Here is a 288,358-nt window from a genome sequence, read left to right as displayed (position 1 = left end):
GTTTTTCATTGGCAAGTTCTTGTTTGTTTGATATAGTCAGAATCCTTCATTTCAACTACATGTCTTTTCTTTATCTCTTTTTATATAAAGCTAATTTCAAACTTCAAGTTTGGCAAGAGCAGTAAAATTAACTTTCCTCCTAAACCATTTGACAGTAATTTACTGACAGAATATGCTCTTACCACTACCTACTTGAGTGTCTCTTAAGAGAACATCCTCTGATATAATCACTCTATAACTATCAGAATGGGGAAAATAGCCTTAATATATTACCATCATTTGGTCTATGGAACCCAATCAAGTTTTGTCTACTCAGGACTCTCAGGAAAGGTCCATGTCCTTCAAACTCAAATGAAGTAACTGAAAAAAAATATGCATATGTATCTCATTCTTAAGACTAAAATTATATTTATTTTTTCTGATACTTTATTTCTTCTGTGGTTTATTATGGTGAATAGGGTGAGAGATAATATGTTTATTTAATTTCTTTTTTGAAATATATTCAATATATTCTTTTCAATACATTTATCAATTGTATTGCTTTGCTTTTTATAATTAATTACTTTCTCTCCTTGTTTCCTATGGTACATTTTGTTCTTATTTAAGTTTCTTCAGTTGAATACTTAATTTTTATTTAATAATAAGATACTTGTTCATTTACTTTTTCTAAAGAGCTTTGTCTTCTCTTTTAATTCAAAAAAATTCTATGGGGTCGTTTATCACAATTTTGTTAAAAGTATAAATTAATTTGGGGTGAAATGACATTTTGACATATTGACTCTTCCCAACATTATAGTCCCTCATTTATTCAAGGTTGCTTTTGTGCATTTCAGTAAAACTAGAAAAGTTTTATCCCTGTGGGTCCTGCACAGTTTTCAATAGTGCTTACCAAGTAAATTATTTTCCCTCTAACTAGTTATAATTGTTGTTTGATATATAAAAAAGCTCTTGATTATTGACTGAATTTGTAAGTGACATTTTTCTACAGTCACCCAGGATTTTCAAGGTAAAAATTATTTTAAACAAATAGTTATACATTTTTATTTTCTGTTTCTTAGTTTCTTGTATTTTTTTCTATTTCTTAACTAATTGAGTTAAGTAACTTCTAGAACAAGATCAACTAATAGTGGTGATAATGGGCATTTTTGTCTTGCTTCTGACTTGAATGTAAGTGTTCTATTTCACCTTTAAAATTGTCTTCTTGTTTAAAGATAACTGTAAATTCATATATTCATATACAGTTGTAAGCCTGTATACACACAGACTTCTGTATCCTTAGCTCCCCAAGTTAGATCAAGTTAGAGATTGCAAACAGCAGGTCTCAACCAGGACACTGATATTGGTCCAATTTACTGATCATGTTAACATACGTCCAATTGTGGTTATGTGTTTGTGAGTATCTTAATTCTGTGGAATTTCATCTTATGGGTAAGTTGTTCTATCTAGTACTGTAGTAAAGATACAGAACGGTTCCACCATCAGACCCACGCTTCATGCTGTTATTGTATAGCTACATCTCCCTTCTCCCTCATACGCCTTACATTCATCCGTGACCCCTGATAGCACTAATCTGTTATTCATTCCTATAATCTTGTCACTTCAAAGAAATTATGCAAGTGGAATCATATAATATGTAATCTTTTCAGCTTGGCTTTTTTATTCTTCATAATACCCTGGCAATTCAGTCCATTGTTGTTTGCAATGATGATTGGTTCTTTTATATTACTAAGTAGTATTCCGTAGTATAGATATATCACAAGTTGTATAGCTATAAATACTTTGAAAGACACCTGGTGCCAGGTGCTGGTGGCTCACACCTGTAATCCTAGCTACTCAGGAGGCTGAAAGCTGAGGATTGCTGTTCTAAGCCTCCAGGGGCAGGAAAGTCCCATGAGACTCTTATCTCCATTTAACCACCAAAGAACCAGAAGTGAGGCTGTGGCTCAAAGTGGTAGAATACTAGCCTTAAGTGAAAATGCTCAGGGACAGCACCCAAGCCATGAGTTCAAGCCTCAGCTCATGATGTGGACAATTTTTTTTCTATGTTTATTTGCTATTTGTATATCATCTTAATAGGAAATGTTTATTCATGTCATTTACTCATTGAATTTTCTATTGTTGAGTTTTAAGAGTTCAAATATGTGATTTTCAAATATTTTCTCCAACTCAGTAGCTTGTCTTTTCATCCCTTTCTCATAATTCTCATAGAAGGATATTTTCACTTTGACATGGTTAGATTTATTATTTTATGTATTTATCAAGGTCTCTTATTCTCTCTCTCTCCCCCCTCAGCAATTTCTATTCACAGCTGGAACTCTACCACTTGAACCATGCCTCCAGTTTCAAGTTTTTGCTGAGTAATTGGTGATAAGTCTCTCCGATTTGTCTGCCCAGGCTTGCTTTGAATCTTCAGATCTCAATATTCATATCTCAGCCTCCAGAGGAGCTAGTATCACAGATGTACACCATCCACACTTTGATTTATCATATTATTTTTAATTATATGAATCATACCCTAATCTCAGATTTCAGAATTTTTTATCTGGCCATAGGTTTCAAGGTCTTTTTTTTTCTAAAAGTTTTATACCTTTGTCTTTGGTAATTGACAAAAATGTTTTATTTTATTTATTTATTTTTATTTTTATTTTTTGGCCAGTCCTGGGCCTTGGACTCAGGGCCTGAGCCCTTCCCTGGCTTCTTCCCGCTCAAGGCTAGCACTCTGCTACCTGAGCCACAGCGCCCCTTCTGGCCGTTTTCCATATATGTGGTGCTGGGGAATCAACAGAGAGCTTCATGTGTAGGAGGCAAGCACTCTTGCCACTAGGCCATATTACCAGCCCCGACAAAAATGTTTTATTAATCATGATAAATAATTATCACCAATGAAGTATAGAGTGGACTTAGCTCAACTCATAAAGAGCATTCAGTACAAAATCTACAGCTACCCTCTCACTTGAGTGTGAAACAGTGAATGAGCTTTCCCTAAGAACACAAAATCAAAGCCAAGAATACTTTCACATCACTTTTATCCAACATTGTACTGCATATCCTGGCTCCTGAAATTAGGGAAGAAAAAAGAATAGGAAGAATATAGTGTAGAAACAAAACTCTCTATTTGCAGGTGATGTGGATGACTAATTGAAGAATTGAATGAAAGTATAGACATTAAAATAATAAATGGGTTCAGGAATATTATAGACTATTGGCTATATATGTCTATATAATAACAATGAACATATGTAACAAAATAGGGTATCATTTACAATGATGAAAAATTAAAAAAATACTCAGGTATACATATGTGATAAAAATGATAGATCTATAATTGTGGATCTATATTATAGAAACTATAAAACATTTATGAAAGAAATCAAAGAAAACCCCAGAACATACCATGTTCATGGATTAGATGAGACAATATGACAAAGATGTTAAATCTGTCCAGTGTGATTTGTACATTTAATGCAGGTCCTATCAAAATTCCAAAAAAGTTCATTTGGAGACATAGATAAGCTTATTCTAAAGAAGGCATATGTCCTAAAACAGACAAAACAATCTTAAGACAGAAAGAGTGTGAAAATCATTCACTCATTTCCATATAAAACATCTTCAAGTAATTTCTTTTTAAAGAAACAATACAGACCACAGTCTTTTACTCAAAAGAATGAAAATACTGCCATTAATTCTCACAGATGCTTTTCATCTTATTAAATGTAATTATTTCCATAATCTGTCTAGATGAAATCAATTGCTATTATCTTGCCTAGACTATAGTAAAGCACATCTGGATACATACTTGAATTCTCTTTTGGCTTCTAAGAAGCTAAAAGATAGTTCATTTGACTGATACTGTCTCTGTTCCAGATATCCTGGCTTCCCTCCCTCCCCCAACACATACACAGTGATACCTATTATTCTTTATTTAGATCCTTGTACAAGCCAGGGATATAAATTCCAAGAAACTCAAACTAACTCTGGCTGCTTTGGATGTAAAAGAACTTACTCAGAGAATATTCTGAATCTTACAAAAATATCTGTAAGACCAAGACTGAGAAAATGGCTCAGAAAATGGGCAGCACAGAATGAGACTAGAATGACAGCCAAGTTACTTGGTAGGACACATCCCATGAGGACTTCAGGTATGTTACCACCAAATCCTACGGGCTTAGCCCAAAATGACCACTATTTTTACTGGCCCCGAAACTACCCCTACTACTGTGGTTTCCGCTGTGCTGCACTCAGTGCTGTCACCCTCAAAATGAATTTTTCTCAATCCTTCCATGTTTGTGCTACAACCATCCTTTTCAAATTCCCAGACAAATGTGCTGTATTGACTGCCATAGGTCACATATTGATATTGTAGGAGCTTGAGAAAATGGGATTCTGGTAACTGTTCATAGTATATGTATAAGGCCAGTTCTTTTACAAATACATCTAGCATGGGAATTCCATTAGGTCCTGCTTCTCTGTCCTCCATCTTCTGACTTGTGATTTCTACTATCTACTCATTTGTACTTTCTGGAAAAGCCACTATGTTTGTCTTCCAGATCACTATTCTAATTTTCCACATGTCAATCCTGCTCCTGGCTTCCTCTGGTGTGACTATCAGTTCTTTATTTTCAATCTTTTTTGAATCTTCTAGTCCTAGGTAGGTTGACCTAGATGGCTGCTAACTATTTTTCTTGGTGCTGTATGTACACATACTTTCCCCAAGAGAAGAGGACTATTTCTTTCTTCTTCATCTGCCATGACCCTGTGATTTGATCTAACCAGTAGAATGCAACAGAGCTGATAATAGAAGAAATTTTAGTCCTAGATCTTAGAAGGGCTAAAAGATTCTACTTTCTTATTTTGGTGATGCAACTACCATACAAAGAAATTAAATCATATAAAGAGACAATTCTCTAGCCACCAAGTGTCAGGTATCCAAGTACAGTCAATATGGACATACAGTTCATAGGAAGAAATGCTACTAACTCTTGGAGAAGACTTCCTATCACATGGAATAGATCTGCCCAATTAATCTAGCCCTAATTCCTTCCTACAGAATTGTGAAGAAATGAAGTGACTTAAGCCAGTACCTATTAGGGTAGTTTGGTAGTTCGACCTCCTCTGCCATCTTACTTGGGTTCTTTTTCATCTCTCCTTGTCATCTTTTCATCTCATCTTGGTTTTCTCACTCCTTCTGGATTTCCTTAGTCATTTATAAATACCACATATTTTAATAATTTGCTGAGAGTTTCAAACAGTCCTCTAAAATTGTACTCTAGTTACTTTCTGCAATTCTGACTCATCAGGATGAGGTTTCCTTTCTCATGTTCTGAGGTTGGTCTTTCTTTTTAAAGACCATATTGAATGTTTTCCCTTTTATTTATTTAAAACATAAACAGACAGTTTTAGGGGAATACAAAAATGTATAGATTTACCTTGGTCCTATCATTGTGGAGTAAGAATAGTTCCTTCTCATATCTATGGCAACAGGACTCTACATCCTATAAAGGTCTCAGCCCAGTTCTTAGGCATTCTTTCAGCAAAAATTTTGAGCAGAAGATTCCCAACATGCATTGCTAACAGGCCTATTTCAAATCTTTGTTTTCCCACTTGAAGGTCTTGTACTTCCTTAAATAAAAAGCATCACCCAGGACATCCAGCAGTTGTAATCTCCCAATGAATATAGACATAGTGTGGGAAGAGAGAGTAAGCAGCATCCACACCATGATGGGATCACTTTCTATTAAAAAAAAATAGTTTGCTCCCATAGTATGTTAGGGAAACCAGAGAAAGACAGAAATATTCTGATTTATTTCAAGAGGCACATGAGCATATCACTTATTTCTAGTTTTGTAACAGTTTTATCCATGTTCTTTTAGCAAATTTCTGAAAATATGTTGTTCATCAGCTTTGGTTTTCAATAATCTTACACATTTTCATCTCTAAGTTGTCATGCACTTTTGGAGAGGTCATAGAAACCACAAGATAGACTGCCAATTGGAAGTCCAAATTGATTCATTTTCATTCATTAATTAATTATAAGGGAGACTGGGAACCCTGCCTCCATTAAAATCATTAGCAGCCAAGAATGATTCTGATAGAAGTCTACATTTGATCTGCTAGAGTAATTAAATAAGTAAACATTGTGCAGAAGGAGCTTTCATTCCACTTTCTCAAATAAATATAAACAAATCTTAGAGGGAAAAATGTGATAGAAAATATCCTAAGGGCCAGAATAGAAGGTTTTCTAGCTGAATTTAAGGTATTGGATCAGGAAATTATGGATTATCATAATGCCAAATTTTGTGCTTGAACTATCAGCATAGAGATCTTTAATGCTACAGTTGGGCTGCTGAGGTCAATATCAGTTGTTCAATTTGGGCCAATAACTTTCTAAACCACAGAATTTAAGTACAGAGACAAGTAATTTGCCATTCTAAAATCGGGCATTGAGTGAAAGTCTGCAGATTGAATCATGTGATGCAGCCTGTGCTCTCATCTCCTGTTGTTTTGGTTTATTGCTACATAAACAGTCCAAAATTCAATGGGTGCTATAAGTACCTTGAGTACCCACTTGGCTGGAACAGCTAAGATGATCAATTCATATTTCCTGTACTTCAGTGGGTCTGGGCTTAGCTAGGATGCTGGTCTCTCTCTCTCTCTCTCTCTCTCTCTCTCTCTCTCTCTCTCTCTCTTTCTCTCTCTCTCTCTGTTTCTTTCTGTCTGTCTGTCTCTCTGTCGCTGTCTCTGTCTCTGTCTCTCTCTCTCTCTCTCTCGAAGTGTCTAGGGATCCCCAAATTACAAAGTAGAAGCTTCAAGCCTTAACACTTAGTCTCAAGTAATCACAGCATTGCTTCCACCATATTCTACTGGTTAAAGTAGTCACAAAACCAACCTAGAGTAAATGAATGGGAAGAGAAGTCCTCTAATTAAAAAATGAAATTACAAAAACTCAGCAGCCACCATTAATCTAGCAAATCCATCAAGGTCCAGACACTGGCAGCATCTGCATGGTAGCAGTAAGATTCTACCATTTGGGAGGAGAATAAAGGTTGAAAATTATTTTTTTGTGGAAACATTGAACTACCTTAAAGAAAATACAGACATTCTTGTTTTATAAGAGAAGATTCTGAGCTACCTTATTACCTGACCAAAAACTTCTCCTCATCTAGATTTTGATCCATTGTTTTTATCCTCACTTCTAAATATGAATGGACAATAGGAATTGCTAGACATCTAGGGAATGCACCATGTAAAAGGAGAAGAACCTTAAAGAAACACAGAGGAAGCAAAGGGGAAAGGAAGGAGGGAAGGAGGGAGGGAAGGAGGGAGGGAAGAAAGGGAGGGAGGAAGGAATGGAGGAAAGGAAAGAAGGAAGGAAGGAAGGAAGGAAAACAGGCAGGCATGCAGGCAAGCAGGCAAGCAGACAGCCCTGGGAAGGTAGAGCAAGATCACAAGAAACTTTTCTAGGATTTAAGAAAATAACTCTAAAGTCCAATTTTTAAAAACCCACACCAGAAACCATTAGCATTATATTTTAGAGTACCATGGGTGAAAAGGAAATTATAGCTGCTTTTTGAGATAAAAGATAGCCCATGTAAGGACTGAGACTAAAGATAAAACTGGATTTCTCAATAGATACATGGAATGCAGAAAATTCTGAGGGGAAATTATTTTTAGGCTATAACTCTCTACCTAAATTCAACCTAGCTTATGAATAAAATAAAGGCTTCTTCAGGCCATTTCTGGTTAAGCTATCTAAAAATATGTATTACCAAAGCAAGAGAATAAAATAAAAGATGAAGGAGATAGGTGTGGAATCTAATAATAAACAAAACTTAAATGGGGACAAAGGAAGGGCTAGGGCATAAGAGGAAGTAGAATCAGGACAAGACTGTGCAGAAGCCATAGAAGAAAGTGAGATCAGATGGGGTGTAGAACAGAGAGCACAAAAAGACATGACTGGAAATGGAATGAAATAAATGTGGCAAATTATGGGGCTAATCAGAAAATTATATTGGAAATAGATTTTACAAAGCTTTGGAAAGGTATGAAATTACTTAGCTGTCCAAAGGAACATAAATAAATGGGGGGAGGGGGAGGCAAACAAGACAATTATTAACTCTAGGAAAAACTAAACATTGCACAAGAATGGAAATGTAATCATCATTTGTTTCTATAACAAGCACATAATATACCCATAATAATGAAAACTCAGAAAATTATTTTAACTAAGAATTGCAAGTGTTCAAAAGACTGTGTTTAAATATGTATATATTTTCATCTAACAGAAAGTCAATATTATCCAAAGTTGGTAGACAAAGAGAAATTCAACCCATTCATCTTACTTAGAAATATGGCTATAAATACCAAAAGAAACACTAAAAACATAGTATAAAGTGTTTTCAGGCTATAGTAAATGCAGTCTTACCCTATCTCATAGGATTAACTACTGTAACATCTAAGCAACATGTTCTCCATCCTACATTTAGTGCCCTTTCCCAGTCAGGTACCTGACATTTTAGCTCCTTGCAACCCATTTCTACTTCATCAATCTCCTCCAGATTTACTACCACCACTCTCTCCAGGCTCAGACATTACCCAGACATACTTTTCTGTCTGTTTGCACTTGTGATTAAAATTTTAAGACAGATGTATTTGTTATCTCCAACCCCCCTCCCCAAAAGTGCAAGTGAGAAATATAAAAAATGAAAACTCTTAGACCAATAAGATCAAGGGAGAGGCTGTCAGTCTAAAGTTGAGAAGGCAAGTGGACATAGGTCCTTGTTAAATTTCAGAAATATTGTTAATAAAATAGTGGATAGTAGTGTTTATTGGCTTCTTTTTCCTTCACAATCAGGTCTCATTTCCTCTTTGGCCTCCCAAAATATGGGTAATTTCCTTTATAGAACAAAGTTCGCTAAAGCCCATCAGATCTTTGGGATTGTCTCCAGTCAGCCAGCTTTACAAAAGAAAGTACTTCTCCATTTATTTGTATCACAGCAGTGAGCAATGGAGGAATCTAACCACCTAAATAGGAGCTGAGTTTGTTGAATTACTTGATTCAACTCTCAGCAAATGCCTACAATCTGCCCACCAGAACCCTTTTCTTCCTCACTAAACTCTGACCTAGCCACAGAACCCAGTGTCCATGTTTGCATACCCGTGCTCCCAGCACAGAGCACAATGAGGTCACTTAGGAGATGTCAATGAAGGTCAGGAGTTTGGCCTAGTGATAGAGTGCTTCCTAGCATGCACCTAGCATGCACGAAGCCCTAGGTTCAATTCCTCAGTACCACATATACAAAAAAAAGCCGGAAGTGGTCCCGTGGCTCAAGTAGTAGAGTGCTAGCTAGCCTTGAGCAAAAAGAGCTCAAGGACAGTGCCCAGCCCCTGAGTTCAGTCCCCAGGACTGGCAAAAACAAAAAAGAAAAAAAGGAGATGTCAATGCATGTTTACTGAATGAATGGATGTAATGATTTGGAAATTTTTGGAGAGTTGTTGCCTTTATTGGGTTGCTTGTAAAAACACAAAGCTTAATTAAAGTATACTGTTTCATAAGATGGGACCCCTGTACCTACAACTCAGTGTTGCCTGGGAATTTGTTAGAATTGCACAGTCTTGGGGTCCCATCTAATACCAGCTGAATTAGCAACTCTGGGAATGGGACCAGCAACCTATATTTTGAGGCTCTTCCAAGTGATTCCAAAGCAAGCTAGAAACTGAGAATCTCTGCACTGTTTCTTCTCAAACCTGTGGCAATATCTGTGACAATTTCTTGCACATAGGTATCAATGAGTGAGGTAAAGTAGCCACAGCAAGAGGTAAGACTATCAGAGGCCTCATATGAACATTTCAAATGGAGGCCTCTAGTATTGATGACAGGGATTTAGGCAGATAATTTGTTCTATGATCTGATATTTTTAATTCCTATTGATAATTGTATGTGGCAGGAACTCTGGGCTTCAGCTACTATGAAAGGTGTCCAGGGTAGGTAAGAGAATAAGATGAGAGTAGCCAAAGGAAGAACTCACTGCTGAAACCCCAGGAAGAGACAAGATGATTTCAGGGGATTATACCCAGACATAAAGATCAGGAGACAAGCTCCTAGTAGAACCCACCCTGTACTTTGAGTGCTTTCCCTATGCTGGCAACAGCCTTTCCTCCCCCATCACCCTTCCTTTCCTTCCTGCTCAGCCTCCAGGGCAGAGCCAGCAGCCAGCTCCAGGGGCAGATTTATGGCTCACTGCCATGAATAATGCAGCAGCCCAGCTCCCAGGCAGAAGTTTCTGTGCAGCCTGTAAATCACTGCAGACACTATGCCAGGCTGCTTAATCAGCTGTTCCCAAGGCACCTTAGCAGAGGGAAGGAGGGCACCCTTGGCCACATTCAAGACTCCATCAATAAGGCCCAAGGCTATAGCTGCTGACTTTTCCCTGTCACACTCACTGTCTTGAAGAGATGCTCTAGAAGGGACAGAGAAGGACATAGAGGATGTCCTTCTGCTCCAAAGCTCAGGTCCACAATGCAAGCTTACACACATCACTGGGACTCAGGGTGCCCAGACATCATGCCCAGGCCCTTCACTGACTCAGGTCTATACTCAGTTGGAAAAGGAAAGGGAACCATTTCTTTCTTTGTCCTAAAGTGTGATCTTTGTTTATATACCATAATAGGCAAACACCTGAGTTCCCACAGCCTTCCTAGCTGCACATTTTCCTAGTTCAAAACTTTAATCTTGCCTTCTCCTAGATCTCTAGGCTCTCTGGAGCCTAAGATCCTATGTCTCCATGACCAACCATCTCTACAACATCACCTGTGTGACAGCATTTTTCAGTGTGATTTCCACAGACAGCTGTGCTCTGCAGAAGCACAGAGCTGTGGACAGGACTTTGCCTGAGACAACTTGTCACAAGGTCATTCCAAGTTCTCCCATAGTCAGAACCGGGCATTCCCCTGCTCTGAATAACCAGACAATAGATTAGTCTCATTCTCACAGTAAAGTGTTTAGTTTCCTGCAATGCATTCACATTAACCAAAGTGTACATTTCCCATCATGACCCTTTAGGCAAGCTGTACACATAATCTAGTGGAAAGTCCTGTTCATCTGAAGGGGTAATCAACCCATTTAAAACTCTGATTCATGCATCTACTAATGTTCCTTCTTCTCCACTGGAGAGGAGCATATTGCTCATAATAAAGGGGTATGTTTGGAGGGTATAGACACAGGGGAGTAGTTGTCTGAAAATAGAATTAGGAATTTTAGAAATGTATAAATGTATAAAGTTCTCATATTGTGTCTCCTTCCACATGAGTGTCTCCGGAAACCTCACATGGAAAATTGGACCAAAGCAGGGAGACACGGCATCCCCAGGGAGGCAGGAAAGACTAGAGGACGGCAGGCAAGGCCTCCCTAGGGACGGTGGTTCCCTTGGACGTGAGGTTTAATGAACGAGCAAGGTCATCTGCTTTGGGAAGAACTGCTGAGATCTTCAGGTCAGAGGTTGGAAGGCCCGCCTGCCCTGGCCGTAGCAGGTCACTTCCTGCCTTGACCATTCTCCCTCCTCTGGTCATCACTGACTTCAAGAGTTACATGACTCAGCACCCAACCAAAAGCCGCTGACCTCTGAGTTTTTCAGTACCTCTGGGATGTCTAGGCAAAAGAAGTCCCCAAGTTCACAGTCTCCTTTTGTATCCTTGTGAAACAACAGTCCTGTCCTGGTGGAAGAAATGCAGCCCCCTGTCTCAGCACGTGCCTGTTTTGTAGCCTCAGTATGTTAGTCACCATAGCCAGACACATAACAGATATTAACTGCATAACCACAGTGGCCAGGACTGCATGGGGAAACCAAGACTATAGCCTCACTCAACAAACATACTCTAAGCCTTTTATATGCCAAGAACCAGTCATAAATTGTATACAAAGATCAGAATGGCTAGCACTGTAAGAGCATGGCTGGGGCCCAGCACTCTCCAAGCCCACTACACATATCAGCCTCTATTAACCGGGGAGCAAAGTTGCATAGGAGCATTTCTAGTTTACTCGAAACTGTGATAGATTAATTTGCCTGGAGTCACCTAGCAAAATGACAGAAAAGATTTTCGTACCTAGACTTCCTGTTTCCACAGCTCCAAGTAAGCAGCAGCCTATCTTATTTCTCTAGCAACAGGTCTCCTCTCTCAGGGTTCACTATAAGAGTTAGATGATGGAATACCCAGAGCTACATGTGTAAATTCTTCAGGATTCTGGTGCCTAAAAAGGGTAGTAGCACTGTAGGATTTTTCCAGGGTACCAGGACCTTTCCCAGGAGGGAACAGTCTATGGAAAAACCTCAGAAGAAAGAGAGCTTGACTTTTCCAAGAAATGTCAACACACCTCTGTGGCTATAGACTGGGAGGCAGGCTGAGGCCTTCTGTGACAGGCTAGGTTGTGTGGGCTCTGTCTTGTGGGCAGAAAGGAGCCACTAAGGCCTCCAGCAGGGAAGTGACATAACCTCCCATCTAGCATGAAGGTAAGGGATCTGTGGCTAGCCTGTGGTTAAGGACCCAGTGACTGGCTTCCCCAGGCTCTGCCTGGCCTCTGCTTGCCCTGGGCCTGGATCAGGGCTGGGGGAGCCGGCCGGCTGTCTCCAGATGATTAAGGAGCTGGCAGTAGCTCCTTGGTCCAGGGAGGCTCCAGCCAGCAAAGCACAGTCTTCTCTTTTTCCCTTTTGGCATCAGGAAAGCCTATTGATGTTTATCAGCCTGTGTTTATTATTCTTAACGCTGTTCAGGATGTTCTTCCCTGCTGGGGAGAGTGAGGCAGGCCAGTGAGGACAGTGTGAGGGGAGGACCTTGAACCTTGGCCTCCCTGTCACTGGGGGGGGGGGGGGGAGGGAGGGTGTCACAGATGGAAGGTTCTACTTGTTCTGCTAGCCCAGCCACCTCATTTACAGATTAAAAAACTAAAAATCAAGAATGGGAAGTGATTTGCCTAAGACCATGGGCAAATTGAGTTCAGAGAACAAACTGAGCCTACATTCAGCTCTCTAAGTTCCTCCAGGCCCTCAATCTTACTCGTTTTGTTCAACAATCCTGTGTCTGTTATATGAGGGGCTTTAGAACACTGAGTAGAAGTTATCTAGTGGAATGAAGGCTAAGGTGGTGGTAAGAAGTTGGTAGGAAATGTGTTTTTTGGACTAAAAAAATACAGGTGAGGCAAGAACCTGGAATAGAGAGATATTTCCAGAACTGGCTATGTCTAGAAAAAAGGGTACCAGTGGGCTAAGGTAGAAAATAATCTCATACCTGCTTCCTCATCTCCCACCAGCAGAACTAACTTCTCAGCCTATTGCTTCCCAACAAATGAGATTGATTCTGATGAGGACAAGGAGGAAAGATGGGAATACAGTTCTAATTGCTCACTGGGAGACTTTGTGTACCCCCCCCCAACACACACACACACAGAGAGCATTGGTTTAGTGAATATCTTACTCTGTTTTCTGATGCTATAATAAAAGAACTGAGGATAGTCAATTCTTTCAGTTCTGCAGACTAGAAAGTGCAAGATTAAGGTACTGGCATCTGGTGAGGCCTTCTAATTGTATCTGAAGTCCACTGTGTGCTAGGCACTGTAGTATATGGTGCAGAAAATCAGTAGCCACTGTCTTGCATGGAAGATACCAGAGGGTGAACCCATTCTCAACACCATTTAAAAAAAATTAGCCACTAGTCTTGAACTCAGGGCCTAAGGGCTGTCCCTAAGCTTTTGTACTCAAGGCTAGCATTCTACCACTTTGAGCCACAGCTCCACTTCCAGTTTTTGGTAGTGAATTGGCTATAAGAGTCTTACCGACTTTCCTGCCCAGGTTGGCTCTCAACCATGATCCTCAGAGCAAGGATTATAGGTGTGAACCATCAATCCCTGGTCCCAGTGGCATTTTTATAATGGAATTAATCCAAACCTAAACACCTACCATTTGTTCTCACCTCTTAATACAGTCACAATGGCAATTACATTTCAACATAAATTTTTGATAGAAGAAACATGCAAATCATAGCAATATGTCTGGGAAAACAGCTTGGGGTGAGAGCTATCTCATGAGAGTCATTGTAAGGGAAGTAATGTTGGTCTGGAATCTAAGGCAAACAGGGCTGATACTTCTATCCCAAAGATTGCAGTCAGGGTATGAGGCTGAACAGGCCCTCTAGGTGGAACCCAGGACCTTCCCCTCCCACCTCCCTAAGGTCTACACAGAGGATGAAATGCTCCATTCCTTGAGTCTAATATAGTGGCATCCTAGCCCTGGGGCATCATCAGGGCCCCAGGAAAAGGGGGCATCCCCCAGCCTCTGTCCCTCTTCTTCCCATATTCTTCTCTGCTCTGGATCTTCCAGAGTGCTTCTGCATTCCAGAATCTTCCTCACCTAGCTGTACTTGATTCTGAGAGCACTTGTGAGTGGCAAAACAAACAAGACAAACATAGTCTCTTTCTAAAAAACTGTTATTTCTTTTCTGTTTATAGCCTATGACTGGATGTGTTTTCCTTCCCTGATCAACAAATGCCCATTGGCCATGCCAAGATAGATGGATTTGTAGGGACTGCACACAGAACCCTTCCCAGCCCCTCTCTGTGTCTACCAGAACTAGGACTCATTCAGCCATGCACTAGGATGTCTTTCTGCCCTGGGTCAGTCCTAAGAAGTTGATTCTATGTTCTAGGAGTATGAAACACAAATCCAAATCCTCAAGGCTAAGATCAATTTGCTTCCCATAAACTCTGAGAACCAGGCAGAGATTTATCAGCACAGAAAAATGGCAAATAGTGTTGTGCCAGGTCACGAGATGACCACCAAGAAGGCCACCAAGACTCAGACGTTCCGAAATGCAAAAGCAAGGCAAGGCTTTATTTAAGCGAGCTGCAACTCGGGCCTCGTCCTACCCACTGACACAGCGGAGGTTAGGAGGGAGCCCTGAGCTACGATTACACAGGGCTTATAAAGGCAAAAAACAAAGTTACAACAATCAGGTGTTCAAGCAAGCAAGATTAGGACACAGGTACAAATCTGATTGGCTCAGGGTTCGAGGCATTCTAGGGGTGGTCAGAGTTAAGCATTCCCAGCGGTTAGAGTTCTAGACCGACTGGGCCCTAATGGGCTTGTCCTGGGTTTGCTCACAGGGCCTGCTTATCTCAGGTTCACGTGGTAAAGTGGGATTCACGTGGTAAAGTGGGACCTGACTTCAAAGTCTGGCACTTCAAGAGGTGAAAAGTAGCAAGGTTGTAGAATAAGCCTAACAGGCTGTGAGAAGCAAGGCTGAATGAGAGAGGGCTGGACCAGCCCAGGGTACCCCTCAAGAAGAAGGAAGATAGCAAGATGAAATGATGGCTAAGTCAACTGTCAAAGACAGAGGGCTCACCAGAAGCATTGGAATGGCAGTCAGGATTGGGGATGGGGAGGAGTGGCTAGAACTGCCTCTCTCACCAGCAGTGAGGACTATGGGCCAAGTCTTTGTCTCCCAGAGACTCAGCTCAGTGAAGACATTGGCTCAGAAGGTTCTTAAGAGACTTCTAAGTCTGATATGAATGATCCCATTTTGTTTCAATGCTTATGTTCTGTGATTGTCATGCACAAGGAAACTCAATTGTATGTATGGGGGGTATGTGTGTGCATGCATTTCCAGTCTTAATATTTCAAACTGAGGACTCTAGGAATCTACATTAGTAAATACCCCAGACTTGCACAGTTTCTGAAATGCCTAGTGTAGGGCAGAGTGAAAGAGGAAAGTCTCCCAAATAGTCAAGGTAGTAAAGATCAAACAGTGACCCATGCCGGGAGCTTCTGTTAGTCATCTGTATTCAGGCCAGTAGTTAAGGTCTTTGGCTTTGGAGACCAGAAGAAGGCAATGAAAATAGGGCAGAGTTCAGAGGAGGAAAGCAGCATAAGCACACATTCTTGTCTATGCCAAGAGCTGTCATAAAGACAGAATTGATTCATCTTTTCAGCCATTCATCACTCATTCCTGGAATTCTCCCCACTGTCAGTTGTAGGCCAGGGTCTGTGTAGCCAAATAATAGTGCTTACCTGGAGGAGTGCATGGTCAGGCAGGGGACAGGGACAGGTGGAAGCAGTTAGGGGCCAGCTACCCTTCAAGAGACAAAGGTTGGGGGTTTGCACAGGCAGGGTAGCTTTGAGGAAAGAGCATGAAGAAGATAGTTGGGAGAGGTGGTGTCAAGCTAGACTTTGATGAGTGAATAAAAGAGAAGCCAGGAAGTCTCACTGCTCCACTGTATCAGGCCTGAATCTGAGGGGGTATGGGGACCTTGCTGGAAATAAAAGGCTTTCATCAGAAGATGGAAGGAGGCTGCAGAAAGGTTGAAAATTTGACCTGCTCAAACCTGAGCCCTCAGGTGAGGGATAGCAGTGCTCTGAGCCAGCTCAGTGGCAGCAGAAGCTGAGATGGAGGGCATATGTAGGCTTTTGTCACTGCTGGAGCATGTGAGCTATCAACTCCAACACTCCATTTCCTGGTCTGAATAACTATGGAGGTGAATAACTATAGGATCAGGATTTGAGGGTGAAGGATGAGTTCAACGTTCCCCCAATCACACCCAGATGTATTTTCTTCAAGCATAAAAAGTTGCATTGGCAATCTGCAAATGATTTATTGCTCCTCTTTTCTGCATCTATTATCCTTTGGGTTCTGTCCTTCCAATATACCCTGAGATGGAGAGAGGCAGAGACAAGGGGACCAGGGAAGATGAAGGCAAGAAGATATCCAGAAAGACTCTCTTTTCTATCCTCTCACCTCTCACAAACTTGGGTAGCTCTACACACACACGCAGTAGTGCTTGCATATGCCCCCCCCACTTCATTCCAATGGTGGCTCTGGGGGTTTGTGAAATGGAGGCCCCAGGAGGGCTGTGACTAGCCAGAGGTCACACTTTCAGGCACTAAATGTTTCCTGATGCGCATAGCACGGTGGCCACCAATGCACACTGCTCTGCCTCTCCCCCTCGACATCAGAAACAGTGGAGGGGCACGGGGACCCCCGCATGATCCAAACAGGAAAGCTTCCTCTTGGTGCATAGAACTGGGTGGCCAGAGATGCCTCTGGTGGATGCATCAGGGGGTCTCCACTCCCCAGCAGAGGTTAGGAATATGGAAACAAATGTCAGATCTGAATTCCTGTGGAAGTGCCTCCTGACCTTCTCTAGTATGGTGTGGTTGGAGTTTTCCGGAAACCAAGCCCCCAACTAATGGTTCCACTCTCTTTTCTAATAAATACACGGCCCTGGGCCTGGCTGCCTTCTCTGCTTTGTCATGAGGGACCCGTTATTTATGACTTGAGGGTGAGTCACAGGCCTTGGCAAGGAGCTCACGGCTCTGGGCCCAATGTATTTTTCCACTCAGTAGCAAGCAGAGGAGGACGCTTGTAAATTCTCCCGTCAGAACAACTGTGTAGGTATCTTCACGGGGATGCTCCTCCTGGCTTGACCATAAATCAGTTTCCTCTTGGATGTTCCTGGTGGTCTTTGGCTGTTGCCAGAGGAGAGTGGGTCAGGGCTCTTATGGACTCTGAACTCAGCTTTCAGGCCATACAAATACCTTGGTACTCATAGAACTGCCACATCTTTTCTAAGGATTTTTCTAAGGCACATTGGGGTGCAGTGATTTGGGGAGAAATAAAAGGGTCAGGACAGTGAGTCTCAGGGAAGGAAAATGTGGGACACTGGAGAAAGGGTACTAGCAGTAGAAAGGCTTCCAGGGCTCCCCATGACACCCTGAGTGCAATCTGCATTTCTCAGCTGAACATCTCAACCCTCAGCTACCCGGGGACTGCCTAGACACCCTGTATTTACTCCAGCCTCCCTGATTTTCTCTTTTCCATGCCTCAACTGCCCCTTCCTCCTTCCAGTTCACTATCTTCCAGAGGCTGCTTAGGCCCTAACTTGGTTGTTATATGGCAGGCAAAAGTTGTAGCCATTTTCTCCTTTCTTATTCATTTGTCTCATTTGCTTAAATAGAATAGGAGCTCCTGAGTAGAGAGTCTTATGTGTATTTTCATCACTCACCCAATGAATAGGCCTTTATTTTTTTCTTTTGTAGCCCAGAGATTGAACCAAGGATTTCATGTTAGGAAAGATCTCTAGCACTTGAGATATATACCCCTCCCAAGAATAGGCATGAACTGGGATGAGAGGAAAAGAATCAAGAACCATAAAGATGCTGATGTTTTACCCTACTTACAGGCTAGTAAGTTTGCCTGCCACTGTTTCAGGAATGCTGGAAGGAAACTCAGAGATAAAGAACAGTTTTCTACTCATCACAGGAAGTAGTAGCCAGAAGATCAACATTTGTGCCAGTTCCATGAGTCTTAATTCTTACAGGTCAGATAATGCCTGCATACACAGTGGGTTGCATTACATGAGAGGATCTTTGAAATTACAGCACCTGAGTCTTTTGTAACAGGGCAATAAGCATGCCTAAACTTTGACCCAGAAGAAGATATTATTTTTAGTATATTGAACACTAAACAGCTGTCCATGGATCCAAATGGAGACAACTTCTCTAATCTTCCAAACAGTGAACCATATTAACAATGTGGAATAGTAGACAAGAACAAAGGAAACATATACGTGCACCAACAAGATGTGCAGAAACATGGCAAGAACTATCTCCCAACTGGAATCTCAGCTCATTTTAAAAATTCATCTCAGTCTCATAGTGCAACCGATGATCCCCATCTCTAGATTGCAGAATAGAGTCTTGTGAGATTGAGGCACAAGCTGGACATGTACCATTTGCAAAAGCAGACTACGCAGGCCCCCATGGCATCCTATCCTGAGCCCTTTAGAATTTACTTCTGATAACTGAAGATTATCTGCTACACACCTGTGACTCTGTCTAGAATCACTGGAAAGTGAATGTTCCTAAAGGCTGTTCTCAGCCAAAGAAAGATGAGAAGACGATGGTTTAATATCTGGCTTTGTTCCCTATGGATCAGATAATTGTCTTCCATAATTCCTCTTCCCCTTCCTCTCTTCCCTTCCATGCACTCCCCCAAGTCTTTTCCTACTGGCCCTCAAACCTTTGTCTTAGTGACTGTTTCTCTGGACCCCACCCTAAAACACCTAGTTAAACTAGCATCACACTATACCCTGTTTGAAAAGGAAAATGTGCATTGCTTTCATAATGTAAGTTGTAAATTCCTCTTAAGAGATATGAAGTTAGCAAATATTCCTTCCAAGAGGGTGTCCAAAGGGCAGGAAGGAAAGTATGGGATTAAAAAGGCAGAGATGCCCTAATCTAAACCCTAGACTGGCTCCTAAGAACACAGCTGCTGAGAACTGATGGCATTGTTTAAATGGGAGAGTGCCTGCCTAGATACTATTCACAAGCCTGTGAATTCAGATCTTAGTATTGCCTTTCATAGTAACTGAAGCTATTCAGCAAACAGACAAGGGAGAGATGACAGGATCATTGGCTAAGAAGAGTTTCTCATCAGTGTTCCCTTCTGTAGAGTTCTCCCCTAATAAGGAGAAATTGTCCCCTTTAGCCCTTAACAAGCCAAATGGAAGCCTATTAGGAAACTATTAGTAGTAATTAACACTTACAACTATGGCTTGTTATCACTAGCCCCTAAATGAGGAGAGCTCTTTACACTTTTCAAAACTTTATTACATTGGCCATAGGGCCTTGAGCATCTTTTTGTTCCTCACCCATAAGATAATTAAGAAAATAGTACCCTCAGTTTGTTGAAAATGAAACGTTGTCTTAGAAAAGCAATCTTGGGATAGAAATGTTCTCAGTTCATGGACCAACAAAACTGAGACTCAGAGTGGTTTGCCCAACATCACACAGCTGTTAGCACCAAAAAGAGTTAGAAGAACATTTTATGTAGACCTAGCCATAGCTATTATAAGTGGGATGTTTACAATGTGTCGCGCCCTGCATATCAAGTACATTTAGCCCAGGGTCTTCATTAATACTCACCAGAACTCTACCAGGTAGGAGCTATTGTCTCTCTGTTTTATTCATGAAGGAACCAGTGTCCTTGAGTGCTGCTGGCTGGTTGGGCATAGATGTGCCTGAAGTTAGGCATCCTGGCCTGCTAACTCCTTCCAAGCATGACCTCAATCAGACCTGACAGCCAGATGTCTGGGCTGGTGATGTCAGGGCTTAGGGCAAGGGCTGGGGGGCAGCCAAGCTCTGGTTGGTAGCCCCCACCCAGGCAGTTTCCCATGCACTGGGACCCACATGGGAGCCAGAATGAAAGAGTGTGGCTATTCCTCCCTGCTGAGGACACCCTGCTGATGGGCCTAGGGGTTGGTCTTTGTACATCAAAAACAACCAAGTATTTATGGGTCCCTGGATGGAGTGGGCCCTTGGGGAGGGTTGGACTCAGCCTCTGCAGCTGCAGTTCTGTGAAGGCAGCCCCACCTCCTGCCTCCACTAGACATGGCCCTATGACTGCCTCATCCTAGCGGTGCCTTCCTCTCCTCTATCTCAGCCCCCACTGTTCAGCCATGACCACTTGGCTTCTTCTTTCTCCAGGATCTGCTCTACAGTCTCCTCTGAGAGGGACATCTCACACCTCGCACAGGCCTGGTTCCCGCAGCAGTGTCCCTTTCCTCAGGCCCTGCCATGTCTTTCTTAGAAACAGCTCTTAAAGGCTTTTCAGGGTCCAGATGTCTGGTGTCCTACAACCTGGCTAGTGTCCAGCCACACAGCGGCAGCATTAATGGGGCGTGTAGGCATGGAGGCTTCTGCTGGGGAACATGGTGGTCAGTTTACTTAACTCAATTATAAACAAAAGCAATAATTAGCCTGGGTGAGGGTGGAAAGAGAAAAAGAATAAATCAGACCCAGACTCCAGAAACACCTGTGGAAAGGGTTCCTCAGCCCAGGGGAATAGCAGCTGTAGTAAACAAACCATGAATGACCTTGACTCACAGACTATTAATTTGCTGATTGTTGATGGGTTTACACAGCCTAAAATGGGAATAAAGCCATGGTCAGACAGAGGCCCAGTCTTCCTATTCATGAACATTTACTTATTCAATTAGCAAAGGTGGACCAGTCCTAGTTGGTTTGCGGCTGTGGACCTGAGGAAAGAATAGAAGAGGCATTGACCCTGTTCCTATAGGAGGACAACAATGGGGGCTGCACTCTCTACACTCTTGCAGAGTGAGTGAAGAGGGCTCGCATTTGCTGTGGACTGTATCTATAGGACTAAGCAGAGTCAAACAGGTACATGTAGGAGTCAGAACTCTTGGTTGCAACTTAGACCAGATTAGGAGAAAAGGCTGGTGCTATTCATTTAGAGAATCCAATCAAGTCATAGCAGGAAGAGGGATAAGATTGTGATTTGGGAAAGCTTCAAGCACCACCAGAAAACAACCTATCCCTCTGAGTCACTCTAACACACACGCTTCCTTACTGAATACAATGAGAATATGACTTCTATCAGCTTTCAATTTTAATATCTTACATATCTACATGGCTCTCTGCCTCAGATACTGTTTAACACACTATCAAGGAAGGATGCTGATTGGCCTGGAAGACAGATGGTTGATCTTGAACCAATTAATTTAATTAGAATCAGAACAATGAGGAGCTACCAGGAGTCCACTTTGTAAAGTTCATCAGTGGTGGCCATACAGGTAGGACGGTCAAATGCCAAGGCAGTCCCCCCCCTCTTCCACCATACCATGGGTAGGGGAGGTCAGTGGAGGAGGGAAAGTACTCTGATAGAAGGGGTATCAGATATTAATACTACAGTTAGACAGTGCACCCTATTGACAGGAATAAGAAAGAACTCAAAGCAGTGCGAGCAAGGAGGCTCTAAAGGAAAGAATATGTGAATGAGTTGTTTGGATGGAGAAAAGCAAATGGGTGAATAAGTGTTCAGCAAGTGAGAAGAAAGACACACTGTGGGGAGAAAACAAGAGAAAAGAGCTCTATAAGCCTCATAATGGATGGTTTTGACAAGAAATGCCACATTCCAGTGATAGAGAGGAAGCTGAACCTGAAGAACTTGATGGCTGTCATGTGAAATTCCATGGAAAAGGGTTTAGATTTTAGAATGTAGTAGAAGCCTCTGAGGATTTTTTTTTTACCTAGGATAACATGATTATTCATTCATTCATTTAGCAAACACCTCATGGATTCTTGTTATCTTCTAATCTTTGTACCAGGTGCTAGGAACAGAGAGATGAGTACATGGGTCTGCCCTCAAAGAGCTTCTAGCAAGAGATTAATCCATATATGGACCATTACAGTTTGGGTATGGGAAGAACCGAGGTCGGAACATGTCTGAGACTCTGTTTCCACTCTCCAGAAAGCATGGGAGGTGGTGAGAAAGGAATCTCCAGAGGGGTTGACACTCAGGCCAAGTCCTAGGGCTAAGCAGATGTTTGCCATGTGGCTCGGGAAAAGGAGAGACAGAATGGGGTGGGAAAGCCAGGCAGAGAACAGGATGTACAATTTTCAGAGCTCATGGCACTGTTTGGAATGACAGAGCAGCACTAGGAAGGGCAGACAGGAACTGGAAGGAAAAGCAGCAGCCCCTGGGAGGCACACTGTGGGCAATGGAGAGCCATAGGGTTTACAAGCAGGCAGTGCTGCCATCAGACATGCATTTTAGAGTCTGTCTGGTTCATAGAATTGAAGAGGTGAGTAAAATAGGAGGAAAGGGGACAGCTAGCGGGTGGCTGCAAGGCCAGGTGAGAAATGAAGACATGGACTCAGGCAGAGGACATAAGAAGGGATGACTTTGAGGGAGCTACAGTGTCAGATCACCCTAGTACTGCTACAAAGACTGGGCTGGGCTTGCCATACACATGGGGGAGGGGATGGGGGAGTGGATGGCCACAATAGGGAAAGGGAGATTTCAGAAACAAATAAAGAATGAATGCAATTGAGACGTATTGATTTTGAGGTGCAAGAGAGACTGCTAAAAGAAGTCTTGAGACTTTAGAAAAGAACATGTGGGTTTAGAGTCAATAGGTGTATGAATACTAGGAGTAGGGTCTAGTGGGGTGAGGGATGGACCCCATGAAGTACACTAGGTCCCAATGGAGAGCTTCACAGGGAGAGAAGACAGAAGGCCTGAAGGAATCCTGGGAGCCCCAACACTGGAGGGGCATGAAACACATGGACCAGAAACACTGTGAGATAGTTGTTTCCCATGGTGTTCTCCCCTCCTTGCATGGCAATGGGACTTTCATCAGGCACATGGCTGCCTGCCTTTGACAGATGATCGCCCTGACCAAGGTATAGCTCTGAGCTTACATTCTACCCAGCAGATGTGAGTAGATATGAGCTGAGAGTTGCAGCCTAATTCTGGCCTTTAAAGGCAAGATGCCAGCACCCCTTCCTCCAATATTCATTCCCTGTAGCCAGATTGGAGGAGTCATTCTAGACCAAGAAATGGAAGTAGCACACTGAAGATGGCAGTATCAATAGAAGGGGTAGATACTGACTCCATCATGCTCCTTCTTTATCAGCCATGGCCCTAGCCTTTATTAGAGACAGAAATGAATTGCTCTGTGGGTTCTTTGGCTCAGATGGGTAGTATGGAAGTATAGGAAGAGAGAAAGTCAGTGAGCCAGCCACTCAGCAGAGATCTCAGAGGGGAGGTCTGAGATGGATGTGGCAATGAGAAACTGGGAATCACAATGAGCCTAAATGTGATACAGGTAGGTGAGCTATGTTTACAGACTTAATATACAAGCCAGAGTAGAGAACTCCAAGAAGGGGGTCTTGGGGTGAGAAGAGCTATGGACTAGTGGGCAATACAAAGAGATATGGAGAGACAGTGAATGAGGCTTAATGAAGAAGCCCCAAGGGAAGCCCTTCCTTGTAAGGATAATGTAGAAAATAGTACACCAAGGGCTACATCATGGTAGCTGGTTTAGCCAAGCTGCAGGGATCAAGGACCTACAAATCACCCTAATACCATAAGAGGAGCCTGGAGCTAGTGGGGAACTACCAAGACATAGCTGTTTGGACTAGAAGCTGGGAGGTATGTTCAAGGATTTGAGTAGGGAACTTCATGAAGGGTTTGGAAAATAAATGGCAGTTCTAGGAAAGTTCAACTGTCAGAACACACTGGTGGCTCCAAGGTAGAATTTCTCCAGTTGAAGCTTTCCCAGAGCCACCAGAGCTGGGGACCTTGGCTGTCTCAATTAGTGTCTGCTAGGCAGGAGGGGCCAAGGGCTCAATGGAAAAGGAAGATGGAAAGGAAGGATAATAAAGAAGGCTGGGAGTATGGCTTAGTGGTAGACTGTTCACCTAGCATGCACGAGGCCCTGAGTTTGATTCCTCAGTACCCCATAAACAAAGAATAGTAATAATAAAATTGTATTTTAAAAAAATTTTAAAGAAGGAAAGAAGAAGAAGAACCCATTCCTTGATCCTCAATTTTCCATCCCTGGAACAGGAAGAGTGGAGACTGGAAAGGTCTGGGTCAGGAGGAGTTTCTGGTAGACTGATGGGGACATGTTGGTCCAGAGGCTCCCCAGGAGAGTAGCTGGATGACAAAGACTCCAGTTCTCATGTCACTAGGGCTAAGGGGAGCATGGCTGGAATGCACCACAAGCCAGTGTCCATTCCCTGGGGTGGCCAGTGGGGAATCTCCAGCCCTGAAGTCATCCCTGTCTGAACAGCCTGGCCTCTGCCATGGAAAAAGGGTCCCACAGGGGTGCTCGGCGCCAATGTGGATGAACTCATAACTACTTGCTGCCTCTTCCCTTGTTTCCAGTCCTCTCAAGTTTCTGAATGTCATAAGCATCTGACAGGGCAGAGGACAGAAAGGGGGCTGAGATATAGCCACAAGGTATGATATGGGAGTCGTCGGCGCTTCCCTCAACCCTCACACTGCTCTTGTCTCTCTTGTTTTGTCCTAAGACAGATATGGGGAGTCTGCTTTCTTCTTCATTTTCCATTAAGGCACCAAGAATGTCCTAGGGGATGTGGCCCTTGAGGAAATACACCCATGAATGTTGGACGAGAGGCTGCTCTGTCTTCCCTCCATCAGCCTGGACTATATATTACGTATTTGCTTTGGAAATGGGAAACCTAGAGCCAAAAGGAATAGACGAGTGAGGAGCTAGTTGGGTGGCAAAAGCCTGGTGGGCAGAGATACCACAGCAGGAGGCATAGGAGATATCTCATGATGCCTGCAGGTCGCACAGTGCTAAGAGAGGAGGCAGTTGTAGCTCAGGCTCTATCACTTCTTGCTGCGTGGTCTTGGGGAAGCTACTTTCTAGATCACCATCTCATTTATCCCTGCATAAGATGGAAATACCATCTGATCGAAGGGTATTTTGAGTATGTGTTAAAAAAAAGACAAGGGTACGTTTTATTTTTTATTTATTTTTTGCCAGTCCTGGGCCTTGGACTCAGGGCCTGAGCACTTTCCCTGGAGTCTTTTTGCTCAAGGCTAGCACTCTGCCACTTGAGCCATAGCACCACTTCTGGCCATTTTCTATATATGTGGTGCTGGGGAATCGAACCCAGGGCTTCAGGTATACGAGGCAAGCACTCTTGCCACTAGGCCATATTCCCAGCCAGGGTGTGTTTTAAAAAGTATTTTAAAGCTTAAAATTCTTTGCACCCTGGCTGGGAATATGGCCTAGTGCTTGCCTTGCATACATGAAGCCCTAGGTTCAATTCCTCCACATATATAGAAAAAAAGCCAGAAATGGTGCTGTGGCTCAAGTGGAGTCGGCTTCTGTTCTCTTTAACTAATCTGAGATGGGAGTCAATCTGACACCCCTCAACAGCCAATGATGGCACTGGCCAGATATGACCTCCATATTACACTAGCTTTGAGCAGAAAGAAGCCAGGGACAGTGTTCAGACCCTGAGTCCCAAGCTCCAGGACTGGCAAAAAAAAGAAAGAAAGAAAGAAAAAAGAAAGAGTAGCCCTAGGGTGTCCAGAGTGCTCCTGGATAAAGAATGGAGATTCCCTGGTCAGCGACTATTGGTGACTCTCTGGGAACCAAATCCTTAGAAGAACAATTGCACTCAGAATATTCTAGTTAAACAAGGTTATGTTGTTTCCTAAGAAAAACTGTAGGAAGATGCCAGCCCACATTCGCCTATTACATCTCCTAATGCTAAGCCAATAACAAATGGCTTAAATGGTAGAGGCAGGGTGATCTCAAGTTGGAGGGTAGTCCATACAATGTTAGTGAGACTTTATTTCAAAGAAAACACAAAGGGCTAGGTGCAGTAGCAAACACCTATAATCCCAGGGACTTGGGATATAGAGAATGGGTACATTAGAATTTAAGGCTGTCCTGGGCAAAAAAGAAAAAGTGAATGAGACTGTACCTCAACAAAAATATTGAATGTAGTTGTGCATGCCTGTTATCTCAGCTACATAGGAAGCATTTAGTAGGAAGATCCAGCAAAACAGTGAACTCCAGCTTGAAAAAAAGAAGAAAAGTAATCTAAAGCAACAAGGGTTAGGAGTATGGCTCAAGAGACAGAGCAGCTACCTACCAATCATAAAACCCTGAGTTCAAACCCAAAAACCAACACAAAAATAAATGAATTTCCAATTTTCACAGGGGGATACCAGAGTGCCAGGTTTTTGCAGTTGTCAGCCACAGGTCTTTCAGGTCAGAGCTGGTTTAGGAGGTTGACATTCAGACCTGATGTCTCCCAAGGGTAGAGTCTTCACCGTGGCAGAATGGGAGACAGTGTTCTATACTCAGAAGACAGTTAATCCTGCGGCTAGACAGCTATCCTGGAGCTCCAGGTCTTGTGGTCATTTCACCAGGAGGAAATATTTTCTAAAAAAAAAGGAGGGAAGTTATTGAATCTTTTTTTATGCCAAGTACCTTACTAACTATGTATATGCAAATATTATAGGTACTCAGTGAATAAGGTGCTGAATGAATGAATGGCTGGGAAGGACATTTCTTTTTTCTTTTTTCAAATTTTTATTATCAAACTGATGTACAGAGAGGTTACAGTTTCATACATTAGGCAATGGATACATTTCTTGTACTGTTTGTTACCTTGTCCCTAATACTCCCCTCCCTCCTCCCCCTTTCCCTTCCCCCGCCCCCCCCCCCAGATGTTCAGTTCACTTACACCAAACAGTTTTGCAAGTATTGCTTTTGTAGTTGTTTCTCTTTTTTTACCCTGTGTCTCTCAAATTTGGTATTCCCTTTCAATTTACTACTTCCAATACCACTATACATGGTTTCCAATATACTCAGATAACATTACAGAGATAGTGTAGGTACAACCACAGGAAGGTGATACAAGAACATCATCAATAATAGAAGCTACAGATACACATGGGATGTTGAAAGTAGTTACAACTGTGATATAACAATTGTTTCCATAACATGGAGTTCATTTCACTTATCATCATCTTATGTGTTCATAAGGGTATAGCTATTGGGCCTTGTGATGCTCTGCTATGACTTGCCTAAACCTGTACTAATTATTCCCAATAAGGGAGACCATAGAGTCCATGTTTCTTTGGGTCTGGCTCACTTCACTGAGTATAATTTTTTTCCAAGTCCTTCCATTTCCTTACAAATGGGACAATGTTATTCTTTCTGATAGAGGCATAAAATTCCATTGTGTATATGTACCACATTTTCCTGATTCATTCGTCTACTGAGGGGCATCTGGGTTGGTTCCAGATTCTTGCTATGACAAATTGTGCTGCGATGAACATTGTTGTGCTGGTGGCATTACTGTGATATTGTTTGTGGTCTTTTGGATAGATACCCAAAAGTGGGGCTGCTGGGTCATAGGGGAGTTCTATATTTAGCCTTCTGAGGAATCTCCATACTGCTTGCCAGAAGGACATTTCTTAATATCCATAGTGATTCTACTTTAAGTAGCTACCTTAGTGCTATACAAAGTACTTTAAAAAGCCTTGTTATTTGCAAAGCTGACCATCAAGGAAGACAACAGGGGGTCAATGGGAAATAAATCCCTCAACATAAGGAAACAGAAATGTGCATATTTCCAGAGGTAACATAAGGGTCCAAGAGAGGCTGCCTGAGTACTGAGAGGACGGTTGGTGCTGAGCAGTATGGCAGCAGGGCTGGTCTAGAAAGCCAATGAGGATGAGCAGCCAGAGGTGATAGACAGACAGCTCAGTACTGTGAGGTATAGGGATTGTTCCTGAGCCTTCACCTAAGCTGCATGTATCAACCTCCAAAGCCTTACCCCAGAGCGTAAGTGAAGCTGTCACACTGCTGGTCACGGTACTTTGGGATGTGAAGGCATCTGCATGGATTGGATGGTAACAAAACAGAATTTAGACCAACAGTTGCTAAGGATGTTATGAACCTAGGAAATAACCCAGTGGATAAAAATCCCCATCTTTTCTCATTGTGTTCTATGCACAGTTCCATGTGAATCTCACAGCCCACACTTGTAGTCATCAACATGTTTGGGAAACAGAGCAGGCTTTTCCCAGACATGAAGAGTGGTCCACAGCTACAGGTTTCTAAACATAATTTTAAGAAGACTCGGGGCCTGTGCTTCCTAGGCAGCTGCTCTGCCACTTGAGTCACACTTCCAAATCTTTTTGCTTTAGTTATTTTTTCAAGTAGGGTCTCACTTTTTTACTGGGCTAGTCTGGACCTTGATCCTTCTATTCATGTCTCCTGCATAGTTGAGATGACTCAACCACATCCAACATGCTTGAGAGAAGATCTCATTTAACATTTTTGCCTGGGCTAGCGTTGAAGCCTGATGTACCCAAACTTCACTTCTCAAGTCCCTGGGATTATAAATGACTCCAAAGTCATTCTCAATCCCAATCGCCCATGGTTCTATTAAAATGATCAGCTCTTGAGCCAATATCTGTCTCTTTAGATCCTCCTCTCCTCTAAAGCAGTACTAGAAACATCTTAGATTCATTCATATTCAGACCTTAAAAGATTTCATAAGATGTCACAAAACTCGATGTCTCTCCTCCCAAAATCTCCTGTCTTGATTTAGAAAAATCATCTAAACTACACTTCCCAGCCTCCCTCATAGTTAGGGCCCTATGTGACTCACATCCCCTCTTTGCCTGGCCAATCCAAACCCTCCCGTGTGTGTGTGTGTGTGTGTGTGTGTGTGTGTGTGTGTGTGTGTGTGTGTGTGTGTGTTCCTTGTTCTTTCCCTTATGTTAACCAGAATGTTGACACTAAGATGACTTTGTGACTCATGTGTTGAGTTATCACCATCAGGATTCATTGTGTAAAGAGGGTTAATTATATGAGGCATGAAATATTCCCCAAGCTTATTTGACTATGGAATATTTTATTTGTGGTCTAAGTTGCAAAATATCCCAGTGCAGCATTCAAAGCCCTTCATGCTCTGGCTCAACAACCTGTCCATTCTTATCTGGTGCTGCTTCTCTGTGGGTCTTGTGCTCCAAACTATCCTCAAATCTGTTGGATTTCTGGGAAGCCAGAAATGCTACAAGGGCTGAGGACCATCAGCAAGTGGCTTTGTACGCTGCCAAGATTTGCCCTGCTTCTAATCCCTGGTGGTCCTCCCTCAGAGTTGTTCTTCCAGATCCCTAGGGCCCTCTTCAGTGAACACATGCTTCCTTCTTGACCATGCCAGCCTTCTGTGACCTCTCCACCCCTCTTTCTACCTCCTGTACTCTGAGCACACAGTGCCTATCATAAGAATCAGAGTTCATAAGCATTTCAGGTTCTTTCCCTAGGCAGATGACAATACTGTACTTCCCTGCATCTTTTGAAATTACTCTGGGTGGCTCAGGATTAAAGCTCAGTGATAGAATGCTTGCCTAGAAGACATGAGGCTCAAAGAAGGAAAAAGAAGAGGAATAGAAAGAGGAGAAAAAGGAGGGGAAACAGAGAAGAAATGTTTCTGCTTTTGCTACTCAAATGTAACAGTCCATGAGGTGTCACTTCTGAGTAGAAGCTTGAAAAGCAGCACAGATTTAGCCATTTTCTCCTTCCCTCTGCCTCAAGCCTGGCAGAGTTACAGATGGAGGCTGCATTAACAGCCTGGATCGCAGAGTGGAAATGATGTAGAGCAAAACCACAGCCAACCCGCAATGTACATAGAGTGTGAGTGAGAAATTCTGTTATCAAAGGCTATAGAAATTGTGCAGTCTTTCATTACCACCCCTAACCTAGCCCAAGCTGACCGACATGGACACAGTGCATAATTCATCACATTCTCTTCTTACTGCCATGGTGATCCCCAAACACATAGAATTGGATTGTCCATCAGTACAGCTCCAGAGGGAACTATGAAAGCAGATCCCTTCTTCTGACCCATTTTAAACATAAAATATGAGACTTAAACTTATGCTGTGTAAATTCCCTCAGATGTAGCAACTCTTTGCTGCTACAGCATAACCCAGTTCATCCACACTGATGTCTTTAGATGACCTGCATGTATCTGTCATTTGATCTTGATTACTATTCCCAGATTGACAATATTTTCCATCGCTACTCTATCCTCCATCACCATCTCCCTTCCCAGTTCCATCATCTCCACCTCGGTGATGAACTCTATCAGTCCTGCCAACATTCTCGCCACTACCACTTCCCACATCAATGGTACCATTCTCCCCAGACTCCCCCCATTATCAACACTAAGCACTACCCCCACTTCCACCTTCATTGCCATGATTGTGGATGCCATCCTCATTTCCATTACTTACACTTGTTAGCTATCAATCTCACCATTCCCATTTCTCACCACTATCTACCTCAAATGTCCTTTATACAATCACTTTCATATATATCACTATATATATCAATATAATATATATATCATCATCATTACCTCCAACATCCACATCTATTTTATTTTCACTATCACTAGCACCAGCGCCATCTCTGTAACTCCTCTCACCCCTACCATTCTCATTATTTACAACCCACTATTATTTTTATCATACAAAGTGTCATTGTCACTTTCTGTAGCTCTATCAGCTCCATTATAACCTCGAACTCCTTCTCTCCAGCCCATCACAAGTCTCCCGTCTCTCCTTGCTCTATCCTCAAGGAGTGTTGCAATGGTTACTCCATCTAAGAATATCTGATTTGTTCTGTGCTGGTTAAGGAGACAGTATACCAGACTAAAGGTGGAGCTCACATGGGTGCAGTATGAGGGCTGAGGGCTGATCCCTGAAGGAGAGGCCTAATCATCTCTCTCTCTCTCTCTCTCTCTCTCTCTCTCTCTCTCTCTCTCTCTCTCTCTCTCTCTCTCTCTCTCTCTCTCTCTCTCTCGGCTTGAATCTTCCCACTACTTCTCACTTTCCCATGTGGCAGCCACATGGTTCTGGAAAGGCCTAAGAAATGTAGCAAATGTAAGATGTTCCTGTGTTTCTTGAGCTCCCTTTTGTGGCTTTCTGGTGAATGTGGACACGTCCAAGACTTGGGTTTGGACCTAGAGGCAGTAGATGGAGCAGGTCTTTTAGCTGATTTTGGTTCTGGGCCATTTGGACTGATTTATTTGGTTAAGGCATTCTCCACATCACTGAATTCATTTTTATATTCTATTTAAATCTTTATTTTTTACCAAGCTTATATATGTACATATTTTGAAAGTAAAATATTCTACAAGGTTCATAACAAACAAACAAAACAGGACACTTATACACTAGTTCTACTTGCCTCTCAGTTCTTCCCTGAGACAAACAACTTAAACTGTTTTAAGTCTAACCTTTATTTCTATATTTCCAAATGACATGCACCTTTGTGCTTTATCTATTACCCTTAGATAAGTAGACGGATGTTCATCTTTCTACTCTCTTATACTCTCAGGAACACTCACATCACACCTTTTTCAACACATAAGCATACACATGAACATGGCTATTGGTTGTAACCATTTTTAAGCTTTACATTATCACCATCCACAACTCAGTCACTTGCATAATTTATTGGCATTAGTAATTCTTTCTTTCATGCTATGTGCTTAATTTTCAATATATATTATACGGTATATAATCAACAAACTCTCCAATAGAATTGCAAATCTCCTTTGACTGAATGTTATGGTCAGTTTCATTTTGGGGGTGGGAAAAGGACCTCCTTCTTAGCATCCTCAATAATCATAGTCAATCTGGACAAATTGTTTTCCACATAGTTTGATGACTATTGTACTGAAACTTTCTTTCCCTCTGATTCTCAAATTTCCCTCCAGATCAATCCTGATTCCTACATCCTTTGTCTCTCTCTTTTTCCTTGGTTTACCTCCCAAATATCTTCCTGGAAAGTGTGATGAGGAAGTGATTTTTAAAGCTTAGTCATGTCCAAGACTATCTTTATTTTTATCATCATGCTCAACTGCTCATTTGGCTGGGTATAGAATTCTAGTTTTGAAGGCATTCCCTCTAGAGTTTAGAAGCACTGTTCTTTTTCTTCCAGTCTAGATGATAGCTGTTGAGAGAACTTTGATATAATTGTGATTCTCAATAATTTTTAAGGTAAACTATTTTTCTTCACTCTGGAAAATTTTGAAGTTTTCTTATCTGTTCTGAGATTTCAGAACTGCAGTATGCCTTACAGTGATTTGGCTTTGTGTGTTTTTAAAGTCTGTTTGCCATGAACTCATAGAACATTTTCGATCTATAATTTCATGGCCTTTTGTCTTAGAACATTTCCTTGTTGTTGTTTTTTTCTTTTGGCAATTTCAGCGTTTTTTCATTTGTAGATATGAGACATATTTTTAGATGTTTCTGACAAACTGAATATATAATTTTTCCTATTAATTCTCATTTATTTAGGTTTCTGTTCTACTTTAAAGAAATTGGTCTTGACTTTACCTTGCAAAACTTGTCTTCGTTTGACTTGAGTTTTTAAATCAAATACGTGTGACATGTTTTAATTTCTAGGAACTTAGTTTTCTCCATTCATTAAAAAATAAAGCAAAGTGCCAGTGGCTAATGTCTATAATTCTACTCAGGAGGCTGAGATCTGAAGATCACACTTCAAAGCCAGGCTGGACAGACAAATCCTCTAGACTCTTATCTCCAACTAACCAGTAAAAAGCTGGAAGTGGGAGTATGACTCAAATGGTAGTGTGCCAGTCACAAGCCAAAAACAAAGCAAAACACAAGTAAAAGCACAAGTACCTAGGTTCAAGCTCTGATTACTCATATAATAATAACCTCCAGCCCTCCTTTAAAAGTAGCGTCGCCTTCTCTCATCATTCTGAAAATGTCCGTCTTAACTTTCATGCTATTTTTTCTTCATTGTCTCCTCCTGCTCTGTGAGCTCTTTCATCATGAACCCTTCCTTAATAGACAATAATTCTTAGCTGTCCCTTCATGTAGAAGTGTGAGGCACTAAAATGCTGATTGAAGTGGGAGGAGGAAAAGGGAGAAAAGTATTGACACGTGAGTCACTGAGTGGAACCAAGTCACCATTGGGTCACTAAGTAGAACTTACAGTCACCAGGAAACAAAGTATCAACACTTACAAGTCTTTTCATTTGGGAAAAATCAATTTTCCCAAGGAAACCTCTTCCAATATCTTCCCATGTGGTGTGGACATGTCTGCCAATGTTCTGGGACTGGGCTGTGGAAGAGAGCTAAGAGCCTTGGCTTTCCCTTAATCTCTGTTTTCACATGGGTTCCTTACCTCTCTGGCACCACTGTGTTAAAAATAGTTCCAGTTCAACGCAATAGAGTAAAATACTTCTGATTTCTGCCAACATGGGATGGAATGGTTACCTGGATGCATCAGGTGGAGAGATAAATCTGGGAAGAGGAATTTTTTTTTTTAAGATTGGTAACCAACCCTCCTGTTTTTCATCTTCATATGGAATCCCTGCCTTCAGAAGTAACTGGTCCCAACTATTCCCAGACTTTTTTGGATTTCTGTGGCTAGAAATATCTTGCTACCTGTTAGCTCATGCCATCTAACCCACCCCTTGCAGGCTTGGGTTTCTATTTTCTGTGGTCTGCTAAGTCAGGTGCCACTCACCCATTCACTTTCTAATTTCTAGGTTGTTAGTTTCTCTTGCCTAGTGCTGTTTCCTCTCCCATTCTTTTCCTTGTGGGTTTATGCCTTTTAAAAATTCCATTAATGACATTTTAGTGGGGCTTCTGGAGGTAGCCAAGATAAACATGTGTGTTCAATCAGCTATGATTAAGAAGTCTAATGTTCTCTATTGTAGCTCAGAGCCAAAGTAACAGTTAATCATGAAGCATTCTTCTACCTTGCCTTGTCTGCCTCCTCTGTGCGTGGATGGCCAGTTGAAGTAGCTGGCCACTTAATACCATATCTTGCCTTGATGGCAAATCAAGCATAGCACAATTTGTCATTTTAGGGCTGGAAGTGTCATGAATACCCTCAACTTCACTGTCACCACATTCATAATATTCACCAGGATTCCTCCCATTCTTCAACTTTATTTTCATCAATAGTGTAAAATATTCTCAGTGTGGGGTGGGGGGTCATGGAGCTGGAACTCAGAAGCTGGGTGCTGCCCCCATGATCTTTTGCTCAAAGTTAGTGCTCTACCTCTTTGAGCCGTAGTACTACTTCTTGTTTTCTGGTGGTTAATTGGAGATAAGTATCTCCTAGACTTTCCTGCTTAAGCTGGCTTTGAACTGTGATCCTCAGATTTCAGCCTCCTGAGTAGCGAGTACTTTAGGTATGAGCCATTGGCACCTGGCTAAAATATTCTTATATTATGTATTAAACCTACTATCCTTCCACAGCTGTCATAATTAGCCAGGCACAGTAGTACATTATTGTAGTAACAACTACTCAAAAGGCTGAGTCCAAGAAGTCCAGCCTGAGCAGCACAGTGAGAGAGAGAGAGAGAGGAGAGGGGAGAATTGAAACAGTGATTTTCAATAATGAGAAGGAATTATTTTTCTACCTTTGAAAACACACAGCTTCTTGTCTTCACAAAGAGAAGACTCAAAAAGTTCTAACTTATTTCGCAGCTCAGGCAATGTATACGAGGAGCAGAGTGGCAAAGAGAACACACATTGACTCCTTTCTGAGCCGTAGTCATACTAGACACTTTAGATAAAGTATCTTTTGAGGTAAGAAACATTACCCCAGTTTTAAAGGAGGAAACTGAGATTCCCACATGCTAAATAACATACTCAAGGCCACACAATTAATAAGTGGTAGAGCCAAGATTCCAACTCTGTGTGACTTCAAAGTCCATATTCTTTCCATTACGCTATGTTGGCAAGAAATCTCAGGATCTTGGTTTAAACACAATGGGATATGACTCTTAGCAAAGACAGCCATAGTCACGGTCCTTTCTAAGATCTGGTCTGATGAGGCAGGAAGAAGCCCTTCTCTCAAAAAGAAAGATCATCACTGTTACCTGACAACGGAGACTCACAGAGCCCACACTCTGTCAAAAGGCCTCCTTCAGCAACTCTTTACAGTACCCAACCCCTGCCACCTCTCCCTGACCCCAGGTTCCCCTGGGGAGGGACAGGAGGAGGAAAAGGGAGGGAGTATGGACATTGAGTCCTGGGAATGCCTGGGGTTGGGAGAACTGAGTTATTTTAGGATTGTTTACATTTGGAATCTTCCTGATCTTTGGTCCCAGAAAAACACCCACATGTTGGAAACTCTTCCGAGTTATTCACTGTTGGGGTTTTTCTTCATCTCCTTTAGCTTTTTCTTCTTCTTGGATGGAAAAAAAATCTGCTAGTGATTAGTCACAACCTGTGAGGCTCAGCTTTTGACAGCCCCGCTGAGAAGAGAGAGACAAAGAGGCTCAGAGAAGGGCCCCTGGGCAGATGCTGCTGGAAAGGAAATGTGCTTTAGAACATTGACCTCCTGGGGTGAAGATGGTCCATTCACCTCTGTCTACCAGGAGACAATCCCTCCCCAGATGAAGGGCCCTCCAGAGTTGTGCTATTGCATGCACTCATCTAAACTTATTGGGAGCAAGCCTTCATCTGAACTTACTGGGAGCAAGACAGGGCATGTGTTAGAAATTAGTAGGGGATCAGGGCCTGGACAAGTAAGCTATAAAGAGAGGAGAAAGGGAGCAGGTGCCAATCACAGGTATGCCCATGTTATGGGGTCCATTTGGCCCCAGCCTCCACTCTATCCTGGAGTGCCCAATTCCAGGGTGAAGTACAAGCTGTAAGTGACAACTCCACACTTGCATGGATAGCTTCCACAGATACGCTCTCTCACATGTGTAATCACATTTTTGCTCTGCTGAAAATCCCGGGGTGTAAGTGTGAGCCTCCTGCTTTTTTGTAAAGAGAAGGCTAATGATTGGGTGGGGCTAAACACTGTCCATTGGGGCCAGGACAAAGGGAGATTGTTTCAGCTGAAGGACTGAGGCTTGGAAGTCAGATCTGGATCCAATTTTAAAATCTAAGGATTGTGAAACATGGTGGGGAATGGGTAATAAAGGGAATTGGGGAAATCTCCCTTGGTGTGGGTCTTTTTAAAGAGGTTTTGGGGCAACCAAGAGAAAATCAATTAATACAACAAACAACAACACAGCAAGATGGCTTAATGTTAGGAGATGACAGAGCCACCCCTTGGGTGGATGCAATCAGGGCAATTGTGTGTGTGTGTGTGTGTATGTGTGTGTGTGTGTGTGTGTGTGTGTGAGAGAGAGAGAGAGAGAGAGATTCCTGTAGATTTAAACAGTTTTGAGTCATTCAGAATTAGCATGTCAACACCATTCTGAAAGCCCATTCTCATGTGATCCCACACAAAAAAAAATACTACTTCACCAGCCAGGGGAGCGATCCTCTCACCAGAATGCCCACCTAGAACCAATTGTGGTTCCAGGGCCCTGAGAGGACTACATAGGCATGAGACCCACCACTCCCAGGGTATGTTGCTGATGAGGACTGGGGCTCATACAGGTTCCACCAACCACAAGAGGCCTCAGCCGGGTGCCTTTACAGCCCAGCATGGTATAGGTGCCCAGGGTGACCTATCAACTTCAAGGAAAATGCTACAAGGCAGGAGAGTCTTCCTGCCCTGATCTAAGGTGGTGCTGGAGCTGGAGTCAATGGGGGATACTGTGGGACAGGCGGCAACAGTTTTCAGTCCTGGCTCTGCCTTGTTCTACTGTGACTTTAGACCTTTTCCTCCTTGGACCTCATTTTCCTCAGCCATAAACATGCATTAAAACCAGAGAGAGAATTACTGTGAAGATTAAACATCCAGTGTCCTGATACTGCCATGGAAAGTACAATCCAGAATTAAATCTTTAGGCCTGCTCTTCAGAGCCCTGAAGACAGGGTTGTGTAGACTCCTTGTCCCTTGCCCTCAGTGCTGGTCCTGAGGCCATGGCTCTGCTTTACTTGAGAAGTGGGGCCGCCAGGCCAAGCACCCTGGGAGGAAGTACACACTAATGTGAAGGCCACTTGCCCAAAGTAGGCAGTTAGGGTCAGAGGATCTAAGCTGCAGGCCCAATGGGAGGAGAAGAAGGCCCAGGCTGGGTCACCAGAGCAAGCTCCTTGGGGAATGTTCTACTGGTGTACACTGACAACTTGGACTGGAGAGGACAAAGAAAAGAAATTAGAGAAGGCAAAGATCGGAATGTGAAACAAGAGCCTGAAATGAGGAAAGTATTCATCCTAGACAAGGCAAGAAAATGATTATTCCTCTATGGAGCTACAAGGCTGACAACTGAGGAAGGTTCTGGGCTGGGGATTGTCCTGACTTTGTCAAAGGAAAAAAGAGTGGCCGCTGAGTCGTCAAAGAAAACTATCCAAGCCTCCATCTTGATTCAGTCGCATGTGCAACTGAATCTGTGTTGCCTAACACAAGTTTACATGCACTAAGCCGCCACAGCCAGCTAAGGAACAGCCAGATCTGGAGGCCAGGATGGGGGTGAGGGTGAGGATTTGGATAATCAAAGTATGGCCTCTCTGTATCCTTCTTTATTGATCCCCCAAATCTCCACTTAGGGGAAAAAATCCCTCTGGATGGAAGCTGCCTTTGCCTGTTGTACCTTCAATGCCATTAACTCAAGCTAAACCAACCCCTATAGGAAAAGGCAAAGAAAGATCAGGCCATAGTCCAGCAAGGGCAACCATTGGCTTGTCAGGAAGGTCAGTGGAAGAAGGCCTTCCATGTGCTTGTCACCTCCAGAACTCCATCCTTCCAGACAGCTACTTATCTGCATATCCATTCTCCTCCTTCTGTGAAGCCCTCTGAACCCTCAGCCTGGGAAGGAGCCCCCTGCCCAACTTCCATCCACATTGGGATGTGTCCAATCCTTCCATCTGTCCCATTTTTAAAACCAAAATGTAATGTAAGACTTTTAACTTCTTCCTTGCAAGTTTAAATCAAGAGCGAGCCTTTCTAAGAAACAGAAGTCAGTTCATTTTATTTTAATGCACATACATTATGAAGAAGAGCCCCTCATGTACATCCACAGCCCCAGAACAGGGACTAAAGCTATGGGGCAATGCTGTAACTGGCAATACATCACCCCATCCTGGTGACAAATATTGACCCCTCCTCTCCTGAAAAAGAGAGTAAAAAAGAGAGCAAAGTATCTTTTCAGTCCAGAGATCTGGTGGGAGAAGAGGAATAATTGTGTCACAGATCAGTCACTTTATCTGAGATTTGCAGAAATCAGAAGGGTAGGCAATACCAGTAATAAAGCAGGACATATGGAGGAATCTATACCCAAGGGACAGAGGGATATTCCGAGTATGGTGATTGAAGCCACAGGACTGCAGGGCTTAGCTAAGATCAGGAGGCTAGGACCACTGAGGTCAATCAGTACTCTCTGTCCAGAATAGCTTTATTATTTATTGTCATTCCTAACAATTCCAGAAAGGAGGTTGTACATTCTTCCTGCTATTTTACAGATGGAGACACTGAGGTAAAGAGATGACACCATGGCCTTCCTCTCGCCTCCCATGCCTAGCAGTATGAAGCTCTTAGGGTCTGATTCCAGTCCTGAATTTTGGTAGAGTGAAAGGAGCCAAAGCTAGCCTGGAATGGATCTTGAGAGGATGGTTCTCAGTAGGACAGGAAGGAAGGACTGCTGGTCATCAACAAGCAGCTTGACTCTTGCTCACACTCACCAACCACAGTGCCCAGTCCAAGGCTTCTGCCTCGATCTGTTCCAAGAACCGGTACCTCTGAAGGCTGCCCTCATGCTGCCAGAGAAAGACAGCTTCATTTTGGTCACCTGTATCCAAACACTCTGATTGTATTCTGCTTAGGCTGCTTGGTATTGGGATTCAGCTAGGCCTGACCTCCACCATAAGACTGGGAGCTCCCATAAGGCAAATGCTACTTTTATACATTTATTCCCAAGACTATTTCTTGACCATCCTTATATTAGGATCTTTTAATTTTTTTTTATGTAGTAAGGCTTAAACACAGGTCCATGTGCTTGTTTGGTAGGTGCCCTGATGCCGGACCCATGCTCCTAGCCTATTCCTATTCCTTTTAATACCTTGATACCTACTTACCACAAAGAACTTGTGTTCGACAATTTATAGTTCTCCATACAAGCATCTACCTGTCTAACTTGGATTTTCATCCACAGGTCACTTGTTCTACTGTGTCATCTGGATGGAGTCTTCCCCATAGCCCAGAGGGAGAAATCAAGCCACGGTGCAGCTAACACCTTGAATGTCCTCCATCTTTTGGCCTCTGATCTCCCAATTTGGGGTCCTTCCCCCAGACAATCCTGGGTTTGCCACCCCTCACTGTGACCTCATGGTGATCACCCTAAAATAAAATCCTTAGAGCTGGGACAAGAATTAGAACAAAAGAGAAGGATGACACTGGAGCCTAGGACTTGACCCCAAGTTCCTATTTATAATCTTTATTCCGGAGACAGCCACTTAAACACACATTCCTGATAACTGAATAATCTTTGGCACCAAGCAAAAAATAGCCTATGGCCCAGACCACAATTGCACAGCTGGAATAGGGTGAGCAGGGACGACGTGGACCCAATGGTGCAGGACAAGCTGCTGAGGGAGGAGGGAGACAGGCAGGACCGGGTTAGGACAAGTGAGTGGGACTGCAAATATAGCCAGTTAAATATAGTTTGGCTGTCTTGGACATGGTGCCAGACCCCTCTGCAAGTGAGCATTTCCGAAATGGGCTTGGCTTTCCCGCTCCCAAAGGAAGTGAGAGCCTGGATGGGAGGAGCGAGCTAGAGAGACTTTGGTGACAATGGGTTCTAGAACTCTGGAAAAGTTTACAAACAAACCAGGGCCAAGAGTAGGAAGTCTACTGGCGTCTTCTGGAAGTGCTACCCTGAAGAAGTGTGGCCATGCTCTGAGACAGACAAATAGCAGGGCAAAAATACCCTAGACCAGCAAATCAATATTCCCTCTCTTTAATCTCTCCTTTCAGTCTCAGAGAATCTCCTGTGGACAGGGCCTTGCACGTTCTCTTTTCATAAGGACATCAGTCACTGAACTGGTGGACTAGGGATCATCTTATGACATAAAAGCATTGTAATTGTCTTTTTGATGACACAAATTCTAACTGAAGTGAGATGATATTACATTTCCCTAATGGTTAGTATTATTAAGCATTTTCTCATATATTTATGAGCCATTTCTATGTCTTCTTTTGAGAAATGCTATTTAGATATGTTGCTCATCTTTTTAATTTAATATGTACTTACATATTCTGGTTATTAACTCCTTGCCAGATGTATAGTTTGGAGATCTTATCTCCCATTCTATTGGTTGTATCTTTACTCTGTCTATTATTTCCTTTGCTTTTGTTTCCTATGCTTTTGGGGGTCTTCTTCAAAATATTCTGCCCATTAAGCACTTTCCCTGTGTTTTCCTCTAGTACTTTCATTGTTTCCAGGTATTATTTTTAGTCTTCAATTCATTGGGAGTTGATTTTTGTAGCTAGTGAAAGACAGAAGTCTAGTTTCATTCTTGTGAATATGGACATCTAATGTATTCTGTATCATTTATTTAATGTCCTTTTTCCTATTCATGTTCTTAGTTTAACACCTTTGTCAAAAATCAGTTGGCTACAGATGTGTAGGTTTACTTTTCAGTATCTCTACTGTGTTATATTGGTCTGTATGGTGTTTTTTTTATGCCAACATCCATGGCATTTTTATTTCTACAGCTTTTTAGTATATTTTGAATTCAGAAAGTATAATCCTTCTTGCTTTGTTCTTTTTGCTCAAGATTACTTCTTGTGGTTCCATAGAAATTTTAGGTTTTATTTTTCTAGTTCTATGAAGAATGTCACTGGCATTTTATTAAGGATTGCATTGAATCTATAGGTGGCTTTAACAACATGAGCATTTCAGCAACATTGATTTTACAACCCATGAACATTTTTGTCCTTTTCAATTTCTTTCATTGGTTTATAGTTTCCATTGTAGAAATCTCTCATGGTGTTGGTTAAATTTATTCCCAGATTATTTTCTTGGTATCTGTAGTAAATGTGATTGCTTTCTTGATTTCTTTTTCAAATCATTTGATATTGTAGTGCATAGCAATGTTACTGAGTTTTGTGTGTTGATTTTTTTGCCCTGCAACTTTGCTGAGTTCATTTATCAGACCCCCAAGCTTAACTTACTCTCTGAGTTTTTATTTTCTTGTTTAAAAGTTTGAAGTAGGGGCTGGGGATATAGCCTAGTGGCAAGAGCGCTTGCCTTGTATACATGAAGCCCTGGGTTCGATTCCCCAGCACCACATATACAGAAAATGGCCAGAAGTGGTGCTGTGACTCAAGTGGCAGAGTGCTAGCCTTGAGCAAAAAGAAGCCAGGGACAGTGCTCAGGCCCTGAGTCCAAGGCCCAGGACTGGCAAAAAAAAAAAAAAAAAAAAGTTTGAAGTAATAAATTAGCATAAAAGTTTATTTAATTAATACACATAAGGAGCCTAGAACAGTACACAATCTACAATAATCACCCCAAAACATTAACAATACAATTATTACTAAGCAAAAACAATTATTATTCAGAACATTGCTTAGTGAATTTGGAACTAGAAAAGGAGGTGTGGTAGTTTGGAGAAAGATTTTACTTTACTCTTGAGAAGCCTAATAAAATATTTTAACTCCACAAGAGAGACTCCTCCTCCTGGCTCCCATTTATTGAACCTCCCCTTCCTTAATCATGGCTGGGAAGTAATGAATATTTCTTGTTTCTCTGATCTTTTCAAATGTAATCTAAACATCCTAACTCAACCATACTTCTTGCAAATGAGTTACCAGAGCTATGAACTCAACGGAGTTTCTTAATGTCCTATACCTCATCTTCATATAAATCTCACAAAATTATCTCTATCCTGTTGTGTAACAGACGTCTCAATTAGAATGGCTTCAAACAGGTCTGCACATCATGGCCAACACCTGGTTTTTGTAAGGCCTATGAGTTAAGCATAGTTGCTTAAGTTTTTTGGTTTTTTTTTCCAAGAGTTGGAAAAACATCAAAAGAGGAATATTTCATGACATGTAAAAAATTACATGAAATTCAAATTTTAGTGTACATAACAAAAGTTGTCTTGGAACAGGGCCATATCCATTCATTTCTGTGTTGCTTGTAGCTGCTTGGGCAGGACAACAGCAGAGCTCCAGAGTTGCCACAAAGACCTTGCGGCCCACAATGCCTGAAATGCCTACTGCCTTGCCCTTGACAGTTTTCCAACCCCTGGCTTCAAATACCCACTGTCTACCATACAAATCTGAAGTATTGCTCTAGCCAGTATCATCTGGGATGGCTCAGGCAGAATTGCTTTAGTGTGTAGGGATGGGTATTGTCTGAAGCCCTGCTCACTTGTCTTGTGTTCAATGGATGCCAGCTGGAAGTTCAGTTAGAATTGTTGGTCTGAATACCTAAAGGTGACCACTCTGTGTGAATGCAGAGGCACACATGCCAAAAGACAGGAAACAAAAGCTTTCAACTTCTTAAGATCTGGCCCCAGAAACTGGCACAGATGGAAGAAACCATTGGCATTGTATTCTGCTAGTCAAATGTCACGGAGTCCAGACCTAGGGAGGGCATGCAGTCCCCCCCCACTTCTCATGAGAGAGAGCATCAGAGAATTTAGCAGTTCTATTTAAAATGCACCACCGTTGTGAGGTCTTGGGGACACAGTACCAGGACCCCATGAAGAGTAGCTGTCACTGTTGCAGCTTTTCCTAGTCATCTACAGCTGTGCTGCTTTTTTCTGAAGATGGTTTATTGCTTGTGGAGACTCAGCAGGCATCCTGTCTCCTCAATGGGTGTTTACATAGATTCTGGAACAACAGACAGGGCATAGAGTTCAGACATTCCTAGCTTTTAGAAGCTCCTCAGTGATGCTAACGGGAGTCCTGTGGCTTTTTGGGATTTACAGAGCCCTGTCCACAGCTGACAGCCTGTCCTGTAGCTGGATTCTTAGCCTTGTACATGAAGCCTGGAGAGTAGAAACTAGGTTTGCCTTTGAATTCTCTGCAAAGTCTAAGTCAGGCCCAAAGTGCAGAAGAGGACATCCCAGGACCTGGAAGTCCTAGATTACAACCTCCATTCCCTGCAAGCTTTTTCTGACACCACACTGACCCAGAACAGCAGTGCATGGCCCTTAACCAACCTTCCAAGACTCTTCCTGTCTCCATTTCTCCAAGAACGGCAGCTTTCAGGACAACACATGGAACATAAGGCACAGACACGGGTTGGTTGGTGGTCCCTTTCCCTGAGCAGAAGAATAGTCTTGAATGGGGCCCCTGGTTATTTTAGGGGATGAGAAAAGGGTCTTGATGTGATAAGGGCTGCCACTCAAGCCCAGCCCATGGCCAGCTGTGTCACTCAGAAGTTACCTACCCAGGGGTGACCTCACACTCAAGCCTGTTCCCCAAAAGCCACTGTGCCCCAGAGTTGGGGAATCCATCTGCTGCAGCCCCAGTAAGGTCCCTCAGATGGTGGCCAGGTACCAGAGTCCTGCCTGTGGGAAGGGATAGAGGGATACATGACTCTCTGTCACCCAGCCCAGGTCTCAAAAAGTAACTGGAATTTTGGAGATGCTAATGTTGAGACACGGCATTTCTCCCCATTGGAGAAGCAATCAAGTGGCCTCCCGCCCACCAGCTGAACTTGGTGAGGGCCCACACCTCACTATAAGACTCATCCACACCCATTATGGTGAAGGTGAACTGCTCCCCTGCCACACTAATCCCCAGTGGGACCTGAGACTGACCACGGAACAACAATCTTGACATGACTCAGATTGATTCCAACCCTGGTCCAAACTAACCTCTGATAGTGGCCACAGACCCAACCTTATCCAAAGGCAACCTGACCCTGACTACAAAACTGACCCGACCCTCATCACTGACTGTCTCTGGCCTCTGATCTGTAGGTATGATGTCTCAGATCACAGGCCCACAGGTATCAGACACAGGTAGGTACACTGGAGTGACACATTCCAGAAGGATGATCTGTCCTGCAAACTCAGGGCTTAAGTAGCCATTCCCACACACGAAACTTCAGAAGCACCATCTGGAACATTTGAAAGAGGCCAAGCAGTCACCAAGAACCAGCTTATTGGCCCCCAGGCATGCCTCTCTTTTCCTTCCACTAGTTCCATCATCTCCAGTCCCACCTGCCCAGTGCCCAGTCTGATTGCTCTACTTCAGTGTTCAAAAGTCTTGAGCACATGATTCTCACTGGAAGTATCTTCAGAGAGGGTTACCAGAAAGTTCTTCTCCACAATCTTTCAACCCAAGAGTAGATATAGGTAGGACTTGCTTCCCCTCAGCAAGACTTGTGGGGGTGGGGGAGGGTGGATAGTACTGAGGGGTGTGTGTGTGTGTGTGTGTGTGTGTGTGTGTGTGTGTGTGTGTGTGTGTTTTGTTTTTTGGTTTACCTGTCCTGGGACTTGAACTCAGGGCCTGGGTATTGTCCCTGAGCTTATGTGTGCCCAAGGCTAGTGCTCTACCACTTGAGCCACAGCACCACTTCCAGCTTTTTCTGAGTAGTTTATTGGAGATAAGAGTCTCACAGACTCTTCTGCCTGGGCTAGCTCCAGACTGAGACCCTTAGATCTGGGCCTCCTGAGTAGCTAGGATTATAGCTGTGAGCCACAAGCGCCTGGCTAGTATTGAGTTTTTGAACTCAGGGTCTTGTGCTTGCTAAGTAGGCATTTTACCACATGAAACCAGTTTTTACTCTGCTTATTTTTGAGATAAGTTCTCATTCTTTGGCTCAGGCTAGCCTGGACTAAAACTCTATTTACACTTTCTTGTATAGGTAGGATAACAGGCATACACTACCATTCCAGCCTTTTCTGTTGAGATGGAGACTTGTGAACTTTTTTCTGGCTAGCCTAGAACTTCAGTCCTCTTGATCTTAGCCTCTCAAGTAGCTAGGATTCAGCTATAAGCCTTGAAAATTTCTGTCTTCTTACATGCATTATTACAGAGAGGAAGTCTGGTGTCTTTTTGATTTGCGTTCCTTTTTTGTAGGTAATGTGTTCTCCTTCTCTAAATAAATCAGGAGGAAAGAGAATATGAGCACAAGACCATATGCCTTGAAACACAGGCATGTGGATAAGTGGTGGGAGGCTGACTGAGATTTCCTCGGTCCCTCTGCCTCAATTGCTACACCTGTGCTCAAAACACCATACCCTCCCCTCTCAGCATCATGAGGCTCCCAGGACAGAGCTGGGGAGCTGTTCTCCATTCCTGTATGAATGGCTAGGGACATTGCACTTATGAGTATATAAAATATATAAAGTGGTATATAAAGTGTGTGTGTATTTGTATGCAAGTGCTTTTGTACGTATGAACTTACTGTAATTACATGTTCCTGTGTGGGTGTGTGCATGTGTTTGTACATACAGATGGAGGAATAAGTGTGCATGTAGTATCTAGATGCCAATTTGAGTGTTTGCTGGGTGTATGATTATGTATGGGGCATGTGGGTATTTGTGAATGTGTTACGTGTGTGTGTGTGTGTGTGTGTGTGTGTGTGTGTGTGTGTTTGAGGGTATGTTGCTCTTCCATCACTCACCACCAGTGATTCCTGCCTTGGGAAGGCACCCACCCTGCAGTGCCCCCTCATCTGTGATTCCTGCACACAACTTAGACTAGATGTGACCGAGTCTCAGCAAAAACTCAAGGTTTGGAACAAGTGAGGCAAAATCCCAAGCCTCCTGTATCCCTGGCCAGTAGCCTTGTCTAGAGACAGAAGCCTGTCAGCAATCCAGTGTCTATTTCTGCAGTAGTCTGGAGACATAAGGCTATAGGAGTCTTTGGGGATGACTGGCTCTGTGCTTCAAAATTGTTACCCCAGTGCCAAGTTCAAGAGTAAGTTATTGCCAGAACAAAAAAAAATCTACAACTAATAGCCTCAAGCCCCTCCACATGCAAAGCACCAGCCTCTGCTCTCAACCCACTCCCAGCCTCGCTAACTCTCAGGCTCACCTTTCGTCCCTCACCCCCTCTTTTTGGGAGACAGGAGCCTGTGTATCTCCTGCCCTCAAAATGTTCAAGTTGTCTACAGCTGAGCTTCTGAAAACACCTGAGCAGAACAAAACCAACATGTACCCAAAGGAAGGATCCTGCATCTATGGATAACACCTGCAGCCTCCATGTCAGTCATGAAGTCACCCACTCATGAAGGAACATCTGAGCCTTTCAAGACTGTTTGGGATTCTGCTCCACTCTGATGCCTTCAAAGGACTATTATAAGATGAAGTAACTTCCTTTAACTGGTTCTCCATGCCTGAAAATAGACTAGGGCCCCTAAGGCTCCCAGAACCATACACTGATTTTTGCTCCCCTTCCTTCCAGGTAGAAGGATAAACCAAAAGTAAGACATTTGGAAAAGGTCATCCTGGGAAGGGTGAGAATCCTAGGAAAGGTTATGAGGCATCTGGGAAAGGCTATAAGGCATCCTAGGAAGACCATGAGGTACCCTAGAATGGCATAAGACACCATGGGAAGAACATGAGGTATCTTCATAAGATCATTAGACAACCTTGGATGAGCATGAGACACCCTGAAAGGTCGTGAGACATTTGGGGAAGGGCATTAGATCTCCTGGGAAGGGCGTAAGGAAACTTGGGGCATTTTTGGAGGAACAGGAAACTTGGGTCAAGTTTCAGCTGAACTGCTATGACCTTTGGCAGGTTCTTTAGTTTTCTTATGTAGGATGGTAAAGTCCTTTAAAAATCTAAATTAGAACACTCTTCAGAGGGAAAGCAAGCACTATTGACTATCATATCCAGATGACAGATATGAACCCTGACTGTTTCCTGTAAACCAGGCTGTATGATCTCCTCAATCACCCTCCTCATCTATGGTAGTGATGATGATGATGATGATGAGGAGGAGGAGGAGGAGGAGGAGGAGGAGGAGGAGGAGGAGGAGGAGGAGGAGGAGGAGGAGGAGGAAGAGGAGGAGGAGGAGGAGGAAAAAGAGGAGAAAGAGGAGGAGGGAGAAGAGGAGGAGGAGGAGAATGACAATGACAAGTCAAGATTTCCAAAGGTAAAAGCCCCAGTATATTTTCAGACATTCTGTTGCAGCCTCGAAGCAGAGACCTGGGCAGCCAGTCTCTCACCCTTGCCCGGGCCTCTTGCCCTTTCCCTGCCCTACTCACCTCTGCACACCCTGCCTGGACAACCACACAGCACTGATGCTTTTAACAGTGGCTCATGTCTCTCTGTAGCAGAGCACAAGGTTCTAAGATCAGATCAATTTTCTGGCAGACACTGGCTGATGGCTGACTGCCAAAAGTCAGAAAGGCCTGGCAGGTGTGGGGTCAACAAAGTTATTTTGCCTACTCTGTGTGGGGTGAGAGAACCTTGAGAGAAAGAAAAATCTCCAGTGTGAAGAGAGAGAGAGAGAACTGCTTCTCTGGTGAGCTGGATTTGGCTTTGTCTCCCAACTTGGAATAGGAGGAGGAGAAGGAGAAACCAGGGAAGGAGCTGGAAATGCCAGAAGGAGAGGGGCCAGGGAAAATTAAACCTGAGAAGAACCTATTTTAAAAGTCACTCTTTTGGGTTCCAGCTCTCCCCACCACACCCTAAAGCCCAAGCATTGGGCCACGGGGTGTGGTGACAAGGTGCGTGTGGTCAGTGACGGGAAACCAGGGCGGCTGAGGAGGGCTGGAGGGGAGGGCAGACAGAGGTCACCTCGCCAATGCCCTGTCTCGCCAACGCACATTTTATATCACCATTCAAAACACACACAGCTCCCCTGACCTCAACATCTTTGCTCTTTTAAAAAAAAAAAAATTCTAGGGACTGGGGATATAGCCTAGTGGCAAGAGTGCCTGCCTCGGATACACAAGGCCCTAGGTTCGATTCCCCAGCACCACATATACAGAAAACGGCCAGAAGCGGCGCTGTGGCTCAAGTGGCAGAGTGCTAGCCTTGAGTGGGAAGAAGCCAGGGACAGTGCTCAGGCCCTGAGTCCAAGGCCCAGGACTGGCCAAAAAAAAAAAAAAGGAAAAAAAAATTCTATATTTCTTCTTTTGTGCCAGTACTAGGGCTTGTACTTGGGACTTTATGCTCTCACTTGGCTTTTTCACTCAGGGCTGGCACTCTGCCACTGGAGCCACAGCTCTGGCTTTTTGCTGGATAATTGGAGATAAGAGTTTCACAGTCTTTTCCGCTTGAGATGGCTTTGACTCAGATCCTCAGATCTCCACCTCCTAAAGAGCTAAAATTATACACATGAGCCACCAGCTCCCAGTGCATGCAGTATTTCTTATTATATATAATATAATATAATATAGTTTATATAATATTTATATGGTTTTTTTTAGTGGAACTCATGGTTTGTTTTCCCGCTTTCCTGTGAGTCCAATGGCCCACGGCACTGAAAATCACTGCTAGACACTAGAATTTCTCAATCCTGAATGCCACTAGTAAATCACACACAAGCTTGTTAATACAGAATCTGGTTTGGTTAGGCTGAAATGGGGCCTGAGATCCTGAGTTCCAAACAAGCTTCCAACAGATGCCCATGCTGCTGTTTCCCAGGATGTGGAGTAGCCAGACTCTGGTCTACCTTTCCTGGTAGCACTAATGTCAACAAAAATAGAGTTTACCCCATTCAGCTTCCCATCACTCAGTTTCCAGGCAAGGAATTGCTGCTTTTGGGATCTTGAATTTTCCCCAGAGGCCCACAGGCTGACACCCCAGGGTGTGGAAGTAGTGGAACCTTTGAGAAGTGGGCCTTGTGGGAAGTCCCTAGGTCACCAGAGGCTTTCCCCTCAAGGGAATTGTAGAACTCAAGCCTCCCCTACCCCCCCCCCTTTCCTGGCTCATAGCATAAGTGGTTTGATCTATCAAACATTCCTTTGCCACAGGCCAAAAACAATGAGACCAACCCAACATGGACTCCAAACTGTAAGCCAAAACTAATCTTCTTCCTTTATAAGTTTATGTCTTAGACATTTTGTTATAGTAACAAAAAAGCTGACTAATGCAGGAAACTGCTGCTGAGGAGTAGAACTGGTAACCATAGCTATACCCGAGACAATGTGATTGAACCTTCAGAATCAGATTATGGGAGACATGTGGGAAAATTTGAAGGAGCAGACTAGAATGCTGTAAGCAGAGCTTAGTGGGTGATTGTAGTAGGGGCTCAGAAAACCAGAATGCTGCTAGAAATGTGGATAGTAAAGGCTGTGCTGAGGTTTCAGATGGAAATGAAAGCTGACTAACACAGCCATGATGTCATATGATGGCAAAGAGCTCTCTCTCTCTGGAGGCCTGGGCTAACTGCTATGGTCTGGAGCCAAATGAGAATAGAGCTGCCAGTCAGCATTAGGGTCCTCATATGAAAGAAGGACAGAAAGGAAGGAAGCAAAGAGACAAAGAAGGGATAAGGAAGAGTATGTTGAATTTTCAGTGTGACTAATGACAATATTTGCATACAGAACCCCTAAGAGGAAATTTCAGTTAAGTGAGACAGCAAGATGGGCCCGACTCCAACAGGACTAGTACTAGGAGAAGTGGCGTCAGGGAGGAGCCTGGATCAGGGAGTCCCAACAGACCTATTCTGTAGTGGTAGACCACTTCCCACTCCACTATCCCCATCATCTTGCCACTAAGAATGGAAGATAGGAATGGAAGACTGGCTCTTGGTGCTGGTTGGATTTTCCCAGCCTTGACATTTGGAGCTGGTCCTGGTAGACATCTGCTAGAGAAACACAATGTGGAGTAGAGGATAAAAGGAAAACTATTAAGGGCTGGGTAGAGTGCTTGCCTCGTATACATGAAGCCCTGGGTTTGATTCTTTAGCACCACGTATATAGAAAAAGCCAGAAGGGGAGCTGTGTCTCAAGTAGTAGAGTGCTGGCCTTGAGCAAAAAGAAGCCAGGGACAGTGCTCAGGCCCTGCCTGAATTCAAGCCCCAGGACTGGCCAAAACAAAAAACAAAAAATAGGAAAACTATTGAAGGCACTTACCCCATCCACCCCACCCAGCTCTCTAGGATGGCTGCCATCCTAGAAATGAGCCATCTCTGCTCACCTTCTTTGCTCCCCATTTGCAAGAGAGCCCTAGCTTTTGTTTTCATGTGACCTCTCCAGACATCATGTGAGATACTAAGAGAGGCGTGGAGCGGACATTAGAGTGAGCATTTGGTGAACTATGCAAACTATCAGTTGCTCCTTCCTCCTCTTCATGACACCTGTGAGATCCTGTGGCTTTTCAAGATGGCTTGGGGGACATCAAGGTGCCTTGGGATGTAGATATTCAGGACTCCAGCATCAGTTCCCTCACAGCTGCCTCAGCCAACACACTTTCACGCTTTACTAAATTGGAGTAAATTTGGCATGTTTGTACATTTCCTTTAGAGAAAGGAATCTATCAAAACCTTATCCTAGGGGTGTGTGGGATGAGGGAGCAGAGGTGCTGAGTAGCAGGTGCCTATCCTGAACTACAGAACAGAAGCATGGGGAGATCCTGACCATTTCTAGTTAATGCTTGGAGTAGTTCTATGAGCTCAGCATGGTTTCCGCATTCTACACCAGGAAAGCTGAAAGAGATAAACAAGTTGCCTGGCTCTAGCCATGTTGCTGGAGTCCCCCATCCCTTCTCCAGGATGGGTGGAAATTCCTATCCCTCTTAGTTACTGGAGAAAGGCCTTAACCAGGGCCACCACTGCCCACTTTAGAGAGCAACATGGACACTTTACACTAGAGAAGCCGCAGAGAAGGACAGAGTACACAGATATCAGGGAGAGGTCAGAGGGGATAGATGACAGGGAGTAGAATCCTGTGCCACCTAACACTTACTGTCACGTTGACTTCAGCATGCTGTTCTACTGCTCCATTGCTCAGCTATGAAGTGGATTAGTATGGAGATTAGGTTAGAGTTAGTATTCAAGAAGCTATTAGTGCCTGACTGTTCTTTATAAGAATGATATGAATGAGTGTCCAATTATTTGCTTCTAAATCATCAATGTCCCCACTCCACCCCCTGAGTTGTTACAACTCACTGACTAAAAAGGGGAATTGTCACCAGGGGGAAATCTAAGTTCAAATGGGCCAAGAACTTGGACTTGACTCTGTTCTTGGAACTCATTAAATCATGATCTAGGCCGGCAAATTCTCCAGGAATTGTCCCCTGGCTTGTTAGGCTTCCTGAGCTCAAACTCTTCTCAACTCCCTATTTACTGTTCTCTTGTCTACCCAATACAGAGGGAAAAGCCTGGATCCTGAGCAAGGCTCAGTGGACCCTGCCAAAAGTGCCATAATAAGCTAGACACATGGACTTCCCTGGCCATGGCAGACAGGGGACATCTGCCCTCTTGTCTTCCATGCTGTGGCCACAAGTCATTTCCCAACCTTCCCTGCCAGGACAATATGGCAGGGGCTGGAGAGGCAGCTGTCCTGAAGTCCCCATTGTCCCTCTCTAAAGGCTCTACTTCCCTCCAGTCTGGCTGTTGGAGGCCACAGAAAGGGGCTGGAGTTTGAGGGCCCTGGCTAGAGGCTCGATGTCTTCCAGGTGTGGGGAGGCCCAGCTGGATGGGCAGGTGTGGGGAGGGCTTGAGCAGCTGTTGCCCTGTCTGGAAGGCATTTGGGCAACTAATGAGCCTTCGATCTAATTAAAATATTGGAGGAGGAATCTGGGTGCAAGCCATGTGGCGCAAGAAGTGTAGATGGGGCTGCCTGAGCCTCTGTTCAGTGGGAGGAAGGCTTGGCTGAAGAGCTAGGACCAGGGGACAATACAACTCTGTTCCTGACCCTAGCCTTCGCAATCCTGTCTCGTCCTCCAATGCCTAAGGCATAGGGATTGTGAAGTGGCAGGGCCTTGTGCAGCAGGTCATAGACCTTCTGTAGATACAACCCAATCTAAGCTGAGGGTGAGGACAGCTGGACCCAGAAGGGGGACCCAGCTCAGCAAGTCCCACAGGCCTGCCTCATTCAGCCTGTGGCTGTTTCTTCTCACACTTCACTGAACCCATGAGGACAAGAGCTGGGACTGCCTTTGATCAGCTGTGACCCCTGACTCAGTAGCTCCTAGAAAAGGTCTGCAAAATACATCCAGAGGGCTGCTGAGGTCTGGAAATGGGCTGGAAGGGGAGGTTCCCCAACATGACATCTCCCTGAATCCTACTAAAGCAGACCAATTGAGGATATCAGTCTTTACAGACATCACCTCAACACCACTGTCACACTGTCACTGTGAGCCCAGTCACCACCACTACCATCAACCCTGGGTCACTGACCAACAATGGCCTCAAGAGACTGTCGTTCTGGGGTTGGGAATATGGACTAGTGAGAGAGTGCTTGCTTCATATACGTGAAGTCCTGGGTTCAATTTCTCTGCACCACATATATAGAAAAGGCCAGAAGAGGCACTGTGGCTCAAGTGGCAGAGTGCTAGCCTTGAGCAAAAAGAAGCCAGGGACAGTGCTCAGGCCCTGAGTTCAGGCCCCAGGACTGGGGAAAAAAAAAGGAGAATGTCTCTTCTGTTGGTGCCCACTCAGTCCTTCCCCTGGCTTCATGTCCAGTTCTTTCCAGTGGACACTGGCTCCCTTGTGTACATTCTAGACCCAAACATATGCACTAGTCCTGAGAAGGTTCCTCAGACCCTGGAGGAAGAAGTGTTCAGATATGGGGGTTGGGATCTGGAAGGGTGGGATGAGGGTCAGACAGTCACTTCCCATGATGCCTAGTGCTCTTCCTCCTCCTTTCCCTGCCCACTCCTCTGACCCCTCCCATCTGCTCCCAATCACTGGAGCTTGCATCTCCCAGCATGCCCTTTCCCTCCTGGTCCCTGAGGGAGGATAGGGAGGTGTGACACCCCCATCCTGGTCCCTGATTCGAGGTGTTAACGAGGACCATCTGTGGGTTGGGCCTTGAGTTTCCTTTCTCCTGCCTTTGCCTTTATTCTTCAAATAGCCCAATTTCCCCACACATGCTGGGGAGAGGCAGGTGGGGGAAATGAAGGCTTCTTTCTGGAATGGAGGTGACAGAAGAGAGGAGAAGGTAGAGGAGAGTGCAGGTGCGCTGGCAGCCCCGATGAAAAGGGAACACTTTTCTCTAGACGTGTGAGAGGAAGGAAATAAAGCTTCTGAGAGGAGCCCCAATCCTGGGAGGAAAACAAGCAGAAGTTAGACCTACAGCCCTGGAGGGGGTTGACGTCCTAGGGAGAGCTAGATGCTGAACCCCCTCTCATATATACACACCATCCCTACACCCACTCTGCTTCTAGCCTCAGCTCCAACCTTAACAGGACCAAGACTCTCATTCTCATCCCACAGGTCTTGGGGCAGCTCAAGCCCTCTGAACCCTTCCTAGAGACCCCCTCCCTGGCCCAGAAGCAGCCTCAGCCACCTTGCAGGGCACAGGGACACCTGCTGACCCAATTTGTCTGCTTCCCCAAAGACAAGAGCAGTGCCATCTGTCTGCAACTCCCACCCTCAGCATGGCTTTCTGTGCTGGGTCTACACTCAGCATCTGTTGATTGAGTGAATAAATGAACTGATGACATTCTGGCGGGGCAGCTTAGAGACAGTAGAGTAGGAGCTCTGATTTCTGAAAGGGCTATTTCTCCCTGTCAGGGGGTTAGCAATTGGCCAGCTGAGCCACAGGTGCAGACTTGGGAGTGCCTTCAATGTCAATTTCCAGATGCCTGATGCTACAGATGCCTGGATCACTGTACAGGATGTATTGCCAGTGGGAGCATCTAGAAGTTCCTCTTGGTGTCTGCCTGCATTCCTTCTGCTGCCTAACCTGATCAGGTTTAAGCCAGAGGATCAGCTGAGAGCAGAGTATAGGAAGTTGGCCCTGTTGTTCTCCTCTGTGCTCTGCCCTCATGATTCCTATGCTATGGGCCATTGTGGGCACAATGGCTCTTCAGGAAGCCCTCTTCACTTTGGCACTCAATCTCCAACATTTACAGTGACTGTGACACCCAACAGAACCACATCTTAAGCGTAGCAGCGTCCTGCCTGGGATCCTGCCTGAGGGACCCTGCCTGCTGTGGATTCTATTCCACCTCAGGTGACATGCTTGTCCTTAGTCCCAGACTGAGCCCTCACCCTGGATCTCTCTCCCCAGTTCCTTTCCATCCCCTCTTCTCTCCTTTCTCAAGGTACCTAAGGCCCTAATGCACACTTTCAACCTCATGCCCCCACAAGCAGGAATCCAACCCCTCACCTAGGAATCCCCCTGACTTCAGGGGCCTCCCATAGGTAGAGGCTGGCCTAGGCCAATCAGAAAAGGTAACTCCTAGCCTACCCAGGACAGAGGAACAGAGCTGTGAGTGCAGCCCAAGTACCAGCCCACATGAGTGGCCTCTCTCAAGATGGTACCCAGGATTCAAGGGCAGGGGGGGTGGGTGACTGGGAATTCCCCCGGGTCTGGCTGCCTCTAGCCTAAGGTACCAGCCAGAGAAAGAGGCAAAATGCAGGGCAGCAACCCCAGCCAGGCTCTCCATGAGGGGAGGGAGGCCCTGCGGTACAGCACTGGCAGCCACACAGGGAGGACAGACTCCATGGCTCCACCTTCTCTGCCTTTGCCCATGAGCACTTTCGCTTCTCAGAGGCTGGGGAGCCCCTCAACTACCAGAGAGACCTCTCACTGTTTCCACAGTGGGCCTTTCTTGGATAGGGAAGATTCTTTTAAATAAGAAGCCTCTAGAGGAGCCAAGGCAGTTGCCCTCTGTTGGGCAGATGGAAGCATTTTCAGAGCTCCCATGTTAGTCATCCCTGTCCGTTGCTTCCTCCAGGTAGCCTCCCATCATGGAGAAATTCCTCCAGTATTCTGTGGAACACTGAGCCACAAGGGTTCAGGAACTGCTCTGCCATTCTACCCACCGTTCCTGGACCCTAATCAACAATCAACATCCTCCTCATGGAACCAAGGTTCAAGGAAAGAGTCTTCATTTTCAGGGCTCTGCCATACCCAGCCCAGCCGTGACACACAGGCCCTGGTCCCATAGGCTTCTCTACAGGAAAACCCTCAGTTTGTTGCAACTGAGTTTGACCATACTCTCTAATGTCCTTCTAAAAGTTCTCTGATCCTCCCAGAACTCCCTTTACCAGCTAGCTTCCATCCCTGTCCTTTAATTCCTTCTTTCCCATTGAGCCTGGGCCCAAGCTTTTCCTCCTTGGGAGTTTCATAGGAATCAGTGCCCACTGAGGGCCCCATACTTGCCTTGTCTAGACCCCTCTGCCCACCTGAGCACCTTTGAGTCTCAGCCAGGAGCAGCCCTGCTACTACCATTTCTATTTGGTTGTTGGATTGGTCCTGAGGGCAGATCAATGTCTCCCCCCACCCCTTAACTGTGGCCATTTCTATCTGCACCGGTGCACGTGTTTTCTAAGACCAGCAGCCTTGCCTTCTCTGATGGCCTTTCAGTTGTCCTGCTTCAGGGACTGTGGCTCCCCTCCCAGATGAAGATCCCTGACAGCAAGGATGGTATCACACACCACTTCTGGGGTCACAGGGCAAAGACTCTCATTGTTGTGTGTTCTAAGGGCCACCAAGCCTTAATCACCAACCCATGGGCTCTCCTATACAGCTTTGGGGGTTGTCTCCCATAAGACCTGGGGTTCTGGTTGGGGGCAAAATCTGTCTTCCCCACTAAGCAGACCTAGCTACATCATAATTCATGGGGCCCAATACAAAATAATAATGTGGAGTGCCACGTTCAAAGATAAAGAATTCCAAGGTGGGCCAGACGTTCCTCGCCGAGAGTCACCGCGGTTTCCTGTTTCAACAGTGCTTGAACGGAACCCGGCGCTGGACCCCCATCCTGGCCGACCGCTCAGAGCCACCAACCTCCCACCACCTCTCTCTCTCTCCACCGCGCCCTCGGACCGCCCCCGGGCCTCCGCCGCCACCGGGTCTCTCCTCACCGCCGCCATGACGACCGCATCCCCCTGGCAGGTGCGCCAGAACTACCACCAGGACTCGGAGGCCGCCATCAACCTCCAGATCAACCTGGAGCTCTACGCCTCCTACGTCTACCTGTCCATGTCTTACTACTTTGACCGAGATGATGTGGCTTTGAAGAACTTTGCCAAATATTTTCTTCACCAATCTCATGAGGAAAGGGAACATTCAGAGAAACTAATGAAGCTGCAGAACCAGCGAGGTGGCCACATCTTCCCGCAGGATATCAAGAAACCAGACCGTGATGACTGGGAAAACGGGCTGAATGCAATGGAGTGTGCATTGCACTTGGAAAAAAGTGTGAATCAGTCACTTCTGGAACTACACAAACTGGCCACTGACAAAAATGACCCCCATTTGTGTGACTTCATTGAGACTCATGACCTGAACGAGCAGGTGAAATCCATCAAGGAATTGGGCGACCACGTCACCAACTTGCGCAAGATGGGAGCCCCTGAATCTGGCATGGCAGAGTATCTCTTTGACAAGCACACTCTGGGAGACAGTAACAATGACAGCTAAGCCTCAGGCCCATCCCCCAAAGACACAGTGACTGCCCTCACCGAGGCAGTGCATGCATGCTGGTGTTACCATTACTTTTTCTATAAGTTGTACCAGAGCATCCTAAGTTCTTTTAATTTGTACCATTCCTTCAAATAAAGAAATTTGGTACCAAAAAAAAAAAAAAAGAATTCCAAGGTGATGATGGCAGGGCATTCAGTCAAGCATGGGACCCCATTGTACTACACAGGCATGTGCCCAAGAACCTGGCCCTATAAGGAGGGACTACGTCACCCTCAGACAATGAAGTAGAAGGTGAGGAAGTAAGAGACCAGACAGACACAAATCCCAAGGGAATGGAAAAGGCTGGAGATGCACAAGACTGGTCTCATGCCTGGAAGAGGGCCACCCAGGGTCACCTTCTGAACAATGAGCAGTTCATGAGCAGCCTGGCTTCCGAGTAGGGCTCTGATGCCAGGCTCCAACGCCAGGCTTAGCCCTGCAATTCACGTTGCACTCTGTGAGCCAAGCACTGGCAGGAACTCAAGTGGGAGAAAGTTGATGCTGTGGAGGTAGCCGTGGTGGAAACATCTATTTTTATCCTGGCAGGCAAGAAGGCAGGTCAGCGGTGGCTTTGAGTGAATCCCAGCGCAGTCACTACAGGGACCAATGAGCACCACGAATGGGACAGCATTGAGGAAGCATGGTGGGGAGGGGCAGCCTAGAACAGCCAAAGGCCACCAGGCAGCCTACAGAGCAGCCTCGGGTCAGACGTCTCAGGCCAAGGAGCAAGGCAGTATAACTGGGGGACAAGTCCCAGCAGTGTGGCCAAATCTACCCCCAGCTCTGGCTCCCCTCACACTCACGCTGGTCCCTGCCTACCCTGTGGATAGGGTCAGTCTAGAATAGAGCTGGAGACCTCTGTCTCACTTCTCCTAGTTAAATAGCACCTCCTGCCAGCCACAAAGTTCCTGATGATGCTCTGGGCCTTCAACATCAGGAAGAACAAGGAAGGAACATAGGGTCTCATCTACCTGACCCCAAGGAGCAGAGATCTCAGTTACTCTGTTTGAGAGTGGATGGTGGGGTAGCCTTTCAATGAGGACCTGGGAAAGGTATCAACGCTAGATAGCTAGATGCCATGGGGAAATTTTAGACCATGCCATCTGGCCCCAAGTTAGGGCGGCCCCTCCCCAGCTCCTCTGTGAAGCCAGCTTGTTCCCACCACTTGTTCCCAGCAGTCAGCATGAACGCCCACCTGTCTCCCTACAGGTGGAATACCACATGCCCAGGTGTTTGAGGTGTTGACATTACATAAACCCAACCACACTCCCCCTGAGTAATGAAAAGGCAATTGCCTCCTTGCACAGGGCCAGGCTGGGCTCCTGGCCACAAACCTGGATCTCTCTAACTCCCGGTTTCTCTGTTCTCCTGCCAGCCTGTGCCCACTCAGCTCTGCCTGCCCTGAAGGCTGCCCAGAGAAAGACGGTAAGCCACTCGCACCTCACCAGCCACTGAGATGGAGGCCAGAGGAGAGTCAGGCTCCTGCCCCTGGGACACGCCCTCTTAAGAGTCACAGGCTAGAGCAGAAGAGCACCTGCCTGGAGGGTATGCCACTCTGAAAAAGCTCCATCCAGCACCCCTGCTCCTTCAATGCACCACTGAACGTCTCTGGTTCAGCTCCTCAAGCCCTGCCTGATTCACTGGTTCCTCAATTCCTCCACAAACAGTTCCATGGGGTTCTGAGCACTTGACACTGATTAGCTCTTCTAATCCAGGTCCAATTCCCCTTCCTTCCTTCCTGTCCAGAGACCCTCCCCTGGGCAGATGGATGGAAAATCCTCCTTGCAAGTGGGAAGATGGGGGTCAGAGGCCCTGGAGGAAGAAGCTAGGCCAGAGAGAAGGGAGGCAAGCCAAAGACGATGTCTGTCCACATACAGCTGCATGGATTGTGTCCTGCAAAGCTCTGAGAGAAGCTAACATCTACCTTACTGTCCTTGCAGCTGTGCAGCACACAGCCCGAGCTACCATGTGAGGCATTCCTGCCAGCTTCTGAGGATGAAGGGCTGCCTGAGCTCCCAGGAGCATCACCCACTCTTGGGTCTTCTGAGCAGTCCAAGGCCATCCCCTAACATGTTCCATCTGTTCTAGGGGCCTTAGCCATTAGGGCCTGGTGCATAAACCACACAGTTGTGAGCTATCAGGGCGGGAAGACGGACATGGCCCAGCCCCCAGCAGGGGAGGGGAATGCAGACAAATGGTTTTGACACTTGCAGTTAATGAGGGTCAGGCAGGGGCACCCACTCTCAGGAGAGAATAAAGGAGAGGAAAAAGGGGGTGGGGAGAAGGAAGGGTGAGTGCTCCAAATGAGGAGACAAGTCCAACAGTCATAAAAACCTCTTACAGACTCACACACAGGTCAGTGCCACACAAACTTCCTGCACCTCATGGTAGGTCAGCTTGGTGCTGGAGGCTATGGAGCAATGGCCTCCAAGCCCCTACGGGTATGAAGTGTGAGCCCAGACTCACCATGACCACATTCCAAACATCTATGGACAATGTTATGAGTTAATATTTCAGAGCGTCATTCCTCAGTTTAGGGGAAGGACCATTGATTGTTACGACCAACAGATACACATTTCCTTGGTGCTTCATCTTGCCTCTCTGGCTTTTTGGCCCATGATGATAATCAGTGCCTTTAGTCTATGTTTCAACCAAAACTGTGAATTAGCAGGACACTGGCAACTCAAGCCTGTAATCCTAGATAATCAGGAGGCTAAGATCTGACTATCTCAATTCAAAGCCAGCCTGGGCAAACAAACATGACTCTTATCTCCAATTAACTAGCAAAAAAGCCAGATGTGGAAATGTGGCTCAAGTGGTAGAGCTCTTGCCTCAAGCAACAAAGCCAAGAGAGAGTAAGAGGCCCTGAGTTCAGGCCCTAGAACCAGCACAAAAACCAAAACAAAACCTATGGTCAAAAATATTTCCCCCAAAGTTGCATTTTGCTCTGAATGTGTACATTTTTTTCTCATCATTATTCCCTGAGTAATATAACAGAACAGTTACTCACATTGTTTAGGATATCATGGATAAACTACAAATCATTGAAGGTACATGGAAGTGTTACGTAATTTAGAGGCAAATACTATGCCATTTTAACAAGAGACTTGGTTTTAGTCTTGAGGGTCCTGTAACTAATCTTGCATGTATACCAAGCAACACTGTACATCCTTGTTTTTTAAACTTACTTGTTTTTATTAATAGTGCCTACTAATTGTACAAAGGGTTTTCATTGTGATATGTCCATGCTTTGATCAAGTTCACCTCCTCTATTTTTTTCTAGTGCCTGTACCAGGCTTGAACTCAAGGGCTTTCCTCCAATGGAAGAATGAAGTTATCTGAGGCTCACCAAATGGGACCTTCTTCCTTTTCCTTCCTTCATCTCTCATGTCTTTATCAGGGCAGGCTTGGAGCCCCTTGCTCTCATGTGTGTCTCTCTCAGAGCCAGTTATGATGGGGTCACGATAGCCTCCTCACATATTATCCAGTCCAGAGGCCAGGAATGGAGACCATGGCATCTAGTGGAATCTGTTACTACTGTCTTTTCCTTTCCCACTTTAGACTAAGTCTTTGAGGTTCTTATAAAGACCAGCTTCTCTACCCAGTGATGATCACCAAACCTCTGTTCCAGAGGTACACATCTGTTTTTTGGATTATAAGAAGAAAATATTTACAAAATTGAAGCAGTTACTCCTTCTTAGTACATAATACTTTGACCCTAGACTATATTTATGTCACGTGGCCAATGGTCACACATAATTTATGTATAATCACCAGATATCCTAAGGGAAGCCAGGTCATCAGGATCACCCTTGTTTATCAGCTTTTGGTATGCTTCTTTTGGTTCCTTCACTTTTGTCAGGCTCTTGGCAAATTAACAAGATTCATTCAGGTGGGACCTCAGTTCAAATCCAGCCCATGCAGAAAAGTCTATCATATTTTTATCTCCAGTTAACCAGCAAAAAGCAGGAAATTGAGCTGTGGCTCAAGTGGTACCAAAAAAGCCGAGTGAGAAGCCTTAAGCATAAGACCTAGTCCTAACATACACACACACACACACAGGCACACACACACACACACACACACACACACATTCAAGGAAACTAGGGCTGGAGATATGGCTAAGCTATAGAGCACTCACCTCACATATGAAATGCCCTGGGTCACTACCCCAGCACCACATAAACAAAGAGAAAATGGAAAGTCCATCATGAAGGCCTGGCTAAGTGAACATTGCTCCAAATGGCAGATTGTTATCCAGCTATGAAATCATGTTGTAGAGACCCACTGGGGATGGCTATTCACAGTACAGCATGACAAACCACTGTGTATTGTGAAGTCACATTTAAAAATAATGTTCACATAAATTTTATTCAGGGAAAATTCTAGAATTACCCAAGTGTCATGGTTCTTTCTGGGTAACAGGATTAGTGGCTGTTTAATAATTTTCCTTTTGCTAGCTGTTTTCTCAGATTTTTGTAATGAACATATATTACTTTTGTAATAAGACAAAACCCAATAAAAGCTATTTTTAAAAAATAAAACAAATAGTCGCCTATGCCCATCTGGAAATAGCATGTTTCCCAAATCCTTGGGGGGAGGGGTTACAGTGGGCAGTGAGGAGTGTGAACTCCAGAGCCCAGGCTGAGTTCCAGGCAGCCAACCATGGGAAACGGGATGGCCAAGGGGCAATATGCCTACCTTGCCAGCCCAGCCTAGAAGGGAATGAGAATGTCCATGTGGGTCCTGGCAAAGTCCTCTTCCCTTCTATTCTTCACAGTGGAGATGCTCCTCCAAACCTTCTCCTCACTCTCCCGGAAGCTTAAGCCTAAGTGTGAAAACCCAGCTCACTGCAGCAAGGCCCAATGTTACCTAAGAGAGACCGATGGACCCTGGCCTCAGGCCAGGGGCCTGAGGTTCTACACATGAAGCACTCTCTACTCTTGCTATAAGTCTCCCCGTGCTGGTCACCAGGGCCAATCCTTCCTCAACTCATCTTTGCAAGCCCCAGGCTCCCTGAAACTCCCTCATAATACAACTACTCCACGCTCTAAAACAATCTAATCTCCATCAATTCATCCATCCCTTCTCAAACTCAGAGTCCACTTGACCTCTGGTATCCATAGAAAATCAAACAGGCCCACTTCTCCTCATCTTTATAGACTCCATTCATGTAACTCAGCTCCCGTCATGGCTTCTTCGCCCCACTCCAATAACAGGTAGAGATGGAACCTCTGTCACGCAGAGAGCATAGTATCTCCATCTGAGGCATGCACTGCCCTCTAGCCTAGGGCAGACATGAACATAAGCCATGGAAAGGGTATCACAGGAGAAGCTAGCCTCTGTGGGGCTACTACAGGCCTTCTTACATGCTAAGACCCTGATTGGGTGGATGTGAGAACTGAAGTCCTGCTCCAAGGGCCAGGCCTTCATTATCAGAACAGAGAAGGGCATGGAACCTGTAATCCTAACTACTCAGGAAGCTGAGATCTGAGGATCAAAGCTAATCGAGGCAAAAAAAGTTCATGAGACTCTTACCTCCAATTAACCAGCAAAAACCCAGAAGTGGAGCTGTGGCTCAAGTACTAAAGCACCATTACCTTAAACAAACAAGCAAAAAGCTCAGAAACAGTTATCAAGTCTCTCAAGAAAAAAGAAAAAAGAAAGAAAGAAAGAGAGAGAGCGGGAGAGAGAGGGGGAGGGAGGGAAGAAGGGAAGGAGGGAGGGAAGGAGGGAGGGAGGGAGGGAGGGAGGGAGGGAGGGAGGGAGGGAGGGAAGAGAGAGAGAGAGAGAGAGAAAAAGGGGCATGGAAATCCACATGCCAGGGTAGGGACACACCAAATAGCTGCAGCCTGCATCTGCGTGACTTGCACACTCCCCACTATAAGCAGGTCAGCAGAAAGAAGTTTTCCAGTGAGCATGAAGGTAAAGGACAGAGTGGATGTTTCTGTTCCTTAGGAGGGTAAGATAGACCTGTCAAGGTGTCCACTACTCAAGCCTTGCTGTCCTGGACATAGTCTAAGGTGGGTGTCTACGACCCACATTTTCCTGCATAGGTAAAAGAATACATGAGCCAAGGACACTTGCCAGGCCCTGAGACCCACGGCCTAATTAATGAGCCTGTGCCTGACACTTCCCCACTCAGCTCTCAGAGGCACGGCTATTTCATGACTCCATTCCTCCTTCCCAGTCCAATGGGAACAAGGAACTCAGGAATGCAACAACTCTGTCTTTAACCTAGGACAACAGGGAAGAAGAATGTGGATGTGCATGTGGATGCAGAGTCCCCTGCCCTGCCCCATTTTCCAGGCCCAGCCACATACTTATTTGTCCCCTCATTTCAGTAGCTGGCAGAGAGTCATAATTGAATTTGCAGTAGGGCTGAGAATGAAAAAAGCAAACGCTTTACATGTCTGGAGTTAATTTATTCCTGATGATGGCCACATTCACACGCTCTTTCCTGCCTGGATTTCCAGAGCTGACAATGTGAAGCGCGTGCGCACACACGCACATAGGGGGAGAGCAAGCGAGCCCCAGCACATGCTCAGACTGCCTGCTGCTTCCTTGCCTGTGCCCAGATCTGTCGGTGACCAAGTCTGAAAGTACTAAGTGTGTCTTGGGGTAGTCTGCACGTGGCCAGGTGTGGCTACACTGTCAGCCTGGAAGGGGGGGGGGGGGGGGAAGGCGGTCTGTCTACAGGGTTGGCAACGTGTATGTGAGGGGTGATTCTGAGCCAGCTCACCAGAAGGTAGCCTATGGAATAAGGTCATGCTGTTGGCAGGGAAAGAATGGGCAGAGTGGTGAGCACTGCTTGGACATTAGATAGTGACATGGCTTCTCTCTGTTCCTTTCTCACATTCAAGCCCAGTCCTTCTTGTGCAGAGATGGAATCATCATTGCCCTACACTGGAGTCTTCCAGGGAGGGAAGCCATCCCCCTTGCTCTGTCTTCCACACTTTGTCCTCCTGCTCCAGCACCTCTTTACAGAGGCTCATCACAGGGAATCACCACATTTGGAGGGAAAAACCATCTGCATTGCTGTTTCAGACCAGAAACAGCGCAGAGGTCAAGGGACTTCCCTCAAAGTCCCCAACCTGAATGGCAACGGCAGGGCTTAGACAGCTGTGTGTCTAATTCTTTAACCACTCTCTGAGCAGTGAAGCAGAAATCAGTCTAGCTGGGAATCCGTTTTGTAGACTGAAGAAGCCTTTGGTCTTAGAAATGCATCTGCTCCACCATATGCGAGTTTGGGTCCCTATTTTTGTTTTGTTTTGTTTTATGCCAGTCCTGGGCTTGGACTCAGGGCCTGAGCACTGTCACTGGCTTCTTTTTGCTTGAGGCTAGCACTCTACCACTTGAGCCACAGCACCACTTCCAGCTTTCTCTATATATGTGGTGCTGAGGAATTGAACCCAGGGCTTCATGTATGTGAGGTAAGTACTCTACAGCTAGGCCATATTCCCAGTCCCAGGTCCCTGGTTTGGGGAGTGTTCCCAAGTTGACATTTCTGCTTCTGAGGAGGTGCCAGAGGGCTTGTCCCCTGGGTTCTGGTGGTTCTGTCCTTCCACCTCCTGTCTTCACTCCTCCTACATTTATTTGGGGCAAGCTTGGATGATAAACGTCTCCAGGTAGAGAAAAGTCAAATTACAAAGAGAGCAAATACACCATGAGATATTACTCATTGTCTATGTCAATGACTTCTTTGTGCATTTTAGGGTTTTTGTTGTGTGTGTGTGGGCGGGGGGGAGTTCCTGATGTTGTTTTCCATTTGTTCTTGAACAATTCTTTTGAAAAGATCCCAGGACATGTCTGCTGAATGTAACAGAAAAAAGGAAGAGCTCCTGGCTAGGCCGAAGCTGAGTTGAGGCACAGTGGGCTCCTGGGGGACCCTGAGCCTGTCAGGAGGAATGAGCTTGACAGGAGAATGAGGAATGTTGAGGCTGGGGAAGGAACCCTGCCCCTCTCCCCACAAGTATGCACCAGGTGGCCTTGGGAGTGTGGAGGAGCCACAGAGTCTAGCTACTGTGACCTCAGCAGAATCCAATGGCAGGCTTTCCCGGATCCATGGCAGAGTAGGGGTGGGGGTAGTCTAGAGGTTGTCATGCAGAGTGTTGTTTCTTTCTTTCCCCTAGGCTTAATGCTAAATACGAAGCTCAGGGGCCCATGGGGAGTGCAGAATGGATCTGATTCTGTCCACAGACAGACCAATACTCCAGCCATCTTGGTCTCTTTCCTGTGGCTATTGCTGCCATCTTTCTCCCTCTGTCCCTTGCTATCAAGCTGTTTTCCTCTATATCTAACTCATCTGTTGTCTCTCTTTTGCAAAAAAACACATGCCCACAATGAAGAGCTGCGACCAATACAAAGGCCACTTCCTTTGGTCTGAGCCCAAACTAGACCAAGCCTTAGGAAAAAGGACTGAAGTTACTTTCTCAAAAAGAAGAACAAAAACAAATGGATAGGAGAAATGGTGAGGAGAAAAGCTGCCATTACTTCAATACTGTTCAGGGGCAATGTAAGGACCTGCTGTGTCCCCTGAACCCTTGCTGTCCCCCAGTTCTCATTCCCAAGCCAGAAATGTGTGCTGAGCTGTCACCAGCTCCCAGGCAGGGGATGCCCACCTGTCCCCTGGAAATCTCCTAATCCTGTATTTATGAAACACATGCATAGAGGATTGAAGCAAGTTTGAGACCCCTGAGGGTGGAGGCAAAGGGGGAGGGGCATGGCCAGAGCTGCTGGGGCTGGATTCAGTAGGTAGCACGTTCTGGGTGATCCAGCTCCCTGTGGCCCTACCCTGAGCTGTCCACACGAACCCAGAAAGGAACAGAAAATGGAGTGTGTCTATGTGTATGTGTGTCTGTATATATAGTGCCCATGTGCCTCTGTGTCTGTGTAGAATTCCCTCAAAACCAACAGGGATAACAAAAACAGAAAACTGAGCATTCTAAACACAAAAGGCTTATCAAGTTTTACTGAGTCATTTTTTAACAGAGATTTATTCTCTGCCTTGCTGCCAAAAATGGTCTCAAATGTGAACTCACTGAATTTTGTAACATAAAATCCATTTGAAATGGCTCTGAGGGCCTGGCTATTCAGAGAACTTGGAGTGAAACACTTACTAAAGTCCTTTTGGTGAAAGAAGCAGACAGCTCATTAAGGACTGAGATATGGCTTCAGCTCACAAGCATAGGCTGAGGTGGGGACAGACACTTCAGTCAACTGTCTTTGCAACTATGCTAAGAAGCACAGTGATAGGAGAGGAGGAACTGGGCACTGGGAGGCCAGAGGAGAGCTAGGAGAAGGCAGAAGAAAGCTGGGATGGCAGGAGAGGTCAGCAGGGAAGGCTGGAGCCTGCACCTGTGGGTCTGGCTTCCTCCTGGGGTAGTGGAGGACCCTCAGAGGGACAATCCCCTGTGGAGGCCAGGAATCAGGAAGCAAAGCATAAAGGCAGAAAGTATGACTGACTTGCAGGACATGATCCTGAGAGGAAGTACTGACAATAGACTGAGATGCAGCCTGCTTTGCAAGATTCCAGAACCAGCATGTGGGGGCCCTGGTGAGAGTGCTAGACGCAGGACTAAAGGGTGCTTTCTGCATTGCAATCCCTGAGACTGGGGTAGAACAGTTCAAGAACTGCTTCAGTGGTGGGGGAGGGAGACTGTGATAGGAGAAAGCCCTTGGAAGTGAAGCTGCAGCTCTCGGGGTGGAGCTAGTGCCTTGAACACAGCTCAGGGACAGCCCCCTAGCCCCAAGACCAGCACCTACAGAGAGAGAGAGAGAGAGACAGACAGAGAGAGAGAGACAGACAGAGAGACAGAGACAGAGACAGAGACAGGAGAGACAGAGACAGAAAGACAGAGAGAGGAAGGAGAGAGAAGAGAGACAGACACAGAGATAGAGAGGAGGGGAAGAGTGCTTTTACGTTATAGGTAGTAGTATGGAATCATGAATAGGTAAACAGTTGGATAAAGTGCCTCAGCTCATGGGCAGAGCAAGGTTCAACTCTGAGACTAGCCAGAGATTCTGGGGTCATTCACTTCTGGGGAGCAAATAAGCAGGTGTCACTGCCTGGGAGATTTGCAATGAGAAGAACTGGGGCCGGGAAAGAGGAGACACTGGAAAGCCACAGAGAGACACAGAGAAGGCCAGGCCACAGGGAGAGAAACCCCAGTAACTAGAGAACAATGGAAATGAAAGACAAAGTCTGTCAAACAATGGAGATCCCTGCTCCAGCTGCTGGGGAGAGTCATGAAGGACCCGTGTCCAGAGACTAAACAATCAGGGCCAGATGAAGCCCCTGGGTGGATTAGGAAAAGGTGGCCCCCTTCTGCAGGTAATTTACTTCTATCAGAAAACTACTGTAACACACTGGTTTTATTAGAGCAAAACACTTTACAGCCATCTGTGGGAAAATTATTATAATAAAGAATAAGCATATGATGTCTTAGATGTGGTGGCTATGCATGGCTGCCCTGCTTTTTGGTGACAGCAATAAAACCAGGTTTCAGAGAGCAAAATGAAGTTCACCAGTGAGGTAACATATGACCAACTAAAGGTGGCTTGAACAGTCAGGGATTTATGATCCTGCATCACAAGACATGATGGAGAGGCACATGTGGCTTGGTTCTCCCGCCATCATTTTTTCTTCAGCAATGACCAGCTCTTTGTCATTCACACTGCCATTCTTTTTGTGTTGACTTTTGGGTTTTATGTGTTGACTTTCTTCCCCAGCCTTGCTCCCTCAGGATCACAAGATGGCAGCCATAGCTCCAGTTATTACATTCCCTACCCTACCCCCGCAAGTTTAAGAAGCAGAAGGTGAAAATGAATCTCCTTCTGAGTTTTTGTTGAGGACAGATCCTTCCTAGAAATGTCTCAGCTCCCTGCCACCCCTTTATACAGCCCCACCATGTTCCATTCATATCTTCTTGACCAAACCAGTGGCATGTTTCTTGTTAGACCAGCCACTGGCAAGTCACTGCAGCAACCTCAGTACATGCTCCAGGCCTGCCTCACACAGTGTGTCCTTGCCATCCACTCTCTAGTCCTCCCGAGGTTTGCATCATGACCTATAGAATCCCAGGGAACAGCTTCAAGCCCAACTTAGGAATGGGCCCACCTTTAGGCTGAAGCCAAAGCTGGATGAGGCAAAGTAGAGGGACAATACATGCCTGAATAGAGAGGAGGGAAGGCAGATGCTGGTCACCTCAAAGTCCCCCACTAGATCTTGACTGCTTCTACTGCCAAAAGGCTATTCTAGAAATGTACCCCAGTCTTCTCAAACACATCCCCACATAAGAGTCACCCTTGTAGAAGCACAAACACCAACAACTATTCTGTGGTTCAGGCTGCTTTATATGGAAATACATACAAGCTGACCCAAAGAGGTTGGGTTGCGGGAAGGAGATGATAAAAGTAGGGGTGATTCCGGGGCTCCAGAGCAGCAACTCTTGGAGCACGTGTCAGTCCCTCCATCTGCCCACCTGGCAGGACCATCAGGTCTGAAGTAAGTGGGTTAAGTGGTTGGAGGAGCAGGCCAGGCCTGAGACCAGAGGGCAGCCGGTGCCCCCCTTGTCCAGCACAGGAATGTCCTCAGCTGAAGGGCTTCACCAGCTTCATGGCAGCATAGTTCTAGGGAAGAAAGGAGGCAGGAATATGTGGTGATTCCTTCAGGGCAGGCACAGCCCAAGCAGTTATCCTGGAGCTGGAGGCTCTGAGTGCAGGCAGGGGGCTGGGAGGAGAGACTTGTGGCCCTTCTCCACCAGCCTGCTGCCAACCCCACCACCTCCTGCCCCATTTGTAGATTGAACGCTCCACCTACAGGTAGTGTCACCAATCCAATCAGGGGAACCCATGCCCTTCGGGAACTGCTCACACCTGTCCATCTTGATCAATGCTTCCTGGACTGCTCATAATTCATGGCTCACTCCCTTACCCAACCAGCTACCAAAGAGGTTGAAAGGTCACCAAGGGCCTAGCCAGGGGGTGCCTGTCCTGCCTTCTTTCAGGTATGAAGGGTCAGGCCTCCACTCCCACATCCACACATGGGCGCCCAGGACCTATGTTCACCAAGCTCCTCTCCCGAGAAAAAGAATGAGAAAGCAAGGAAGAGAAAGAGACTTGGGGGGAGAAGGTACAGGGATAATCCATGCTGTAGGCTAGCAACAGAGATGGTTCCCCCTTGATTAAACATTGCCTGCTGCAGGACTGACAGGAGTCTCCCTTCCCTCCCCATTGCTCCCTCCAAAACACCATGAAAACATACACAACACAACACAGTGCTCCTAATTGGGACAGCATGTTCCCCAGCGCCGCCGCTGGCCTGGGGAAGACAACCCTGGAAACAAAGCCGGCCTCCTTCTTCGCCAAATTGCCTCCTACCTCCCCATGCTGGCCCTGCTCCCAGCTGGCAGGGAGGGCAGAGCTGAGAGGAATCAGACAGGCTGCCCCTCTCATTTACCTTCAGTGGGTGGGGGGGGGACGAATTTCCAAGTAAGTGGGGGCACCAGGCTGACTGGAAGGGAGTAGCTCAACCTTGGGCCCCTCTGTGCTGGACCTGGCTTGGGCAGCTGGAATAGACTCCCTACCTTGGCCGGAAAGCCAGGTGATGGGACCAGTCCCCCCACACGCGCCCCACCCGCAGGTGTGGGCCAGGCCAGGTGACTGCAACACTTAAGGGGAGGGCAGCAGGATTCTCTTCCAGCCTGTGATAAGGCAAATGTACAAACGGCCTTGGGATCCATCCTCAGCATGCCCAGCCTGGGAGAAGGAACTTCAGCAGGGTCAGCATTTAGAGACAACAATTGCCAGACAACTGAGAGGAGGAACATGGGGGAGGACTCTGGCCAAGACCCCAAAGGTGCTTTTCAGCCCCTGCCCACAGGACCTAGAGCTAAGGCTACCCCAGGGGAGAAGACCACAAGTAGGAAAGGACTAGAAATCTTCCTTTTTTTTCCCAACCAATTCACAGAGGCTCCTTTCTCGGGCCTTTGAAACCTAGGCCTACCACCTACGGGCCCCCACAGGGTGGGGTCCAGCTGGCTAGGGATTGAGTCAGGTACAGCTACTCAGTGGGGGCGATGTTACACACCCTGCCTTCCCTGGGGTTCCAGAGGAGAAGGACTGACCCACAGTTGTCTAGGGCAGGTGAAGGATCAATCACAGAAGACCGAGGCTGACACAATCCAACTCTCTCTGCATGTATATGGGAAGGCCTTGCCTAGGTTACACAAGTCTCAGGTAGAATTGGCATTCCTGAGCTCAAAATTCTGTCTGGCACAAGGGTGTGAGCCCCAACATTATGAGATCCAAGGACAGATCCTTCCTCAGGAGACTGAAGCCCAGGCCAGGACTCTGCATTCTAAAAGCTCTCTGGTGATACTGATACTACTCGGCCTCAGACTACACTGAGAAGAGTGGGAATCTGTGTCTCTCCTGCTTTCCTAAGCCCCTCACTTGTGTTGATGGAATGTTTCACTGTGGCAGTCATCCCTATTCTCTGATATCAATGTCTCCCAGGAGACCTAGAGCTCTGAGGGGGTGGGCAGGGGTACCTGTTTTTACTGTAAAAATCAGCTTATCAAGGGAGTGATGACATCATTCTTCCTACTTTTATATGACTTGGAAATGCTCTTATTAGACCATTATTTCAAACCTTTACATGAAAATCTAGGTATTATCCTGAAAATACACAGACTCCTTCAAGGTCAAGAGCACCAGAGACCCTGGAGGACTGGGGTACAGTCATTCCATGGTTCCTGATGAGCTGTGAAAGGCAGGGGACCACAGGCATGGGGCAGAGGCCTGTACTCCACCTCTGTAGGCAGGACCCAATGGAGCTGTGGCTCAGCAGCTGTAGCTGGGGTGGCCCTTGAAGCCCTGCTGAGTTCTTTGCCAGATGTCTCCTGGCTCCTTACCAAGTACCTACTGTGCCAAGGAGCGGGTTGCAGCCAAACCCCTTTGGTTCTCCACACTATGAATCTCCACCTTCTCCAGACCCACTTGAGACTTAGCAAGTGTTGTCAGTAAGGCAGAGGGGCTCTCACCTCTGCTGTGCCATCTACTTCCCTTCTCTTCCACATCTAACCTTTACCCTCCCTCAAGAAGCTCCCTACACCTCAGCCCCAGGAGCCTTGCCTCTCTTTTGGTGCCAGTCCTAAGGCTTGAATTTAGGGCATGGGTGCTGTCCCTGAGCTTCTTTTACTCACAGCTATAGCTCTACCACTTGAGCTATTGCTCCACTTCTGGATTTTTGGTGGTTACTTGGAGTTAAGAGTTTCACAGGTTTTTCTGCCAGGGATGGCTTTGAACCACCATCTTCAGATCTCAGCCTCCTGAGGATTACAGGCTCATGCTACTGGTCCCTGGCTCTTTTCTCAACCCTTTGACTGCACATCTTAGGGGCTTACTGAAGATTGCTAGGTCACATGGTCAAGGTCAACAACTGTATTCCCTATGGACTAATGGTTCTAAGTGGCCAGTGTTGTCTCCTTGCCAGAGTGTGGACTCTCTGCAGCCCTGGGGGTGCTCCCCCAGGACAGAAGTTACTTCTCCATCAGACTGAGGAAGTGCCTTGAGAACAAGGAAGATGGACTCCCCCGTTAGACACGAGTTCCCCCAGTCAGCGTCAGCCTCCCCAATCAGGCCTGCTCACCGGGAAGGCATAAACAAAGATGCCCAGGAACAGCAGCAGGATGAAGAGAATGATGAAGAAGATGATGGCACACCGGAAGCGACGCCACAGGATGAACTTCATTGTCTTGTACGGAGAGGTGAACCATAGGAAGGAGGTGTCAGGACGCCTGGAAGTGACACCCCAGAGGTCAGTTAGTCTCCTTTACAAGGCTGCTTTCTCCAAACCCTGCTCTCAACATGGGACAACAAGCCAAATAGCCCTGCTCGCCACACTGCGAGCCCTTCAGGATCTTCCCAGACGCCATCTCTCGTATGCTGCTGCAAAACTCAGCCCTCTGGATCTTCATCCTCTCTCTCTCTGGAGGTTCTGCTGGGTGCCACTAGACTGTGCTGCCCACCTGGTCTCGCCGGGAAGCCCTGTGCCCAGTCATCCTCCCTTTCTGACTTCAGACTTAACCCTAAGCTACACATGGGATCCTCGAGGCTGCCCTGCTAAGTGAACAATGGCACCCTGGGTCCCCATAGGCGAGCCCCCCTGCCCAGACACACATAATAGGCCATTCTCAGGATGGATGGAGGGAAAAGAACTCAGAAAGATAACCCTTACTCCCAATCAAAAACTTCTAACCCCCCTCCTTGGTCAGCCCTACAACTCCATGAACAGCAGAACATGGTGTCTCAATCAAGGACAAGTTAACATCTGATTTCTCTCCTTGGGGTCTCAAGGCTTTCTCTTTTCTTTCCACCAATTCCCCAAATTCAGGACTAGACTACCTCACTTCCACGCCAGCCTCATGGCATGTGGACAGCACTGTAATAAAGTTAACATGGTAATACCACCAAACATAGCCTTAAACCCCCAAAGCATCTTTTCCTGACTCTTCAAGGAACTGCACTCCATGTTCTACATCCACTCCCTAAAGGTCCATGGTGTAGTGGAGACAGGGACCAGTTTCTGCATCTCATAGACAGCATTAAGGTTGAGGGGCCATTGCAAAGCCACCTTGATGGCAGCACAGAAAGTGTAGAGAAGACCTTGATCAGACTCCAGAGCAGGTGAGAGAACTTCAGCTTCCCCCTTCCATGATTAGAATGATCTTATATAACTTTCCTGAGATTGTTTCCTCATCTATAAAAGGAAGATAAGAACCACCCCTCAGGGAGGGTTCCTAAGCACCACGATATGCAATACCTTATGACAGCATGTGTGCCACAAAGCCAACAGGCACCCAACAGAGCCTGCTTGAAACAGCTGAGAAGCCCAGCATTTCCTGAAAGGGCGCCTATTGCCTGCTTCTCTCTGCGCCATGTGGGCCTTGTAATCTCCTAGTTATGCATGGGGTCAGAGGCGAAGGGCGGGAGCTAACCTTGGGTCCTCCAGTTTCGGATTCATATTGGGCTCATCCCGTCCCTGGCCAGCAGGCCGTTCATCATGTTCACTCTCTGCTACAATCTCCAAGGTCATTTCCAACTTTCCCTGTGGAGATAACATGATAAGGGCCTCTGCCCAGTAACCTGGAGAGAAGCCAGGCAAGGACAGAGCAATGAGATATAGGATTGTTCTCGTCATAAACCAATATGCCTTAGAGAACATTTAGACATGACAGAAATGTGTAAAGAAGACCACTGCCCACACTTCCACAATGTGAAGATGAACCCTACTAGCGTTTCTAGATATCATAGTTGTGTGTATGAAATGTCACACTGGATGTTTCATTCTATAGCTTGCTTTTTTTCCATTTAGGAATGTATTTCACTAGATAATTAGATATTCTTTCAAGTTATGTTTCTAATGACTGTAAAACTTTCATTCCATGGTTGGTTAGCCATAATTTATTTAGTAAATTACTTATTTTGAGTTCATTTAGGTTGATTCCAACTCTTTGATATTATAAATAGTGCTACAATAAATACCCCAGAAGCTAAATTTTTAATTTTATCTGGTTATTTCTTTAGAAGAGCATTTAGAAGTAGGGGATAGAGTCCAAGGGCATAAAAAATCTTGTTAAATCTCTCATTATATTTTACCAAATTGCCTCTCCACACAGGGAAACCACTAATGCTCCTTTGCAGAAGTAAATGAGGTCTGTCCCTCTGTATCCTCACACCACATGAATAGTTCTATTTTTTAATCTAATGTAATAGGCCACAAAAAGTTGCATTTAATTGCTAGAGGGAATACCCTCTTTTTTGCATCAAATGGGCTTTTGTACTTCTATGAATTACCTGTGTATGTCTTTTGCTTGTATTTATTTTTCTTTAGGGCATTCGTATTTCTTATTAATCTTTACAATTCTTTATAGGATAAGAATATTTTATTTCAAGGGTCACTTTAGGATTGGCTGACTACCTGCTATTTCTAAGAAAACTCTCATAAATGAACTTCCTCTCCAGGCTTCTCTGGACTGAGGAAAGGAAGTCCCTCCAGTCTCCTGAGCAGACTTCTCAGCAAGGAGAAGATAGTCCTGGGAGAGTCCTGTTCAAATGGGAATGCAAAAGCTCTGCCCAGACATGAGGAATCCCAGATCACAGGAGGACCCAGAATGGATCCCTCATCAAACTACCATTCTATTTAAATAGGCTTCTCCTGGGATGTGACCCCCAGAGAGGGGAAGGAGGGCATGGGGGAGAGGGAGAATGCTTTGGAAAGTAGGGAGATAGAGAAGGGCGGAATAGTGCATGGGCATATGCTTGCTGAATGCTATGAAAGAAACTACCCAATGCCTTCCACCAGCTCGGAGGGAGCTGACTTACCGCCAGGATCCTCTTCTCTCCCTCTTCTGCTACACAGGGCCACCAGCCCTTCACTGTCTTCTGCTCAAAGAGGGACACAAACCATTCTGGGTGGAAAGTGTCATCTAGCTGGTCCAAGGAGCACTTTTCAGCTGTCTTGGCTGGCTTGGGCATGCGGTTGAGATCCAGCTGCAGGGAGCCTGTGACACAGAGGTGTTCTTTGGCCAAGGATGCCTTAATCTCTGCCAGCCTAGGGCTACCCAGGGGCAGGAAGGTTCAAGAAAAACTCACTGCCATCTCCTCAGCTTCTAGTCATGGCTTAGCTGTGGGTCAGGTTCCACAAACTCTCCATTTCCTGTCTTCTCTACATGCTTCCCAGCCATCTACCCAGGTACCTTGTGTCCATTTACCCACCATACTCATCTCCCTGAATGAGGTTACCCACCTCTGTATACAAATCCACTCACTCCATTGTCCAGATACATCTACCTACTAATTTTAAAAATTATTTTTACAGTACCTATCATAAAATTTATCATTTTAACCATTTTGAATGTATAATTCAATGGTACCAACTACAGTCACAATGTTGTCCACTATGTCTCAAGTTTCCATTCCCAAGCAGAAACTCGATCAAGTGACAGTCCTTACCTCGCTCTCCCCTCAGCCTCTGGAAACCTGTATCCTACTTTCTAACACCATGAATTTGCCTCTTCTAAATATTTCATATGAGTCTATGGCCATACCATGCTGAACGTGCCCAATCTCATCTAAATATTTCATCTGAGTAGAATCATGTTTGTCTTCATGTATCTAGTTCATGTCACTCAGCGTAAAGTTCACCCACATTGTAAGTCAGCAACATTCCTGTCATGGCTGAATTATATTCAATCATATGTGCATAGCACATTTTATCTATCCATTCATATGTTGATGGACACTAGAGCCTTTTTTTTTTCTGATCCTGGGGTTTCTGGGTGGTATCCCTGAGCCTCTTTGTGTTGAAGGCTAGCACTCTACCACTTGAGCCACAGTGCCACTTCTGACTTTTTCTAAGCAGTTTATTGGAGATTAGAGTCTTATAGACTTTCCTGCCAGGTCTGCCTTCAAATCAGATCCTCATATCTCAGCCTGCTGAGTCAATAGGATTCTAGGTGTGAGCCACCAGCGCCTGGCTAATTTGAGTCCCTTTTTCTTCTATTGTGAATACCGCTGCAGTGATTTTTAGTGATTTGGGATAGACACCTAAAAATACAGTTTCTGGGTAATATGTTAGCTTTGTGTTCAGCTTTTGGAGGAGTCATCAAGCTGTTTACAATCACGCCAACAATGTGCATGTGTTTGAGCTCCTCCACATCTTCACCAACACTTGTTACTTTATTAGTATTGCTGTTCTACTAGGTTGAAAAATCTCCTGTATCTCCTTCATTGGCCTCTCCCATCTCCCCACTTAGTCATCCAGATATTCTATCTGTTCAACCTAAAAGCCATCATTGTTTTCCTGTCCAATTCCAGCCATTGGTTTAAAACATATGAAAATGCCTGTGCTTAATCTTTGAATCTTTGACCTACACAAAGAGAGCAATCTTAAGTGGTTTCACCTAATCCAACTACAATAATGTGGTAGAGGCAATGACTGTGGAGCACAGGCTACTGAAGGGATTAAATGAGAAAAATAAACTTTTTAAAAACGTTTTCTGTCTGAAGCCAAATTAAGGGAATCCTTGAACACTGTGGAAAGGAGACTGGAGTTCTTCAGAATACAATGCTCAGTTATTGCAGCTGAGCGTCGAACCTGTTATTTTCTAGTTTTCTTGCCTTCTATTTATGCATTCATCTTCTTCAACTTTTCCATATCGTTTCATAGCTACTAATCTTGAACATTAATAACCATTACACCTTTGATCCATTTGTTCAACTCTACATCCCCATTCATTTATCTATCCACTTACACTTCCATCTGTCCAGTGCAAAGAAATGTTAATTCTTCACTTAAACTATGATCCCAATATATTAATTAAATATGGTAGTGTACTCATTAAGAAATAATCTTTAGCGTGGCACAGGTGGCTCACACCTATAATCCTAGCTATTCTGGAGGCTGAGATCTGAAGATTGTGGTTCGAAATCAGCCAGGGCAGAAAAATCCATGAGACTCTTATCTCCAATTAACTAGAAAAGCTGGAAGTGGAGCTGTGGCTCAAGTGATACAGCACTAGCTTTAAGCAAAAAAGCTGCAAGACATTGCCCAGACCCTGAGTTTAAGCACCCAGATGGGAGGGAGGGAGGGAGGGAGGGAGGGAGGGAGGATTGCTCTTTATTCCTTTCATCCCCTAGAAACCTGTATTCTACAATCACACACAGACACATACATATATTGCACACACACAAACACATGCATATTGTCCTAGTATAATCTATATAAATACTGTATGGAAACAGAATTATATCTAGGTGGTAAGATTAGAGATTCTTAATTATTGCCTTTGAAAATCCAAAAAGCATCATATATTCAGCAGATATAAGACAATGAAAAACATAGTATAAGGGTGGAAAAGAGACATAAAAGTAGTTTTTGTTAATTTATTAAGTTTGATTCTGTGTGTGTGTACTGGTCCTCAGGCTTGAACTCAGGCCCTGGGCACTGTCCCTGAGCTTTTTTGCTCAAAGCTAGGGCTCTACTACTTGAGCCACAGCTCCACTTTTGGCTTTTTAGTGGTTAACTGGAGATGAGAGTCCCACAGACTTGCTGCTACCTTCAAATGTTCATTCTCAGGTCTCAGCCTCTGAAGTAGCTAACATTACAGGCATGAGCCATTGGTACCAGGCCTTAAGTTTGATTTTTACAAAGGATGAGCCTGTTTGTCTTTATTTTTAATATTGCTTACTCATTCAGTAAAAATGCAACTTCTTTGTTTTTCTTTAGAAAATTAGATTTATAATGCCTAATTCCATAAGGAATAGATTGATGCCAAAAATGTAAGTCCTTAAATAAAAGCATTTCATAAAAATTAGAAATTAAATAAAAAGGGGAGAAATTATTTGCAACATGTTCTCAATATATAAAATACTCTGAAAACCAATAATAAAAATGAACATCCCCAAACCATGATTTTTAAAAAGGATCACCAATAGTAAGAATGATAGATGTATATTAAGCTCTAACTGGTAAGTAATAAATACAAATTAAAAGTAAAATGAGATACGCTGGTGGAAAATTTTTTTAATGTAACAGTGATAGTAAAAGTTTAGGAAAAATGATACCCTTGTGCAAACAGCACACAGGTAGAAATGTTAACAAGTAAAATATTTCTGAAAGAAAATTGAATAAAATATTTCAAAGTTATTCAAATGCACAGACTAACTAATCTACTTCATAAAGTTAAGAAAAACTGTGGGAAATAGGTCCAAAGATGTGTACCCGTGGTGTCACCTCCAAAACCCTGAAGAGAGTTAAAGTAAGCTAAGGTCAACAGGACTTGTCTGCCCAATGGACCATCAGGCTAGCTTTAAGGGCAGAGACATAGAGGTCACAGTAGACAGGCGTCTGCAGACCAGGATGCTCGTGAAATACTAAGTTCTCCCCAAATCAGGATACGCTACAGTATGTGTAAGATAAACCCATCCACATACTAAATAATAAGTGGATTATGTCATATATACATGAAATGCCTATATGATACATATGTAAATGCCTTTATATCTTGAATAATAAACCATTGTATGTGCCAAGACGTTCCTGGAGGTTATCTCTGTGTGATAACATTAATGGGGGGAAGAAGTATTACTTTTATTTTATCCATATTTTTCTAATATTCTCCAAGAATCTTATACAGAATAATAAGTCACAACATCCAAACCTGGTGGCATCATCTTCTTGTCTGAGTCTTTTACAATGAGTCCTGCAGAAGTTCTATGTTCTGTGACAAGAGAGGGGTGGCAGGCTTGGGGACAGGGAGAGCAGCCTATGCCCTCAGAACACCCCTGCTCGACAAGGGCTCAGCAAGGACCAACTCCCTTTTCTGTTCAGCGAAGGATGGTGCAGTCATCCACCCAAAGCCATCCTGGTCCCAGGTAGCCAGGCCTCCTTACTTCCTGCAATGTCTTTCTCATGGGGTTACTTTTTTTTTTAATTGTAAAATTCATGAAACCTAGAATGCCACACTTCAGAAGTAATATTCACAGAGTTTGGTGAAGTTTGTTTCAGAAGTTTTTTGTTTGTTTTGTGTGTGTGTGTGTGTGCACGTGCATGCTTGTGCATGTGTGTGACACTCCTGGGGTTTGAACTCAAGATGTGGGCACTGTCTTGGAGCATTAGTGCTTAAGGATAGCACCCTACAACTCAAGCCATAGCTCCACTTCTAGACTAGTCACAATTATGTAGTCTTTACACCATCTATTTCCAGAACATTTTCATCATCCCCAAAACAGCCCTCCTGTGTCCATTAGCAGCTCTCCTCCCTCCCCTGCCTCATTAATGAGCTCTCCCTCTCTGTGTATTTGCCTAGTCCAAACACTTCATAGACATGGATTTGTATAACATGTGTCCTTCCGTTTTTTTAGCCCCCCTCCCCCCTACACACACACAGGATGAGACCCTCGACTTTAGAGGTTCCTTCAGCCTAGACTGGAGTGAGGTGGAAACATCCTGTCTAGCATGAGGCTGGGAAGCCATGAAAACTGGCACAGAGGTACCCTGAAAACTGTGCTCCCCTCTCTTTCTTCCCTCCCAGAGCCCCACCATCCAACCCAGCCTGCAGCTGACACCACTCAAGGCCATTCTGCCCACTCTGACACTGCTATGTTCCATGCTTCACTCAGAGGCAGGACCTGGGTTACAAAGCTCCCTACAGGCACAAGGCAGGGCCACTCCTCCTGCTGGGCTTTTCAAGCATGCACACACACAGCCCCTGATAAGCAACTCACAACTGACCAGAAAGGAGGCTCACCCAGAAAATCATCAAAGGAGAACTTGTCATTGTCCCAGATCTGGAACACCACGCGTGCTGGGATTTTGCTCTCAGTCTTGTCCAGACTCCAAAAGGCATCCTAACCCAGAGAAGGAATAGAGAATGGAGTGTGCAAGCAAAGTTAGAGGCTGGGGTCTCTTCAGCCTGGAAAAGATAATGAATGGGATATTCCCTGAGGGTCTGGCCAGAGCCAAGTCTTAGAGGGAAAGCTGGGAATCCAAGGCAAGTAGCTTGTTCAAGGTCACAGGACAGGAAGTGGTAAGCTGAGATTCAAACACACACAGTCAAGTTGCAGAGGCCTGCAGCTCTGTTCTGCACATGTGATGACCCTTGGCGACATCGCCAAGGGCTGGCTGAGAACCTGGGGGTCTCCTACTCACCTTGGAAATAACTGTGGCCCATGACTGGTAAGGAACTCGCACTAAGACAGGAACCCCAGCAACTCTGTCCCCATCACCTCTACCTCTAAGAGCCTGCGTAGGGCTAGAAGGAGAAGAGGGTACTTCTCTCCCTCACACCAGCTCCAGCAGCAGCCAGGTCTTCAGTCGCTTCCTTCAGGGGCCCCATTGAACATGAGGGGGGGTGACAGACCTGAGTCCAGCCACATTCAACCTGAAGGTCAGTCACACTGACTCATTTCTGCTCTCTCACTATGGTTTGATCTGAGCAGGTAGCAAAGACAGGAAACACTCTGGCCAGTGTAGCAGGCAGTGGAGATGAGTTTCTCTTGAGGAACAGGCTCCATAGGATGGGGGAGACCTGCTGACCACAGGTTAGTCTGGCTCTAGATGCCCAGTAAACAGTTTTGCTTTCTAACCAGGCTGTGAGGGCTACGTGGCCACCACAGTCTCCACAGCCAGTTGTGCAGATGCCACCACCATACTCCTAATCAAACACCATGAGCACTGCCAGTGAGAGGCTATAGCCACATTCTGGATGGCTGTCTAGATTGCTGAAGGCAACGCCCCCTTTCCAGGCCCAGCCTCTCTGCAGCCTCCTGCAGGTGTCTTCTTCCTCTGGCCAGCTTTTATGGCCAGCTCCAGGCCCGCCTGGCCTGCAGGGCTGCCAGCAACCTCCATTCTTCAGGCCAGCCTGGTTTATGGGCTCAGTAATGAGCCAGAGGTTCAAACAGCCCCTGGTGAGAGCAGCTGGGAGGGGGCTCCAGTTTGAGGAATGAGCCCCCTTCCCAGGTCCCAGGCGCTCATTATGCTCCTGGCCTGGGCCCTTTTACTAGCTGTTTATTTGCAGGGTGGGTGCCTGACACACAGGCAGGCCCCGGTGGGTGTGCTGGACTCCAGGTGGGGAGCCCAGCCGGGACAAGCAGCGGTGGTTCAAAGCAGCTGGATGAAAGGAAACCTTGTACTTTACAACAGTCTCGTCTGGTTAATGGGGTCCCTGGAGGGACTGCCTGCCAGAAGCCCTGAACCCCATGGCAGAGAGCTGGCTCTGCAGCAGGCCCAGTGAACCCAACAGCTGTTCAGTCCATTCATTAAGCCACCTCAGACCCATCCTCCAGTCCAGACCGGCTAATTGGTGCCCTGTGGGGATGGCTCCACCTGCTTCCCAGGGTCCCTTCTACCCCAGAGGTGTCCACTGGCTCTCTTGCCCACTTTGCTGCCTCCAGAGTCACTCTAGAACCTTCTCAGACCTTCCAGCCACCCTCTCTCCCCAGACCTGGGGTGAGGAGGAACCTGTTTTCCCAATGGTGCCTCTCCTTAACACCTTGACCTCTTCTCTTCTCCACCCCACTCCCCTGCTGACTTCTTCTCCAAGCCTAGTTATCTGTCATGGAGCCAACCAGACCTTTTCCTTTCCCTCCATCCTCAGCCCCTGAAGCTTCTCCTGTAGGTCACCAACTCCCCTCTTCTTCATCAGGGCCTTCAATACAGAGACATACTTCATAGGTGACTGAATAGTGCATGCCAATTCTGAATTAGTACCTGCAACTAGGCTGCAGAACTATCAACTAGCTTTTCTCTGTGCCTCTACTGAGTCTTCTCCTCTCCTCACTCCTCTCTCCTCTCTTCTTCTTCTTCCTTCTCTTCTCTCGTCTCTCCTCTCTCTCTCCCCCTCTCTCTCTCCCTTCATAACAGCTATTTTACCTTTTCCACTTGTCTCAAATCACCTGCCACAGTGTCAGATTCTCCTCTGACTTTATAGAATAAGGGTTGTCCTGAGTCACTTGAGCAGTCAATGTGCATCTCTCAGCCTCAATTTCCTCATCTATGCCCAGCCCCTCACAGGACTCAGTGAATTCCAGAGATGTACAGAATGCTTTGACCCTCTCCTTGGCCACTTCTGGTTCCAATTTTCCAGTCTGTGCCCACAGCAGAGGCAAGGGGGGACTTGTTTGAGGTGATATATTCTACACTCAGACAGACTCAGTGTCTTCTTTATTATGGAAACAAGCTGGCGATAGACAAACATGCCTTACAAAGGCTAAGAAGATTAAACCTACAAACAGCCTGGGTTTCCCTTGAGTTCACAGAATTTTGTTGCTAAATTCTACTTTCAAGTGAGCACTACACAGAAATTCCAGGATGAAACAAATTCCTAATCTTTGCTTATTCCACATTTTCTTTTGTTTGATAGTCTCAGAGTGTTTGGTGGAACATTCTGATTTCTCTGCTGTGCAGACGATCCTGTGTGCTGGGTTGGAAAGGATCGGGGGAGAGGAAGCAATGAATTGAGAAGGATGAGGTAGCCAAATACATATGTGTATTTCCCTTAGTGAAACCACACAGCCAATCAGAAGAAAGACATTACAGAGGCCAGGCTGGAAGTCTTAAGCCATGTTCAGATGGCTCAAGCAGAGAGGCATTTGCTCATTGAGCAGGAGAGTGCCCGCAGGTGTCAATGAATGCCAGGCAGAACAGAGGTAGCTGGAAGCTCCAACAGGTCTTTGTACCACTGTCTCCTCCATTATGCCCTGGTGGCTGCTTCCTAAGGACACACCAGGTGTCCTCAGACTCCCCCAGTTTAATGATACCAAGTTCAAGGCCCAGATGAGACCTAAGCTAGGAAAGGCCAAGATACAAACCTGAAGATCCACATATCTTCTGATCCCCACTGACTGAGGTTTACTTGTCTCTCAAGTACCTTTAGCTCAAGCAAGAATTTGGTAGAGAACAGCAGCAGTTCAGACCTCGAAGGGAAGTGTCTTACCCAGTGCCTGTCCAGACAGTGACCACCAGACACAGTTGTGGGAGTCCTCGGCAGCCAGAGGAACTTAGCCAAACTACTCCCAGTCCTATAGACAACCTAACTAGGCAGCCTTTGGGGAAGCTCCCTGACTAGGTCCAGCCCTTGGCCTAGTTTTGTGCCAGTACTGGGACTTGAACTCAGAGCACTTTCACTTGGCTTTTTGCTCAAGGCTCATATTTTACCATTTGAGCCAGGCATTTTGTCGGTTAGAGATGAGTCTCATGGACTTTTCTGCCAAGGCTAGCTTTGAATTTTGAGCCTCAGAGCGCAGGCTCGTGAGTGGCTAGCATTACAGGCCTGAACCACTAGCATCAGGCTTTCCTTTGCCTCTCACTGATGACCACAGTAGGCTCTACTTTTCCTCCTCAGGTCCAAGACCATTCTTGCTGCTTGCTTTGTCTAGGATAGGGAGGAAGACAGTGGTTATAGGATTTGGACTTACTACAGATGATGGATGTGTGGTTGTCATGACACTGGTAATGGTGATAGTGATGAAAGAGGAAGAAGAGGCTGAGTATGGAGATAATGGTGACTGTTTTTCAAGTAATGACAGCTAGGATAGGGGTTGTTGGGAGTGTCAACAATGATGGGGCAGTGCTTTCTGTGACACTGGAAGTGAGGGAACAGAGGTGGTAAGGTCTCACAGGAGAGGTAAAGTCCCAGGACCAAGTCACAAGGACTGAGGAATGCTTACCTTCTTGGCAATGGAGCAGACTTGCTCGGCTGGCAGGTAGTCGAAGGGGAACACAAACCTCCAATTGAAGTTACCCTCGCCACCCAGGGAGCGATAGTGCACATCTGTCTTCTGTTTGTGTTCTTCAAAGCCCACCATCCAACTAGACACATGGTAAAGGACATTTCTCATTACAGCTCTACCACAATGTACATCCTCCATGTGGGCCAACAAGGAATAACAAAAGTGAAGGAATTTAGTATATGCTATTGTAAACAGAATTTCCAGGAAATTTATATGAGGCACAAAATACGACATCCATCACAAAACATTCTAACTTCTCAGACACTACCCAGGGGCATCCAGGGGCATCATCCATTTTAGTCCAAAGATGAAGACAGAAGAGAAAATCTGGTGGGAGGACCATTCCCCAAAGGCAGAGAAGATACCCTAGTCAATCCTCTTTCAAAGCTTCCTGTTCTCCCTTCCCCTTCAGCAGAGTCCTGGGCTTTTCCAGCTCCCTACCCTTTCACATAAATGTCACTCATCTTCTCCCCAGTGAGGCTGAGGTCATCCAGGATCACATCTTTGGTATTCCAGACAATACAGCGCAGGAAAAACCTGAGGCAGGAGAAGAGGAGAACAACTCAAATTTGCAAGCCTTTCCCACCAAAGGGGACACTCTTGGCTGAGCAGCTGGCTAGTCCAAGAAGACCTAGTACCCACACTTGGTCAGGCCCAAACAGGCCCAAACAAATGCTGTGTCCTGAGATGCATGTGACACAAATCCTGGCCAATGGGTGACCTTCTGGCCCCACCCACATCTGGCTCAGACCCTCCTGTCTCCAGCTTAGCTTGAGCCTGTGGCTGGGCCAGTCACCTTCTGGCTTTCCGAGGAGTGATATTGAAGGGAGGTCCAGGCCGCCCCAGAGCCTTTGGAAACAGGTCGATCCACATCTGCAGCTTCCCCTAAGGAGACAGGAGTTCATTCTCATTATCCTTTCCATTCAACCCACATATACTACATGCTGCTCTATGCCAGGAAGCCAGGAAATAGAGCTGAGGAAACCCAGGCCTTCCAGAGGAGGCTCATGGCTCTGTAGCAGAGGGACCCTAAACAGGAACTGGTGGGGCTGATCACAGAAATTAAGCCCACTGTCCCACAGGCCATTGATGTATGCAGGTTTCTCAAAGATGGCAACCTGTAATCCATGCTTTAGTGTGCCTGAGGATTGGTACATGCAACTCAGTAAAGGGTTGGAGAACAGGGTTTAACTACAAGGGCTCAGAAGGTCTCTATATAGAAGCCACTCTCCCTGTCCACCTGGAACCCATCCTCCCCATCTGCATATGGTTTGAGATTACTTTCCCCATCTTAAGGATCCAGGATTGAAGTAATTTGGTGAAGTCACTCGTGCAAGGTCATAGGTTGAAGACCAAGAAGCTGGTCCTCAAATCAGCTATGTTAATTTGGGGGGCCAGTAGCCCTGCCCCCTAGCAGGGAGAGATTACTTCTCACAAGGGCATCTTCAGGGATCATGTTGGCCCTTCTCTACCTGAAACCTTTCCTCTCCTCCAAAGATCAGCTATGAGTGGTGCTCTCTAACAAGCCTTCCCTGGTCAGTCTCAAGCCTGCTATGTGCTCACACTCCCCTCTGTATGAGAGGCTTCCCCTGCCTTTCTCTATAGATCTCTGCCATTTCATCATGGGGTGCTGGGCCCATTCTCTAAACTACTGCAATCCATGGGGTAGAGGGGCAGCTGAGACAGAGCCATGGACCAATTCAAAGATGGGTATACTCTGAGTCAGGGGTGAGATAGTGATCTTCTGGAAGACAGAGGGAAGAGCTAGGCCTACATGTGGACTAAGTTCTGCTGGCCTTGTTCTCTGGCCCTGAGGGCCAGAGGTGACCATGGAGGCCAGGCTCTCAGATCCCTTCATAGGTCAGCTTTGGTGACCATCCAGACTCTGAAGATACAGGCCAAGGAGAGAATGGCCAAATCCCCAAGTCCCTAGTAGGTCCTCTAGGTGTTTATACTACTCTTGGGTAGGGCTTCCCAGGGTTCAAGGACTCTCTAGAGCCCAAAGTTCAAGATTCCACCTGCTCGATGTCTGGCTGCAGGGGGCTGTAGAGGGGCCGTGACTCCACGTGCTCAGGGACCAAGCCTTGCTGCTGAAGGACGTGCAGAGCCAGACGCTCCTCCACTGGACCCAGGTGTGGATTCGGGATCCTGCCAGCATCTGTTTCAAACCAAGAACAAAAGGCTGTGAAATGTATGAGAGATGGAAAGGTAGTCTAGTGGACAGATTAAGTGGGACTGCCTGGTGGATATGGGAAGCCCCTCTCCCCCACAGCCTCGTCGAGCCCAGATCTTTGCTCTGGTCCTGTATCTCACTTACTGTAAAGGAAATCTTATCATATACTGGCTTAAAATTACTATTTCCCCATTTCCTTTTTTTCATATCAAGCTATGGTTCCCCCCATTCAGCCATTCTCTCCTTGGCCTGTATCTTCAGAGTCTAGGTGGTCACCAAAGCTGACCTATGAAAGGATCTGAGGGCCTGGCCTCCATAGTCACCACTGGCCCTCAGTGCCAAGGAACAAGGCCAGCAGCAACTTAGTCCATATGTAGGGCCTAGCTTCTGCCTTCTATCTGTCTTCCCCTGCTCAGAGGGATTCACCACAAACTTCTCTTAGTTACTCTTACATTGGTTTATAAACCAGTAATATTTCAGCATAGTAGTAATAGAGATCTAAGGTTAGAAACCATTATTTTAAGATTTACCTAAAGTAAAACTATAGACCTATGAAGAAAAAAGAGATAATATTCAACTTAGACAACTTCTCTACTGCAACAAGTAACACATTCTTTCAGTGAGCCTGTTTCTTAGTTATCAGTCAATGGAGACACCATGGGACTCTCTGAAGTGGTCTGGATGCCTGCAAATCCTGAGGGCTAAGATTCCTAAACTGGAGGTTTCAGGTGGTTTGTGGCCATGGCAATTTTTCTAAGAGCTCCACAAATCTACATGTCCACCAACAATTGCTGTACATGGGATATGTATATGGCACCTCTGTGTGTTATTACTTTTCAAATATATGCTGGTCAAGTCAGTGCCATCGCTTCTAACAGGGCACTTCTGGAAACTTCTTCCTGTTTCTCATCACACAAATCCTCCTTGTCTACGAAGGGCTGCCCCTTCCAGGAAGTCTTCCCTGGATGCTCACAACCTTGAGCCTCAGTGATCTGTATCCCCCAGTTCTGGTGGCTTCATGTTATTAGTTCTATGCTCTGTTCATAAAAGTCATTCCAGAACTAGCCATAATAGCAGCAGTAACAGAAAACACTTCTAGAATGTTCTTCACAAGTATTCACACATCCAGTCCTCACAAGAACCCTAGAAGCTAAGTGTGGCTGATTTCCCCTTCCATGGATGTGAAACCTGAAGCATGAGAAGCCCCACACCTGGGCAGCAGGGCAGCCGCGCTCCCACGTTCACCTAGGAAATGTGTGTGACTGGCACAATCACATCTTTCTTCCCCCTCATGCCTCCTAGTGCAGTTTCTGCCTGCCAGGAAATACATTGGGGATTGATGTCATGCATGTGCAAAAGCCTAGCCTGCCAGCCAGAAACTGGAACCTGGAGTCCCCTGTGTCATTGGTTTTGACTTAGAGGTGATGATGATTTGTGTCCCATTCAGGTGGGCCAATGAACACCAGCACAGACTCACACATACACACACACACACACACACACATGCATGCACATGCACAAGTGTGCATGTGCACACACACACACATTCACCCACCAGACTTGCCTGACCACCAAAGAAAGGATAAAGAAAAGAGGGGTCCCAAAGGAAGACACGTGGCACCAAAGAGCCAGAAATATGACTCTGAGGCTCCTAGCTGGGTGATGTCTTTGGGTAGGTCATTAACCAGTTCTGAACTCAATAGCCTCATCTATAAAATCAGGCAGATGCTAAACCTTATATATTAATGGCCTGTGCCTTGGTTTCCGGACTAAAGTTGCTCACAGAGCAACAGTTGCCACCAGAGGAAATGAGACTACCACTGAAACAGATGTATGTTCCAGAGGAAAAGAGAAAGGGGGTAAGCCTAATGGTCAAGTCTGGCTCATGACCCGGGAACAGAGGAAAATAGAATGGGGAGAAGGAGGGGACTTGGGCCTGGACCATCAAAGCCATCCTTTCCCTTTCATAACCTCAACACCAGCTCTGACATCAAACATCTCTGAAACAAGCATGAGGCGAGTGGCCAGCTGGGCCTGTAAACACTTCAGGAGAGTCTGGGCTGCTCTGGGTGGGCAACACAGGCCTGTGGGCATCTCAGACACATGGAGAGCAGGTGGCAGGATTTTCAGGCACCAATAAAGAGTAGGCAGACTCTGTGGCAGGGATGGAGACGCTGCAAGGTCTCTGGCCTGCCTTTTGGATGCTTAATCAGCATCAAGCTGACAGGTTAGTGCAATTCAAGTAGAAAATCATTTAAATGTTCTCTTAACTCTGACCAAAGTCTGACCACCAACACCAGAGGACCCTGATCTTGGCTTCAAACTCATCCCAACCTTGTCCTCAGATGAGCCTAAACATGGCCTTGGATATAGTTCTGATCTGATCCCATCCTGACCTATAATTTACAAGTAATATCACACATAGTCCCTCACCCTGCTGCTGTGGGCTTTGCCACTTGGGCTTTAATGATGGAGGAGGGCCTGAGAGAGGGAAGAAAGCTTATCATGGTTTGAGGTGGGAAGTGAGGGAGATCACACAGCAACTCACCTATCTCCTCAATGGTGTACTCTTTATCCTGAAACGTCACTCGGTCTGTCCGATACACAGGGGCCTTGACTCTGTTTTGCTGGCAGAAGAGGTGGAGGAGCTGGGAAGGGCGGAGCTGATCCCTCCACTGGTTTGGTCCAGAGCTGAAGCCCAAGTGGGAAGCAAAGATGAGACATAGCACAGACACTAGTGGTGGTGAACTTTGTGCCCTCACACACAGCTTCACCCACCCTTTATCTGATCCTTCATCATCCTCATTTTTCAGATGAAGAAACTGAGGCCCACAGAAGGAAAGGTCATAATATGTGTGGAAATGGAATCTACATGCTTCCAGTTTCCAGAATTAGAGAACCAGATCCGAACAAGACTGGAGATGGTCAGAAGAGGTGCTGTGAACACCTGAATTCTCCTGAGAAACTATCACAGAATTCCTCCCAAGAATTCTTCCAGCCCAGCTGGAGCCCATGAGCCCAACTGTCTGTCTCCTTCCTTCTCTCCTTCCTTCCCACCCTCTCTTCCCAGGTGCCCAGTCCACTGCCTTACAGAGAACTGGCTTATAACAATGTGATAAAGAGCCCCAACCTTAGAGTCAGATAAGGAGGGCCAAATCTTAATCCCCCATTTACAAACCATAACCTCTCTGAGTGGACAACTTCCTCCATCCCCCCCTCTTTTCTATCCCCACCCTGACCATGGGGTTCAGGAAAGAATGTCTGGGGAGTGTTAAGTCCAGGCTGTATACAGCAGTATTCAATAGACAGAGTGGTTGGTTGTTGAGAAACAGACAGCCTTGAGCACATACACACAGTAGGTCTGTGGGAGTCCACAACGAGCCCCAAACTTAGACAGCAGCCTGTTCTCCAGGTCAATGACTGTCTCCCCAATCTTCTCATCCTTTGAGAGAAGGTCATAGTCATAGAGCGTGATCTTCAGGTCCTTCTCCAGAGGTAGCGTGCAGGTCAGCTCAAACATCCTGCAGGAGGGTAGAGGTCAGGACACTGCCAACCCCTGATGTCAATGGACCCAGCAGGAAGACAAGGGAGCACCAGAGTGAGCCACCCCAGGCGGCTACCCTCCTCAAGTCACACCACCCACAGTGCAGCTGTACTATGGGGGAGGGGGGCATGCACGCACACGTGAGTGAAGTAGAACAGAATGCTAAGACTGAAGTTTCTGTCACAGATACCAGGGACCAAGAGCTGTAAAACTCCAGATCCCAGAGCTCTGGAATTTACTTGCTGTCTAGAGTTGGACTACGCATCCACTTCTGGTGTAGAATGAACAAAGGATTTATGGAAAGATTTCTTGGGAGAGAGCACCTGTGGTGTCTGAACCCCAGCCTCCAACCTCCATAAGGATCAAGATGGAGACAAAAATGGGTTCCTAGGTGGTAGATTCATGCTGACCATCTCTACCCACTGGACCATAGGGTTTCTAGAGTGGCCCCTCCATCCCAAGACCAGGCTACTGCCCACTCACTTTCCAAACACAGGCTCCAGGGTACAGGGGATGTAGTTATCCTGGTCACTCACTGACTTCTTTCCTATGGAGATCTTGATGTAAGGGTCACACTGGAGAAGGACACAGGTACATGTGTGAAATCACTGTCCCAACATGTCTTTGGAGCTTCTTGAGTCCCTTGTAGCCCAAAAGGGTGACGTGCCAGCCATGAGGAAGCTGCAGTGTAGACTGTGTCTGGTCAGGTTGGGAGTCCATTCTGCACACCATACCATAATACTTGGCTGGACATGGGCTTTCCATCTCAGCTCCAGCAGTGAGGCTCTATCAGCACACATGCATTCCCTAGACCTTGCATATGTGTTGGTATAGCCCCAGCTCTTCTTCCCTAAGCCCTCCATACTTCTCATTGGAAGAGCTAAGTTGGACTACAGCCCTATCCTCATACGCATAATACACAGACAGTGTTCTATGTGGAACTAGTCTAAGTGAGGGGAGGGGTCCCCTGTGACCTCTGCTTATCCAGATAAAAGAGAGAAATGACCACCCTTGTCAGCTAGCCGGCCTGGGCCTGTCTCCTAGAGAATACCTATGAGTGACAGCAGCCTTCAGTCAACCTTCCAGAGCAGCTGGAGGCCAGAGAGGGTCCAGTATTAGCCTACCACTAAGAAGGCTTGAAACTCACAGACCTGCTTACTAGCTACATCCTAGCAGCCAACATATGGTATGACTTCTCAGGCTTAAAAAGCAGGGCTGTACACACACACACACACACACACACACACACACACACACACACACACACACACACAGTGTATTGGAACTAGGGAAGGGAAAGGGAATACCAAAATCGAGAGAGAAAGGATAAAAAGACAAACCAATGCAACAGCAATACTTACAAAACTAAATGGTATAAACCAACTTGTACAACTCATTGGGAGGGAGGAAAATGAGGAGGGGGGAGGCAGGGGAAAAATGAGGGAGGATGTAACAAGTTGGATAAGAAATGTACTCACTGCCTTACATATGAAACTGTAACCCCTCTTTACTTCACTTTGACATTAAAGGAAAAAGGTAAGGATGAACCTCATTCTTGTCAGTGAACTCTAGTTGCCCCCACCCCTGCACCTCTGTTTTCCTTTCTCAAACTCTCCTCCATTCCCTACCCATTACTTTTCCAAAGTGATTTCCAGAGTCCTTCCTTCACTGAATCTCCCTCCTCCACCTCTGGCCAGAACAAGGGTGAGACAGCTGTGCCTCTTGCCTCAGACACAAAATTTAAAGGAGGGCTCCAAAACCCAGTCATCAAGCCAAATCATATTTTAAAAATTAAAATCAATGTCATTAGTCCATGATGAACAAAATATCAAAATTCCAAACAAAGACAAGACGAGTCTTCCTGTTTTCTTCTGCCTCTATCTCCATATGGATGGGCATAGCAGTTACTAATCCTGCCCCTTCCCCATCTTCACTTCTCACTATTCATCACTGGAACTCTACAAAGCTCAGCCCCAACCTGCATCTTTAACCGCATTATCTTATACTTTACCCTGGGTCCACACATAAAGGAAGCAATAGTCTTTCAAAGCTTGGCCTATGCTTTGATCCCTTCATAAAATAATACTTTCATTCTCCCTCTGAGTCTATCAAAACTTGTATATTCTTAAAAATTCTATTCTTTCCAGGAAGTCTTCCCTATTTTTCCAAAGTCCTATACCAACTCTGACCTTCTCTGACTCTGTGGAATACTTGATCCCTGACAAAACTCTGTTCTTCATGTATTCATCTGGTTTCCCCAGCTTACTGACAGCTTTCTGGGGCAGATACTATGTCCAGATTTTACAAGTTTTTGTGCCTAGGTGTATTCTTCTGGGGGAACCAAAGTCTTCAGAAATATTACCTTCCCATTGGGGTCCTTGGGCTGGAGGCCAAATGCTCGGACAATATAGATTCGGACCAAGCACTCCTGGGGCCCCTGGGCAGCCAGCTGGTGGAACTGTCTTGGGGGCATGGGAATGGCTGGATCTTCTGGGAGGGGATAAATTTTGAAGAGACCCTAAAACACAGAGGGTTTAACTTTCATTTTTGTCATGATTGTCTCCACACAATAACCATGTGGCAATCAATCTCATCTCTATAAAAAGTTGTCATCATGAAGAACCATCTAGCAGAGCACCATCCCATCACCATCATCATAATCTGCAGCAGTATCACCCCCTCCATCCCTCACGTGGTCACCAATATCAATACAACCCCTCCCATTGCACATTTACTGCGGCAATGCCACCATCTTAGACACACAGGGACATGTCCTCAAAAACTCACCTTAAACTCACCAATGACAGACGGGTCTTCAGTCTCTTCCTGAGTCTTGCCTCGGTAAAGCTTGAAGGTGTTACAGAAATCAGACAAGCCTTCAAAAGCCTCCACATTCTCCAGCTGTGTGTCATAGACCTGTCACACATGGGAATAAGAAGAGGGGACAAGGGTGAGAGAGAGAGGATAGAGGGGCACCAAGGGAAGAAGAAACAGTAAAAGAAGGGAAACATGACAGTGTGCGAATACAGAAAGAAAGAGGGGGCCAGGCACTGGTAGCTCACCCCTGTAATCCTGGCTACTCGAGAGGCTGAGATCTGAGCATTGTGTTTCAAAGCCAGCCCAGGCAGGAAAGGCTCTTATCGCTAATTAACCACCAGAAAACCGGAAGTGGCACTGTGGCTCAAATGGCAGAGCACTAGCCTTGAGCTGAAGAGTTCAGGCACAGTGCCCAGGCCCAGAGTCAAAGCTCCATGACCCAGAAGGAAGGAAAGAAGGAAAGAAAGAAGGAAGGGAGGGAGGGAGGGAGGGAGGGAGGGAGGGAGGGAGGGAGAGGAGGGACGGAGGGAGGGAGGGAGGGAGGGAGGGAAGAGAATGAGTGTTGTAAGCCAAAAAGATACAAATGAACAAAACAGATTTGGAAAGGTGGAGAGCCAAGAAGGAAAAGAGAGAAAAGAAAATGGGAACTAAAGCCCAGTAGAAAGGAATAGGGAAGACATTTGCCCAGTCCATTAGGGAATAGGGTTTTTGAGTTAATTTTCTATGTATCTGAGAACCATATACAAGAGTAGTGTGCGTGTGGGAGTGTGGGGGTGTGGGGTGTGCGCGCACAGGCACGCGCATGCACACCAGTACTATGACTTGAACTCAGAGCCTCATACTCTCTCATTTAACTTGCTTGCTTATTGTTGTTGCTCTATCACTTGCGTCCTATCTCCATTTTGCTGGTTCACAAAGGATGGAGCCTCACAGACTTTTCTGCCCCAGCTGACCTCAAACCATAATCCTGTGATCTTTGCCTCTTTAGTAGATAGGATTCCAGGTATGAGCTACCAGTGTCTGGCAGAGTGATGCATTTTTTAGACACAGTGGCTCAAACTATAACCCTGGCTGCTTGGAAGGTGAAGATCAAGGGACCACAGTTCAAGACTAACCCAAGCATAAACATTTGTAACACTCCATCTTGACCAGTGGCTCATGCTTGTTATTTCAATTACAGAGGAAACACAGTGGCTGGGAGCAACTGCAAGCCCTCCTCATCCCCAGTGGCATGATGGTGTACAAGTCAGAAGATAGCAGTGCATCCTGGCCAGGACATAAAATGAGACCCTACCTCAAAAATACCAGTATAATCAGTGATTTTGAAAAAGTGGTGTGGCTCAAGTAGGAGAGCACCTACCTACCTACCTAGAAAGCACAAGGCCCTAAGTTCAAATCCCAGTATCACTAAAAAATAAAATGCACAGAAAATAACATGTCTTGAGGGTAAGAAGCGTAGTCAGAACTCTATCATTGAAACCAAATAACTTCACAGTTGACCATTCTGGGTCAATTTTTCCTCACACACAGTAAGCTCTTTCAATATGTATACTCATGCATTCAACGAAGTTTAAGTGATGATGTTCATTTGTTTTCATTGTTGGGTTGTCTTCCTCAAAGACTCCAATTATATAAATGTTGGGTCTCCTTTTCTTGCCATCTGCATCTAGCACTTTCTTACTGTTTCTTTTTAATTTTTTTTGTTTCCATTTCATTTTGTTTACTTTTATCCTTTCTTCCCTCTGTGATGAAATGATATGACCCTATGTTCCCATGGGTCTATTCCACCCCACACATGTCCCAATAACACGTGTGTGTACATATATCTATGTATATATGTTACTTATATATTTATATTTATTTATATATGACATATTATATATATATATGACTTTTTTTTGCCAGTCCTGGGGCTTAACTCAGGGCACTGTCCCTGAGCTTCTCTTGCTTAAGGCTAGCACTCTACCACTTGAGCCACAGCTCCCCTTCCAGCTTATGTTTATGTGGTACTGAGGAATCGAACCTAGGGTTTCGTGCATGCTAGGCAAGCACTCTACCACTAAGCCACACTCCTAGCCCCTATATATGACCTTTGAGTTAACACTGCATCATCTTTTTACTCTTACTTCCCTAAATGAGCTTATTTGAGCTAGACTGCTATTTCCTTCATTTCAACTCCAGAAGCAGATTGCATTCTACATACAGGGCTGTGCATGTGAGTCCTGTACAGCTCTACCTTCTCAGCTTCTCTGAAACAACCCAGGTCTAATAGACTTCTGTCATCAACTTGAACTTGTCTCCAAAGGTCTAGTTTTGTTAACAGGTGGAATAATATTCTATTTCTGGTGGAAGAACTATATTTTAAAACTATATGTTATAAAAAAAAAACTTTCAAGCACACAAAAACAAAGGAAGCTAGGTACTGTTGGTTCATGCTTGTAATCCTAGGTATTTAGGAGGTTGAGAGCTGAGGATTATGATTTGAAACCAGCCCAGGCAGAAAGTCCATGAGACTCTTACCTCCAATTAACCAACCAGTCCCCCCAAAAAGCCGGAAGTAGAACTGTGGTTCAAGTAGTAGAGCACCAGCTTTGAGTGAAAAAGCCAAGTAAGAAGCCTAAGGTCCTGGAGTTCAAGCCCTAGTAGCAGCAAAATATAAAATAAAATAAAATATAAAGAGGAGAGCTAACAAACTCTTGCAAACCCAACACCTGTCTCAAATAATTACCAGCCTTCTTCCGTTTGGAAGCCTATCGTGCTGAAGCTTTCTGAGACCTGTTCCCCTTATGCGCTTTCATCATGCTTCATGCATCCTCTCTTCATTTACTGCCTCTATCCAACCTCACTTGTCCTTGAGCAGCCCTTCCTTATATTTTGGAGACTGTGGCTTTTATTTGTTTCCAACTTTTCTGAAAAATGGATTTTGTGGGTTTGAATGATTTCCAAGAGAAAAGAGGGAAAATGCTGACTTATGCAGCCATGTTCATAACTGGAAGTCCTAATAAAATACTTTGTAAATTTCCAAATGGTTGGACTTTTTGTTTAAACTTTTGTTATTAATTTCTCATTTTATTGCATTTTAATCTGCCTGGTATGATGTCTGCTTTTGATAACTTATTGCTAAACTTATATATGATCAAATTTTGTGTGTTCTACGAAGACCAAGAAAAACAAACACTTTTGTTTATTTTTTTTCTGTATTTTAAAGCTACAACTTTACCTTGTTATTCAGCTCTTTTGTTGTCTTATTTATTGACTATTTGGCAAAAAAAAATAAAAACATATTTAAAAATCTTCCTCTTGAACCAGGCACCATTGAACCAGGCTCATATCTGTAAACCTAGCTACTCAGAAGACTGAGATCTGAGGATCATGGTTCAAAGCCAGCCAAAGCAGGAATGTCTGTGAGACTCTTGTCTCCAATTACCCACCAAAAAAAATGCAAGAAGTAGAGTTGTGACTCAAGTGATAAAGTGCTACTCTTGTGCAAAAAAGCTCTGGGACAGTGTCCAGACCCTGAGTTCGAACCCTGTGACCAACACACACACACACACACACACACACACACACACGCATGCATGCACGCACACAATCTTCATTTCAATAATGTTGTGTTTTTATTTGTGGAAGTACTAGTTTATGTACTCTCAATGATATTTTTATTTGAGGAGAATTTTATCTTTTGTATCACTTTAGTTTCTTTTTTTAACTTTTTAAAATTATCTTGTAGTTGTACAAAGGGGGCTCAATTCAACATGTCACTGTACTAGTGCAAAGTATGTTGATCAATATTGTCCCATTTATAATTCTCCCTTATCTTGCTCAATCCCATTCCTCCCCTCAATTTTCATAACCATTTTTGCTTGGATATTTCTAAGCTCTGTAAATCTGTTCACTAAGAAGCATATATTTTATTTATATAAAATCCATTTCCCTGGAAGGACTTGGAAAAAGTTATACTAAGTGAAGTGAGCCAGACCCAAAGAAACATGGACTCTATGGCCTCCCTTATTGGGAATAATTAGTACAGGTTTAGGCAAGCCATAGCAGAGCATCACAAGGCCCAATAGCTATACCCTTAGGAACACATAAGATGATGCTAAGTGAAATGAACTCCATGTTATGGAAACAAGTGATATATCACAGTTGTAACTACTTTCAACGTCCTATGTGTATGTGTAGTTTCTATTATTGATGATGTTCTTATATCACCTTCCTATGGTTGTACCTACACTATCTCTGTAATCTTATCTGAGTATATTGGAAACCGTGTTTACTGGTATTGGAAGTAGGTAATTCAAAGGGAATACCAAATTTGAGAGACACAGGGTAAAAAAAAGAGAAATAACTACAAAAGCAATACTTGCAAAACTGTTTGGTGTAAGTGAACTGAACACCTGGGGGGGAGGGGAAGGGGGGGAGGGAGGGGGGCATGAGGGACAAGGCAACAAACAGTACAAGAAATGTATCCAATGCCCAACGTATGATACTGTAACCTCTCTGTACATCAGTTTGATAATAAAAATTTGAGAAAAAAATAAATAAAATAAAATCCATTTCCCTATGCCTACACTTTAACTTGATTTTGTTTGTAAAATACTTCCAAAGCATTGCTTGCCAACATTTTAACTTTTTTAGCCATCTTAGGTTGTATTGTATTAGATGTGTCTTTTAAGGACAATACAATGAATTGTGACTTTAAGATAGCCTAAGAGTCCTGATCATTTAATAGGAAAGAAGATTAATCCATTTTTGACTATTAGGAAAAATAATACATTTTGTTTTTATACCATTGATTTTTCCTCTGATTTCTGTTTCTAATGCCTTCTTGTTGCATTGTTTACTTTCTCTATTTTGCTATTTAGACTGAGTTCCCTGCCCCTGTATACTAGTGGTTTTCCAAAAAGTGTTTTTCTCCCTAACCCTGTGTGTATTCCATTCTCTCCATTATGCTATAGGCAATTTTTTTTTTTTTTGCCAGTCCTGGGGTTTGGACTCAGGGCCTGAGCACTGTCCCTGGCTTCTTTTTGCTCAAGGCTAGCACTCTACCACTTGAGCCACAGCACCACTTCTGGCCATTTTCTGTATATGTGGTGCTGGGGAATTGAACCCAGGGCTTCATGTATACAAGGCAAGCATTCTTGCCACTAGGCCATATCCCCAGCCCCGCTATAAGCAATTTTTTAAAGACCCACAGTGTTGGGTGGCATTCTTTTATGTATTTATTTTTTTCTATTGTTAGTCTTTTTTGAAGAACATAATTTTACTGCTACTGTTAAGGTGTTATACAAAGGGGTTACCATTTCATGTGTCAGGTAATGAGTACAACTCTTTTTGGACAATGTCGTCCCTTTCTTTGCTTTCCCCAGTTTATTTTCATATTCCTCCCAGGCCTAGTTTTTCCGTAAAAAATAGTTTGAAGGTCTTTTGCTTCAAATATCCTATTTCCCCCTTGGATGCTGCTGAAGATCTCAGCGAGGTCAGGCTAGAGGGCTGGGTGCCAGTTCAGCATCCGACATCCCAGGGAACAGTGAGGGGCCATGGGCCATGGGCCACCTTGGCAGCAGTTCTCATTTTTGCTTCATTTGTCTCATTTCTTGGCAAGACCACAGTGCCACATGCCAGACCTAATGTGTCGGGCCTTCTTCCTTGTACATAAATAGTTTGTGTCTTTACCCGACCTTACACATCCAGCTTCAAAGTCAGTCAAGAACTTGCTGCCTGAAGAGTTGCTATTGGTGCCGGTGGCCTGATCTCTGAGCAGCATGGTCTCCGGGCACAATTCCCTAGGCAACTTCCAGTATTAACAGAATGGACATCTACCACCTTGTGAACCCACTCTCCAGAGTCCAGACCATAACTATCAGCCAGCAGAATCAGACAAAAGCCCAGGCCATCACACCCTCAACCAGACTCAACCCTAGCCTATCCGTGTCTCCTTGAAGGTAGCTCTGAGGCGCTTCCCGTACATCTAACAACCTCTTCCCACCCCTCTTCTCTTCAACCCAGAAGGAATTGTGGAGTTTAAAATCTCCTTTATTTATATTCCACAAGTAGCAAATGAAAATACAGGACATATAGTTATATTTGAGTCTTGAAAAATAAGAAATCATATTTAGACATATGTCCAATCATATTTAAAGCATATTTATACCAAAACATCATTCACTGTTTATTTTAACTTCAAATTAACAACCTGAATTTTATCTAGCAACCATACGCAAGGGACTGTACAACTCCTCTAACGAGCACTTTTTTAGTCACCTTTGGTTATCTTTGTTTTAATCAGTTCATTTCCTAAAAGTGCCATAATTTGGCTGTCTCATTCCTCGTTTCATCCACAAAAACAAAGTTTGTCATTTTCTTGTAGTTGCTAAGTAACTTCTATCCCAATTGTAGGAATAAAAGGTTAGAGGTACATTCTCAAGCTGGTTTTATATTTTATTTTAATACACATTTTCTTTCACAGAAAAATTCAAAGAACATCAAAAGAATAGCACCACAAATTACTAAGTACCCATTGCCAAAACTTGAAATGTCAATGATTTGCAATTTTACCGATTGCTAACATTCTGGAAATCTGACAGAGGGACACCCATACCATGTAGCTTCCTCCTTATATTTTTGGTAGGCAAGGGAGCCTTTTAAAGAAAAAAAAATCCCAAGCATCCTATAAATACTTTAGGCTTTTTCAATATTATTTTGGAAATTCTTTCTTGGTTATACTAGCCTATACTGATTTCAAAATCCAACTTGCAGGTAATTTTTCTCCCTCAATTACATCATCAGGACTCATCCCCCCTATGTATAGATCCTCAACCATCTCAGGTGGCCAGTGGCTGTGAACTGAAGACAGGCATTCTGAAGGGTGGTCTTACCTTTAGAGTGTCAAAATCTTTCTCCAAGTAGGAGCCACACTTTTCACTCTCCCCTATGGAGGCAAAGAATTTGCTCCACCAGTCAATGAACTCCTCCTCCTGAGCAGGAAGAAAGAAAGAGACCATTTAAGGAACAACTTGCCAAGCAAGGGCCTTCTGAATAACACATCTCTCAAGGTGGAGTTTATATGAACAGGGAGCTAAACCCCTCATACTCTGTAAGGAGGTCTTAGCACCTGCAGAGTGGGTAAGAGGCAGAGGCTCTGCCCCCACTTGCATGTGTTCCTTTGAGGCTCTCAGACAATCTCTTTTCTTATTGTGAAATAGGCACAATTATCATGGTACCTTTTACATCTCAGGGATAAAGTGAGGCTGAAATAAGAGGACACAGAGAGTACTCTGGGGAAGGCACCAATAACACATTTTTATGAGTAAATAAATCCGAGAAATCTCAGACCTGAGAGGCCTATCCTAGCTCTTGTTCTACTATAGAAATACTATAGAAAAAGAAATACTATAGAAGTACCTAACGTCAAATCAAGAAATCAAGACTGAGTTTCTGGAAAAAAAAAAACAAAAAACAACAAATTCTTCCTATATGCCCTTTACTCAAAATACCCTGTTAAGTGAGGGGAATGTAGTGAGTAGAAAAGAAATTACACCATCTCACTCTTGGCCCTTTCCTTCCTCCCATCATTTAAATTTGCAGGAAAAGGTGGGCCTATTGTCTGTTGTGAAAAGTGACCTCTCCACTTTTTGCATAGTGTGCAGCCACAAGCATGGTTTGCTGTTGTCCAGAATGTTACTCTAGCTGGGTCTAGGTGGCATGCCCTGTTCCCAGCCCTGCCCCCCAAACTGGTCCAGAACTGGCCATTCAGGCTGGGGCTCTTCACACCCTTGAAGCTCATCCATTCTAGTGCAGAAGGCCAATGGAGACTCTGTATGAAGAGGTAGCTAGATCTTCCAGGAGATGCACTGTGTCTGTACAGTGAACAAGCTGTCATCCATGGAGTTTCTAAAAATGCTGGCAGATCCTTTGAAGCCAAAGCTAAATCCTTTTAAGGTCTGGATTTGACCACAGTCTGGAGCCAGATCAAAAGATCTTAACAGGTACACTAGAGAAGATTGCACGAGGTGGTCTGAGTGCCCACCTTTCCCAGGAGTGTGGTCATAAGGCTTTTGGTGTGGCCAGATGTGGTCCCAGACAGAGCAGAGAACAACAGCAGAGCTGTCACTAGGGGACCCACTTACCAGGAGTATCTTCTGCAGCCAGTCAAAAGAAACAGAGATTCAGATTTATTAAGATACAGAGAAGCAGAGCTTTCTAACTGACAACTGCTCCAGGAAACACCAGCACAGAGCAAGCAGACCCAGCCCTGATGTTTAAAATTTACTTTAAAGGAAAAGACTCTACAATGAGCATACATATAAGAGACATACATATCGAACTTACACAATGACTAGCACATGGGAAAACATATTTATACAGCCATGCCCAAGGAAGAAGTGTATGCCAGATCATACATATTCTTCCACAAAAATACACAAAGACATATACATAAATGCATGGACAAGTACATAGAAAAGGTTAGAATAGAATTCAGCTTAGCTGTTTAAAACCTTCTGATTCTTTTTCTTTCCCAACCCAGATTCTTGAATTCATAAGTTAGGCACAAACCAGCAAGAACACAAGAATTATGGGGTATTGCACATCTTTCAGTCTTGAAGAATCAAGTAAACCTTAAAAAATAATAGAAGGTAGCCAGGCATCTGTAGCTCATGAACTCATGCCTATAATCATAGCAACTCAGGAGGCTGAGATCTGAGGATTATGGTTCAAAGCCAGCCCAGGCAGGAAAGTCTACGAGACTCTTATTTCTAGTTAACCACAAATAACTGGAAGTGGAGCTGTGGCTCAATTGGTACAGTTCTAGCCTCAAGCCTGAAAATTCAGGGACAATGCCTGGGCCTTGAGTTCAAGCTCCAGGACTGGCAATAACAACAACAGCAATAATAATAATAGAAGGGAACCAGGCAGGCATCAGGGACTCATGCCTGTAATCCTAGCTACTCAGGAAGCTGAGATTTGACGATAATCATTTAAAGTCAGCCTGGGAAGAAAAGTCCTTGAAACTCTTACCTCCAATTAATCACCAAAAACCTAGAAATGGAACTTGTGGCTCAAGGAGTAGAGTGCTCAAGTAAAAAAGAGCTCAGGGACAACATCCAGGCTCTAAGTTCAAGCCTCAGGACTGGAACCAAAATAATAATGATGATGATGATGATAACAATAGATAACAATAATAACAATAGAGGCCAGGAGCTGGTAGCTCATGCTTATAATCCTGTCTCTCAGGAGGCTGAGATTTGAGGAGCTCAGCTCAAAGCCAACTGAGGCAGAAAAATTCACTTGGCTCTGATTTCCAATTAACCAACAAAAAGCCAGAACTGGAGCTGTGCCATGAGTGGTGGAGCTACAGCCTTGAATGAAAAAGCCAAGTGAAAGCATGAAGTCCTGAGTTCAAGCCTATGTACTGGCACAAAAAAAGTTAATAGTCATAGAATACAAAGAATCTGAATAATACAATTAACAGAGACAACTAAATAGACAAACAGTATGTAAACTGAAAACAGAAAATATACCTTCATTTCCAGTACTCTTGCAGCACTTAGAAAAAATAAAAAGCCACAAAGCAAATTTCCATGAAATTCAAGAAATAAAACCCAGAGCAATCATATCTCTCATCATCTTGGAAAAGAAAAACTTGAAGTTAATTTTTTTAAATCTAAAATTTAAATTCCAGTCTTGGCCAGGCAATGATGGTTCACGCATGCCAGTAATCCTAGCTATTCAGGAGGCTGAAATCTGAGGATCACTGTTCAAAGCCTGCTTTGTCAGGAAAGGCCACTGAGACTCTTATATCCAATTATATCCAATTAATCACCAGAAAACCAGAAGTGGTGCTGTGGCTCAAAGTGGTAGAGCACTAGCTTTGAGTAGAAGAGCTCAGGGACAGTGCCCAGGCCCCAGGTTCAAGCCCTATGACTGATCAAAAAAAAAAAAAAATCCAAAGGCACACTCTTAACTCCAGTGAATCAAAGAGAAAAATAAAATCACAGATATTTGGAAAACACCAACAACAAAAATACCAACAACTTATAAATTGAAGACAAGCCTATATGCAAATAAAAATTCAATAAATGTTTTCATTTTTATACAAAAAGAATGAAAATAACCTGACAACTCAAGAAATTGGAAAGAATAAGAGAACCAAGGAAAATTGTAAATAGAAGTGATTACATTAGAAAGAAGAATATTACAATTGGTAGCTAATAACCTACACAGAAAGAATTCAAAAGATGAACAAAATAGATAAATATTTATTTTATCTCTTTTAAAAGTCTAATTTTTAAAAGTAGATACACAATTAGAAATAAAGAAAAACCAAATAAAAATATATTATGGGAGAGAATAAAAATAGGCATGAATCAGTAAAAAAATCTTTAAAAAGATTTATATTTATTGGGAATTTATATTTTTCTAGAAAATACAAATCAAAAGCACAATTCAAACTATGAAGATTTCAAAAACCCTGAAAGAAAGTGGAAAAGCTCTAGTATAAATAGCTTTCTCCAAAAAGATATCAGGCTAAGAAAATTTCTTTGAGAGAAATTCAGTCTTTCAAAGAGGAAATCATCCTTTGTTCTATGGCTTAAAAAAATGAAAAAAGTCCCCATTCATTTTATGAATAAAAGCCTAACAAAGACATATACATACAGATTAATCTAATTCCTGAACAAAGATATAAAGATCCTAAATATGCTGGGTGCTGGTGGTTTACACCTGTAATCCTAGCTACGCAGGAGGCTGAGACCTGAGGATCTCGGTTCAAAGCCAGCCTGGGCAGCAAAGTCTCTCCAATTAACCACCAGAAAGCCAGAAGTAGCACTTTGGCTCATAGTGGTAGAGCACTAGTCTTGAGCAAAAAATCTCAGGGACAATGCGCAGACTCTGCATTCAAGCTCCACAACTGACAAAAAATAAAAACAAAAATAAAATTTAAAACCCTAAATATAACATTATCAAATTGTAGCTGTGGCTCGGGCCTGGTCAATATGAGTTTTTCCAAAATTAGATCAAATAAACACATTCAGCAAAGTAGCAGACTATAAAAACTATCCACAAATCAGTCGCTTTTCTGTGTACGAATAATGAACTCACTGAAAAAGAACTCAGGAAAACAATCTCAATCACAATAGACTAGAAAAACAAAACCCAGACAAAAACCCAGTGACTTTCAATGGGTTAGAGACCTCCACAATGAAAAATGGATAAAGAAGACCTGGTATACTACTTGATAGTGAAAGGAACGAGGAACTGATACCTGCTGTATGAATGGACTCTGAAAACATTATGGTAAGCAAAGAGGAGCTGATCACAGGAGAGCACATACTGCATGACTCCATTTATATGAAATGAGACAATTCAATGAGTAGCTGCCAGGGGCTGAAAATGGTGAGGAGGAAATGAAGAGTGACTGCTCTGAGGCTAAGATTTCTTTTTGGAATGATGAAGATAGTCTAAAATAGATTATGGTGATGGTTGCCCAACTCTGTTAATATACTAAAAAACACCAAATTGTACACTTTAAATAGGGATGTGTGTTTATGTGGGCTATCTCCACAAAGTTGTCAAAACAAAAAGTAACAAATGATCAAATACTAGGGTAGAAGTTAAATACAGACTTAAGAATAAAAGTCAAAATCTCAAGTGTATTTTCTAAGGAAATAAGAATGGATTTTTTTTTGTTTATTTCTTTACTGGGGTTTGAACTCAGAGACCTTGCTTGGCTTTTTCACTCATGCCTGGTATTCAACTACTTGAGCTACACCTTCACTTTGGGTTTTTCACTGGTTAATTAGAGATAAGAGTCTCATGGATGTTCCTGTCCAAGCTGGCTTTGAACCACTGTTCTCAAATTTCAGCTAAAATTAGAGGCATGAGCCAAGGTGCTTGGCTTAGGAATTTAAATTCTTTTCAAAACAGAATAGCAGTTTGCCACCAAATAGGATCTATGCCTTGCTGCAGTCAGTTTACCTATGAATCTCTCTCAGGTACAATCTCCTCTTCACTCTAAGCTCCAGGAGATGGCTGATGGCTTCTGAGCAGACATGAGTGGTGAACCGCAGCACATCATGACCTTCCTAGCTCCTAGTCACATTGAGTCACCCACCCAGTAACTTCTGTCTCCATTTTCTGTCTGCATCCCACAGAGGAACACTTCTAATCAAATGCTCTCATTTTTAACACTAATTGTACATGCAGCCGAACCATACTATAGGAACTAACTTTTGTTCCTTGCCACTCCAGTCCTTTGTGACCCCTTTGACCCCTCATGCTTCATTTGCCCTAGTCTTGCTCCATTGTGTGTGTGTGTGTGTGTGTGTGTGTGTGTGTGTGTGTGTGTGTGTGGTTGTGGGGCTTGAACTTACAGCCTGGGTGCTGTCCTTGAGCTCTTTTGCTCAAGGCTAGCGTTCTAACACTTTGAGCCACAGCTCCATTTCCCTCCATTATTCTTTTACCAAGCCAGGCTGGTTGTCAGTCTAGCTCCCCTATCTTGTACATGAGCCACCTCCCTTCACCCCAAGCAGATGTGACCAGAGGAGAACCTTGAAGACCCACTGCCTACTCCTATTCCAAGATTATGTCACAACCTCAAGAGTGCCTGGTAATGGTCCATCCTAGCCTTCTCCATTCCCTGGTCCTCTTTTCTTTTTATTTCCTGATACAATCACTCCACACTTCTCCTTCTCAAACTCTAACCTAAACTCTATCAATAACTCTACCTCCTATCTAGCCTCCCTCGAGATGACCCTGATTCCTTTTACCTTCTGTACCCCACTGGCACCTGCACCACCACTGCCTTCCCTCTTGCCACTGTGGCTACTCAGTAGAACCTCATCCCAGGTCAATGCTTGAGATGTGACTAAGTCCCTTCCCCTATGGCCATTCAAGGACCTCAGTCCAGTGGTATCCCTGAGTCCATCTCCCATCATCACACTTCCTTCTACCAGATCATTCTCAAACATGGATCTTTTGTTCCTTAGCATATCTATCTATATAGATCTAAAAACTAGATGTGGATTTACATATAAATAGCTATAGATATAGATAGAAAGATATAAATTGAGATATAAATGTAGATGTAGAGACAGAGACAGGGACCAAGAAAGAGATATGGAGAAATATCTAGATAGACTGATAAACACAGAGATATAGAATGGGAGAGATGACCACGCTTTCCCTTTTGATTCTGACATCCTCTTTTTCCACATTACAGAAAAACTTCTAGAACCAGCTGCCTACACTTGTCTTTAAATTGTTACTTTTTATGCTCTCTGATCCTCTGAAACACACTAAGATTACCCATGACTCAGGCCTCAGTAATCACACTCGTGGCTGCCACTCTTCTGCCCTTGAAACAGCTCCCATTGCCCTATGAGCACCCCACTGTCCAGACACTTCAGTGTGGTCCATCTCACTGGCCACATCTTCTGGGTCTTGCTTGTCAGTCACCAACTGGCCATCTGAGCACACCAGGGCTCAATGCTTGGACCCTTTCTCCTTTCTATCGATTCTTGCTCCCTTGAGGCTCCCCATGGGCATGTATGTTGGTGAACCCCATATTGAGATCTCTCCAGCCTGGCTGACTTCCCTAAATCCCAACCACTGATTGGGCACCTGCCGTCAGATAATTGATCAGCTTCTCTGGTGTACCATGTCCAGATGCCCAACACACCCCACCCAGGTTTCTCTTGCATGATCTTCAACACATCAATACTTGGCAACTCCTTCCATCCATATGCTCAAGCCAACACCCTATTGTCACGTTTAGTCTTCTTCCTTATACCCCAGAGAAAACCCTTAGTGATTCCTGATGACTCCCTCTTCAGAGCATATTCAGAGTTACACAACTTCTCACCTGTCACTGCCACCCTAATCTAGCCCCATACCCTCCTGGCATTATGACTGTGGCCCTCTAACTGGTCTCCTGCCTTTATCCTTGCTCCCCTTCCTCCAATCCACACTAAAGCCAATGGTCACAGTGTATATCTGATTACGAGACCACAGCACTCCTTGGTGAAAATCCTTCCAATGATTTGTCAACTCACTCGAAATAAAGCTAAAGCCTTTACAACAACCTGGGAAGTCTCCCCTGATGGGAGCCCATCCCTCTCCCTGATTTACCCCCAGGTCTGCTCCTTAATTGACTTGGAGGATCTAGTAAGCAACAGCTACCCAGAAGTTGCTAGAGGAATTCTAGCATGGGGCATGAGCCAAAAGGTGGTCATATGGGTGTCATAGGAAAGAGAAAAAGCCCTTGCTATTTCCTACAGACTCCAGAGTGGCATGGGAAATCTGTTAAGTAATAACCACACGGCACAGCTGTGCTGGGTTTATATTGGGGGGTGGGAGGGGGGAGAGAGCGAGAAACAGAGAGAGAGAGAGAGAGAGAGAGAGAGAGAGAGAGAGAGAGAGAGAGAGAGAGAGAGAGAGAGAGAGAGAGACCTACCAGACCTGGCAGGATTGGGGGATTGAGAGAAGATGCTATCAGCAAATACAATATATCTGAGTGTCCTAAAATCAATGCACCAACAGATGCCAGGATAGATGCACACTGGTGACCAGTGCCCTCTCCCTGCAGAGTTGGTGACAATATGGAAGCTCAACCCCAATTCTAGCTGCCTCTCGGGTGTATGGAGGAAGAGAGGATTCCCAAACTCACTAAGTTGAAACCTAAAATGTTGAAAATGAAGAGACTTTCCTGCCATCAGGGAAAACTGATGGCAGGAAGAGATTATGTTCCCTTACAGAGAACCAGTTACATTCTTTTTTTGTTTTTCCAAAGATATTTTATTATTATTATTATATTTAAATAGCTGTACAAAGGAGTTGCCATTTGACAAAGCAGTTAATGAATATATCTCGATCACTGTTATCTAACACGAATGTGACTTAAAAATATCATTTCTGCTATAATACCAATACAGTTTCTGGTGGGGTTATTTCAAGCCTACTTCTTCCTTCCCTTGAACAAAAAGTTCAAGAACAAGTTTGCATGTTCATAAGAAATATGCACCAAAAAAACAAAAACCCAGCAGCCAGACACCAGTGTTCACACCTGTAATCCTAGCTACTCAGGAGGCTGAGATCTGGAGATCTCAGTTCAAAGTCAGCTCAGGAAGGAAACTCCATGAGACTTTTATCTCCAATTAATCACAGAAAAAAAAAAAAGTTGGAAGTGACATTGTGGCTCAAAGTGGTAGAACACTAGTTTTGAGCAAAAAAAAAGCTCAAGGATAACAGCCAGACCTAGAGTTCAAGCCCAGGACCAGCTCTTCTCCATGCCCCCCCCCCAAAACAAAGACAGCTTTTCCATCTATTAACTCAGATGTGCTGAAGCCAAGTAGGCCCTTTGTGTTAGTGGAACCCCATCCTTCTAAGATCTCAAATGGAAGTGGACCTGTGTTCTCCAATTCCACGTCGATTCTTGACCTCATTTTGCAGTAGCTAATCATCCAACCTTGGCTCATGACAAGGAGGAGAAGGAAATTAAAAAGGCTTGATTTAAAAGTGTGATCTAATGCTTAAACAAGAAGTCTGATCATTAAAACTTAGTTCTCTCGTGCCCAAGGATCAAGACTGCTCATCATTCAGTCTTCCAACCAAGTACGTCTAATCAAAGCATGGACCACACACTTCTCCAATTTCAGCTAATGGACAACATTCAGTTCTTGGGCAGACAAAGCCTTATAACAAAGCCACATTTCTCCAGGTTTGATCCAATCTAATGGGTACTCTAATCTGCCCCCAAAATACTCAAATAAGTGTGGTATATTCCAAACATTTACTCTTCCTTTATCACTCTGTGGGCCTAACACATTTCATGAATGTACATAGCAAAACTAACAACAATAAATTCCAACTCTTCCTTTCTGTGAAGTCAGAAAGTGGTGGTTGGAGGCTAGGGACAGAAGTTATGTTCTCTCCACAGAACTTTGATTCTCTTATCCCAGCTTCTGGTCACATTCATTTATCACCAAAGTGATCAATGCTGATATAGAACTATAACCCACTTCTAAATAAAACAATTTTTGTGTGCAGTACTGGCATTTTTAATTAGGGTCTTGTACTTGCTAGAATAGTGATCTATTACTTGAGTTACATCCTTAGCCCTTTTTGTTTTAGGATTCTTTTTGAGATAGGTTCTCACATTTTTCCCAGGCCAGCACTGGACCACGATCATCCTACCTATGTCTTCTGCATGCCTGAGATTACAGTTGTGCCCCACCATGCCCATCTTACTAATTGAGAGGGGATTTTACTGTCTTTTTGCTAGAATTGGCCTGAAACTGCAATCTTTGGTCTTTGCCTCCTGAGTAGCTGAGGTTACAGGTGTGAGCCACTACAGGTATGAGCATTTTTATGATTTTTTTTGGTTTCCTGACCAGGATTTTTATGATTTTTTAAGGAAGCCTTCCCTACCTATGTAAATCAGGACACAAACATCCTAGACTACATCAAAAGTAATATCTTTCTTAGAGAAGTCATAATCATCATTATCATCAGAGTTACTGTGCAGCTTCGAGTTGATACCTGTGCAGATATTCTGTGACCCATAAGTTCACCATGATAAATGTTCTTGTTGGCATTGCCCATATCATCAGTTTCAGGTCCCACTCTGCTACCCCATGGTTTAACATCTTCCCAATTAAAATAATATGATTCCTCTAATTCTTCTATTAAATTCCTTAGATTCAAAAACTATTTGCCCCTGACATATAAATGCGAACACTTCTGTAATATACAAGTATTCTTGCCTACAAACAAACCAGACAAACCTCTAGACATGCAAATACTCTGACTTCAAACCTACCCTACCCCATGCATACTAAACTACTTAACACCCCCCAAAACCACACAGACATATCTCCACATCCAGTTACACGTTGATTCAGTAAACTCTCTACACGCTCCTAGCAAAAAAAAAAAAAGAAAGAAAGAAAGAAAGAAAAAAAAAACTCATTTAATTATTTCCACAAGTGGAACACTGGGCTTTCAACCTCTTGTTGACACTCCGCATAGACCAGCCTCCTTGCCTGTTGAAGGGATCATTATTCTGTGTACCCTGACTTCAAGGGAGCAGCAGAAGGAGGAGGGAAGGAAGGACTTTAACAAAAGTGCCAAATTGCTTTCAAAGACCCTGTGAAGAAGTGCATCTGAGACCCAGCAATGTCGAGCAGATGGTTAGAGGATCTGATCACTTGACTGCTAGCCTCCTCCAGATGGGAATCTGCATGGGTGGGGACCTGGGGATGGTCTGAGCTTTCTAGCTCTTTCTCAACTTGATTGAGCCCACAACTAGTTCCTCTGAAGGCATCATGACCACATGATCTCCTGCAGGAATAGAATCCTCTCAGTAGGCTAGGAAAAGAAGATTCCATCCAAGTCATTAAGTCTAAGAAGGAAGCAATGAGGCATCCCTAATTCAGAGCTGTGGTGGTTCCTAGGGTCTGGGGAAGCAAAGCTTACCTAACCTGCATTGTGCTGATCTAGACAGATTTGCCTAACAAGAGTTCCAGCAACCTACTTAAGAGAAAAACTATTTTTGAAGGACTTCCCAAAGCATTCATCAAACTACAGACACTAATATTAGCTATCTTAAATTCAATTTAAAAAGGATTTTGGAGGAGGCTACTATTTGCCAAAGTCAACCTACTTTCTAGTTACTACGTGCATTCTCATATGTAAAACTCACGTTACTTTGCACATTTTTAACTTGTTTCCAACTCAGTTCTAATTTCCTTGTACCTCAGTTGATGTAGAGAGGCATCAAAGATACTAGGAGAATTAAGAGGCTTAGCCAAGTATCTTCAGGAGCCGTGAGCTCAAGAATAAAGATGGACACACATTCCAATTGCCTTTGACCCAGGCTAGGAGAGTAGCCACTGCATGTAGGACCAGTGGGGGACTAAGTTAAACCTAGAGAAAACTTCCTACCCTGTAGATTGCCAAGGAAAGCTGGGAATGTCCTTCTAGAAAGAAAAGAACTTTATTCTCTGGATGGGTTGGCAGGTCCCTTAGAGCCCGGGAGAAAGACCACTGAAGAGGAAGATGGTGGTGGCGTCAGAGTAGAAACCAGGATTGCTGGCGAGAGCTTGGGCTGGCCTCCTCTCTGATGGGGCCCTGGAGTTTGCCAGACAAGTTTCACCCCAGGCTGTCCCCCCCTGCAGTGTGCATCAAGGGAGGGGTGCACCCCCCGAGGAGACCACAGGAATGCCAAGCAGGGAAAAGGCGCCCCAAGCCAAGGGCTCGGGCAAAGAGGATCCAATATCGGCGGGTGACTCCAGCCCCCGTAACAGGAGAGACCGTAAAGTATGTGTTCAGCTTCCCAACCCAGCAAACACAGCAAATAACCAATTACTCCAAATAGCTAACAGATTTCGGCTCTGATTTCCCACCCCTCAACCCCCACCCCATGCCTTCACTTGTCATTTGATGGGCGATTTGTATTTGCTCTGAGAAAATGAGAGAAAGAATGAGTCACAAAGAAGGTCCAGATTACACCAGTGTCGAGAATCGAACTCCCTCATCAGAACTAATGGAACTGGAAGAGTCCAGGCTGCAGAATCAGAGATGTAGTTAGAGAAGGGCATGTCACGATTCTGGTTACACCACTATCACCAGGTTCATGTTCTTAGCAAACCTATTTGCAGAAGGAGAGAAGTATCTTCCTCATCAGCTCAACAAATATACGCAACACAGGGAAACTCCTGAATGTTCACGAAGTTAAAATGCTCCTATTCAAACTCTCCAGTTCAGAGGTGCAGCCACGAATGTGGCTCAGAGACACTTCTGGAAATGCTTCTTCAGTCGGGAGCCACACCCTGTAATTGATTCCTTTGCTCCGAAAAAAAAAAAAAAAAAGTAGCTTCTGCTTCAAAGTCTTAGGATAAATTGTCAGTACTAGTGGGCTGCAATGAGGTGCCCCTCCCCCTCAAAAAGTTTTAAACAAGGCTGCCCATGGAGAATGAGACTATGAAATAAATGCACCATGTGTCAGAGCAAGGAGAGGCAAATTTACAAGCAGGAATAATGCCTCTGCGTGAAGCCTTAGTTGTAAGGGGAAGAATGTATGAATGCAATGAGAGAAATGTCAATGAAGAGACCAGTTGACCCATCCTGGAAGAACCAGGAAAGAGTCAAGCAAAAGTTAACAATTGTCAGGGGCTGGGAATATGACCTAGTGGCAAGAGTGCTTGTCTCGCATACATGAAGCCCTGAGTTCGATTCCCCAGCACCACATATATAGAAAATGGCCAGAAGTGGCACTGTGGCTAAAGTGACAGAGTGCTAGCCTTGAGCAAAAAGAAGCCAGGGACAGTGCTCAGGCCCTGAGTTCAAGGCCCAGGACTGGCAAAAAAAAAAAAAAGTTAACGATTGTCTATACCCATATGATCAGGAGAGCAGCAGGTCTAAACTAAGGTACTAAATCTGCCTTCCTCTGCGGTTGGATACAAGCTTATCAGTCCCTCTTGATCAGCTGTTACTAAATTTCAAATCACACCCCTGTCTCTATTCCTTACCCATCTCCACTCACAATTTGACTTTCCATTGGTAAGGCAACTGAGAGACCATGAGCCAGACCAAAGTTAAATGCCCCATGTGGGCATATTTCTCATGGGTGTCCTCAATTAAAATCTTGTATAAGACAGCCGACCCTAAGAAAACTAGCGTATGGGCTGTTTGAGCCCCCAAAATTTAGAATCTACTGAGCTAAAACTGAGTAGATTCTCTAAGGTAATATGCCTGACTGTCAGTCCTGATAGGAGAGGACCAAGTCTCCTCAACCTAGAAAACTTTTACATAGGAGTCTATTGACTAGGGGATTGCAACTCCAACCTAACTAGGTGATGCCCCACTGCTACCGCAGACAGAAGAGCCAGTAATCCTAGCTATAATCACACCTGTAATCCTAGCTACTCAGGAGGCTGAGATATAGGGCTGAGCTTCAAAGCCAGCCCAAGCAGACAGATCCATGAGACTCTTATCTCCAATTAACTAGCAAAAGAAAAGCCAGAAGTGGAGCTGTGGCTCAAGTGGTAGAGTACGAACATTAAGCAAAAAATCCAAATGAGAGTTTGAGGTCTTGAGTTCAAGATGTAGTACTAGAAGCAAAAATAAATAAATAGATAGATGGATTATAGATAGATAGATAGATAGGTAAATAAATAAATAAATAAATAATGGCATCTGCAGCCCAAGAGAAAAGCTATGGATAACTCCTTCTGGTCCTAGATTCCTTCTTACTTCTCCCATTGTGTTGGATTTCTAACTGGCAAAGTCATATTCTTAGCAAATCTAAAAATTTCCTTCTTCCTTTTATGTGAATTTGATGTTACAGGGGTCCAGGTGTTGATAGACAGGAGCCACCTGAGCTCTCTGTACTTGACAAGCAAGGACTTCCTTCCATAAGGAGAAGCAGAAGACACTGAGATTAACAAGAAAAAGAGCAAATGTGAGGACTAAGCCACATATCTTTTGGGGATAAAGAGCTGCATCAAAAGCAGAAGAAAACAAATTGCTCATTTATGTCCGTAGAAAGTCTCAAGAAGACACCACAAACACGAAGCTTGGAGGACTCAAACTTGAATGAGATATATAGCCTGATGATGAAAAACATAACTGTCAAATTTAGAAATTAAACACTTTAACTTCCAGCAAAATGACAAAGCACACAACTGGAGAAATCATCCAAACAAGAACATCTGAATTGACAGATAAGATACCTTTAAAGCTATTTCTAAATGCTTGGCTGAGCTGCTGAGGATATAATGAGAAATCCCTAGGGGCAAATGAGAGAGAGGAGAAAAAAATTCAGAGAAATAAGGAGTCAAATGCATACTAATTATGGGACCTAAAAATCCGCACATGGAACATTGACTTTTAAGTGAATCTGGGTTTGTAGTGTCTCCAGGCATCTGGTAAAAGTAAACACATATCCTCGCTGGAAGAATGTGACTTCAATCCAGGCCTCAAAGAATTCTCAGATAAAGTTCCAAGGAACATGAGTTCACAATCAAAAATAGTGAAATGCATAAGAAACAACACACCATGAGCAAGAGCCAGCTAAAATCAACCAACCACAGAACCAGACCTGTTAAAATAACAGAAATCAGAGTTGTCACAAGTAACACGTTAACAAAAAGACTATTTAAAGAAACTAAAGACACTAAAAATATAGCAAAAAGACAACAGAACTTAAAAAAAAATAAGCAGATTTGGAAAAGAAAGAACTTTAGAGATAAAAATGTAATAAAACTAAAAACATTAAATGAGGTTAAATAGTAGACCAGAAATAGCTAAAGATAATGAACTAAAAGAAATGAACAAAACTGTGACACAAAGAAACAAATATAGCCATCCTTTGGTATTGTGGTACTCTTTTACAGAGACCATAATCTGAAAATTATGAATTACTTCATATGAAATGGTATCAAATTTGCATATTACCTATGCCCATCTTTTCATATACTTCAAATCATCTCTATATTACTTACATAATGTCAATGCTGAGTAAACAATTATTAAGCTACATTGTTTGGGATATAATTAAGAAAAAAGTTTACAGGTTTGGTATCAGCACTATTTTTTCAAGTATTTTCAACTTGTTGGTGTTTGCATCTGTAGATATGGCATCTAGAGACAGAGAGACAACTGAAATATGAAGGTTTGACATGGAGAATGGAAAATTATTTATCTAATCAGAATTGCAGAAGGATCAAATCAGGCACTATAATATTAGCTATTCAAGAGGCTGAGAATCACAATTTGAAGCCAGCCTGGGAAGTTCATGAGATTCTTATCTCCAATTAACCAGCAAAAAAGCTATATATGGAACTGTGGCTCATGTAGTAGAGTGCCAGCCTTGAGCAAAAAGCTAAGGGACGATACCCCAGCCCTGAGTTCAAGCACTAGTACCAGCACAAAAAAGAAAAAAAAAATTGCTAAAATGATGGAAAGAATGGAGAATATGTCATATTTAGAGAGATTTACCCAGTACTGATGAGGGAAAAAATAGTCATCCAGATTTAGGATGAGAGGACTAACGGAAAATAATGGTCAGTGAAACTAATGTTTCCAAAACAAGACTGAGATAAAAATATTTCCAAACAATTCAAAAGTGAGAACATGTATAATAAACTGACTAACTGTAGGAATTCCAATAGGTTCTACTTTAGGAAGAAGAAAAATGATCCCAGGAAAAAGAAAACTAGCATACCCCAAGAAATGGCAAATGTGAAAATTGACTACTTAATAAAAATGCTCCTAAATGTAGCTCTAAAAGAACTGAGGTACTGACAAACAGTTTATAAGATAGGCAGAAATTCATTAAAGCACTCTAAATTCTCTGTAATATTTTGAAAGAAGCTACATGTAACAATTAAGTTCAGACTTTGCTAAGTTAAATATGCATGTTAAAATGCCTATTCAAGTCACTAAAGGAATAGAAATAATGCACAGTAAAACTGAAAAGGGACGGGGCCTTGCAATGGTCTCTTTCACCCTGAATATGACTGACCTGTCTAATAAACAAGGTATTGCAAACATGAAAAAATAAAACAACCAAGGCAAAGATAAACAAACATTGAGATGTCTACCTTCCTTTCACTTGGGTTCCTTCATCTGGGAGAAACCAACTGCTCTATGGAGACTGGGAATGGGGGGGGGGGAGAAATCAGGCCTCCATCAACTAACAGCATTGGCTTTGGAGATATAAGACTGAGCTTCATTGGAAGTCCATCTACCATCCATCATCCAGTTCCATCTAACCTTCAGATGACTGCAGTCCATGTTTTTATCTGTGCTGCAACTTATAAAGACCCTGTAGAAAAACACTCAACTTCGTTGCTTCGGTTCTTGAGTCATATAAACCATGTGAAATGAGAAATATTTAATATCTAATTTTATTTTATTTTTTGCCAATCCTGGGCCTCATGTATACGAGGCGATCACTGTTGCCACTAGGCCATATTCCTAGCCCCTTAATATCTAATTTTTAAAAGGGGGAAGAAGAATGAAGAGAGATGGATTTTTCAATCCAACATGAACAGTAAAGAAAAGAAAAGAGGAAAAAAGGAAAGAAGACTGGGAATGTGGATTAGCGGTAGAGTGCTTACCTAGCATGCATGAAGCCCTGGGTTTGATTACTCAGTACCACATAAAGAGAAAAAGCCAAAAGTAGTGCTGTGGCTCAAGTGGTAGGGTGCTAGCCTTGATCAAAAGAAGCTCAGGGATACTACCCAGGCCCTGAGTTCAAGCCTCAGGACTGGCAAAAGAAAAAAAAAAAAAGGAAGGATAATGCTAATATAGATAAAATAATATGGAAGAAATAAATCCAAATATATCAGTAAAGATGGTCAGAATAATGCATAAAAAATAAAAACAGAATCCATCCTTTCTATGGTTAACAGGAGAGATATCTAAAACAGAAAAGTCTAAAGTAAAAAGAGAGTAAGATTGGGGTCAGGCACCACACCTGTAATCCTAACTACTCAGGAAGCTGAGATCTGAGGGTTGCAGTTCAAAGCCAGCCCGAGCAGGAAATTTCATGAGACTCTTATCTCCAATTAACCACCAGAAAACCAGAAGTGGCCCTGTGCCTCAAGTGGAAGAGCACTAGACTTGAGCTGAAGAGTTCAGGGACAGTGCTCAGGCCAAGAGTTCAAGCCCCACAACCGACAGAGAGAGAGAAAGAATAAGACTAAAGAAATTCTAACCAAAAGAAAGCTGGTATGTATAGATAGCAGAAAAAACAGGCTTTAAGAAAAACTTATTAACAAGATTTTAAAAGATAAAGGGACATACTGTTAAAAGATTCAGTTCTCTGGGAAGATATGAGAATCATAGACTTTGCTGGTACCTAACAAGATAGCAACTGACACATAAAGGAAAACTAAGCAGAATTACAAGTAGAAACTGATAAATGTCACATCAAAGCCAAATATTTTAACATGCCTCTCATACAAATTGACAAATGATACACAGACCAAAAAAAAAAAAAAAAAAAAAAGGGAAAACACAAATTTCACAAATCTGCCCTAAAGGGACATGTTATATGTAAATAACACATTCATTTTAAGCACAAGACCATAAAGCATGTGTCATTCTAAATTATCACCACACAGACCTATTTGCTAGGTCATAACACAGTTAAGCTAAAAACCATACAGATAACCTAACTTACAAGTTTGAAACCCCCCAAAATACATATTTTAGACAACTCAAGTGTCAAAAAGAAATAACAGAAATCAGAAAATATTCAGAATGGAGAATGACAAAAATACTACTTGTCAAATCCCATGGGAAGCATAAAGAAGTACTTAGAGGGAATTTTATAGTTTTCTGTGTTTACATAGAGGTTAAAATATAACAAACACCACCCCAATAGGAAGAAGGAAATAATAAAGAAAAAACTGATAAACTAGGAAACAAGGGAGATCAACTGAAAATTGATTCTTGGAAAAGACTAAAAAAAAACCCGACAATGTCAACAGGAATAATAAAATATAATCTGAGAAATGAAAGAAGACATAACTAGATAGAGGAGAAAATTCTTTTTAGAAGAGTATCATGAAAAATGTTACACTGGCATTTTTAGGAGGAAATGGATACATTCCTATAAAATATAAATCACTGAAAGTGACTCACCTAGAAACAGAAACTCTCAAAGGTCCTATAAATATTTTTACAAATTGCAACAGCACTTTAAAATATCCCCAAGAAGAAGGCTAAGTCTAGACAAGTGAATCTGCCAAACACTTAGCAACAGATAATGCCAGTCTTATGTCATTCTTGTAGAGACTAGAAAAGGACCATTTACACTCAAATCACTTTATAAGATTACTATTCCATAGATGCCAAAACCTGAAGAGAAAAGTATGAATGAGAGAAACTTCAAGCCATTATCACTCATAAAATTAAATGAAAACAAAAAACCAACTAAATACTTGCAAACTGAATCCAGCAATGCAGAAAAAAAGGCTAATATATCATACCAAGTTCATTTGTTTCAGAAATATGAAATTATTTTAGCACTAAAGAAATCTATTAAATGTAAGGTACCACATTGACAGATTAAAGGAGGAAAAATATTGTCTCAGTAGATACATAAAAAAGATGTTCAATAAGACTTGGCAATAGAGCTAGGTGAGGTGGCTCATGCCTGTAATCCCAGCTACTCAGGAGGTGGAAATTAGGAAAATTGAGTTTGAGGCCAGGCTGTGGAAAAGTTTAGCAAGACTCACTTCTCAAAAAATAAGCTGGGTGTCATGGTTCACATCCTTAATTCCAGGTACTTGGGTGGCCATAGGAAGGAGGATTATGGTTTAATGCCAGCCAGGCAAAAACATGAGACCCTATCCAAAACATATGCAAAGCGAAAAATAGGGCTGAGGATGTGGCTCCCGTAGAATACTAACTAGCCCACATAGCGTCACATGAATATCAGTGTTGAGGTAGTTCATCCTTTGTCCTGCTGTTTCTGTGGTTTCCTTTCCCTTCCACAGAAAACTAAGAGAAAAGAAAAAAATAACTACATACGGGGCATAATAAGAACTTCGTGTTTCCATATGAACCTTACAACTGGGGGGAGGGGTGGGGAGTAAGGAGAGGTAAGAGGGAGAAAATGTTTTCAAACAGTGTTTAAAAACAAATGTATTCATTACCTTACTTATGTAACTGCAACCCCCTGCTTATCACCTTTTCAATAAAGATTTAAAAAAATACTAGCCTAGCAAGCACAAGGTCTAGAGTTCAAATCCTAACATCTCTAAAAAAAAAAAAATGAAATAAGTGATTCATGTTAAAAATGTTAGCTAGTTAATTCACAGTCATTCTTCCTGTGAATTCAGCACTCAGTGATGAAACAAAGCATTTTTTGTTTGTTTGTTTTTTAAAAGGAGCAGGCAAAAAATGTTCTCTATAGCCAGGTACATAAAACATTCAACTAAATATTCTAGCAAGTGCTATAAAGCAAGGCAAGAAAACAACAAAAGGAGGCGGGGGAGGGGAGGGGAGGGAAGGGAAGGGAAGGAAAGGAAAGGAAAGGAAAGGGAAGGGAAGGGAAGGGAAGGGAGGGGAAGGGAAGGGAAGGGAAAGGAGCAGGCAGACAGGCAGGCATAGAATAATTAAAAGATTAATCACCAATTTTGTGTCCAACTACACAGAAAATCAAGAAGAATCCTTCAATTGGTAGAATTAATAAGACAAAGTTTCTGGATATAAGAATAGCATATGAAAATCTATTTCATTTATATATGAGCAAAAATTAATGAGAAAAAATATGCCTTTAAAGAACAACAAAGCAAAAATGGCTAAAACTACAGCAACAAAAAAAGTATGTCTTTCGAATACATTTGACGTCTCCAATCCTAGCTACTCAGGAGGCTGAACTATGAGGATCATAGTTTGAAGACAGCCTAAGCAAGAAAATCAGTGAGTCTTTATCTCTAGTCACTGGAAAGCCAGAAATAGAGCCACACCAAATAGTAGAGCATTAGCCTTGAGACAAAAGCTCAGAGACACCAACCAAGCCAAAAACAAAACAAAACAAAACAACCCTAAGTAAATAGAGAAACATGTTAATGGTTTAAAAGACAGTATTATAAAACTATTTCCCCAAATTGACTCAGAGATTCACTGTAACCCAGCCACAAATCCCAAAAGTTACACTTTTTTATAAACACCTGTCAAATTTACCAGCTGACTTTAAAACTGAAGTTGAATTTATATTATGTTATTTTCAATTTACATAAGTTAAATTCATGAAGAGTAGATCTACTGTGCTGTTGACCCTTTAAGCAACAGGAATTCTCATGCCATAGAGACTGTTCATGAACACAGAACGTAACACTGGAAAACTATTTTACAAAATGAGTATAACTCTGGTATCAAGACCTAACTGAGGACAGCCTAAAGGTAATATTAATAAAAATGCAAATGTTCTAAGTAACTGAGTGCTGATGGCTCACATCCGTATTCCTAGCCACTTAGGAGGCTGAGAGATAAAGATCAATGTTTGAAGACACCTCTGGCAGAAAAGTCTATGGGTTCATATATCCATTTAACCATCAAAAGGCTGGAAATTGAGGCTGTGGCTCAAATGGTAAAATGCCAGTCTTGAACAGACAAAAAAGGCCAAGAAAGAGCACTGGGTCCTAAGTTCAAGCCCCACTTTTGGGGGTGAAAAGTCTAAGTAATAATAAATCTTACACAAATATACACAGTAGGAGTTCTTACAAAAGCTCTCCTCAACAGGACCAATAAGCAAGATCTATTGCCTGTGAATAACATGACTAAAGTCAAAGCAGGAGCAGGCCTGAAGCTGCTCAGGCCTCAGAATCCCCCAGCAATCAGTCGTGTTTGTACCCAAACTGCTCGTGCCAGCTGCACTTATAGGGTGACTAGGAAATGTCACATAAGCACCTGGCTTAAGAAAAAAAATAAGAAGTACAAGTAAGATAGCATAATAGGTTGAGGAAAAAATCTTAAATTATAAAAGAATTCTGCACTCGTATTTTTTAACCAGTCCTAGGGCTTGAACTTGGGGCCTGGGTGCTGGGCCTGAGCTTTTGTGCTCAAGCTGGCACTCTACCACTAAGGCCACAGTTCCTCTTTCAGCTTTGTGATGGTTAATTTGAAATAAGAGTCTCACAGACCACCCTGTCTGGGATAGCTTTCAACCATAATCCTGAAGTCTCAGCTTCTTGAGTAGCTAGGATTACAAGCATGAGCCACAATGCCTGGCTTCACTCTGAATTTTTTGTGCATCATAAATTCCTATCAAACTTTATAGGCCTACAGTTAAAAAAAAAAAAAACATAGCCAGTGCATCTTGGGTGTGGTTCACAGTTCAGCATATCCAAATCAAAGAGGGATTCGCCATGTGGAAGGATGGGCAAACGAAGAAACATAGATAATGTTAAAACTCAAATATTTTTGGTAGGCATGCGTAGCTTTCAATGGATCCTAATTAATCAACATTTTCACTGGACAGGAGGGAGACAAACTGTAATCCCATGACTAAGTGACTGACTTGGGTCTACTGTAGGAATATAAGACCACTCGTTGTATGATATAAGTTCAGGGAAATATTCAAACAAAATGATCATCTTGACCAATACCACATATTGAAATCCCAACCTGTTTTTAAGCTTTTAATAAACTAAGAATGAAAGATACAATCTCAGCAGAATCAAGAATATCTATCTGAAAAACCAACCCTAATCATATTAATGGGAAATGGTAGAAGCACTCTCACTCAGAGTCTAAATAACTGTACTCTTTGATTTCTCCACTGTTGAGTATTATTCTAGAAAAGGGAATAAGATACAGAAATGAGAAAGTCATGCCAATTATTATTTGAAGAAAAGAATCTTATACATCTAGAAAACAAAGCAAAATCAACTAACAACTGCCATACTAATGAAGGGACTTAATGAAGAATTAGTTTCAAAGTATGGGTTCAAAAATATTTTTTCCTAGAGTCAAGCAGTAATGTTAGTTATAAGAAAAGAAATATTCATGAGAACCACCAGAAAAGCCCAAAATATCTAGGAATAAATTTAGGTAAGAAGTAGCTAGACTTAGCAAACTAAAATAACATCTCTAAGGCCCATAAAACAAGAACAATTTGGAGAATTAACAAATAATATGTCCAATGACAAGATATAGTTAATGCATTTATGACATGATAAAAAGATATGACTATAAAAAATTGAAGAGCTGGATTTGGTAGTGCATTCCTATAATCTTAACACTCAGCACTTGGGAGGCTGAGATGGGAGGATCTTAAGTTCAAAGTCATTCTGGGATACATAATAAGACTACCTCAAACATGAAAAATATTATACTGTGCTTTTGAATTTTAAATTGCATATTATAAAAAAGTATAATGTGATTTCAATTTTGTTTAACAAGTGTTCACATACACATAAAAGATGTCTAAACTGTGCTTATCTTTAGCTGGTAGAAATAAAGGTAGCTTCAGCAATCTGCCCTAAATTTTTTTGCTTCCCATATATTCTACAAGAGATAAATCTGAATAAAATAAAATAGGCAATGCCACTGAACATCAGTGGCTCATGCCTACAATCCTAGCTACTTAGTAGGCTGCAATTTGAGGATTGATTTGAAGCCAGCCTAGGCAGGAAAGTCCATGAGACTCTTATCTCCAATTAATTACCATAAAACTGGATGGCACTGTGGCTCAAAGTGGTAAAGCACTAGCCTTGAGCACAAAAGCTCGGGGATAGTACCCAGGCTCTGAGTTCAAACTCCAGGAGAGACGCGAAAAGCGCTCTCTCTCTCTCTCTCTCTCTCTCTCTCTCTCTCTCTCTCTCTCTCTCTCTCTCTCTCTCTCTCTCTCTCTCTCTCTCTCTCTCCACATGTCTGGGAAAAACAGAGACATCAGCCTGGTGTCATCCACAGAGCTTGAATCCCAGATTGCAGTCTACACTATAGAATGTCCTGCTTCAGCTGGCCCATGCAGCCTGGCCCAACCCCCAGTCTTCACATGGGTAAAACAAGATTGAAACAAATACCAGGATGCACCAAGAAGGAGTATAGGGGCATTTGTTTCTAAGACTCTGCCCTAGAGTGTTCCCCCTACCCCTCTATCACTGCATGCTGGATGCATACAGGTGAGCTTTTTGTTTGTTTATATTTTCAGTTTTGTTGGTTGTTGTTTTTTTGCTAAGACTCAGGAAATACCTCTTCTCTTCCCCTCCTCTGTTTCCTTCCCCAGCCCTCCAAAAGAAATCAAGGAGCCCACAGATAAGTAAGCAATACATACATGAGGACTGGTTGGAGAAGACGCCATGTTAGTGGGGGCCAAACTGGACAGACCATCCGCAAGCTACAAATTAAACATGCTGGTTAGCCACAGAATTAGAAGATCTACCTCATAGAACACAGAACAGCCAGAGGGAGTATTGCCCTCGCTCTCTCCATGCAGGCACCTCTACACCAGACATGGAAAGAATATGAGCTCCTGAGATGGACAAACCTGGCTGCGTATCCCTATAAGCTGTATGACTCCTGGCAAGCATTCTGATCTCTCAGAACTAACATTCTCATCTGGATAAACCTATTTCACAGTGCAGCAGTATGAATGAGCCAATGGTCATGCCAGTCCAGGCGTAGGTGAGGCACAGAAACAGGCTCTGTCAATGCTATCTTGTTTCTTCTTTCTCTCTTTCTTAATCCTGTCCACTTAGCTACTCTCCTTGCCTTTCCCAAATCTATATCAGGGACATTCCTACACCCCCACAATTCCTTCATGAGCTCCTTCATGAGCTAAACCACCCATCTCTGCTGAGCAGGGTTCCTAAGTGAGAGCAGATTTCTCATCCTTCTCTCCTCAAGAAGCACAGAATCTCATAGCTCCCCCCCAGACCCTTATATTGGGGAGACTCTAAGAATCTCATTGTCCAACCCACCATCCCTAGCCCACAAATGGCTGTGGGGCCAAGGAGGACCTTAGGGCTCAGGACCAGAGACAGGAAGACTGGTTGGTCCTGGAAGAAGTTGATTCTGTTCTGGGTGGAGGCAGCAGCTTCACAGTGCACAAGGCAAAGGCGTGTATTCTTGGCAGAGGAGTGGAGAGGGCAGAGGAAGAAAGCAACCCAGAGCTAAGAAGACAAACCACCCAGGCAAAGGCAGCCAAGGAGGTCCCGGAAAGGTAAGGATAGGGCCAGAAAGGATGCAGAGTTGCTAGGCTGGCCTGTCTCTCCCTTGAAACCTTGAACAGAGGACTCGGGGAGGCATCCAAAAGGCCAGGCTCCAGGCTGACCTCACACCTCCTGAGGAGGAGCACAGGGGACACCTTCCACGAGGAGGAGGAGGAAACCTTGCTGGAACCTGGAGAGGGCTGAGGGTAACAAGACCTCTTCCTGCTCAGCACAAGAAGCATCACTGAGGGGGCACCAAACCCAGAAGTCTGAGGAGGGCAGAACAGCCAATGGTACCCACCCAGGGCTGCTGGCCACACGGTGCTGGACATGGTCTCAGCCCTGGGCCAGACTAGACGAACTCCACGTACAACCCCCAGCTCAGCAGAGACTGGCCTTGCCTCTCCTGTTCACATCCTGAACCCCACAGAAGATTTATTTTTATTTTTAATACAGTTCTTTTTTAGAAATGTAAAGGGGAAACAGGCAGTTCAGCAGAGCAATAGGACAAAAAATAAGGCTAAACATAGTGCTCCAAAGATCTGATCCAGCTTCAGAAATTACACATTCCTTTTTTGGGATGTGGGCATAATTTGCTGCTCCGATTCTGGAAGTGCACTTCCACCTTCATGCTGTCCCAGAGACTATAACTAGAACAGCAAGCTCAAAATTAGGCCCAGCCTGGGGCCTGGAGACCTGGGAACCTGGAACTCTAGGGGCCTGAGGGCTTGGGGACCAGGAATTTGAGAGAGTAGGAGCCTAGAGGCCAGGGGATCTAAAGGTGAGGACCTGAGATGTGAGAGCCTAGGGGTACGGGTGTCTGAAGATCTGAGGACTGGGGTGGGGAGGGGGGGGGGGTCTGGAGGCCTGAGGACCAAGGAGTCTGAGGCCCAAAGGCCTTGGAATGAGAAGGCCTGTGGCTTGAGGGGCTTGGGCCTGAGATCCTGGAGAGCAGGGAACTACTGGGGTATAAGGGCCTACCAGTCCTTGTGCCTCAGCCCACAGGCACAGGGAGTAGGTTTATGCTACCTTTCTAATAGATCTTCCATACCAGCCTGCCAAGTGTCTTCTTGCTAACTTCCATGCTCAACACACATGCACACATACACACATTAACTCCTAACACACACATATATACATGCACCACCACCTCTAACACACACAAATGCACACATACACACACTCGCGTGCACACACACACACATGCACACCACTCCCAAGCTATCAGTCTGAAACCTACACAGCACACAGCAACACAGAGTTAATATGCAGGAGTATCTCATCCCAGCTCTCATGGCCTCCACCCACTTAGAATCTCTTTAGCCACAAGACAGGCATGAGCCTATGCAATCCAGAAGGCCAAACTGACTGATCTGCCTTATACATCCAGAAATGACCACTTTTGACACACACCAAGACACTATTAGCAGCCTGAGTTCTGCCCTGAGTGACAGCTGTGGCTGGAACATTGAGTTTCAGGTGACATTTTCCACCTGTGTGGTAGAGTCCTCTCAGGACCTGGCAGTTGGTGGGGAGAATGCTTCTTGGACAAAGAGAAGATATAACTCAGGGAAGAAAAGAAGGCAGAATCTGGCAAGAGTAGGAATTGGCAGGGAAGGAGCCTGAAGCTGGGACCACAGCCAGGACTTAGTGTACAACCAAAGGGGTGGCATCAAGTATAAGAATGAAACAGGCTGGACAAGCAGAAGCCAGGCAAAGTCCCTATCTGTCAGACTTCCTGTGCCCCCAGTGCTTAGAGGCCAGGGCCTTTCATTTTATCTACAGTGGAAGAGGAACAAGGAAAGCATACTTGGCCAAAGGAATTGGAGCCCACTGCTCCTAGATCAACCTCGGAGTCCCTGGTCCTCCACTGGACCAGGAGTTATGAAGGAGAGATGGAAGAGTGAGAGACAGAGATATGGAAAACCTGGATCCATCAAACCAGATGAATAGATGTCAGATAAAAACAGTATACAAAATCAAACTCCAGACTAGAGACCTCTCCAGACAGTCAGGGCCCAGGAAGACCAGCGCCATTCTGAATTTAAGGCTGAACCTGGGGCTCCTTGAGAATTAGACAGTAAGGGCAGGGCCCCAAAATGCTCCATCAGAACAGACTGGTCTCGCTTCCTCCTCTTCCTGTCCACCAACTAGGTGAGGTCAGGGCCTTCTCCAGTGACACACCTCCAGGAACCCACTGGTCACCCCTCTCCCCGGCCAGCAGCTCTAGCAGGAATGTCCATGTGCTCCCACAAAGAGCACAGGCCTGGATCTGGCTTAGACCCCAGTCCCAGTTCCCTTGTATCCATCTACACTGGGAGGAGGTCCAGCCTGGGCCTCCTCACTGTCTGCCTCTGGCTGTGTTTGTAGCCAGCAGGACCCAAAATAATCACTCCCCATCTGAGTCTGTAGACACTTTAAGGGCAGCACAGAGAGAACGGAAATCCTGCTGGGCAAGCACTGCACTTCCCTGCTGTCTCAGACAGGCCCACCGAGGGGGTGGAACACAGAAGCTAGGACCAGGCAGTCCAGAGTCTGGGGCTAATTCAGCTATACACACTCAACCAAGCAAGAGACACAGTGTGGAGTTTAGCTACAGTTCATGCAGAAACATCTGAAATTTCCACTCGGGCTTTCCAGACGAGAGAGTTTTGTTCTCAGACCCATCCTGACAGTGGACATGTCATCCTTCCACCCATCCCCCATTCGTCTGCCTATCCATTTGCCCATCCAGACAGCCGCATTAAACACCTTCTCTAAGCCAGGCCCTGTGCTGGACAATAAGAGTATAAAGAGGATGACAATCCAGTTGTGTTCTGAACTCTGTCCAGGGAAGAAGCTGAGACTCAGGGAGACACAGGATCTGGGGTCTAGATCCTTCCAGAGAAGGGTGGGAGCCAGGGGAGACTCCTTAAAAGAGGTGGTCACACCTACATTGAGTCTTAAAGAATGAGAAGCCAGGCCACAGAGCAGGACAAAGGTTTCCTCAGCAGAAGGAAGGAAGGCTAGAGCCCTGAAAGCCATGCATGGGAGCTGAGAGATGAAGCTCAGTGCTTTCTTATATTCTCAGTAAAACTAAAGAACAAGATCGCCAGCCTCGGCAATCACGAGGCTCCAGAACTGAACACTGAAGATGCTCTCTTGGCAATTGATAGAAAGATGGGAGAGTGAGCAAGAGGCAGAAAACATCCTAAATGTCAGAGGGAAGCCCTTCATACACATGGCTCGGGGGGAGTTTCACAAGTGAGGCCTCAGGTCCTGAAGCCAACCTAGCAGCCAGGTTTGTTCTCTCCCTCTCCAGACTCAGGATGGATCAATGGCATGAAGAACATAGACTACTCCAGATGTGCCACCATCCTGGGTATATCAGCAGGTGGTAGCCTGAAGACATAGTGCTGCCTACTAGGCTGGGAGGAGGTGCTGCCCCCGGAGGGCCAGGAAGTGCTGGGAATCTGAGAGAGCAGAATGTGGAGCTCGCCATGTGAAAAGGAGGGTGCAAGCTTGGGCAGTGAGCTCAATGCTGGTGCTCCTTTCTGTATCTCTACCATAGGAAGGGCCAGGTGGACACAGCCCTATGGGATCCAGAGCCCTTCTTGGGCTCAAAATGGAGACCGTGCTGTCCCTGGGGAGAACATGCTGCAGACATCCTGCCACAGCCTCTGTCACTGTAGCTAGGTCAGCAGTGGAATAACTTCCCTCAGGACTGGAGGCTTTTCATGTCCTTCCTCCTGTTCCTCTCCCTTCTTTTTCCTAAAGGTGAGGGCATAGGGCAAGATGCACCAGTGGCCTGGACTTCCTCTTTCTAAACTTCCTGCAAGGTGCTATCAAATACAAACCCATGGAAAATCTCCCCCTACCCACTCCAAGAAGGGAACTGCCCAGATTAGGCTAATGGGGGAATAGGGGGCTGGAACCCCCCCCCCCAAGACTCCAATACTCCCTCTCATCTCCCTTCTCTTTCATTTGTTCCCCCATACACACCCTGATTTACTGAGCAAAAGCCCTCAACATAACCCTAAAATAAAGAGACCCAAGATAAAAAGGTTGGTAATCTTACCCTGAAGACCACTCAGCTCCTCTTTCAAGTGGACTGAATCTAGTCCCCAGCCAGATTCTTCCACATGTGGTACCTACCCACCCCACTCCAGAGTGTGAAGGGAGATGTTTCATAATGGCCACACAGTAGTGAAAGCAGAATGAGATGTGGAGTCGAAAAGGGGAGATTGAAGGAGTCTCTCCCATGGGACCCAGCAGTCATCATACCTGGATGGGGATGAGGGGTTCCTTGTCATCAATGTCAATGAGCACATCTTCTCCCGGGCTGAGTAAACTCACGTCATCTGCAGGAAGACGGTGTCCAGGCCTGTGGTGAGCTTGTTTAGGATGCTGCCATAGGACCCCTCAGGATCTCCACACTTCTCTCAAGTGTCCACTTCTTCTCCCACCCAATCCTTCCCTCTCCTGTTTCTTTCTACCCCATACTTCCCTACACTCCCCACCTCCCAAATTATCTCTTCCTCTCCTCACAAATCTCACTTCCTCCCATTGCCTCCTTAACATTTCCTTCCCCTTACTTCTTCCCACTATCCCCCATTTCCAGCCACTGCTCCTCAACTCCCCCAAATAGAAGTCACCTGCTCCAGGTATCCACTCCTGAGGAAGGGAAGGACCTACCTCTGGTGTAGCTGAACAGAAGCCACTGCTCACTCCCTACCTGGGCCACCATGAGGGGATGGACTCTGGGCTGAATAGGGGTCACACAGGAAGCTCTCCAGGGAGCGGATGGTACACTGGCCCACCACAGGCCGGCGGCCAAACTGGCGGTTATCGATGACCTTGACCACGATGGGGGGACAGTAGAGTTCCTCCCTGGGCAGCATCTAGAGGAGGATAAAGGGTGCTGTTCTGTAAACCAGCCTGAGCCCATCTCTGGGAAGTCTCAGGATGGAAGTAAAGAGAGCTCTTCATTGTAGGATCAAGGAGCAGAAAATGCCTGTAAACCAAGACACCACCAAGAGCCAGAAATGCAAAAAGGCTGTTGGCCGAGCCTAGGAACAGAAGGTACACACCTTTCTGCTGGCTTTTTCATGCTCCATGCAGAGGCTGGCACCCCCCTAGCCAAACAAACTCTGCTCAGCCTGAAGTCTGAGCAAAGCGACTTTCACTGAACCCTCACTGGCTGAGGAGGGGGGAAAGGGGAGTTGGCCCAGGACTCAACATTTCTTGCAGACAGTCCCCCCCAAGTGGATACTCAGGAGTTGGCTTACAGACCCAGATTTTTCTCCCCCCCACCCAAAAAGCACTTTGAACACAACTTGAAATAATTTATATGCTCTCCTTCAGTGGCGGCTTTGGCTCAGCCAAGAGGAGGCTCCTGTTGACAGCCACTGGGCCTGGAATTTCTATAGAGCTTTCATCTTGCAAACCGTTTTCCTTTCTTTAGACCTGCCTCACACTGGCCACTAGGCCCAGGCAACCCAGAGAGTTGGAAAGGGCAGGCGGGAGGGGGGGGAGAGGGGGGGAGGGGGCGTGGGGAGGGAGACAGGAGTTGAGGAGTGGGCTCCTCTACAAGGCCTAGGCTGGGAGTCCCTAAAAGGCCAGAGTCTGCAGGGTCCCTTGGGGGAGCCCCAGGGATCAAATCTACCCTGGAAAGAAAAACAGCCTTGGAATGGTCGGGGGTGGGGGTTCTACTGAGCCAGAGTTGGGCAGAAGAGAGTTAGCTGACTCCATGTGTGCTGCTCATAGGAAAGCACGAGCATTTCCTCCTGTTGTCATAGGAAAATGATGTGCTGGGGAGCCTATAGGTAATTGAAGCTTAGCCCCCAGGATGCCCAGGCCATGAAAACATCTAGCCCTCTGGACTCCAGAAGGGGACAGAAAGTAGGGAGATGGGGCTCACCACTTCCATGAAGAGAGTACAGATGTCAAAGTTGGGGTTCTTCCGGAGGTTCCTGATGACACAGGACTGAACTGTCTGGCCCCCACACTCCACTACAAGGCTGGGGGATGAAATACTGGCCAGCTGGTAGCTCTTCATATTCCGTAAGCCCCATGCCAGGATCTGAGGACATGGGATGAGGACAGTGTCTGGGACAGGAAGGGAAATGGACAGACTGTCCCAAAGCCACCCCAGCCCAGGGCCAGGCTCACCTCAATGGCAGTGCGCTGGAGAGCTGGCTTGATGTTCTGGGGAACCATGTAGATGTTGGCCTCCCTCTGAGGTGGCGGGTAGGGCAGGTCTGTGTCATCTGACTGTAGCAAGCGACCAAAAGACAAAGGCAGCAGGAAGATCAAGCAAAGAGGTAAGAAAGGCGAGACATATAGGATGGAAAGTGATAACATGCATTGAGAGACATAGGAACAGAAAGATGCAGACCCAGGAGTGGGCACAGGCAAACAGGAGGGTACAAAGTCAGCTTTTTCCATGAATCAATCTTCAGGATCAGAATTTACAACTCCCTCACACAGAGTCAGTCATCCCTCCTCCCATAGTTCAGGCTCTTGAGTACCTGCTGCTCAGAGTCTCTTTCTCATATTCTCTCTCTCTCTCTCTTTCTCTCTCTCTCTCTCTCTCTCTCTCTCACACACACACACACACACACACACACACACACACTCCACTTCAGCCTCTCTTACCCACTGCCTCGCCTTTCCCTTGACTTTGACTCAACTGGATTATCACTCCCTTGCCCAGATATTTCCAGCCCAAACCCCACCTCTCACGTCTGTGTTCTGTGAGGACAGAACATGCACACTGGGAAAAACAGAGAAGTGGAGAAATGAGATGAAACATTGCCACAGCTCCAGAGAGGCTTCCTCGAGAGCCACCTGTCAACTCGGCCTACAAACAATTTCCCAGAAGGTCTTGAGCAGGAACCCCTCTACCCTCCTCCCATAGTCACAAAGAGCTACCTAGGGGAGAGAGGGTAAGGGAGGTGGTGCTACCTCAAGTAGTTAACTATGACTGTGGAACTTAGAAGCAAAGGCTGTGTAGGAATCATACCTCTACCAGTTATGAGGTTCAGTGATTTTCCCTTTCTTGAACTCCAGTTTTTCATCTATAAAATGGTTACTAAAAGTTACCTATCTCTAGCCATTAGTGTGAGAGTCGAAGGAGTAAATGCCTATACATTTAGAAGAGTGTCTGAACCATAAAACTCACACAAGATTATCTGTGACAATTAGAGCCAAATATCCTTTTCTTTGAAGACTCTACTTCCATGTCAGAATAGACTCGTATTTTACGAGTTTAATAGGATAAGACCCTTGACTGCCACCTACTGGAAAATTTTTATAACAATACAAATATATTGGATCTATGCTAGACATTGCACCCCCCTTTGGCCCAGTGCCTTTGTGTAATGCTCAACTTGCTCCATCTTCATACATGGAGCCCTTGACATTGAGGAAAAGCATTATAATTAAAGGGACTGTTCTGGATATTTTACAGAGATGGCTGACTGTAATCTTATTTAATAAACAATGGAATCATTGGATTCATTCTCTAAGTGACTTGCTTTGGGCTTCTTCGGAAAGAATGGTAAATATATGTTCAAGTGCTCTGACATAAAGGATGGGCAGGAGGTGGGTTTAGACCAAAAAAGAATACTGCTTTCTCCTGTCTTCATGAGATTTCAACCATCTCTCCTGTACACTGGCCTCCCAATGACAGATATGTTTCCTTCACCTATAACAAGGAGCAGCTCCATTCTAGAATTAGACAGACTGGACTCCAGAGCCAGCTCCACCACTTCCTAGCTAGGTGATGCTAGGCAGGTTACTCAACCTGTGACTCAGCACCATCAAAGAGATGGAGGATAACGAGATGCATGAAGGTGCTTTGAGAACACAATGAGAGAAGGAACGTAAAGTGTACCTAAAACAGCAGACAGATGGCGTTTAATAATTGGCTATAGCTGTAATTACTGTCAGTGCCATTGTTTTTGCCATTGGCGTTGGTGTTGCTCTTCCCAGGGTGACTTAAGGAGAACACCACCCAGAACAATGCTGGCTTTATAACTATCCCTAGTCATCAGGACACAAGGTTGGAACGGGTCACTTTCCTCCAGGCCCAGGCTCACACTGACATGACATAAGAAGCACCTATATTTTTGACTGACCAGGCAGGGTTATGGACAGGACTGCGAGGATGCATACTTCCAGGGGTTGCCTTGCTTCAGTCATCATGGTCCCCAGGAAAGTTTCCAGAGCACAGAAACAGGACCTACACACCTGCAGCAGTGGCCTGGCTGCTAAAGGGACCCCTAGTTCCATGTGCCCCCCTAGCACTCTAAGGCTACCAGCATCAGATGGCTGTGCAGAGCTATACTTCAAGGACTGTTTGTGGCCTGTTCGTGGACTCTAGTGGCGCCCAGCCCACTGTGGAACCAAGCCCAAAAGGAGCAAATACAGGAACAAGGGAAGGAATACGTTCCCCTCAGGGGAAGCAGGAAGTCTGATCCCTTTCACGGGGTTGTGACATTCTTTGAAAGTCACTAAGGAAACTTCATTAATATATTGCCCCCAGAACATATTTATCCTTCTTTCCTAGCTCCCTCAAGCTCTGTGATGATGAGGTCCTCTCTGGATGCTAAGGATCAAGTTCCCCACGGCCTTTCCTTGAACCCTCACCCTGAAGACAGAACAAAGCCCTGTAGCAAGATAAGTGCTAGTACCGTCTGCAGAAGGCCCTGGAGGAAGAAGGCAGGAGCACACAGCTGTGGAAGGCCAAATCCACGGAGGCCGAAGGAAGAGAAGCAGAGACAGAGGTTAGAGGTGTGTCCTCAGCACAAGGCCACCATGCTCATTCCACAGCCGTCTCTGTCCACCATGCTGTTCCCAGGACATACCTGCCTTGTGCCATTTGGTGTTAACTGCTTGGGATCCCCATCTGTGTGACCCCTAGATTCCCAATGCCCACCATGAAAACTCACCACAGTCCTCTGCCCCTGGTGTCTGCAGCTACTGCTGCACATGTGCTCCTGCATGCTCTCCCTGAATCCCATCTCTCCCAGTCCTTTCCATCATTCATGTTGTTGCCTGATCTTTCCTTCCCAACACATGGTTAGCCACTTCATCCACACCATTTCCTCTGGGCTGTCTATAGGAGCCATCCCTCTCTTCTCTTTCTCCCTGTCTTCTCTCATTACCTCCTGCACTCCCTCCCAGCAAAGCCTTCTCTCCAAAGGCAACAATGACCTCCTTGTAGCTCAGCCCAAAGGATACTCTTGATCCTCAGCAGCATTTTCCTGTATTCTATACTGCAGGGCCACTGTTACTCCTGCCCTCTAGGGCTGAGTCTCACTGGCAACCTCCTTCTCTTCCTCCATTCAGCCCTAGAAAGCCAGGGCTCCTTCGCTCTTATAGCCTTTCACTCCTGATTCTCCTAAACTCAGATCCCAGCCCCCACCCCACCCTAGCGTCTTTATTCTCGGTTCATCCATGTGTCCTACTAGCTTCTCATATTGAACTTACCCCCAAATGTATTCTTGATCTCCACTACCCCATTAAAAATAAAATTGCTTCCTTCAAATGTCATCTCAAAGCCTAGCCCTACCTAGACAACCAGTCCACAAACAAACCAAAACAAAACCCCATGCCATACCACCCTTGTTTTCTCCTCTCCTCACTGCTATGTTTGCTTGACCACCAACATTGGAGATTTTGTCCTTAAGAAAGACTCTCTGTCTCTCTCCTTCTCCCTCCCCTCCCCCTCTCCTATTTACCTGTTTTCTTTCCTTGGTTCCAAGTGAGCACTGGACTGGCCAGAATCATCTCTCACTGGCCTCCTGACACCTGATTTCGCACACTCCATCCCAGCTCCCAATGCACACTGTGTTCTGCAGCCAGGGTGACCTTTCTAAAGCTGTCACTCCCCACTTAAGGCCCTGTAAGTCTCCCCACCTCCACAGGACATATGCACTCTTCAACATGGCCTTGAGGACCACTCATCTTCTTCTAGCTCCTTTAGACTTCTCCAACTACAACTCTCACCACATAACTTTCCTTCCCAGGGCCCTGAACATTGACAAGCCACCTCCCCAGAGAGTCTCAATCTCAGAGCACTCTAGCAAGTGGCAGGCAGCTCTGTGCTCTCATTCACTTTGAGGCTTGCAGTTCACTGTCACTCCACATGGAGTACAGTTTTATCTCACTTCACTGCCTCCTGCCTGGGTGTCAGATGCCCACTTACATCTTCCCTGGTGCCTTGAGCTCAAATGTAAGCACCCCCACCCATGAGTCTCATAGCTACTATTCTTTGTCCCATTGAAAAGACACATCAGAAACCCTGTGCCATCTCTGTGTGCCCTTGACTGTGTTCCTGGTTAAATCAGCAGTTCTGTACACTGGGGTCACATATAAATCCATCAAATAAAAAAATAGAATGGGTAACTTAAGGAAGGGACAGAGGAGGGGAGGAGGAAAGGCAGGGAAAAGAGAAGGAGAGAGGGTAGCCAATGGGTGAGTGGGGGGTAAAATGATACCTCAAGAAATGAATCTTGCTGGGGAATGGCTCCAGTGGCAGAGCACTTGCTTAGCAAGGGTAAGCCCTGAGTTTAAACCTCAGGAAAAGAAGGAAGGGAGGGAGGGAAGGAAAGAGGGAGGGAGGGAAGGAAAAATGGAGGGAGTTTTTGCTCCCACTTGCTTCAGCCAGTCTTTGGTCCTCACCATGCCTGCTTGCTGGTCCCTTTGTGAAAAACTTCCTCCACTGCCTTTATGAATCTAGCAGTTTTCATAGAGAGTTCGAGAGGATTCAAGGTCAAGATGGCTTTCCATCTGCCAGGAAATTTCCTCAAAGGCTCCAGAAACTTCTCAAAATGCTTCTCTCTGATATCTTTGATATATTTTAACCTAAGTGACCCTGCACCCTTCCTACTGTGATCCAATTCCTATGGTCCTAGCGTGTTCAGTCATCTCCCACATGGGAAGAAGTCCAGAAATACTGAGCAGATCGCAAGCTCTCCAGCCTTTCTCTCCACTCTCCTTTCTCTCAACTGAACCCTGAGGGGTTCAGCACACTCCCTCCAGGATAGTAGTCCTCAGTGGAGTTGATGTGACCCAAAGAGGGGAGAGGTGCAGGCTGCAGGTGCAAGGGGGACACCTGATTCTGTCCTTTGGGTGATGGGGGCTCTGAGGATCATAGCCCTCAAGGCCAGCCATACCATAGAAGCCTAGTTAGTGGAAAACGCATTTGACTAGCCCCTTGCTCACCTGCTCTGAACACAGGGCAGACCTGAGTTTTCCACACAGACTGCATCTACGGGTGGGCAAGGTGTTTCATCAAGCCAGCTCCAACCAAGGCCACCAAGAACAATAGAGGCCATCTGCTCTTCATCAGAGCAGATGCCACCTGTAAGTCCCCTTTTTCTACCTGCCCTATGGCCAGTCCAGCACAGGGAGCTGAGGCCCTGAATCATGAGGAGAGCACCCCCTCTGCCTAGTGACACCGCTCCCCGCCCCCCTCACTAGACAGCTACTTGTTTCCAGGACAGGGGAAGTGTTGACAAGCCTCTCCAGCCATCTAGACTGCCCTGTCACCAGTAGCCCACGGACCCCCCACCTCATGTGGCAGGAGACAGCACGGAGACCCTCTGGACATACACATCCCAGTTCCTCAGGGAGCTCCAGGCAGGGGGCAGCCAGGCAGGCTGGGAGGGCTCCATTGTCTGCCTGCCCCACCCAGCTTGTTAGGAACAACATGTTGCTCTAATTACACTTCCCAGGAAAAATAGTGTTTCAAATTAAGGCCTTGGGGGGAGGAGTAGGGGGATGGGAGGACCACTGAGCTTATTTTCCTGATTGCAAAACAGTGAATTTTTTTTTCCTTCTAGTGGTTGTAAGGGTGCAAGGAGACTACCTCCGGTGTATCACAGAACAAAAGATATACAACCTGTCATGCCGATTAGGAAGGATGGCTAGGGTGGCAGCTGGTTGGCGCTTAAGTGGCAGTGAAGCCAGGCAGGAAGTGTGCAAACCCTTCCACCAGGGCATCCCTGCTATGGAGCAGGAAAGGACAGAATTGCACCCCCTAGATGGTGGGACCTCAAAGTCCTGGGGGGTCTTAATCTACACGAGTTTCATTTCACAGGGGCCCTTGTTTGTAAGGAGCTCACTAGCACCTCCCCTGCCATGTGTGCATGCGCCTGTGTTCTCAAGAGTGTACGTGCACGCACAATGCACTCACACGTGCATGCACACACCCTCCATTACTCAGGAAATCTAACATTGCAGTTTGTTTGAACTCATTCCCCCTTGGCAGCGTGGACTGCCTTTGTTCTCCAGACAAAAAGGAAAAAGAAGGAGACAAGGACTCAGAAGAGGCAGGGAAGGAGGGAGATAGGCCAGGGAGCACAGAGGAAGGGTGAGCCGTGACGAGGAGAGTGGGAAGAGATTCAGAAAAAGAGAAAGACAAAGGCAAAAAGAGCAACAGGTCTGGAGAGCAGGAAGTAGCCGCTCCCTCCATCCAATCCCCAATAAAATGTCCACTTCCCCAAAAGCCGCCAGGAGGAACTTTCAGGATGGACACAGAGCCTAAGAGATGGGTACTCTTGTTCACCAAGCTGACCTGAGGTTGAAATGTACCCCCAACTCAAGGAGCCTCAAGTGCTTGGAGCCCCTCCCTAACCCTTTCTGCCAATCTCTGCTTCAGAAGCCAGTTCAGTGTCTCCTCTTCCAGGAAGCCCACCCACAAGCCCTCTGCCTGGGCAGCCAGCATTATATCGCACTGATGGCATTTAGCTTCTGCACAGACACGTGTGAATCTCTACACCTGGCTGAGATAGAGGAGAGTCACTCCCCAGTAGAGGGGCCATCCTTAAACTAGTATTCAGATTGCTGATCCCAGCTGTTTCTCCTGCCTCCCCTGCTGGAGGCTGGGCCTCCATCACTGCAACTGTCTCTATCGCCTTTGCGCTAGTCTCTCAATAACCTCCTAATCCCTTACCTGTCCCCACCCCAGACCTCCCAGAGCTCCGAGAAGGCTGGCAGGCTGGGCATCTTTGAGAGGCTGAATGGCAATATAAGGCAGGAACTTAGCTACAGCCAAAAAGATAGAAAAACCCTACCAGGGTGTCAGGCCTTCCTGCAGAATCGACTGGCCTCCACCCTGCTCTTTGAGAATCTTAAAGCCAAACAGCACCCAGAGTCTTGACTTGGACTCAGCCTTCTAGTGAGGGAGAAGTAGGCTAAGCCACTGGCCGTAGCTAGATTGAGGAACCCTGAGGGATGAAGGCAGTGACGAATCATTTTGTGGGGTTGTCCCCTGAATCAGATGATACTCCTCTCATCGCCTACTAGGCCTCAGACCTTTGGAACCTGCTGGCTCAGACCAACCCTGTGTCCAGGAGACCCCCAGGGCTGGTTCTCTCCCATGCCTGCTGACCACACAAGGCCTCAGTTTGTGGCCTGGCTGGCCCTAGCAGGACACTTGGCTTTCTTCAGGGTCTGGCCCCAAACTGCAATTCTGATTTGCTTCCTGACAACCAGACCACAGCCAGATCCCTGCTCTCAGAATCGGAGTCTTTGCTGTTATATATGACAAATCCAGTTATTAAGAATTTTAGCTTCTTTTCTTGTTGTTGTTTAATAACTCATCCCTGGGCTGGGTCTTCCTTAGAGCAGGCTGTGGGTTTTGGCCACAGAGCACTCTCAATCAAGAGTGAGGGCTCCGTGCTGCTTCCCTGGACCAGACTCTGCCTCCCTTTCCAAACGGCAGTCTTTCGCAACTGCAGCCAGAAGCAGGAGGCTGCCTGTCAGGCGCAATTATGGCCAGCTCACTTGGCAGACCCCACCTTGGTCTGGGAGCAAAAGGAAGTGAGGTAAGAGGTGCAGGGCCTGCAGATCCCACATCCTGATCCTGAGCTTCAAGTCCAAATTGTACTGAAAATGTCAAATGGTGTCCACTCCCAGGCTGGGGATTCCCTGATGGCAGGAAGTGGCTGCCCTTTCCCAGTTTGCCCAGGGCTCTCCCTGTCTGTCTCCATGTCCCCCCCTCCCCCACCCCCAGCTCACCCATGACCAGTCTCCTTACAGATGCACAGGAAATCATAAGAGAACGTGCTTCTCATCCTCAGGGATGTGGTCTGTTTTGATAAGATGCAAACTCCAAACTTCTTCAGCTCCTAAGGAAGGACCCTCAGCACTCCCCTGCTGGGACCCTGTATTGTGTCTTAGCCCCATGAGCCAACCACACATTTCCCATCTTCTTCCTAAGTGCTACAACAATGTCCAACTAATGCTGCCTTCACCAGAAGGGTTCCTTGGCTACTCTTGCCTCTACTGAACATTTTATTCATGAAAACATGTCACCTACTATTCAACTAGATATCCTCATCTGAGTAGTGTAGGTGAGTTTGGCCTCTTAAGAGTCTGGAGCTAGAATAACCCCCGGGATACACCTTAGATAGTCATGGATCCACACAGAGCAGAGGGAACAAAATAAACAGGTCTCCCTGGGACTCATGCCTTTGGGCACTGGGAACCTGAAAGGCTCTAGGCACATGCTAGAGTGGGTCTGTACCTCCATCTGTGTCTGCTACTCCCATCTCCCCAGCCACAGGTTCAGCTCACCTCATCCAGGATCCTTGATGTGTCTTGTACCTAGATCACAACCACAAGATGTTCCAGGCAATGGTGGGGGAACAAAGATGGGTCAAAGTTCTCCATTAGTAATCAGGAGCATAGCTGGGCAATACCAGACATCAGCAGGTCACTCGTGTGGTGATACCCTCACCCATACCCCCTAAGGTGATCTCAGAGCCAGAGGGACCAATGAGTGCCAAGCAGAAGAATCTACACAGCTCCAGAAATGGCAGGAGGAAGGAGAATAATGGACAAAGGGTGGGAAGGACCTGGGACCCCAGAAAAAGTCAGGCCCCTAGAGCTGTTGCTCTTTCAGAAGCATGTAGACTTGGGGAGCCAAGGGGAACAATAACCTAGTGTCTACAGGCCTAAAAGAACTTAAATCTAAAGCTCAGATGGGCTAGGAGTTTGGGAAAAAAGTAGAGAACAAGAGAGATAGGGGTGGTAAAGAAGGGACTGTGCGGCAAGAATTGTCTAGACCTTGAATGGGCTGCCTCATGAAGGCTGAGCCTGTTTTGGCCTAGGAATCACATAGAGCTGGTACCACAGGTCTATACCATCCAGGTGGAATGGGGTCAGGATGTTCTGTCTGCCCTGCCTAGCCTGAGAGATGGTGAACAGGGAAGCTGGCAACCCGCTCAAACATAAAAAACAAGACTTACCTCAAAACCAGGAATATGGTGGATGGCCGGCTAGCAAAAGGAGAAGGGACTTTGGTCATGTACTTGTCACCCAAGGCCCCAGCCCCCTCATCTCTGTTCTGGCCAGGCAAACACATCAATGACAGCAGTAGAATATGTCCCTGATTCGACAGAGCAGAGGTTTGTAAACTATTTTCCTGGGAGAATGGATAGTGCAGGAGGAAGCTGAGCTGGCAGTGCACTATAGCACCCAGGACAGCCCCCTCCTATCAGTTTACATGTGGGGGTTCACTTGAGGGCAGTTTCTTTCCTAGCAGGTATTTGGCTTCCAAAGCCACATAGCCACATAGTCAGGCCATGGCAGAACTGTCACTGCACCCTGGATCTTGTCCTTACTATCACTAGAGTTTTCTCATTGCTGCAGCGGAGGCTCCTCCTCCAGGACTCAGGGCCCCCACCCCAAAAAAACCGTGTGAGGATATGGCCCAGGCAGAATAAACCCAGTGACCAGAAGACTGACAATCCAGATTCCTGCATTCTACTGCAGTGATCTACTGTGTCCCAACCTGGAAAGATACACAAAGCAGGTCTCCACGGGAGATCTAAGGGAGAGCACGCCACCCAGGCTCCCACTGAGTGCTGGCCCTTGAGGGGAAGAAGAGTGCACCAAAGTAGCAGTCCTATCCCACTGTGTTCCACCAAGCCCTTGCCCTATGTCCCAGCTGGGCCTCCTGGGTCTGAATATGAAACAGGCTCACCTTTTCTCTCTGGATAAGCTCAAAAGATGCCAGCAGCTCTCCCGCCGTCTGGCTGCCCCTCATCAGTGGGAACCAGGCCAGCCGGGGTATCCGTTCCAGACTTGGCTGACAGATGCAGCGGCCCATAAACTCATCTGCACCCTAAAGCAGGTATAGAGGAAGAGAAGTCAATGCCCCCTACCCAACCCACCCACCCACCCAGCACAGGACTGGGAGTGGCCTCCAAGAGAACCAGACCTGCCTCTTACCTCCTGGACTGGACTAGAAAGGACCTCAAAAGGTAGGACAGCCCCTTTGTGCAGAATGGACAAGGACAATTTGCCAGAATCCTCTGGCCACTGTGCTACGTTTAAATTCCCTCCATGGCTAGGAAATCCCTCTGAATATCCAACTACTGTCCTTCCTGAGCCCACTAGAAGCAGAAGAACAACCTCTGGCATTTCTCTAATGCCCTCAACCAAAGTCTGTGTTTGACATTTCTGAGGACCACATCTCCTGACTATTCATTTCACCCTTAAATCCCCCCATTTTCAAATGGGAAAGCTGTGACCTCACTTATCAATTTAAGTGAGTCTTGCTAAATTGCTATTTGCACCTGATCAATTCCTTTGCCTAGGTACCTTCTCCTGGCTCCTGGCCACTCAGAGTTCAGCGTCCACACGCTCCTCTGGCACCAGAACCCTCACACTGTAGCCTGCACACGTCTCCTTCTCTGCCTCACTTCCTGACCACACATCCTCCACTCCAGCCTGCCAGCTTCAGCTGCCCTGGCATGGCTATTTCCTCCAGTGGTGCTGGCCTCTCCCTTCTCTACCTCCTACACAGACACTTCCCTGCCCAAGCTCAGCAAACCTCTGTCTCAGCCAGATGATGTCGTGGCCCTCACAAATTCTCAGGCTTTGCCCAGCACACAGAGACCCAAAATATTCTCTGGGAAGCAACCCTGCCTGTAGTCATGGCACTGCAGGAGACCTCCATAACCCAAAAGCCATCATGAGACAGCCACCAGCTCCTGAATATGTGCCTACACCAGTGACAATCCAGCACAAATGGCTCAGATTGGACAGTAGCTGCAGCACTGGAAATAGTCCTGGGTCCCTCTGGGCCAATAGTCACCTCTCTAGCTTGCTGGGTCTTGGAGAGGAGTGGGACTAGCAGAGTGCCTGTGCAGGCAGGCCGCATTGCTTGAGCAAGGATCATCTGCCAGCAGGTACAAAACGAACAATGGGTACACCTCAGCGCATCCTTAGGATCCCAGGGAGAAAACATAAACAGAGTTCTCCCCCTGGGTCCCTCTTGCCCCCTGGCCTTCAGGGGAATGACAAGTTCAGAGCAATATTCTAAGAAGAGGAGGTTGGGTGCTTTGTAAGACAGTCTGTGTTGGCCAGCCAGGCATGTTACCAAAGAGACTTGGCCTGAATTGGGGGTAGTTAGGTGCCAGGCCCTCAACTCTTATGTCCTAACTGGACTCCTCCCTTCAGTTTCTTCCTGTGGCCCCAACTTTTCCCTTGACCTTCATAACCCAAGCCCATCTTGCCCTCTGCTGGCTTCCCCAGCCCCACGTGGTTAGTGCTCTGAACATTACCCTTCCCACGCTCTCCCGGGGCACCTGACATACAGTAGTGGCAGCTCTTACTAGAAATATCTTCTACCCCTCTGCCACCTGCTGCCCAGGCCCAGCCTCTTTGCCCAGTCATCTTTTCCAGTAGTATCCATGCTCACAACTTCTTACAATATTGGGCTGATCTCATCACCCAATCCCCCCAGCTTCATCCTGCTTTCTCCTTCCCAGCCTGCCCACCCCTCTCCTTATAATCTCCCACTCAGCTCTCTCAGAGTCCCCAACACCCCACCTCAGTCTTCCTTGTCTTCTTTACCACTTTCCCTGCCATTCCAACCTAGTGCAAATGTTTCCTCCTGGGAACCTTTTTTAAATTTTTTTGCCAATCCTGGGCCTTGGACTTAGTGCCTGAGCACTGTCCCTGGCTTCTTTTTGCTCAAGGCTAGCACTCTGCCAACTTGAGCCATCTCTGGCCATTTTCTATATATGTGGTGCAGAGGAATCAAACCCAGGGCTTCATGTATATGAGGCGAGCACTCTTGCCACTAGGCCATATTCCCAGCCCGCTCGGGGAACCTTTTAGAGCTATACTATCTAACAGTGCAGTATTGGCTACTTACAGCTATTTAAATTCGCATTTTAATTTCTTAAAACTCAATGAAATTTTGGGGATGTGCTAGCACTGGAGCTTGAACTCAAGGCCTCACACTTTTGCCCAATTTTTTCACTCAAGGTTGGTACTGTACTGCTTGAGCCATACTTCCACTTTCCGCTTTTTGCTACTTAATTAGAGACAAGAAGCTCTCAAGTTCATCCACCTGGGCTGACTTTAAACTATGCTACTCAGAACTCAGCCCCCTGAATAGCCACCAGCATCTGCCACCAGCATCTGACTAAAACTCAGTAACATTTTAAACTTACTTAGTTCGTGCAAGCCACATTTCAAGTATTCTTAGCCACATGAGGCTACCAGCTTTCATCCTAGACAGCATAATCATAAAGAATGCCTATCAGCACAGGAGGGGAGGCAGTACTGGGGTTTGAACTCAAGGTCTTGTGCTTGCCTAGCTAGTGCTCTAATATTTGAACCATGTCTCATGTAGAGGATTCTCCTCTCTGTGGATGAGTCTTAGCTCCCACCCAGATGGAAAACTGCAAGCAAGGAGCCACTCAGCTGCTCAGTAAAGCAAGTATCTGATAATTTTTTGTGCAACCAACGTAATAGGATAAGGGCTGGCCTAGGATCACATAAGTAAGGTAAAAACAGAGAAAATCTAGGCTCTCAACCCACAGCCAAGCCTCCTTTCCAGATCTGCCTCCTCTCTGCTGCATTTACCTAGCAATGCCTGCCATGGAGCACAGCACATATGCTAGCAATCCATTTTTAATTCCTCTAAAATAGTATCAATTACTCTACAGCCTGAGGGGTCAAGAAAGAGGCCACCATACACGGTCTAGGGAACAACAGCTAGATAGGGAACCAAACATCTATGGAGATCCAGCATTCACAGTATGGCTTCCCTGGGTTCCTGAAGCAGGAGGGTGGCAAGGCATAAGAAACAAGACAAGGGTACTTACATAGGTGTCATGGTCGTAGAGTTCTACTACAATGCTGGGTGGCTGCTCTGCAATGCTGGCCGGCTCGCCAAAAATTTCAATCTCATAGAAAATCAGTGTCTGGTCCCAGGTGGGGTTCAGAGTATTCTTCACCACCACTGTCTTCTGGCTCTGGTGTAAGAAGGAGACGATTGCGTAGGGATCTGTATGGATTGGGAAGAGAGAAAGGACACAGCCAGATCCATGAGAGTCACCTGAACCACAAAACTGGAGCGGGGCTGTGGTTGTCCCTCTGGAGAAATAGCATTCAAGCTGGAACTTGTTTCCCCCCAAGGAACTCTCCTAGCCCTTCTATGAAGCCTCTCTATGGCAGGCCCCCACGGGGAAATGGAATATGGTCTCAGCATGAGCATGAGAGTCCCAGAACTTCTGCCAGCAAGGGTTCTAACAAAGCCTAATCACCAAGGCTGGTCACTAGATGTTGGGAGCTGGGAACAGATTTTGAGGAGAATGTAAAGTATCTGCACAGACAAATATAAAATTACAATTCTGATCAGAATCTTGAGGAATAAAATAAATAAGTAGGTTTGTGGCAAGGATGAAGGATGTTCTGGCTTCCTTAAGAAAGAAGAGCAGAGAGAAATGTTGGGCTCTGGGAACTCTGAAATGCCATCAGAATAATATGACCAGGACTTTGTGTCAGCAAGGTACTTCTCACAGAACAGACTAGACAGGACAGAAGTAGGCATAGGGAGATCAGTTATGAGTTTACTACAGTGGTCCAGGCAGAGATGGTACTGGCTTAACTGGATGTAGACTCAGTTTTGAAGCAGCAGGTGGTGTGAGCTCCTTGCCAACCCACTCCTTTGCAGCCTGGGATCCAACTACAAGTCATTCTTTCTGCCTAGTCCCAAAGCAAATGATATCATTCGCAGATTTGGGAATGGTGGCTCTCAAATGCACACACAGAGATTGCTGGGTTGCAGCCCACACCTTGATGCAGCCAGTGCAGGTGGGGCCCCTGGAGTTCTAAGAAGTTCCCAGGTGATGCTGATGCTGCCATTGGGGATGCACTTGGGAACCAGTGCAAGAGAAGGAAGGTTCTGTGGCACTGAGTGTGTGGGGTTGGGAGGGAGGAAGAGATCTTGGAGGAAGTTCTTCTACCTGCTCCTAACAGAACATCAGCTTGCAGACAGGGTCCAATGTGATGTCATTTAGTAAGACTCAAATGATGAAGGTGCTTGGATAGGAAATTCCGAGGATACAGGAAGCTGCCAATTGGGTGTTGAATGGGGAGGACAAAAGCAATGCCCTAACACAACCTGTTAGCTTCACCTTGTCCCATCCTGCAGTAGCTTGCAGGCTCTGAGCCCACAGGCCAGCTCCAGCACTACCAGTGACTCCCCAGGTAACTTCAAGAGGACCTGGGTGACCTTGTTGGCCTCAGAGGGATTCAGAAATATTTAGTATAAACCCAGCTTCCCCAAAAAGGGGAAGCAGGATTTCCTGGCCAGAAGAAGTGTAAGGGGCAAGCCTTGGCTACTGCAAGCAGAGAGAGGGGCTGGCAGGAGTGACAGTAGAAGCCATAGGGAGATAGGAGGGTTACCAGCCAGACTCCCATTAAGGAATGGAGACACAGGAGTTTGAGAGTGTGCCTGTTACCCAACTAGCTGGTTATAAGGTTGAAGAGTCTCTGCATTAAGAGTAGAAGCCTTGGGCACCTGCTGGATGAGAGTGCTGAGTTGGCTATTAATGGAGGTTGCCCTGAGGCTGAGGCCAGCCTGCCAGCACAGGCACAAATGCATTAGTGGGGTCAAATTATAGAGGGCCTCTACAGGAAATTGGTTTTGAACCTGATGCCAATAGAAGGCCCCTGGAGGAAGAAAGGGCAGGGAGAGACCAGCATGGCTCACCACCCCTACCTGGAGGGAAGCTCCCTGGCATGAGGCTCCCCTTTCCATGCACCAGCCCTGGTGGGGCTGGCCCTAAGCCCTTTCCCTCCTGCCCCTGGCAGGGCCCAGCGGCGTCTGTGCATTTAATGAAACCGTCTGGCTGTGATACCATCAGCTTCAAGCTCGGCAGAGGACCTCTCCCAGTTCCAGTAAGGAAAGGAGGGTGTGTTCCGATAAATAAAACCATATTAGAAAGCCAGTGAAAAAGCCCCTTTTGTTCCCGCCCCCCTGTGCTTCCCAATGCTTTATTTTTATAAGCATGCGGGCCTCAGACTGACCGCGTTTACACAAAGATCACAATTGCACATTGTAGCGGCTGTGCACACTGTATTGGTGTTGGCAGCACCCCCCACGCTGGCCCCGGAGCAGGCTGACTCCTTCCAGAAGCCCCATCAGCTCAGGCAATGAGCTCAACACTGGAGGGGGACAGGCTTTCAAACAAAACTCACCCAGACCCACACAGGAGTGCCCCACCCGCCCATGGGAGGGAAACACACAACAAAGGCATTGTAAAGAGCAAGCCTGGAGGCCTGGGGCCTCAGACACTAAGCTACTGTGTGCTGAGGCCTGGCCTTGCCCCCAACAGGGCCAGCCCCTCCTCCCAGAAAAGAAACAAGGAAGGGGGGCCTTGTTGCTACAGCAAGGTGGTGAGATAGACTCCGACACACCCACTTGTGGGGATGCAAAGAGGAGGGAAGGCTGCTTCACAAAGAGGGGTGAAGTACTGGGTGCTCCAAGTCCATCACAGCCTTGGACTGGGTCCTGACTGCCAGGCCATGTGAAGCACCCCTTGGGCTGAAGAATACGTTTGGGTGGGATCTCTCCGGACATGGACACACAAGGGTTCCAGCAGAGTCCCTCATCACAAGAGAGCCAAGGACCCCTGTCACCAAGTCCCCAAAAAGGCAATTCTTTGGCTCGATCCAGAGCCTTGTTGCTCTGACTTTCCTACAGCAGCGCTAGGCTTCCTCCACGGGCCTTCTCATCAGCCAGTCTAGACCTCCAGCATGGAGGCAGGGCAGTGTTACCCCTTGGTCAGAAAAGGAGGCTTTGCCCCAGAAAGACTGTCACTAGCCCATGATCACAGAATCAGATTCCCCACTCCTGGACTAATGCTTCTTTGGCCACACCGAGCTCCTAAGAAGGAGAAGGTGGGGTAAACTGCTAACAATGGAGGCAATGCAAATTAAAACTATCCTACAGCAATATTTTTCCTGTAAAATTAAGAAAAACTGTTAAAAAAATTATAAAACTCAGTGTTGGCAAAGACTGCAAAATAAGTATTCCCCTTTATTGCCGGAAGCAATTCTGTAACCTTTTAGAAAAGTAATTGAGCATGAGTAGTTTGCCCTGGAAACATAAAAGGGTTTATACTCATTTTCCTATATTCTTGGGAATTATCCAAATTAGCCAAGAGCTAAAGATGTGCACTCTGACATAATTTGTAATACATCATTTATTTGTTATACAAAGTACTGATTGACTATAATGTGGTAGGTTAACACAGGTGCTAGAAATAAGAACCACAGTTCAACCTCTTGTCATCATAACTATGGGGTGAAATGGCAACTGAACAACAATTACTATGCAAGGCGAAGTGCAACTGAACATTGGACCATACCTGCGAGGGGTGGGAGAATCCCTGTGTAGCCTGTTGGAATCTAGCCAAGCTTCCCAAAACAGATTTCCTACCTGGAGTCGAGAACAAGGAAAATAGAGCATTCATTTCCAAGCACCTAGTGTGGCACTAGCAAAGACACCACAGAGCACAGAGGCTTGGGAAACAGTAGTTAGCCTGGGTGAAAAGATGAAGGAAAGAAATATCAAGGACTGGACGTGGGTCATGGTAGAAGAGGAGGTGGACAGATCTCGCAGTCCTGAACTGATGATAAGCACTGTGGATGAGTCCTGCTAATGGGTGGTTCCCAGTTCTCTGGGGGAGCTAGGGTTTACTCAGGTTAGCAGCTTGTCCCCTCGAAGCTGCACACAGGCCTGGTATACCACTGGGCTATAAATCTAGAAGCTCTTTCCCAGTTTCTCTCACTCAAGAACCCTTTTATTTTGTCTTTCTTCTTTTGTTTTGCCTCCCTTACCCTCCCCAAAACAGATAAACAAGACCAAAAAGAAAACAACAAAGAAAAAAAAACTTCATTTCCATTTCCTGGAGTTCATTTTGATAAATATTATTGCATATGATCAGAGGCACAGAGGCATTGCGCCTTTGTTTTCCTCCCTTGAGACTATCCTCCTTTAGTATCACTTTACATGAATGTCTAGAGTCCCGCATAATTTATCCAGTCCCAGTGTATTTTTAGATCTAGCTTCAGAATATGAGCAAGTTTACTTTAAAAAATATTGTTATTGTAAAGGTGATGTACAGAGGGTTACAGTTACATATATTAGGTAAAGAGTACATTTCTTTTTGAACAGTGTCACCCTTTCCCTCACTTTCTCCAAGTTTTCCCTTCCCCTCCCCCCCCCACAATTGTATAGTTCATTTTCAACATAGTGTCTAAGGAGTATTTGAAGTAGAGCATTTCACAAGCCTCCAGTGCATACTGGAAAATCTCTCCTTAAGCTTGTCAGGTGGATTACCCCAGCCAGTGCCTACTTGAGCAAAACGCTGTGATTGGAACAGGGAGGAAATATGATTGGGACAGTGTCCAGACAGCAGAAGCCTCAAAGCAAGAACTTCCCAGGACAGAGTCCAGATCTGGGAGAAAACTAGAGCACTGGTCACCAAGATGTGGCTCCGGCTGTGCAGCAGCTGTGGTTCATCAGACCATACAGTGTCCTGGCATGGTAGGAACATCTCCCAGGACAACCTACCTGACATACCACTTCACCCTCCCAGGATCCAGAGACCAGCAAAGAACCATCTGCTTTCTTGACAAACGTGCTCTGTAGATTAATAAATAATGTGATGCTGCTCTACAAGCCATCTATCACTAGCTTGGTTAGGCTGAGCCTACCAATCCATGAGACCTTCAAAGAAATATCTCTACGCCCTGCCCCACAAAGCTAAGGGTGTTCCCCCGGAATGTGGTGACATCATGACAGTGTTACCCAAAAATCCTCTATCTGAGATAGCTATTCCATCTGCAGAGCTATGGCTCCACCCAACAAACACAGCAGCAGTTGTCAGCCAGGGACAGGGCAGAGCAGAGCTCCAGGGAAACAACTGAGCAAAGGAAACGGCTTCTACCTGCTGACTTCCCTTCAGACGATCAGTCAACAATGAGGAATATTCCAGCTCATACTGTGCTCAGGGAGAAACAGCTGTCACTTCCTGGGGCGGCAGGGCTAGGAACTGCACTGACTTGTGATTTCTAAGTCCTCTCAAATGACAGCAAAGCCAGCATGCTTAGCAAATGCTCACAGGGTGGTGGCAACCCCATCTCAACAGCAAAGGGAAGCCACTGAAATTAGCCAGCATCCTACATTTTGTCTGCTTAAGTCTAGGCAGGCCACACGTTCCAAAACACAAGCACACATGCCACAGACACCCTCACATGGACCCATGCTTGTCAAATTCAAAAGTCCCACCAAGTTGCAATCCTCGGTCTGCCTGTACAGCAATGTTCCCACAAGAGCCTCTTTCTCTCAAGTTTAGTGTTGCTCAATAAGGCACCTCTAGATGTGCACTCTGTTCCTTAGCCAGGAAGGAGTAGATATGGCCCCAGCATCTGAGCAGTCTCAAAGGCCACCATAAGGAGACAAGCAGAATCCACAGGAGCAAAGAGTCCAGGAAACATGAGTTAGAAGCAGGATTGTGTCCTAAGGACGGTCCCCTCTGCCTGAAACACAGGCAGACAGCTGGAAAGTGCTCCCCGCAGCAGAAGGATCTAGACCCTTCCCTGGCCCCAGACATTCTGAATTCACACATGAGTTTCCTCAGAGAAATGCCAGCCGGTGGCCATGCACAGCCTCAAGCAGCCAGCCACCCTGGGGTCAGTTCCAGGGGAGAAATTGCTTTGGTTTAGGGTTTGGGAGTGAAAATAAACACTCTGGGTTTTATAGGTTCCCCCGTGTTGGCTGCTGTTTTCCTTTCCAACAGCTGCTCAATCAGGCCTTTCATTCAGAAGCTGGTGGCCTCTGAGGAAGCCCTGGGCAGTGCCCTCAAAGCTCAAGGGATGTTTATCTGAGGGGTGCGGGAGGGAGCCAGAATGGAAAGTGTGACGTCTTTGCAGACCTATGCCAAGCTGACCCTGTAGCCTGGGGTCCCCAGACTGAGCACTGGTTCCCCACATTGGTCCCTTGGTAGGAGTCCCTGCTCCTCCCCTGCCCCCCACAGGAGTCCTCAGCCAGCTAGGCCCACAGAGGACAAGGGCTCTTCCATCTGAGCCCCATCTGGTCACCTGCCCCACACAAACCTGCTGCCTGTACCCATCACCTCTCAGGAGGTGGAAGCGAGGCTGTGAGTTAGTCCATTTCTTTGTTCTCAAGGTCAAGTCCAATGCCAGAGTCTTAGACTCACTTCCCCAGAAGTCATCACTTGCAAGCATTTACCTGCTGCCAGACTGCTAATGGTAATACACTCACTGGCTTTGCAATGCTGCACAGAGGGTATGCTCAGGCCCCAGACCCCAAAGTCCAGAAGAGAAGGCAATTCACCCATGCCTGTCTGTATGCAGAGGGCTACGGAGTCGGTCACTGAGAGCAAAGGAAAACAGCCACAGCTGGGGGTGCAGAGATGGGGGCTACAGTAGGCCCCACTTGGGGAGAATGGGCCAGAAGGAACACAGGCATATGGTAGTCAACTACAGAGCCTTTCTGTGACCAGGAGGCCACTCTCCTGAAACTCAGTCCTACTCAGCCAAACAGCAGGTTATGGATGGTGATAGCTTGTCTCTAATTCCTAGCTCTGTCTCTTGCCAGTTAGTTTTTAACTCAAGCAAGTTAGTAAACCTCTTCTCTCCCTTTCTTCACCTGTAAAAAGGGATGTTGGAGGTCTACCTCATAGAGTAGTAGAAAGGTCACATGAAATAGACTCAGCAGCTGCTTGGGTAGAGAGTGACACTCTGTAAGTATCATTCTTTTGGTGCCTGGTGCTTCAGGGTCAGAAGGTAGACAAGGTACTTTCCAGAGAAGTTCACAGCCGAAGAGGGGAGGTTGTGGCAGATAAAAAGCAAGTGATCTGGAGAGATCTAGAAAGATGCTGGCCAAGAGCTGAGGAAGCAGCAACCAGCTTTGTTTGGGGGAGAGTCAGATGCATCAGGGCTGGGAATGACAGATTGACTATGGGGGTCACTAGGCTAAAATTGAGGAGAAAATACATTCTAGACAGACAGGATGCTTGATGAAAAGGCCAGACGTGGAAAAGATGCTAGCAAAACATACAAAACTGGAGCTAATGTGAAAGGGCACAAACACAAGGTGGAATGGGTGAGGTTCACAGGAGATGCCTCTCAAAGGACTTATATGCCAGGCTGAAGAGTAGCAGATTAATTTCAAAATAACTATGCTTGAAAGTAGGATGGCAACTTGCCCAGGCATGTCTTGGCAGGGAAAGCAGAAAGACACCAAGTGACCTGGATAAGAAGGGCAGCATGAGATGGCAGTGTGACATGAAAGAGGAAGGAACAGATCTGAGACATTCAGAGGAGTTTCCCAGACCAAGACAGAAGGCATAGAGGAGCTGGGGTGAGAGGATCACGGAGCTGAGTTTGGATGGGGTGAATTGCTCAGATAAATTGCTATTTGTGCCATGAAGCAGGTAGAGAAGGTAAAGGAGGCTGCTAGAGAGCCAGAGGAGAATGGTAGCTTATGAGCCAAGACCAGAGGAGCTTTCAGGAAAGAGTCAATCAAGCCAGACCCTGCTGAGGAGTCAAGTGAGCCATGGAGGAGGGTCATGTGACCTTAGGAGGCCACAGGACCCTCACAATAGCATCCAGCAATGACTGCACTCCACCCAGGAGAAGATATGCTGGGCCCCATTCCCTAGATGTTGGCCTTCAGGCCCAACATCTGTGCTGTCAACTCTCTGAGGATGATCCTCTGCTCTGCCACCTACCAGAGAATGAGTCCTTGTCCATCGCAGGCAGGTCCCGGGCCTGGTACATGTAGCAGCGTAAGTGGTAGCGGTTCCCATCTTGAAGGAAGAAACAAAGATGCTAAGGTGAAGAGCTGATGGTGGCTAAGGGCTGGAGCTACAGGGTGGGGACTGCCCCTAGTGAGGGCAGCAAAAGACACAAAAACCCTGTGGGAGTGAGTCTCTCCAGGTCAGGAGGAAAGGTCAGAGCTCAAAGGCAGACACTTGACTGCTGAGTACTTAAGCCAGGTTAGAGCTGAGGAAGAAGGGCAGAGGAAGGGGAAGGAGGAAAGGCCAGACCTATGACAGGACAGTACAATGCACAGGGCCAAGGATGTCCAATCTCAAACACATCACACACATAGACATGCACAAACAGACGTACATATACAGACACACCAAATAACACTGACTGTAAAAACATGCAGACTCAATTCTTCCCACACAAACACCTGACCACATAATTCCATACACTCAGAGGTATAAGGCTACCCACCCTTCATACCTCTGAGCATCACTTACAATCAAAGATGCAGGAGATTGTGGGTCTGTTTACACCGAAGCTCAGGGTAGACACAGACATGGAATCTTCACTCCTGTCATCCACCACACCACCCTGGAGACACAAAGGTGGTGTCATGGGCATATTCTCACCCCCTGGGACTGAGAGTTGGCAGACAGTATCCCAGAGAGCTAGGTCCCCAAGGTCATGAAATTCCCCATACAGCAGTGCTGAAAGCAGGGCCATTAGCCTTGGATTTCACTCTGGAGAGCACATCTTCACCTGCAGCGTCATTATATGCCAATGTCAAAGCCCCAGAGGACTATGGGAAACTCCTCTGCCCCTTCAGAGAAGACCAAGCATCCAGAATGGAATCCTGAGCTATTCCTCTCTCTCTCAGGTCAGGGCTTGGGAGAGTCCAGAGGTATGGACAGAGACAAGATCAGGAGATAGGGTGGGTCTATAGTCTGGCTCAATTTGTCAGATTACTATGCACAAATTCAGAGGGCCAGCCTGTTGCCTTGTGCTCATCAGCACTAGGTTCTAATATTTAACCACAAGTCAGTTGAGGGTGGAGGACACCAAGATCAGGACACTACACACACACACACACACACACACACACACTTCTCTGGGGGCATTCTCTCAGGCTCATCTGTCTCTCTCCCAGGGCCAGAAGCTCCAACCACACCTGCAGCCAGACTGGAGAGAATGGCCCTACTTCTCAGATGCCTGGTGCTGCCCGCTCCCTTTGCATTCTCTGGGATTTCTCCAACCCTCTTTTGTCTTTTTGTGCTCCATCTCAGGGATGACAGGGTATAGTAACAAGGAGTCTCTGCTCTAATTCCTTTTCCCAGTAGCTCTCCTAACCCCACAGATGCACATATACCTTCTATGAAAGCCCTAGCTTCCTCATCCCACCAGACCCAGATTGGTCAGGCCCCAGGACCTCCTTAACTTTTGTCCTGGCTGGAGCCATTTCCAGAGAATCCCCTCAGACCTTGGAGCTCCAAGGTCCCCATACTCCAGACTCATGCTTCCAAATATGTGACACTACTGCTACTTCTGTGTCCTCCTCTCCAAATCATGCTTACCTGAATTCCTAGTCTCAGAAACCCACTAGATGCCTGTCCTCCCACTTCCAGCCTGCCCATCTTCAAGCCAAAACAAACTTTGTGACCCAGTGGCTCCAGGTTTGAATCCTTCAGTGGCTCTTACACCTGTAGTGTCAGAGTTCTGATGCTTTAATCCTGGCGACCGGTCGGTCCGGTCTCCCCATCCAACACCAAGGCTTGCTATTCCCAGGTCCAGTCCTCTGCTGCAGGTAGGCCACTCTCCCATCCCATGCTCTACCTTAGCCAGTGGCCCTCAGCACTCCAGCCCCTGTGCAACAGCAGATACCCTCGGTGCCTAAGTAAAGCCCACTCAGATGGGGGGGGGTGTCCCTCCATGTCCTTCCAGTCTCCCTGTAAAGGGTACACACATAGCACACATGCAGATGTGATATGAGGGGTCCTGCTGTAGCTGAGTGGGCTCTGGCCCCTCCCACTGGGCATTCTCCTTTCTTATAGGGAGAATACAGTCACACACACACACACACACACACACACACACACACACACAGCCTTCCTTTGGCCACAATTTTATTTTATTTGTTTTTATTGTCAAACTGATGTACAGAGAGGTTAAGTTTCATACGTTAGGCATTGGATACATTTCTTGTACTGCTTGTTACCTCCTCCCTCATTCCCCCTTCCCCCTCCCCCTTTCCCTCTCCCCCCATGAGTTGTTCAGTTGGTTTACACCAGTTTTGCAAGTATTGCTTTGGTAGTCATTGTCTTCTTATCCTGTGTCTCTCGATTTTGCTATTCCCTTTCACTTTCCTAGTTCTAATACCAGTATACACGGTTTCCAATGAACTCAGATAAGATACAGTGATAGTTCAGGTACAACCACAGGAAGGGGATACAAGAGGATCATCAACAATAGAAGCTATGGTTTCACATGGCATGTTGAAAGTAATTACAACAGTGATATAGCAGTTGTTTCCATAACATGGAGTTCATGTCACTTAGTATTATCTTATGTGTTCATAAGGGCATAGCTATTGGGCTCTTGTGGTCCTCTGCTGTGACTAGCCTAAACCTGTGCTAATTATTCCTTATGAGGGAGACCATAGAGTCCATGTTTCTTTGGGTCTGGCTTACTTCACTTAGTATAATTTTTTCCAAGTCCTTCCATTTCCTTACGAATGGGGCAATGTCATTATTTCTGATAGAGGCATAAAATTCCATTGTGTATGTGTACCACATTTTCCTGATCCATTCGTCTACTGAGGGGCATCTGGGTTAGTTCCATATTTTAGCTATGACAAATTGTGCTGCGATGAACATTGTTGTGCTGGTGTCGGCCACAATTTTAATATGGCTCTAAAACCAGATCACTTGGGCTCTGATGCTGATCCTGTCATTAACTGTGTGACTTTTGGCAAATTACTAAACTTCCCTGAATGGATCTTTTTGTAAATGTGAGATAATTGCATAGTATCCTTCAGAACATTGCAGTGGTTGTGAAAGAAGCAAAGAACAGCCAGACGCGGGTGACTCACGTCTGTTCTCCTAGCTACTCTGGAGGCTGAAATCTGAAGATCATGGTTCGAAGACAGCCAGGGTAGAAACTCTTATCTTCAATTAATCACCCCCCCAAAAAAAGCCAGAAGTGGAGTTGTGGGGAGCTCAGGTATTGCTGAGGCAGGAGTACCTCCTTAACTACCTGCTTTCCTCAGAAATCCCTCCTCCTTCCCCCAGCTTCTCTCCTGCATCCACCCACCAGGCATGTCAGCAAGGTATGCCCAGTTCTTTAGAACCAGCCTCCAGCACAATTTGGCACTAAACAGGCTTCAGTGAAGACTTACCACATGAAAGAAACCATCCCTATGCCCTGAGCCACATGGACAGTGAGAGGACTAAAGGTCCCAGGATGGGAGCCAGGAAAGAGTGTATCAGGCAGCCCCATCCAAGCCTTAAGAGTCAGAGTCTGACATGGCCACACAAGGAAGAATTTGAGGAACACATTTAGACCTAGGAGAAACCCTATATGGGTGAAAGGTCACAGGTAGGCCTTGGAAAACCCCATTCAACCTCCTCCTCCTGAGGGGCTTTACGGCACTGCACAGAGACAACAGCCACTACCGCAGCCCAGGGACACTGTTCAGCTGGCAGCAGACCACAGGGCCAGGGCTCCCACTAGTCTGTGCAGAGCCAGGCCACAGGGGAGGCTGCTACTCAAGTCTCCACCTGCCCACCCACTCCTCACACACGTGCACATACTCTTGCCCAGCCCCTGGGCCAGGCCCAGGGCATACGGTTTCCCACAGTCACATTCCTGCCTCCATAGCTCATGCCTTCTACTCCTGGGCTGGGGCTGGCAGCCACGTGGTCTGTGGCCATGCACTGTGTCCTGGGGCTAGCCCTGTAAGGAATTTTGCTGCGTGCTGAGGGACTGGATAGTGTCCAACCCACTGCTACCCAGCATGAGGCCACAGTTCCAGCCTGAGGTAGGAGCAAGGAGGTCTCGGCCTTCTGGACACAATGGGCTCACAAAAGGCCCCAGGCCAAAGCCGAACCCATCTGAGTCTTCCCAGGACTGACCTCTGAAAACCTTAGCTGGGAGGAGGTTGGCAGATTCTGAGGAAATACACAGACTATGAAGGGGACCCCTCTTCCATTTAAACTGACAAAGCCAAGAAGAGCCGGGCAGCATGCTTCAGATTCCTTCCACCCCACACGTGGTCTGCCACATGTGCTGCTGCTCCCTGGAGCAAGGGTGCCTGCCCTGAACAGGGCCAGGAGGTCTAGATGAGGATCTCCTAGCAGAAGACAAAGATACATACCATGTAGATTCAGCAGACAGGGACAACATTTCAGCAGCCAGGGGACAATTTCTCAGCAGCCATTCCACATAGTTTGCAGGAACTAACAGGACCTCAGAAACTTGTCAGGGGACCACAACGAACTCCAAAAACCTTCCTTGCCCTAGCCAGGCCAAGCAAAAGGGCATGGCCCAGCATGGGTGGAGGGCTGCAATCCTTCCAGTTACAAAAGGATTACTTCCTACACAGGAAGGGCATGAGAACACACATGACAGGCCTGTTGAAAAGGACACTACCATTGGGAGAAACCATCCCTCAACTGTTTGCTCATGCAAGCAGGACCAGAGAAACCTCTGAGAGCAGTAAATACGGGGCTCCCATGGCTCCCAAGAACAGATTTGATTCTCAGGAACTTTATAGGCCACTTGTTACACACACCACTAGTAGAAAATAGCTTGTATAAATTTAGAACTCAAGAAATTGTATTTCAAAACAAAAATATTCAACCCATCCTAATTAGGTTCCTCTCCTCAGCTACATGAGGCATATCTGTGTGATGACATACCACAGTGTCTTAACAGTGGGCGTTGCAGTGACTCTATCCATGCTGTAGCTTGATATCAGCCACAGCAGAGGTCACGGAAATCAACACATGCTGAAAACGAGGTGGCATTGTTGTTTTGTTGTTCTAGAGAACTAGTTGTTGAGCACTGACCGGCACAAACGGAAAGTGACCTTCCAAGAATTCACTACCATCAGTGGCTCTTCCCAATGGCCCTTGCCTGGATGGCAAGATAAGGTGGTGGTGTGGGATGGGCCCTGAAAATGCTGCTCATCCTGCCATCACTTGGAAGACTTTTCATGATACGTATGAGAGAAAGCCCAACTAAAACAATTCTTCCTTGTCTTCTCTATGCCTCAGTTAGCTGATCTGTGAGGTAGGATTTCTAGGAGAACCTACCTTCTAAGATTGGTTAAATAAGATAATGCATAAACAGAGAAGAACCTCGTACCTGCCCTAATCAGGGCACTGATCAGGCCGGTTAATACTTACACTGTTGTGGGTTGTAGTGACCCTGTCAAAACTACTCGGCTGCTACTGTGGCACAAAGGCAGTCCCAAACCATATAAAAGTGACTGAGCATTGGCTGAATGCCAAAAAAAGAAAGAAAAAGAAAAGAAAAGAAAGAAAAGGCAGAAGACTTATTTACAAAAGCAGGCAGAGGGCCAGCTTTGGACCAGGGGCCATAGTTTTCCAGCCCCTGCTCTGTAATGGCAGGTTATTATTTTGGCTGTGCCATTATCATCCACAGATGATAAGTGAAAAAACTGGATCCCAGATCTGTAAATGTCTTCCCTGGGGATAGACAGTGAATTAGCTGATGGAACTAGGGATCTCCCTGCCTCCCCTCAGGGGTCTTCCCAGCCTCCTCTGCCCCATCAGAGGTCATAGCACCTAAGCAGAGCTCTCGAACTACAGAGGATTAAGTGCCAAATGGGGCTCTGGGGAGCCCCAGACCCATTTCACCACCCTGGCTTGTAAGAATTAGAGGAAAACCCCATACAGGCCAGCAGACCCAGCCAAAGGAGAACCCTTTAAAAGAGGTAATGGAAGGCCCAAACACATAGAGCTCCCTTCCCAATCAGGGCTGATTGCAAGCTTAAGTGAAATAGCAGGCAAGGGTGCAACCCACTTAATTTACAGCTGGAGCCAGGGCCTGGAAGCAGTTGCTAGATTCCTTGCAAAACTACCAGCTGGGCCCTGGGGAGCTGGGAGTGGCCTCAGGAAACCTGGAGAGTCCCCAGTGCCACGTGTGGGCTGGCCCAAGCGTATGCGTGTGTCCCTCTAGGGTTTCCACATCTCCACATGTGCAGGTTGCAGAGAACTCTGGAGCAGGTTTTATCCCACGCCAGCTGCCTTGGTAATTAAAACAACCATATGTCCCATTTGCCTAGAATAGGCCTGCTTATGCCTATAGTCTCAGCATGATTATCTCCCAGACTAGATAATAAAGTATACAATTGTTCTGGCATAGACCCTTGTGTACAATCCTAGGGGCACTAACACATCTACCAAACAAGAAGTCTGTGTTACACAGACAGACACACAGTCAGAGCCTCCACATGTATTGGCATCCAGATGGAAACCAGATAGACTCAGGGTCTACACATTTAGATTTTCCCAAATTATCCTTCTGTGTGAGGAAGCAGGAGAGACAGAGAGGCCTCTACTTGACTGGGAGATAGACTCTTCACACACACATACACACACACACACACACACACACACACACACACACACATGCCAGCATGAGGCCAGAAATGGAACAGATGCACAGTTCATGTATTTAAAAACACAAGGGAGCCAGGCACCGTTGGCTCATGTCTATAATCCTAAGCTACTCAGGAGGCTGAAATCTGAGGATCACAGTTCAAAGCCAGTCTGAGCAAGAAAGTCTATGAGATTCATATCTCCAGTTAACCACTAAAAAGGCCAGAAGTGGGGCTGTGGCTTAAGTGGTAGAGCATCAGCCCTAAATTTAAAAAGCTTAGGGACAGCGCCCAGACCCAAGCTCAGACTCTGAGTTCATGCCCCAATACTGGCACAAATTAAAAACAGGGATTCCCATAGTCACTCTCAGCCCCAGCTCCAGCCCTGTCCCCAGCCATGAGTCTTGGTTACTAACAAGGCATGGCCCACCACTCCCAGGTCTGCCCTTAGTGTACTAACTCTGTGAACAGAGCCTGGGGCTGGGCATACAGCGTGGCTGTCCAGAAATGGACCCTCCCCTGCCAACCCACATCTTACCTCCTTTTCAGCCAGCTCAAATCTCAAGTTACTCTGCTCTGGCACCCGCCTCTCCCTGACCCCTTTCCCAGCACTTCCAACTCCCAGCTGCTCTTCCCTGCCCTTGGTCCAGGTTGAGACGCTTGTCTCTGCAGGTCTTCTCTGCTCCAGGTCAGAAATGAGGCCTCTGCCAACTGACTGGAGGCTTCCTGGATGGGAGCTGTCCTCAGTTAGGGGCAGAGTCCTCTTTAGCCACCTGCCTGGAATGCTGTCCAAGAGAACTTTTTTCAATGACATAACGGTCCTATAGTTGCTTTGTCCTACATGGGAGCCAGCATCAGCCATGAGTACTAGTGTGTGTGCACGCATGCACGCACACGCATGCCCGCGCACAAGCCGGTACTGGAACATGAACTTAGGGCCTGGATGCTGTCCTTCAGCATTCATTTTTATCTCAATGCCGATGCTCTGTCACATGAGCCACGGCCCCACTTCCAGCTTTTTGGTGGGTAACTGGAGGAGATCAGAGTCTCACAAACTTTCCTACCCAGACTGGCTTGAAAGTACAATCCCCAGATCTCAGCCTCCTGAGTAGCTGGGATTACAGGCGTGAGCCACAGGTACCTGGCTCCAGGTGTGACTACTGAGTATTTGAGATGTGGCTTATCTAACTGGGAATTACATTTTCTTATTTTGATTACTTTAGATGGAAATTTTAAAGGCCATGCGTAGCTAGTAGCTACTATATTACACAACTCAGGTCTAGAGCCTATTCTCCCCAGCTGTAAAATGAGGCTTAATAATAGAATAGCACCCAGCTTTCTGGGTACAAAATAAAATAAAGCAATGCATATGAATCCTTTGGCCTGGTTTTTGGCACATGGTTAAATAAATCCTAGTAATTCTTATCCTCTTTGTGGACCTTGATCTGTTGGACAGATGAATAAAACCAAGAACCTTGTGCCAGAATTTATCCATCACAAACACACACACAAAAGCATACATACACATTATACATATGCACATACACAGATCAGATGCACATACATACACATGCACACACACACATACACACACACACACACACACACACACACACACACACACACACACACGTTTTCCATCCAATTTCAAGACTCCTGCACCCAGCTTCTATAGAACGTGCAAGTTCCTCCCTGTCGAAAATTCTCCAAGGCCACGAGCACACGGTGCCGACCTGTTTCCTCTCTCCCTGCCAGGCTCAGGCAGCTCAGGAAACCCTTCCCAACAGGAGGACACTCTGGGCCAAGCACAGAGGCAGGGCTTGGAAAAATCCTTGCGCCTGGAGGGTAGGCCTAGGGCAAGGGCAACAGCACGGATTCCGTGAGCTCATCCCAGCAGCCGTCACTGAGTTCCCAGAGAGGCCAGTGGCGTCAGGAGGGGGTGACTGGGTGGGAGCCGCAGTGGTGGCTGCGGCGGCAGCTAGGGGTGTGGGGCGAAGAGAGGGAAGCTAGATGGAACACGCTATAATAGCGGCTTTGTGCTCCGCTTCCCAAGCTCCCTGGGAACGCCAGGAAGATTATGAAACCCGGTGTCTTTGGGAATGCCAGGATATTAGCTGGAAAAAGAATAATATGAAAATAAAATAATGCTCGGGATGGAGACAGCAGACGATTAGCAGACGGAGCCAGGGCTTCCCGCTCCATGAAGGGAGCCAGGCTTGGCCCCAACAGAAGGCTTCAGGGAAAGGCTGCCCGTGCTAATGAGCAGACAGGGCCTGCCTTCCAAAGAGACTTCTTCCAAAGGGAGCTAGCAAGCAAGGCCCAGACTGCCGTAGATGCACAGGCCAGGGAGGGGGTAGCAGGAGACAAGGAGTGCCCAGGCCTGGTCCTCACTGACTAAATATTCAAAATCATCATCACCAGGAAGGCTACCTGAACTCTACCCACTGATCTTCCCTCCCCTCCCTCACTAGCTATTCTGGAATGACTTACTCTCTGTCCAGCACTCCAAAGATACAGACTTCTACAGGTTTATTTGGACTCTCTCATCCTGAAGTCCACATGGGCCGAGGAGGCCTCCACCATCAGACTGGGCCATGAGAAGATCATTTCTTGCCTCACTTCCCTATCAGGACTCTGACTATACATGTCCCTTCAACTAAGTACAGATGCCAGCCTCTCTCAGAAAAGCATCCAACAGGTGGGACAATGTGAGTCTACAAGTCTTGGTATACAAGATGCACTATGTCCTTCGCATCCTCATTATCAGAACATGGCCCTCAGGCCAGCAGCATCAGCATTACCTAGAAGCTTGTTAGACAGTGAGACTGTAGGGCCCCACCCTGACACTGAATCAGAGTCTACGTCTTAACAAGATCCCAACTGGCTCCTTTGCTCATTAAGTCTGAAGAGCCATTCTTTACAAGTGTCACTATTAATCCTTCCAATGATGCTAAGATGAATGAGGAACAGAGTCTGAAAGGTGAGAGGGCCTGGCCTCTGCTAGAAAGCACAAGGCATGGAGTCCAGAGCTTAGATTCTGCACACTCAGAAGCCTTGCCATTCCACCACATCCCACCAGGTGCACCCACAGACATCACGAATGGTACTTGTTCAACAGCAAGCTCCTAGACCCAGAAAACACAGCCTTCTCTCCCAAGATGCAGAAGACCTGAGCCCCAATCCCTGAGATACTGAGGCATCAGTATGTCCAGAACAAGATCACAGGGACCCACGCTGTCCTTTGTCCAGCAGGAAGCTTGTGAAGCTCACCACAGAAGGAGGCAGGGGAAGCTTGTGGAGTATGTGACTATGTCTGCATTAGAACTGATGGGGGGATCTAGACAGAATGGTCTAGACAGTGATGATCAAATGGGCTTGTGGCTCTGTACAAATGCTGGATACCTAAGGATTTTCTGAAACTGTGGTCTCAGATTCCAAATCTATGAGACCCACCATCTCAAACCACTGTCTGTCACCCTTGGATTCTCTGTGTCAGCCAAGTTCTTGGGAGACACAGAGATCTCCCCTGGGAGGTCTCTGCTGGGTGTCATAGTCACATCTGAACTGTCATCCATCATCACCTTTGCATGTCTGTTGACTTGGCACTTGATTTCAGTGATCCCTCATGACTCTTTCTCCCATGTAAAGAATAACTTAGTTGGTTTCTCTCTTCTGGGAAATGTTTCCCCATTCTCCAAGTCACCACATCATGGAAGCTTGGCAGTGGGTTCCTCAGGCTTGCTCACCTTCCTCCTCCAGCCAGAGCAGCACCACCACCAAGTCAGCCTTGGCAGAAATGAAGACCAGCAGGAACATGTCCGGCAGCCACATTGTAAACCACCTTCCTCAGTGTCTGCCAGCCTCAGTGTCTGTCCACATGTTTCCAGGACCCTCTGCCCTTGCTTTCCCCTTACCAACCCCCTGCCCTGCCCTGCCTGGCAGGCAGCCACCAGATCTGCCTTCCTCACACAGCACTACACCATGTGTCAGATTTGCCAGGGCCAACAGTGAACTCATTACAGCCCCAGGCCCACCCAGCAACCTAGCACTGTCAGTGGCCCCTCTATTGCCCTTTCCCTCATCATGCCCTGCCATCAGATCTCCCTCAACCTTGGCCCCACATCTCTCACCCTAAAAGTCACCTCGTCCTTGGATTTCTATCCCAAACTCCTGATGTTCTGAAGACAGGAAGTTCTTCCTCTCAACTCTCTTCCATGGCTACTTGATTACAGGCCCTAATGCTTCCCACTTCCAACCAGAGCATTCTTCTGCACAACAACCCACAAGGAGTGCCTACTGTTTATTGAATAGAATCCAGGGCATGCCATCTGGCACTCTTTACCTGGCATGGTTTTCAGTTTCTTTTCCATTTCAGAAGCTCCTCTCCTCAGCTTAGTGATATCGTCAATCACAGAGCTGGCACATGGCCTGGGATGGCCAATCAGGACCCTCCATATCTCCCCAACACAGAGCCTGACCAGGCGCATGACCAGGCAACGGCAGGTCCTGCTTATGCTGGGGCTGTTGGGAAAGTGGCACTCTGGAACATGGGTTGCATCCTTTAATCTAGCAGGGCTTAGTGGACTGTGAAGATGATGCCGGCACCATCTTTCCTGGCTGTCATGAGAAAGCCACTGTGAGATGAGGCCAAGACAGAGAAGTGAGTCTCAGGGACACTCAATTTCCTGCCATTCTAACACCTGGCCTCCCTCCAGGCCAACTTTCCAGAAGCCCCCTTTTCCCATCAGCCCATTTGGGTGTCTCTTCTGTCTGACAGAAACACGTCCTGGCTACTCAGTCCTGGCCTTCCTCAGTAGAGCTACTCAACAATCCCAAAGCCCAAAAAATACCCCTTCTGACTGAAAATGAAGGCAGTCATCAAGCACCAGCCTTTCTCCTATCTAGTCCACAGCTGCACCCAGTTGTTCCTGTCTGGCTGAGGACACGTTAACAACCCAAGGTCCAGAACTCTGCTTCTCCCCACAAGGTCCCCCAGGTATGGCCCAGGACTAGAGAGGACTCTTCTTTAGCCTGACACAACTGTTCTGACAGCTCCTGGCCACCAGAGATTGCCTCTTCTACACTGCCACCACAGGGCCTAACTTCTATGGGATCTGAGACTAACAGGACCCTCTGTGTTCCCCACTCCCTCTTTCAATGTCTTCTCTTGCTTCCATCCCATCAGACCCTGGGCCTGCCCTGTTGGGTCCCAGAGCTCACATGGCTGGCTTGTCCCATGGACGGATACATCCTTGGTCTAGACTAAATACACATATGCACACACATGTCTAGCTGCATGTGAACAGCTTCAAGTCCCATCAAGAAGTACAGCTGGTAGAACTAGCCCCCCCAAGATCACAGCCCAGAGTTTCCACAGGGGATACTCAGTTCTGGCCAGATTTCAGAGGGAATGTCTCATTGGGGCCTCTCATTTCTACCTCCAGCAGTTCCTAGGCCAGCAAAGCAAGCAAGAAGCTGGCTGTATGCCTAACCATCGCTTTTGGGAAGCCCATCGCCCAAATCCTGGATAACCTGCAGCAGACCCCAAGACCACCCACTATAGAAAGTATTCACAAGGTTAGGATAGCCATCCTGGTTCCTAAGGTACACCTCTCCCCCAAATCCTGGGTGGGGGGAAGTCCATGAGACAACTATCTCATGAAGATGCATGTCCCACCCAGGACTTTCCAAGGGCGCCAGACTTTTGTGGATACAACTATGAGTAAGAGTGTGGCCTCCCTCCCCTCCGACCTCCATGTCAGGCTGCCTCTGCAGGAAGCACTGGGTGCCTTGGTCCCAGTGCTGGGTCAGACACTTAGATGCCAAAACTGTCTCCCTCCCTCTCTGCTTCCATCTTGACCATTCCAAGAAGCAGTGGGTCTTCCAGTGCCAAGAAGAAAGCTGTTTTGTTTTACAAGGACACCCAGACTGCTGCTCACTTTTCCCACTTGCCACCCCACAGGGACCAAAGCCAGGACAACCGGCCAACATCTGTCCAAAGGCCCTAACCCCGGGGCTCTGTGCCTGCTCCACATCAGCCCAGATCAGCCTTGGGAAAGGAAGCCACACCCCACACAACCCAACAGGCACAGCCATACATACCAGGGCCCCCTCGAGGGCAAACACGGCAGCAGGCCCTGTCTTCTCCAGGGGCTCCATGCGACGGCGCCAACGGCGGCGGCGAAAGGCGTCAGTCTTGCGGTACTCCAGGTGAAACTTCCAGCCAAAGAGAGAGGCATACTCCCAGCCCTCGCCCTCTGCCTCTGCCTGCCTGTGCTGCACAGGAGAAAGGGCAGACTCAGAGGATGATTGGCAGGTCCTGGGATGTCCTGGACCCATTCCAGGTGTGCCTTCCTATCCTTCACAACTCCCCACCAGCTCTCACACCAGCCGCCTCCAGGAGGCGGAGAAACCTGGGAGAACCATGGGGAGGAGAGGGCTGGGAGTAGCCTAAGACCCCTAGATAGAAAAATCAAGCGGGGAGAAGAGGCTGTGTAGGCTGAGGGGAAATTGCAATTGCTGAGAAGGCAGGAAGGGAAGGTGGACTGCCGTAGCGAAGGAAATTAGGCATTGGGGCTGCCTGTTTATTTGAATTAGAGGTGGATTACATGAATCCAAGGTTTTCTTGTCATTTCCGTTTTCGTCTTCACATCCCGGTTTATAAAAATGGAAAGAGGTCTGCAGTTCAGAGGCAAAACAAAGATCTTGCTTCTCAAACTCAGGCTATTCCTCCCCAGGAAGGGGCACTTGGCTGGCTGTGGAGGGATCTCTGATATGCTCTTGGAGGATACCCTTTCCCAAACTTAGAGGGTCACCACAAGCCTCTGGCCCCAACCCCTAGGAAAGAGTAGCTTGGGTACACTCAGTCTGGGCCACTAGTATAGTGACAAAGTCCTGGAAGCCAGCTATTTCAGTTCCATGGAAGATGCTGATGGTAAGGAAGAGGGTGAGGCACTCATGCTCGGCTAGGCTCCACCTCTACCAATTGAGTGCCCCTCTGAGGGGGAACTGTCTGCCTGGCCCATGGCATCTGAACAGATTGGTTATCAAAAACACTTTGCCTCAGGCTGAATGCTGGTAGCTCACAACTATAATCTTAGCTACTCAGGAGGATGATATCTGAAGATAGCAGTTCAAACCCAGCCTGGGCACCAAAATCCATAGGACTCTAATCTCCAATAAACTACCCAGAAAATGCTGGAAGTAGTGCTGTGGTTCAAGTGGTAGAATGCTACCCTTGAGCAAAAGAAGCTCAGGAATAGCATCTAGGCCCTGAGTTCAAGTACCAGGACCAGGGGGGAAAAAAAGAAAAACCTTACCTCTGCCCAGACCCAGAGACATTACTCTTTAGGTCTCTACTCAAAGTGAAAAAAGGAAACCTATTTCATGCCAAATGCTAAGCTTAGCCTAGAAAAATGCCTGGCTCTTAGCCCAAAGATCATCTGTATACTTGGGAGGAAAGGATGTAGACCAAGAGGGCCCAGGCAGATAGACACTGAGGCTGTATGGAACATGAGCACCTGTGGAGCCTAGAGCAATTAGATGTTCATGCATAGGCACTTTGGGCCAGTCTATTCTGTGATGTCTGTGCATGTCCTAAGGTAAACATTAGTGGAGTCCAGCCCAGCCCCCTACACCAGCCGACACACTCTCATGTGTACCATCTCCAATTTTCAGGGGCTGCCTGTTCCAGGGAGCTGTCCACTGCTCAAGGACCAACCTCACTGGGTAGGAATGTGCCCCAGCACACTCTAGTAGCCCTCAACCAATGACAGACAGCCAAGAAAGTGTAAGTCCCACCCCCTTTCCTCTAGGTAAGGAGAAAGATGCTGTGCCCCCATAGGCCACATCCTTGTCTCTCACCTTCCTGAGAGCACAGACCCAATATCATGAAGCCAAAATCATGCTACATATTCTCCCCCTAGGAATCCAGGCCTAAGGTACTTCCAGTCATATCTCTGTACTTTCTGGTGCTATACAAACTAGCCTTCTGCATGTGTCATACAACAGTATGTGGGTATCTGTGTGTGCGTATTTGCTATCTGTGTATGCTGGGTATGAGCTGTGGGAGGATGATATGCAAGTGTTCCAAGTGTGATCTGTGTGTGTATGTGTTGGATGTAAAGTACAGACATATGCATACCTGCATGTATTTGTACTACACTTGTCTGCACCTGTGCCCGCGGGTCTCCCTCCCATCCACCACTGGATGCTCACTCTCTTCAGTGCTTCCATCTGGCTGAGGTCCCTCCTGCGCAGGCGGACCCAGCGCCTTCGTCGGTGAGTATAGTACATCTTCTCAGCGGGGACCCAGTGCCTTGGCTTCCGGTCTGGGGGAATGGTGATGCTGTACTCCCAGCCTGGGGAAGAGGCAAGCATCACTCGGTGCCCAACAACTCCCTTCTGGACCAACTCTCCTAGGCCAACATGCACACAGTCTCGGGGGCATATGCATGGTTTTAGAAGCCAGTGACTAATTCCTAACTGAGGGTCACCTACCTGAAGTAGGGTCACATTCAGGAAGTCCTCCAGATTAGTGAAGGCCAGCAGCCCAGGCCAAGGAGCTGGCCAGAGATGCTTCTTACCTTGCTCATCGACAGCCCGATTGAGGTCTGTGGACCATTCTTCATCTTCCCACTTCCAGCCCACTGGGCACTCAATGTCATCCTTGGGAAGCACCTTCTCCCCATTCTCGGGACAAAATAGAATAGGTAAGTGTGAGAAGATGCCAATAGACTTTTACAGGGTCCCAGGAAAGAAGCTCCAGGCAGAGGGTGGAGCCTGTGTGACTAAGAATCATCATCCTTCTGGAAACTAGGGCATGGAGGCTAAGTAGGTAGGGTCAGGGCTGAAAATCTCCCAGACTTCCTTTAGCCCTCTTGGGACCAATGTTCAAGATTCCAGGGAAAGCTAATTCTACTCCACCCCAACCCTCCCTCCCCTTTGACATTTCCCCTTACAACATCAGTGTAGTTATCACTCATGTAGATCCACTGGCCTCCAGGGAGTCGGGTCTGGTTCTCAAACACCTCCTCCACAAAGCTCAGATGACCAGCATCAGCATCATGAAGCAGGCTGCAGGAGAGGACCCATCAGAGCCATGCTAAGGACCCCTACCCATCTACTACCCCAGAGCAGTGCACAGGCCTGATCTGCATGTGACTCACTACAAGAGGTGGAGGAGAGGGGACAAAGAACAAAAGGGAGACCCAGGGGCACCTAGAGACAGCCAGGGGTAAAAGATCATGTTGCTAGAGATAAAGAAAAAGAAACCAACCAAAGGCCCCAAAGCTGGGAAGATAGTTGAATCTCAACAGATACTTATAGAAATGTAAAGTGTTATCAAGCTATGCATTTAAGCTTTGAATGTTTTGCTGTATATGTTACACTTTGTATCATTTTTAAGTTGTTGACTCTTGGCTAAATAGAGAGAGGAGAAAGTGATAGAGCTAGCAAAAGTGGAGGGGAAGCCAGTATGAATCTAGGAAGGGCTGAGAGAAAGAACCCAGGGGGTGGGTAAGCTACCAGGAACACAAAGGGTCACCTGTGCAGGGTGCAAGAGTCTTAGTCATGGTATCATGGAAGATAAGAACACATAATTGGAAACAAAATTCAAGGGAGGCTTAATAATGAAGGACTTTCTGAGTGTTAAGACCCTTCCAGAAAGAATGCTGTCTAGTGATCCCCAGTCCTTGTTAAGTCAAAGTGGCAGTTTCCATGACCAGTGCAGGAGCAAACAGAGGGATTGACAGAGCAGGAAGTGCCAGGGCAGAGAAGGTGGCCACTGGTGGTGGGGCAGCCTTGCCCATGACTCACGTCTTCTCCGGACACACGAACCAATCTCCTGCCCAGGCCCATCCAGTTGAGGGACGGAAGCTGTCCTTGGGTAGCTTGATCTTGCCCGTAACATCAGAAAACTTGGGGTATGTAAGGCCCGTTGTGCCCCAGTTCCCAACCAAGGCCAGCTTGGTCTGGTTCTCATACTGTAAGGGAGAAGGAGAAGTAAGAGGGACTGCAGAAGCTCCAGAAGCTCCTAGAGGGAAGGGGAGGTGGGCGCTTAGCAGGCACTCACAGTTTCAGCAAAGACGGAGAGCTTCCCCTCAGCAAACTGGTTGAACTCCTTCTCATCCACAGAGAGCCCAAACCAGAGCTTGACTCGTATCTGCACTGGCATCCGGGCTCCAGGCACTGCCTCCATTGGATACTGGGTGTCAGAGAAGCGTAGAAACCCAGGTCCTTCTTCAGGATCAGACTACCCAAGGCCTGGGCTTACCAGACCAAAACCCCATCCATGACCCCTCTGCAAAGAAGCCCATATATAGACCAGAATCCTTCCTCTTCCCTCTCCTACCATTCCACTTCTATTCTTTTCTAGAACCTGTTCAGTCGCACTTTGGGCTACAAGGGAAATGGTTATTTATCTTTTTTGCCCAATATAGTAGACTCAAGCCCTGTGTGGCCACTGAGCACTTAAAATGTAGCAGTGTGACTGAGGACCTGAACTCTTTTCTTTGATTAATTTAAATGCAAATAACTATATATGGCTTCCATGTTGGACAACACAATTCTAAAATTTGTCTCTAAAGGAGAAACCATGATACAGATCTAGAAGAGAAAGAAATGCAAACCATTTCATTTCATTCTCAGCATATTATATTTTGTCTAGACGCTTGTAGATCATCTAATACCCCTATGTTTTCAAGTGCTATCAGCCTGATAACCACTAGTCACTGTTGCTTCAACTGCTTTTTATCCTGAAATGTTCAGAAGTGCTGCCAAAATGACATAACCACAACAACCCAACATTTAAAATAATAATAATTCTCTACAATTAAGTTCACCCATTTGACTGAAAACAAAGATCAGATGTGGCCTAAAGAAGAGAAGTTTCTCACTCTTAGAATAACAACACACTGGCCCCCAGAGGTGGTAACACCTAAATTACCCAGGCCTGGTATGCAAGGGCTCAGTAGAGTGTGCCTGAGGACAAGGAGCTGAGGGTGTGGAGAAGTGAGTTTGAGAGGGTTCAGAGGAGGAAAGTGGGGTGGGGGGGTCACAGTAAGAGGTCCAGGGCTGATGAGGAAGGAGAGAATTTCTGAAGGGAGACCCCAGACAGGAAAAGTTTAGGAGGAAGTGCGGCCATTTCCCAGGTCGTCTTCTTTCTCCATGAAGCCTTAAGGGGCCCCTGATCCCAGGTAACATCCATGGAAGTTCACTTCAGCTCTCCTCTCCCAGGGGTTAGCTGCCTCCCCCCACCCCCAACAAGCCACCAGCCCCAGCCACGGCAAGAATGCCTGAACCCCCCCTTCCTCATCCACCCCAGATCTCTCTCCCTGCCCTCCCCCAGACAAGGCCAGCCTGCCTGACCCAAAATAGCAACAGCAAATAAAGAAATGTCTAGTTTGGGGCTTCTCTCCCTTTCTGCTGGTGCTCATTTTTTCCAACTTTGGTTTAAGTTAAGAAACACCAATGTTTTCTTGGTCTCTGCTTGCTGCCAACATTTTTGTAGAGCTTGCTCAGGAGCTACTGGCGGGGCTCATAAACTCAGTGGGGAAGACTTCGAGAAACAATTCTATATCTTTTTTTTTCTTTTTCTTTTTGCTTGGAATCAGGGAAATATTTCAGTTTACATTTCCCTGAGGCTGCAAGGTCAAGAGGTCAGAGCCAGAGAGCAATAGTTGCAGTGCAGGGCATCCCCACCTCTGTCTGCTCCCACCTCCCTGTCCAGCCAGTTAGAGGGAGCCTCTCTTTGACTTCCCTTTCCATCCTTATGCGAAGAGGTTACACTTTGGAGGGAGATTTGTGGTCAGGATTCAAGGTTAGAGTCCCATGGGGGAAGTACCCCAGATAGCAGGTGAGTAGATAAGATAGAGAAGTCTGCTGACCAGCATACACGGCAGGGAGTGGGGGGAGCTTCCTGTATGCGAATATATCCACAGTTCATTCATGGCCTTGAGTTAGCCTCCAGTGATAGCACTTGGAGGACAAGGAGCTCCCCAAAAGAAAGACAAGAGAAGCTGATACATAAAATAATATATTTTGAGCACTTAGTTCAAGACCATTCATTACCTGTGTTATCTAATTCAGTTCTCAAAATCTACAAAGTGGGCAGCTTCATCCCCATTTTACAGGTAAGAAGAGAGCAGGCAGTTCAAAAAGCTTAGGCTACCTGTCCACAGCCGCATAGAGTTCCAGCCAACCTTGGACACCTGTCCACACAGGCTGTGCCACTGAAATCCGTCCTCTCCACCCTAGCCCAGGGGGCAACATAATGGCTGAACAATGTAGGAACAGGTCAACCAGCAGTCAACAGCTCTACCCAGTTGGCTGCAGACTACATTTGGCCAGCAATGACTTCCTGGAAGAAGAGCGATGGGAGGGAAGATGTGGAGAAGGAGAAGATTGGAGCAAAGATTGGAGCTTTGGGGAGATGGAACCGGCTGGGATGAATGGCAGCCTTCAGGAAAGGACCTTCCCATCAGCCTAAGTAGCTGCATCATCTTCACACTATGTGCTGACCACCAACCACAGCCCTGACCAAAGCATTCCTGGCTTCCTATCCCCACATTAGCCCAGAGAGGAGAGTGAGGGTTCCCTTCCCAAGCACCCACTCACTTGCACGCAGCCTCACCCAAAGTCTAGTCAATGCCAGTGAAGAAATCAGAGAGGGGACAGGGGAAGTGTGGGAGGAGAAGAGCGGGTAGGAGGGCCACTGGGTGGAACAAGGGACGAGTACTTGCTCTCAGACCCCTGAGGATGGGTCCAAGTCACAAGCATAAGTGGTCTTGACCCCAGACCCCAGTCTTCCCAACATAAAGCTCAGTCATGGCTCCAGTTTGGAGTCAGTGCACTGGGGCAGGTGTGGATGACTACTCTGTGTCAGGACTGTTAGCAGCTGGGGGCTGGTCCTCCCTACAAGGGCCTTGCCCTGATGGACAGGCCTATGGTGCCACCCAGCCCTACTCCTGCAGATGACCTGGTGCCACACATCCCTCCTCATTTATTGCTAGCACTATGATTCCAACTCCAACCCACTAACCTTGGAAACTGTGCATGGAGACTGGAGATTGTATGCATGGAGGGATGATCCTATCCAAAGGCCCTGTCCCCTTCCAAGAGCAGAGCCCAAGGATTCTACAACAGGCCCAGAACTGGAAGAAATCAAAGATAGGCCTTGCATTGAGAAAATATGATCATAACTCACCTTTAGAAAGATTGTCTGCAGCTTCCCACAATTCCTGCCACAATAGTTGGCACCACGCCGGGAGAAGATGATTTCATGCGCGGGTACCCGCTGGTAGGCCACACGCTTGTCTCCCTGCAGCATCCAGATGACAATGTCCGGCAGGCTGTTCTGGGGCTGGAGAGAATGGCAGTGACATATCCAGGCACACACCTCATAGTGGTACCAGGAGCTGACGCTGACTCAGATACTGCAAGATCTCACCTTCCGAGGCCTCCATCCACAGACTGCCTACTCCTGGCCCTCCCCTTGGCTGCATGGGTGTTTGTCTTGAGGCAGTTTGGAGCCCCCAAAGGAGGAGACATGAGACATGAGGTTACACACACACAACACACACACACACACACACACACACACACACACACACACACACAAACACACACACGCTCTGCCAAAACTTACTGAGTGGGCATGGGATTCTGGGAAAAGACCGCAGTTTGGTTCATAACTCCCCTCTACTCAGTAAATATTACAGGGTAACCTTTCCACCTAAGATGCCAGCCCCTAAGGTCAAAAAGGACCCTTCCCAGAGGACCCTCAGCCTTCCTCCTGGTAAGTGTAGGGCCTTAGGGACTCCAGGCTATGAAAATGTAGAAAAGCCCAGGACAGAACTACAAAGCCTCTGAGCCCTTGGGGCTGTCGCAGTGAGTGGCAGCTGCCTCTACTGCACACACTGGGGAAAGCTGTTTGGGGAAGCATCCTCCACCCAACCCTGTTGTTGGACTCACACTTCCAGATCACTCACTGATGCATGGCAGTACCCACTTGACAAGGCTTAGAGAGAGAAGGAGCCAACTTAATTTTTCCTGACTCTCACCCACTGTACTAGGCTTTGCAAACTGAGGACCCTGAAGCAGCAGCAGCTCCTGAGAGCCCAGGCCTGGGGATTATGAACACTGGACATTCTGGCACATGCACGTGTATGAGTGGTACTCTTTCAGTTCCATTATAGTCATCGCCCTGCTTGGCCTTATCTCCTACCAGCCTTATTAGTACCTGGGCTAAGAGGTCAAGGAAATCAGTCTACAGCAAAATTAGAGAGGTATCCAGAGACAAGTTTGAGGGTGTTTCCTGTAACTGTGAGGGGTTGTATGCAGCTGAGACCCATGAGGAATTGGCCATATGCCTATAGCGCTATACACGGAGTATACATGGCCATCACCCCTTCTTAAGTACCCTTTCTACTTCCATCTGCCACCTGCAACCAGAGGCTACCTCCCAGCCATCCCTTTCTGTATCCTCCTAGGGACAGCCTTCCTCACTGCCTGCACCTGTTTCCTGGGGGTCCCACGTGGCTCAATGAGAGTGGTCAGAAGCTGTGTCTGTGAATAGACCTTTCTCCTCATTCTGAACCAACCTGTAGCCTTCCTGCCTCCTGGGAAATGGGGTGAGCTTTCCTGGCCAGGTGCAGGAAAAGTACCCCAAAGACACCCTGAAGCAGTTTTCCATTCGACTACAACAAAGATTAGGGTAAAAGCAAATTCAGCCTTGGTGGCCTGGGACCCAAAGGCATCCAGGAGATCAGAAAGCCCAGGCTTGGAGGAAGCAAGCTGTAGCCAGCCTCCACTATGCAGGAGTGACACCCAGAGGAAGCGGTTCCCAACATAGGACCTGGAGCTAGGCACCCTGGATTCTGGTCCCAACACTGGCTATAACATCCTCTGATAGGCTAGGTGCATTTATTGAGCACCTTCTGACTACCAGGTTCTGTGTTAGGCCCCATAACTCCCACTATCCTCTTTCTTCCTTCTACAAATGAGGATCTTAAGGCCCAGGCTAAGTCACCTACCCAAGGTCATCCATCAATAGGCCCGGGGTGAATCATGGTCCAGACAATACCCACATGCCTTCCAGGCAACAGGTAGGCAAAGGAAGGCTAGCACCATTCAGGTCAATTACCTCCTCTGCCAGGGCACGGAGCCTTAGGAGCCAGTCCTCAGCCTGCTCTAGAATAGCAGGGAGCTCACTGTGGCCGAGCTTCAAAGCCAGGGCAGCCTCAGTGATCTGGCTCAGATGACGGGTACGTAGCCGGAACAGGTACTGGTCCAGGTGAGTAGCAGAAGGTATCTCCTGGACGTTACCCAGGGGCTGGCTGTGAAAGACAATTGCAGTGTGCCTGATGAGCAGGGGCCCACACACACCCCTGAGTGCAAGCACACATACATGTGCACACACCGCATAGTATGCCTGGGCATGGGCCCCACATCCTCAGCCTGCCTACCAAGTGCCTTTTCTAGCCTGGTCCCCATGCCCAGCCTTCTCCCTGTGACAGGCTCCATCCATCCCACCTCCTCCAAGAAGGCTTCCCTGCCCACAGGGCCCTCATACATGCCTCCCACTCAGAAGACTCCTTTATTCTGAGTCTCCCTTTGGAAACTTATCCTAAAGCTCCAATCTGATGATTTCTTCTGCAAAGGTGTCCCTCTCCCCCCAGCAAGCTCTCAGAGAGCCCGGCACCTCTCTGTCTTCCTGTATCCTGTATCTTCCTGCTCCCTGTACCATCCTGGAGCAGAGGCTTGGGCTCAGTTGCCCTACACTGAAATAACTTTTCTGTGCTGTGTGCACACATTCTCTGAGAAGGAAATGTATGGACCCCTGATGAGCCCCTGCAGCCCATGTGCCATGGGGAGGCCAGCAGCCTCATACAGATACATGCATCCAGGCAGCCCCACAGCACCCCCCCCCCAATCCACTGCTTTCCACAACCTTGAAGAGGAGGTAGGGGCTACATGCAGACCACAAAACACAACCCTGAGCCCCAAATGAGGAGTTCGTTTGGAGCTAAGAACTTCCACCCATCCTACAGGAGCTCCCTAAAAACCCTTCCTCCAAGTGACCGTCCTTCACCATTCCAAGTATGGGGCCATCCACAAGCAAGGGTCCTGCAGGATGAGGTGTCTTGCTATCCCCCTCTGGGTAGGACCCCCTCCAGACTGTCTCTGATTGAGCTGCTGGAGGTCACCCCACCCCCAGGCTAACAGAGCCCTCAACTCTCCAACAGGACATTAGTCAAACCCACTCGCTCAGGTCTGCTCTCACTACTTGCAACCCCCCTTCCCGCTGCCCCCCCCCTCCACAACTCCCCTCCCCACAGCGTCTCGACTCCCGGCTCCCGGCTGATTTATTTTTCTGCCAATTTCCCCGAGCTATGCAGAACCAATTACCGCCGGAGCGCAGCGGCACCGCTGCCGCCAGATACACCACTCTGGCAGGCCCTGGGCGCACTACATTTTTCCTGTTATTTTTTTTAATTGAATTTTTAGGGTGGGGGGAGCAGTCCATGAACTCCATCTCGGGGAAACTTAAGCCCCGGGGCCTGTCTCAGGTCACGTACTGCACACCCTGTAGTAATATAATATTTACTGCCCCGAGGGTGCCGCGGACAGCCGCCCCAGGCCAGCAGCAGGCAGCCTGCGGGGCTTGCCGAAGCTGAGACCAGGGTGGGTGAGGGGGGTCTGGGCGGACTGGGGCCTGAGGGCGGGCTGGGCGGGGGTAGAGAAGGCTGGGAAGAATAGAGAGCTGGGCCAACTGGGGTGATTTATGCGCCCCAGCCTGGTTAGGAAGCTGGGAGGGACCAGGATGTAGACCACCAAAAGGAGATTTTCATGGAGACACAAGCTAAAGCCAAGACTTCCCCCAAATACAGCCAGGACCTGTGAGTGCCGCTGACAACACGTCTCAGCCCTACCCCTCCTCCCCCATACACACACTACAAGAGCCCAAGACAGGGGGACAGAAACATGGGGAGACTGGGTGATGCTGTGCTCCCAGCCTACCCTGTATATCCTTAGCTGACTTGGAAATTGGTGGTGGGTCACACAGGCCGAGAGCCAAGACCTGGTTGCTCACCAAGTTGCTGCCTGGCTCTGTGGGAGCAAGCAGGTGACTCCTGGGGGCAGCCACCAGGAGGGAAGGGCCTCCAGAGCCTCCAGCCTGACAGATGAGCTGGGTTCTAGTGGTTCATTTCAGTCCTTGTTAGCAGCAGCTCTGCTGGGCCTGTGCTGAGCTGGGGGCTGGGTCCAGAGATGAGATCCAGCCCTGCTTATCTCTGGGAGAGACACACAAGAGGATGTCCATCATTCCCACTGGGCATCCTGAGAGTCCTTCCTGGAGGAAGTAGCCCAAGCTGCACCTGCAGAGCTGCCAGGAGTTGGTCAGGCTCAGGACAGGGGGAAGGACCTGTATGCACACAGAAGCAAATGCACATGGGCAAAGGGAGCATGTGTGGAATGAAGTGGAGTGGGGTGAGCAGAGCCAGATAATACAGCTATCTAGAAGGGAAAGCGGTATGTGAGGCAGGTAGCAGGGAACAGAAGCCTGCTCACTGTACCAGATGTGAGAGCCACCCAGGACTGAAGGGGAGACCCCATTTTAGGGAGACAATGTGGACAGAAAAGGCAGGGAGCTGGAGAGGAGGATGAAGCAAGGACACAACCAACAAGTCTGAGGAAAGAGCCCCTCTTTCCATTGTGGGCTCTGGGATTGGTAGATCTAAGCAGAGGTGCAAAGGAAGGTGATGAAACCTGCCGAGGGCTTATGCCACCCGTATGTGCTGGCAAGGCAGCCACATGGAGAGGCCCAACAGGCAGCTGGGACCATGGATCCAGAGATCAGAGTTGACTGCTGGGCTGGAAGAGCACAGTGGATGTCTTTGGCCAAGGGCAAGATGAGCTAGAAAAAAGGTTTGGGCTTGAACAAGAGATGCTGATGCTGGAGAAGTAGCAGGGAAGACAGGAAGAACAAGTGAGCAGCCATGGTCAGGCATGGTATCATCAACTGTCAAGACACTCAGTGCCACAGTTGAGGTGGAGGACTCCCTCTTGCTGGGGCCCCCAGCTGCTCAGGGCCTCAGGGCCTCAGATGGTAACTGAAGGTATCAGTTCTTAAGCCTGGAATTCTGCTCTTGGAGAACCATCCATGTGCTTCTCTCAAGAAAACGCAGCTTCCTCCCAGGCTGGAACCAAAGCCCCTGAGAGGCCTGGGAAACCTTCTACTCTCAAGGCAGTTACTCAAGGAGCCAAGCTTAACAGAAGTGGTTTTACCCAGCTCCTCAGAGCAGAGTGCTGAGGAGGGCACTGAGGGCATCCCAGGGCTGGATCCTACCCATCTGCGATGTTCCAGGCACCACACACCTACCAAGGTCCAGCACACACATGAGTCACAAGCAGTGGTATGGGGAAAACTTGAACCCTGCCTGCACCACTGCACACAGCCAACCGCTCAGCAGGTGTGGCCTAGGGTGCAGAGACCCCTGAGAATGCACCTCATAGCTACAGCTCCCAATACTGATGGTGCCCCATGTGGGTCCTTCTAGCCCCACAGGTCCTGCAACCTCCAGACCTCTGGGCCAGCTTCCTCACAGATGCCCTGCTATCAAGTGTGGCTCCTCACCTCTCCTAGCCTGCTTCCCCCACAGAAAATGGCCCTAACTACTCCTCAGCTACCCTGCCCAGAGCCAGGAGGCCATTCTAGACCTTTCTTTGGCCCCTAGCTCCAACCCATCATCAAGTTTCACATTTTAGAGCATTATAACAAGGGGGTTCTGCCACCTAGTTATCATATGAATCTGGGCACCTCTCTGTGCCTGTTTCCTCATTTGTAAAATGGGGATGATTCTACTTTTACCTCATGATTAGTTAATATACATCAAGTTCTTAGGGCAGTGCCTGGTACAGTAGGTTGTTGGCATAATACATCCTGAAGTGTCCATCCTGGTCTCTGCACCACTGCCTTAGCTGCCTTTGTCCCAAGTCACCTGCAGAGCTAGTGTTAAGTCTCCCTTTGCCAGGCCTCCTACTACCTGTGGCCTCACCATCACCAATCCAGCAGCAAACCCAGGTTGCATTGCCCCTCACCAGCCCCAGGCCTAAGCTCTGCTTGGCATAGCCTCCAAGGCCTGGCACTTGGGCAGCTTCTTCCCTCTCCTTTTGCCTGGGCAGTGCCTTCTTTGAAGACCAACTCTCTTCTCCTCTAAGTTCCTATCAGACATCCTTCCCTCCCCCTCTGCCCAAAAAACTTCCCTGGATTCCATTTGTTTGGAGTATTATACCTTCCCTGAATTCACATATGCCTCTAATTCTGAGCACACTTTACTTTGGGTGCTGGATTTGTGCATCCATCACCCGCTAGAGGGCTGAAGTTGTACCCTGGTCAGTAAGCCTGGCACTGCCAAGCTTTGAGAAGGCCTTGGGAATGGCCTGTCTACAGCTCCGCCACTGGGGATAGAGAGTAGAGGAGACAGTTCCTTGGGGAACATTTGATCAGAATGCACTTCCTAACTAACTGCAGCATTAAGGGCTGGAAGGGGGCTGTGTCTGGCAGCAGCGTGGTTACTCATTTCTCAGCAGGGAGTCATTTCTTTCTCTGCTAAGCTCAACAATGGGCTCTATGACCAGGCTGACAGAGGGAGTGATGAGAGGCAAAAGAAGGCAGAGAACGCATTTGCATATATTCACACTTAATCCCCTGGGAAGCAGAATTCTTATTAAGTCCATGTAACAGTGGAGAAACTGAGGTCCATGGAAAGGAAGCTGTGTAAATCCACAAAGCTGGTGAACAGGGCTAGTACCTAAGACTCGACATTTCATCCTAACAATAACTACAGTTCCCATTGATTAAACCCTTCCTAAGGTCCCAGCACTTCATTACATAGTCTAAAGTAGTTACTCCTCGTGCCAAGTTGAAGTTCAAAGCGTTCTTAGGAAGTGTCTCTCCAGAACCACTCAGCAGTGGAAGAGATGCTGAGATGAGCCCCCTCTGCTGGACCTCTGCATCCCCACTTTCTATCACCCCAAGAGGACCCCCTTTTTCCTGAAATTGACAATCAGCCATGTCAATAGAAGACTAAGCAGAAACCATGGTCCCTGACATGGCTTTGGAGAAAGAGGGGCGCCACCCCCACCTCCAGTCAGCTTCTCCTGGAGATTCCATCAGGGAAATAAGAGGTCGGGGATCAGAGACACAATGCTCCCCATTCAGGTGAGCAGGGCTGCGCAGGCCCACAGCTGCTGCTGCTTCAGGGAGATTTATGACCTGCTCTAAATGTCACCTTTTCAACTCCCTGTGCTGGCTCCACCACCTTTGGACTCAGCCCGGGCTGGACTGCTGGCCAAGCGTGGCTGGGAGACGTGCCGCCGCTCACTGCCACACACGAACACTCGCAGGGAAGCAGCCGCACAGGCGCCAGGTACCCCCTACCTGCAGTCTGCAATGAGCTCATCCATCAGCTGAGCCACCAGAGAGTCTGTGTCCTCCGTGGAACACTGTGCCTTCGAGGCCAGGTGGATCTGCTCCAAGCCAGCTTCCTGTGGAACAGGCAGACCAAGGTCAGGAGAGTCACCATGATGCAGAAGGTTAAACACACACACACACACACACACACACACACACACACACACACACACACACACCTGCCATCATAGCCCAATCTATGAACCAACAAAGAATGAGCAGGGAGAGACACAGCCCAGAGCCAGCCAACCAGCGCTGACCTGGCTCAAGAACCTTCCAGGGCTCCCCACACTAAATGCCCAAGCTCGGCACTCCACCTTCACACAGGCAAAAGGAATCCATAAGCTATGTGCCAGCTCCACTGGAAGCTGAATGCATCCTATCATCCACCATCTTCAAGCCAGGTCTGACTCCCCACAGGTGAGCACAGGGGAATGGCCCTTCTGGAGCCTGTTGTCACTCCCCATTGGAACCCCCTCTCTCCTTTCCAGATTCTACGACACACCCAGGCTCAGGCCAAGCCTACCTTCTACCACCCGCTGCCCAGCACCACCACCATCACCACAGTCACTTGGACTTCCTTGTCCCCATGTCAGCTCTCTCGTTGCCAGCATCTGGCCTCCTCTACTGAACCCTACCCAGCCCTGTCCCCTGCCCCGCAGTCCCCTGGAATCCCTCTCCCTGCCCAATCAGCTTTCCCAAGCATGTGACAAATATGTCACAGTGGGACTGCCAGTCTAGAAACAGACCCTACCAAGGAAACACAGTCCCTGCTCCCTCGGAGTCTGGGGTCTTGTAAAATAATGAGTGGCCCAGAGGACAGGCCAAACTGCCCAGCCCTGCCTCCCAGTTCTCAGGCCCTGAGTGTCTGCTGGTCTTCTCCCCACCTCAGAGCTCCAGATCTCAAGGTAGCCAGGGACGACAATGTTCCCCACTTGCGCCTGTATTCCTTCCAGCCACACCAAGACTCCCACTTTTCCCTTCCATTTCCATCTGTCTTTTGAACATGCTCACCCACAGACTTGTCCAGGCCATTCATCTCCCTTCCTCACCCTGTTGCCTCTTTCTTGCTTCACCAGCACAGCTACACTTGCCTCCTCCACTTTCCCATATGTCATGCAACTCAGGAAGAAGCCTACACACACACACACACATACACACACTCCACAGAAGTGCCTGGAAAACACCACCTGGACCGTCAGCTTCCCACCTCCCTTGACCTTTACACCCATCCTTGTGCTTCTCCTCTACTCCCTGGCCAAGCACCAGACCCGCATAGGGAGATGAGTCTCCAGAAGCCTTTTTCACCTCTCAAACACAACTCACCAGCCACACTTGCACCCCTCTGCTCTTCTCCCCAGAGTCCTTTCCACCACGAGAGCCATTTCTCACAGACCTTCCTTTTCCCAGCTCCAATGGGCCTCCAAGGCCTACAAGCTGAAGTCTTGCAGTTCCCCTCAAAGGTCATCTCCTTCCAGGCCATGTCACCCTCCCTGGGCCCCAGAGATGGCAACCTAGTTAAGCCCTCACCCCCTGTGTCTTCCCCCTACTGGATATGGACCCCTTGTTGTTCCCATGCTACTTTCCTGATGTTCCTTGCCATCCTCCTCCCTCTGCACCCCACCTCTCTCTCTTGACACCCCAAGTGTCACCTGAAGAGCTCTGGGTAAGGAAGGCAGGAGAACCCTCCATGGACTGATCATCGATTACTTCCAGCTGACTTCTAGATGCAGGTAAGAGTCAAGAGATATCTAGCACTCATGCCAGCCACTGTCCGGAAGCTCAAAGTCTCTCTCTCTCTCTCTCTCTCTCTCTCTCTCTCTCTCTCTCTCTCTCTCTCTCTCTCTCTCTCTCTCTCTCTCTCTCTCTCTCTCACCACTGCATCTGTTATAGGCTCTCCCAGTGCTCTCCTCACCCCTCTTCTGGGCATTAAATAGGACACAGAAGACAGAGGGCATCAGCCCACAAAAGCCACTGGACACAGTCACCTATCAAGTGAGCAGAGGCTGGGGGGGGGGGGCCCTGCTTCTACTCACCAACCGGTCAGCAATCCTGAGCAGCTGGTTCCGAGTCTCAATCCTATGGCTAATGTCCTCCCAGTAGGAGGACAGCACCACGACCGGCTTCACATTGCCCCAGGGTAAGTAGTAGTAGTGGCACCCTGCATGGGGAGAGGGGCTTGGTTACTGGGCAAGGGAAGAGGGGCCTGGGTATGGGGTAGGAGCTGAGGGTGAGAAGGCAGAGCCCAGGCCCCCGGTCACTAAGACCTGGAACTAGCCAAGGTGGGAAGGGGCCTGGGGTTGGAGGCAGAGTGGTGCCTTCTCCCCCTTCCCATCTTAGAACCCCCTGAACTCTTCAGTGCCCACACAAGTGGGGGATCAGACAGCTCCACCTCTCACTGGGGTTCCTTAGCACATCAAAAGAGAAAGGTGACTAGAATGACCCGCAAATCAAGACCATACTCCCCAATGTCTCTAAGCTACCTAGATACTACGTAATGACCCAGGTGGGTCAACATGAGTACAGATCACTGCACTTTCAAGACTCCAACCCAGGGCTGGGGATATAGCCTAGTGGCAAGAGTGCCTGCCTCATATACACGAGGCCCTAGGTTCGATTCCCCAGCACCACATATACAGAAAACGGCCAGAAGCGGCGCTGTGGCTCAAGTGGCAGAGTGCTAGCCTTGAGCGGGAAGAAGCCAGGGACAGTGCTCAGGCCCTGAGTCCAAGGCCCAGGACTGGCCAAAAAAAAAAAAAAAAAAACAACAACAAGACTCCAACCCATAGGAAATGGGGAGCTAGCAGTGGGCGGGGGCGGGTAGCCTCTACCTAGAGCAGTGGGGGAGGGCTCCGGGAGCACAGCAGGCCCCCAGCAGCTTCCCATAGGAGGTAGAATTTAGGGTTCAGCCCCTCCCCCTCTGTGACTCAGGGCCTCACCATCAAAGACTGCCCGGCTGTACTGGGTGGTGGAGGCCAGCGGCAGACAGGTTGTGTCGAACTTGTTGCCGTAGTTCCCAATGCTGACCTCAAACTGGATGGCATCGTCCACGTCCTGCAGCATGGAGGCCGAGTAGAAGGCCGCAAAGAGGGAGTATTTGCGCCTCCGGAGGTACTTCTGTGGGCAGAGAGGGCAGGCCAGAGGGCGTGAGGAGAAGCCAAGGAGACAGGTGTGCACAGTGGGTCACTTGTCTGACAGGCCTTTACCATGACCTGCACCAGGAACCCCTGGCTAGGCTGCCCAGTGGCAAAGAGTCCAGCAAAGAAACAACCTCCAGATTCGATTACACACTGAACAGATGAATTCTAGGTCTCTGTGTGCTTGGCCACATCTCCTAATAAGATCTGCTCTTCCACAGCCATGTGGCTTCCAACCTGCGGCAAGGTCTCACACGGTGCCCCTCAGGGCAGCCCATCTCATCCACCATGCTAAATCACCAGGCCCCACCCAGAACTCCCACCCACCCTGCAGAGGTGTCCGCACGCCAGCCCTGCTGCTGTACACATGCCACCTCTGCCATGCACTTGGGATATGTGAAGCACCTTGCTCCCTTTGGGCATGGGCACAGAGGACACGTTCAACAACTCCTTCGTATGTCCTGATTTGAACCAACATGATTTTATGGTTCCTTCCATTGGGAGGCACAAAGAAGCAGGATTAAGCAATTGGGGTTTAAGAGAATGTAAATAGTAATGACAGCTAACACTTAATGAGTACTTACTGCATACATATCTTAATTCACTTCTCACCACAATCTTATGAGGTAAGTATAATTATTACACCCACTTTACAGGCAGGGAAATAGCCAGTAAGTGGTGGAGCCAGGATCCAAGCCACAGCTCTATGACTACAGTGTCTGAATGCTTCTAGAGACAAGGCCTGGCTCTACCATTTATTGCTCTAATTTATCTGGGCTTCCCTGTCCCCGTCTATAAAATGGAGATCGTAACCACAGCGATCTCACTGGGGTACTGTGAAGATTCAGTAATGTCAGGGGCATCACTAGCAGTGTCAAACACCTGCTAAGTGTTTAGTTGACCTAGTAGACCCCCATTCTTATATGACTGTTAGAAAACAGTCTCGTATTGCACTGAACTCTAAACTGTCAAAATGCTTCCATTTATCTTCTTTATTCCTCTGTGCATTCCAAGTGGGATACATGTTACATTCTTCCCACCTCTCAGAGGAACTGTCAGTAACCCAAAGAAGTGAAGTCATAGTAAGTGTGGAACAGGACTATGTCCCTTCTCAACCGTGATGCTTGCTTGGCCACCTCTCTCTCTCTCCCATCCCTAAGAGGACTCCACCTCCTTCCCAGGGCAGTGTTCCTCACCTCCACCCGGAGGATGTCATCCGCAGGGAGGTCCTCCACCTTCTGCTCACTGTGCTCCACCAGCTTGGTCTCCAAGGACAGCAGAAGCCGGCCTCGGTAGGCCACACCTTCCCCCTGCACCACGACGATGACGACAATGACGACAACAACGAGGACAACGACAGGTCACCAGCCAGAGCAGATGAGGGAGAAGAAAGAAGCATGGTTTGGCTCTAAGGCAGTTCATCTCCCAGGCAGCCAAGAAGCTGAGCCAACCCACCATTCTTCCGATGAGGATGTCATGGCCCAGAGAGTTCCAGGGACACGCTGAGCCACCCAGGGAGATAACCAGTGCCACCTCCATCCAGCCCAGACTCAGGAAATGAAACCTGGCAAACATGGGCCTGGGTGTCTTGGGGACTGAGGTCCCAGTGTCCCTAAGAAGGAGGCAGGGGGGAACAGAGAAGAAAAGGAGCCAGGAGGAGGCCAGGTAGAATTAGAATTATGATACTCTGATGGGTCCAGCCTGCCCAGGCCTCGTGCACCCCATGAAGTGTCAGCTGGGCCCGAAAGCCACCAAGCCAGTTGGGAGATTGCCAGAGGATCTCTTGGCATGTGGCACTCACCTTGCCTATGTTGAGCTCTGCATAGGGGTCTGGGAAGCCCGTGAACTCCCGGGGACTGCCGTACAGGTTCACATAGCAGGGACCAAAGGTGGGGAGGAAGCCTAGATTGTCGTCCACTGAAGACACAAGCAGGAGTCAAGAGAGGCCCCCCAGTGGGGCTTTCTAGAACTCAACCCAGCTCCTCCAGACCTGAGACCCCCAGCCCTCAGTTTCCCCCACATGCATCAGAGATAATCTTTGTCAACAATAATGACACTGATTTGTCATTATGTCCCATAAATCCATTGAGTCCTTGCCACTATTAGTCTCATTTTACACAGGAGGAAATAGAGGCTCAGAAATACATAGCAACACATGATGACAAAGTGGCCAGACCCAGAATGGTGTTCCCTCAAAGCTCATGCAATCAGCAGGCATGCACACACTGGAGATCAGGGCTCTCCCATCCCCACGCCCATGCCATCCACACCCTGCCCACCCCGCCCCCTTCCAGTCTGCAGGTGTATTACATCCAGACATGAGGAGGCATAAAGGAACACCCAGAGCCCCATGACCAGAAAAGCTGTCTCTCAGGGGGGCAGAAAGAGGCTCAGCCTCCATGCCCCTCCCCCACAGTCAAAACCCAGGAACATGTCCCAGTGTCCTGATGGCTCTGACTCATTTCAGCGCACACACACACACACACACACACACACACACACACACACATATTACAGAATGAGTGTTTTAATGGAGCAGATTGGAGGAGAGTTAGAGAATGAATGAATGAGCCTCCTTTGGGGAGGCTCTCTTTTGTTAATTTGTCATTTGGGGGGTTCATGGATGTATTTCCCAGGACGACACTTCTGTATACTCTGAAAACTCTGCAAACCCTTTTGGAGGAAAGGGGAAAGAGGACATTTCCAGAATGCCAAAGATGGGAGGCAGGGCTAAGACCACCTGGGATGACCCTATCCACATAGGATGGGCCAAACAAGCACAAGACCAATCATCACAGCAGAGGGGTGCTAGGGCTGGACCCAAGGTGCATGCTGGGAACTGCTCCTAGGGAGCTCGTAGGTGAGGGGTCACAGGGACTGGCTGGGCCATGCCTGCCCTCCAGTCAGGAGTGCCCTGAACCCTTCCACATGGTCCTTCTTCCAGACCCCAGCACAGGCAAAACTCTGGCTTTAGGAACAGAAGAAGGCCTTGGAACACGTGAACATTACTCATCTGTGCTAATCATCTTGGTTATGATTTACCTCCTGAATTTCCACCTGAAGAGTTTTTCACTCCTGTTGACCTCCTCCTGGCCCCTCAGATACCCCACATTTCCCCAGGTTGCCCAGGGCTCCCCTGCCTGCCCCAATTCATCCTTTTAGCTTCACCACAAGCTTGGGAAGCATCTGGGAGAAAGGAAGGAAACTGTCCTCGAGACATTCCGAATGACTTCAGTGCTCAACCAGGTGCAGAAAGGAAACTAATCAAGGTAAACTCAGGGGCTGGGTGCAACCATACTTCATGCAGATCAGGAAACCCCATCTCCAGCATTCATACCCCTCCAATATAATCCCCCAAACCCATCCCCTCAGACCCCTAGGTGACAGTAACATACGGTCTGTGGCTTGTTGAGGCTTGGCCACACCTGCAGGCTCCTCTGAAGCATAAAGAAATGGAAAAGGTGTTAGGATGGACATGGCTGGATGGAGGAATGGTTATGTGACCAGGAGCTGCCAGATGAATGGAAAGACAGCTCCTGTGTGGGAAGCAAACATAGCCCCAGGCCCCACCCCCAGCCCAGCCCTGAATGTGTCACAAAAGCTAAGGCATCACCACCCCTGTCCTGGCCAGACAACAGCCCCTAGTACCACAATCACTTGAAACTTGATTCAAGATATTCAAGAAATACCAGAAAAGAAAATGTGTTTTTCTCTGTAATAGCCAGATCAGTGAGGAAAATAAAATACAGACCTAAGAAAAGGGTGAGTAAAACACAAAAGAGCCCGGAGCAAGGCAGCGAACACTCAGTGCTCGGAACCCAACTGGGCAGAGCTAAGCAAGGGCATTTCAAAGCACAACATCTCCACCTAGTGGTCAATTCTATTACTGCCATGGAAAAACAACATGTTGCGTTTTCACAACAGCTGGCACCTGGAACTGGCTCTAACACCTGCTGCTTCCAGTAAAGTATGGTGACAGATCCTGTCCATTAGATAAAGATTCTGCACACCTGAGTCTGCTCCTAATTTCTGGTGAAGGATATCTAAAAATAATAGATGCAAAGAAAATATGTTCTGGCCACTGTGGGGCTCTTGGTATCCATCATTCATTTCTAAGCTGGTAGATGACTCGAGAGGGGAGCACCTACGGTCTCTTTCCTCTGTCTCTATGATGTTTGTCTCTTTCTGCCCTTCATACATTTTAGATAGAAAGTATAATCATTTTGAGGTCATGGATGACCTGGGAATGGCATTAGATTGTTTTTGTCCACTATTCACCTTTACCTATTACCTCCAAAAAAAAAAATCCCAAATCCCATTGCAGTCTTTCCATAATTATACTTATGAGCCAGCAGTCAGGAAAATGTCACGAAGGAAGAATGAGCAAAGAGGAATATGGAAGTAGGGATGAGAACAGAGAAGACAAGGCCCTGGGCTGGCCCCCAATCTCTGCTGCCAGGCCTCAGCTACAGCTGTTGCCCAGGTAGCCATTTTCACATGCACAGGAATCAACTTTGACCAAAGGGAGAGTCAGGCCCCTGGCTATCAGAGAATGTGCTTTCTCAACAATCTGACCTATGTGGGCACGGATGTGATTCCAAGGAAGGCAGTGGCCAGGGACTACAAAAAAAAAAAAAAGTTTCCACTTAAGGTCCTTCCAAATGATTAGCAAGAGGCCTGGCCTGTTATCTATCTCAGGCTAAAGAAGCTAAAATCATAGTTCCAACCCCCATGTGCTTCTTGCAAAGGCAAACTTGGCTTCTCATCCACAACCTGACTTTAAATCCTGGCTGCACACTGATACGCAGACAGACACACAGGGTTCCCTCATCCTGCCAGCCATCTGAGCAGCACACAGGCCTCAGATGACTAGGAGGAGTGTGCACGCCTTTGCACTCATTTGTTCATTCAGCAACCCTCGCCGGGCACAATACTAGGCACTGGGGGTGGGTAATGGTCCTCCTGACAACTTCTGCCAGGGATTCCCACCTTGAGGGAAAGTCATAGGTCTCATGGAACATCAGTACCCACCCCCCAAGTTCTCTCCCCTGTGTCTGCTGACAGCTCATAAAGTCAAGGGCAGGGCAACCAAAGGGCCACCCAAGACAAAGCCTCTATTTAGTCCGCATCATCCTTCTGCCAAAACACAAGTGTTTTAGTGTGCTTTCCCTGAGCCCAGAGATCCAGAAGTGTGGACGCCCCAAGTCACAGATGAATGCTCCCCATTTCCCCAGCTCCCTCACCTGGGGAAACTGGAAGGAATTGAGAACAGGCCTCCTGGCCCCATGAGCCACAAGTCTCAGCCCCGCAGACAGTCCTCAGGGACGTGCATGTGCCTTGTAGGAGCCCAGGGTGTTACCTGCAGCCATTTTTGCCAGCACCCCGCCCCGCCCCCCCCCCCTCCCCCCCGCCACCACCGCCTCTCGGCACATCCCCAACCCCATGGCATTTGGCTGCCTGACATAGCCTGAGCCAGGCAGGGGAAGAAACCAAAAACTGCTGGGAAATCATCTTCAGCTACGTTCCGAAGACAGAAAGATGAACTTTGGGTTTCTTGGCCATGGAAAAAAACTGTTGGGTACAAGTACTATTTCTGTAACATGACTGTCATGTGTATAAAGTTATCAAAGACTCTGGGTGGTTTTCACGGCTCTCATGTATCTGAGAACAGACCTTTAAAAAAAAAATCTTTCCTTAATATATTGGTGGTGCTCAGGGTCCAAAAAATACTTCACTGTGCCCAGGCCAACCCATGGGCAGAAGTGCTTAAGTGGTTACTGTTGGGTCTTGTCCTCCCCGGAAACAAAAACAAGACACAAAACCAAAAACACTTGGTCAAAACAAACCATCAAGGGACCTGCGGGGAGGGGTGTGGAGAACATACCGATTTTCACAATTCACTTTTGCTGGGGTTGAGAGATGACAGAGGTATGCTAGATCCCATGTGAGGAGAAAAGAAATTTTTAAAAAAAGAAAGGAATATGCTGTAAACCAACTGTACATCTCAGGGGAGGGCGGGGAGGGGACCTGGAAGGGAAGATGGTAGGAAAATGAAGGAGGAGGTAAAAAGTTTTAAGAAATGTACTCATTGCCTTATGTAACTGTAACCCCTCTGTACATTACTTTGACAATAAAAATGATCATTTTTAAATGAAAGAAAAATGTGAGGGAACAACATGTTCTACGGGCTTTGGGATGGGTGAGGAAAGCTTAAGGGACCTACCTGTATAGGGAGGAATGTCAGAGAACCTGTGAAGTCTTAAAGAATAAACCCAGTTTTGTCCAAATATTTAACTCTTTTATGGTCACACAGATCAAGCTATTTAACTTCATATCCAAAAATTAGTTAGCTGATTGCAGAAAAAATATTCTCATTTATTTCCAAAACAATGGTGGCGGGTTGGGGGGGGGGTCCTACTTAGGCTGCCTTCCTGAAGCACAGGAGGTTGCCCATGACTTGACCGCCATCTACTGGTCACATAAACACTGGCAGATCAAAAGAATCATGATTCCAGAAAAAGAGGAAGGCGAACATTATTACCTCCAGAAATGGGAACTACGGAGGACCTAAACTCTCCACCAGGTGGCTGATGGCAGGCACGGGTGTAGCCTCATGGATCAACAGCCATCATAAATCAGTCAGAAATGTCACATTGTGCCTCCACCAGTCTCTGTCTCAGGGTTGAGAAGGGCTTCCTTCCATTCCAATAGTCACGGCCTGTGAAGCAGCCAGAAGGCCTTCCGCACCACCCCCTGAAGCACTGCCCCATCTCCGCGCTCTTTCTGTACCTGCAGGCCAGCCTTTGGCAGAACTTCTGACCAGCTAGAAGGGAACTCTGACCTGGACCAAACAGTGCCTGGAGCTAGTAGGGGAAGGGCTGGGAAGACAGGGTTCTTAATAAAAGTGCCATTTTTGTGAATTCTACCAATGAGATCCAGATGGCAGAGAGCCTCTAGGTGTTGAAGCTGAGTGGGGATGCCTAGGAGATGATCATACAACTCTTAACTTCCATGTGTACTTGGAACTTTCAAATAATTCAAGCTGTTTATTGTAAGAGGTTCCAGAGAGCCTACAAGCTCACTGGATGAATGTGTACCAGGAAGGAAGCACGTTACCCTCTCCTACAGGCAAAGATCTGCAGAGACACATAATGAAGATCTCCTGTCTGTGGAAAACTGTCAAGCTGAACAGATCTTCCTAAACAGCAGATGCGGGAAAGAACTTTTAGACCGCACTGGGAATGTGGCTTAGTGGTAGAGTGTTTGCCTAGTATGCATGAAGTCCTGGGTTCGATTCCTCAGCACCACATATGCAGTAAAGGCCAGAAGTGGTGCTGTGGCTCAAGAGGTAAAGAGCTAGCCTTGAGCAAAAGAAGAAGAAGAAGAAGAAGAAGAAGAAGAAGAAGAAGAAGAAGAAGAAGAAGAAGAAGAAGAAGAAGAAGAAGAAGAAGAAGAAGAAGAAGAAGAAGTGGGAAACAGAGGAGCCACATGAGAATGTTGAGGAAGTAGTTTGAGATCCTCAATAGTGTTGTGACAACAAAAAACTTCTGGGAGAGGACAGAAAGGAAGAAAAGGCAGGTGCAAAAAACAGTGTCTAGGGAGAGAGAAAAAGGCTTGACAAGGACTGAAATGTGCAATAGCCAAGGTTCAACCACACCACAAAGAAAGCAGAAATGGTTCAGAGAAATCATACTGGTGATACCAAAAAGCCAAGAATGACAGAAACAGCCAGGATTGACTTGGGGTTTATCCTGTGCCAGAACTTCACATTTATGATTTATCATCAGACTGGATCCTTCCAAGCAATCACAGGAGTTGGAGTTCATAAGAACCCCATTTTATGGATGGAAAGCTGGAGCAACTCTCTAGGTTACAAAGAAGGAGAGTTGACAGAATCTAAGCCTCAAATGGGCAGCTCCAGAACTAGAGCGCTCACCACTACCCCAACTTGCCTTCAGCTCTCTACACATAGGTTAGAATGCAAAATATTCCTTACCTCAAGCTTAGAAATTCACCATTCTCAGACAAAATTCAGTGAAAAAAATCCTAGGTGAGTCACCTGGATATAGTAGCATAAGATAGGAGCAACGAGTGGCATTGTAATCGTCTTTATTTGTGTAAGAATACTCTCTGGTGCCTGAACAACAACTCAGTCACTCAGCAAAACATTCAGAGCTCATTCCCATAAGCAAGCATTATATAACTGGTATTTTCTAAACTTCAAAAGAAAAAAATATACATGAATCCCTAAAAGCAGTGTCTAATCAGTAAAAAGGAATATGACTCACTCCATGCCGTTCTCAGAAAATATGTCAAAATAGATTAAATATTTAAATGTGAAAAAATTAAATGTTTTAAATAGAGTTAAAGCTGGGCACCAGTGACTCACGCCTGTAATACTAGCTACTCAAAAGGCTGACATCTGAGGAACGCAGTTCAAAGCCATCTGGGGTGGGAAAATCCTTGAGACTCTTATCTCCAGTTAACTATCAAAAAGTCAGGAGCAGAAATGTGGGCTCTGGTGGTAGAGTGCTAGTCTTGAGTGAAATAGCTAAGGGACAGCACATAGGCTCTGAATTTAATTAAGCCCTAGAACTAGCACACACACAGACAAAAAAGTTAAAACGTAGGCATTTGCCAAAGACCTTTTAAACATGACACATAATGCAGAAACTATAATTATTTAAATACAAATTTTTAAAATAAACCTAAATTAGTTTAAACATTTTGAAAGGAAACAGTAAAATAAGTCTAAAGAGAGTTAAAAGTATACCAATGAAAATTCCAATAACGTTTAAATAGAAAAAACTAATGAGTCTAATTGAGAAAATAGAAAAAAGAAAATTCAAACACAATAGCAATAACAAAAAAAGGAAAGCACCAGGTAGAACGAATTGTCTTAAGTATAAAAGGTTACTCTGCAAAACACTACATAAATAAATTTGAAAACCTCAATGTAATGGATGTTTTTCTAGGAAATATAAATTATCAAAATTGACTAGAGTAAAAGTAACAAACTAAAAATAACAATGATCACAGGAGGAATTGAAAAGTTTTTAAAGAGCCATTACTACACCCACTCAGAAAGGGCACCCAGCCCATATGGTTTTATGGGTGAATTATTTCAAACCCTCAAAAGACTATATTCTTATGTTATATAAACTGTTCCAGATGTTTGAGAAGACTTTAAATCTTTCCAATTAATTTTACAGAGCCAGCATAACCCAGATACAAAAACCAAAGAAATAATAAGCAGACATACCAATTGAAGATAATAGAAAATCAAGAAACAGGCCCAAGAACACATTAAGGAATTTAGTAGGTGACAAGTCAGCATTGCAAAATATAGGGAACAGATTATTCAACAAGCAGCATTGGTATCACCAGTGAACAATTATGTTTTTTTTAAGTGATGTTAGATCCCTTCCTTATTCACTAAGGAAAATATGAACAGATTTGGCTACATACAAATTTAAGTTTCTTTAAGTCAAAAACTATAAAGATAAAGCAGAATTATTTGCCACATGTATGATAGGAAAAAGTTAGTGCCTATATAAGCATAGAACTCTTACGAAGCACATATAATAAAAATACAAACATGTATCAGAAATACGAACCAGGAGAATGCATTTGAAATAATTATAAAATGCATAAGAATATATTATATACAAATTTACGATACTTTGAAATTTATGTTGTTCCATTAACCAGATGTCAATGAAATGAAAATTAAGACAACAAAGAGGTATCATTTTTATCCATCCAATTCACAGATATATATACCAGAATTTGATATTCAGTGTTCAAGTCCTCGTGCTTGCTTGGCTTTCTTACTCATGGATGGTGCTCAACCACTTGAACCACGACTCCAGTTTAAGCCTTTTGCTGATTATTCTGGAGATGTCTCACAGACTTTTCTGCCCTAGCTGGCTTTAAACCATGATCCTCTAGATCTCATCCTTCTGAGTAGCTAGGATTATAAGCATGAGCCCCAGATATCAGGCTCAAAATTGTTTTCTGATATTATTTTAGCCTATGTGGATGACAGCATAATACATGAAGCCTATGGAAGTGACTGGAGAAAAAAATAACCCTGGATTTTGTAGGGCAACTTGGGCCTTAAAGAAGTTATGGTCCCCTGGTCTACCAATTCCCCCTTTAGATATTCAGCTTGAGGAAACCCATTGGTCTGGGGGTGGGGCACTTGACTAGCCCCTGTGAGCCCTGGATGCAATACGCAATAGCACAGATTTAGAATTTGTTTCATCTTACATCTTGAAAAAGACAACTTGTGAATGCATAAAATTCTTCTACAAAAAAATCCATTGCAAAATTAATTGTTCTTCATGTAGAAAAATTAGAAAAGCCCTAACTATTCAACATTCCCTAAAGGGATAGTGGTATATTTACACAGTGAAAGTCTTATTCATTTAGAAGGGCATTTAAACAGGTGAAAAGACATCTACACAGGACTGCCAAGTGGTTAAAAGCAAGTTCCCAAACAATTTCCTTTTAATGTATGTATGCATATATCTGTGTATACGTATACATCTAGGAACATGCATATACATTCATACACACAGAAGGGTCTCTGGAAATTCATAGTTCTTGTCTGGGATGATACAGCTATGGGTTATTGCAGAGGGTGCATTTTATATTCTTTGTTTCTTTGTTTAAAAATTTACAAATGAGGGGCTGGGGATATGGCTTAGTGGCAAGAGTGCTTGCCTCCAACACATGAAGCTCTTGGTTCGATTCCCCAGCACCACATATACAGAAAACAGCCAGAAGTGGCGCTGTGGCTCAAGTGCAAGAGTGCTAGCCTTGAGCAAAAAGAAGCCAGGGACAGTGCTCAGGCCCTGAGTCCAAGCCCCAGGACTAGCCAAAAAAGAAAAAAAAAATTTACAAATGAACATGAACAATTTTTTAACAGACCTATAAAAGCTATTTCAAAAGAAAACCTGCTGGAAACCACATTAGACAATGTAGAACCCAGTAGATGATGAAACCACAGCCACCAATATTATCTGCAAGAGTGAATTACCCGCTGTGTTCATGCCTGTAGCTACTCAGGAAGCTGGGATATGAGAATGGTAGTTAGAAGCCAGCCAGGACAGATACAGCCAAGAGCATTTATCCCCAATTAACAAAAGCTGAAACTAAAGATCTGGCTCAAGTGGTAGAGTACCCACTAAGAGAACATGAAGCTCTCAGTTCAAGTCTTGGTACTGACATAAATAAGTCAGTAAGTAAATAACCCACAGGTATATGATAGAGGCAGGATAGGAGAGAGCATGCTGGGCCAAGGGCAGAGCACAAGTGAACCATACCTTCTATTTCTCCTCCAGGAGCAGAGATTTTTGACATACCCAGGTAGGTGGTGGACACAACGTCATTGTGAGTGAGGCGGTCCCTAGAACAAGGAAGCAGAATGGGCCTGAACATGGGACAGAGACGAAGGCCACAGCCCACACAAGGACAAACTGCCTCAGTTTACCTCATGGAGGCAAGGGTCTCAGTCAACATCTTGTATGTTACTGAGGCCTAGTGATCCCAGGGAGGAAGAGACTGGAAGAAAAGCTTGCTCAAAACAACTCATAGAGGGACCTAGTCCATTTCCCCAACCATCACTGGGCCACCAGTCTGGCTCTCGGAAGGCAGACCACAGGTTGACAGGGAGGAGGCCTGAAGCAAGCAGGATAAGGAGCAGAAGGGTGTTTGGGAAACCCAGTTCCCAGAACAGGACAGCTGAGGTGTCCAGGAGCTAAGAGATGAGCAAGATCAAGGAGGAGCTCAGATGACCAGATCAAAACCATCTCCAGAGCCACAGTCTTGAATTAGCCAGTGCTACTGAATTCCTTTCTGTATGTGCCTTTGAATGTGACAAAGCACTTGAACTTCCATCCTGCAGGAGTTTTACCACAGTCTTGAGCAACAAGTACTATTCTTATCATCTCTGCTCTCCAAGCAAAGAAGATGAAACCCAGAGACAGGCAGGCATTTCTTCACAGTCAGACAAGGGAGGAAGGAACAGAGCTAGGACTGCTGATCCCATTCCTGGTCTTGTCCTGTGTCATCATACATACTGACATAGTTCAGGACCACCCTGCTTCTCTGAAGAAAGACTTCTTCCCTTCCCCACCATTGTAGGGGCCTGTGAGTGGGAGACAGGGACTAATAATCTTTTAGCCACTAATCTCCCATGCAGACCCTTCTTGTGGACCCCATACCAGCCTTCCTTGATAATAATAAATATTAATAGCTAGCACTGACCTACTAAAACAAGCACTGCAGTAAAAACATCACACAACTTAGCTCTCTTTACCAGGAGAGCCCTACAACTAGCCCCAGTTTAGATGATGCTGAGAAATTTAATTCATTTGCAAAGGTCAGATTAGGCCTGACATGGAAACCAGAGTTTTGATTCCAGAGCAGCCACCTGCTGCTCCTGGGCAGGCTCAGACTTGTGGTTCTTGGTCTAGTAGTTCTGATTTCCCAGAAAATATGTGTCTACATCTGAAGACAGATGTGGTATGAGAAGGGGGTCGTGCCAGTAGCTGGTGGGCACAGAAGAGGACCCACAACAAAGCCCAAGGCTACCGACCCTGGGGTGGAGACTGAGGAACCTTGCATTGGGACAGCCCCATGCAGGAAGGGGCAGTCTCAGACATCCCGTCACGCGTTCCGTGTCTCTTCCCTGCTACGTGGTCAGCCATAGACAACCTTCAGAAGATGCAGCCAGCCCCATTCCAAAAGACTCACCAGAATGGGTGATTTTATTTTTCTTATTTTTCTTTAACTCCTAGCGCTATGAGAGACCCTCAGTCTCTGTCACTCCCTTCCTTCCTCTTTGAATTTTCCAGCATGATGATTGAGCCCTGGTTTTGAATTTTTCACCAGGACAGGCAGGGGCTGCATGAGGCAGTCAGCACAAATCTGTATCCCTGTTCTTGGTAAGGAATGTTAACCAGAACTAGAAAAAGGAAATTTCCTTGAGATTATCAACACTGATAGCTGTCAGTGGATGGCTGGGAGCAGGGAGGAGGGGAGAGAAGACGAAGGGGGTAGAGAAAATGCCGGTCCTGGGGTTTGAACTCAGAGCCTGGGCACGGCACTGTCCCTGAGCTTTTTTTACTCAAGGCTAGCACTCTACCGCTTAAGCCACAGCTCCACTTCTGGCTTTTTGGTGGTTAATTGGAGATAAGCGTCTCAAGGACTTTTCCTGCCCAGGCTGCTGTCCTCAGGTCTCGGTCTCTTGAGTGGTTAGGATCACAGGCGTGAGCCAGCTGATGACATTTTTAAACTGTCTTCTTGCTGAAAAGACCAGGACTGGAAGAGGGTTTGCTCAGCAGCTGCTCTCTGATCTTGTCTGAATTGGAAAAGGAGGTGTAGTGAATGGAAGAAGAGGCGTTGTTTTTATGGATATATGGGGTGTGGGGGGGGGGGAACTTGGACAATTTTTTTTGTCTTTTAATGAAAAAGGAATTTTTAAACAATTTGAGAGGAAGATTAAGTTACAGGGAGGAAAAGGGGCCATAAGGAGTATATCATATTTCCAGGATTCAGGTAATAACAAAGTTTATCTGTATTTTCTGGGAAGAAAGCTCTTTGGGGATAGGAACTTGCAGCAACAGAATACTTTCTGGCCAAGAACTAGGTTTTGGGGCTTGGGGTTGCTTTTGGAAAATACAGCGAGTCTGAAAATAGACTCACAATAAAAATGCCACTTCAACCCAAACCAGAGATTCAACCAACAGATTCGGTAATGTGTTTAGATTGTACAGTATGCTGATGCCTCTGACACAGCTTCAGAGGGAGCCAGGCCAGGCCCATCCACAGCCCAAACACACGTGCGCGTGCACACACACACATGCACACACACACAACCGTGCCTGTTCTCTCTCTCTCTCTCTCTCACACACACACACACACACACACACACACACACTCACTCACTCACTGCAAGCTCAAATGCAGAGATCACCCAGGGGGTGTCAAGTGTATCTCTTCCCCAAACCGCTTCCCCTGGGGCGCACATACCCGTGGTCACGGCCCTCAAGGCCTCTCCCTTGGCCCCCACCCCCTACCCCCGCCTGCTCCCTTCCCTCTAATTCTCACAAGCTGTTTTCTTTAGGCCTGGGGAACTGGCACACACTTTAATGGCTCTGCGGCCTGGGGTTTTTCCCCTAGTCTCTCATTAGCCTCCCGGTTGGGGGTGCCATGGGCCTGAGACCAAAGAACATGCCAGGGAACCACACGGCCAAGACTTTGGGGGCAGAGAAAGGACAACTCTCTCTCTCTTTGGAAAACCTAGTGTCCTAAAGGTCACCATTGTGGAGTCCCATGCTCATGTCCACCTCAGGTGTCAGAGGGGTCTCCTGGCTATGGACTGCAGGAGGCAGTGGCACCTGGTGACAAAGGTCACAAGTTGAGGTTCACACCTGGCCTCTGCGACTTTCTAGATGTCACTCAGACCAGTCACTGGATTCTCCCAACTTTTCTGTGAAGTAGAACCATGAAGTCGAGGGAAGTGTGGGATGGAGTCAGTCATGGGAGGTGGCAGTAGGTGGTCAACGAATGCTAGTCACTATGATTTTTAAGTGCCTGGGGGGTGGGTATTATCTTCACCTGCTCCACACCTGCTGGTCCACTTTCTCCGTTCTGGGGTACCCCTCTGTTCTACCCCACAAGGGTGTCACAGACCCTGCTCCCAAGAAGCAGGCCAAAGGGGCAGCTGGGCATGCTTCCCAGAGCTGCCTGCAGCCGCGGAGGACCACCTCGCCAGCCGTACATCCTTCCTCCCCCTGACTGGCCCAGCAAGCCCTCTTCATGGCCACCTCCACACGCACGCGCAGAACTCACCAGTCCATGATGCGAATCCTCATTTTCTCACACATGGAGGGAAACTGAGGAGGGGAAGGAAGAAGGTTGAGAATGGGCCTTTTAAAGAAAATGGCACCCCACCTTAGACAAGCCCAAGATTCTGGCAGGATGCTAGGGAGACAAGGGGCCCAGAATACACACACACACACACACACACACACACACACACACACACACACACACACACACTCTCCCATACCCACAGGGTCTCCTGGGGTGGAGCTGAGGGTGGGGGAGTTGAGGCTCACCATGGCGGGTAGCGTGATGTTCTGGTTCCACTGGGGGTTGGCTGTCTTCTCCAAGATCTTGCTGCAGAGCTAGGAGACATGGAAAGGGGGGATGGAACTCCATGAGGACTTGGGGCTCCACTGTACAGCCAACGACCATTCTTCGCCCTGCTGGCTGCCCTTTGGGCTCAGACACAGAGTCTTTGTGGACCCAAAGAAAGCGGAAACAGGGTGTCGTCAGAGAGCCCAGCCCTTCTGCCTTGAGCTCATAAATGGCCTCAAGTGCTCTTCCCTACCTCCCTTACAGCCATGCCTGACTGTCTTTCCCAGAGGCCTCCCAGCCTAGCACCCTTCCCTCTCTCCATCAGCCCATATCACCTGCTGGTTTAGAAGACTAGGAGCCCCGGACTGTCAGAGAGGGAGGGGGAAAGGCAGCAGGAGGGGGCAGCTAAGAAAGAAGCCAAATTCAATGAAGATACAAACTCTATAACCCACAGCCCATCTTACAGCAGTCTTGCACTAAAGACCAAACTTGTCATAAACAAGAAACTGAGCAAGAGTAGAAATAGATCCCAGCCAGGGACTAATGAGTTGACTATGTCCTTGGAGTCCGTGGGGAACGCCAGGCACCCCAGGGCGAACGTACCCACACGTGGGGACTGCAGATTCCATCTCTATTACATAGATTCTAGTGGGCTGGCACGTTCTTTTGCAGTGTTCTTCCTGTCAACCCTGTATTGTGCCACACGCAGCATGTTGTGTGTGTTGTCTCATTTAACAAGCATCTGAGTTAGATCAGGGACTTCAGGTCCCCAGGGGTGAGGCTGGAGTCGCTGTTTCCCCTGTCTGCAGCCGCTGAGCTCCCAGCACCAACTCCTGTTCCCTTTTCTCCCTCCACCCTGGAAAAGAAGCCCAGGCACAGGCTGACAAGGGGTTAGCAGAGAGCAAGAAGGAAGTAAGGAGAGGAGCAATCAAACAATGGGCAAAGGACAGAAGACAGCTTACAGGAATGGTGACACCAGGAATGGTAAAACCTAGAAAAGGATACTTGATCTCACTAATAATAAAAAGGTCCATGAGTAAAACTAATAAGACACTATCTCTCATACATCAGATTTGTAAACATCCCCATAGGCCCATGATCCACTGTTGTCCAAGGCTGTGGGGAACCTGCTTTCATATTTTGTGTGAGAAAATGAAATCATTTTATTCCCCTATGGGGCAATTGGCAACTATTAAAATTACAAACACATTTCCGTGACCCATCCATCTACCTCTAGACATTTATCCTACACAAATGCCTGTACCTAGACACAGTGATGTGTGTGAGCTTACTTACTGTGCTACAGACAAGTCAGGTGTCCACCAGTAGAGGGCAGGTTGTGTAGATGTGGTCCATCCACAAAACGGTATACTACGCAGCTCAGAAAAAGAATGTGAGCTACTATATACACAGAGATGAAACAACCTCCAAGTGGTAAAAAGTAGAGTAAAAAATCCAAAGTACAAACCAGGTGGATGAAATTTTCAACTCCGTGTGTGTGCACACACGTGTGAGTGCACATGATGATACTTGAAAACTTAAGGCCTGAGCACTGTTCCTCAGCATTTTTGTTCAATGCTGGTACTCTACCACTTGAGCCACAGCTCCACTTGCAGCTTTTTGCTGGTTAATTGGAGATAAGAATCTCATAGACTTTCCTACTGAGGATTGTCTTTGAGTCATGATTCTCACATCTCAGCCTCCTTAGTAGCTAAGATTACAAGTGTGAGGTACCAGCACCATGGCCCAACTATTTGTATTAAGAAAATAAAAGATAACAATCTATAGTCACATTTCTTGCATAGACATAATGAAAGCAAAATGCTACCAAAGAAACCAAATGCAATGGATGCCTTTGCAAAGGAGGAAGTGAATAAGTAGACTATTAGATGGGGCACAAAGCAAGAAGGAGAGGATGATCAGACAGACTGATGGATGGATGGATGGATGGATGAATGGATGGATGGATGGATGGATGGATGATAAAGAAAGATTGCCAGGCGCTGATGGCTCACACCTATAATCCTAGCTACTCAGAAGGCTGAAATATAAGGACTGTAGTTCAAAGCCAGCCGAGGCAGGAAAGTCTATGAGACTCTTATCGCCATTAACCACCAGAAAACTGGAAGTGGTGCAGTGGCTCAAAATGGTAGAGCAAGTGCCTTGAGCAAAGGAGCTCAGGGACAGCACTTAGGCCCTGAGTACAAGCTGCACAACTGACGAAACAAAAGAGAGATGACAGATTCGATGATGATGAAGATAAATAGAAGATTAGATAGATAGATAGATAGATAGACTAAATGTATTTGGTAGATCTATGATATCTAATCCAAGACACATAACAATTTTTTAATTCTTTAGACACAATGAGAGACCTTCCCAACACTGTCCTCCTTATGTACAGGGCCATTTAGACTTCCACCCCAAGAAATCTGGGGTCTCTTCCACAACAAGCACTTGAACCCAGCCCCTGGGGCTCCCTCTGAAAGAGCCACTGGGGTGTGAGCTTGGAGACTGAACAACAGCTTGTCCATCTGCCATGGCCCAGGTCAGCACTGCCTCTGGACCAGAGGTCCCTGCCTGCTCCTCACCCCCTGCTTCACATATATTTAGCCAGGTGAACACCCTGCTTCCTCTCCTTCTTCTATTCTCCCCCCACCTTCACCCTTCTCTTTACCCTTCTTCACTTCCCAAGGGAGTATAATTAGAACAGCCTTTCTGTAGGGACCTTTGACCATCTATATCAAACATCTAAAAATAAGCATGTCCTTCATCTGATAATCCCAGTTCTGGAAGGTTCCCTATGGGAAAGTAGAGGGTGGACAAATATTCCTGTGTGTTGATAGTTGTCCCAGAGTTGTTTATAAAAGAGGAAAGCTGAAAACTGGGCATAGTGGTACATGCCTATAATCCCAGTACTCAGAATGAAATGAGGCAGGAAGATCATAATTAAAGTTTATCCTGAGATATATAATAAGACACAAATAACAAAAAAGAATATTGAAACTATGTATACATATATGTATGCATATAAATATGTACACATGCACATGTTTAGAATATTCATCTAATGGAATATTATGCAACTATCAAAAATTTCAGACCTTGACATGGTGGCTCACATTTGTAATCCCTACTACTGCTGAGGCACAGGTAGGAGAATCATGATCTGAAGCTGGCCCTGAGCAAAAGACACAAGAGTATCTGGGGGAAAAACAGAGCGGGGCTGGAGGCATAGTTTAAGTGATAGAGCTCTTGCCTAGCAATTTTGAGACTTGGATTCCAAAGACTATTTAATCACCCAAGAAAATATTTGGTGTTAAAAGCAGTTTATAAACTGCATAAACAATTAATTCTCATTACTCAAAGTAGTTAGACTCTACAAGGTCATCATGAAAAATGGTGTTACACCAACCTTGGTCACATTCTCTGGTCAGCTGGTCAACACATAACCTTGTTTTATGTCTGTTTCTGCTGGAGAGCCCAGGAGTTCATATTATTGATTCATTCGCATGAAACTCTCGGTGTGAGTTCTATGCCATGCACCTGAAGGAAGCTAAACCTGTACCTATTTTCTCTGTAAGAGAAAATCACCAGATAGCACCTCAGTGCTAGTCTCTGAAGGCCTTTTAAACAGTGAGATTATCAATGAAAAGCAAGGGAGGCAAAAGAAATGTAGCACTAGACAGGTCAAGAAAAGAAAAAGACACCTTCATCAAATTTCTAACTGAGACATCAGGAAGGATACTGCCTGTGGGGAGGCGGGGGGCAGAAATAAAAAACAAAACAAGGCAGAAGGAAAGCCACATGCTAACAAGCAGGAGTTGTGTCTGGGATAATGTGAACACAGAAATGTTTCATTTTCCTTTGCTTTGATTTTTTTCAATTCCATAACAATGTGTTTTATTCTTACACTCAGGAAAAGAAGAGTTTGTTAAAAAAAAAAAAAAACATTTTTACTGCAGATTTTGTTGTACAAAGGAGTTTCTTTGTAATAGTTCTGTAAGTGCACCCCACAGAAAAGTTTTAAAGCTTCACAAAACAGAAAAAAAAGTTTAAGGCCTCCTGTCCTGTCCTACCTCCCCTCCCTTCTTCCAGATACGAAAACATGCGTGAACACAGACACAGACACACACACACACACACACACACACACACACACATACACACACGTGCTAGTAACTTGGCTAAATTATGTTTGTTTTATATCTTAGATAACAGTGCCACCAAGTGTGCAGAAGAGGAAATGCAAAGACATGCAAGTAGTATGGGTAGACAAACCATGAGGCTTTTTAGAATATAATGAGTTCATTGACTGTGGTTTATACCTGAAATCCTGTCTACTCAGGTGGCTGGGATCTGAGGATCCTGAAGTCAGCTCAGGCAGGAAATACCAGGAAACTCTTATTGCTACATCATCACTAAAAAGCCAAAGGTGGAGCTGCGGCGCAACTGATAGAATGCTAACCTTGAGCAAAAAAGCCCAGGAACAGTGCCCAGGCTCTGATTTCGGGCCCCAAAACTGAAGGAGGGGAGGGGGCTGGGGGAGAAGTGACATGAAATCCAGACAGAAGGACACACTGAATAAGACAAGGAAGAAAGGCAGCTGGGTGGTCGGTCACAAGGAAATGGCAAGGCAGAGAAAAGGCCTGAAGATCAGAGATGACTAAGCAGGCTGAAGCTATTCGGGAGGTTCATGCTGTTGCTTTTCTACCAGCTCCTTCTCCAGCCACCCCTGCCTCTGAGCCCCTCCACAGGGACCAGGGCACTTCTTGCCTAAGCCTGAGCACCCATTAGCTCTAGCTCACTCCTTGCCCATCTAGACACCTTCTCCTTGCTAGAGACATCTCTAAGTCCAGACTGGACACTGCAGAACTGAAGGCCCAGGGAGGCCAAGGACGCTGCAAAGGACCTAGGGGCAAGGGGAACATCAGAGTGAGGAGACACAGCTCAGACAAAGAATAAATGCTTGAGGCAAGTCACCCTTGGGTCCAGCCACTGCCACAGCCTCCTATGATGCTGGGAATGCAGAACTAAGCAATCATTTTTCCAAGCTGATATGATCTTCTGCTTCTGGGAAACGTGTTCCTCATCCTTGGAATAAAAACTGTCCAGGAAAACTTTCCACTTCCTTTCTGCCTTCATGAACTCTGACCCACCTGAAACCAGGTACAGAGCAGACCCCAAACAACAAGTCAAAACCTGACAGGGTAAGGATCTGAAGAGCACATTTACAGCGCAGTGTGAAGGAGCTGAACACCAACTTACCAGGCTTGGAAGTCATTTTCATGAGACCCTGTGCTAGGCTCTGGGGAGGGGGAGCTCTCTAGAAAAGGGTCCTGAAGGCCAGCCTTAAAATCATGTGACAGGGAAACACACAATGATTGACTTCAATAGGCTGAAATAAAAAATGCTGAGGCCCATAAGAATAAAAGGACGGGGCAAAAATGTTGTTTACATAAAAATGCCAGTTAGTAAAGAAAACTAGGATGGTAGTGAGAAAATTGCCCTCTTATTGAGGGAGAGGTCCACGGATGCCTAGAGTATCTGTTAGAAATTGCTAAAAGATGACATTGTCCAAAAAGAAATGTACTCTTTACCTGACTTACATAACAGTAACCCCTCTGTACATCACCTTTATAATAATAATTTTAAAAATACAGAAAAGAAAGTGCTAAGAAGTAGACATTCTCCTTCAGCCAAGGTATCATCCCCAAGGATTTTTGCATTACAAAGGAGGGATGTTCACTTCTGCAGGGTGAGGGGGGATTTGGAGACACTCCTTTAGCCAAGGGACTAGATGATGATCACACTGACAGACACCTGACAGTTTGCTTCATTGCAATATGCCATACAGAACACCACCTGTGACAAATTCTTGTCAAAATATCACATCAGGGGCTGGGGATATGGCCTAGTGACAAGAGTGCTTGCCTCCTACACATGAAGCTCTCGGTTCAATTTCCCAGCATCACATATATGGAAAACGGCCAGAAGGGGCGCTGTGGCTCAGGTGGCAGAGTGCTAGCCTTGAGCGGGAAGAAGGCAGGGACCGTGATCAGGCCCTGAGTCCAAGGCCCAGGACTGGCAAAAAAAAAAAAAAAGTATACAAAATACCACATCAGAATCTAATTGAGTTTAAAGCCCTCACTTCAGTGGACAGGAAATACAGGAGCCACAGATTCATGTTAGATAATGCCAAACAGAAACAAGCAGAGAATTCAGACCTTGGATGAATGCCATGGACTCTCCAAAACAATAAGTGTCATGTGATAAGAAAGATGGCAGCGAGGAGCTGCTGGGTGGTCATGAGAAGAGACGCCCATGGCTATAGGGAGACAGGGAAAGGCTGGGTCTGGAGGTGGGCATGTCTGAAGTCAAGAGCTCTGTATGGTATATTTGATGTGAAAAGAAGAAAAGAGGGAGAAGTCCAAACAGGTGCATTCATTCTGCCTTTATAGTGATACCCCATTAAAGACAGAGGTTCCTGGAGTGGGGAAGTTGGGGTCAGGAAAGATGTCTCTGGTGAGCCACTGGTTGCTCACACCTGTAATCCTAGCTATTCAGGAAGCTAGCACCTCTGCTGTGTGGGGCCTGTTCACCGGACCCCCAGCGATCGCACTGCCATGGGTAGCTCCTTACCATTCTCCCCGCGAAGCTGACCTCCACAAAGGGGTCCACCAAGTTCTTCTTGTTACTGTCAAAGCCAAAGATCTGTTTCACGTTGTCCATCACAGCGTCATCCACTGAGGAGAAAGACTAACTGGTCACTGCCCACCGACAGCCCGCTCCAAGCCCCTCCGCTTTCACCCATCTGTCTCCAAGCAGTCTGGAACTTCCTGGGTGAGACACTGGGCGTGGCCCTCAGAGTGGGCTCAACCCAGGCACTCTCAGAACAGTAGCTCCAGAGTACACTGAGTAGCAGAAGTGTCTCACACCTATAACCCAGATACTCAGGAGACTGAGGTAGGAGAACCTCAGTCCTACGCTGGCTCCAGGAGCCATGGCTTAAGTGGAAGAGCACCACCTAAGAAACATTAAGTTCAAAACCCTCAGCACCACACATACACTCTAAAAAAACTCATTATTTCATTTATTGATGTCATAAAACACACTCAAACACCTTTATAAAAACTTGTACACAGGAACCCAAGTGGCAGATGTTCTCCCCAGCCCTACTGATGGCATTATGATGGCTGGCTGGCACATACTAGCGCTGCTCCAAAATAGTGGCTTACAAAGGAATTCCCCAGGGAACATTTAAACACGGCCACCTTGTGAGCCCTCCCCCATCCCAAGTTAATCTGGCCAAAGGCAAGATCCTGGCATCTGATTTTTTTAAAGCCCTTTCCAGATATTTCTGTGAGGCTAGTAATGTCTCCCATGGCTCTAAGATATTCAGTATAACTGTGTGTTTAGTAAACACCACTCTGGCTTTCCTTTGAGGATAAGGAGAAAAATCACAAGTCAGGTGACCTGTCATCCACTGACAAGTTTCTTGGGACATGGAACTTTGGGTGCCAAAACCAGAGCGGTCCTAGGTCAATAGGGTTGGTGGGCCACCTAGCAAAGCTGTGTTTATCATTCGTGCAATGATCTCACGAGTTCTTCATGCAAATCCTCCCAAGGTTGCAGCCAGTGCTCCCTGCCAGGGTGTGCGCACAGGGGCTTTTCAGAGGGAAAGGAAATCAGTGAGCTCCATCCTGACAGCAGATGGCACTGCCTCCCCCAGTGAGACCCAGGAAAATAGTCCTCCAAGTGGCTCGAAGGGCCTGATAAGGCCAGAGGACACTGGAGTGGAGGCCAGGGAGCACTAGAACTCAGTGCTTGTGCCTAGATACTTGTATCTAACTCTATCAGTGTGTGTTTCTTTCCAGCAATTTCTGATTGCTAGGTTGGGAGTGTAGCTCAGTGGTAGAGAACATCTTTAGTGATTGTGAAGTCCTAGAAATGCTGATTGCTTAACTATCAAAACAGAAAAAGAACAAACAAACAAATAAAAACCCTAGGAAACTTAAGGAGGATCTAAAGCATTGTCTAGACAGCAGGTAGGAAAGCTAGCCATCACTGGTCTCCACCAGACTCCCCTTCTAGAGGATGCTAGGCCAAGCAAAGGCAAGGAGGAAGCAGAGGGTAACTGTTTGGGAGAGGGCTCCAGGAAAGGGCTCAGGGACTGAGCAAGCCCTGAGCTGGAGGCCTCTCCTCCCCCAAAGGAGCAGACTATAGCCTGGTTTGGGTCCACCTCCACAATGGCCCACAGAAGCCTCTGGCAGGCCTGCACGCCAGAGGGCGCCACACTCACTCTGCGGTAAATCCTCAGCCCTGAAGAGCTTCAGGCAGAAGTGGGCTCCTCGAAGGGCCACGCCTGTTGGTCTGAGAAGGTTGCCTTCGATGTCCTCCTTGTCTTCAGAGGGGTCTTTTCTATCCAGCTACAATGCAAAACAAACATAGCTCCTTTGTGCTCTCTTTATTTTATTTTATTGTCTTTGAGTAGTTGTACAAAGGAGTCTCAATTCAACATGTCAGTTTATGAGTATAATGCAACTTGATCAATGTCACCCTTTCATCCTTCTCTCCCATCTCCCCCAACCCCACCCATTCTCTCAAGTTACCTAGCTCCATATTTATATATGTATACTGAATAGTATAGTATTCAGCCATCCTTCCCCTCTCTATCCTTCCACTGGACCGTCCCCCCTACCCCCAACAGCACATTTCAGCTTCCTGGTGTTCATTCTGTTGAACTGTAAGTTAGTTGTTTGAAGGCATTGCACTACTACAATCCTCCCCTGCATTCACCATACTTTTGTGTTTTTGTTTGTTTGTTTGCCAGTACTGGGGCTTGGACTCAGGGCCTGAGCACTGTCCCTGGCTTCTTTTTGCTCAAGTCTAGCACTCTGCCACTTGAGCCACAGCATTACTTCCAGCTTTTTTCTATATATGTGGTGCTGAGGAATCAAACCCAGGGCTTCGCCACCATACTTAAGTCATATGACCCTGTATATGTTTCCATATGCATTCATAATTTAGATCTACCTTCCATATGTGAGAGAAAACATGAACACTTTATCTCTCTGAAGCTGAGTCTTCATGCACTTTTGAACACAATGCTTTATGTTTCTCTGCTAAGGTATCACTTATCACTCTTAAATAATGCTTATAGTGGATTGTGGCCCTTCATGTGACCCAGCTCTCATCAGCACAGTGGGGACAGTACTGCGGACCTCCCAGCTGCTGGCAGAATCATCTGCAATGGTGATGTAACTGCACGCAGCAGCCTTCCAACCAACCCCAGTCCCCTCCCTGCACTCCCCAGTTATGAAATGACACAGCAGCAACAGCAGTCTAAGCTAGCCACTACATGTCCAGGAACATCTGTTCACTCGCACAAGCCTTTACCCAATGACCACAGGTGTTAGCCTAGTGCAGAGGAAAGTGGACAGAAGTCCTGGCCTTGGAGATGCAGGGATAACACCCCTTTGTAAATGAAAGCAATAACATATGCTGTGCATTCTGATGGGAACATTAATAATAAACACAACCTCCAACATTTATTGATTTTTCTATGCCTTCTCATTGTACCCTCACATCACCCTCTTTAAGAACTTGAATGGGGGGCTGGGGATATGGCCTAGTGGCAAGAGTGCCTGCCTCATATACATGAGGCCCTGGGTTCGATTCCCCAGCAACACATATACGGAAAATGGCCAGAAGAGGCGCTGTGGCTCGGGTGGCAGAGTGCTAGCCTTGAGCAAAAAGAAGCCAAGCCCCAGGACTGGCCAAAAAAAAAAGAAACTTGAATGGTCTTCAGCATGAATGGACAGATGCTCAAAATGCTGGTCCATACAATACAAAACCCTAGAATGTTCCTACTCGGCAGACCAGCAAAGTGAAGCCTAGTACAGGCTGGGAGAGCACAGAGCAGGGGGTGGGGTGTACCACCTAGAGGGAAGGGCCAGGGCATCAGAAAGCCCTGCTCATCCCAGCTTGAGACCCAGGCATCCAGAGGGAGGAGGCATCCATCCCCAGCCGGCAGTTAGAGAACCCAAGATCCAGGCAGCTGTACTTGGGCAGCTGGGCAGTGAAGGGACAGGAGAGCAGTGAAGTCAGGCTGGCCGTACAGACTTGCTCCACTTCTCCTGATGCATTGAAACCCACTTCAGCATCATTGCTGCAAAACACTCAATCCCAGCATGCTCAGAGGGCCTAAGTAGTCCAGCACCTGGACCTTTTCCTCCAGTTACTTCAAACCTTCTCATCACTCACACCTCCCACTGCAAACATTTCATAGTTACCACCTCCCATTTATAACCTCACCTACTGAGGTTATAGATGATCATGATGTATTTCAAGCAATGGAAGTTGGGCTGCAATATGATATTGGAAGGATGATCACATTCTTACAGAAGGAGAACTACACATGAAAGAAAGCTGTGTGATGCTAATATTGGCTCTCTTCTAGTGATAGGATTATGAATGATTCATTCTTCGTGTCTATTTTTTTCTACATATCTTACTTCTACAGTTTGCACAATTATCATGTGTTCTTTTGTTTTGTTTTGGTGTTTTTGCCAGTCCTGGGGCTTGTACACAGCGCCTGAGCACTGTCCCTGGCTGCTTTTTTGCTCAAGGCTAGCACTCAACCACTTGAGCCACAGTGCCACTTGCGGCTTTGTCTATATATGTGGTGCTAAAGGAATCGAACATTGAGCTTCATGTATATGAGGCGAGCACTTTACCACTAGGCCATATTCCCAGCCCTCATGTGTTCTTTTAACTCAGAAAACAATAACTGAAAGATTTGGGATTCTGTGTCATGGCACCACCAGGTGCTCTGTGAGGCACTGTGAGCATGGCTCAGGAAAAGGTACTCACGGGAGCTTCATCGCCAGGCCCCAGCACACACAGACTAGCTTTCAAGTAGCCTCTGGCCCCAGCCGAGAAATCATCAGGGTCAGAAAGCAGCAGCCATTTCCTGAAATAGGTGTGCCCTAAAGGAGACAGTATATATTAGGTGACCCCAGAATACAAAGACCCCGTCAGCAGCCAGGACCAGGAACCCCGGATGAATCATATATGGTAAGATACAGGACTTGGCCACTGGAGAAAAGGTAGGATTCAAACTCTTATGATCCATGGAGCTATGAAACCAAGAGCTCAAAACACTGACCAAAGACTAGATAGGATGCCACAGTCACTCAATAAGGGCCTGAGGAATGGATTTAGCTACTCAGGATCATGATATAATCCATGCCTGGTGATACTGGAAAGGAAGTGTATACCTCAAACTTTTTAAAATTAAAATCTAGATACTTGGAGTAGTTATGCAGGTCAAAGTCAGAACTAGTAACAGAACATCTACAGTGGCTATAAAATCTGAGCAAATGGACATTCTCCACTTTCTCACAAAATGAGCAGATCAGAGAAAAACTAAAATAAGGTTTAAAAAAATCTGGACTTATCACCCAAGGGCCCATCCCTGTCAGATGAGCCTAGGCTCCAGCAACCTTTCCAGACGGATTATCCTTAGACAAGCTAACTGAAACACCGTTGAGGATTTGATTCTTCTGAGGGCTGGCTTTATATGATGATGAATTCCTTTCTTCTCTTCCCTACAACCCCCAGGGAGGAAAGTGAGCTCCCCAAATGAATGCCCCCAAGAAACAATATGCAAGGATACAGCCAAAGGGATGAGCACTCACGGGGCTCTCTGTAAATGGTGCCCACGTCCATCTGAAATCAGAGAAGAAACACAGTTCAAACTCCTGCCACTGAAGTGCTAAGCCAAGTGCCAAGCATTAGATGAGCCCGTTGAAAGCCATGCTTTTGAAGCATTTGGAAACAACTCGCATCATTTGGTACCACATGGAATATATTTTGGTCCATGGTTTGGTAAAGTACGCTTGTTCAAGAAAAAGGGATAAAATACATCAAAATGGTAATTGGGCTCCCTGTGGGTGGTAGATTTAGGTGAGGTGTTTTTTTTAATTCTTTTTTTGTATTTTCAAATATTCAGTTAAAAAGCAGAGGTTTCTAGGGAGCTGGTGGTTCATGCCTATAAATCTAGCCACTGAGGAGGCTGAGATCTGAGGATTGTGGTTCAAAGCCAGTACAGCAAGAAAGTCCATGGACTCTTATCTCCAATTAACCACTAAAAAGTTGGAGATGGAGGTATTGCTCAAGAAAGCTAAGGGACAGCTCACTGGCACAAGGGAGAAAGAGAGGGAAGGTGAAAGGGAGAGAGGGAGGATGGAAAGGAGGGAGGATGGCAATCTGAGGTCACCCTAGGCAAAATTCATGAGATCCTCTCTGAAAAATACCTAAAGCAAAAAGGGTTATGGATATAACTCAAGTGGTAGAGCAATTGCCTAATTAGTGCAAGGCCCTGAGTTCAAAGCCAAGTACCACTTCATAGACCACAGAATCTCTGGAGTACCCATCCTTAATATTGGCTATCGAGCCTCCAGGAACACAGAGATAGATATATGAGGACTGATTGTTGCAGGAAGAGGACAGTTACCCGGAACTCCCCGATGAGAGCATCTGTCCTGAGGGAACGGGAGTCCACCACCTGGAGGGAGAGATCATGGACCAATGAAAGTATAGCCAGGCTGTCCAACCCCACAGCTCTTCCTTCCCAAATACCAACAGCCAACAGTTGACACCTATTCCAGTCCAGAGTCCGTTCTAAACACATTTTGTCCTTACAAGTTCCCCGTGGGTAAGTATTATGATTACCCCCACTTCACAAATGAAGGTACAGAGGTACAGAGGGATTACAGGATATGCCCAGTGTGATGGTTTGTCTTAATTGCCAACTTGGTTGGATTGAGAAGCACCTAAGAGATTCATAAAGTACTCCTATGGGTGTCTGTGAGGATGTTTCCAGAGATTAGCTCATAAGGTCTCTGACATAGTGAATTAATGTTTTGAGAGACTCATAATTTGATAGCATTATTGGCAGATGGTGAAAAAGTAAGAGGTGGGGCCTGGTTAAAGGAAGTAGGCTACTTGGGTGGGGGTGATTCTTGGGGTTGTATCTTTGTCTGGTTTCTTCCTATATGTCCTTTCTCTGCTTCCTGGATGCCATGATATCGGCTGCTCTGCTCCCAATTATGGACCAAACCCTCTGAAACTGGAAGCCAAAATAAATCCTTCCTCCTTTAAAGTGTTCTGTTGCCACTATGCAAAAATATCTAACACAGCATCTCATATCCACACAGACAAGACTAGAATCTACACAGTCACAACCCACGTTTAACCACTAGGTCACACTACCTTCCTGACAGGAATGGGAGGAAACTAAGGTCCAGAGAAAGAAGATGTTGGCTGAAAGCAGACAGATGAATAGATGAAATAAGATGAAACTCAAAGCATCCACTACAACAAGGGGTTTCATGCTTCTGGCCCAAGGCCTCAGCTGAGCTGCAGCGGACATTTCTGGAGCCAGCAGATCTTAGCTGAGTTGTTCACTTATGCAAATACCAGGATTTAACACATCTCTCTAACATACATACACACACTCATACACACTGACAAGCAATGCACACTACCACGCACACAAATACAGAGACAGTGGCACAAGTGTGTATCTACATAGCCCATGGAGAACACTGTGACTGCTGAGACATACCGTGATAAAGATGGGCTCATCGAACAGCTCCACGGGCGAGTCAAACATGTTGAAGAAAAGAGTCTGTTGGTGAAAAGCAAAAGGAAGACAAATGAGTATCCTTGACCCCTCAGTCCAGGAAGAGGGGTGACCACCACCCACAAGCCTTCAAGAGCAAGTCCATACAGAAAATGATGACTGAGCTCCGAGGATTTCACAAATTGTAGTGTGTTCCATCCCTGACTCAAAAGGATGTCATTTCAAGGCAGTTTTGCGGAATGCCAGGGTTGGGGACCAACAGGATCCCTGAGCAAGAATGAGTTGGAGTTCTTCTCCAACTCTTCAGACACGCTGTTCAAACCCCGGCACATCTTCTGACCAAAGTTGAACACCACACAGAAACACCCTGAGTGTCTGCTCTTGACTCCCAGTTTGAGGCCCCTCCAAAGTTCTGGCCTTAATGCCAGTGTCTCCCACCTCGTTGAAGAGAGGGCTGTTTCCCTTTTGAATCCGAGTCCTTTTGGTCTGTCCAGCAGCCGTGACCTTGACTACAGGCTTGATGTTCACCCCTGGCAGCTGGCGCCCCTCGATCACCTGGACTCTGATCTGAAAGCCAGGAGGGGCCATGAGCAGGAGGAAGGGGAAGGGAAAAGAACAAGGCAGGCAAAAATGGGAGATACTCAGGAGTCACTAATGTCAGGGATTATCTCACTGCTGGCTTTGTGAAAAGGTTTTAAAATGGCACTAGGACAAGCATTTTAAGTTCAATCATGGGGCTGGAGATGTAGCCATGTAGAGTAGGGAAGAAGGGTAGAGTGCTTGCCCAGTGTGTTCAAGGCCCTGGGTTCAATCCCCAGCATAGGACGGGGTGGGGGGAGTATATATACATGTGTACATACATACATAATTCCCACCATCCCTTGTGTCTATAAAATTCCACATCTCCAGAGCAGAGCCGTCAGCTGGCCCTAAAGAAACAACCTGCATTAAACCACAGGGGTGGGCAGGGTAGGCAGGGGTGGGCAGACCCAGCCCTTGGGTCCTTTCATTCATCACAAGCTCCACTGGTATTTTGAAGTGGCTTGAACACTCTTTACTGACAATCCCCTCAGAAGTGAAATTTACTCACCCAAGTGACCCAAAAAGTAGACTTTATTTCTGATTTGTAATGCTGGGGACCCAACCCAGGTCTCCTACATAATGAGCATGCTGAGAAAGTACTCTACTACTGAGCAACACCCTCAATCTTCAGTAGTTTTGTGGTAGCAGCGGTGGTTGTTATTTTAGTTGAATGTTTGTTAAAGTAGAGATTGAATTCAGGACCTCAGTCCCTCAATTGCTTGAGTTATGCATGCTTTGGTTCTTTTTGCTTTTCGTTGTTGGTTTTCCAGATAGGGCCTCACATATTTGCCCAAGGTCAGCTTGTGACCATGACCTTCTTGTCTCCATCTCTCAAGTCACCACACTCAACCCCATCCTTTTTGCTTTATATTATTAGATATAATGCTTTTTTATATCCTGAGAAATAAATTAAGAATTTCATCATTGAACTTTGAGTAAATCCAAACATTACAGCACCAGTGACTCACTCCTTTAATCATTCCTGTAATCCTGTAGCTACTTGGAAACTGGCATATGATGATAACAGTTCAAAACTAGCTCTAGCAGGAAAGTCTTTGAGGCTCTTATCTTCTATTAATCACAGAAAAAGCCAGAAATGAAGCTGTGGCTCCAGTGGGATAGTGCTAGCCTTGAGCAAACGAGTTCAGGGGCAGCACCCGGGCCCAGAGTTCAAGGCCCAGAGCCAGTTTTTTAAAAATTGAAATAATTTTCATGGAAAAAATAAGACATTTACTTCTTTCACCTTCTATTCAACTGTTACTTATTGACCAACTGTCTTTTGAAAAACAGCACATTATAGGACATATTTCTTAATAATGATAGGAAAGTGGATGAGCAATTTTTACTCTCTTCATTTTGTTGTATTTTCCAAATGGTCTGTGATAAACATCCACTCGCTTTTTAAAGACAATAAGAACATATCCTGGAAATAATATTTTGGTTCTCTTGAGGTAAACATAGTGGTCATACCCAGGATTTTGCCTTGTAGAGCCCAAGTAAAAGTGTGTGATTTGTTGCACCTAATATTTAAGTTCCGGTTTTTAACTTTCAAAGTAATTCTGAAGACTTAAATACCACCCAATGTAACAAAATGGAAAATTGTGTAAAATAATAATAAGCAAAGGACCAAAATTAAAAGGCAGTAAAATGGAATGGCAATATAATGTCTCAAAGTGTTAGTATTACTAGTCTTTATTCTGTGAAGAACTTTAACAAATTCAGATTCTATAGGACTTCAGAAAGATCCCTAGTTATAAGTTGGGGAGACATAAAGAGAGAAGTGACATGCTGGACAGAGCACCTCAAGATTTAGACTTCTTGCAAGAAGCAGGTCCTGATTCAGCAGGCCCTGAGTGGGACACACACCTGCCTCTCTGGGCTGTACCATCGTGAGGCTGCTGGGAATAGCAAGGTGCTAGCCTGTAAGATGATCCCTGGTAAGAGAGAGAGAGAGAGAGAGAGAGAGAGAGAGAGAGAGAGAGAGAGAGAGAGAGAGAGAGAGAGAGAGAGAGAAAGAAAAGAGCAGAGCAGAGGAGAGGGAGGGAGGGAGGGAGGGAAGGAGGGAAGAAGGAAGGAAAAAAGAAGGAAGGAAGGAAGGAAGGAAGGAAGGAAGGAAGGAAGGAAGGAAGGAAGGAAGGAAGGAAGAGAGGGAGGGAGGGGGGAGAGAGAGAGGAGAGGAGAGGAGAGGAGAGGAGAGGAGGGAGGGAGGGAGGGAAAGAAAATAGAAATAGAGGGAGGGAAAGGAGAGAAAGAAAACAGAAAGGAAATGCAAGATGAAATGGATCTCTGCAAGGACTCTAAACTTTTGATTTATTTGTTTACTCTGTGTGTGTGCACATACATGCACAGGCACACATGTGTGTGCCAGTCCTGGGGCTTGAATTCAGGGTGTGGAGACTGTCCCTGTGCTTTTGGGTTGAAGACTAGTGCACTATCACTTGAGTCACAGCTCCATTTCCAACTTTTTGGAAGTCTAATGGACTTCCCTTCCCTAGGGTGGCTTCAAACCATGATCCTCAGATCTCAGCCTCCTGAGTAGCTAGGATTACAGGCTTGAACCACCAGTGCCCAGCATTTATTTGCTCTTAAGAACAAAACCTTAGAACTGGCCAAAGGCTTGTTCTGAGACCCCAAGATACCAACTCCTTGTTCAGCTGCTGACTAAGCAAACAGCAAGGGAAAGCACAGCTTCCTTCTAGAAGCTATCTAGGATTGCAGCACATCCTCCCTGAAGCTGGACAAGCCAGTGAGGTACAGGGTACCAGCAGCTACTGATGGGTACCAGAGTCAGAGGCGACCCACACATCACCTGGAAGTCCTGAGGCTTGTCTGACAGCAGCTTTCTGGATGTGGGCACACTTCTCTTTCTTTTGCTTCCAGGGTGGTAGGGGGGAGGATGGGAAGGTGGTTTCTTGGGGGTGGTAGGAGCTCCAGGGCCTGGAGCTCCACTCTGATCCAGGAACGGCTCTGCCTCATCTCCCGTGAGCCCCTGGTCCTCAGTGTCTTCCTCTCCTGCTGTGTCTGGGAGAGAGGACAGGGCCCTCATGAGTGCTGCATCCCTCTGTTACTGCCTTCAGACTCAGTCTTACCCAAGGAGGCCCGCCCTCCCATCTTCTCCCTCCCGCACCTCCCCCCCCCCCCCGCCCCAGTGAGCCAGGATGGATGAAGCAAAGAGAAGGGCAGCTCTGGCCGCTGGCACTTGAAGATAGTCAGTCCAGTTAGTCAGGAAGAAGACAGAATGGCCCTGGCCCTCCCACTGCCAGCCCTGCAGGATGAATCCTTCTAGCCACCAAGTGACATGGCGGCAAGTGAGACGGTTACAGATAAGGTCAGGGATCATGTCGGTCCTGGACGTGTCTCACCCGTGGGAGCTGGCCACTTCTTTCCAGAGTATCTCGTGTCCACGGTGCTGTCACTGAGCAAGGACCAAGTCTCGGCCCGGCTCTGTCCCCCACCTGGCATGTGAGCAGGGCACAGCCCCAGGAGGAGGGACAGGAGGCAGCTGGAGTGAAGGATGTCCACCCACTGCACCCTCACTCTCAACTCCTGCTTCCCCTGCCCATTCAGCCTGGTGCGAAGCTTAGAACTAGCTGCCATGTCTAAAGGTGAAAGGGTGGTCTCACCAGTGCCCAGGCAGGACTGGGCGCCTCCCCTGATTGGCCCATCCCTAACTCTATCAGACTCACCTCACGGTAGACCCAGAGTACTTGTGACTGGTCTTCCATCCTCCCTTCTTCCTCCTCTGAGCTTAGTTAGCCAAGATAGGCAAGGGACACACTCAAGGCAGGGGCTTCTCAGGGCTTCCTGTCATGTTACTTCTAGCCTTTCTTCACCATGGGAGAAACTCTAGAACTTCCTCTACAGGCAAACACTCACTGCCTCATTTGTGTAGCTTTCTCCTTCACCCAGCAGACTGGACCGCACAGAGGTCATACCATCTTCCACACCGAGGTCACTACTGGCAAGCCAGACACCCTGACCATCCTAACTTCCCAAATCAATAGTTGTAAGTGAAGGGTGGGGCAGACACTGGATTTAGCTAATTCAGTACAAATCACTTCACACAGGCCCAGAGAAGGAGGCTGGCTAGCCCAAAGGCACACAGCTACCCAATGACAACGGCCAGACTGGAATTCATGTTTCGTAATTTTAGCCCAGGGTTCTTTCAAAGAAAACCTAGCTCTCTTGTCACAAAGGAAGGCTTAAGTGATGCTGGGTAGCAGGACAGGGAAGTGGGCGGGGCCTCGGGTATCACCTAAGGCAACCTCATGCTGTCATTTCTGTTATACCCATCTTAGAGCTGTGTAGCCAAGAGCCCAGACCCTCGATGAGCTGATAGGTCTAAAGAGCATCCTCCACACCATTTCGCAAAGAAAGTATGCCCACATGGCAGAAGCGGCTCTCAGAACTCTCCATCCACCCAAATCCTCTCCTCTCCCTGCTTGGACAGACTCCAACAGTGAGGCTAGAGGCCTCCCTACAGCCCCGGCCCCTGCCATGCTAGAGGTGGGTTCCTCACCAGCCACCAAGTCCATGTCAGGCAATGTGGGAGAGGGCTCCAGAGGAACAGAGGGTGGAAACAGGGGCACAGCTCCGGGGAGTGGTGTGTAGGACACCTGCAGGACCAGCGAGGCCTGGAAGAGATGAGGGTGGGCAGTTGGTTAGTATGCTGGCCGGACCACAGCCTCCAGCATCCTTCCATTTCTTGCCTATTTCCCCCTGAAAAATACAGCTCTGACAAAAGTCTTGTATACAGGAGGCTGTAGCAAAGTCAACGTGGGGACCCACGCTCATAGTGAGGAAGTTATGGGCAGAATCTGGGGTCAAGTTCCACCACTCAGGAACAGTGTGACCTTGTGCAAGATCTGGAACCTCCCTGTGGCTCAGTTTCCTCATCTGTAAAATGACAACAGTGCCAGGCACCAATGGCTCACACCTATAATCCTAGTTACCAATAGACTAAGATCAGAGAATTAAGGTTTGGAGCGAGCCTGGGCAGATAAATCCATGAGACTCTATCCGCAAAGTGGATGTGTCACTCAAGTAGTAGAGAGCTAGCCTTGAGAGAAAAAGTCAAGCAAGGGTGTGAGGCCCTGAGTTCAAGCCCTTGCAGGGACTCCTGGGAGGCCTAGTCACACCATTCACATGGGCTCAGGAAGGCTGCTTGGGCTCCCATATTAAACTTCACCCTGAGCCTCTCCAGTTCACAGAAGTCCCTAAACCCAAGAAAAGACAGCCGCTCATGCCTCACAGTCCCCGCCCAGCAGGGGTCTGGCTGGGCCTCTCTCTGGGCCATGGGACCCATAGGCCTTTTCTCATCCAAATAGTAAATACTCTATTTAAGAAAGTATTTTGGTACTTTTTTCTTTCTTTTTCTGTTTTTTGTTTGTCGTGGGGCTTGAACTCTGGGCCTGGGCGCTGTCCCTGAGCTCTTCAGCTCAAGGCTAGTGCTCTGCTCTACGCCACTTTCAGTTTTCTGGTGGTTAATTAGAAATAAGAGTCTCTCGGACTTTCCTGCCAGAGCTGGCTTTAAACCTCAATTCTCAGAACTCAGCCTCCTGAGTAGTTAGGATTACTGGCATGAGCCACCAGCGCCCAGAACTTTTGGTACTTTTAAGGATATGCTTTTGGTCAAAGTATATGCACATCTGGATATACATATACATTGTACAATTAATATATGTGAAAACAAAATAAAAATTAATAAAGTTTTGAAAGTATTAAACCCTAAGAAAGAAAAATAATGAAAAAGAAAAGACATTGCTCAAATCCCTCTACTCTTCACAGCCTCTCGGATCTTTTAGAACAATAGCAACAACTCTACAGATGCTTTTTTTCTACTTAGTGTAAAATAACAAGCATTCTTTCGGTCTGTTTTTTGTTTGTTCGTTTTGCCAGTCCTGGGGTTTGGACTCAGGGCCTGAATATTGTCCTGGCTTCTTTTTTCTCAAGGCTAGCATCCTACCTCTTGAGCCACAGCGCCACTTCTGGCTTTTTCTATATATGTGGTGCTGAGGAATTGAACCCAGGGCTTCATGAATGCAAGGCAAGCGCTCTACCACTAAGCCATATTCCCAGATCCCTGAAATGTCTTTTATAAATGTTTAATAATGTGTTTACTCTCAGTGGTTTTAACACAGAACACTGGACATCCCTACTGAGGAATAGTAAAAATATCTAGAGACTCCAGGGCAAGACTGAATGAAGGTTACCACTCTCATGGTTGCACTCTCCAAAATGGGGTCTGGGAAGGAACATCCAGGATAACAGAGGGGAGGAGCAGTGGCAAAGAGGACTCAGAACACTGAAGACAGAGACCAGAGACAAGTGACAGATTTAGAATCCCTCATCCAAGGCATGATGGGAACCAGTCCTGCAGCTGTGGGAACTACCACCAGGTGTCGCCACTTGAACAGCTAGGGTTGATCCTGTCCAGTCCTCTAAAGCCGAGAGGCCACTCCAGTGAGTCTGAAGCAAGCCTGGTTGTCCATATATTTATGTACTCATTCATTTTTATTTATTGCATGTCCTGGGGCTGGAACTCTGGGCCTGGGAGCTGTCCTTGAGCTTCTTTTGCCCAAGGCAAGTGCTCTACCACTTGAGCCACCACACCACTTCTGGCCTTTTTGAGTAGTTTGTTGGAAATAAGAGTCTCATGGAGTTTCCTTGTCCTGGCTGGCTTTGAACACGATCCTCAGACCTCAGCCTCCTGAGTAGTTAAGATTACTGGCACCCAGCAGTGTCTGTATTTTTTTTTTCCCAGTCCTGGCCCTTGGACTCAGGGCCTGAGCACTGTCCCTGGCTTCCTTTTGCTCAAGGATAGCACTCTGCCACTTGAGCTACAGCACCACTTCTGGCCATTTTCTATATATGTGGTACTTGGGAATTGAACCCAGGGCTTCATATATACGAAGCAAGCACTCTTGCCACTAGGCCATATTCCCAGCCCAGTGTCTGTATTTTTAACCACTGTTCTGGGTCGTTCCCTCACTTCTACAAAAGGCAAGTTGACCTCTTTGGAGAAATAAAGATTTGGTACAAGGTGAGTTTGGTTCATCTTCTTGTGCCAAATAGCAAGAAAGTGGTTGAGAAATAATAGAAATATCGGAAAGAATAAGAAACCAGTTTCCAGGGGCTCTGGCTGGACAAATGTGGGGCAATGTAAACATGAAAACTGATCATGACAATACAGATTAAAATAAAATAGAGCCAGGCACTGGTGGTTCATACCTATAATCAATCCTAGCTACTCAGAAGGCTGAGATCTGAGGATAACAGTTCAAAGCCAGCGAGGGTGGGAAAAAAGTTCATGAGACTCTTATCACCAATAAACTACCAAAATAATGCCAGATGTGGAGCTGTGGCTCAAGTGGTAGAGCACTAGCGTTAAACGAAAGCAAGAAAGCAAGCAAGCAAGAAAGAAAGAAAGAAAGAAAGAAAGAAAGAAAGAAAGAAAGAAAGAAAGAAAGAAAGAAAGAAAGAAAGAAAGAAAGAGTTCAGGGACAGCACCCAGGGCCTGAGTGCAAGCCCCAGGACAAGCACAAAATAAAATAAGACAAAACAGGATAAAATAGAAATAACTGAATTCATAATAAAGAGATGAGAAAGCTTACAGCTAAAAGTGGCCAACTGAATGCTAGCTGATTAATGCAAAAAATAAATATACAATGTCACCACTTAGAAACCATTAAAGTAGTAATCAATTCAATCAGCAAACAACAATGGATATTAAAACTTGTGGGAAAAGGTTGGATGAGGAACAGGATATTTACAGATATATGATGTGATTTCCCATAAGATCTTATTAGAAAAAGGGGTGAGCCAGGTAGGCATGATGGTGAGCTCCTGTAATCCCAGAATTCAGAAGGTTGAGGCAGGAAGATTGTGAATTTAAGTCCAGCTTGGGCTACAGAGTGAGACTCTGTCTCAACAATAAATAAATATGTAAATAAGTAAAAGAAAGTGAGATGGACATTGTTGTTGTTATATTCAACGGACTATGTGAAATTATGCCATTTTCTTTTGTCTTTCTTCCCCATGGTTTTACCCTTGAAGTCACTGTAACTGATTTTGGTGCCCTGGGTATATATGTTTTTTGTTGTTGTTGTTGTTTCGGTTTGGGGTTTTTGTTTTTTTTTTGCCAGTCCTGGGGGCATGGACTCAGGGCCTGAGCACTCACTGTCCCTGGCTTCTTTTTGCTCAAGGCTAACACTCTCTACCTCTTGAGCCACAGCACCACTTCTGGCTTTTTCTGTTTATGTGGTGCTCAGGAATCGAACCTGGGGCTTCATGCATGCTAGGCAAGCACTCTACCACTAAGCCACATTCCCAGCCCCTTGTATATATGTTTATCATAAGTAGGGAAAGGAAGGGGAACATCAAATGGAGAGACAAAGGGTAAAAGGCAAATCAATGCAACAGCAATACTTATAAAACTATATGCTGTAAACCAACTGTACAACTCAGGGAGGAGGGAGTTGGGGAAGAGGAAGGTGGGAGAAAAACGAGGGAGGAGGTAACACATTTGATAAGAAATGTACTCACTGCCTTACATATGAAACTGTAACCCCTCTGTACATTGCTTTGACAATAAATCAATTTTTTAAGAAGTGAGATGGAAGGCTGGGAATATGGCCTAGTGGAAGAGTGCCTCATATACATGAAGCCCTGGGTTCAATTCCTCAGCACCACATATATGGAAAAAGCCAGAAGTGGCGCTGTGGCTCAAGTGGTAGAGTGCTAGCCTTCAGCAAAAAGAAGCCAGGGACAGTGCTCAGGCCCTGAGTTCAAACTCCACGACTGGAAAAAAAAAAAAAAAAGCAAAAAAAGGGAGATGGATAAAGGATCACTGAGGAAATGCAGCAAATGCTAGTTGCGCCCCTGGTGGGTAAAATGTGAACAACCCATCACTTGTTAACCATTGGTTACATTCACACCAAAGATGCATAATCTAGACCTAAACACAAAGAAATATCAAACAAGCACAACTGAAAGCCATTCTATAAAATTACTGGCCCACATTTGCCAAAGTGACAATATTACAAGGTTATAAAGGTAAAAAAATAACCTGTACTATAAAGACACTGAAGAGACAGAACTATCTCAGCATGTGGTCCTTGCCCAACTCCTTTTGCAATAAGTAACACTCAAAAAAACTCGATGACTTGGATCAGAAGAAATTTATGCCATGTGCTTTCCTCATTTTGGAGTTCTTATGTGAGGGAACATCGTGTGTGTGTGTGTGTGTGTGTGTGTGTGTGCGTGTGCGTGCCCATGCACGCACTCACATGCACCAGTACTAGTGTACTGGACCCTGATCTCAGCACCTCTCTCTTTTTTGCTCAAGTTTTTTTTTGCTCAAAGCTGGCATTCTACCACTCCAGCCATACCTCCTTAAGACTTTAATTATTTTTGCCTAAAAAATTTAAAACAATTTTACAAATATAAAAAACTAAAATAAAATGCAGTATGTAATTCATCAGGAGATGAATAACATACTGTACATAATAGAAATGCAGTATGCCACTACCACTTGCACCAGTTCACCAATGTGAGATTGTACACAACACACTATTGACTGATGGAATGGAAGTTGACCAATCACAGCACTGTGTTATGTGTCCTGGGGACTGATTGGCTCAGTGACCATAGCATCCATCTGTTTGCTCTCCTGCACTGTGCCCATATGTTCAGCATCTCTCCTTGTCCACTCCACATCAATGTCGACTTTCTTCCTACAGAATGTGAACCATATGCTCAGGACCTTGGCCTAGAATCTCCAGCGGGATCCTCCTCAGGCCATCAAACTAGATACGCAGTCCCTCAAGTCTCCAGACCTTGCAACACTACGCAATTATTCTATAACATGACAATTATCAATCAACCATGTGTCCAATAAAACACATTGCCCAGAACATGGGTCACTTCAATAACCAAAATCAGCCATCTTGGGAGTCCACAGCTCCCAGGCTGAGAGGACTCGGAAAACAAAGGCAGAAGGAGAGAGCTACCAATTATGCAGCCAGGTTATGCAGTCAGTCTCAGGCCACATGTTATCTATCTGTCCATACTCAGCCCCAGCTCTTCAACACTGGCTTGACAAGCTCACGGTTGGAAAGCTGCAGTCCAGGAGGTAAGTGGCAAGCAGTAGGGCCCAACATGGACAGATAACATGTGGCCTGAGGCCTGGTTGCAGTTCCACATCCCACAACACACACCTTAGGAGTTCGTGGGCAAATGGCTACTGTGTTCCTGGATCCTTCACTTCTCCCTCAGATGCCTACCGCGGCTGCTGTAGGGTAGGATGGGATCCTCCATGCTAGAGCACTGGTTAGGTGAATCTTTGAAAGAAGCTCAGGGATTTTCCAGAGCAGTGTGCCTGCCATCCTCTGATCCCTATGTCCAATGTGCAGTGCCCTTGGCTCTCCCAACTCTCCATGTGTTCTTGTCACCTGGAGATTCCCTTTTTGATCTGACTCTGCCTTTTAAGGCTGAGGTGATATGACATAGTTTTGCCATGTGTTCAGTACTTAGCAAGCTGCTTTTAATATGCATTTTTATGTTTTTTCCTACATGTGTGCCCAGCACCCCTATTGACCTGGGGCACACAGCCCAGTGAGCCATAAATAAATAAGATATAAGTAAGCACATGTACCCTGAAGTCTAGCCTGAAGCAGAGCCTCCCGGACTCTCCCTATATCTTTTCCTCCACTCAGTCCTTTCTAGGTTTCTAAAAATCTCACAAACACCACCCCCCTCTCCCCTCTTCGCGGAGACCATGGCGCTCAACAAGAATCACTTGGAAGGCGGCGGAGTGATTGTCAACAACACTTAGAGCATCCTGATGTCCTATGACCACGTGGAACTAACATTCAATGAATGACATGAAGAACATACCAGAGGCTTTCAAAGGGACCAAGAAAGGCACCATCTACCTTACTCCTTACTGGATCATCTTTCTGTCCAAGGGGAAGGATGCCATGCAGCCCTTCATGATGCCGTTTTATCTGACGAAGGACTGTGAGATCAAGCAGCCTGTGTTTGGTGCAAACTACATCAAGGGAATGGTGAAGGCCGAAGCAGGAGGTGGCTGGGAAGGCTCCGCTTCCTACAAGTTGACCTTTACAACAGGGGGCGCCATCGAGTTTGGACAGCGGACGCTTTAGATGGCCTCTCAAGCTTCCCGAGGCGAAGCCCCCAATGGAGCCTATGGGTACCCTTACATGCCCAGCGGGGCCTATGTCCTTCCCCCACCAGTCGCCAATGGAATGTACCCCTGCCCTCCTGGCTACCCCTATCCACCGCCCCCACCTGAGTTCTACCCAGGGCCTCCCATGATGGATGGAGCCAGGGGCTACGTGCAGCCCCCGCCGCCGCCCTACCCCGGGCCCATGGAGCTTCCGGTCAGCGGCCCTGAGGTCCCCTCCACCCCGGCAGCCGAGGCCAAGGCCGCGGAAGCAGCTGCCAGCGCCTATTACAACCCCGGCAACCCACACAATGTCTACATGCCCACGAGCCAGCCTCCACCACCACCCTACTACCCCCCAGAAGATAAGAAAACGCAGTAGACCCCACCTGCCTCCCTGCCTCTCCCCCTGGGGCGGGGCGGAAAGGGGGCGTATGTAGGGTCTTGTTCTTCCCCCACCTAATCATAAACAGTTACCAGGAATGAGTGAGGTGGGAAGGGCGTGGCCCCCTGAACTCTAGAGGCGCACCCCAGCTTCCCAGGCTAGCTCGGCCCCTAGTGCTGCTTCCCCCTCGCTGTCTCGGGGGCTCCCGGGAGCAAGCGCTGTCCCCCAGTTCCTCTTTCACTCTGATAATCACAGCTCCACTAGCGCCTTCCCACGGAGGGACTCTCTGGCCACCTCCTCCACTGCAGTCCAACCCCTGGTGCCTCCCAGGCGACACGCGGCCAGCACTGACCCCCCAGACCCCGCCCCTCCTCCAGCCGGGCCCGGGCCTTCCTGCCTCCCGCGTGGATGGATTTGGGGAGCATCACCATGAGCTTCTGTGTGAGGAAGCCCTTTTGCCCCCCACCCCCACCCCTTGGAATGTCTCTAATTTGTTACCCCCCTTGGGTCTTCCCACGTCGAGGGGCTCCCTGAGGGGAGCTGTTCAGTGCATGTCTGGCCCACTATGCCAGTCAGACACTATGGGTGGGCTGTGAACAAGGGCTCTGGCCCTCGCGTCTCCAGAATCTGCTGCCAGCCCCTTGCCTGCCCTTCCTCAAAGCTTCATGCCCCCTGGATGCAGTGAGATCTGTTCCTGGACTGGCCACCAAATGAGGAGATGGTTATTTAAAGAGAATTCCCTATTTATTTGACAAAATCCAGTTAATATATTAATGTGAAATTAAAAATAAATAAATAAATAAATAAAAATCTCACAAGACCTATTCCTTCAGCAGGTTCCTTGGGTCCTTAGAAGCAATTTGAGCTACAGTCAAATGGAAGGTGACTGGCCATGTTCTGCTCAGTAGGCTCAGAAATTGGGGTATGAAAGTATCCAGTGGGAATCCTCAGATTTTTGTGGCTCTCTATCCCTTCCACACACAGGTGGGCTCTCAGTGCCATTCACTGTAACACAGTGGCCCAGGTCCCAGGCAGGAAGCTCCAGGCCAGCGGGTCTTAGATATGCCTGGGGCTGTGCTATGTCTTCAGTAGAAACTTAAAAAGATCTCTAGTCTCTGGACTAGAGTCTGGACCTGGACCTTCTCCACATCCTAGGCAGCAAGAGAGAAGAGCCTTGCATCTCCCCACCTTCCCCAGCACATGCTTGGCTCTCCCAGCAGGACCCGTCCCTTCTCTTCCACCCACCACCTCCTGACTCTCACCCACCCATTTTGGAGTCACATAAAGGATTGTCATGTACTGTAGGCACCCCAGGGCCCCAGGCCAGGCAGACAAGACAGTAGGCTCTTGGCTGATGAGCACGCAGCCAAGAGAGCTTGAGAGCATGGGAACAGGAGCAAGAAGAGGAGAGGTGACAGTAGCCAGCCTGCCACAGTCTTTTGAACAGCACCAAGGGGTGGAAAGATGGATGAGACTCTGAGCTTGGAGAAGAGCAGATGCAGGAAACACTAGTGTCACAGATGTGAAGTGGCAGACTTTGAAGTCAGGCCCCACTTTACCACGTGAACCCCACTTTACCACGTGAACCTGAGATAAGCAGGCCCTGTGAGCAAACCCAGGACAAGCTTATTAGGGCCCAGTCGGTCAAGAACTCTAACCACTGGGAATGCTTAACTCTTACTGCCCCCAGAATGCCTCGAGCCCTGAGCCAATCAGATTTGTACCTGTGTCCTAATCTTGCTTGCTTGAACACCTGATTGCTGTAACTTTGTTTTCTGCCTTTATAAGTCCTGTGTAATCACAGCTCGGGGCTTCCTCCTAACCTCTGCTGTGTCGGTGGGTAGGACGAGGCCCGAGTTGCAGCTCGCTTGAATAAAGCCTTGCCTTGCTTTTGCATTTCGGAACGTCTGAGTCTTGGTGGCCTTCTTGGTGGTCGTTTTGTGACTTGGCATAACAGATGCAAAGAGGGTGACAGCGGAGAGACATTGAGGTGTCACTCAACACAGAAGAACCCCTAATTTGGGCTTGGAGACCCTATACACTGCACAGAAGGCAGCCATATCCTGAAGGGCAATTAAAAAGCTCCAGGCAGATCCCAGCCCACAAGAGCCTCTCTCAGTGAATGCCTTCATGCCTATGGTTCTCTGTGGTGCTACTGGGGACCCACCTCAGAATCCCCACAGGGAGAGGGGGAGTTCCAGAAGCTCCTAGAAGCTGGGCACTGGAGGTTCATGCCTGTAATCCTAGCTATGCAGGAAGCTGAGAACTGAAGATCACAGTTCAAAGCCAGCCCAAGCAGAAAAGTTCATAGGACTCTTATCTACAATTAACCACCAGAAAACTGGAAGTGAGCTGTGGCTCAAAGTGGTAGAGTGCTAGCCTTAAGCAAAAAAGCTTAGAGACAGTGCCCAGGTCCTGAGTTCAAGGCCCACAGCCCAAAATAAAAAGCCCCTGGAATTCCCATAGTCTATAGGTAGTGTGAGAGACTGGAGAGTTCATAAAAGGGACCAGAAGCCAGGCGCCCATGGTTAACGCCTGTAATCCTAGCTACTCAGGTAGATGAGATCTGAGGATCATGATTCGAAGACAACCCACGTAGGAAAGTCTGTAAGATTCTTATCTCCAATAAACTACTCAGAAAAAGAAAAACAGAAGTGGTTTGGTGGTTCAAGTGGTAAAACACTAGCCTTGAGCAAAAGAAGCTCAGGGACAACACCTAGGCACTGAGTTCCAGCCCCAGGACTAGCACAAAAAAAGGGAGTGGGGACCAGAGGGGACTCAGGAGATGACAAAGACAGGTTCAGAGAGCACTGCATTGAATCAGATTGTTCCACTTACATAGGCACTGTAAGGCTACAGGGATTCTGCTAGGAAATACTATTCCTATTCAAGGAAGCCATTGGCCATCACTGGCCTAAGTTGCCTTGGGAACAAATTCCAACATCCCAAGGGTAGCAGGCCAGGAGTGAAGTGAGCCAGAAGCCTATGTGATACCTTCAACCCCAAGAGTATAAAGATGTCCCACTGACTGGTGTCTCCATTTTGGAACCCTGCTTGTTGTGACCCCAGATGTTCTTAATGCCCAGTGTGGTCCTAAACTGGCCACTTACTGACTCTCACAGACATCCCAGGGCCTAAACACACACATACACACACACACACACACACACACACACACACACACACACACACACAATCACCCTGAAAGATTTCAAGGCCTAGCACTGCCCTCCCTCCCTCAAGCCAGGCCTCACTGGGAGGAAGCATTTCCAGATCAATTGTCTCCAATGCATCCTGGGAGGTGGAGCAGAGCCAGAGGGAAGGTCAGGAATTCTGGTGACCAGGAAGAGAGAGCCCTGCAGAGTATATTTAGTCCACTAAAAATAACAAGAGGCCAGAGATGAGGGCCAGGAACTCACTGCTTAGACCAGAACAGCCCTGAGCAGGCAGGGGGTGGGGCAGAAAGGACAATGGAGGAAAAGGAAGGGTGTCTGCTCAGTCCTGGTTGACAGAGGAGGGCTGTTTGTCTTTCCCTCCATGTGATCTGTCACCCAGATGACTCAGACGTTCCAAATCTGGAGAATGGGGCTGGGTGGTGGGGAAGGGAGGTCTGCCAGATTACCACCATTGACTGGAAAACTTGGGACAGAACATGACAAGACCCAGAGGCAGCCAAACTGGCATGAGGTACAGCTGACTGGATATGCATAGGTGGGGGCAGGGCTATCTTGCTTCCCAGTCCAGTGTCCATCCTGGTATCCAAATCCCTGGCCAGGCAAGGCCATGCTTAGCTTCTAGGAGCTGGATTCTGACACATCAATGGAGTTAAAAATGTCAAGGCCCAGGGAAGGAGACATCAGGTAAAGCCTCAGACCAGAAACTAGAGCCTGTTCAGGGTCAATGGGCACTTACCCCAGTGGGATGCTGCTTGGTATCCAGCAGGGGAGCATTGAAACTGGCAGATAGACTGGGGGTGGACAGGACTTCCCGGAGTGGGACCTTGGCTTCCCCCAGGAACCTGAAAAAACAGAAAAGTCACATGTAGAGACCTGTGAAACTGGGCCCTGGTGGCTCATACCTATAATCCTAGCTACTCAGGAGGCTAAGATCTAAGGAGCCCAGTTTGAAGCCAGCCCAAGTAGAAAAGTCCATGAGACTCTTATCTCCAATTAACCACCAGAAAACCATTGGTCGCACTGTGGCTCAAAGTGGTAGAGCACTAGCCTTGAGCGAAAGAGCCTAGGGATAGTGCCCAGGCCCTGAGTTCATGCCCTACAATGAACAACAACCCCCCCAAAAAAAACAAAAAGAGGCAAAGAGACAGAAGAAAGGAAAGAAGGAAGGAAGGAAGGAAGGAAGGAAGGAAGGAAGGAAGGAAGGAAGGAAGGGAGAGAGAAAGAAAGACTAGCCTGTGTCTTGACTTCTCCCAACACCTACCACCACCACCAAGCCAGTTGAGCTAATCTGCTCACATCTCCCTCTGCATCCCTACCACAGCCTCCCCCAGGCACCATCCCTGGAAGACCAGGACACTCCAGAGACACCTGCACAAGTGAGAAAGGAAACAGACAAAGCTGCCCTTTCCCAAGTGGTTAACCGGAGTTAAGAGTCTCACGGTGACTTTTCTGCTTGGGCAGGCTTCAAACCATGATCATCAGATCTCAGCCTCCTGAGTAGCTAGGATTGCTGGTGTGAGCCACCAGTGCCTAGCTTACATTTCTTTAAATAAAGATTAGAGTGGTGTTCACTCCAGGGTCCTAAGGCCCCATGTGATGCTGGGATTATATTGTCTACAATGTGGATTGCTTTGTTTTCTTCCCTTGAAACTTGGAGTTGGTTTTGTACTACAGCTTATTAAGCAGAGGCCCCTGGACTGTCAGAATGGAGGAGGCACCTGTCACTAGTGTGTTAACTTGAGTATCCTCAGCACCCAAGCAACATCAGAAAGACCAGACAGTAGGTATAGAGGACCCTGGAATCCATGTATCATCAGAGATCAAGACTCTCTTGTCCTTCATGGGGAAATGGGCAGCTGATCAGAGTAGCTCATTCAAGCAGGTAGATGGGTCAGCCAGCCCCAAGACTCTGCAGATTTCCTGGGCAATCACTACAGTTCTTGGGAAGCAATTCTCAGGAAGAAGAGGACAGACAGGACAAATGAGCAGAAAGGACAAGCAGCAGTCCAGTTGTCCCAACAGCTCTATAGCAGCTAGAACTCTACCTGGGAAGCTCAGGCCAGAAGCCTAGAGAAAACCAGACCTCCTCAGCCTCCGTTGCCTGCAGCCCAGCCCTGCTGATCCAGACACTGAGAATTCCCAGAATTCCCGGAAGTAGGATGGGGAACAATGGGGGGAAATGCAGAAGGAAATGCTGGCCCCACTCCTGCCAGCCCAGGAGTTCCAGGCTGCCCTAGACACAGTGGGCAGGGTTGACTGCAATTTTATTTTATTTTGTTTGTTTTTTCTTATACTAATAGGGGCTTAAATTCAGGGCTTCATACTTGCTAGGATGTCACTCTACCTGGGAGGTAGGCTTCCGGCACTTCTATTTGGCCATGAATTGTGCTTTCTGAAGTCTGTCATTTTGGGTTGCCAAATGGCTTCACAAACCCTGCTCCCCTGGGAGGAAGGGCTTAAGGCTGTCTATCCCAAAGCCTTAGGAGCTGAATGTGGGGACCAAATATAAAAATTCAAGGAGCTACAGAGCCTCCCATCCCTGGTAATACAGGTACATGACTCAGGAAGGAAGAGCTGGGGTATGGAGGAGGGGCTCCCTGGGAAAGTTGAAAGAGTTTGAGACAACCGTACAGAACACTGTGAGGCAGTTTCTCCTTCATCCATCTATTGCACAAGGAAGATGGGAGTATAAGCTCCTCTAAAATATAGTCAGGGAATCCTAGCTTTGGAAGGCCTACACCCTGATCTGCCCACCTGGAGATGGATCCAGGCTCCTTCAGTGTATCAAGATGCTGCACACTCTAACCAGTGGCCTGGCAAAAGTCCAAGGGGATTGCTAGGAGTCAAACAAGACAAGGAGAGGCCTGGAGCCCTGCATCCCAAGGCCACTAAAATTATTCAAACGGTTCTCCCCTGACCCTGCTTACCCTGCTTAGCCCATTCCTTCCTATGAAAACACCATAAAGACTCTTACCTAGACCTCTCATGCTCCTCTACCTCCTGACTGACTGGCACTTCCTCATATACCCTCTGTCATGTGGCACTACCCTCCTTGAGAATGGTGGTCATCAACAGCGGTCATCTCCTGATCTGTCTGCCCTCCATACCCAAATAATAATAAAATGTACATCTTAAAACACAAGCTGCTAAGTGTTTGTTGGGGAGATTAAGAGTAACTGGACATTTTAAAAGCTCATTAAAGTATGACTCCTCTAACTATAACTCCTCTGTACATCATCTTTATAATAACAATTTTTTAAAAATTAAATACAAATGGATGGTCTGGGAATGTGGTTCAGTGGTAGAGTGCTTGCCTGATATGCACAAAGCCCTGGTTTGATTCCTCTGTACATAAACAGATAAAGCCAGTAGTAGTGCTGTGGCTCAAACAGTAGAGTGCTAATAAAATCTCAGGGATAGTGCCCAGGCCCTGAGTTCAAGCCCCACAACTTGCAAAAAAAAAAAAAAGTTCCTACACACACACACACACACACACACACACACACACACACACACACTTTAAAAAATAAAAAGCTCATTGAAAGCTGACAATATAGCTCAAGTGGTAGATCACTGGCTCTAACAAGCACAGGCTCTGGGTTTAATTGCCCACTACAAGGTTCAGAGAGCTATTAAATATACTGTTTTTGTTGTTATTTGATGTGTGTGTGTGTGTGTGTGTGTGTGTGTGTGTGTGTGTGTGTGTGTTAATCCAGGGCTTGAACTCAGGGCCTAAGCACTGTCCCTGAGTTTTTGTGTTCAAGGCTAGTGGTCAACCAGTTGAGTCACAGCTCCACTTCTGGATTTCTGGTGGTTAATTGAGGATAAGGGTCTCATAGATTTTTTTTGGTCTGGGCTGGCTTTGAACCACGATCCCCAGATCTCAGCCTCCTGAGTAGCTATGACTGTAGACATGAGCCACCAGCAACCAGCTTGAATGTACTTTTCAGATGAGTTAAATAATCACATGAAGAGGAGTTTGAAGATTCAGTAGTCAAGAGTTTGCAGAGGTAGCATTTGGAGTTTTCACAGGAATGGCTTAAAGACTGGGAGATGAGGAGAGGTGGAAGAGAAGGATCATGAATGCAGGAGAGAGCACATGTAACTTGATGACTTACATGAGTTCTCTAACTCCAGAAAATTGGTCTTGAGCCAGGGATGAGCTCAAGGGAAAACATGGTTAGCGAGAGTCCAGGGCAACACTTAGATGAATGTGTGACATGGTGGGTTGGCAGGGGTACACCAATCCCACTATGACTATAGGAGCCTAGACAGACTGGAAAAATTCATTAGACCCAGACAGGTACCTGTGGAAACAGTGCTGGACACAGGAAATCAGCTCACAGTCATCATAATAGATCCTGGCTAGACAAGAATCATCTGTGAATGCTGTCTTAATTTCTCCTACATTTCTAGGGAAAAACTGAACAATGAATCCATGCAGGAAAACTCAGACCTGGACCAGGTGATAGAAATTCACGCCTAGTAAGAAAGACCATGTGCTCCCAGATTGTGAGATGGATAATGCCTTCTAGCCAGAAAAGCAGTAACCCTATCTAACCAAGAGTCTAAGCATGGGAACACTTCGGAGAAATTCACATGAGAAGTAGCCAATTTTAAAAGGAGTAGGATATTATCTATTCATTATATATAACTTGTCATAAAAGCCAAAAATGGTAGAAATGTTCCAGATTAAAGAAGACTATGGAAGTATGACAAACATGGCTATGTTCAGTACAAGACCCTAGACTGGATTCTGCTCTGGGAGGAGGAGAAAGGGGGGAATTGTTATAAAAAACATTATTTGGTTCTTTTGACAAGATTTAATACATCCACGTTAAATTTGCTGTCATTAACAACTGTACAATACTTACATAAATGAATAACTCTATTCTTAAGAAATACAGTATATACAAAATTGTAGTAATAAAAACAGCTTGATATTGCCACAAGAACAGGCCTGAGTACCAATGAAATAGAACTGAAGACCCAGAAATGTACCCACAGACCTAATCTTTGATAATGGAGCCAGAAAAACAGGTTTGAAGAAGGACAGCCTCTTCAACAAATGGTGATGGTAGAATTAGCTATACACGTGTAGAAAACTGAAGTTAGATCCTTATATAGTACCCTGCACCAGAATCAATTCCAAATGGATCAAAGACCTCGAGGTAAAAACAGATGCCCTGAAAACACTACAAGAAGGAATAGGAGGAACACTAGGGCTTTTTGGCACAGGCAGAAACTTTCTTAATAAAGACCCAGCAACAGGACAAATCAAAGAGAGATTGGATAAATGTAACTGCATTAAATTGCAGAGCTTCTGCATGGCAAAGGACATAGCTAGCAAGATATATAGAACACCCACATACTGGAAGAAGATCCTCACCAGCCATACAACAGCCAAAGGCCTCTAAAATATATATCTAAAAATATATATCTAAAATATACTTAGAGCTCAAAAAATTAAATCCCCCCAAATCAAATCCTCAAAGAAACAACCACCCCATTAACCATTCATTAGTAAGGAAATAGAAATACCTGGAAAAAAATTAAGTGAAGCAAGGTAGGCCCAGATTGAAATACAGGTTGCATAATTTCCCTCATTTTTAATAATACAATATGTCTATGACATTCTTAGCAAGGGAATCACAGTAGCCCAATCACTAAGTGCATAGGACTATATGTAATGAAGCTTATCAAAATGAACTCCAAGAATTGGAAACAGGAGGTTCTTATTATATCCTGCATGCTGTTATTTTTTTCCTTCTGTTTTAGTTTTCTGTACCCTCTGTCTTATATATAAACTTACCTGATCCATCTAAAGGAAAATGAATCACAGAAATAGCACGACAAAGGATGAACTAAGGTAACAATGATACTCACTAGACACTATGTTGGAAATGAACTTTACAACTTGGGTGGGGGGGTGGAATTGGAAGTGGTAGGTGGGAGAAAATGAAGGAGAGGGTAACAGTGTTTAAAAAGAAATGTATTCATTACCTTACTTTTATAACTATAACCCTCCTGTTCATCACCTTTACAATAATTTTTTGTTTTGTTTTGTTTTGTTTTTGCCAGTCCTGGGGCTTGAATTCAGGGCCTGAGCACTGTCCCTGGCTTCTTTTTGCTCAAGGCTAGCACTCTACCATTTGAGCCATGGCGCCACTTCTGGCTTTTTCTGTTTATGTGGTGCTGAGGAATTGAACCCAGGGTTTCAAGTATATGAGGCAAGCACTTTACCACTAGGCCATATTCCCAGCCCTACAATAATTTTTTTTAAATACAGTATATACTTTAGTATTTAGGTATATATGGCCATGATAAAGCCAGGAACTGATGGCTCACACCTGTAATCTTAACTATTCAGAAGGCTGAGATTGTGGATTGTGGTTCAAAGACAGGCTCAGCAGAAAAGTCTATGAAGCTCTTATTTCCAACTAACCACCAAAAAGCTGGAAGTAGAGATGTGTCTCAAGTGGTATAGTGCCAACCTTGAGCAAAAAAACTCAGAGACCATGCTGAGACCCTGAGTTCAAGCCCCAGTACTAATTCACTCACACATACAAATACACTAGCACGCGCACAAGCACACACACACACACACAGGCACAATGAATATAACTTACTCATATGGAAGCATGAGGAAGAAGGCAAGAAGGGAGAGAAACTATGATCAAACAAATGTAAGTCAGGTGCCAGTGGCTAACACCTGTAATCCTAACATTCAAGAAGCTAATAGCTAAGAATCATGGTTCAAAGTCAGCCAGTGTAGAAAACTGTGAGACTCTTGTCTCAAATTCACTACTAAAAAGCCAGAAGTGGAGCTATGGCTCAAGTGGTAGAGTGTTAGACTTGAGCAAAAGAAGCTCAGGAACAGCACCCAGGCCCTGAGTTCAGATTCCACAATTGGCACACACACACACACACACACACACACACACACACACACACACAGAGAGAGAACAAAATATTACCATGGCGTGTATCTGAATTAAAGAATATGAACAGTTTCTTCTATTTTTTCAACTTCTCTGCAAGTTTGAATTTGTTTAATGCCCTGGAAGGTCACCATGTGTCCGTTTTTCATCCATTACTTTTGAAATTAAGGAAAAGGCATGTCACTTTAAACTACAAGTCAACTCCTCCCTGACTCAGCTGCATCTTGCCCTCACTAATCAGACTGGACAAGGAAGTCAGAGCCCCTGTTATGGAAAGCCTCACACGTACTCCGGGGAGGAACTGCTCTGCCAGGGAGGAAATACCCACGAGCTGAGGGCCTCCGGCCCTCAGTGTGTGCCTGGCAGTGAAGGACAGGAAGTGAGGGACAGCAGGACATTCCACAGCCCCTGAGACCACCTGGCCTGTGGTAGCCTTCCTTCCAGTATGGCATTTCCCTGGGGGCCACCCAAGGGCAATTCTAAATAGTTTTCCACTTCTGTCCTGAGAAAAACAAAAGAAATATTATTCTAACACTCAAGGATGTCCTGGATAGACGCAAGGGCAAAATACAGCTATAAAAAATCCTTGAAATTAAGGACATGGCCATTGCTTTTGAGCTTGCTAAGAACAATGGCATAGCATACTATAAACTGTAAATAGTTCCTGTTCCACACAGCCTTCCAGGGATTCCAGAAAGGAGAGACAATGAGGCTCAGCATACGTCCTATTTTTCCCAACTCAACAGGAGCAAGCACATCTGTGTGTGCACGCACACACACGCACACACACACGCGCGCGCGCGCAACTGGGTAAGTGCCAGTTCTTGTGTGAGGAAAAAGTATGACAGAGTCACTGATGAGCAGAGAAAAAATATCCTCCACATACAAAACAAACCCAGCATTCATATGCCTTAAAAAGATCTCAAATATATAAATTAATAAGACAAAGCAACTCAAAACATATGGAGGGGAAATTCATGGAGTGGAAAACAAAGGGACAATAAACATACAGAGAGATGCTCAAATTCACAAGAAAGTCAAGAAACACAAATTACAAAATACTTTCCTTTTCCCATTACACTAGCAAAAACAGGCAGACAATTGTTGGTGGACATAAAGTAGGACATTTTTTTACTTATTTTTTATTTTATTTATTTATTTTTTTTTTTTTTTGGCCAGTCCTGGGCCTTGAACTCAGGGCTGAGCACTGTCCCTGGCTTCTTCCCGCTCAAGGCTAGCACTCTGCCACTTGAGTCATAGCGCCGCTTCTGGCCGTTTTCTGTATATGTGGTGCTGGGGAATCGAACCTAGGGCCTCGTGTATCCGAGGCAGGCACTCTTGCCACTAGGCTATATCCCCAGCCCAAAGTAGGACATTTTTGAAAAGTCATTTAGCTGCATCTATAAAACTTTTATATGCTCATGATCTTTGATTCAGTAATGCCACTTCTAAGGACCTGTCCTAAAGAAAAAAAGATTGTAAGAACATAAAGACGTTTGAATATATTGTCAGTAGGTAATCATTTGTGTGCAATAAATTGGAGGGAAATTAAATGCCAGTCCCTAAGGGGATAGACTTGGTATGACCTAATTGGAATACCACCTGACCATCTAAAAATGACAATGACATAATGTCCAGTGACATGCTGAACTACGAAAGAGGCAATGTTACGTGACAAAAAGAAGTACAGGCCAGTGGTATGTACAGCATAATTACATTTTTGGATAAGTGAGTGAGTCTATGTGAGTGTCTGTGAGTGTCTGTGAGTGTGTGTGTGTGTGTGTGTGTGTGAGCAGATGTAAGGATATGCTTAGCAAAACTTGAGGCCAATGTCTACATTGTTAACAATGGACACATCTGAAGGAAAAAGAGAAAATGGATAAATAAAAGTTGGGACACTACACTTTTCCCTTACAAATGGAGCTTACAAAAGTAAGAGGGAACTGAGCTAACAAGGAAGATGAACGATGTCTAATGCTATGGAATTTGCAACTATGAAACTAGAACAATGAAACCTGTTGAAATTGCTCTGGGAAGGGGGAAATAGAGGCAGGGAGGGTGATAGAGGGGGTGAGATGCATTGGAATTCACTGTAAATGTAACAATATTACTAAGTAAGCTAATTTTTTAAAGAATAGAGTTATTTATAATTTTTGTGAGTGCTTTTAACTTCTACAAAGAAAGAATAAATATGTATACACAGCTCACTGTCATGTGTCCCCATGAGCTTACAGATAATGTATACATGCATATGTGAGTTTTGTATGTGCATCTATATGGATCTTGCTCCTACCAACTGTCCCCTTAACTCGAACACCTTCAGTGTTCCATACTCTGAGTAGGCCTTTAACACACCATACTTCATTAAAAGTCCACATCAACCGTTGTCACATAGGTACTAGAATTGCCATTGTCCTGATAAGGAAACAGAACTTCTGAGGAGTCCAGGCCACACACAGTGCTGGGTTGGGACTCCCTAAGCAGAGCTCCTGACTCTCATTCTCAGACCACCAGGCTCTGAATAGCCCAGGAGGTCTAGACCATATGCTCCTCCAGGAAGAGAGCTCCTTGACCATATCAGTACCCTGTCACCTCAAAGGGCCAGGCCCATCCCCCAGGCACCTCTGCCATCTCCTGAGCATTCCTGCCCTAGCGGGGAGGACTGAGATGTGAGGTTAGCTCCTTCCTACAAGCCCCATATTGCCTCAATCCATGCATGAAGAGCCTCGTAGGAGGCACCAAGTCACTCTCACCACCTTGCGGGCATCTACAGTAAGTCCAATGGATCATTATCTCTGGGAGGAAGACCAGCCTTTCCCAAGACAGTTCTTGTAACCTAGTGCACTTCCCTCTTAGCACTTCCCCTTCCTGTCCAAGCAAGGCTGGCTGTAAAGAAGCATCCTCCAGCCCTCACTCCTAAGGAAGAGCAGAACCTTAAGCCATGGCTGCCACCTATAGACTAGTACAATTTAGTTCCCCTCCAAACCACAGCTTGCTGACACAAAGTGGGCGGGGTTAGCAGAATTTGAGGCAGCTGAGAACTGTGCAAGGGCGTAAAGAGAGGGATATGCCCCATAGAACTGCCATATCTAGAGCACCCCTTTGCAACAGGTACCTTCAATATGCTGTTTGGCATTTTGCTTAATGGTCTCTAACAAGGGAAGAAACAGAGGCTTGGGGAGATTAGACCACACAACTGTGGGATCTTGATCCAATTTCTTCTCCAAGACCATGTTCTGCACAGGACTGTGAGCTTTCCACCCTGGAAGCAGAATGGCCTCCTCTGGGCAGTTTCAAAAACTGCTCCCTGAGGCCCACCACAGGATTTCCCACTTGATCCAACAGGTGTGGAGATCAGATGTTGTCATCTTTTAAGTTCTTGGGTCACGATAAGAAGCACACAGGACTGGAACATTGTCTAAAGATTTAGTTTCCCAGACCAGTACCATAGCCATTAGCTATATGGAGCTACTGAAGTCATTAAGATCAAGATGCATTGTATTCATAGACTGACATGCTAAACTGAAATCCCTCTGTACAGCCACTTTAAGATAATTTTTAAATAATAAAAATAAAATAAATGGATAAAAAGACTGTGTGGTGGTTCATGTCTGAAATCCCAGCACTCAGGAGCCTGCGGCAGAATTATAAAGAGTTTAAGGTCAGCTGAGACAACTTAATGACACCCTGTCTTGAGAGAGAGACAGAGAGATAGGAGAGGGAAGAAGGAGGAAGAGGGGAAGAGGAGGAAGAGGAGGAAAAAAGCAAGTAGAGGAAAAAAGAGGGGAAGGAGAGGGGAGGGGACAGGAGGGGAAAGGAGGGGAAGGGAAAGGAAGGGAGGAAAAGAGGAGGGGAGAGACAAGGGAGAAAGAAGAGAGGAGAGGAGAAGAAAGGGGAGGAAAGAAGACAGGAAAGGAGAGGAAAGGAAGGAAAAGGAGAGGAGAGGAAATGGGGAAGGGAAAGGAGGAGAGGAGAGGACAAAGGAAGGGAGAAGAAGAGTGGAAGAGAAGAGGAAAAGAGGGGAGAGGAGGGAAGGAAAGGGGAGGAGAGGAAGGGGAGGGTTGAGGAGGGAAGAAGAGATTTGTGGACAGAGGTGCAGAGAGAGAGAGACTGTGGGGAATGAGGAAAGCCTGGAGGGGAATTCTAGCTGCAGAGGAAAGGAAGAAGAAATGGAGGTCTGGAAGAGACAGGAGGGGAGAAGAAGCACGAGAGAGGGCTTTCAGGCTGTGAGCCACCTGCTTGGACAAAGGCCCAGGAAACACAGTGCTGAGCTCACAGAAGACAGCCAAGGAATCTCAGACATGAAGCAGAAGCCCCGTGGTCCTCAGTGAAACCACAGAGAAGAGAGTTGGATACCATAGCCGCCATCACTTCCTGACCAGATGGGGGTAACTTGAGGGCAGTAAGTAATCATTTAGTGGAAAATGTTCACTGGATTGAATTCAATGAACTTCCTCCTTCCCTTTCAAAATTCAAATGTTACAGGGTTGCTCTTGTGGCTTCCTAGATATATTTTTAAATTTTAGAGTCTTAGAATTTTCAGTGCTTCTGGTCTTGAGTTTTGTCCCCCACTTTTCACAAATAGGGTGAAAGTATTTTACAGTCTGTTCATGGAGCTTTACAGAACTACTGTTTGGGGACTGTGCCCTGCCACAGTCCCCCCGCCACCAAGCATCACGAAATTGCTGTAGATAGCAGAGCACTGGTGGCTCCCACCTATCATCCTAGCTACTCAGGAGGTTGAGACCTGGGGGTCTGAGTTCAAAGTCAGCCCAGGCAGGAAAGTCCACGAGACTCTAATCTCCAATTAACCACCAAAAAACTGCAAGTTGAGCTGTTCAACTGGTAGAGCACTAGCCTTGAGTGAAAATGCTAAGGAACAGCACGTAGGCCATGAGTTCAAGTCCTAGTCCTGGCAAAAAAAAAAAAAAAGAAAGAAAGAAAAAGAGAGAAAGAAAGAAGGCAAGAAAGGAGAAACTGCAGTTCAGGCTTCAGACCCCATTGGCTTCAATCATTTCCTCAAAGGCAGTGTTGTTTTTCTCCAAGTATTTATGAATATACATTTCATTTTTTAACTTGATTTAGCTACATTTTAATTTTTAATTGCTAGAAATGCAAAATTAAGATAGCTGTTCAGAAAAAAAATCATATCCAAATATTTATAAGAAAGAAGTTTCTTTCCTTAACAAAGACCCAGAAAGGCTACAAATCAAAGAAAGGTTGGACAAATGGGACTGCATCAAACTGCAGAGCTTCTACACGGCAAAGGACATAGCTCGCAAGATAAACAAAGCCCACAGACTGGGAGAAGATCTTTACCGGCCATTCAACGGACAAAGGCCTCATATCTAAAATATATGCAGAACTAAAAAAATTACCCTCTTCCAAAACAAAACCACAAAGAACCAATAGCCCCCTCATCAAGTGGGCTAAAGACTTACAAAGAGACTTCTCTGATGAGGAAATGAGAATGGCCAGGAGACATATGAAAAAATGCTCTACATCACTGGCCATAAAAGAAATGCAAATCAAAACACCCCAGTAAGAATGTCATATATCAAGAAAACTAACAATAACAATTGTTGGAGGGGATGTGGCCAAAAGGGAACCCTACTTCATTGTTGGTGGGAATGTAATCTGGTTCAGCCACTCTGGCAAGCAGTATGGAGATTCCTCAGAAGGCTAAATATAGAACTCCCCTATGACCCAGAATCCCCACTTTTGGGTATCTATCCAAAAGACCACAAACAAAATCACAGTAATGCCACTAGCACAACAATGTTCATCGCAGCACAATTTGTCATAGCAAGAATCTGGAACCAACCCAGATGCCCCTCAGTAGACGAATGGATCAGGAAAATGTGGTACATATACACAATGGAATTTTATGCCTCTATCAGAAAGAATGGCATTGTCCCATTTGTAAGGAAATGGAAGGACTTGGAAAAAATTATACTAAGTGAAGTGAGCCAGACCCAAAGAAACATGGACTCTATGGTCTCCCTTATTGGGAATAATTAGTACAGGTTTAGGCAAGTCATAGCAGAGCATCACAAGGCCCAACAGCTATACCCTTATGAACACCTAAGATGATGCTAAGTGAAATAAACTCCATGTTATGGAGACAATTGTTATATCACAGTTGTAACTACTTTCAACGTCCCATGTGTATCTGTAGCTTCTATTATTGATGATATTCTTGTATCACCTTCCTGTGGTTGTACCTACAGTATCTCTGTAATCTTATCTGAGTATATTGGAAACTGTGTATACTGGTATTGGAACTAGGAAATTGAAAGGGAATACCAAAATTGAGAGACACAGGGTAAAAAAAGAGAAACAACTACAAAAGCAATACTTGCAAAACTGTTTGGTGTAAGTGAACTGAACACCTCAGGGGAGGAAAGGGTAAGGGGGAGGGGGGTATGAGGGACAAGGTAACAAACAGTACAAGAAATGTGTCCAATGCCTAACGTATGAAACTGTAACCTCTCTGTACATCAGTTTGATAATAAATATTTGAAAAAAAAAAGAAAAAGAAAATCTAGTAAACCAGGAAAAAAAAGAAAGAAGTTTCTGGCAAATTATTAAGGTTAGAAAATTAGCTATTCTGCAAATGAATGAGGAATTGATTTCCAGAAAATTGGCATGCAGTGAAATAATCACGTGGGAACTAGTTCTCAGGTAACAGGCTTCCACTGGGAACTAAAGGTGCCCGTGGAGGTCAGCAGGAGGACCCCAAGATTCTATGCACCAGTCCCTCCATGGATGTATGACCTTCAGGGCCAAGTGTCTCCCTGCCAGTCCAGCCTGATCCTTGAATTGATCAAAATAGATTCTAGCTCCTGCTGTCATGTTGCTTTTGTGGCCTCAGAAACCCCATTGTGCCTGAAAAATGCTGGCATATGATAATGAAGATGAAACATGCATTTCCTCTGTGCAGCTTGCAGTAATCAGACTGCCTATCTTTGCCTCACTGATGTCTCCCAACTCCAGTGTCATTAGGGAAACTGAATTCTCCAAAGACCTCTGCCATCAACAATGGGGGCAGGGGACTTAAGAATGTGTCCCAAAGGTGTCCTGTTCTCCAATCACAACTCCACCACCAGCCTTGGAGAAAAGTTCCCCAATATCTCAGAACCTCTGGTTCCCCATCTTTAAGGATGATAATTATAATAATAGCATCTAACTGAAAGAAAGAAATCTCATTTATAAGGTTCAGCACAGGTCCTGAACTCAGCTAAGCTTTTGGTATGAGTCGGCTGCATGGCTTCACTATTTCTATTTCCAGCCGGGCACTGGTGAACTGCTCTCAATCCAGGCCCACTCTTCTGTTCTCATGAGACTCTTGCAGGGCTGAACATCATGACACTGAGTCCTTCTGTAAGACTTGGGCCCAATACCCTACACACCTCCACCCTAAAATGCTCTCCCTTTCTCACCTCACTAAGGCCTGTCCCTGCCTTCCAGTGAGGAAGAAGCCCCCTCTAGGAAGCCTTCAGAGTCTTCCCAGTGCCCAGAGATATCCCTGTCCTCCCCCCACTCCCCACCACTTGCTCACTTCTCGGGCTTCTTAAAGGCTTCCTTGTCTTCTGCAAAGCACCTGTGTGGTAGCTTAGCCTGAATGGATTCTGCCCCTGACCCCTGTGTGGTGGGGGTGGCTGATGTCAAGAGCTGGACAAGCAATATCGATGAGACCCTCAGGAGCAGGCTGGGCCCATATCACCTCCACTGTCCACCTCTGAGGGCTCAGTAAGCATTCCTTCACCCTCCCTGGAAACATTCCACTCTGCAGTCATGGCCAGCAGAATCACAGAGACAGCGATCATTGGATTTTAATTCCCCTTTTAAGATTTCAAGCTTTCCAGTTGTTTTGTTTCCTGACACTTACCTTTTGAGCCTTCCTCCTTCTACTCCCTCCACCTGCCCCAATATCACACAGCCAGTTCCCCTGGCCTCAGGGAACACACCAGCTGACCCAGTTCCCAAACAAAGGCTCCCCTGTGCACCAGACAGCAGAGCAATCTCAGGCTTGATCCTTGGGCTCAGACTTAAGTAAACAGCCTACGGTGCATGAGCCCACCCTTGCTGCCACCTAACCCAGCGATGTCCCAACATGCCCATCAAGGACCATTGACCCCAATCTGACAGTCAAGGCTGATCACCATAGATCACCATATATCTTTGCATTCCTCTACACCCACCTGTCGGCTAATCAATCTCAAGCTGGGTCGTGGTGCCTTCCCCCCATCCTCACCAGCAATAAGTACACGGTTCATGAGCCCAATGGCAAGAGAAGACATTATCACCTGACTGGAGGGAGCTGGCTTTGCCTGACAACTCTCCCTGCTATGCATATGAACTCACAGAATAGAAATCCTGCCACAGAGAGATCTAGTCCATACAATCCCATATTACTCCTCTGGCCTCTACACCATGAATCTCACCTTGAGACCTAAGTCTTCCTCATAGTACTTCTGGATAGTTAGCTTCCCGCTAGCTGCAGATTTACCTGCCTGCCTCCAGAAGTGTGTGTGCTGCTCTGCTGCCTTCAGCAGCCAGATTGGGCTGGAAGGGAGCCCCGCCCTACCTCGTAAACCTCTGGGCTGGATCACGAGACAGGGAAGTTTCTCCTCCTCCCTGGGGCACAGGCAGGTACAAACCATGGACACCTGATCCTGGCCTGCCTTCCTTCTCCAGCCATCTGGGAAGCTCTCAGCTGTAACCATGGCTGAGTTCCTGAAGCTTCAGCCAGATTTCTCCCCAGCATCTACCTCTGGACCAGTTCCAGTAGAGGAAATTCTTAGTAAAGAAATGATTACTTGAAAAAACAATCCTCTGGGGCCCAGATCCAGGGCCACAAACCTACCTATATCTTCAATCCACAGAGAATCTCTTCTGAGCCACCTTACCTGTTCCTTCCCATTGTCTCATGATCCTTGACCACCACATGAAGCTCAGAGCTCTGGTCCAAGGGAATGCCCTTGAGGTCCCACTCAAAGCCCTAAAAGAAAAGAGAAAATGCATCTGAATCAGTGGTACCCAGGAGAAAAGACTAGCCTGAGTTTTCCCTCATTCCTCAGCACTAAAGCATCTGTGAATAAGTCTAGTAGGTGAATAGATATAGGTGGATGGATGGATGGATACTCTGGTTACAGAGTTTCAGAGGTGACTGTGAGAGCTGATGGAAAAGAGGAAGTTACTCTCTCATGATCTCTTCTCTCAACCCAATTTCAATCCATCCCCAGGTAATTAATTAAGGAGTAGACTTAAGCTAGAAAAATGCCAGGTGAGGCTGAGAATATGGCCTAGTAGCAAGAGTGCTCGCCTCGTATACATGAAGCCCTAGGTTTGATTCCCCAGCACTACATACATAGAAAAGGCCAGAAGTGGCGCTGTGGCTGAAGTGGCAGAGTGCTAGCCTTGAACAAAAGGAAGCCAAGCACAGTGCTCAAGCCCTGAGTCCAAGCCCCAGGACTGGCCAAAAACAAAAGAAAGAAAGAAAAATGTCAGGTGAGCCAGGCATTCGTAGCCCATACCTGTAATCCTAGCTACTCAAGAGGCTGAGATCTAAAGATCAAAGTTCATAGCTAGCCTGGGCAAGAAACTCTGTGAGACTCTGATCTCCAATTAACCAACCAAAAACCATGTACATCTCACCCTGTCACTGTAAATCACATATCTGTAGATGGATGAACAAGAAGCCATACACCAGAGGCAGCCACTGAATGGCCTGGCTAATGAGGGAGGGCTGAAGAGGTGATAGCTTCAGGCAAGGGCAATCCAGTGTGAAGAAAAAAGGTAGGCCAGGGAGCTGTTAGATATTCTCTACCTGGCTAGCCAGAGCTTGTGAGACAAGTTCTGATGTCCATGCCAGAGCTACCACTGGAGAACATCTCCATTTCCCAACCCTCCACCCAAGGTGCTAAGGGTCAGAAGGACTTGGTTGATTCTCTGGACCACCAGCTCCTCTCCTCCTTGAGGACAGCACAAGAAAGCCACTCTCCTATGAGCCCTCTAACTTGTCCTGCAGGGACAGAGAGAGAGAGAGAAAAAAAATTCATATACCTCATTCCACACGGGGTTCACACTGTTCTTGATGACTTTGGTTCTCTTCTTTACCCCTGCAGAAGATACAAAATGGAAAATGGAGTGACATATCCCATCCTGAACCATTATCCACCCAGTTAGGTTCAGCTCTTGAGACCTATGCTTTGATTGAGTGGCCAAAGGAAATCTCACAAAACCAGCATCCCCTGGGAATCCCACCAAGGAATATCCAATCTCACAACTTCTCTCTTTCAGTTCTGGGACCGCCAAACAGAAGCCTGACCAGAAGGATGCTTTTTTCAAAAATTGTCCAAGCTAGCCAGGCATGGTGGATCACACCTGTAATCCCAGCTTCTCCATAGGTGGAGACCAGGAAAAGCTCAGCACAAGGCCATCTCGGCAAAAAAAAAAAAAAAAAAAAGAAGAAGAAGAAGATAGCAAGATCCCATTCAAATCAATAAACCAAGGAGGTATAAAGCTGACTCAGAGTGAAAACAAGAGACCATACCTGAAAAGCAACTAATGCTTAAGAAAGGGTTGAGGTTATAACTCAAGTGGTAGCGTACCTGCTTTGTAAGCATGGGGCCCTGAGTTCAAATCCCAGTACTGCTAAAAGGAAAAGTAAAGAAGAAAATGCCCAACTGAGTTTGTTATTGTCATTTCTGACTTCTCCCCAACAGTGCTGGGGAATCAAAGCCAAAGCCTCAAACAGGCTAGGTAAGCATTCCACCACTGAGCTACAACCACCATCCCTGACTTTTTAAATTGTTAGTCCTAGTTGTAAGTTTTAGATTCTACAAATGAACCTTCTTCCTAGAAAATGCTCCATTTCTCTTTTTTCTTATTGTTCATTTCTTTAAAAAAAAAAAAGCCATGCCGTGTTTTTGCAGTTATGCAAAATGTCCAGAATAAAACTAATACCTCTTTGTGCAACTACTTGAGGTATTAGAAATTAAAAATGTCCAGAATAGTCAAACCCATAGAGGCATGAAGCAGATTTTGTGTCCAGGAATGGATGAGGGGCAGAGGGAGTAGGGAATAATTGATCAGTGGACATCACATTTCTTTTCTGGGCTAATGAAAATTATCTGGAATTGATAACGGCTGCATACAAAATTATAAACTAAAAGTCATCTAAATCGTTCACTTTTAAATGGTTAAGATGGTGAATCCTGTGGTATGTGAATTTCATCTCTATTAAAACAAAATCACTCATTGTACCCCTATATATTTTGTATCTTTAGACATTAGTTACTATTTTTCTATTCTTTTCTACTTTACAATCAGTATTTTTAAACTTTTACATGTAAAAGATATGTGATATTTGTCTTTATGTGTCTGGCTTATTTCACATAATATTTTGTCAACCAGTTAAATATATTTTGTTACAGATGACAAGATTATACTCATTTTATGACTGAATACTACTCCACTATATACATATATGTATATGTATATATTTATATATTCTGTATTTTTTATGAATTCATGACTGATAGACACCGTTGTTGATTCCTTGTCTTTTCTATTTTGAGTAGTATAGCAATAAATATTGGTGTCTGGTAACCCCTTAATCATGTTGACTTAATTTCCCCAATAATACTTATTTTCTGCCATTTTGATTATAAGTATTTTCTCTTGGGTAAGAAAATAGCTTAGTGGGTTTAAATTCACATTTTGCTAATAGCTAGAAATGTTGAGCATAATTTTTCGTATCAGAAAAATATGTGACAGTACCATCAGTTGTCTGCATATGAGCAGAAAGGCATCTGTAAATATTACTTCCTAATTTTCTAGCTACTGTATTTATTTTATTGTTGGTATTTTGAGTTCTCACATACTCTGAGTATTAATATTTATAGAGCCATTTGTCAAAATTTACTTATTTTGTTACTCTACTTTTTTTCTTTCCATAGTCATTAAAAAGCATCTAAGTTGCATTTATTTCCATTTGTCTATTTTTTCTTTTGTTTGTTTGTATTTGGCCTTATAATAAAATCATTGCTATAAAAAAATAAAACAAAATCACCCTCCCACCGACAGCCTTGTAAAGCAAGCAAAGTAGCTCTATTGGCTCATGAGGGCTGAGAGAATGCAGCATGGCTTTTGGGTAGGCAACACGAGCTAACACTGTGAAGATCTGACTCATATGATAGACCCCATATAACAGAGGCGCATGTTTTGTGGATGCCTGTCCCAGTGCAGTGGAGCAGGTGGGCCTTGGAGGAAAAATGGTACAGAATGGGCACAGGGAGACCCTCTAATGCTAGGCTGTCTGATGCTGTGTGAGAAGATTGTTATAAAAGAGACTAGAGCTAGGGGAAAGGGGCCTGGGCTGCAGCCCCTGGTGCGTAGCTTGGCCAAACAGTGCATTCCCTTCTCTGGGTAATCCACAAAGAATTGGTAGAGATTCTGGCCTCCCACCTTGAGGAGCCACAGGCAGGATTGACTGGATCACAGTAAAGAAGGTCCCATTGAGTCCTCTAAGAGACAAACCCCTTTTTCTGCAAAGATGAACTAATCCACAGAGAGGCTCAGAAAACATCTACTGAAGCTTGGTCTGATATGCTTTTCATCCACAGGGGCACAAAATGGGCTACACATGTCCAATTTTCCCAGTAAGCATCAGGAACAGAAATACCTGAGCACTCAACAGATGGTAGAAAGTGTTAGGCCAAATGCAGAAGTTCACATTGGAGTGGGACTTAAAGACCTCCCCATATAAGCTCATCTGAAGATTGCCCAATGAGGCACCCTTGGTCTCCTCCGTTAGACTGCCCAGCTTTCATTAAGTTCAGCTTGAACCATGAAAGCCCCGAAACATCTGAAAAGATCTCCCAAGAGCCCCAAGTCCCCTAAAGTTGAGAATTGTCCATACTTATCCATTGCGAGAGAGGGCGACCTCCTCAGTCATCCCTGCCTGCCAGGTTCAGAGTGGGGAAGGGAAAGCAGAGAAAGGTAGAGGATGTGGGCCAGGTGTATGAAAGGACTTAGAGAAAAACAACACAAAGAGAGACATGCGAGGGGGTGGGGGGAGAGGAGGGAAGAGGAAAGAGGAGAGAAGAGACAAGTAGTAGATTTAGAGGAGAAAAGCAACAGAGAGATGCAGGCAGAGAGAGAGAGATAAGGGAAGAGAGAAGAGAGGAGAGGAGAGAAAAGCAGTGGTGGGCTTGATAGAATCTAAAACAAGTATCTTGAAAACATCTGCTCTACCTGCTTGAATCCTCCCAGAGATTCTGACAACCAACCCCCGACCAACATGTGAAAAGGTAAGGAAATCACTGATATTGAACAGACTGATAGACTCTGGAATAACACAAACCATCATAAAACATTTTGTGTGTGTGTGATTCGCTAGAGAAGCAATTCTCAAACTTTTTTGGTCCCAGGACCAAAAACCTATTGTGGACCTTAAAAAGCTTTTATTTAGGTGGCTTTTGTCTGTAGAATTTCACCACATTCAAAATTAAAACTGAATCATTTAAAATATATAGAAATTAATTTAAAATAATAAGGACAATACATTCAACATAAGTGACACATTCTTATGAAATAGAACTGTTATTTCCAAAACAAAAGAAAAAGGAAAGCAACACATTTCACAAATCTTTTTAATGCTTGGCTAGATTATCATACTTGCATCTGCATTCAATCTGTTCACATTTCTCTTTTTAGTTTCCAGCCAGATATATTATAGGAAGGGGGATATAATTTAATGAACTTTGAAATCATATCAAAACTCAACAAGTAGAGAGCGAGGGAAAGAGTGACATTGTCCAAAAAGAAATGTACTCTTTACCTGACTTATGTAACTGTAATCCCTCTGTACATTACCTTTATAATAACAAGTACTAAGTCTTAAATAAGCATCTTAAAGGTAAGCTGCAATTTATAGTCTGAAACTAAATCAGCGGACATTTTGTACTCGGTTAGTTAAATTAAAACTGATTATCTTATACTTGAGCCTTTTACTCATTGATAAATCTGTAACACCAGCATTAGTCACTTGCAAAATTTTGGTTCAATGAGTTATATAGTTCTTCCAAATACTAACATTTTTCATTAAACAATACAAAAGAATCCTACTCTTTAGTATCATCAGTAGTCCCATCAGAAAAGGCACCATTCTAGGAGGCTGGAAATAACAAGTTCTCTAAAACTTTGTGATTGGCAAAAAAGATACGCATTAGCCTCACTTGTCCATTCTCAAGAAAATAAATGCCAAATGCTCAATCCTAAATAACCATACTTTGTCAGTCATTCCGAGAGAGATAAATTACACAATGAAAGCAAACCAGTGGCTAATCCAGCTCATAACTCAGGCAAACACATACATGCTTTGTTTTTCAATGATCACCATATTTTCTGGGTGCAGAGGGGCCCTGAACATACTTCCTACTTCATCTCACTCTATGTTACTGTTGCAGTATCACATGTGAAATGTTATCACAATATTACATGTGATACTGCATATTATGTATATACAAGGATTAAAATTAGTAATTGTTAGGCCCCCTCAAGGACATTCCTAAACAAAACTGGCTTTTTAAAAACTTGAGTATCTGGGATGTAGGCAGAAAACCTGAACCATTCTGAGGCATCTAGTAAACATCTCCTGACTCCCCAGTGCCCACCATGTTCAGTTGCCTGAGTTTGGGTAGGCCTCTCTGACTTCCCCAGAGACAGCTGCTCTCTGGTTCTCCTCAAACCACTTGGGATCCCATGTCCTGTACAGCAAGGTAATTTTGGGTTGCTATGCTAGTCCCTTGAACTGGGCTGTGTTTCATAGGACATGCCTCCCTTCTGTGAACAACAAAGCCAAGCGATGGATCCTTTTCTTTCTGAAGAAGTTGGCTGCAAGTTCCTTCTTCACCAGGAGAAAACCATAAGACTTCATTACTGATGTGGCTCATTGCCCGTGGATGGAGAGATGGCAGGAGCCACATTAAAGTTAGGAGGGATTCTGGAAAAATCACTCATTATCTTCTTAATGCTACTATAGGCTCACTCTGGATGTAGCACTTCTTGTGACCCAAGGTTTGTTTGTTTTTTAATTTTACTTATTTCTTCATTGTCAAAGCAATGTACAGAGGGGTTACAGTTTCATACGTAAGGTAGTGTGTACATTTCTTATCCAACTTATTACCTCCTCCCTCATTTATTCCCCCCTGCCACTCTCCCCATTTCCCTCCCCTCCCCATGAATTGTACAGTTGGTTTACAGCATATAGTTTTGTAAGTATTATTGTTGCATTGGTTTGTCTTTTATCCTTCGTCTCTCCATTTTTATATTCCCCTTCCCTTCCCTAGTTCCAATACACATATATACAATACTCAGGGTACCAAAATCATTTACAGTGACATCAGAGGTAAAACAATGGGGAAGAAAGACAAAAGAAAAAGGCAAAATTTCACATGGCATGTTGAAAATAACAACAACAATGATAAACCACTTGCTTCCATAACTTGGAGTTCATTTCGCTTAGCATCATCTTATGTGCTAATATGTACATAGCTGTTGAGCTATTGTGATCTTCTGCTAGGATTATCCTAGACATGTACTAATAATTTCCTACAAGGGAAACCATAGAGTCTATGTTTCTTTGGGTTGTGACCCATGTTTTAAGTCCCAGCAGGACTTGGACACGTGGCTTTGGAGTTAGTCAATAGCCACTACTATGTGACCTCACTACCTTTCTAGGTCTTGGCTCCCCCAGCACAACTGACAATGAGTGTCTGCTGTAGATTTTAGGGAACAGAGATGCAAGCTAAGTGTCTGCTTCCTTCCTCAAGTACATATTGGTTTCCTGTGGCCTGTAGGAGTACTGTGGAAAATTCCATGTGCAGACTCTCTCTTGTTGTCCACTTGAAAACTCATTTCCTGGCGCTCCCAGCTAGTATCATGAAGTAATTTATGTCCCAAGCCCTGAGCTAAGTATCTTTTAACCACTTGCCATTTCTGCCTTCCCTGAAGATAAGGAGAAGAAAGGTCTTAAATAGTTTTTGCTAAGTTCTGGTTAGAGAGCCAGCTCTCAAAACTTTGGGATGACACTAGAGAATAGCCACAAATGGGTGCTACAGTCCCAAAGAGGAACAAAAAAGGAAGGAAGGAAGGAAGGAAGGAAGGAAGGAAGGAAGGAAGGAAGGAAGGAAGGAAGGAAGGAAGGAAGGAAGGAAGGGAAGAAGGAAGGAAGGAAGGAAGGAGAGAGGGGAAGGATGGAAGGAATGCAGGAAGAAAGAGAGAAAGAAAGAAAGAAAGAAAGAAAGAAAGAAAGAAAGAAAGAAAGAAAGAAAGAAGAGAAAGAAAGAAAGAAAGAAAGAAAGAAAGAAGGAAGGAAGGAAGGAAGGAAGGAAGGAAAAGAAAGAAAGAAAGAAAGGAAGGAAGGAAGGAAGAAAGAAAGAAAGAAAGAAAGACATTAACCCATTTGGGACGCGATGGCAGCGGGGGAGGCGGTTCATCCTGGGGCTTGAACTCAGGACCTAGCGCTTGAGCCACAGCACCACTTCTGGCTTTTTCGGAGTAGTTTATTGGAGATAAGCATCTCAGGGACTTTCCTGCCTGGGCTGGCTTTGAACCACAATCCTCAGAGCTCAGTTTCCTGAGTAGCTAGAATTACAGGTGTGGGGCTGAGAACGTGGCTTAGTGGTAGAGTGCTTGCCTGGCATGTATGAAGCCCTGAGTTCAATTCCTCAGCACCACATAAATAGAAAAGGCCAGAAGTGTCACTGTGGTTCAAGTGATAGAGAGCTAGCCTTGAACAAAAAAAAAAAAAAAGAAGCCAAGGACTGTTCAGGCCCTGAGTGCAAGCTCTAGGACTGGCAAAAAAAAAAAAAAAATAGAATTACAGGTGTGAGCCACCAGTGCCCAGTACATGAAATAATTTATAGACACCAAAGAAAGGGAAGGCATAATTGCTAATTAGGAAACAGTTCCATCCTCATCATGAATTTGGCCCTATCCTGTACCTAATACTTACTGCTGACCTTGAGAGCTGTGACTTTACATGTGGCATTTATCAGATCACAACTGTTTGTGTATAGAGAGAGTGAAGAGCCCCACACCCTCTCCACAGACTGCTGTGGAGAATTGGGGACCAGTAAACATCCTCGAGAATTATGGTGAAACCCTGAATGTTTCTCCAGACTGAATGATTCAGTCATTCATTCTCTCTCTCTCTCTCTCTCTCTCTCTCTCTCTCTCACACACACACACACACACACACACACACACACACAAATATGTGTTATTTCCAGATGCATGAACATGAAGTACCTAGATCAGTTTAAATCACAGAGACAGAATAGGATGGTAGTTGTCAGGATTGTCAAGACTGTCAGCACTGGAGGTCTGAGGATGAGAAATCAATGTTCATATAAGGCATGAGTATCCTTGGGAGACAATGGAGAGTTCTGGAGATGGATGGTGGTGACGGGTGGGTTGTTGATTGCGAGGGGAGGTAGTTCTCAGGGTCTCATGCATGTTAACTAAGCCCATGCACTACCACTGAGCTCCACCTTAGCCCCAAGAATATATTCGATTCCACTGAACTATATACACTTACAAATGGTAAAGGTGATAAATTTTCCATCTTGTATATTTTACTATAGTATTTCTTTGTGGTTTTATTTATCTTTTCTGTCATACAGCTTAAACTCAGAGCCTGAATGCTGTCCCTGAACTCATTTTGCTCAAGGCGAGTGCTCTACCAGTTTGAGCCACAGCTCCAACTTCCAGTTTTCTGGTGGTTAATTGGAGATCAGAGTCTTAGCACTTTCCTGCATGGGCTGGCTTTGAGCCATGATCCTCAGATCTGAGGTCCTCAGATCTCAGCTTCCTGAGTAGCTAGGATTACAAGTGTGAGTCACCAGTGCCCAGTTTACTACAGTATTTTTTTAAGTCTAAATGGAAAATGGTGGGGACATAGGCTGTAAGCCTGTGATCCATTGATCAGTGTCTGTGTGGGGTAAGAAATGTAAGGGACAGAGGATAGTTTCAAGGTTCTCATAGAACATATGTGTCTACTGGTGCCCACCTACAAATAGGGCAGGAGGGAAGGTGCAATGTTTTGACTCTGAGAGAGAAAAAAATGGACAGACAGACAGATAGAGCTTTTCATCAGGTGACAACTTGGTGCTCAGAAGCTGCAGAAGACCTTCAGATCCTGCAGGTGGCCTCAAAGTAGCTTCTTATCTACCCCACAGATATTTCTGAGGGCTTTCCCTGCATGGAACACTCTCTTGACACCACTGGAGTACCCACAACATAAAGGAAGTTACAGGAATTCAAGTACAGACAGACAACCAGAACACAGCAGCAGCTGAAAGGAGGAAAGATGGGCCTAGCTCCTGTGGAGGGACAGTCTACTTTACTTCATGGAGCAAAAGGGTGGGTAGAGTCTGATCACCCAGATACCTGATTACCATCTGTGCACTCAAACTGCAATCCAAGACGTAGGTGACTGACCTTCCCCATTCACCTTCAACAAATGGGTAAGAAAACTGAACATTTCTCATAAGAAGAAATAGAAATGGCTAATAGATACAAGAAGAAATGTTTGGCACCCATCATTCTAAAGGAAAGGCAAATCAAAATCACTCTATGATGTTAATCTTACTCCAGTCAGAGAGCAGCCATCAAGAAAACTAACAACAAATACTGGTGAGGATATGGGGGAAGATGATTGATTACCTCATACACTGTTGGTGAGAATGTAAACTAGTACAGCCTGTGTGGAGGTCTCTCAAAAACTTAATAGTAGGGGCTGGGAATATGACCTAGTGTTAGAATGCTTGCCTAGCATTCATGAAGCCCTGGGTTCAACTCCTCAGCACCACATATACAGAAAAAGCCAGAAGTGGCACTGTGGCTCAAGAGGTAGAATGCTAACCTTGAGCAAAAAGAAGCCAGGGACAATGCTCATGCCCTGAGTCCAAGCCCCAGGACTGGCAAAAAAAGCAAAAAAATTCATAGTAGATCTTATGACCCCTGAAATACTACTATTGGGCATATATTCAGAGGAGTGCAAATCAGTGTACCAGAAAGACACCTGTACCAATAGACACTATATCTATTGTAAGTCTGCTCACCGTAGCCAAATGATGGAATCAACCCAGTGCTCAAAAGGTAAATAGACAGGGGCTGGGGATATAGCCTAGTGGCAAGAGTGCCTGCCTCGGATACACGAGGCCCTAGGTTCGATTCCCCAGCACCACATATACAGAAAAAACGGCCAAAAGCGGCACTGTGGCTCAAGTGGCAGAGTGCTAGCCTTGAGCAAGAAGAAGCCAGGGACAGTGCTCAGGCCCTGAGTCCAAGGCCCAGGACTGGCCAAAAAAAAAAAAAAGGTAAATAGACAAAGGAGATATGATATATGTATACTATACATAATATAGTATATAATGATGGATAAATGGATAAATATAATTATTGGTAAGTAGATAAAGAAGACATTGTGTATATATACACAATATATAATATACATATATTATATACAGTTGTATATAATTCAATTTATATAATTATATATAATTTATACATATATCATATAATATACATATACATGCATGTATATATGCTATAAATACATATATAATATACATTTATTACATCCATATATATAATATATATACTGTAAGCAGTGATAAATTAAAGAAAGAAATGAGGTAAAAGAAAAGAGCTCCAAAATCTTGCCATTTGATATGATATATACATATACATACATATATGTGTGTATATATAAATATAAAACCATGGGACATTACACAGCCAAAGAAAAATGAGCTCCAAAGGAAGATGAAATTACCTTATTTGCAGGAAAATGGATCAACTAGAGGACATAATATTAAGCCAGACAAGACAAGCTCAAAAAAACCACAAAATATTGTATGTTTTCACTTTTATGTGGAAGTTGGACTAAAATACATACATATTCATAGTCATGTACATAAAAATATCTATATCCATATACATAAATACTTATATGGTAAAAATAGAGCATGAAGCAAGATAACAGACTATTCATGAGGAGAGGATGGAAAAGGAAAGAGGGTGAAAACTGTTCATACATTGCAAGCATGTTTGAAGGCAACATAGAGAAACTCAATGAAAACTAGTGGTCAAGGGGGGGGCATGTGTAGACTATGTAGGTGGGCCGGGACCATTGGGAGTGGGTTGGGCTAGTGGGAAGGATAAAAAGAGGTTGAATACTGTCGAAATAGATAATTTGAAACTATGAAAATGAAACAAGGAAGCTCACTGGAAATGCTAATTTGTGGAGAAAGGGGTATGGAGTATGACAGAGGGAATGAGATTGGCTGGAATACATCGTGAATATGTGTAGAAGTATAACAATGAGTATTCCCCTGTATAACTACTACAGCTAATAAAATGTATAACTGAAATGTCTTTTTATAAAAGGATCTTAAAGTTAGGCACTAGTGGCTCATGCTTGCAATCCTGTCTATTCAAGGGGCCAAGATCTGAGCATCGAGGCTTGAAGCCAGTCTAGGCAAGAAAGCTCATGAGAGTCCTATCTCTAATTAGCTAGCAAAAGAAAAGCCAGAAGTAGATCTGTGGCTCAACTGGTAGAGCACTAGCCTTGATTAAAAATAAAATAAAATAAAAAACCTTGAGTTGAATCCCTGGACTGGCACAAAAAACAAATGGGGGGTGGGGGGAGGAGAAATTTTAGCTAAAAGGCATCAGATTGTTAGTTAACAAGTTAATTCCAGTGGCAGGATTTTGAGGCCCTTTACTTTTACCTCATTTCTTTCTTTAATTTATCACTGAGTACAGTGTATATATGTTTATAGAAAGAAAGCAGAACCCCATTTTCAATGCATTAGGTTACTTCTAGTGTTTAAAAAGCTTGGTTCAAAGAAGCCAGTGGCTCTACAGCCCATCTTCCCTGAGAGGTGAGCCAGGAGTGTCCCCTGAGGAAATCAAATCCTGGAAGACACTCATGGGACAGAGGAAAGGTGGAGGAAGAATGTGGAGGGACATGGAGAGGATAGAGGACCTGAGCAATGAAGAGATAAGAGAAGGAATGGTGAGTTAATGATTCTTGAGTTACTGGCTGAGACTCTGGGGGATCCTGGCAGGAATTTACTACCTAGAGGACATCACAGGTCTAGCCTTCAAGGAAATAAAACACTTGAGCTTCAAATCATCATCATTCTGGAGCTTGAGCATCCAAAGCATCTGGGGTCTGATTTTGCCCTTGGATTATCCCAGAATCTTGCACAGCCCCAAGAGTGTAGTAGATGTGCAACAAATATTTGTCTGATGAACCAAATACATCAATAAAGGGATATAAATAATTGTATTACAGGATGAGCAAGGGTAAGGACAGAAGAGGAGGTAAAGATTATCTAATGTTACAGGAAATTAATCTTAAATGCTCATTCACATAAATGATGCATCAAAAAGATCTACCAATGCCTGTTTTAAAAAATGTATTATGTAGTCACTGTAACAATGACAAGGACAAGCATGAGGCAAAATTACAGTAGACTCTAAATCCTGCCATTTGTATGAACTTATTAACAATCTGATGTCTTTCCTCTAAGATCCTTTTACTCCTATTATTTGGAAATAAAAATAGTCCTTACTTAATTTAACGCATAAGCACATATAAACATAAATGTATGAAGGAACATGCTGGTTCTCAATTGGGAGTGCTTTTCTTCCTCAGGGGACAACTTACTGATAATCACATAAAATCTTTAGTTAATTAACTAATGAGTACAAGAACAATGCCATGGCCAGCACTCATTATTAGCTTTATCCTGAGGTCCTTAAATGGGGAAGCCAAAAAGTAGCCTTAGAATCCAGAGGCTCTCAAAGCTCATCATAGTCTATTTTGGGTGGCAGGTCCTGAAATTTCATCTGTGGCTGGAATGCCCAGGAACAACTGCAAGGAGAGTGAGGCCAGCCCAGGCCCATGCATTTCAGGCAACAATCTGGAAGCAAACACACAGTGTGGCCTGGCTTCTCTACACCAGACCACTGTCCCCTGAGTGAGGTGGGCTCAGGGCTTCTCAGCTCTGACTCTATATCCAAAACATTGGGAGATTTGCCAGAAACACCCAAGATTGGGCTCCACAGGAGAGATTTAGCTCCTTGCGAGTTGGAGACAGGGAGGCTGGCAATGGGCTTTCTTAAAATTCCCTGTCCTATTCTGGTATGCAGCCTCATGGAGTCCCCCCAGCATAAGTGATTTGTCAGTTCTGAGTCTGATTCTAAAGGCTTTTCTCTAATAAGCCCCAGACTCCAACATGAATGCTCCATGGACAAGCCCATTCATTTTACCTGTCACACACAGCATCTCCAGCCAATGTCAAGATGTGATTCCACAACAGCCTGCATTAGGTGTTTTCTGGACACTGACTCTCTGGTGACCTCCCAGAACTACTGTGTCAGAGTCTGTACCCATGTGACTCAAGTGTGTTTTGCAAACGTACTCTCCAGGTGACTCTGGGGTATAGCCAAGAGGGAGGACCACACTCCTAGACTAAAAGAAGTTTCTGGAAGATGCTAAAGACTAGACGAGAAAAAGCATAAACTCTACAGCATACTACTTGTGCTCAGCACTGGGACATGTCAATGAAAAAACAAGACAGGTCCCTGCATCCTATGTGGAACTGAGGACTGAGCACAGGCCAGCTGGGATGAGGGTGCTAGCAGACCTGACAAGGTACTGTTACATCCAGAGTGAAGTCTAATGACACCCGGGGGGGGGTGGGGTAGGGTGCCTTTCCAGAAAAGACAGGAGGGCTTTGAAAGTGAAATAGATTTTGAATAGTCAGAAATGTTGTGTTCTATTATACTGCACCAGCTCTTCAGTACAAATAAATAGCACGGGGTGGGGACAGAAAGTGTGCGAGAGGCCAGCAGGAATTCAAGCTTAGGGTATCTGGGCCAGAGCAACAGCCAAGAGTGGGTTCAATGGATTTAATTGCCTGTCTGACTCAAGGGCAGTGCCCCTTCTCGCTCTGGTCATCATTCCCTGCTGTGACCACTCACATGAACGCATTATGTAACTTCTCCAATTTTCTAGTTTCTTATACACACACAGACTAAGGCATTTATTTAGTAGCTACCACTAGACTGCAGCTGAACCAGAGAGAGTCAGGAATAGTCTCAAAGGAGTTTTGAGGCATCCAGGCATCCAGGAATTCCAGGCTGATGTGGTACCTGGGGCTCACTGTACTCTGGGAATTTCTTCTGACCTTAGTGAGCCCACTATTTATTTTATATTCGTTTATTTGTTCACTCATTTAGTGTGTGTGTGTGTGTGTGTGTGTGTGATGGAACCCCATGTCTTTGTGCATATTACACTGTGCTTTACTACTGTTGGGTGCTGGTGGCTCATTCCTATAATCCTATAATCCTAGCTACTCTGAGGATTGTGGTTTGAAGCCAGCCCAGGCAGGAAAGTCCATTAGACTCTCATCTCCAATTGGAACAGGAAAGAGCCAAAATAGAGCTGTGGCTCAAGTAGTAGAACACCAACCCTAAGTGATAAAGTTAAGAGATGGCATCCAAACCCTGAGTTCAAGCCCTAATACTAGTACAAAAAAGTGCTCTACCACTGAGCCATATCCCAGCATTGCTCCACAATTTCTGTTACAATGGGAGGCCCAGGCAGCATCTGACAAGCAGGGAGACATAGATTCCTATCTTAAAATTGTTCTTGTGCTATGAGCAACCTGGCAAGTCAATGATCAATGAAAATAGCAACATTGTTTAAAATGTTTCAAACCACATCTTTCAAAAAAAAGGAATAGTTATAAATCCTCCTATAACAAAGAATAAAAACTACACCTAGAACTCACTCAACTAAATTGACTGTCATCTATCATTATTATGCATGTATGTGTGTGGAGGTGGGGAATGTGTGTTTAAGGATACCACAGAGATTGTGGGACAGGGCCAAGAAGCCCCCTTGATGTCCCCACGGCCTTCAACCTTCATTAAAAAAAAAAAAAACTGACGCACTCCTCTATATTTTACCATCTTTCAAAACACACATTAAATTTTTTTCACAAAGCCACAGAGTATAGATCCTATAAAGAGGAAACCCTCTCTCCTTTCCTTATCTTTCTCCACAGAAGTAGGTGTCCTGACTCACAGCTATTGTTTCTTCTCTCAATTTTGACAGATCCTTCCTCTTCCCTTTCCCCTCCTGAGACACCCCTCTTATGGGAATCTCCGACTGAAGTGGTGGCCAAGGAGGCTGGGGAGTAGAAAAGGGTGTGATTCCTTTGCTGTCCCAGGGAAAGACCCTCTCTAGCCTAAGCATATATATAGAAAATTAGCTCCTTGAATTTGGAAAAGCAGATGAACATCTTAAGCACTCTTCAAGCCTTCTTGTTCAAGGTCTATCCATCCTATTCTGTTCCTTTTATTTCTGGTTGAGACAGAGTGAATTCAATATGGCTAGTGTTCTGTAAAGATAAATGACTGGACAGTGGGTAGGTGGGTGGGTGTATGGATGGATGGATAGACAGAGGGAGGGAGGCAAGGAGGGAGGGAGGGAGGGAGGGAGGGAGGGAGGGAGGTAAGGAGGGAGGAAGGGAGGAAGGGATTGGTAGATGGATGGATGGGTGGGTGGAACAGACACAACTTTCAAAGCATTTGTCCATATACTCAGTCAAGTGGCCTTGATTCCTCTTTACCTCCCCCACACATCTTCCAGCCATGCCTTATGCCCACTTCTCCTTAAGAGCCTGGACATTTTCCTTCTGGAATCATTTTAGAAAAGTAGTAATTACTACATTTATTGACCTGTGTCTCATTTTTGCCAGTCACAGGGTGAGATTTCTGACCCTGCTGACAGAAGAAACAGTGACCTGGGTTGGGGTTAGTTTCCCAGCCCCGGTACAGCGGGATGGGAGCTCAGAGCTGGGTGGCACCAGAGCGAGTGTGGGCGCGGCGGCCCTGGGGGCTCTCACCTCGGAAAGTCAGGCTGGCGACAGGGTCGCTGCGGTCCTTCTTCACACTAGGGAGGTTGCTGGCCCTCACCAGCAGGCAACACAGCATGGCAACACAGCCCCTGGCACACGGAGCGCACCGGCAAGCAAGGAGGAGGCAGAAGCACCGGATCCAGACACGCACCGGGCAAGCGTGCAGCTCCCAGGCAGCCTTGCCCAAAGGGAGCCGTCGCCTGCGCTGCGCCGCCAAGAAGTAGCCAAGCCCCTGCTGAGAGGCCGCGGGGAGGACACCGGATACCCGCGGGGCGGTCCACTCCTCCAGACCCCGTCCCGATCCACCCAATCGGCAGCTGACAGGGGTCAGATGCACCAGTGGGGGCGCTGGTCTCTTGCTCCCAAGAAAGTGCAGCTGGCGTGGGGCGCACGTTTGGTTGCCAAATGCAGACTCGCAGTCTCCAGAATCCAGGGTTCCCAGTGCCCGGGAGCTGGGCCAGCGCGCGAGAAGGAGAAATAAGTGGAGGTGGATGATGTGGGGATCACCACCAAGACGCCAGCGCGTCCCCGGGAACTGCACGTTGGAGCGAGCGCGGCTCAGGGTAAGCGGGACGTGAGGCGAGCGAGCCCGCCATGCACCCGGAGCACCGCGCAGCTCGCCTCACCCGACCCGCCCGGCGCCAGTGCTCGCCAACCGCTGCTCTCGGCCAGCTCTGGCTGCCAGGAGGCGGTTCTGACCTACTGAGAACCCTGGGCCAGGGGAGGCCCGGAGGCTCGAACCCCTGCAAACGGGCCTCCCAACTTTCTATATGGTTACGACCGATTGTCCCTGAGAAGTGAAGTCTGTGTTTACGTTACACTGCGTTGCACAAGGGTCTAGCCGCGGTCTATACTTTTCCCTTCTTCAGTTCTCTACTTCCAGAAATCTCTGCACTTGTATCTCACATACACACTATCACCATCGTGAAGTCCGTTGCTTATGGCTTCATCCTGGAGCCGTGACCGTCCTTAGCACACTTTCACATGGTGTCAGGCACGGTTCCAGCTTATGATGACCACAAGACCCTAGCTTCTCACACGGACATCCTAACCCGGAGAATGGGGCTCTTTGTCCCCACCCCCACAATTCCTCATTAACCAATCACCTCACTTGTTCTAAATTCCACGCCAGGTAATTAACATGCTTTCCCTATGCAAAATCTCAACTCCCTCTCTTATTTTGAGAAATGCAGCATATCATAGGGCTAAACCACAATGACCCTGGTGAATCCACTTCTGCCTACATCATTTCTGCACCCTGACCACTAGACGTGTTGGAGAACATACTTGATGGTCATGAACTCTAACTCAAGTAGACCCTACAACGGTAGGGATCATAGCACATTTTCCAAGTCTCTGTAAATCTCTCTCTCCCACACAGCTATTTTGTAGTTTTCTCTTCTCCCAAAAGTTTGAACACCCTATCATCCATCCCACTCTGTTTGCTTTCCATATACTGAGCAGTCGCCATCTTTGTGCTCCCAGACCTCTTCGCTTTCTCTCCTGTCCTTGTGAATGAACAGAGACCGAAGGAAGGCCTGGGCATAGATCCCATCCCCTCTCACTCATTCAGTGACAAGGCTCTGACAGTCACCCAATCCCATCCTGTGCCCAATGTCAAGTTTCCTCTACCTGATGGATCATTCCACCAATGAGCTCTTAAGAAGTTTCTTGACTCCATGCTGTCATTCAGTTGTCACTAATTTCTGTGTGTGTGTGTGTGTATGTATGTGTGTGTGTTCAACACAGCATTTCAAATGATCTCCACTACTAAGCTGGGACCCTTCCCTCCTCTTCTTCCTAGCTGCCTCTCTCGCTTTTCCTCAGAATGGGGTGGATGCATTGCTCTCTTTCTGTAATAGCTTTCCCTCCACCACCATCGCACACACTGCTGGCTATACTGGGGATTGAACTCTGGACCTCATGTTTGTTAAGCAGGCACTCTATCACTTGAGCCTTTTCTCTTTCTTTCTTCTTTCCTTTCTTATTTTCTTTTTTCTCTTTAGTTCTCTCTCTTCCTTCATTCCTGCCCTCCCTCCTGCCCTTTCTCTCTCCCTTTCTCCCTCCCTTCCTTCCTTCCCTCCTCCTCCTCCTCCTCCTCCTTCTCCTCTCTCTCTCTCTTTCTCTCTCTCTCTCTCTCTCTCTCTCTCTCTCTCTCTCTCTCTTATGCTGGTCCTAGGGCTTCAACTCGGGGACTGGGCACTGTTCCTGAGCTTTTTTGCTCAAGGCTCAAGGCTAGTGCTCTACCACTTGAGCCACTTCCAGCTTTATTGGCTCTTAATTGGAAGTAAGAGTCTCATGGACTTTCCTGCCCAGGCTGGCTTTGAACCATGATCCTCAGACCTCAGCTTCCTGAGTAGCTAGAATTATAGGCATGAGTCACCAGCACCCAGCACATTGGTTACTTTCACGACAGAGTCTCAGTAGCCTCCCTCTTAACCCTCCCTTTATTGTGCAAGCCACTGTACCCAGACTCTAGGTTTCCTTTGTAGCTAGAGATAATAATCAAAGGGGTAGAGCTTCTTTTTGCCCTGGCTGGCTTCAAACTGCTATCCTTCAGCTCTCCTCCTCCCAAAAGTTAAGAATCTAGGCTTGAGCCACCACTCCCAGCTCTGCAATATCCCTTGAAAGAGCTGCCCATGTTTCCGTCTCTATTCTTTGTCTCTACTCTCTTTGGAACCACCTGGTCACACTTTCAACCCTACTGTACCACCAACACTGCAAATCCTATTAGCACCACTTTAAAAAGTCCAAAAGGATCTTCTCAAATTATGTAAAACTTCAGGCAACTGGTTAGCGTATCTCTTTGTTCACAATAGGTAACAGAAGTTGCTTTCAAAGTATGTTGACTAGCATTATACTTTAAGATAACATGTATGTTTTTCAAAACTAGAAATAAATAATGAATGACAAAAAGGTTGAACATTTTTTGAAAAAGAAAGCCCAAAAGGAGTAGGAAGAAGAGAATTTTTTTAAGGAAAGAAGAGAAATTTTATAAAAGGAAGCAGAAAGAAAGGTAAATAAGAATGTCCAAAATCCCACCACTCCTCACCATTCATTACTATTTCCTTGTTGGAGCCACTGAATCAGTACAGAAGTCCCCCAAATGTGTCCTGCTCCTGTCCTGGCACCCCATCTATTCTAATTGGTGCCACTCCTTTATTCAAAGTCCTTTAATATCTCCCACTCACTAATGTCTCCCAAGGTCCTTACATGGCCTTTATAGCCATGCCTGGCCTGCCTGGCCTTCTTTTTCACTCCCTCCCTAAGACCCACCCCTTTTCAAGCACTCTTCTTTGAGAACCCTTCAACAGCCTGCTAGCTGCTTCTCAGGCACATCAGGCTAGGACCCCAAAGCTTCTCAGCTGGCTGTTCCCTCCCTCTGCCCTTCCAGAGCCTGGATGCCAGCTCTCCACAACTCCTCTAGCTAGTTGGCTCTCTCTCCCACCCAAAGGGGACCTCCTCCTGCCACACAATTTATAAATGCATCTCCCTCAGCCAGCCTGGGCAGGAAAGTCCATGGGACTCTTACTTCCAATTAAAAATCAATGAAACTGAAAGTGGAGCTGTCACTCAAGTGGTAGAGCACTAGCCTTGAGCAAAAGAATTCACGAACAGTGCTCAGACCCTGAATTGAAGCCCCAGGACCAGCACCTTCTCCCTTTCATTTTTTTTTAGCATCAATCACTCAGTAATGTATATAGTTTACTTCTTTTCCATCTTACCCATATTAGAATGTCATCTCCAAGAAGTCAGGGATTTTCTTTTCTTTTAGGTCTGAGACCAGAACTCAAACTTGGTACCTGACACTTTGCTCATTGTCCAGCACTCTACTGAAAGAGTCATACCTCCAACTCAAAGTCAGGGATTCTTGTCTGTTTTGTCCACCATTTCCTTAGCACCTAGATGATTGACTGAAATAATAAATACATCCTATGCCCATCATCAGTCACTGATGACTTGCTGGAATTGTACTAGATGCTGAAAAAAATCCCTCAGGATGCTCAAAGTTAGGAAACAGAGATGGTAAGTGGCAGCAACCATACCGAACAGCACTATGGGAATTACTCTCAAGAGCAGAAACATGGTGAAGGAAAGACAGGAAGGAGAGTCTGCAGCTGTCCCCTTTCCAGAACCTTCTCTAACGGTTTAGATCCTCCCATCCTCCTCCTGATTACTTCTCAAGGTGTGGTAGACAGTTGGCTCCTTTCAAGCACTTAGCATCCTTTCTCCCTCATCGCAGGGCTGATGTCCAGGTGTCATATCCACATTGGACCCACAGGCTCCAAATACCTCCAAATCCTACAACCACCCTCTCCTGCACAGGTTTCTTCAGGTACCTCCTAACTGGTCACCTCACAGTCACACTGGCCACATCCATTCCACTATCCACATTGCAGTCAGGCAATCTTTAAAAGCATATATGATCATGCCACTGCCCTGTTGGAAACTGCTTTCTTCCTGCAAGGGCCTCCTATGCTCTTGAGATTAAGTCTAGATTCCTTCCCTTGGCCCAGAGAGCAAGACCACTCAGCCTCTTGACCCTAGAACTCCAGCTCTAGGGACGTCTCAGTTTCTAGAACATACCAAACTCCCTTCCAGCTCTGAGGTCAGCTATTCTCTCTGGCTGCACCTGCCTTCCCCACTCACTTTTCAGGGCCATCACCATTCTTTCTTAAGCTTTTAGTTCAAATACCACTTCTTAGAGCTCCTCACATTATAAGACATCGTAATTGCTTGCTTAATATCTAGCTAGACTGTGACCAAGGTCAACTTAGTGACCCAGGTATTCTTAGTATGCAGTTCCGGGCTGGAAGGTAGTTGGTGTAGTGGAATTGCATATGGCTTTCTGGTGTTTCACCTTATGATTAATCTAACCTTCCATCTCAGAGGACAGTAATGCCCTCTAGGGGGAATCTTAGGTACTGTAGATCTCTCTCTCTTTCTCTCTCTCTCCCTCCCTCCCTCCCTCCCTCCCTCCCTTAGTCCTTCATTAGTTCCATTGATTCCTAGCTTTGTGCCTCTACTCCACCAACCCACTGTACCACCATACCACACCCTACTCTGGATCTAATACATCAGAGTCAGCACAGGAAATCTGTAGGGAGTACAGCTGATATTTTAAGATGGCTAGTCTAAGGGACTTCAACAAATCCTTGGCTTATATCCAAGAAACAGGGGCTCCACAAACCTCTTTCTGCAAACAAGAAAGGCAACAGTTGGTGACCTGGGCCATAGACACATCCTGAAACCTCATTCCTATTCCAACCTCCAACTTCCTGGTCAGGCTGCTGCTGTTCACTACCCACAACTTTCCTAAACAGACAGCTGTTCTCTTGTGGACATCAAACTGGGGCCTAGAAACAATAGGGCTTCCTCTCATGGGTATCTGTATAGAAATAAAGCTCTAATTCATGGCATGGCTGAGATTTCCTTTCTTTTACTGACATTTTCTATCAGTTGTACCTGGTTACTCAAATAGAAATACGTCCAAGCCAGCCTCTTGCATCCCACTGTAGGTAGATGTAGTTATGAGACCAAAAGTGATGACCAAGGCACTGTAGGTAACTTCCTGGTTGTGTCCTTAAAGAGAAAGAGCATACCCAACCCCAGTACCCCTTTATGCCTGACAGCAGTATGAGCAGTGGTAGTGAGCCTTCATAGACCTTGTTGTCAAAGGACTCTGAAGAGTAACAAGGCAGGAGAATCTGGGGTCTTGGGCAGGATGAGGGGTCAGAATCTTACTGGCATGATGGTCTACATCTCAATCACTACTTGAATAGCAGCAACTACCATTAGGGTTCCACTACACACAAATAGGTATGCATCCCACCTAAGGCTGCAGGTGAAGCCTGCTGATCTCTCAGACTTCTCCAGCCTAGCAGGTGAGAGTGCTGTGGCCAAATGTAGAATCCACACATGCATGGGCAAGGATGAAATCTGCTTTCAAGCTGAGTTTTCATAGCAAGCCCAGCTGTTGCCACATTTCACATTTGCTACAATGTCTAGGGAATGGTAGAACCCAGTAGAGTTGTTACTGAAGAGTGCTTCCTATAAGCCCATGTTCACATTGGCCAAAAGTCTCCAGGATTCAATACTGTGCCTCAAAGAATGTGACTACGTGTTCTCTGTGGCCTTGGCCTATAAATGTGTGGTGTTATAACAGTACAATGTTTTGTAACAAAACCATATCTAGAGTAAATATTGGGAGACTTTTCCATACAAATTTCAACTTCTCCTGAAAAAGCAGGGAATCATGTCAGTGGGACTGACTGAGCCTCTGCTTAGCATTGCTCATCTGGAGCCCATACACAGGAGCTGGCACGGGTGAAGTACACACCGGCCCCCACTGGAGTACACACGGGCCCCCACTTGCTCAGGGCCACATATAGTTTTATAACTGGCCTAACTTTAGTTATCCACCTGCCATGTACCCAAAGCACATGAGTTTGTTCTCTCTGCCACCTGGAGTTTGTTCTCTCTGCCACCTGTTTGTGGTCGTACATCCCTGGGCATCATGTTAGTATGACATAGGGCTAGTTCATCTTCTCTAACTACATGCTCCTAATATTATCTGAGACTTTGTTCCCCGCCCCCCATGCCCGAAGTCTAAATGTGAGGTACCCACAAAAACAGATATCAACTTTCTACTCAACCCCATTATACTCAAAAGGAACATTCTCTATATGAGTTTCTAGGATTCCTTCTAGGAATCCTTCAGGAATCCTAGAATGTTTTCATGTCCCACTCCCATCATTTTCATTTAAGGACATGTGTCCTGAAGATATTCTAGTCTAACCAGCCAAGGTTGACAGGGCACCGATATAAATTAAAGATGCAGTTCTGGGCTTCTGGCCCAATCTACTTTTTCTTCTCCAAGCGACCTGAGACATGTGACTTGATCTTTCAGAATCTGTTTCAATTTGGAAGAGGTATTGGGAGGATTAAATCCTAGCACCTCTAGTAGAGTTTCTGGGAACAGGTATGGAATAGATGTCATAGTTCTCCCTGCTAGCATTTCCTGCTAAGAACAAATGTGGAAAGAGAGCAGCAGGTGGATAGCAGAAGGAGAGTATATTTGGCTGAGGAGAGAGACTAAGGCAGTTTGTGGGATCAGGGGATTATCAGAAAATATTTGTTCCAAAAAACAGGCATAGTACCAGGCAAATGCCCTTAGCTCAGAAAGGGCTACTTGCAGGAAAAGCAGGTGGAAGAGCCAGGGTCAGGAACCTTAAAGGTAAATGTCACAACCACTGACCACTTGGCTGGTTGTTTCTATCTTGGCAAGACAAGACAGTAGATGAATAAACAGAACTTATGATAGAATTGACGAGGAAAAGAGATATTGAAAGCCTTCTTGAAGGTGTGCAATGATTTCTTAGTACTTGTATAATACATGTTACTTATTCTGATTATTATACTTATTATGGTTATTCTAATTACTATAGTTTTAACTGTACTGCATGCAAAGCACTATTCAATGTGCTTTATCTGCACTCACACAGATTCTTCAGGATCATATCTCCAAAGCAGGTACTACTATGATCAACACTTTACCAATGAGCAAAATGAGACAGAGTGGTTAAATGACATAGCCAAGCACACATGGCAGGAAAGTGGCAAAGTTAGAAGGTCATTCAAGATCCCAAGCAGTCTAGGTGCAATACCAGTACACTCAGCTGCTATCTTCTCTCTCTTGTTTGGAGTTTTATGCCACTGGATTGTGACCAAAGCTGCCAGCTATCTGTACTCCTGAACCCTATTCACAACTTTTACTTCATAAAAGTAACAGCTAACTTGGGACCCACAGTTTCACTGCCCCCATTCCAGAGGCCCCAGGGTGCCTGCCACGCCCATGGAAATCTTCTACCCCAGAGCCACATGACCCCTTATTACCCTGGCCTCAGGTTAAACAGCCAGCATAAGCCTGATACAGCTCCGTGAGCTATTCTGGCACTGGAGCACTGCCTAGGGGTAACAGCTGGATTAAATAGTATCTAATTAGGTTCAGACTGATGTAGAAAGACAGAGATCCTCGAAGACAAGAAGGCGTCCTCAAGACCAGCCAGCAAGAACTGAGGATGTCTGTACCTAGGTAAGTGAATGGTAATAAGGACAATGTGCCTGATGTGGCCGGTTGTAACAGAAATCTTTACAGTCTAAGCAAGACCTGGGTTCAAATCCACTTCTCCCATCTTTTACTGTTTGTCTCTGGCAAGTCAAAGGTAAAACTTTTGTTCACAGAGCAATTAAAGATAGTGTAGAAAGAACTTTAGAGCTACAATACTTTGTCTGAAATCCCAGTTCCAGTACTCAAGTGTATGACCTTGAGCAGGTTATATAACCTCTCTGGGCCTCAGTTTTCTTATTTGAAAAATGATAGTTCTGAGCCAGGCACTGGTAGCTCACACCTATAATTCTAGCTCTCAGGAGGCTGAGATCTGAAGACCTCAGTTTGAAACTGCAATTCCAGCTGTGTAGGAATGTCCCTGAGACTTTTATGTCCAATTAAACATCAAAAATGTAAGAAGGGCTAGGAGGTGTGGTAATTCTCTGCTCCATTTTCCCACTGTGGTCATGTTGTGTCCAGTGCATGGGTCTCAGGAACCAAGAGCAGAATCCTTTGAAGTAATGAATCAAAATAAATCCTTTGTCCCTTAAAAAAAATGTACGAAGTGGAACTGTGGTTCCAGTGGTAGAGCACTAGCCTTAAGCAAAGAAGCTAGGAGACAGTGCCCAGGCCTCAAATTCAGACCCCACAACCAAGTAAAAAAAAAAAAAAAAGATAATAATAGTTCTGGGATCATAGTTCCTACCATTTATGCTCGCTAACAGGATAAAATGAACTTTCTATGGACCTGTGAATCTATCTAAGTGCCTGGAACCAATTTTAGCTGGACCATGATATTGCTCCTAGTAAAGGTTCTATTTAGAAGAAAGTCTGGCACATAATAATCAGGATATTGGTCACAGGATTGGTGTGGGGTTAAAAAAAAACAACAACAGTGTCAAAAAACAGTATGTTGCTCGGGCTGGGGATATGGCCTAGTGGCGAGAGAGCTTGCCTCGTATACATGAGGCCCTGGGTTCGATTCCCCAGCACCACATATACAGAAAACGGCCAGAAGTGGCGCTGTGGCTCAAGTGGCAGAGTGCTAACCTTGAGCATAAAGGAAGCCAGGGACAGTGCTCAGGCCCTGAGTCCAAGGCCCAAGACTGGCAAAAAAAAAAAAAAAAAAAAAAAAAAAAAAACCAGTATGTTGCTTATGCTTAATGGATGTTATTTTCCTTTCTTTGTGATGAAAATATATTTTAAAACCCAAGATCTGCCAGTGTTTGGTAATCTGTCTGCACAGTGTTCCCTGCAGCCTTGCACTCCTGCTTTGACTCAGCCATAGGATGGATGCCCTGGTACTAGTCCGCCTTCCCTGGTGTAGGCAGCACATGGTATGCATTCCAAAGCACGTTCTTATTCATTAGCCAAGGATGCTGAGAACAACAGAGAGAACTGAAGGGTAGGGGTGGGGAGAGGAGTGGGAGTTGGGCCACCAGATTGTGAACAAGGCTTGGCAGCTTTGTTTGACCTTGGCTGGGCCCCTGTACTTGTCTGGGCCAAATTTTCATGTGTAAAAGGGGATACTATCCCTTTGCCTCTCAGAGTTGCAATTGAGCAGGAAAAAGAAATTTCTGCTTGCACAAGGGAGCTGTGAGGTGTTATTCTGAAACATATAATCATGTAACTGAAGGAGAAGAAAGCCAGATCTAGGCCAACTGGTGAGAGAGGGTTTTCCAGAGGGTGTTTTACATTCATCTGTGTGTCCCAGGCCAGAGCCACCTGAGTAATCATTTACCAATCTGGCCCTGGCTGGGAGAAGAGTGAGGAGGTCTGAATGCCGCAGGGAGACCAAATTTGGACATGGGTTAAGAGTTTAGCTAATGCAGAAGGTGGAAGGTGGCCAGCGGCTGGAGGAGGGGAAGATCTGCATGTGGTAGCGACACTGATGACAGTGATGATTCAAGCTTGCAGTCAGTCTCCTTTCCAGGTCAGGGGCTCCTGACAGGCACAGACAACACACCCTCCTTCTCTATCATGAGCTCTGGACTCCAGGAAGGGGAGGCAGCCACCCAGAGGGACCAGACAGGGGCAGAAATGTGGTGTAGACTGAGAATGAAGGAGAGAGCACAGTCAGGGATGTGTAAATGTGAGAAAGAAAGATAGGGAAGACTGTCCCCAGGGCTGAAATAACAGGACAGAAGCCACATCAGCAGTGCTTCCTGTGGGAATAGCTCTTCTGGGCTTAGAAAGTGCTTCCTATTCATTACTCATTCTTTCCTTTCCCCTACTAAAGAGTCTATCCCGGAGGGCTAGGGATGAAATAGGAAGAGACTCTACAAAATGTAGGGGCAAAGGGATAAGTTTGGAGCTGGGGAACTGCACAGAGGTTGGAGATTGGAGGAGAGTGTACAGAAAGCATGGTGGGGGAAGAGGATGAAATCAGAGATGAGAGACTGGGGATGAGGTTGGAGGAGAGTTTACAAAATGCACAGGGGAGGGCGGATGGTCAGTGTAGGTGGAGATTCAGGCTGAGTGACACCAGAAGAATAAAGCCCCTAAGAGCAGAGTTTGCTGCGGATGAGTGTGGATTGTGTGCCATAGAGCTGCAGAATGTGCCATTCACAAAGCTTGTTCAGTGCACTGTTTGGGGACAGTGCAGGAAAAGGGAACATTGAAGTGAGTGACAGTGGTTTCATGTACAGTGCGTCCATTTTCTCTTTCTAGTGGTAGTATTCTCTTTTCCATGTAAACATCAGGGGATATTTACAGCATAAATAGTGCCCTCTAAAGTTGTGCAACAAGGAACCAAGAGTTCTTGGCCAGGCAGCTAAACCAGTCTAGGGGCCTGGCCTGCACAGAGGTAAGGCTGAAGAGAGGAAGCATGAAGTCCCACTACATACACTGCCACCACAGAGAAAGAGAGAGAGAGAGAGAGAGAGAGAGAGATCCTTGTTCTCCACTCTGGAGATACTTTAACAAGGCTCCAGAGCCACTGTAAGATAATGCTAGAGAACAAGTCAAAGCAGTGTGTTAGAGGGAAGCACTGATATCTCATGTCTATAATCCTAGCTACTCAAGATGCTGAGATCTGAGGATCATGGTTCAATGCCAGCCCAGGCTAAAAAGTCCATGAGATTCTAAGCTGAAAGTGGAGGTGTTGCTCAAGTGGTGGAGCACCAGCCTGAGCAAAAAGCTAAAGAATGCCCTATCCTTGAGTTCAAGCCCCAGAACTGGCACAAAAAAATGAACAAACAAAAAGTAGGACAGGGGAAAAAAAGTCAGAGTGCTTCCCTAGAGTCCTTGGTCCCTCCCCTTGGTTCCTGATGCTTTCATAGACCACAGACCATTCAACAACTCCTCAAGTTCTGCCCTTATCCAGCAGACAGAAGCCTCAAATCCCACACCCTGTGATCAGAGCACCTGAAATAGAACATCTGTGTGTGCTGTGGTGTATTTCAGCCTGTGTTCTCAGTCTCCATTTTTGGAACATTGTAGGTGTGCCATGTGTTCTAGAGTATATCTACCTGGAAGCACATGTGCACACAGGTGACTGGGAACAAGTGTTGCCTAGATAGATGTCCAGGACAAACTGATTCCTGGGATACAGATAGATACATTAGTCCTCTGGGGACAATGGGAGTGGCAGATAATAGAAGGTGAGAAGGGAACCTACAGGTTGAATAGCAAGCCTGGCTCAAATTCTGCCCCTTGGTCTTCCACCCACCGAGGCCCCAAGCCCAGCTGTGTAGACCCCTACACTGGCTTGACCCGGAGGGAGTGTTGAGAAAGTAGACTCCAACCAGCCTTCACTTCTTGGAGGAAAAATTCAGGCATAAACCTGCCAAGGCTTTCTTAGGGACTAGAGTCCCAATATGATAGAAGAGCAGGTTACCCTGCTCAAGGAGGCCCAAATTTGATGGTGGGGATCAAATTCCACCCTAATATGCACTAATCTGGTGGATGAGGGTGGGGAAAGTCCCTACAGGGTAGGGTCCCTGGAGAAGTGGGGTTGTCTGAGACTTCAGCCATGGCCAGCCTACCAGCCAGGCCTCTAACAGTGAACAAAGGCCAAGGACAGGAGGCAGGCCCAGGCTGGGGCAAGGGGTGGGGGAGCCGGGTTATAAATAGACCTGGGATCAGACCTCTCAAGGGAGAGGAGCAGAATCTAGCAGCGCAGTGCTTTGCAGTGTGGTGAGACTCTTTTAGGGGATCCAGAAAAGGTGAGGTCTTGCCTTCCTAACTTAGGGCCCAACTGCCAGGCCCTAGAGGAACTCCATGCAATCATTTCTATCTCACAGCCTCAGTTTCCCGGAGACTCTTCCCTCCCCAAGGAATTTGTGTCTTTGCACCATTCAATCTCAGTCTGACAGGGTGGGGCAGTCTTGTTTCTCACCACCAACCTCTTTCTCCGTAGATAATATAGTGACGTTCCCTGCTCGACCCGAGCCCTGGCGGGGTCGGGCCAGTCCTACCTGCAAACACCGCGGAGCAGTAGGCATCGCTGATGTCAGTGTCCGGGGTGTGGACGTTCTCCGCATAGAGGATGAAGACCCTCAGCATGCCTGAGGCCTGGAGGGTCCGCTGTACCCCGGGCGGGCGCAAAGAAAGCTAAGGAGGGCGGAGGCACCGCGTGCGGGTCGGGTTGGATCTCTCTCTGACTCCCGGCTGGGAGCCGCTGCTCTTAAAGGGGCGCTGGCCGGCGGGGGCTGCTCCCGTGGGCTAGGCTCGTTCCCGCCCCCGGCTGCGTCCCCTCCGCTGGTCAGAGGGCGTTGCCAGAACGGGGGCTTCTGTTCATTTTCCACCCCCGCAGCCCAACGTGGGCTCCAAGGAGCTGTAATTCAATGCTCCAGCCGCCGCTTTCCCAATGACAAGGCACTTTGCACCTGGCGGTGGAAAAGCGGACTGGGCGTTGGCCGCGATGGCCCGGGGGGCTGGGGGTTAGAGGGCGGACCAGGGCTTGGGACACCCAGCTTAGCCCAGATCCCGCGCAGGGACTGGAGAAGGAAAGGCTGGGCCTCTCCCCTGATCTTCGTCTGCTCTCCCGAAGCCAGTCGGACAGCACTGGGTAGGAAGAGATCCAGGGGAAAGACCGGGGAGCAGGCGCAGGCCCGCTTTCATTGGAAGCTTAGAATTTCATTGGCAGACACCACGGCTGCCTTGAAAACTTGTAGTGCTTTTTTTCTGGTTGTAAAAAATAACACATGCTAACTTTCACACGAAAAGCATTAAGGGAGAAATCACCAGGGTCTTTTATTAAAAAAAAAAAAGATCACTGCAACATTTTAATATTTACTCAATGCGGGCTTTTCCCTCTGAATGTATAAATGCACATACAGGGCAGCATCTATTATGTCTCTGAGTTCAGAGTTATCTATGCTGTGCAATCTGTCCACTTTTTCATGTAACTATTTCTTGTATCAGTAAAACTTCTTCCCAAATAGTCTTTTGAGTAGCTACATAATTGCTATCATATCACAGAGCTTTCTCTTCATGTCACACATTTAGACGCTTCTCAGATTTTCACTATTATAATAGTGAGAGATATTTCGAAGTAATTTAAATTGGTATATAAACTCATCGTGAGCTCTGCCTCTGCTAGGTTCTTTGGCTTTGGAATTCTAAGGTTACAAGGCATGACTTTTTTAGGTTCTAGTACTTGTTGAACTGCTTTCTGGAAGCTACGTAGATAAGCACTCTCAGCAGCCCGTGACTCACCTTCTAAAGAGGGCCAGTTGGATGGGTGTGCAGCTGTTAGCAAAACATTCTCCCCAGCAGCCCACTGAGGCAGCAGATACACTAATGGCAGAGAGGCCAGCAGCTGCAGGGGACTTCGGGTGAAGGCAGCACTGGGGCTTGAGCTAAGGTCACTGTCCCTTAGAGTTTTTCATTTAAGCAACCTCTCTTCTCCAAGGCCTCTAATTTCAAGATCATGATAGCAAACATTTCCAGTAATCACTTGTGATCCTTCAGCAGCAGTCTGTACCACCTGCTTATCTGTATCCAGCACAATTTGCGGTAGTGGGGAGAGTAGAAAGAGGGGTTGAGGGCTTGGAATATGGCCTAGTGGCAAGAGTGCTTGCCTCCTACATATGAAGCTCTCGGGTTTGATTCCCCAGTACCACATATATGGAAAACGGCCAGAAGGGGCGCTGTGGCTCACGTGGCAGAGTGCTAGCCTTGAGCGGAAAGAAGCCAGGGATGGTGATTAGGCCCTGAGTCCAAGGCCCAGGACTGGCCAAAAAAAAAGAAAAAAAGAGGGGTTGAGAATCATTTATTTAAAGAACATATGTAGAGTCCTATGACAAATAAATCTCTGTCCAGAGCGATAGGGATGCAAGATAGCTTGGGTCCTGTGTGGGCTGAGCTGTAGCCACCTCCCACCACCACCACATTTCTGTGTTGTAAAATTAATCCATTGGCACCTTGGAATGTGACCGTATTTGGAGATAGGGTCTTGAAGAGGTGATTAAGTCAAAATGAGGCCATTGCAGTGAGCTCTAATTCAGCCTAACTAGTGTCCTTATAGAAGAAGAAAAACTGGATACTTAAAGATAACTCAGGATGTGTAAATACAACGAAAAAAAGCCATATGGGAACACAGAAAGTATCATCAAGCCAAGGAAAGAAAGCTTAGAAGAAACCATACCTGCCTACGAATACCTTCAGAATGGACTTGAAGCCTCTCTAAAGGTGAGAAATGGATTTCTATTACTTAAGCCACTGAGGCTTTATTATGTCAGTTCTAGCAGACTGATACAGTGTCTAATTTCAATGAGCCTTAGCAGTGGAAGCTGAGATTCATTGAATACTCAAGCCAATCGTTAACTAATACAAATCCCCAAGTGCTATGAAGGACAAAAATGGAGGACACACACACAGTAGGGTACCTTCATCTAGCCTGAGGACAGTGAGAGCTATTACAGATGGAATATGAAGGCCAATTAGAATTTTACTGGACAGGACCAAGGTGTGGGCAGAGGAAGAGTGCTCCTAGGAGAAGGAAAGGAGCACTCTGCCTTACACTCAGGGAGGAATGAGGAAGAGAACAGTGATTGGAGTATACAGCCTAAAGAGAGGCAGGATTAGGGAGGTGAGGTTGAAGAAGGCCTTCAGGGGCTGTGGGGAACTGCAAAAGGTCTGCTAAATCCAGAAAAATGGCAAGAACTCATCTACCTTCTCAAAAGCTCCCTCTGGCTGCCTTTTGGAGAAGGAAGTGCAAGAGACTCGAGTGTAAGTGAAGAGTTAAGAACTACAACAGTATCAAGATGAAAGATGATAGGGACTTGGACCAAGGCTATAAAAATGTGTAAACCCTACTGAGTAAAACAGAACAATGTCAGCATGAAATAGAAGGGAAATTCTGCAGAACAAGTAGTTAAGTCTCCTACCATAGAACTTGGCCATGCTATGTTGCTGGATAAAATAACTTCAGTTTGGATAGGTGCCCATGGCTCATGCCTGTAATCCTAGCTATTCAGGAAGCTGAGATCTGAGGGTCATGGTTTGAAGCCAGCCCAGGCAGAAAAGTTCATGAAGCTCTTATTTCCAATTAACCATCAAAAAAGCTAGGAAGTAAAGATGTGGCTCAAGTGATAGAGTGCTAGCCTTGAGCAAAATAGCTAAGGGAGAGGCACCCTGGTCCTACTGGCACAGGAAACATAAATACAACACAAAACAAAAAAACCTTAAGTCTGGAAAAAAATGATTGATATGTTCATTTATTTACCAACAATTAGAGATGCCTTCCTTGCAGATGGCAAGCATTTACAATATTCAAATTGTAGGGAAGGAAACCAAGCAGAGAGTAAGGTTTAATTGTATTGGAAAGCAGGGCAAGAGAACCTGCTGATCTAGGGAAAGCCCAAATTATGGTGTATTTTTAAAGTACAGTTTGTCTGTATATAGATGATAAAGTAACACAAACCTGTATTATAACAGAACTAAAACTGGATCTAAGAGCCATGTAGCTGCTTGAAAATATGGTGAAAATATTTGATTGAAAATATTTGATTTTATGTGATTTGGTAAGTTTTCTTTGTGGGTTTAATACAATTCTTTTACTTATATATACAGCAGGGTCATTCAAACTTTTTCTGAGCAACCAAATGTTTTATGGCTTCCTTACTTAAAAGAACTACTTTCTCTGAGACCACTCAAGCTGAATTGATGGATTATTTCTCCCAATACTTTGAACCTAGGACCAAAAACTGCTAACCTGATTATGGGGCTGGAGGGGCTTGAATAGTGGCATAGATGGTATCATATGCCTGGGGAAGTAGAGAACATTCTACAGAGAAAATGAGACCATATATAAGGATGAAGTTTGGGGAACAAGAGACTGAGAGAGACTCTTCTGGTTGTTGCTAAATTCCACCCCTTGTCAATCTCCCTCCTTGGGAGTGCAGACACATTCTCTGTAGTGGTTGCTCATAATTTTTGACTCCCAGCTTTTAAACTGTCTTCACTAAAATACCCTGTCCCAGAGTTCCAGGGACTGTGTGAGTAGAAGTTGCATATTCTGTCCTAAGCCTTGAATTAAATCCTTGAGAAGCTTCAGGATATCAGGTGTACAGTGATGGCAAGCACACATGATCAGCCTTTTCCTGATGGGAATGAAAGGATCACAGCTGTGGCCCCTGCTATCTGGGATGTAGTCCCATCCATTGCCCAAGCCAAGGCCTCTAACTTCCCATGAGCCTCTCATACTGTCTTGGGACACTCTGCTGTTTCCAGTGCTCAGGCTTGGTTGCTGCGGCTGCAGTTATGAATCCTGACATTAAGGACCTGTGACTAATTCTTGCCCATTTTTCTTAAGGTTGCATGAAAACTGACTCTTGCAGAGTAAGAACTTTGACTATGAGAGTCACGGTATATTGAAGCATATTGGTGTCCCACGTTTCTTTTTCTTTTGGAATTGTGATTAAAAATCAGACCAGAAGAGGAAAAGTGGAGAATATGAGAAGTTGGAGTTTTGTTTTTCTGGGTTTTTTTTTGTTGTTGTTGTTTTGGACAGGGTTGATATATCCCAGGCTTGCCTTAAACTCCCCATTTTCCTGCCCCAGGCTCCTAAATGCTGGGATTACAGTCATGCAGCACTATGTCTGGAGGAGTTTAGTGTTTTGATGCAACACAGAAAGTTTTATTTAAGACCTACAGTTTGGTCATGAAGTGTGTGTGTGTGTGTGTGTGTGTGTGTGTGTGTGTGTGTGTGTGTGTGTTATTATGGTCATGAAGTGTGTGTGTGTGTGTGTTATTATTATCTCAAGGATTTTTGTAGGCTAAAATTTATCCTTTACCTGGATCATCACAAAAGAATCAAGCTGCCACATGAGGTACAGATAGAGCACTGAACATTTATACACAGTGATCTCCTAGACTGTAGCCCTCTCTACAGGCAGAAAAAAGGACTATTCCCTTTCTTCTCACCACAAAGTTTCATGACAAGCACTCCTGTGACAAGACAGGTTAGAGAAGAACTAATTTAACAAGCTTAATCATAGTTTGATATGACATGAAAGCTTTTAGAATGAAGACTCAAGATCAAGCACTACCTATTTTTATGCTTAGATTCAAGGAAGCATGGGCATCCATATAGAAATATAATTAGGCAATGTGTTAATCATGTTTTTGTTACTATGACAAAATACCTGACATAACCAACTTAAGGAAGGAAGGTTAACTTAGGGTTTCAGTCTGATATAGTAGAAAAGGATAGCAGCCAGGAAGCAGAGAGAGGAAATGCTTGTTTTTGCAGGCCTCCTTTTTCCCCTTTCATGTCACCAGACTCCACCTATATAATAGAATGGTGCTGCTCACATTGAAGGGGGCTCTTTCCTTCTTAGTTAATACTGTCTTTAAAGTCCTTCACAGGCATGCCCACAGGTGTGATTTAGTAATCTTGTAGATGCTTCTCAAGCCAATGGAGCTGAAAAGTAATGTTTACCCTCACAATGTGATCTAATGCTAACAGACTATGAGGATACTTAGCAAGCCATGTCTGTTCAAAGTCTTTGTGGCCTCTGTACAGAATTTCTTCCTCTTGTCTATGAAGTAGAACTCTTTCTGAGTCTTATGATTTATCTTCAGACAAGGTAGGCCAGAGAAATTCTCTATGACTACTTTCAAGACAGAATGATTGGGAGTGGGCATATTCTAAAGCAATCTGTGTAGGCTTCATTATTGGCTTTGGGGAGAGAGCTTGCAGTTTCTATGACCCATCTTGAGCAAGAGAACTCCAGTTTCTAATACTTACCATGAGGGAAGAGTGAGGAGTGACAGGAGGTCAGAAGGTGCAAGAAAAATTGTGCTTCTCAGGCTTTCACTTTGGGCTGTCATTTTCTAAGCCTCAATACCCATCAAAATCATCTGTAGCTGGAGGTACTAAACAACAGGTAGTCAGTCTACTTCAAGTCAGGGAGTCCCCTGAAATGAATTCTACTCTGTAGACATGTGGGCTGACAAGGAGAAGTTGTAGATGTTTGCATGTTAGCATGTCCAGTTTGCAGCCGTGGTACTCACTAGACACTATGTTGAAAATGAACTATACAACTTGTGGGTGGGGAAGGGAGGGAAAAACAGAGCAAGAGGAGTGACATTGTCCAAAAAGAAGTACTCTTTATCTGTCTTATGTACCTGGAACCACTCTGTATATAATCTTTATAATAATAGAAGTTTAAATGTCATTTTTTTCTCATGGCTTTTACCTTTATTGCTTCAACAAGTTGTCCCAACATCTTTCCAAGCCTACAGATTCACATGGATCTTGTTTAGATTTATCCATATTTACTAGTTGAATTTGTGCAATTTTTTTTTTTTTTTGGCCAGTCCTGGGCCTTGGACTCAAGGCCTGAGCACTGTCCCTGGCTTCCTTTTTGCTCAAGGCTAGCACTCTGCCACTTGAGCCACAGCGCCACTTCTGGCCGTTTTCTGTATATGTGGTGCTGGGGAATCGAACCCAGGGCCTCATGTATACGAGGCAGGCACTCTTGCCATTAGGCCATATCCCCAGCCCCGAATTTGTGCAATTCTTAAATTCAATCTGGAGTTATAGTTTAGTTTCTCTTCTAGAAAAGAACTTGTAGATCCAGTTTAAAGTTATATAACTTCTGGGGAAACTGTTTAAATTCTCAAGGTAAATCAATTTTTGTTTCTATGAATTCAAGTCTTCAGGATCCACATTCTCCAATCTGGGCAAAGGAAGATGGTAGATTACAATGTGTTGAGGGGAGGGGAGGTAGGTGATAACTATATTAGAGCCCAGGTATTACATGATTGAAAGACTCAATTTCTATGACCCTTAGTTCCTGTAAGATAAATAGACAAAATTATAGGTATAGTGAGAATGAGCAGCACTTTAGGGTCTCTCAAAATGGGGGTGCCTCTGTTTTCTGGCCTACCTTTTTTGGACTTTCTCTCTTTAGACCATGACAAATGGGAAATTACAGCACATCAAGATCAAAGCTGGTAAAACAGATTTTATTTACCTTTACATGGGGACATGTCCACTCTGTTCCCACCTTCTACTAAATGTGATACTGTCCAGAACCATGGGGCTTAGCTTGCTTGCTCTTTGGGGACTGACAGCAGAGGGATCTACTCCTCACAACCATGTATATCAGGTAGAAACCAACTCCAGTTAAAAAAAAAAAAAAAAAAAAAGCTGGGTGCTGGTGGCCCACATCTAGAATCCTAGCTACTCAGGAGGCTGAGGTCTGTGGATTGCTATTCAAAGCCAGCCCAGGCAGGAAAGTTTGTGAGACTAGTCACTGGAAGTGGGGCTGTGGCTCAAAGTGGTAGAGTGGTAGCCTTGAGCAAAAAAGTTCTAGGACAGAGCCTGGGCCATGGGTTCAAGCCCCAGGACCAAAACAAAAAAACAAGAAAAAAAAAAAGAAGCAAAAACTCCAGTAAAAAATATACTCACTGTCTAATCTCCAGAACCTCTGAATTACTTTCTAGGGTAAAATACATGCTTGAATTAATAATCTTAAAAGTTAATCGTAAATCATAAATTGGCCATAAACACAACCACATACATCCATATCATAGATACAGAGGGAGATCAGAAAGCAATGTGAAGATAGAGATAGAGATTAGAGTGATTCTGCCACAAGACAAGGAATGGAGCCACCAGCATGGATTTGTTTTGTTTTGTTTTTGTTGCCAGTCCTGGGGCGTGGACTCACAGCCTGAGCACTGTCCCTGGCTTCTTTTTGCTCAAGGCTAGCAGCGCTCTATCTCTTGAGCCACAGCGCCACTTCCGGCTTTTTTCTATATAGGTGGTGCTGAGGAATTGAACCCAGGGTTTCATGTATACGAGGCAAACACTTTACCACTAGGCCATATTCCCAGCCCGAGCCACCAGCATTGAGGAGGCAAGGAATTAATTCTCCTTTAAGACTCTGGAGAGAGTATGGTCCTGCTAATACCTTGACTCCAGAGTTCTGGTCTCCAAAATAGTGAGAAAACGACAACTGTTGATTCAAGCCACTTGGGTTGGTTACAGCAGCTGTAGCCGCTATGGGAGCTCGTATCCTGTTGGAATGTAATATAGTAAAGCTTTGGTAGCACTAGACCACTGTTTTGGAGCAGAAATGTGTAGTGTGTAGTGTGTGTGTGTGTGTGTGTGTGTGTGTGTGTGTGTGTGTGTGTGTGTGTAGAAAAGAAAGAGAGCTATCCAAACACACTGTGGAACTAAGGGACATGTTTAACCCCATTTTCCAAAACAAAATAGAGGGAAACAAAGAGAGAAGGAAGGCTGGGAATATGGCTTAGCAGTAGAGTGCTTGTCTAGCATGCATGAAACCCTGGGTTCAATTCCTCAGCACCACATAAACAGAAAAAGTCAGAAGTGGCACTGTGGCGCAAGTTGGTAGAGTGCTAGCCATGAGCAAAAAGAAGCCAGGGACAGTGCTCAGGCCCTGAGTTCAAGCCCCAGGACTGGCAAACAAACAAACAAACAGAGAAGGAAAAAGTGAAGATGGAAGCAGAAAGGTGATGATGATGTGATGCTGGTTTGAAGACAAGGGGAAGGCACTATGAACAAAGGAACACAAGCTGTTTCTTTTTTTGTTTTATTTTAATTTTTATTGTTATTACAAAGGTGACGTACATACAGCGGTGTTGCAGTTCCGTAAGTCAAGTAATGAGTATATTTGTTTTTGGACGTCACTCCTTCCCTTGCTCTCTCCAAGCAGCTTCTTAAAGCTGGAAAAGGAAAGGAAGAAACTTCTCTTGCAAGATTCCACTGAGACCTAGGCCTACTGACATTCAGTGAGGCCCACTTCAGAATTCCCTAACTCTGTGTATGTGTGTGTATTAAGTGCCAGGCTTGTAGTAATGTGCTACAGTGTCCTCCAGACTCTATAGGGCAATTACAGGGAGAAGTGAAACTCTGGCCTGGTGCTGCTGCTTCTGTGTCAATCACCCAGAATAATGGGAAACATGTCCTTGAAAGTTACTTTACTATGTATATGCATTTAATTTTTTGTTGTTGTTGGCGGTGGGGTTTGAACGCAGGGCCTAGGCAGTGTCCCTGACCTTTTCTGTTCAAGGCTCATGCTCTATTCCTTTAAGTCATAGCTCCACTTCCAGTTGTCTTTCTTACTAAGGCTGGACCAAACTGGGATCTTTAGACTTCAGCCTCTTTAGCAGCTAAGATTACAGGCATGAGCCACCAGCACCCAGCTTGGATATGCATTTTTAAAAAAAGAGAAATTTCATTCTTTTTGGTACCTTTCTAAAAGCATTGTTACCTGAGAGCATGCATCTTAGAGGAGAACTAGTTCTCCCATTAGATAGTAGAGATATTACATGATACACTGTATAAAACTTGAAAAAAAATTTAAAAATAGAAGTGTCCATAAATTAACCACTTACAAAAGTACTGTTATTTGCAATTTCTCCTAACCAACTTTTGTTATTAAGGTTATAGACTTTGAGCAATTTTCAGTTCATTTCTAATATTATAGACATTTCTCTTATCATTATAAATCTTCTGAAAATACTGCTCTCAATGATGATCCAATGCTCAGCCAGGTTTTATGTTCTAAAATTGATTTAATGTGCCCATGTTAGTGTGTCAAAGATATTTATGGCTCTTAGTATAATGAATAACAATACAGTAGATAATTGGGAAGAGGAACCAAACAGAATAGATTTCTAACCAAGGAGATAATGTGAAATACTATATGATGTCCATGTTCTCTGCATTCTGAAGAACACACAGATCACTAAGTAACTTGCAAAGAACCACAGATCCTGGTTGTATTCTTGTTGTCTCATCTGTTTCCTCTGAGAAGCAACACTAAGGGCAATGTCAAAGAGTTTCAAGTTCCCATGATAAGGTCTTTTCTGGGAATATAACAAACATGGGGTAAGCAATTAATTAAAAAAAATTACTATCTGTTCGAGTATGGCTGCTGATAGAGTGGAAGGGGTGTGCTCAGGGTAGAAGGTGGTGAGGTAGCTGGTCTGAAACTTTCTTTAAATCCCTCATTCCTCCTGATCAAGGAGTGAAGAGCATGCTATCTGGGGAACTGCTGAAGAACAGCTCTGAGAGAATACAATGGTCAGTCTGTGCACACAGTCCTCATTTTGAGCTTATTCCAGAGGATAAGGAGTCAATAGATGGGATTAAGGAAAGCCTCCAACCCCCTGGCACCAATAGACAATCATACACTGTAATAAGAGTATCAACTTGACTGTGCTAAAGCATTCCCAGATAGCTGGAAAACATTGTTGAATGTCTGAGAGGAAATTTCTGGGAAAGATTCGCATTTGGGTAAGTGGACTGAATAAATCAGATCCACTCTCCCCAATGAAGACAGACATCATACAATCTTTCGAGGGCCTGAATAGAACAAAAAAGTGAATCAGGGTTGGGGATATGGCCTAGTGGCAAGAGCGCTTGCCTCATATACATGAGGCCCTGGGTTCGATTCCCCAGCACCACATATACAGAAAATGGCCAGAAGTGGCGCTGTGGCTCAAGTGGTAGAGTGCTAGCCTTGAGCAAAAAGAAGCCAGGGACAGTGCTCAGGCCCTGAGTCCAAGCCCCAGGACTGGCAAAAAAAAAAAAAGGTGAATCAAGTGTGAAGATACTCTCTTCACAAACTTGGATACCCATCCCACTCCCAGTCAGAGCTCCATCCTTTAGCAACCTCCTGACATCCAGGCCTATGGGTTTTGGCTTTCTTGACTCTTTAATTTGTAGATGGTAAATTTTGGGACATCTTGCCTCCATAATAGCATGGGCTAACTTCCACAAGAAATCTCAACCTCTCCTTCTCTTTTTTTTATTTTTTCAAATTTTTATTATCAAACTGATGTACAGACCTCCTTCTCTTTTGTTTCTACCTCTTCCACCTTCTCCTCCTTTATTTCATCTCCTCTTTTGGTCCTTTTTTCTTCTTCTTTCTCCTGTACCACTTCTTCCTCTTCTACATCCCTTTGGCGCTATTTCTCTGAAACACTGAGTAATATACAGAGAATGCACCTAAGGAAACACAGGGAAAGCCAAACAAAGGTAAGGGATCAGCGAGGAATTATATCCTTTTCAAAGTAGAGTCATCTAAAATTTAACTTCTAGAAGAGGCCAGAGCATCCCAGAATGAAGCAATCTAAGCAAACATGAATATACCTGATTCAAGTGCCAAAGGTGGGCAGAGCCAGGTACTGGCACTGAATGGTCCTGCTAAGGTACAGGCTTGAATAGACTACTGGTGGAAACTATGGGGTAGATTATACTTAGAGGAAGCCGCTGAAGGCATGCTCTCAAAGAGTATATCTTATTCCTAGTTCTTTCCTCTCTTCCTGTTTCCAGATGATCATAAAGTGGGCAGCTTTGCTGCACCACATGCTCCTCACCATGTTCTGCCTCCCTAGGGCAGAGAAACAATGGAACCAAGTGACTTTGGAGTGTAACCTCTGGAACTGGAGCCAAATGAGCCTTTCTTCCTTCGGGGTAATTTGTAACAACAATGGAAAGCTGACTAGTGAAGGAGACAAAGTGAGGAAAATAACATTCAGCTAAACTTTGTCAAACTGTAGGACAAAAAAAGAACAATGGCAGCAGTGTAAGAGGATGACTCTGTAGTCACCACATCTAGGTTCAATTTTTCTCTTATTCTACGAGTGTGTGTTTGAGCAAGTTATCTTACTCTTCTGAGCATCATTTTCTTTATCTGTATAATGGAGACTATAAAGAATGATCTAATTCGGGTTGGGAATATGGCCTAGTGGCAAGAGTGCTTGTCGCGTATACATGAAGCTCTGGGTTCAATTCCTCAGCACCACATATATAAAAAAAGGCCAGAAGTGGCGCTGTGGCTCAAGTGGCAGAGTGCTAGCTTTGAGCAAAAAGAAGCCAGGGACAGTGCTCGGGGCCTGGTTCAAGCCCCAGGACTGGAAAAAAAAAAAAAGAATATCTGCTTCATGGGTTAAGTAAGTGCTTTAAATGCATTATAGTGCACAATCAACATCTGGTAGTAACTAGCTATTATTATTGAGATATGAAGGTATTAACAGGATTAAAACCTTACAAATGAAGCCACATATGTTTATGGTCTCTAACACTTACAAAAATGTTGGGTGCCCTGAAAATTTCAATGAGTACTTGTAAAAACCCACACAAAATAGCAAATGATACTCCTTGGTCAGAAAGCATAACTACTAGAAGGGAGAGTTCTGTAGTTCAGTCAAGATGATGAATCACTGCATGGAAATCCTCACCAGGACTCATGTAAAGGCTTTGGGTAAGGACCAAGGAAGAGAGGAAACTGGTCAGTAGTATTAGTGGATACTAATACCTAGTGCAAGGACAAGTTGAGCCTTGTCATTGGAGGAAGTTACCCCAGCTCAGAGATGAATCCAGCTATGCCTTAAGGGCATTTCCCTCTCAAATGAACTGGTAAAAGGGACTTGATACAGAAGGGAAATTTGAATCATCTTTCGGGTGAATACCAGCTAAAGCCATGGTGTGTGTGTGTGTGTGTGTTTAAAGATCATCTTAAGACAGCTACACAAAGGTACAATGCCTACATGCATCTGATCATATAGAATAGTATTTAATGATATAAACTCCAGTATATGGAAATAATCAGCTTTTTTGTTGCCGTTTTTCTTTTTATCTTGTTTATCTGTCTTTTTTTTTGGCCAGTCCTGGGGCTTGGACTCAGGGCCTGAGCACTGTCCCTGGCTTCTTTTTGCTCAAGGCTAGCACTCTGCCACTTGAGCCACAGCGCCACTTCTGGCCATTTTCTGTATATGTGATGCTGGGGAATTGAACTCAGGACCTCATGTATATGAGGCAGGCACTCTTGCCACTAGGCCATATCCCCAGCCCCTGTTTATCTGTCTTTGAGGGGGGTTAAAAGGGCAAGAAATGGAAGGACAAAGAGTGAACCAAACTAGCAGTGGGGGCTGGGAATGTGGCTTAGTGGTAAAGTGCTTGCCTAGCATGCATGAAGCCCTGGGCTCGATTCCTGAGCACCACATAAACAGAAAAAGCCAGAAGTGGCACTGTGGCTCAAGAGGTAGAGTGCTAGCCTTGAGCAAAAAGAAGCCAGGGACAGTGCTCAGGCTCTGAGTTCAAGCCCCAAGAATGGCAAAAAACAACAAAAATAAACCCAGCAGCGGTGCTCACTGGACACTATGTTGAAAATAAACTACACAACTGTGCCATACAGCATAAAAGAGTTGGGCAGGGGATCACCAACTATATAATGTGGTTGTTATACTCATCACCTCTGTAGCTGGAGACAGTTTGGTAATCCCAATTTAATTTTCCCACTATCCATTTCATGTTTGTCTTACCCCGTTTCTAGTGCAAACGCTAGGCAGATCTGAGCCCCTGGTAGTTTTGTCTTTCTTGGGTTGCCAGTATTCCACTAACATGGAGTATGAGACAAATGAGTTGTAAGGAGCACTCTCATGAATCTGGGTAGCAGTGCTGTTGTCTCCTGGCAAACAAGACCAGCCACCTGTATCGAGCACAGTGATTTTTTTCCCTTTCCTGTTGGTTCAGTGCCATAAGGAATTCCAAAAGGTGTCTCTGCTCCCAATTCATTGGAATCATACTCTTACTTCCGATTGTTCGTAATCGCCTGATACTTGAGACTTCCAAAGACTGAGGAACTAAAACCCTCAAGTGAGTGGGTGATTGAGAGAACAGGCACTTCTGTGCCCACCCCCCCCCCCCCCGCCCCACATCCTGCCCTTGGGTTTAGTTCACTTTCATCAATGTCCATTGCACCTGTTGGGTCCCCTCTACTGTATTTTTTTCACCTGCTTTCCACTTATTCTGTGCCCTCCCCAGCCAGCTTCCCTCAGATGTACACGTGTATATGCCATATGTGAAGTAAAGAATATGGGGCCCTCTAAACACTGTAAGACTAATTAAGAGGCCCTTTGTTTCCTTATCTTTGGCATTCTTTTCAGTCAAGAACAGGCACTATTGTCTACTTTTTGGTTCCCAAACCCAAGCACTGTAACCATGGGGGAGCACGTAAAGCATATGTAAGACAACACCTATACTTCCTGAGACACCGTGGCCTACTTATTCCCTTAGTAATCATTCAACCTATCAAACTAAGTGCTTCTGGATGATAAAAGTGTTATTTTTGAATATGGAATGTCTCCACTGGCTTGTGTGTTGATGCCTTGGTCCCCAGCTTGATGGAATTCTGCTTGAGAGGTGTTGGAAACTACGAGATGGGGCCTGGCTGGAGGAGGAATGTTAGCTGGGGAGGTCTTCAACCAACATTTTTTACCCCTGAACATTTTCTCTTTGCTTGCTTCCTATCATGAGATGAGCTTATGCTTCAGCACATGCTTCCTGCCATGTTTTACCTCAGGCAACGAAGCCAGCTGTCCACACACTGTACCTATGAAGTAAAATTCGCCTCCCTGTCACAGAGATGAAGAAATCCACACAGAAAGTTAGCAGACATGGTTATTGTTATTACTGATGGGCTGGGAGCTGGTGGTTCACACCTATAATCCCATCCCTTCAGGAAGCTGAGATGAGCATCACAGTACAAAGCCAGCCCAGCAGGAAAGTCTGTGAAACTCTTATCTCCAATTAACCATCAGAAAACCAGAACTGGTGCTGTGGCTCAAGTGGCAGAGCACTAGCATTGAGCTGCAGAGCTCAGGGACAACATCCAGGCCGAGTTCAAGCCCCACAACTGAAAAAAAGAAAAAAAAGCTTTTGGAACTTGTTTCTGGGAGCAATTTGGAAAATGATGGAGAAATGGACTAAGGAAAACAGAATGCTTGTAAGCAAAGCTTAATGGGGGGCTGGGGATATAGCCTAGTGGCAAGAGTGCCTGCCTCGGATACACGAGGCCCTAGGTTCGATTCCCCAGCACCACATATACAGAAAACGGCCAGAAGCGGCGCTGTGGCTCAAGTGGCAGAGTGCTAGCCTTGAGCGGGAAGAAGCCAGGGACAGTGCTCAGGCCCTAAGTCCAAGGCCCAGGACTGGCCAAAAAAAAAAAAAAAAAAAAAAGCTTAATGGGGGTGATTTTGGTGGAAGTACAAAAGATCAGAATGCCAGTAGGAATGTGGACAGCAGTCTGTGTTCACATGGTTTCAGATGGGAATCAGTCTCTAAGAATTGGATTAATGACCATTCATATTATATTGTTGCAAAGAACTCACCTTTATTTTGTGTAAGCACTGTTTCATGAGAGAATGAGATTAAATATGATGAATGAATCTGGTGGAGAAAATGGGATCTCAGCATTCAGGCAGTGGTGTGGTTATTGCTAGCTGCTTCTAGCCAAGTTTACAGTAAGAGGAACAAAAAGTTTGGTGAGGAGAGCCCATGCATACATGGGGCTAAGGAAGGCATGGCTGCTGAAGAAAACATAATTGGAAAGGAGCTAAGTATTTTACATGGTGACAGAAGAAATGATGCTTTGAAGCCTTCTGGTCAGCCATTGCAGCCTTAAGGATATAAAAGCATAAACACATTTAAAAATCTCCCATCTGAGAAGAGTATGGTCAGCATACTCCGCTGGTTCACACAGGATAGGAGTCTGTCTCCCTAGCACTCATTTCACCATGCTGACCTACCCACACAATCAGAGAAGCCACAGCAGCTATAGCCTGAGGGCACCTGGCTACTGCTGGTGCTGGTACTTTTGTGTGGCTCACATGTTGCTGTTTTATATGCACACACAAAGCAAAAATTTGCAGGATTGTGGTCTTCTATTCCAGTTTCATAAGAAAGCCTTGGAGGCCAGGGAATGTGACAAGGTCAGAATTCATGCAGGAACACATCAAGCTGAAAGAGTTCCAATAAGTAGAAGATGCTAGACACATGGACTACCTGGTGAGTAAAGTCAAGGAAGCTAACAGAAGCAGACCAAGACAAAAGCTATGTGGACCCTGGCTACAGGGGCAGGGTTGCCCTTAGCTCTTGGAGCTCACATCATGCCACTGGATTTCAGACATGGAGTTACAGAATTTAATGCCTTGCTAGTTTTGGTTTTGCTTTAGTCTGAGTATTTGCTTTTTTTTCGTATTCTTCCTTTTTTGAATGGGAGTTTACCTCATACCATTACATACTGGTGGAAGACTATAATTTCCTTTTTTATTTTATAGAAGCTCACAGTTTAAAATTTCATTGTTACAGAGAATACTTTGGACTTTTGCTCTATGGGATATACATAAGCCTTTGGGGGTCAGGGATGGAATGCTGTGGTTTGAATATGAAATGTACTCTCAGGCTCATGTGTTGAAACCTCCATCTCCAGCCTGTGGCACTTTTGAGAGATGGTGAAAACTTTAGGAGATGGGGCCTATCTGGAGAAAACAGGTCACTATCTTTACTGCTTTCATGGGAACATCTTATCCATAGCTTTCTCCTCTTTGACTCCTGGCTATTATGAGGTGAACAACTTTGCTATACCACATGCTATTTGCAATGATGTTTAGCGTCACCTCAGACCCACAGTAATAAAGCCAGACGATGATGGAATGAACCCTTTGAAACTGTGAGCCAAAACAGATCCTTTCTCTCCTGGTTCTGAAGTATGTGTCACAGTGGCAATAAAACCAGAATACATGATATGAAGTCAGAAGGAGCCCACTGTACATATATAGAAAACGTATCTCTTCCAGGTACTATTGATTCATCCTTGCAATCCTAGCTACCCAGGTGGCCAAGATTTGAGAATCATGGTTTGAAGCCAGCTAGGACAGAAAGTCTGTGAGACATTTATCTCCAATTAATAACCAAAAAAAGTATAGCTCATGTGGTAGCAAAGATGTTTACTTTCCATGTCCTTGAATCTTTCATTAAATGCCTTAGTTTTGAGCATTCACCAGCATGTTCAAGTGTTATAGAAGGCTTTTGTCCTAGATTGGGTTGTTACTTCTTTCTAGAAGTTGCACTCTCTACAGCCTAAATCAAATGATCTCACTAAAGTAGGAAGTGGAGATAGTTGGGGGCCTGCAGCTTAAGGTTCAGCTGTGAGAAGTACTTGGAAATGCCCACCAGTATCCCAGTGTAATGTCACAGTCAATTTATATGCATGCCAAGTGTATGAGAGATTCAGTTCTTCTTCATCCTTGTCTACACGTAGTATTATCACTTTTATCTTTCAGCATGTACACACGTACACACACACACCCACACACCCATCCTTGGGCTTGAACTCATGGCCTGGACATGGAGTCTTCTACTCAGGGTTAACACTTTACCACTTGAGCCACAGCTCCACTCCTGCTTTTTTTTTTGGTGGGGGGATAGATAATTGGAGAAGTCTTATCGGGCTTTCCTGCCCCAGCTGGCTTTGAATCCTGATCCCTAGGTCTCAGCCTCCTATGGAGGTAGGATTACAGGCATGAGCCAGCTGTGCCCAGCTGCTTTAGCCGTACATGTGTTTAGAGATATCACACAATGGTTTTAACTTGCATTTCTTTAAATCATTGTACTAAATAATTCTTGTTCATTTTTTTTTTTTTTGGCCAGTCCTGGGCCTTGGACTCAGGGCCTGAGCACTGTCCCTGGCTTCCTTTTGCTCAAGGCTAGCACTCTGCCACTTGAGCCATAGCACCACTTCTGGCCATTTTCTGTATATGTGGTGCTGGGGAATCGAACCTAGGGCCTCGTGTATCCGAGGCAGGCACTCTTGCCACTAGGCTATATCCCCAGCCCCTCTTGTTCATTTTTGTATCTGTATATTCTCTTTAGCAAAATATCTTGTCAGTAGATGTAGGCTTTAATACAATGTTTTGAGACTTTGGTAATAATGTCTTAGATCCTGAAAATTTTCTCATTTTATTTCCCCCTAGAAGTTTAGATTTTTTCTTTAAACTTTGAGACAAGGTATTGCTGAATTTATTGGCCCTATATGGTTTCCTGAGCTCAAGTGATCCTCCTGAGTCTCCTGAAAATTATATTGTAAGCACATGCTAACCATACTAAAGCTTTTCTAAATGTTTTTATAGTTTTACCATTAAAAGTGGTTCACAACATAAGGTATGAGGTTGAGGTGGCCCTTAAATAAATTTAGCTAGCATCACTTATTGAAAAGGGTACCACTACTCACTGAATTACCTTTCCTTGTTTGTAAGTAATTGGACATATTTGTATGGATCTTTTACCAGATTTTCTATAAATCTCTTCTATAAATCTGTCACCCATCTGGCAGTTACCATATGTTCTTGATTATAGCACCTAGATAATTAAGGCGTAATCTTGGAAGGTGATCACTTTGTTCAACACCCTTTTAGAAGGCCTTTTACTTTCCATAAAACTTTAGACTAAATCTTGTGCCCCCCCCCAAAAGTTGATAGAATTTTTATAGGAAATGCAATAAATTAAAAAAAGAAAAGTTAAAATGTAAAGTGTTTATACTATGTTATTTCAACCCAGTAACATGAAAAATCATTTCATTTTTTCCCATTATCATTTTATAATTTCCATCATACATTCTATACATGTTTAGGCACAATGACAGTTTTCTTTAGACCAACCCTAAGTGGCATTTAATTATGTCTTCCACTTGTTTACTTATATAGTAGAACTTCGTTGATCTTGTATCCTAAAATATTACTGAATTTTGTTGATTTTTTGGAGTGTCATGGTTAGGCAATCACATAGTCTGTAGTTTCTTTACTTGTAATCCTTGTGCCTTTTCTTGATCTACAGTATACGTTTCATCATAGATCCTTGCTATGGTTTCAACTTTGGTTTAGGTGCCCTCTAAAGGTCTACAACTGGAAACTTGGTTCTTCAAGGTGGCACTTTGCTCTGGCTTAAGATGTGACCATATTGCTCTTACAGAAACCCTCACAATGCTGTGTCATCATCTACTAGATTAACTAGAACTATAATGAAACAGGTGTCGTGTATGCCTTTGAATCTCCAAAACTGGGCTAAATAAAAACCTTTCTTTTTTTTTTTTTTGTAAGTTAGTTGGCCAAGTATTTTATTTTAACAATGTAAAGCCAATACAATTATTTGTGCAATTGAAAAGTCTACTTTTATTATTCTGAATTTTAATATGACCATATGTTGAATTTGGTTAAAATGCCTTTTCTGAATCAATAGACAGATTTCATTTTTAGCCCATTGGAATGGTGAATCAAACTGATTTTTAAAAATTGAACTAGACTTGTAAATCTGAAATAAACAGACCACAAAATGAATACCTTTGTGTTACCTAGAATATATTACATAAAAATCTATCCTCCTTCAGGTATTGGGCAATTCTCCAGTAAAATCAACAGAGCTAGGAGACCTTTCTCAAGAATGTTTTCAATACAAACTCAGCGCAGCAACATTTTTCAGGTCCTCTTTTGAGTTACAATCAAATTTTAGAACTTTAGTGATTTGAGTAATTACCAATTTCTTCCAGTTCTATATATATATTTAAGCAGTTACTGGTGTTTATCACTCTTTGTAGTAACAACAGTATTTTATGATATTCCCCCTTTTCAATCCTAATAGCAGTGGATTGTGTCTTTTCTTAGTTAATCTTTCTAGAGGTTTTCCAACTTTATTGATTGATTCAAGGGTAAACTTTGTTTCACTTTTTCCTATTTTCAATTTATTTTAGTTACTTATAATTTTCCTTCTGCTTTTTTGGGTTTGGCTTATTCTAGTTTCTTGAGAAAGAAACTAAGATAACTACTTTCAGATATTTTGTTGATAATCTTAACTCTCTGGACAATAAAAACTTAAGCACATCGTTATTACCTTTTTTTTTTTTTTTAATACAACCCCATTGGCACTTTTTTTTTCATGGTGCCAATACTGGGACTTGAAATCAGGGCCTGGGCACTGTACATTTTTAGCTTTTTCACTCAAGGCTGGTGCTCTACTACTTCAGCCAGAGCTCCACTTGAAAATTTCTTTTGAGACTACCTTTATGTGTTCTGATTTTCAGGTATATTAGTGTCATTCCTGTTGTTATTCTGTTAGTGGTTTCTAATTTTATTCCCTTATTCCATTATGGCCAGAGAAAATGACAAATCTTGGTTTATGTTCCATGGGCACATGAAAGGAATGAGACAAGTACTGGTAGAGGTTGTGTTTTGTTTCAAAGGAT

General features: G+C 45.7%; 2 protein-coding genes, 1 long non-coding RNA gene and 1 pseudogene across 25 annotated transcripts; 3 read left to right on the top strand and 1 right to left on the bottom strand.

Annotated features, from left to right (window-relative positions):
• Window positions 1-56,174: 56,174 nt before the first annotated feature.
• On the top strand, window positions 56,175-56,808 carry LOC125356321 (ferritin heavy chain-like). The gene has a single exon (XM_048352732.1). It carries the CDS (start codon window positions 56,220-56,222, stop codon window positions 56,769-56,771), a length of 552 nt encoding a protein of 183 aa, XP_048208689.1. The 5' UTR covers window positions 56,175-56,219; the 3' UTR covers window positions 56,772-56,808.
• An 11,342-nt stretch (window positions 56,809-68,150) lies between these two features.
• On the bottom strand, window positions 68,151-268,651 carry Dysf (dysferlin). 22 transcript variants are annotated; one of them, XM_048352710.1, is made up of 58 exons: window positions 268,268-268,651; window positions 240,792-240,847; window positions 239,636-239,727; window positions 224,519-224,624; window positions 213,556-213,670; window positions 212,399-212,491; window positions 211,846-212,057; window positions 208,893-209,021; window positions 208,437-208,499; window positions 207,324-207,374; window positions 206,506-206,536; window positions 205,679-205,794; window positions 203,106-203,232; window positions 201,446-201,549; window positions 194,782-194,850; window positions 194,513-194,556; window positions 190,981-191,063; window positions 183,046-183,087; window positions 181,452-181,567; window positions 180,847-180,960; window positions 179,453-179,630; window positions 178,550-178,674; window positions 176,481-176,587; window positions 171,183-171,375; window positions 169,245-169,400; window positions 166,113-166,244; window positions 165,857-166,023; window positions 165,001-165,115; window positions 164,626-164,731; window positions 164,258-164,400; window positions 162,143-162,316; window positions 149,919-150,012; window positions 149,379-149,456; window positions 141,435-141,616; window positions 138,296-138,436; window positions 137,559-137,588; window positions 136,885-136,914; window positions 130,992-131,033; window positions 128,467-128,568; window positions 128,216-128,377; window positions 127,031-127,196; window positions 126,580-126,656; window positions 121,440-121,502; window positions 98,524-98,622; window positions 91,616-91,744; window positions 91,191-91,346; window positions 89,312-89,403; window positions 88,635-88,805; window positions 87,833-87,975; window positions 85,130-85,269; window positions 83,908-83,996; window positions 83,553-83,648; window positions 83,049-83,190; window positions 79,130-79,229; window positions 74,202-74,380; window positions 72,815-72,924; window positions 71,467-71,614; window positions 68,151-68,444 (listed from the first exon to the last, which is right to left on the bottom strand). In XM_048352710.1, the coding sequence occupies exons 1-58, from the start codon at window positions 268,353-268,355 to the stop codon at window positions 68,406-68,408; spliced, it is 6,447 nt and encodes a 2,148-aa protein (XP_048208667.1). In that variant the 5' UTR covers window positions 268,356-268,651; the 3' UTR covers window positions 68,151-68,405. The 22 variants fall into 22 exon arrangements, with proteins under 22 accessions (XP_048208667.1, XP_048208666.1, XP_048208674.1 ...); XM_048352709.1 differs by lacking the exon at window positions 268,268-268,651 and adding an exon at window positions 255,728-255,964; XM_048352717.1 differs by lacking the exon at window positions 212,399-212,491.
• On the top strand, window positions 219,814-220,947 carry LOC125356320 (annotated as a pseudogene). Its single transcript, XR_007211868.1, has one exon. The product of XR_007211868.1 is annotated as a WW domain-binding protein 2-like (transcript).
• LOC125356322 lies at window positions 252,209-273,012 on the top strand. The gene is made up of 3 exons (XR_007211869.1): window positions 252,209-254,053; window positions 254,907-254,911; window positions 272,965-273,012. It is a non-coding gene; the product is annotated as an uncharacterized LOC125356322 (long non-coding RNA).
• Window positions 273,013-288,358: the final 15,346 nt, after the last annotated feature.

This window comes from Perognathus longimembris, chromosome 8, assembly GCF_023159225.1.
Source record: "Perognathus longimembris pacificus isolate PPM17 chromosome 8, ASM2315922v1, whole genome shotgun sequence".
Taxonomy (NCBI): Eukaryota; Metazoa; Chordata; class Mammalia; order Rodentia; family Heteromyidae; genus Perognathus; species Perognathus longimembris.
This window is presented reverse-complemented; position numbering and strand designations above follow the sequence as displayed.

Bases quoted from the DNA above. Each gene is read 5' to 3' on its own strand.
- Dysf (XM_048352710.1), bottom strand. From the start codon at position 268,355: ATGCTGAGGGTCTTCATCCTCTATGCGGAGAACGTCCACACCCCGGAC. The intron at 205,795-206,505 runs GTGAGTGCTCAT...TGTCTCCTTTAG, and splicing joins CACCATTTACAGAGAGCCCC to GGCACACCTATTTCAGGAAA. The intron at 166,024-166,112 runs GTGAGTGCCTGC...TCTCCCTTACAG, and splicing joins TCTCCGTCTTTGCTGAAACT to TATGAGAACCAGACCAAGCT.
- LOC125356321 (XM_048352732.1), top strand. From the start codon at position 56,220: ATGACGACCGCATCCCCCTGGCAGGTGCGCCAGAACTACCACCAGGAC.